Source organism: Pan paniscus, chromosome 11 (assembly GCF_029289425.2).
Source record: "Pan paniscus chromosome 11, NHGRI_mPanPan1-v2.0_pri, whole genome shotgun sequence".
Classification (NCBI taxonomy): Eukaryota; Metazoa; Chordata; class Mammalia; order Primates; family Hominidae; genus Pan; species Pan paniscus.
The window spans coordinates 88717134-88955627 of NC_073260.2; the positions used below are offsets into that span (position 1 = coordinate 88717134).

A 238494-nucleotide genomic window follows, 5' to 3' on the forward strand; every position below is an offset into this window, starting at 1 on the left:
TCTAGAATGGTAAAAGAACAAGCATTGTTTGAAACCGAATAGAAGCATACACCTGCTCTGAGCATGGTATAGGGGTCGCACTGTTGGGAGGGCTGGATTCTAGCTTCACCTCACCAGAGACCTATTGTGTGACCTCAGCATCCCCATCTATACAATGGGAGATCCAACAAGTTGGCCTCTGGTCATGTTCCATGCTAATACCCTAGGAGTTCATGAAGTCAAAGCAGCCCTCGCTCTGGCCCACAGAACATAGGGGTTTGGAGCTGGGCCAAAAGCTCCATCAGATTTTAGCTGGGAAACCCACAGGAAGGCAGATTGTGAAGGTCCAATCCACACAGGGTAGCTAATGAAACAGGCCCTGGGCAGGGGACAGGGGAACATGCCCAGCGATAGGCTTCAAGGTCAGCAGCCCTCCAACACACAGCACGGTGTATGCTTTGTTCATGGATACTAGAGTAGGCCTGAAGAGACAGGTCAGACCACTGCAGGCCGAGGACATTCCAGACAGAAGGAATAGCAAATGCGATGGCTCAGAGGCTTCCTTAAAGCCAGGAGAATCTCCACCTGCTCAGAGACCACCTAGCCCAATAGTTCCTCAAAGTGTGGTACCTACATCAGCAGCAGAAGCATCGCCCAGACCCACCGAGTCAGAAACTGGGTTTGGGGCCCAACAATCTGTTTTAACAAACTTTCCAGGTGATTCTGGTGCATGTTAAAGTTTGAGAACTGTTGATCTAGCCTACTGTTTCCCAGACTATGCTCATAGAACACTTATCTGCAGTAGGTTAATGGGTTTTCTGTAAAAGTGGATCCATGATCAAATAAGTTTGGGGTACAGATGTTCTACATTGCTTTGCAGGAGTCATAGATCACATTAGCATAGTAAACGCTCTGAGAAGTCCTGCAGTAAAGAGTTTTATTTTTTATTAATCCAATGTTGTCTCAAATTGATTTTTCAGATTGCTTACTAATGTTCTCATTAACATTCTCTCAGGGAATGCTGATCTAAATCAATCCTCATTTTTCACATGGATAAATTGAGGCCTAGAGAGGATAAAGGGATTGCCCGACGTCACAGACAGTGAGTGTGGCAGTGCTGGAAAAGATCCTGACAGTCCACCTCGTCCCAGAAAGGGCTCTGTGAGCTTCCCCGCGCCCTGTACCCTCTCTCCTTCCATCCCAGCTGTGGACCATCTCTTCAGAACTCTGCAGCACGGAGCCGCTCAACAGAACAGAGGTGTCCGAGTTCTTTCTGAAAGGATTTTCTGGCTACCCAGCCCTGGAGCATCTGCTCTTCCCTCTGTGCTCAGCCATGTACCTGGTGACCCTCCTGGGGAACACAGCCATCATGGCGGTGAGCGTGCTAGATATCCACCTGCACACGCCCGTGTACTTCTTCCTGGGCAACCTCTCTACCCTGGACATCTGCTACACGCCCACCTTTGTGCCTCTGATGCTGGTCCACCTCCTGTCATCCCGGAAGACCATCTCCTTTGCTGTCTGTGCCATCCAGATGTGTCTGAGCCTGTCCACGGGCTCCACAGAGTGCCTGCTACTGGCCATCACGGCCTATGACCACTACCTGGCCATCTGCCAGCCACTCAGGTACCATGTGCTCATGAGCCACCGGCTCTGCGTGCTGCTGATGGGAGCTGCCTGGGTCCTCTGCCTCCTCAAGTTGGTGACTGAGATGGTCATCTCCATGAGGCTGCCCTTCTGTGGCCACCACGTGGTCAGTCACTTCACCTGCAAGATCCTGGCAGTGCTGAAGCTGGCATGCGGCAACATGTCGGTCAACAAAGCCTTCCTGCTGGCGGGCTCCATCCTGCTGCTGCCTGTACCCCTGGCATTCATCTGCCTGTCCTACTTGCTCATCCTGGCCACCATCCTGAGGGTGCCCTCGGCCGCCAGGTGCTGCAAAGCCTTCTCCACCTGCTTGGCACACCTGGCTGTAGTGCTGCTTTTCTACGGCACCATCATCTTCATGTACTTGAAGCCCAAGAGTAAGGAAGCCCACATCTCTGATGAGATCTTCACAGTCCTCTATGCCATGGTCATGACCATGCTGAACCCCACCATCTACAGCCTGAGGAACAAGGAGGTGAAGGAGGCCGCCAGGAAGGTGTGGGGCAGGAGTCGGGCCTCGAGGTGAGGGAGGGCGGGGCTCTGTACAGACGCAGGTCTCAGGTTAGTAGCTGAGGCCATCGTATGCCAATGCCAGTGAAGACATGGCAGGGCTAGGGCTACAGGTCTGGTATCTTCATCCCAGCAAGGCAGCACCAAGTCCCGCTGATCCTGCCACAGAACAGCCCCCAAATCACCCTCTGCTCTCAGCATCACCCTGGCCTTCACACCATCCTCCTGGCTGGTCCCAAGACTTCAGTCCTGTTCCTCCCTCCAATCTCTCCTTCATGGGGCATCTTTTTGAAATGCACATGTGATTGCATCACTCTTCTCACTGAAATCCCTAGGTGGCTCCCCACTGTTCTCAGAACAAAGTGGAAGCTTTTCAGTGGGGCATTTGAGGCCCTCACAAGCTGGCCCTGCCTGACTGGCTCCCCAGCCTTCCTCCCCTCCCACCCCATCTCCCTCCTCACAGCCACACACACCAGCCAGTTGTGGCCCCCACATGCCCTGCACCACCCAGCTCTGTGCTCTCCTTGTTTCTCCCCACGAGGCAGCACCCCCTCCCCTATCCCCAGCACACTTCTCCATATGTAAAAGGACTGACTGCCTGACCCTTCAGGCCCAGCTCAAATGCCACCTCCACCAGGAAGCCACCCCACCTTGCTCCTCTTGCTGTGCCCCTCTGTGTTTTCAGCATTACTCCAAGAGCAGGGAGTGTCAGATTCTACTCTCTCCCAAGGTCCAGCCTTGCCCAACTCTAGGCACTGCACAAGTTTCTTAAATAGAGATATTAACATGTCAATGTAGGGATGACAATGGCGGAGCCTAGAGTTCTTCCCAAAACTGAGCAGAGCTGAGACGGAGTCCACAGATGACGATAATGGCCCAGCTTCCCTGGTAGGTGACAGTAGAGGCAGCAATGAGGCCTGTACTAGTCAGGGTTCTCTTAGAGGGACAGAACTAATAGGATAGAGGAGTTTATTAAGTATTAACTTACACGATCACAAGGTTCCACAATAGGCCGTCCGCAAGCTGAGGAGCAAGGAGAACCAGTCCGAGTCCCCAGACTGAAGAACTTGGAGTCCATTGTTCAAGGGACAGAAACATCCAGCATGGGAGAAAGATGTAGGCTCGGAGGCTAGGCCCGTCTCTCCTTTTCACGTTTTTCTGCCTGCTTTATATTCACTGGAAACTGATTAGATCATGCCCACCAGATTAGGGTGGATCTGCCTTCCCCAGCCCACTGACTCAAATGTGAATCTCTTTTGGCAACACCCACACAGAACACACCCAGGATTCATACTTTGTATCCCACGATCCAATGAAGTTGACACTCAGTATTAACCATCACAAGGCCCAAAGTCCAAGATTCCCAGACCTGTCAGGCCCTGGGACACCAATCATCCAGCCCAAAGCCTGAAGCCTCCCCATTCCTCCCACCTCACCCCGCCCAGCAGCAACAGCAGCAGCAGCAGCTTCCAGTGCCCCCTTTCCTGGGATCCAGGCCTCACCTGGCTTGAGGAAGCTTGTTTTACCCATCCTCACCTCATGCCCTGGGACCCTGCCATAGTTGCCCCTGCCTGGTGCTCAGCCTCTTCCAGCTTTTCTTTCTGATAACTCAGTGCACAGGCAGTGGACACTGACTTAGATTCACGGAGCATTTCCATTCCCTGCCTTGCCCTGGCCTCCATGGTACCATCTGTACGATGGGAGCACTGGGCTTGCCCTGCAAGCAGCAGTCCACCTTTCCTGCCCCCGGCTATAGGTAAGCACAGCCCCTGCATGAGGCCTGAATTCCCCTCCCAGGGCTTTCTCCCTGCTTCCTCTGCTGGCCAGAACAGAGGCACAGAGAAGCATGGCTGGAGGAGTGAGAGATACCCAAGCCTCTCTGACCACGCCTGAGAGAAAGCTGCCAGTAGCCATGCCAGTGGCCATGCCATTCTGCTGGGCCATGGATACATCACAGGAGTTTGGGTTTTATTCTGTGGGCTCTGGGGGTTTACAATCAGATTGACTTTTAGCAAGGTCACTGATTAGATACCATTCTCTCTCTTGTTTAACACAATGTCCACTGTGAGGTACCATGCGGTGAAGTAGGCAGTGTCATACACTGCTGGTGGAAATGGGGATAATTTAATATGAACTTCCTAGAAAGTAAGTTGGAAATATGAATCAAGGGCCTTCAAAACTTCCAGACCCCTTGACCCAACACCTCTACTTCTAGGAATCCAGTCTAAGTAAATAATAAAGGGCACAAAGATTTGGACATAAGGATATTAATAACAGCATTATTTGTAGTAACAAAAAAACTGTAATAATCTTAATGTTCAACCATAGAAGAATATTTAAACAAATCCCGGTGGAGTCCAATGATAGTATGTGATGCAGCCATTAAGAATCTGTTTTTTTTTTTTTCAAGACAGGGTCTCACTCTGTTACCCAGGCTGGAATGTAGTGGTACAATCTTGGCTCACTGCAGCCTCAACTTCCTGGGCCCAAGCAATTCTCCCACCTCAGTCGTCTGAGGAGCTGGGACTACATGCATGTGCCACCACGTCCAGCTAATTTATTTTTAATAGAGACGAGGTCTCGCTATGTTGCCCAGGCTGGTCTTGAACTCCTGGGCTCAACCGATCCTCCCAACTCGGTCTCCCAAAGTGCTGGGATTACAGGCATGAGCCACCATGCCTGGCCAGGATCTTATTTTTTGAAGGGTATATGATAATGGGCAATACTCGTAATGTAACTAGAAAAAAAAAAAAAAGCAGAACACATAACATTGTATTTTAGTATGATCTCAATTTTAACTTTTTAAGTATTTTTCTTACAGATCTATGAATAAGTCGGTATCTAGGAAATACTGGAAAACGATGACCAAATATTAACTAACAGTTGTTTCCTTTGGGTGACAGGGTTACAGATAAGTACTGTTTTTTAAATTATTATTTTCAATATTATCCAATATTTCTATGATGACCATGACTTTGAACTTAAAAAATAATGGTATGTGGAAGACCACCTTGCCCGCAGTAGACGACAGATGAGAAAGGCTTCCTCCTGAGGGCAGGGAAGGGAGGAAGCTGCTGTAGTCACCCAGGCCCTCAGTGAGGCCTGAGCTGGCTGGGCAGTAAAGGAGAGGGTGGCCCCAAGAAATATTGGGGAGATAGATATAGATGCAAAATAACATTTGGGAGCTAGAGATATAATATTTGGGATTACAGTTAACCCCTGAACAACACAGGGGTGAGGGGTGCCAACTCTCCTCACTGTAAAAAAAAAATCCATGTATAACTGTTGACTGGAAGCCTTATCAATAACATAAAGTCGATTAACACATAATTTGTATGTTATATGTTTTATATACTGTATTCTTACAATAAAGCTAGAGAAAAGAGAATGTTATTAAGAAAATCATAAGGAAGAGACATAGATTTCCTATGTATTAAACGGATCATCATAAAAGTCTTCATCATTGTCAACATCATGTTGAGTAGGAGGAGGAGGAAGAGGAGGGACTAGTCTTGCTGTCTCAGGGGTGGCGGTTCATCTGCAAGTTTTTTCAAATTGTAGCAAATCTCAAAAAAAAATTCCCAATATATTTTTTGAAAAATACAAGTATAAGTGAACTCATGTAGTTCAAATCCATGTTATTCAAGGGTCAACTGTATATATATGTAAAATAATATTTGGAAGAGATTTTGGGATTATAGAGGTGGAGGAGGGAGAGGTGAGGACCGTGGGCAGGTCCTGAGTTTCTGGTTTATTTGGGGTAGACTGAGACACTGCATGGGGAGGATGAGCACAGTAGATGGGGGAAGTGGGGAGATGGTGAGTTTGTCTTCGACCTGCTGAGTTCAGGGTATCCATGGGGCAGCAAGAGGACAATATGCTATGAGCAGATAGAAAATAAACAGTAGCAACTTTTCCATTTTTTACTTCGACCTATGTTCTTGATAAAAAAATTCCAGAAGACAAATTATAGCATCATAGGAAACTTTGCAACTTCTGCTGCTTTATGGATGATTTTTAGTCTCTAAGCTGTGTCAAGTTGTTATTCTTTATTGTGGAAGGACAGGAAGGGGAGGGGAGGCAACAGGAATAAAGAAATCTGTAAAAACAGATGCCTGATTAAATCCCTGACCTAATAAAGTCCCTCGCCTGTACTCGGTGTCTCCCACCTTACAAAGCAATTTACTTTAAGCTTTGATGAATCCAGGTCCTTACGGCAATCCTGGAAGGAGACACCCCATTTCACAACCCAGACACCCAGGCCTAGTGAAGCCGGGCTTATGGGCCTGGAGCCTATGGCATCCAAGGGGCAGAACTGCAACGTGACCCAGTCTTCAGATTCTCTGTCCACTCTCTCTCCTATGCCCACTTCACCTCAGCAGGGCCCTCCTGGGGCAGGCCGAGGAACCTGGAGTCTCTGAAGCCCAGGTCCCACAGCTGCCAAGCCTGCAACTTTGTGCAGTTGCAGAGTTTGAACTTTAAATTGGGCAGGGACCATGAGGTCCCTGAAAGCAGGGGGCAAGCAGACTGTCTATGTGGCAGGGGAGCAAGAGGCAGGTCCTGGGAGGCAGTGGCAGGGCGAGGTGGGGGGAACCTAGCCCATCCCAGCACCGTGCACTTGCTCGTAATGAACTCGGCACTTCCCAAACCACAGCTCCCCTCACCTGGCTCCAGCTCCCTACAGACATTTAGGCCATGGCCAGTAGGTGAGAGGTAAGGAGATTTCATCTGACCCATTGCTTATTCTCAAGAAATCATTTAAAACATTTAAAAGCCAAAATATTTGCTGGGGGACAGGGATAGGGACAGGATGGTAATAATATCATCTACTGCTCACTGACTATTTACCAGTGCCAGGCTCTGTTCTAAGAGCTTCGCATGCTTCCTGTCACTGGATCCTTAAAACAAGCCCACAAGGAAATACTGCCGTCTCCATGGTATAGGTAAGGAAGCTGAGGCTGAGAACACTGTTAACAAGTGGAAGAGCTGGGGCTTGGACCCTAGTCCCGTCTGACTCCAGGGCCATCCTCATCTTCTCTGCCACACAGCCAGGAAGCGGTGAAGCAGGAATCCCAGATCCAGGCATTTTGGGGAAATTGTAACTGAAGCTTTCTTCTTGTTATGCCCCTATCTTTTCTTTTAAAATAATTTGTGAAGCCTAAAATAAGTATTAAGTGGTTAAAATTAGATTTACCAGACAATGAGACTGATATGTCAGTTAGCTTGCAAAGTAACCCTGGGTCTATCAGACCTCAGGTTGGAAGTTGCTAGAAACATATGAGGAAATGTTTCAGAGATTACAGCATACCGGAGATCGCTTAATTGGCTCCACTTCTCAGAAGGAGAAATCTGACCAAAGTCATACAGCAGAAAAGGAACAAAGGCCCCGATTCAAACCTGGGATGTGCCCTCCCAGTCCAGGGCTCATTCTAGGCATCACTCTGCTTCTCAAGAGGCGTAAAACCGGGGAGTGAAACCAGGCAGCTATTTTCAGAGACACTCCAGGTCCTATCCTTCTGTGACTCTGATCTTCCAGGCCATGACCGAGCGTGACACTGCGTGACACTGGTAGATGGCCACTAGAGTAGCTTTCTGAGAGTCATAAGACGCCATTGCACCCACATGCAGAGGAGCTGCTCAGCAGTAATTCTGGTTCTCCTCCTTCTGGGCAGGTGGTAGGATGCCGCAGGGCCAGTGGGCTGTGTGCAGATATGAAAAATGTCTCCTGTGGCTCAGAGCAGCAAGAGCCTCCAGTGTGTCCTTCCCCAGCCATAACAACTGGTGACGTCCCACAGGGTGGAGCCTCCATCTGCCAGGGGCTCTGAGAACCCTGAGCCACCGGGAAAGCCACAGTAGACATGTAGCATGAGAAATAAAACTTCGTCATGCTAGCCACTAAAATGATGAGGTTGTACGTTACTGCAACATAACTTAGCCCATCCCAATCCAGCCACCATGGGAACCAGCTTCTATGTGATGTCCCAGCCTGTGCCCATGTTACAGGCAAAGCTGTAGGCAACCTGGTAACATGGCATTTTCTGGACACAGAGTTATTTCTTTAGGGCCACAAGCCAATGGTTTCGTGTGCTGGTTCTAGTTTCCATGAATGTGTTACGATCAGACTTTTAAGTTGTGAGGAAAACCCACCATGTTACTGATGTAGCTCTTCAGAAAGAGCAGGTGTTACTGCAAACAGGAGACTGGCACCGCCCAAAGCCCTTCTCCTAGCAATCACAATAGCTGTATCATTCTGTTGCGGTGTATGTGTTGGAGGGGGAAGGGGGAATTGATTTTGAGGCAAGACCTTGGGTTCAGCGTTCTTCGTTTGCTTTTTTAGAGAAAGGGCCTCACTCTGTTGCCCAGGCCGGAGTGCAGTGGCACAATCATAGTTCACTGTAACCTCGAACTCCTGGGCTCAAGTACTCCTCCCACCTCAGCCTTCTGAGTAGCTGTGACCACAGGTGCAAACCACCATGCCTAGGATCAGGATTTTTGGCAGAACAACACTGGATGTCAATAAACAGTTCAACTCAAATGGCAATCACTGACACCTCCTGGCTGCGGGTCACTGGAGGGTGACAGTGATGAAGGACACAGCCCTTTCACTGCAATAGCTCATAGTCTAGTCAGAGAGAGATATACAAGAAAAAGGAACTATAATGAAGGCAGAATGAACTGAACCTCCACTAATAGCTGTGTGACCATCTTGTTGTCCGGGTGGTCAGTTTTATGAAGCCATCTGAGAGAAGGCTGCACGAGACAGTGGTGTGTGAACTGAGCCTTGAAGGATGAGTAGAAAAGAAAGGCACTCCAGCCTGAAGAAACTGCCCAAGAAGAGGGATGGGACTGGAGCACACAGGCTTTGTCCAAAAGACAGGGAGTGGTCTGGTGAGGCTGCAGCAGGTATGCATGAGGGATGCGGTGGAGGCAAGGCAGGAGGACGGGCCAGAGCCTGCACACACAAAAGCCCTCAAATGCCTCTGCCAGGCCCACTTGGTCTTACTGTTAGAGGTGTGAGTGATGAAGAAAAATGCAGTCAGGTGGTTTCCCACCCTTGGCCTGCTTGAAACCCCCACGCCTGTGTCCAGTGTCAGAATTTGAGATGGACATAGTTCTGTCTGCAGCAACACCCCCATCAGAAACAAAGCTCTTATAGTTCTGCTTTCCAGATTTCAGGTTTTACTTTGTCTTTACATCCCAGACTCAGAGAGAATCTCAGAGATCTAAAGCCTGGAGAGAGGAGGGGGAGGTGTCCAAAGTCACCAAGTGAGTGAATGAATGACTGCAAACTCCATGACGGCAGGAGCCAGGTCTGTCTCTGCTGTATTCCCAGCACCTGGCCCAGGGCCTAACACATAGTAGGTGCTCAATAACTATTTGTTGAATAAGTGAATGAATGAGGCTTCACACTTGGGGAATTCTTTACTTTTTGCCAAACCTCACCAAGAAAATCCCTAACTGTAGATGTTCACATGGATGATAGTTAAAGGTCAGTTACTGACCAAGATTACCCAAGTGCCCCTATATGTTCCTGAAACTGTCCTTTAAGAATCACCCTGATTCAGGGTAGAGGAAGGAAATCCTGCACAGGCTCTGGAGAAAGCTGGTGTCATGGAGGACACTGGAGCCCTTGTCCAGGAGGTGGCTAGTATAGATGGAGCAGGCACCTGTAGATAGAGCAGGCACCTGTAGCTGATGATGGATGCCATCCTCCATCCAGCCTCAGTAACAGGTCATTGCACCCCCCGGGGCAGCACCTTCAGGTGTATGTTTCCTCTGAGCTACATAGCATCCCAGTCTTCAAGGAGGAAGCTGAGTCTGAGAGAGGTCAAGTGTCTTGGTCAGTGTCACACAGCTAGTCTGAACTACAGCCAGGAGGCAAAGCTGGGTTTTGGAGTCGTGCATTCGCTATCTGCTGGGTGCCTGCCATTGGCAGCACTTGCTGCATGAGGTGCTGGTAGGAAGGAGGCAGAGTCCTGCTCTTAAGGTGTAGCGGAGAAGACAGGTGCACCACAGCGCACAATGACACAGAGGGATGGCCAAGGGCAGTGGGAGCACAAGAAGGCAGCAGGTAACAGCAAGGGGAAGGAGAGGGAGGAAAAGAGATGGAGCAGTGCTGGGCTCTGGAGAATGGGCAGAACACCCCCCGCTGGGGATGGGCGGGAGGACACGCCTCCATCTCAGACAAAGGTGCGGAGCTGGGAAAAGAGATGGTTTCTTCAGGAAAGGGTGAGCCCTGCAACTGGACAAATCGTGGATACAACAAAACAGGAGGAATAAGAGAAAGAAGAAATCTAGCCCGGAAGGACAGACAGGGCTCCATTGCTGTCACAAAGTACTGTCCTCACAACCAACCCAGGAGCAAAGGGCAGGAGGGGAGAGGTGGATTATATCTTCTGAGTGATAAAAGTTCACACTCAGCTCCTATTTTTCCTTCAGACCAGGGGCCACCTGGCCATAAGACATTTTTCCAGTTCTAACAAGACTACTGTTCTCTGGGCACACCTGGGCTTCCTCCTAGGAATACCTGACGCTGGCCTTTCCCGAGGAGAAGTGAGAGCAGCTCTGCATGGTGATGGAGATCACCTGGGAGAGACCACAGCCTCGCCCACTGCTCCCTTTGCAAAGCTGGTCACAACTGACCGCACCTCCACCAGATTCGTGCCTGGCTTCCCTCCTCATGCGACATCATTGTCAGTATCATTTCTCCTACAAAGCAATATGGAGGCCAGAAAGTAAGTTGCTTGGCTTTCATGACCACAGTTCAGTCCTGTGACCAGTAACTCTATTGAGACATGTATGCTCTTATGTGTCCTTTTAAACAAAATAATGAATGGTCCATGATTCCTTAAGGAGAGATGACCAGAAATCAAGCTTACACATCCTATGGGGCTGAAATATTTGATCTTCATGGCCCAAGGAACACTAGGTGAGCATCACCCATTACCCACCTGCCTTCCGGAGCTCATCTCACCTGACTCAGGGAGTGGGGCAGCGCCCGTGACAGGTGTGGAATCCTTTTGTCCACTTACTTTCCTTACTGCTATAGCCCCAGCACCTGATACCTAGCACAGAATAGGTACTTAATAAATACTTAGTGGATGAATAAATCTGAAATACTATGGCCATAATTTGGTCACATGAAGCCGTAATGTAGAAAAGATGCTTCCTGTTAATGACCAAAAACACTTTGGATTCCAAACGATCATTTTAAACATGAATCTTTCTCTGCTGTCTCCTATGACCCCATCCTGGGGAGAGCAGAGAGGAGCCTAGGGGACTAGAATGTGCCCCATCCTCCCCTCAGTGACGTCCACAGAACTGCAGCGCTGAGAAGGCCAGATTGCAGATCTGAAGTCCAACTCCCTCATTATACAGATGGTGAAACTAAATTCCAGAGAGGGAGGCTGACCTGCTGCAGCTCAGACATCAGGTCACTGGGCTCCCAGGCCAGTTGGAGCTTTTTTCAAAAAGCTGGGTAGTCCAGATGGAAAAGGAGAGAGAATGAGATGAAGGGGGCAAACCAGACAGCTGTGACGGAATACGTCCTGATGGGGCTACACGAGCACTGTAACCTGGAGGTGGTCCTGTTTGTGTTCTGCCTGGGCATCTACTCCGTGAATGTGTTGGGGAATGCCCTCCTCATAGGGCTGAACGTGCTGCACCCTCGCCTGCACAACCCCATGTACTTCTCAGCAACCTCTCCCTCATGGACATCTGCGGCACCTCCTCCTTTGTGCCTCTCATGCTAGACAATTTCCTGGAAGCCCAGAGGACCATCTCCTTCCCTGGCTGTGCCCTGCAGATGTACCTGACCCTGGCGCTGGGATCAACGGAGTGCCTGCTGCTGGCTGTGATAGCATATGACCGTTATGTGGCTATCTGCCAGCCGCTTAGGTACCCAGAGCTCATAAGTGGGCAGAACTGCATGCAGATGGCAGCGCTGAGCTGGGGGACAGGCTTTGCCAACTCACTGCTACAGTCCATCCTTGTCTGGCACCTCCCCTTCTGTGGCCACGTCATCAACTACTTCTATGAGATCTTGGCAGTGCTAAAACTGGCCTGTGGGGACATCTCCCTCAATGCGCTGGCATTAATGGTGGCCACAGCCGTCCTGACACTGGCCCCCCTCTTGCTCATCTACCTGTCTTACCTTTTCATCCTGTCTGCCATCCTTAGGGTACCCTCTGCTGCAGGCCAGTGCAAAGCCTTCTCCACCTGCTCAGCCCACCTCACAGTGGTGGTGGTTTTTTATGGGACAATCTCCTTCATGTACTTCAAACCCAAGGCCAAGGACCCCAACGTGGATAAGACTGTCGCATTGTTCTACGGGGTTGTGACGCCCTCGCTGAACCCCATCATTTACAGCCTGAGGAATGCAGAGGTGAAAGCTGCCATCCTAACTCTGCTGAGAGGAGGTTTGCTCTCCAGGAAAGCATCCCACTGCTACTGCTGCCCTCTGCCCCTGTCAGCCGGCATAGGCTAGGTTGTGCTGTGGTCATGACCTCAAACCTTCAGAGGCTTAAAGCCATTAAGGTTTGTTTCTTGCTCCTGATGCAGGTCCACCAGAGGCTGGTGGGGCTTCTGCTCGACATCATGGTCTTCAACCCTCTGGGACTCAGGATGACAAAACAGCTACCATTGGGAACATTGCTGGTCACCATGACAAAAAGAAAAGGGAAAGTAACAAAGCCTACACTGACTCTTAAAGCTTCTACTCAGAAGTGGCTGTGTTGCCTCCACCTACATTTCAGTGGCCAACACAATGGCAACAGGAAGGCACAGGACCACACCTATTGTTAAGGGGGAAAAGCACACTATCGTGTGTCTGGATGGCAAACGAGAGGGACAGAGAGATTTGTGAATGGCCTAATGACTACCACACCAGCTGACAGTGTCAACCCAAGAGCTATTGGAGGTTTGGCTTTCTTTATCCTGACCATCTATCCTTCACGGGCTGCTGCCAAGTTAATCGTCCCAAGAAAGCTCTGGTTAGCTCACGTGTGGTAGCTTTAAACTGAGTCAACCAAACTAGGTTAGAGGGTGTGGGTTAGGGTTGGTCACAGAGAAGTTTGCATGTGATTTGGAAGGCAAAAGTGGGCCAGGTGTGGTGGCTCATACCTGTAATCCCAGCACTTTGGGAGACCGAGGTGGGAGGATCACCTGAGGCCAGCAGTTCGAGACCAGCCCGGGAAATGTGATGAAACCCTGCCTCTACTAAAAACACAAAAAATTAGCCAGGTGTGGTGGTGCACCTGTAATCCCAGCTACTAGGGAGGATCGCTTGAACTTGGGAGGTGGAGGCTGCAGTGAGCTGAGATGGCGCCACTGCACTCCAGCCTGGGCAACAGAGTGAGACTCCGTCTCAAAAAAAAAAAAAAAAAAAAAAAGAAAAAAAATGGAACAGCACCAGACACAGTGAGGGCACTCACATGTTGCTCATCTGCTGGCTCCCCATTAGCACAGCCTGTCCAGTCCCCACCAGGTCACCTCCTTCCACTGTGCTGAGTGCTGGGCCAAGTGCAAGCTCCATGGCAAAGGTGACAGCTTCTCCTGCAGGTCACCAGTCACTGAGATTGAAGGCATAAGAGCCAGGCATAGGCTCCAGTTTGTCCTTCTGGATTCTAGTGTGCCCTTACTGCCCCTCACTTCACACTCAGCCTTCTTTCCTAACTGCTGGCCCAGCTGAGCTGTAACAGCTTCAGGCTCAACACCAAATGCAGAAGTAACAGTTTTGCACAGATTTCTCCAACTGCTCCCATGACTGTAAAGGTCTAATCTTTTTATCACTCATAGTGGTTCTGTTACTTTGGTCAAACCTGGATTGATTCATCACTCTTCTGATCAAGGACTTTTGACAGCTCCCATTACCATTAAGTCCAAATTCTTCAGTTGAGTCCTCAAGGCCCTCCAGAATCTGCCCCCACCTGCTTCTTCAGCCTGATTTTCCACTATGCCCTTCACATGGCTGTCCCCTCGCTACATTATCTGCACTGCCGCACCCCCATGTCTTTGCACCCTTGTATGTATTGTGCTGTTCTCTGATAATAGCTGGGACTAGTTTTCAAAGCTAGGTTAGACACCATCTCTCTCATGCATCCTTTCCCATTGCACTTTGAGATTGCTCTCTTTACATCCTACAGCACTTTGTCAGGATCTTCCACTTCACACTTGTCCCATCTAACTTGCATTCATGACACTTCACCACTGTGTGAGCTCCTTCAGGGCAGGATTCAGTCGGGTCTGGCTCATCTCTGTAGCTCCCACAGCATGTTCCCTATGGAAGGTTTGCGGGACTGAACTGTCACTCAGAAGCCTTCAGAACATCACCCTGTGGGGATGGAGCCCTGTGCTGCTGAACATGCCCCAGGCAGCTGCAAGTGCTCAGGGGTCTCAGTCCAGTCGTATGTACAGATACATGCAAGGGTACAGCAATATCTGCCAGCCACAGCCCTGTATTCAAGGCAAGGAAGGGCTGTTTGAATCTTGGGATCTCCCCCACTAAGACAAGTCAGGAGACAACCAAGGATTCCCATTTTGGGAGCCTGGAGACAGGCCTGGTTCAGCGGCTACGTCCAGCACTGTCATATTGCTGGCCCCCTTCCCTCCGGGAATCCCACATGCACCTCAAACTGTCCAAAGTGGAGCTCATTTCCCCCCACCCAAAGTGGTGTCACCATCTCAGGGAATGGCACCACCATCCCCAAATCAGAATATCACCATCATCCTAGGCTCTCTCATACCTCACCACCCCACACACCCAATCAGTCACCAAGTCCTAAAGAGTTCACTCCTAACAGCTCTTAAATTGGTCCCCTCCTTTCCACCGACATTGCTTTAAGAAGGCTTCACCATTTCTCTTTCAAATGTTCCAATAGCTGTGGTCACTGCACTTTGTCCTCCAAGGTCTCCCAACGTCCATCCTCTGCCCCAGCCATCAAAACCCCAATCTGATGTTCCTCTCCTGCTTAATCTCTCCAATGGCTCCTCATTTCCCATAGAATAAAGACCCAACCTCCACTTATCTATCTAATCATATCATTGGCTGCTTACCTCCACCACCCCACTCCACACACAAAAGCATGCGCACATGCACTGGCCCAGGCACACTGAACTATTCAGTGCCCGGAGTAAATATCAGTCTTTCCTGCCTCTGCATTCCCCCTTGCTGTTCCCTCTCCATGTCCAAACACGTGGTGACCTTAAGCTAACATATATTGGACCACATCACATACCAGACTAGGCACTATACAAGTGTTCTAAGAGCTTTACTGACTGAAGACCACATGGAATGATGAAAATCTCAGGGAAGGGATGCCATGTGGACACTGGTGACCACAAAGAACACTCTCCCATTATCTTAGCATCATGGCAACTCAGCTAATCCTAGTTCAAATGTCCCTCTTCCCAGACGCCCCTTATGACCCCTCCTCACTGGGTGGGATGCACCCCAGCTCCGTCTCCCACTTCAGAGCCTTCTGTACTCTGCTGACTCTGTCCAGAATCCCAGCTATTTGGGTTCAAGCATCCCAGTGACCTGGCTCTATACATCTTAATGTGGTATTTCTGATGTAGGAACAGTATTTTCTAAAATGGGAACAGACACCTAGCTCACACCTCCTCACTGCTTCTCACTACTCACTTGGCCACACCATTCTCTGCTCAGTGCCCCATGGAAGAGACGTGATTGCAGAAAGCAGATAACAAAGGCATGTTTTCCTGGCTTTTGGGTTTCAAAAGCCTAGGTCCTGAAGGGAACAGAAAAGGCTTAAGGCATAGATAAAAGATTCAGGAGAGGCCAGGCGCGGTGGCTCACAACTGTAATCGCAGCACTTTGAGAGGCCGAGGCGGGTGGATCACCTGAGGCCGGGAGTTTGAGAGCAGCCTGACCAACATGGAGAAACCCCATCTCTACTAAAAATACAAAAATTAGCTGGGCTTGGTGGTGCATGCCTCTAATCCCAGCTACTCGGGAGGCTGAGACAGGAGAATCACTTGAACCCGGGAGGCAGAGGTTGCAGTGAGCTGAGATCGCACCATTGCATTCCAGCCTGGGCAACAAGAGCAAAACTCCGTCTCAAAAAAAAAAGACTCAGGAGAAAACATTAAGTAAGGCTTCCTCACCTCCGATATTAACAAAAGGGGGAAAGAAGAGAGAGGAGGAGAGGATGTAGTGAGAATACTGACACAGAGGGTCCCAAAAGGAAGAGTCCCTGAGCCCCACACCCCAGGCCAAGATAGATTTGCAGTTTTAAAAGATGCAGCAACTCATGCCTTGTCTGTCAAAACCCAGAGCAGAAACAGCTTCAAGGTGTGTCTGCATAGCCAAGGCCTTAGACAACTTCACGGGTCTCCACATATGGCCCAGAAGTGGCAGAGAGAACCTTAGGACTGAGAGAGTAATGCAAATGGGAACAAGAAATCTCTCTGCATCCCAGATGAACTGTCTGGACCTCTGACTGGGGACCAGATGGAATGATGGAAATCCCGGGGATGGATGAAGTATGGACACTGGTGATCAGTGAGAATGCTCTCCCAACTTCTTGGCATTATGTAAGACCCTCAGAACTCAGCTATGACCCTCATGGAAAGAGAAGGAATCCCAAATGGACAAATGATCTTTTCTGGCACTCAGGAAAAATGGGGGCTCAAAACAGAAGTTACATTCTTGTGATATTTCTTGCACACCTGAGACGTGTACCTGCTATTCCAATTTCCTGGGACCTCGGCTTCCTTCTGTGTTGGGTGTGGGCATCATAAGGAAAGTCTGTCTCACTGATTTAAATCATCTCAGCGTACGTATACATACATACATACATACATACACACACACACACACACACACACACACACACACACACACACACACACACACACACCCCTCAGCTACTGCAAACCGGGCTCAATAGGAATTGGGGAATAGGCATTAGAAACTGTTTAGAAATGAATGCAGGGCCCAGATGAGCGGGATCAGACTGTGTACAGGGTGTGACAAAAGCCTCCGGCAGTAGCTCCCATCAGCCCTGCTGATTCCCTGAGGGGCCCTCTTTCCCCACTTCCCCACACCCCTGACCCCAGGGGGAAAAAAGGCAGCACAGAACCATTCTGAACCAATCAATCACTGGAGACACACAGACTCCACCTGTATCAAACGAGGATACCAGCCACCCAGACAGCCCCAGTCCCAGCTCCATCCATCCTGCAATCCCTCCTCCGCGCACAGCACAGCCCAGACGCTGCCTCTGGGAAGGAAGCCTGAGGCCAGAGTTGCTGAGCCTCTGGGAAAATCTGGAAATTTGGTTTCCCCAAGATAGACTCCACCTCCTCTGGAAAGATGCTGTGCTCCTGACAGGGCTTTGTCTCCCTGGGAAGGAATCCATGTCTTGGGAAGGCTCTGCATCCCAGGAAAGGCTCCACACCTGCAGGAGGGACTCCTTGGTCCTGAGGGACTCTGTGCCTGCATAGGCTCCAGTCCTTAAGAAGGACTCCATGATGCAGGGGGACTCCAGGCCCTCAGGAAGTTCTCCATGTCCTGGGAAGGGCTCCAGGTCCCTGGAAGAGTTTTGTGTCCTTGAGAAAGACTCCATGTCCTCAAGAAATACAGCCTGTCTCCTTCTAAGAGGGCTCCACACCCCCAGAAAGAACTCTAGGAAGCATTCATATCCCCTCAGGCCCAGGCCCAAAGCCCCTCTCAGCTGACACAGATGCTGCTGACAGTGGCCCCTCCTGGGCCCACGAGGCCCAGCTCCTCCTGCTCGTTGATGCATAGCTGGTAACCACAGCCCCGGGCCCGGGCTCCAGACGGGACCCTGTGGTCAGTCTTGGCACGAGGGGGCAGCAGGAAGCCCACACTGCCCGCAATGAGCATATGCCAAATGCTGTGAATGTAGAAGTAGTTGTCCCGGGTCTCCACAAAAGCATAAAGCAGGACGGCACTGCCTGCAATAAGGCTGCCAGGGCACAAGTAGAAAAGCCAGCGGCGCCACGTGGGTGGGTAGCAGTGCCGGCGGCGGACGCTGCGTACTGTCTGGGGGAGACAGAGAAGTGGGGCTCAGGAATGCCAAGCCCTGGAACCCAAGCCAGAGCTGGTCACTCTCAGGTTTCCTCTGTGTCCTGGTTGTGACCTAAAGACACCTGCCAAGACTGGAGCGGACGCTGCCAGCAGCAGGTGATGACGACAGAGCCAAGCCCACCTTAAACTGGGGACCAGATACCTGGGGCCCAGCACCCAAGTCCTGCTGGGACCCTCCCCCCACATCCCTCCCCACCCTTACCCAGGCTGTGGCCAAGATCCCCAGGGCGAAGAGACTGGGTCCAAGCAGGTTCCAGAGTCCATGTCGGTCAAGCTGCAGAGCCATGGACAGCAGCATAGCTCCCAGCAAATACAGCACCTAGAGAAAGAGACTCAAGGGCTGGGCTAGGGCCAGGTGACAGACAGCACTCCAGGGCCTGGGTCAGAATCATGAGAGGCACTTGGAAATGCCCCCAGGGAGAGGTCAGGAGTGGATTTCAAGGAGACTTGGCCATGGTTGTTCCCCAGGGCCCACTCTGGACTGACCTGCTTGACCACGGGCTGTAAACGAGCCATGGCAATGACAGTGACCCACACGGACATTAAGGAGCCCAGGAAATCACAGAACTGCAGCACATCGTAGTCCATGATGCAGAAAACCACGATGCCTGGCTGGTCACAGGCATGATAGAACTGAAGGAAGAAATGACAGGCATTGAGAGAACTTGAGACAGAGGTCCAGATCTACAAAACCGGAGGGGGTGGGCCCAGGGGTGGTGTGCTGCTGTCAGTGCAGCAGAGGTGAAAGGTCACAGATGAGAAGATCTGGGAAATGCCTGACTCCCCAAATCCTGAGAAGAATGTGGTAAGGAGGTCCAGTCTGCTACATAACTAATATGTATCTGGCAGCCCTGACCCTGGTCCTGAGCTTCCTAATCTTCCTGCTTCTGGAAGGTGCTGTGGAGAGTGCCCTGCCAGGGGGTTCTGATATTCTCAAGCTGAGGCCAATCCTGTCCCTGTCTCCTCACGCTCACCATGGATCCCACCTATAATCCCCATCCCTGGCCCAAGCTCTAAGCTACCCAGAAACCAAATCTCCCCGCTATGTCCCAGTTTCCCCTGCTAGCTCAGACTCTGAACTGGGCTTCACTCTCAGGGCTTCCACCAAGTGACCCTCTTCATCCCTTCCCAACAAATGCGGGGAGTGTGTGGCAGGTAAGAAAAAAGGCAGTCCCTAAGGCCATGGAGAGAGGCATGGCACTTCACACCATGGGGAAGAACATGGAGAGGGGACAGTGTCCACCCATCCTACACTCTGGAGAACATAGTGAAGAGTGGACTACTGAGGAGGTTCAAAGCGGATGCAGGGAACAGAAGTGGAATCGGATCAGACTCAACTGGACATCCTAATTAAGGAACCAAGCAAAGTCTGCCATTAGCTCCCTTGTCTGTAGTTGCAACCCATGTCCAGATTGTCTCTCTGGACAATGCCATGGCTTCCAGCATCCTGTGTTCCCTTATTTGTGAAAAAAGTTTTCTAGGGATAACTCTTTAGTGGCAGAGATGCCACCAAAAAATCTGGAAAACATACTCCAAAGTCAGTCTCTAGAGACAAAAGATGAAAAAGAAATCGCTAATGTTTCCTTTGACCCTACTGAAGATGTCATCCAATCATTTAAATTGCAAAAATTACAACTTCAACAGACAAATTTGGAAAGGAAGAAGCTAGGATCTTAGAAAAAGAAAACAAAATGAAGACGAAAACCTGGGATATAAATTGGCATCAGGAAACTTTGGGTTTGATTCCTTTAAATTTTAAGCTGCAAGACTCAAGCTTGCGTATCTATCTTCTTTCTTTTCCTTCACTTCGGAGGTAAAGAATTTTGCTCCTGCAAAAAGAGACTGCCTAAGGATGAACATGTTTTAAGTGGGTGTTCCAGGCTTTCGAAAGGGCTTGTTATTTTGGGGACATGGTTCCCTCTTAATATACTGTTAAATTGAAAAAGTGAGTTCTTAAATGGGAAATTTTCAGACTTTTCATGTAGGTCCATATCAACATTAGAATGAATTTTTTTAGGTTGGGTGCAGTGGCTCACGCCTGTTAATCCCAGCACTTTGGGAGGATGAGGTGGGCAGATCACTTGAGCCCAGGAGTTAAAGACCAGCCTGGGCGACATGGTGAAACCCCCATCTCTACAAAACACACAAAAATTAGCTGGGCGCGGTAGCGTGTGCCTATAGTCCCAGCTACTTGGTGGGGAACAGGGAATTGGCGGGGGTGGGGGGCAGAAGGGGCTGAGGTGGGAGGATTGCTTGAGCCCAGGTCAAGACTGCACTGAGCTGTGATCACGCCACTGCACTCCGCCCTGGGTGACAGAACGAGACCCTCAAAAAGAAATAAATAAATAAAAATGGTTAAGTAATTAATGTTTGAATACATCTAAGAGACTGGTTTATTTTTCAACTATTTATATGTGCTGATTCATTGGGAGTTAATTTAGTTCCTAAACAAATCAATATATTGGTCTTTTTCTATTTTAGCTATAGGAAATTGATTATTCTCTGCCTCCAAGACCAGACATAAGTACTATAGGCCACTAAATTACCCAATACTGTTTTATGACTTGGATTTTATTTTAAAGAACTAATTTTACATCCAGCCTTAACCAAGCACTGGCTCCATATGCTTCACTTTCAAGTATATAGAAAGAAATACCCAGAAGTTTCTGGGAGAGAGATTTGTACTATATTTCAGACAAAGGAAGATATATATCAGCAGAAAAAAGGCAAAGCTGAATCACTAAACATTGAAGACACATCTAGGGGAATAACTGAGGGCTGACTTTCTCCTAGGAATTTGCACTAAAAGAAGAATAAAGAAAAATGGAGATATTATCTCTAGAGTGGAGAGGATTTGAAGAAATCATTTCACTAATATTTTACAACTAATTATTTTCCAGGTATACTAAAAGGTCAAAGAGATTGTTTAAGGTTGTGAAAAATCCACAGGGGTAGAGTTAAATTAAAATTGTAGTGTGAGGGAATTAGTCCACTAAAAACTGTGGACTAATTTTTAGATTGGCATTCCTTTTGTCAACAGCAATAAAAAGAAGTAGAAGTGACATAGAAAAATCAGGGAATTTAAGAACAAAAAATTAGACTACAAACTGACTTCTAGTAATATAATTCTAATCTAAGTTGATAACTTTCTCAGCTTTGGCCATTGTTTATGAAGCAATGTAGGGAAATTATCCTGCAAGTTTTTTTTTCTGTGGAATTTTACATTTTTGTAACAGTGCATTTAATGCTCCAAAATGGGCTATCCAGGCACTGCAGAATGTGGACTATAAACGCAAACGTAGTTAATCCATGCCCAGATTGGAATATAATGGAACTTGCTGTTACTCCCTTATTTCCTGTTTTCTGCTTTCATTTTCTTTTGGAAACAGTTACGGGATTTTGCCAAGAGACAGTGAGAATGACCTGGGATGGTCTGAGGGATATAAGGCGTAATGAGAAGGTGGGCTTGTAGCCAGGATGCCAGCAATCAGCAAGGACACCTGCACAGCCCCAGAATGCCAGCTCTGTCTGGGTCTTCTGAGATCTAATTACAAGGATTCAAGGAGCACTGTGATGGATACACAGTTTGAACAGTACGGGTTCAAGTTGCACAATTAAAATGTTTGATATCTTTGTCCTGATGGTTTCTTATATTTGGCTTAGTTGTATTTTCAGATCTCTTGATCGGCTCTTATCTTTTAAGAATTTGGTGAGAACTACTAAACTGGGGCCATGCCTTTTTCTACATACTCCAGGACTTAAGAGAAACTGAAGTTGGGTTAAAAGCACATCAATGCATGCTCACTGCCCTGGTGCAAAGGGAGCAATACAGCTCATCTGTTACATGTGAGGGATTTGGAGTCAGGCTCACCCAGATTCTAAGGTAGATACTCACCTTCTACCTCAGGCAAAATATTTAACTTTCCCTTATCTACAAAAAAAGGATGACAAGAATAAAAGCATGTATCAACTATTACAGTACTATTGTGAGGATTAAATTAGCAGTGTCTGAAACAGCACATATTCAGTGTATGTCATTTTGTTGTAATCATTATCTGAATTGTTTGCCTATATACAAAAATCAAATGCTAAGTTTGTGGCCTGTTTTTGTTTTTTCAAAACATATTTTACATCTGTAAACTCCTGAATTATAAACCTACTGTCTGCTCCTATGTTCCAGATAAGAATGGATTACTACTCCCAAGTGTAGACTGTCCTGGATTATTTGAAGACAAGGAAGAGGACTGTCATCTCCTGTCCTAGTACTGACAACTGCAATTTGACCAATGGGTCCTTAAATGGACGCTGCTGCAGAATGAAATAAGTCTAAGAATGGCAAGGAGGGACCACAGAGAACCTGCAGGGAAAACAGAAAACATAGCTTTATGTTCTGGCCCATGTGGAAAAGAACAGGAGTGAGAGCAGGACTTTAGGCAACACCTCAAAGCCAGTAGCTTTTCCTTATTGCCTTATTTAAGAAAATGTGAGATTTTGGCCCGGCGCAGTGGCTCACACCAGTAATCCCAGCACTTTGGGAGGCCAAGGCGGGTGGTTCACGAGGTCAGGAGATCGAGACCAACTTGGCCAACATGGTGAAATCCTGTCTCTACTAAAAATACAAAAATTAGCTAGGTGTGGTGGCATGCGCCTGTAGTCCCAGCTACTCAGGAGGCTGAGGCAGGAGAATCGCTTGAACCTGGGAGGCGGAGGTTGCAGTGAGCTAAGATCGCGCCACTGCACTCCAGCCTGGGCAACACAGCGAGACTCTGTCTCAAAAAAATAAAAAAGAAAAAAAAAAAGAAAGAAAGCAGGAGCTTTTTATGTGGTGCCAGGCACTTGAGGCTCTCCTAGTACTCCTGCTACAGGGAAGGTCTTTTCAGGCTGACAGCCACTGTATCCAGATAAGGAAGAGTCATCTAGCACTGAACATTCTGGAGCCAATCAGGATACTTGTGTCAAGTCCAGAGAGTGAATATGCTCTCCCTACATGCTTCAGGCTCCTGACACACTTAGGTATTCTTACTAATTATGAATCACATTCGATCTGCATGTAGCCGAGAGTGGGCTGGTAGAACAGCTGTTGCTGGAGGATTTGGTGAGCCACAGTAGAAAGGGCATCTGGCAATACGAAAGAGAAACAGTGTCTAACATAAAAATAGAATGAGGCACTGTGGGGGCAGGCCTAAAAAGGGGCCAATCAAGCAAAACTGGGGTATATGCTTCTCACCCAGCTTAAAGGGCCAAGATCTCTCTCTGCAGCATGGTTGCAGTCTCTTCTTCCTCATCTCTGGATGAATCTCCAGGAGGACCCAGGCCCCTCAGTTTCAGCACATTTGCCCCTGCTTTCTCCCAGATGAGAAGTATGATTTTTCTAATTTAGACATATGTCTGACCTAGTAATGCAGGATGCCAGGAAGGCCTGTCTTGCTTTCTGTGATATCCTTGCTGACAAGGCCTGAGCAGTCTGAAACCATCTAAGAGTTTTTGCAGTGCTCACATGCATGTCACATGGTGCCAAGAGCCTAGAGATGAGTTGAAAAGATTCCCAGATGTGACACTTCAGGGGTAAAAAGTCTACTTGGGGGTTAAGTAACATTAGCAGGCTCACTTCTCTACCTTTCCTTATAGTTTCTGGACGCTTGCTTATAATGAACTTTTCTGATTATGGAGGAGTGAGGAAAACACAGGAAAGAGATTGTGGCGATTCTGCAATGGGAATGGAGGGGTTTTAAACTATATTAATCTTCATCAAAATGCACTCCTTTGAGCTGGGATGTGATATGACACTGCCACTTCCGACAATGCCTCAGGACATAGTTGAGTCTGTAAAGCTTCTCAGGACTCTGAGAGTCAGATTGTCCTATAATCCCCCAATAGACAGATCCCCTCTATCTTTCCAAAGTTCCCATGAGAAATCAAGGTGGCATGGTGACTGAATGGGAACGCCATTTCAGACCACAGGAACGAACGTGCTAACGATGTGCAGGTCCCCAGTGCGACGGAGAAGGGGAGCTCAGAGTAGCTAGCTAGCTCTCATATCATGGAAGAATGTGGTGAAGATGAAGACACTGTGTGCAGAGGTGTGGGGGAAAGCATAGATTTCCTGCCCCCATACAGAGAACATGGTGACTGTGCAGACACAAATCCATACTTTAGGCCAGTTTCTTGGCCCATGATTTGAGTAAAGGTCCCCTCAGCCCTCAGGGTGGACAGAGTGTGGAACAGCTGGAGGCCCAAACTTACTTTATTAAGTTGCAAACAGTTTTGTTCATTTACTCCAATGTGCCTTACAAAAATGACCATTATCTATGCATGACAGTTTGGGAAGCACTGCTGTCTCTGTCTGTAGAAGACACAGTGAAGGCACAGACATTCCCAAACCCTCGGAGAACGTGGTGGAAATACAGACTGTGACCCACCACCATGCACAAGCACCCAGTGATAAGATGCAGACACCACCGCATACCGTGGAGAAGAACATGGTGAAGGTGTAGACTGCAGCTTCCAGCACATATCGACTCCGAATGGCCAGGACCACAGGTGGCAGAAACATGAGGTTGCTCAGGCAGAGCAGGAGTGTGGACAGCAGCTGGAATCCATAGGTGAGCGCATCTGCACTGTCGGTGCAGCCCCAGCCTCTCCACCCTGCGGGTGGGGAAGGCACAGAATGGAAGAGAACAGACGGCAGCTATGGGCCTACGCCACAGCTTGTGGAGGGTGGTCTCACCCCGGCTCTGCCAAACCCGTCCCCAATTCAGGCTGCGCACTCCCCTACTCCCGCCGCCTGCCCACAGGCCCAGCAGGTCCACCTCCAGTCCACCGCAGCCCGCTCCCTCGCCAGCCCGCTCACCGGCCTTGCACTCGCAGGCTGCGTACAGATAATTGTGTGTCCGCAGCAGCTTGCACTGGCCGTAGGGCCCGCAGTCGTCCACGCATGGGGACAGGAAGGTGCGCATCCGCACCTCGGCCGTCGCGTTGCGGCACCGCACGAACCTGCGCACAAACTCGCAGTCACCTGGGGCCCCGGGCCACCCCCGCCAAGTCCCGGTCCCAGCCCCGGCCCCGCCCCGCACCGCTCACCGAGGCCCCACCCCGCACAGGGAGCGGAGGGCCAGGAACCAGGTCCCCGTCTGCGGGAATGGGATTCGCAGCCTGGCAACCCTGGTGGTGGCACTGACAGAGAGGAGGAAGCCGGCCAGGGACTCTGAAGGGAGAAGGAAGGAGTCAGTGAGAGGGAGGAGGGGTCAGAACCCAAGAACCCTCACCCACCTGCTCCCACTTCCCGGAACCCTAGCCTATCATTCCTCCATTCCATCCCTCCCCACCTTCACCTCTGCCCGCCACCACCACCCCCACACTGCAGCTTCCTCTCCTCCCCCATTCCTCACCTCACCTTTGGAACAGGTCACTGCTGCATCCCCCAGGCTCAAGGGCACCTCGTGAGTCAAGCATCCAAACACCGTCACGTTTTCCTGGCGCACGGAGCTCTGGGGAGGGCAGGTATGGAAGTGAGGCCGCCACATCCTCCAGCTCCACCCACCGCCACCCTCAGACTCCCACCCCTGTTAACCCACACCTTCCAAGGACAGCCCATTCCTCCCGGCGCTCTCCACGCCAAAGCTGCTCTCTCACCTCCATTCTCAGAACAGAAAAACTGAAAAACAACAGATCCTCCACAGCAGAAATCTTTCAAGGACTGATGAGACGGCAAGGCCCAATTTTGAATCTGTTCTTTGGGCAGAAGTGTTTCAATTCTGTCCAAGCAAGAGAGAACACCCTCTTTTTCAGTCCTATCTAGCTCATTAAGGAGAAGGAGGGCTGTTGCCAGTTATAGAAACTAATTGTGGACAAAGGCAATTGTAAGGTTTCCCATCATCTTCACCTGGACCCCAAGACAGGTGGAGCATGAAGACACTCACTCCAACTCAGGTGAAATGATCCTAGGTACTGAACAGTGGTAACAGAATGCCCAAGAGATTAAATGTAGCAACCTGGCTGGGATTAAAAGAAACCAGATATCTGCAAGAGTAAATGTAAGGGGTTGTCTACAAGAATAAAGGCAACAGGATGCCATAAGCTCACCTCATTCAAGAAGGATTTGAGGCAGCTTACATAAAATAGAATATAATAAATGCCTGAGGGAAACTTAAAAATCAGGACAGGAAAATAAAGTCTGTCCCTAAGGTAGGCCATATATTTGATACTGACTTCCAAGCAACCAAAGCAAAGGAAGTATCATGAGTTACCAGATTTGCAACTACATAATATAAAAGCTAATCAGAGTCTCTGGAGAATCACAGCATCCAAAGGGGAAGTTCTGAGATAAATTCTCATCAAAGCGGCACTGTGTGTTGTCATGCATCCTGTCCTCAGCCACAAGAGTGAGTTTCATACAACTTCCTTATATAACTTCCTTCAATGCAAGCCCGGGGCAATATGCCAAAGTATTACTCAGTGAAAGTCTTTCTAGGAGGGAGCCAAAGAAAAAAGTATATGCAGTTCTCTGATCCAAATGTCCAGTTCTTGATCCAAGGGGAGAAAAAAAAATCAAAATATTTGGCGGAAATACCTTTCAGAATAAACAGAACAGGCTGAGGTGCTTAGCACGCGTCATAGAATGCAGATGGATGGAATGTAAACAGATGCTCATTAAAGTGAATGGATGGGAATGCAGAGAGGGAAAGGGTGAGGGGCTGCAGGAGGGCTAGGCTTCTATTCTCAGGGTACTGAGGAAGAAAGAACAAGTATGCGTAAGGCTGTCCTCTAATTCAGGGTCTACGGTTTCAAGGTCGAATCAAGATCTCACTGTCATTGCCCAGAGGCATGGCAATAAGCAAACACAAAATACATACAGTCTTAGCTAGAACAAAGAGAGAATTTGATTATGTAAATAAGAAATATCTTCAGGTTGAATAAATGGCTCTAACAGGACGACTAGAAAGTTCTAAGCCATGTCCCATAAAAGACCACATGAAGCCACAGACCAGGCCTCAGGTTGGCTGATGGGAAAGCGGTCCCTGCTCTCAGGGCTGGAGGATAGTAGAGTTAAAAGGATCCCTGGCTCAGGGAAGAGCTAAGCTGAAGATATTCTCTAATGGGCCAACATAGGGCTCCGCCCTCATCTCAGTCTTAACGCTGACAGTAATGACTAAGAAGTACAAAAAGTTGGCTTTGCAAGTGTGTGAATTACACAAAGTGGAGAAGGCCCGAGTTCCAAACCAGTATTAGGCAATACCTCAAGGAGGGACATAAATTCTTCCATTCAGGTTCAAAAATTCACTGCAAAAATACAAGATGCGAATTGGCACCAAAATGTATATGCCCCTTGATTACAACTAGATAAACAAAGTAATTAATGTGGAAAAGACACGGGAGGACATAAACCAAAAACAGCTGTGGGCCAGGCACAGTGGCTCACACTTGTAAACCCAACATGTTGGGCGGCCGAGGCAGGCGGATCAGTTGAGTCCAGGAGTTTGAGACCAGCCTGGGCAACATGGTGAAACCCAGTCTCTACTAAAAATACAAAAAATTAGCTGGGTGTGGTGGTGCACTCCTGTAATCCCAGCTACTCTGGAGGCTGAGGCACAAGAATCGATTGAACCTGCGAAGTGGAGGTTGCAGTGAGCCGAGATCACACTCCTACACTCCAGCCTGGGCAACAGAGTGAGACTCCGTCTCAAAAAAAAAAGGGTTAAACAGTTGCATTAGGGAGATATTTTCCCTTATTTTCCAAAGTTTTTATGTGATCCTATTACTCTTATAATAAAAAAGTAAATGTATACAACTGGTTTGAAGAAAATACAAAGGAAGTAAAGGGAAAAGACCCAGGGATCTCAGTTCACCACAAGCCCTGGGTGATCCCACAGTGTAATGCAGCTGCTGAAAAAGGCAACTCAATCTCAGGCAGCACAAATACAAGTCTTGTTACCTGGTACCCCGGTCCGACCACCTCAGATCACTTATTTCAGAGACACAGTGACCACTAGAAGTATGACCAGGTGAGATAGCGAAGGAAGGGGAGAGATCCAAATACCAAGACCCCTAAGACACTGAGGTTCTTCAGCTTTTGGGTAGTTGCAGGTAACATCTGAAGGGCTGTAAAAATAGGACTGGGATGTAATAAATATATCATACTAATGTAAGATATTAATAATAGGGGAAAACGTGAGAGAGTGGGTATATGAGAACTTTGTGCTTTCTGCTCAACCTAAAACTGCTCTAAAAAAAATTAAGTCTGTTGCTTTAAAAAAGAACAGGACAGAGATAGATTTACTGGAAATGGCTTCTGGATATGGCTTTTACCCACTGAATCAAAGATGAGTGGGTAAAAAATTCATGGAGACAGATTTTGATGGGATGTCAGGAATGCCTTTGGCAATCAGCGCTATCCAAACATGAACTGTGTGGCCTCAAGAGGTGGTAAACTCCCCATCAAAGGAGATTTGCAAGAAAAGGTTAACAACTACCATAGTGAAAGGCCAGTAATGAGCAGGAAGTGAGCCTACAAAACTGGGAAACCCCAGACACTGAGTTGACCTGGTTGACCCGCCCATCTGTAGCAGAGTGAATACTCAGGACATGTTTGTTGACCAGAATTGGGCTGAGCCATGGTCCCTAATTGTCAGGATGGGTGGGAGCAACCTGGACAGGCTTCCTGGAGGAGGTAAACACCCCAACACCCCTGACACCTTCCCCTTCAAGCTCCCTGGCAGAGCAACCTCCCCACTCTCCATAAAGAGTACCGCATTGAGCTGGAGCTCCAGGCTGAGGACGCCTCCACTGTCCAGCACTGGCAACAGCCTCATGGCGAACACGGCTGGGCGCTCAGGGGGAAGGGCCACACTTGGGCCAAAGAAGATGTAGAAGTGGACAGAGAAGGTGTCCAGCTCGTTGCGCAGAGTCGGGCGCACTGGCCAGCAGTGCTCGGGTGGGGACGTGGTCCCAGGCCCCTCCGCAGGGGTTCCAAGGGATGGCGGCTCTGGGGGCAGTGGCTGGTTGCCCAGGGACTGGGGCATGTTCATGGCAGCTCCAGGGACCAGGGCTCGGAGCAGGCCGGGCTGTGGGCACTCTGTGGGGCAGAGGAAACCAGAGCTTGGGCCTGCAGCCTTTACAGTCCTGAACTTACTCATAAACAGATCTGAGCTAGACAGGATTTCGCAAAGAGTGGGGAAGGATGAGAACTAGTGCGATGTCCCTTGGGAGTGTGGGGCATCCAGGGTCATAGGGGTTTCCTAATGGTGACAGCTAATGCAATACCACACTGGAGGGAACTGAGGTCATCTATCCCTCCCTAAAGGCATTGAAGACACTATTGAAACAGATACTAAGTATGAGAGGCTGTCTCACTGACTTGCAAGGGCTTTGGCAAGGACAGTGTCCCAGAGGTCCTGGATGTCCCTGCCTACCCCAGGAAACTGAGAGATTAAATCAAAGAAAGTAATGAGGTCCTTTAGTTGTCTCAAGTCAGATGCAAAAAAAAAAAATTATCTAAAGGCCTTCCAATAACTTGGAGCTCCAAGTGTGATGGCTTCAGGGAGCATGAAGGAGCTTGGGATGGGGAGGGGAGGTTGTAGGGATATGGCAGAGGGCCACTGAACACAGCCACCCAAGTCACTTCCCAACCACAGATGTCTACACAGACTGGGGCAAATGCAGGGGTTCTGACCTTGCAACCGCACACACAGCTGGAAGCGGATGGTCCTACCAGGGCCCCGGGATGACGTTTCCACACGCACGTAGACCCAGTGCCCCCAGGGGGGCAGTGCCAGCTCCAGCTGGCATCCTGAGGCACCTCCACAGGCCACAGAGCTTGAGTTGTGCAGGGGTGGGGCTTTGGGACGCAGACGCAGTGACAGGGGGCAGGCAGATACCCCACGGCCCCCCACACACACCAGCTGTGCTGAAACCCTGTAAGTGAAGCTGGGCACAAAGACCCTGGGCAGAGGAGAGGTTGGGGGTAAGAAGGCACAAACAGAGGCGAGAGGAACACAGGGCAAGGGAAGCACTAGGAAGGAGGGGGCACAGGGTGGGAAGGAGGCCTGTTCAGGTCTCCTGCTCTGTGCTGGGAGGGAGGGACGCAGGGATCCCACCCAGGGACCAGGCAGGTAGGTGGAGAAGCCAAGAGAGAACCCTGCAGCCTGTATGAGGCCACAGAAGAGGGAAAGGACTAGGTGTGGGGAGTCTTTGACTTACTTGTACAGGGCTGAGCGATTGTGTGGGGAGAGGGTTTGCTCTGAGGGCCGGCCAGGAACCAGCACAGCGACGTCCAGCAAACGCCGGACAATCAGCTGCGGCTGAAGGAGGTACTGACACTCATCCTGGAGACCCTGGGACAAAAGCAGGGGTGGCAGGAGAGGGAGAGACAGCAGGGGTGTGACTAAACCAAGGCAAACAGAACCTGCTGGGCGGGCTGGGGAGAAACCCCCACCCTGGCTACCACTCCCAGGCCTCTAACCCAGGTCTCTCTGAATTCCAGGTCCTTCCTGCCTGAGCAGTCATTTCTGGTCATCTCTGTCCCACCTCAGTCTGCAAGGTCTGCTGGGATCCTCAGCACTGGCTGAGGTTTTGGGATTCAAACCCAGGCCCTCCTGACAATCAGGCCTGGCTTGCCCCTTCTCCCAATCTAACCCCTCCCCCTGAGCATTCTGGGCCAGCCCAGCAGCACTGTGATCTCCAACCAGCCCATTCCCTGAGCAGGCTCAGGAACTTAGAACACTGGCTCTTTTAGGCAAAGTGGGGTGGGGTGGAAAGCTCTTTCAAGGCCTCCAATCCAGCCCCCTCACTCTCCCCGCCACCAATCTCAACCTTTAATTTCCTTTAGTCCTCACCCTGCCCCGCTCCCACGTGCTTGTCCAGCCTCTGCTTTCACACTTATTACACCCAGGTAATGAGCGGCCCTACACAGGTAATGAGTGCAGGGCCACTCATTACTTCCCAGGCAACCTCCAGACTATAAGCAGCTTGAGAACAGGAACCCTGTCCTATTTGATGTTTGTTCCTCCAGACACAGGGCCTCACATAGAGTGCATACCTCACAGATGAATGTTTGCTGAATTAATCAATCAGTAAATGGATCATCCCACCTGGGGGAAGCGCTGACCTTGCTAAAGCCAAATCCTGTCATCTTTGATGCCCCTGCCCCAACTCTGCCTTCAAGGGACCCACTGATCCGTCTGGTCCCTCAGCCTGACTGTGTTTCTTCTGCTGCTAAAGGAGATCAACCACGTCTCCCCCAGCTTCTCTTCTGGAGAAAATCCCCAGCTCCTTCTCTGTTGACACCCCATGGCTCGCAGAGCCTCATCACTCTCCAGTAAGCTCAGTCCCATTTGTCGCAGTTCCTCTTCTGCAGCACATGCAGCTATATGAGCCCTACAGACCTCACAGTTAAGGGGAGGTGGGGGCTCCTAATTAGGACATACCTTCAAACTCTGTTCTGGGACAAAAGTTCCAGGCCCTGACATCCCACTGAGTTCCATGGCTCAGAACAAGCCAGCCAAGGCACTGACTTCCAGCAAAGCTCCAAAAGGCTGGAAGGTCTGTGCCTTTTGCATCCCCAGTGTCTAGCACACCATCTGGCACACACTAGGTGCTAAAATAGCTGTTAAAGAATGGGTGTCAAAACGGGGGTCCCTTCAGAGAGCTCCTGAACCAACCTAGATGCTCAGGTTTGGTGTCAAACCCTAAGAACCAAAAGACTCTCATAAGTCACTGCACTGACCCCACCTCCTATGGCAAGAATCACCACCACAATAATCTTGTAGTGAATGAGTCCCAAGGGTGGGGGCTCATGCTCCAGTGGTGGCCCATTTCCTTGCTAGACAGTCCAGGGAAGGAACACTTTGCTCCACGTTTTGGAGTTTTACTTGCGTTTGATTCAATGAAAGATCAGTGGACATGACCTGTTTGGTTAAGACGTGCTCCTTCCTTCAACTGTGTAACGTGCACAGCCAGTCCCCCCTCTTCATGCAGAGGGATTGTTTAGTCAGTGGAGACCAGGGAAGATGCAGGGAACCGTCACCCAGTGATGGGACCAGAGAAAGAGCACCGGAAGTCAGGTCCTCAAGAGCTGCCAGGGCAGACGCCAGGTGAGAGTCCCAGCTGAGCCAAGAGGCCAGAAGAACATCAGCAGTCGGGGAGGCCCAGGGCACAGGCAAGGAAGCTCAAGAAACTAGGAGAGGCAAAAGTGAGATGTGGATGGGCTACAGGCTGAAAGATCCTGGAGTCTAAGGCATGGTAGATATATTCCTAGAATGTCCTCGTATGTATGGGCTGGGTTTCTTCAGAAAGGCCTGAGCGGGCTGGCCAGTGCCAGGCTCTGGGTGGGGCTTGCAGACTGAAGATGCCCAAAGACACTTAGCCTTCTCTGCGGGAATAGCAAGTGCACAGCTGAGCCCATGCCCAGAGGCAGAAAGCACCAATCAGTGTAGAAGCAAACGAGTGCTGGACAGATTTCAGGGGGCAAGGGTGAAAGCAGGAAGACCACTTATGAGGCTACTGTGGTAGCCCTGGAGAAAGCAGAGAAGCTGTGCTAGAAGTGGAAATGAAGAGCTGTAGATGCATTCAGGGCATGCCTCAGAAGTAGCGTCAACAAGACTTTTTCTTTACAGATTGGTTGTGAGGAATAAGGAGACAAGAAAAATCAAGGATTTGGGGCATTTAATTTGGGGCTTGAGCAATGGGTGGATGACAGTGCAATTTCCTGAGGAAGATCACAATGACTAGAGAAAGAAGAAGCATGGACTGGGAGCAGTGAAATGGAAATTAAAGAGTTTTATACTTTTAGCTTCACTTTGATTTGATTTTACTAAATACTGTATGAGACATTTCTTAGACATCCAGTTGGAGATGTCAAGTAAGCAGTGGGATATAGTCTGAGATTCAAAGAAATTAGGACTGGCTGAATACTTGTGGAAGCATTAACATATAGATGGTATTTTAAATTATTGTGCTGGAACACCAAGCAAGAGAATAGAAAAGTGAAAAAGGAATTGTTCGAGGACCAAGCATTGGGCCACTACAACCTGGAGATCAAGCAGAGGAGAGGCCAGGAAAGGAGACAGAGGAGTGGGCAGTGGGAAAACCAGGACAGTTCTGTAAAGTCACAGAGGCCAAGAAGGGAAGGTGTTTCAAAAAGAAAAGAGTAATATAGGGAACTAGTTAACAGCTAGTTACTAGTTAACTCTGGGGCGGGGAATTGGAGACTGGAAGAACGGAAGAGGAAAATTTACTTTCCACTGTATATCTTTTGTACCTTTTGAATGTTGTACCAGGTGCACGGATTGCCTATTCAAAAAATAAATAAACTAATTTAGGAGGAGGAAAAGCAGCTGCACTATTAGCAGATTCTAACCACCTCAGCTGAGATATTGAGTCACGTGTGGTCCTAGTCGGTGTATTCAACAGAATCCTTTCTCCTGTACAGTCGACTTCTTCACTTTCCTCGTAGTTGCTTTCATTATTTTACCTACTTTTTCAAATCTTAGACACAGGAAGAGGAAGGATTAGAACCTGCACTCTAGACATTTGGGAGTACTTTCCCCTCATGAGCCATTTGGGTGCCAAATGGTATCCACAACCCAAAGGCCAGCCCCTCAGAGCAGACTGGCAACTGGGCACCTTAGAATGAACACACGATCCAAAACAGGAAAGGCAAGGAGATGGAGGCCGGGGACAAGACAGAGTGGCTGGTAGGAAGAAAGGGACAAGGAAAGGACGTGAAAAGGCATCATGTGCCAGACTCTGCACTGGAGGCTAGGAATACGTAGTAAATAACACAGACACAGGGTCTGGCAGAAGTGTGGGACTAGAGTTCACGAGGGTGGCCCGGACCAGGTAAGTCACTTCTTTTTTACAACCTTTCAGGGCTCCCTATCACGCTCAGGATACAGTTCAAATGTCAAGGCCCTTCGTGATCTGGCCTCTGCTCAACCCTCTACCTTCCTCACCACCCCAACACCAGCCCACACTGAGCCACTTCAGTTCCTTCTAAACTTTGGGCCATGCTACTCCCACCACCTGGAATGCCCTTCCCTGTCTTCTCAACCTCAGACCTCACCGCTTAACAGTTTCCAATACCACCTCCACCACGCTAGCAAGCTGAGTTAGCCATCTCCCCTTTATCCTCCTAAAACATTTCTTATATCGAACATGCATCTTATTTTTCTCTGTGTCCCCAGCACACAACCCAAGGCCTGGCACAAAGCAGGTACTAAAGGACTAAGGCTAAAGGGAGATCTGAGCTCATCCCCAAAGCTGAGAAGGACCCTAGAAACACATTGCCTTCTTATCGCTGGGACTCTTCAGTTCCCACCAAAGGATAACCCTAAACCCACATAAATTCCTGTGTTCAAGCCTTACAGGAAGCATGCCATAGTAGGGGAAGGAAACAAGTTGAGAAGATGGAGGAATGCTCTAGACAATTAACCCACAGGCTGGAATCCTGGAAATTAACCAGGATCTGGAGAGCTGAAGAACCCTTTGAGGACCACATAAGACTATAGAAGTTAATCTAATTCTTAGAAGGACCAGACCCAAGATCCTTGCCCCATCAACCTCTCAAACAGGGCTGATGGAAGCACTACATCTCTCACGGCATCCAGACCCACTGCCACTCGTGGGCACGGTGGGATGGTCCTCTTCTGTCTAGCGTCACCACACACCTGGGGAAGCTCTGACCAGGGTTCCAGTTTGGTACCAAGTTCCCCAGGCCCCGCTTCCCATGTCTAGATGCAAATGCACATGTCAGACCTAGTTATTTCCTCACTGCCCAGCTCCCCCTTGGTCTGGGCACTTGAATCACCCTTTAGGGTCTGAGCAGCTTTTCTCTGAACTACTATCTCTATTCCCCATTGTCCCAATCTGGTAGCCATAAGCAATCCTGACCACTTCTAACTGGGCCTCAGCTCCCACAGTCCCAGCCCAGGCCTAGGCCCTAGGTTCCTGCTCACCTAGAAAGGTTTTTGGATAACTAGAGCCAGGCTTCAGGAGGATTTTCCCTGTCAGTTCTTACAAAGTGGGTCAAGGATCAGAGTTGGGATAAGGAACATCCCTGTTGGGATTTTGCCAAAGACCTACGAAGACATTCCTTCTAACAGAAGAACCCTCAGTTCTGATGAGAGTCAAGGCCTACCTAGAACCTAGGGCCCTTTCCAAGCTAGCTCCCAACATGCTGTCCTTCAGCAGGCTCACAGGCCTTGATGGGGAGTTCTCTTGCACATCCACATCACTCTCAGGAAAAACAGCCCTGTCACTGAGGCCTAGAGACACTACCTCAGCCCTACTTCCCATCTCTGACAATAGCAGTGCCAGCACCCTTGTCCTTATGTGAGTCTCAGCTCACTCAAAGGCACTATTCACCCCATTTCTGAGTGCTAAGAGTCCTCTTCTTTAAATCCTCGCTCTGTTCTTGCTCGTTTCTTCACCCTCACCACAGGCCCCATGCACGTGGCCATCCCACTCTGACAACAGCCAGCTCAGCACACCCCCTGCTTCTCCTCCAGTGAACAGGAGTAGGAGACCTGTCTGGCCTAATCCATGAGAGTGGCAGGAAAACATTGCAGCATTTCCTTCCACTCCAAACCAGAGAGACATCTGACCTTTGAACCTGCCCTTCAGTCTTTAACAACCTCTGTGAAATAAGTGCTTGGGGTGGCTGATATTTGGAGAAAAGTGAGGCAAAGGCCAGGATGGACACTAGCTGCCCAAAGCCTCCTTTTAGCAAGGAAGAGCTTCTCTTGTGGTCTTCTGAAAGGTGTAGGAAGCTGTCTGAAATTATGATGCAAGAGGAATGCATTCTCCCAGATGGACTAAATACTGGGCCGTGGCCTAAGAGAGTCTTCAGGGCTATTGTCAATCAAGATGTAAAATAAAACCAGTCCTGGGTGTGTGCAGCAGATTGGACCAGCCCATAGCTGGCTTCTGTTCACCTTGATTAACATTTGTGCCTTCCACTAGGAGGCGGCACTACTCCCCTGTGCCAGAGCCTCTGACTCCAGATTCTCAACTTTCCCTTCAGCTTACCTGGACCCAGCATGTCCTCCTGGGGCTGCCAAGTTGCCTCCTCCAGATCATGGCCTCTGACCCACTGGGTGACCTGCTGGCCTTTAGCCATGCCCCGCCCCAGCCACCCTTGTGCTGCTGCCCACCCTGACACAAGGCTGGTGTGCCAGAGAGCCTGTGGGGGGAATTCAGCAGAGATGGAAGGGCAGTTCTGGACCCCCGAGCCTGGGCAACATCAACCCACCTTGACAGAGATGTGGCCGTGGGCCTGGGGAAGGTGGGCAGCCAAGAACCAGTCCCCAGGTAAGGGGCTGCTGACGTTAAAGATGCCTGAGGTGCGGTTGGGCAGTGTCCAGCTGAGGGTCAGTGAGAAAACCCCAGGCACAGCTGTGTCCCCTGGGAAGTGTGTATGCAGGGGATTGATGACAGGGGGTGCCCCGGACCGGAAATACCTGGGGGACCAGAATTAGGAGAGGAGGAAAGCAGACAATGGGGTGGGAGGCAGGAAATGAAAGAAAGAAAGAAAAGAACTGTCACTCTTCACCGATAAAACAAATAGATTCCCTATACTGACACATTCAACAAAGTGGTTCCAGGTCAGGGGCCACGGGTGAGAGATCAGCTCAAGCACTTGCACAGTCATACAGTAGTCCGGAAGTGGTCATGTGACAGAGGTCATGGCCCTCACTCAGTCACACTTCAATCTGGACACGGGTTGGGGTCAGGGTCGGGAGGTCAGTTAAAGTCACACTTTAGTCTGGAAAGTGGTCAGGGATTGGAAGTGGGGTTGGGAAATTAACTCAGACACTCACACAGTCACACTTTGGTCTGGGCAGTGGTCCCCAAAAGTTCCCCCTTGCTCCTTGAAGATGATGAGGTTCCAAACAGCCAGGAATGTGTCCTCAGGAACATGGAAGTGGAAGAGCTCGGTGCTGGCAAAGGAGCGGAAAGGACTCAGCTTGCGGGGTGAGCAGGTGGAGTAATCAGTCAGGAAAAGGCCTCCTGGGAAGCAGGAGAGAGAGAAAGGAGCGGGGCAGGACAGAGGGCATTTCCATTAAGCAACAGGCATGCCAGTCTTCCTCACCAATAGCATCCACACCAATAGCACCCTCACCAATAGCACCAAGAGCATCCACAAATGCTCTCCTCTGAGCCAGGAACTGGGTTTCAGGCTACAGATCTGAAACCTAGAATCATCTGGTTTAATCCTTACGTTAATCTTATTTAAAAAAAAACAAAAACAAAAACAAAAAAACCCTCCTTTTACAGATAAGGAAACTGAGGCTCAAACCTAGACCAAACTGAGGATGCAAACCTAGCTCTCTCTAAATCCAAAACTAAGACCCTTTGACTTCACAGCTGCCTCCTCACTTAGGAGCCATTTTCTCCACTTACCAAACCTAAAAAAAACAGATGTGTGGAAGGTGTGTGTGTGTGTGTGTGTGTGTGTGTGTGTGTGTGTATTTTGGCATGGCGTCTTAAGCCACTGAGCAGGCTGAAACTCCACCTGTGGGGCTTGGGAGTCAGCATGGAACTGTGTAACTTCCTTGTTGATTTTCTTCCCCTTTCTGTTCCCCTGTGGTTAGGAGCAGTAAAAACCCTCAGCAGCCTCACAAGCGCTGCCTGTATACTGGCTCAGGGCAGGAGAGGGGAGGGGAAAGTGTGGTACGGCTGCCAGGGGCCTGCTTGGGTGGCAAAAGCAAGGACAGGAGCTGGCAGGCCACCATGAGAGTCCCCAGGAAAGGAGAGTCATCAGGCCTCCCAGGTCAGAATGCACAGCTAGTAGGTGGGGGCCGGGGGAATGTTCCCCCAAAGGGAAGCCCAGTGAGGCAGTGAGTTAGTGACCCAGTGGATTTCAAGCCCCTTGGGAATATTCAGAGCAGGCCGAGTTGGGAGGTGGGGAGGAAGTGGTCATCCCTCATTAAAATGCCAAGATACCTGATCATGATTGTCAGGAGCAGAGCCAAGGTGAGCAGAAGTTGTGTCAGCAGCTAGCCAGGCAAGGGACTAGAATAGCTGTCACAGTGGAGGCAACCAGTAGCGGACAGGGGAAGAGGGTCCCAAATGGCAGGCAAGGTCTCTCCAAGTAAACCTCTAGGGAATCTGACTGCTCTGGAGACTTCGGACCAGCCAGAAAAGAAGCCCAAGATGACACCTCCAGGACAGGTGAGAAGGTGGGGAACTCAGCAGCTTCAGGACAGACCCGGGGCTGGGATAAAGACTACTCTGGAGGGGCATTTTCAGCCAAGCAGGAAATACCCTCAGGGCTAACCTAGTCCAATCATCTCCCTCTCTGGAGATGGGAGAGATTAACTCCAAAAATGAGGTGTTTTTGAAATAACAAAGAAAGGGAAGGGGAGGCTGCTGAAGGACGAACACTGAACCAGAGCAACCCCAGGAGTCACCCCAGAGAGCTGCCCTACATAGGTGGGGGCCATTGGAGGCCACAGTTACACTCAAGGACTAGTCTGTCCAGTTCAGACCACATGATCAGTCTCAACTGTCAGGAAGGAAAACCTGTCACCTTGCAAGCTGAGCACTGCCTAGGAACCCAGAGAGGCTACCAGTGCAGCATTCAGAGAGTGATAGAGATGCAGCCGAGAGGGATAAAGGGAAATGGGACCGACTGATGGGGGAGACAGGTTTCCTAGGAACCCTAGCTGTGCTAAGTAGGAGGCAGAAGGCTAAGAGGTGAACAGCCTGGATACTATTGTTAGAAGAAATCAGAACTCTAGTGCACCTTCTGCTGGGGTTAGGGAAGGGCTGATCCTCCTCAAAGCTGGTACCAGGGATGGGTCATCTGATCAACCATTGCTACCGTTAGGAGAAATGTTGGTCAGTCCCTCGGTGCAGACCCTCAGATGAGGGCTAGTGGTGAAAAGCAGTTTAATGACCTTTGGGAAACACGGACAGACAAGCACAAAGATCCTTGTAATTCAAAGGACCACAGTATGGCCTGGAGAACTGGGGAACTAGCTAAGCCATCCCCACAGTGGCCAGGGGCTACAGAGGTCACAGAATAGGCCAGTGAGATAAAGGAGTGAGCAGCAGCTGGGAATGCTAGGAGGAACTTGGAAGAAGTTCTGAGGGCAGATGCTTGAGAAAGGGTCCACAGCCCCATTCACTCCAAACTTTGGTTTGCGGTTTGAACAGGGCCTACCAGAGCTGTGTCCAGAAGAAGCATGAGTAAGGCCCTTACCGAGTTCAGATGAACTTATTCCAGGTTCCCCAATATTTCTATGATGAAGCTAGGGTAATTCCGACCATCACCCACCCCATACACACATACACATACATACACACACACACACACACACACACACACACACACACACACACCTACACCTACACACATAGGCTGAGGCTGGCCCTGCTAGTAATAGCACTAGGTAGAATAAAAGCCCATTTTTTTTTGAATAGCAAGGCATGTGTGAGTCCTCAACTAAGCCCAAGGAAAAGATCCAAGGATCAGGAGTGGGACCACTAGACCCAAGAGATAACTTCCATTCCTGAAATGAAACCGAAGCAACCAATAAGCACTGTGCAGCCCTGTGCCATGATGGTCCTATGACACTGCCAGCCTCTCCTCAGACAAAACCCATCACCACCATTAGGTCACAGAGCACCCTGTACTTTGGTCCAAAATTGCCAAGGCATTCACTATTAACAGCACTAAAGGCAGCCCTGCCTCCATTTGGGCGTATTGGTACTCTTTTCCAACTTCATTACAATTCTCCCCAAAGCACCTGAACCTGCTTCTGGGCAACAGTGTTTTTATCCACAACTTTCAGCTGTATATGCTCTGTGGCTGTCGGTCACCCTGCTCCCCTCACCAGCCCAATGCTTGCTCAATGGGCACATGAAGAAGCCATGATGGCAGAGGATGGAAGCTAGGAACTTGGTCCAACAGCATAAACTTCCCCTTACCAAAACTGAAAACCTGACTGGCTACTGCCTCTGCCCAGTGTCCAATTTGCCAGCAGCAGTAATCAACACAGAGTGCCTCCACAGCTCCTTCCTTCAAAGGCACTGGCTGGGGATGGATGGATAACTTATATTCGTTATGGGAGGCATGCAACATTGCCCTCACCCTTGGAACTGCTGAGAAAGGGTCTCCAGCCCCATTCACAGCTTCAGTGATCTGTCCATATGAGGAGGAGGCAGAGCTAAAGAGGAATGTACATGGGCCACAACATGTCCCCTCCCCTTCATACCATAACACAGGCGCTCAGAAGATACACTGGCTCACATGCACCCCACACACATGCACGTGTCTACACTTAACAACACACAAGCATGTACACATGCTGCCAGCCTCCCCACAATCCCTCAGTTACACACATAGACACATAAGTGACCAGACATCTCTGCAGGGGCTGTGACCTTTCACGTGCATTCGTCTCCTTAAGTTTGTACACTGAACCAGGCCCCCAGAGCTCACTGATACCCATTCTCCACCCCCCAGCTGCTCTGTTGGCTGTTATTTCCAAAGACTCCATCAGGCACATCTCCATCCTATCTAGAGTGACACCCACCAGAGGTGGCTACAGACTTGGGCCATGAAGACTACAGTCACTTCATGATGGAGCCATCTTCATGGCACATCCCCTAGACCAGGACACCCCCTCCTCCTCCCACATTCCAACCATTAAAAAATTGGACCTCTCTCTCTTCTGTCCAAGTCACTTCCCCACTGGAGGGTGGCCCTTGGCTGACGCCTGGCAAATAAGGAACAGTTTGTGGATAAAGCCCCCTTGTGGGCAGACCGGGGAGAAGGGAGGTTATGCTTTGAGCCTTTCCCTACTTGGGTCTATTTTTCTATTAAGTATACATTGCAGTGGATAAAAAAAAAAAAACACTAGTATGAAATAGGAATTAGGAAACCTTTTTTCTAGCCCCAGCACACTGCCATTCACAAGCTCTCTGACCTTGGACAAATTGCTCCCTCCCTGAGCCTCAGTTTCCCCATCTGTAAAATAGCCTCCGAGTTTCAGCCCTGCTCTAAAAGTATCAGGAATTATTCCTAGGCAAATCAATCTTCTTTGGAACAAGAATCATTACAAGAGGAAAACTCATTATAATGGCAACTAATCCATATTCATCTATTTGCTACATATTATCTTTAAAACTCTTCTTCATGCCGTTTGAATGCATGCCCAATATCTCAAAGGTTTGGGCTATATATTCCCACACTGCACTAGGGGCTTCTGGTGTGGGACTGTCTCTCCCCCATCAAACTTTGTGAGCAGGAGCAAAGCCCACAACATTTCCCTGGAAAGGCAAGAGTCAAAGTGGGGTCAGGACAGACACCAGAAAAAATCTTGGAGTCTCTGTCCTAGAAACTGTAAGCCACCTGCTGAGCCTCAAACCCAATTAATTACCACTCTTTTGACCCTGCCAATCCCTGCTGTGTAAGACCTCTCTACTCTCTATTTCTCCCACTTGCTCCCCAATGATCTAGTTCCCCAGGTCCCACCTCTCCTGAATCTCTCCAGCCCACCCCTCCCTGCCGGAACCCCATTCCTGCCTCAATCTTCCCTGCTTCTGCACTCACCAGCCCCTGGGCCAAGGACAGAGAACAGCAACAGCAGCAATAGGGCTGGCGGCAGCTGAAACCCAGACTTGAGTCTAGGCTGGGAGAGGGGCAGAGTATGAGAGATAGGGGGGACTAGAGGGAGAGACTTGGGTAAACACAGAGATGAGGGCAAAGGCTGAGATAATGGTTTGGGCTGGGCTGGACACTGGGGCTTGAACAAGGGCAGGGAGTGGGATGGAAGGAGGGGCTGTGATGGGGACTGCAGCAAGGGACGGGGTTGAGCCAGGGCCTTAAGCAAACACTGGGAATGGGGCTGGGACAGGGCCTGGGCTGGGATTTGTGACAGGGGGTGGAACGAGGGCCGAGGCCGGGATGGGGGCCAGGCCAGGGGCAGAGACTGGAAGGGGGTCCTGGATGGGGACCCAGGCAGGGGCTGGGGCCGATGTGGGAAGCGGGGCGAGGGCGGGGCTGGGGGCCAAGGCGGGGATTGGGATAGGACGAGGGGCCGGGACAAGGGCTGGGCCATGGCCCGGGGCGGGGGCGGGGCCGGACAGGCCAGCGCGGGGCGCTCGCAGAGCTGACCCGCGGCTCCGCTCCCCACCCCCGGGGGGTGGCCTCCGGTGTCCTCGCGGGCCCGGGGCGGGGGCCGGGGACCTGGGTAGGAGTTCAGGCCTGGGCGACTCCGGGCTGCGCTGAACCGGCGATAACCAGGCCCCGCGGCGGCGGCCTCGACTTGACGTCGGCGTGACGCCCCGCCCCCCGGCCGTCTCGATTGGTCCCTGTCAGTAAAGCCCGCCCCCGCCCTACTCTATTGGTCCCCAACTTAGTCCTGCTGGGCTTCGAGGACACACAGACTCCGCCCCCGCCTCAGCTACCCGAGACCCTGCCTTTCTCACCCCAAGCACAGAGCCCGAGGTCCCCTCAGATCCTCACAGCCCCCAACGACCGCCCCACAGCTGTCTCAAAGGAACCCTATCCTCACAATCCCAGACTCCCCCGGACGTACGCACAGATCTCCGCAGATCCTACCCAAACACTCGCTCACAGAGATCCCGCAACACACACCCCACTTTTCAGAAGTAAACCCTCTGGGCTCGCCCCCTCGAGGCCCAATGCAAGCCCCTCAGGAGACCTTACCCACCGGGGAGGTGACCAGACCGCCGTTGCCACGGAGACTACTAGGCGTTCCGGTTGCCCTGGTGACCGGCGCCTACTCTCCTGGCCCGGGTTCCGGAGGCTTCAGTCAAGACCCTCCCTCATTGGCCCTAGACCCCTTGTCCCTACCCACTTCCCCAGGTCATGCCAGAGCTCCTTTGCGAAGTTCTGCAGATATCCAAGTCCCCTTCCCAGATAGCAGACTTTCAGGCAAGGCATTTCAACACTCAGCACCTGCAGCTGAGGCACATCCACAACCAAGAGCCTTTCCTCCCTGAGGATCAACACCTCCCCCTGCCATCCTAAGTCAAGGTCTTGACCTAAGGACTTGTAACAACCAAGCCAAAGCCCAGAGGTAGGTAGTTTCTCCAACGGCCCTTGCCCTCTTCCCCCAAAGACATCTGTCTTTCTCCCACCCCTCAGTCCCTTCACATTCTGTTGTAGTAGTAGTAGTAGTAGTAGTAGTAGTAGTAGTTGTTGTTGTTGTTGTTGTTGTTGCTGTTTGAGACAGAGTCTCGCTCTGTCCCCCAGGCTGGAGTGCAGTGGTGCGATCTGGGCTCACTGCAATCTCCGCCTCCCGGGTTCAAGTGATTTGCTTGCTTCAGCCTCCCCAGTAGCTGGGACTACAGGCGCCTGCCACCATGCCCAGCTAATTTTTGTATTTTTAGTAGAGACTGGGTTTCACCATGTTGGCCAGGCTGGTCTCGAACTCCTGTCAAGTGATCCACACGCCTTGGCCTCCCAAATTCTGGGATTACTGGCATGAGCCACCATGCCTGGCCCACATTCTGTACTTTTCATCCTTACTCTCCTCCTCCACCCAATTTCCTCCTCCCCTTCTCTTTCCCCTTCCTCACCTCCCATCTTCTGGTTCTCCACCCTTAGGCCCCTTTTCTCTCTAGCTGACTCTGGTCATCTTCCTCCCTGTAATCCTACCTCTGCCCCTAATTCCCTTCCCAAACATCCCCTTCAAAAAGGCTCTGATGCATTTAAGGAGTGATATATCTAGCGTCTCTGGAACATGGGGGTAAAGTAGGGAGCACGGAAAGTTAAGGCAGGAATCCTCAGGCTGTGTTGAAAATGATGACAGGCCTTGAATGCCAGGGCCAAGAAATTTGGACTTAATCCTTTAGACTGAGTCATGGAATGTTTTTAAGCCACAAAGTGCCAGTGTTGGGCTTGCACTTTAGAAAGATCCTGATTGGGTCAGGAAGGAGGACTACATCCTTGCAGGATAAATTAGGTATATCCCCCTCCCCACCGTATCCTAGACTTACCCCAGAACAACATCAATTTCTTTGTATTGCCATTGTTGGTTAATCGGTCTCTCTCCTAGACTCAACTCAATCTAGAGCTTAGCACAGCGGGTCAGTAAAAGCATCAGATTAGGCTCATTGTAAAAGTATAAGTTACATAAATCCATGAAAGAATGGGTGAATGGATTAAAATGCTGTGGATGGAAGTAGAGGGGCAAAGTTATTACACAAAGGCTGAAGATGATGAGAACTTGAATAAAATTGGAAGGGAGAGGAGAGAATGCATTTGGGGAATATTTAGAAGATAGGAAATAGAGTTATTGGTGCCTATTTGAAGATGGAGTCTAAGGGAAAAGGAGAAGACTAGGATAATTCCCAAAGTTCAGTTTTGCTGTCTGTGGAAACACTCAGTTAGAAATGACCAGCAGGGGCCAAGCACGGTGGCTCACTCCTGTAATCTCAGCACTTTGGGAGGCCAAGCGGGGCAGATCACCTGAGGTCAGGAGTTCAAGACCAGCCTGACCAACATGGTGAAACCCCGTCTCTACTAAAAATACAAAACTTAGCCGGGCATGGTGGCACATGCCTGTAATTCCAGCTACTCGGGAGGCTGAGGCAGGAGAATCACTTGAACCCGGGAGGCAGAGGTTGCAGTGAACCGAGATTGCGCCACTGCACTCCAGTCTGGGCAACAGAGCGAGACTCCATCACAAAAAGAGAAGAGAAGAGAAGGCCAGCAGGCAGGTGGGTATGAGTGTGAAGTACAGAGGTTGAAAAAGGTCTGAGCTAGAAATGTGAATTTAGGAGTCATTGGTACACAACTGGAAGTAGTTAAAGCTTTGAACATGAATGACATCATTAAGGGAGGAGGATGTGTGTGGTGCCTAGACAAAACCAGGCTGCGTGCAGTGTCTTGCCTTATGTGACAGCATTCCCCTGCACTCTCAGGAGCCAACCCCAACTTTGGCTTGGTATTGCCAGTCTCTAGAACTCCATGGTCTGACCTCCAGGGTTTTAAGATATGCCAAGGACCCTGCTCTTGGACTGCCCAAGTGGTGTTGTTCAGACTCCCTCCTGGGACATGGTTCTCTGCTACCATCTACTGATGGGATTCGAACTACTTCAGTCTTTCAATCTTTAAGTTCCAGCTCCCTAACAAGCCACAGCAGCATGCCATATGAGGTCTGGACACATGGGTGAACCTTTTGGCATCACACTCTAGGACCCAGAGTTCATGTTGTTTCCCTCTTATATCTCAGCTGCACTGATATCCTTATCCAAATTCCATAATGCACTGCGAACCCTGGGCTCTACCCTGACTTGCCGGCCCTCTATTTCCAACCTAATGAAGCCTGTACCCTGTTCTACCACTAGATGGAAGCAGATGAGATCATAGAAGAGCCTCATACCACCATGGATGCAGAGAAGCACCCCCCTTCAAAAGACCCCTCTGCTGAGGACTTACAGGAGAACCATATCTCTGAAAGCTTCTTGGAGCCTTCCACCTCTGAGACCCCGTTAGAGCCCCATACCTCTGAATCCCCTTTGGTGCCATCCCCTTCCCAGATCCCCTTAGAGGCCCATTCCCCTGAAACCCATCAGGAGCCTTCCATCTCTGAGACTCCTTCAGAGACCCCTACCTATGAGGCTTCATTGGATAGTCCCATCTCAGTGGTGCCAGAGAAACACCTTACTCTTCCTCCCCAATCACGAGACTATGTCTGTCTGTCTTCTTCTGATACTCTGAAGGAAGACCTCTCCTCTGAGTCTTCTTCCAATGAGGTCCCATGGACAAGGAGGTCTACCCATCTCTCTGAATCTGAGAGCCTTCCAGAACACTGTCTTTCAGGCCCTTCAGCCCAGGTCCAAGTGGACACAACCGAAAAGCAGGAGGAAGAAGCAGGAGAGGTTGAAAAGGGAGTAGATGCCAGTGACAGCACTGCTCACACAGCCCAACCTGGACACCAACTAGGCAAGAAGAAGAAGAAGAAAGGAGTTAGCTGTAATTGTACCTGTCCTCTCCCCTGTCCTGTTCTCACTACTATTCACTGTCCTTGACTTGCCCCAGGAGGAGGAGACTGGGTTACTCTTGGACATGGCCCCTTCTCTTAGTTTTAGGGCCTTCTCACTTCCCCCTGGTTACTCATCCTCTCCCATCCTAGGTAACACAGCCCGCCCAGTGTTCCCTGCTAGGCAGACAGAGCTGGTGGAAGTGGCTAAGGCAATGCATAGAGGGGAGTTTGGTGCTCAGGTGAACAATCTTTTCCAGTGGGAGAAGGATGCAGCCCTGAATGCCATCCAGACAGGTGAGCCCATGTGGCCTTTCAGAGGCCTGTGACAGGCCCATGGGCATCCTCTAATCCAAAAGATCTGGGAACCTGAACATTCAGCAGATAGCTTCCCCTTTTGGAAATGGCTATACCACCTGCCTGGAAAAGGAGCAGGCAAGTGGGCCAAGGAATACAAGGGTGGATGCAGACAAAAAGTGGGGAGATTCATATAAAGCCCAGGTAGAGACAGGTAGCTGAACTAAAATTATTAAAAACAGAAGGGTCGGCTGGGTGCGGTGGCTCACGCCTGTAATCCCAGCACTTTGGGAGGCCGAGGTGGGCGGATCACGAGGTCAGGAGATCGAGACTGTCCTGGGTAACACGATGAAACCCCGTCTCTACTGAAAATACAAAAAATTAGCCGGGCGTGGTGGCAGGTGCCTGTAGTCCCAGCTACTCGGGAGGCTGAGGCAGGAGAATGGCGTGAACCCGGGAGGTGGAGCTTGCAGTGAGCCGAGATCGTGCCACTGCACTCCAGCCTGGGCGACAGAGCGAGACTCCGTCTCAAAAAAAAAAAAAAAAAAAAAAAAAAAAAAAAAAAACAGAAGGGTCATGGCCCACCCCAGATATAGGGCCCAGAGAGCCTACAGACCCTAAAGCAGAGATGACCCAGGACCCTGGACAGTCCCCAGGAGACTTGCTGTTCTGACATGACAAAGACCTTAGTCCCTTTGGTGGAACTCCATTAAAAGGCTGTCACCCCTGCATGCCAGGCCCATGCTGGGTACCCAAAAGCTTTGAGTTCTGTTACCAAAGGGGAGACCTGTGTCCTCTGGCCCTGCTGATTCCAAGCCTCAGCCTGTGATTAGTACTCTTGACAGTCCTGTTAGTGGCATGCTGCGTACAGATGAACTTGCAAAAACATGCCATCCTATGCATGAGCATGCCTACCTGTGTTATGGAAATTCATGTCTATAGGGATTGCCTTCAGTAAGAGGGCCACCCTGACCTGCTATAAGGATTCTGGTCTTTCTAGACTGAATTCAATAGATGTTATGACATTTATTTTGGTCCTTCATACTTCCTTTCCCTTTATGATGGTAATAGAGCTACGATGACAGGCCTAAAACATAAAGACAAGCAGGTAATTCTAAATGCTTATCCCTCCTCCATGAAATTTACTTTCCCCTTTCCCATGCAGGGACCCTCCACCTCCCCACCCTTGCCCTCCCGCCCCACCAACTTTGTTTGCTTATGTTAACATATTCGGTTACTCTTATTTTCTTGCAAATTCTGGCTGGCAAGGTGGCTCACATCTGTAATCCCAAAACTTTGGGAGGCTGAGGCAGGAGGATCACTTAATTGCCCAGGAGTTAGACAGTGAGGACAAGACAGTGAGACCCTATCTCTACAAAAATAAAATAAAATAATCCAGACATAGTGGTGCACACCTGTGGCCCCAGCTACTTAGTAGGCTGAGGTGGGCAGATTACTTGAGCCCAGGAGGTCAAGGCTGCAGTGAGCCGTGATTGTGCCAGTGTATTCCAGCCTGGGTGACAGAATGTCTCAAAAAAAAAAAAAATGCAGGATGTGTTCAGTCCTCTTATTCCCCTACTCAGAACCTCCTGTCTACTCCCTACTCCTCAAGGCCACTGTATTTCTTTTTCTTCTTCAAATTGAACTTCTTCATCTTCCTGTTTAAACAGGAAGTTTTATAAAGAAATTCGTGTCATTCAACCCCGAACAATTATATTTGAGGTCCCCTCCTAATAGTGGGGATGTTGAGTCCTGGGTAGTCCATAACAGTATATGTGATGTGTACAGAAATATCAAGTGTAACCTTTGTTTTTATTCATTCGACAAACATTTATTGAACACCAACTATGTGCCAGGCATTGAGCTAGCTATGGAAGTGGTAATGCTGATGGGGATTCAAAGACAAAATACTTGGCACTCTAATGAGAGATACCAATAAGTACAAGGACAATTATAATTCACTCTAATAATTGCTATAATCAAGGTTATCCTAGACTGCTGCATGAGCAGAAAAAAAAGGGGCATCTTATCTGGAGTGCTTGAGGAATAGTAAGCCTTGGAAGGAATGACTTCTCAGCTGATATCTGTAAGATGAGTAAGAAGAGGTGGCCAAGTAAAGAGTGCTGTAAGATGAGACATGACAGGGCAAGGCACAGCAGGAATCTATAGCAATGCACTATGCCTGATGCATAGAGTGGTGGGGAGAAGAGCCCGCTCTGCTCTAGAAGGGCAGAATTGTGCAGGAATTTCTGTGCCAAGTTAAAAGCTAGAATTATATCCTGAGGGCAACTGAGAGTCACTAGAAGGTTTTAAGTAGTACAATAACATGAACGAATTTCTGTTTCTGCAAGATCACTCTGGCAATAGGGTAGACCGAAGAAAGACAAGACTGGAGTTGTGAGGCTAAGAGAGGAGGTATGGAAAGGCAAGTGAATACATTGTGAGGCACTGGTCATAACCAGGAAAGAAGTAGATGGGCTTAGGTGGAGAGAAGTGGACAGGTTCAAGAAATGCTAACAGGCCGAGCGCAGCGGCTACCACCTGTAATCCCAGCACTTTGGGAGGCCAAGGGGTGGATCACCTGAGGCTAGGAGCTCGAGACCAGCCTGGACAACATGGTGAAACCCCGTCTCTATTAAAAATACAAAAAATTAGCCGGGTGTGGTGGCGGACACCTGTAATCCCAGCTACTTGGGAGGCTGAGGCAGGAGAATTGCTTGAACCCAGGAGGCGGAGGTTGCAGTGAGCCGAGGTTGCACCACTGCACTCCAGCCTAGGCAACAGAGCGAGACTCTGTCAAAAAAGAAAGAAAAGAAACAAGAAAAGAAAGGAAAAGAAAAGAAAAGCTAACAAAGTGAAACTGACCATTGGAACAGTGGATGTATAGGATAAGAGAGAGGGAAATGCCTGGAGTGCCACCTAAGTTTTTGGCATAAGTAAGTGGTAGGATAATGGTGCCATTAACTGAATGCCTAGAAAAGGGTAGATGCTTGGTAGGCATGTGTTGGATGAACAGAGGACAAAGGATGAGAGCCAGGTTTGGAGGGAATAATTGGGCATAAGACATTTGAAGTGCTTATGAAACATGCTGGCCCAAGAGTCTAGTAGACAGCTGGCTATATGGGTCTGAAGCTCAGGAGAGAGGGCTAGGCTGGAGACATTGTTCCTGTAAAGACAGCCATGTGTTTTATGGAGACATACTATGCATAAAGAGATGTCATCATGCAAATGTGATTATGTGATTGTGGAACTGGACTGTGTTAGACAGAATCAAAATGGCATCCCAAATAATGTCTCCTCCCCCGCCAGGCCTTGTCCACCCACAACAGGAAGGGAGTTTGGAATCAGGACAGAGAGTAGAGGGTCCCACTGGAATCCACAGCCACCTTCCAATTGTCCCACTTTAAGAGCACTAACACTTGTAACAGAATCTGAAGTATAGTTGCCAGTCTCCCTGTTCAAACTCCAGTCTTCTTCATCTGAATGCTGGGCACTGATTCCTACACTAGTGCTTGGACTTGACTGCCCCCCGGCCCTCCGAGCAGGCCTTGATCTTTGGGCCTCACCTCCTGCTTTTTTAATGTATCCTGCTACTCCAGACAGAATTCAGAACTCCTCTAGTGGAATCCTGGCTCCCGCCCACCTGCATTGTGACTGCCTATACCTTGCTCTCTCAACAAAGCCTCCCTGGTGTAAGGGGGCACTGGCACTACAGGCAATCAGCATCAAGACAGAAGAAGCAAAGCCAAAAGCCACATCTAGACAGGCTTTAGATCCTGACAGACTATGGGTAAGACAAGAAAACTTAATCTGAGGCACGGAATTGTGAATTGTGGCCCTGACCACAGTCAAAGACCAGATGATGCCACTCTCCTTATTCATGTTATGGAACCTCAGGGTTATGCCTGAATACTGGCTCTCTCTTCCTCTTGAAGGAATGAGCTCAATTGTTTAATCAGGCAATCTACGTTCTCTCAGCAACCATTTTGTGCCAGGCCTTGTGCTAGGATGAGAGATACGGGTGAAAAGACAGCTCCCTTGAAGAACTCATGGACTAATAGGAATACAAGGGAATGATCTATTATAATGCAGTGTACTGCGACAGGAGTAGCACAAGGAGCTATGGATGGCAATAGGAGGGGCCCAGACAGACAGGGGAAGTCAGGGACACCTTTTTGGTGGAGGTGACATTTCAGTTGAGCCTTTAATTGGGACTAAGAATCCTACACCTGGCGGTCCCACTGCATGGGGCCTCATACAGGATTCTTGGCTAGAAGTTGGGGTACTCTCAGTTCTCATGGAGAATGAGAAAATCTGAATTGGAGGTGCCATCTGGTTATCCTCCCTCAGTTGCACAGCACCACCCTCACCTCAAGACTAGTCACGAAGCCAGGGATTCAGACCTCACTGCTGAACACCAGCTCTCGAGGGTTGTGACCTCTCGCTGGTGCCTACTCTCAGGGACACTTCTTAGCCTCACTTTCCTTTCCACGCCTCCTTGCTTAGCCTCAAAATGTATAATTTTTGGTCTTCACCACTCATGACTGCTACCTACCCCTTTCTCCTGACCCTTGAAGAACCTTTGGCAGCCCTTCTTAGGTACACAGAGAGCATTGGTACAATAGCACCAGGAACACAGAGGGAGGTATTAAGGTACCAACCTGGAGACGTGAGAGGAAGCCCTCCTCCTGCCTTCCAGCACCAGAGCTATCCAACCTCCTCCTCCTCTTCAGGACCTTCAATAAATATGCTCCTTAGGAGCCAATCCCATTGTCTGTACATCTGGCCAATCATCTTCCCTTTCCCTCACCTGAGACACTTCAAGAAAACAAAGCAAAGTTGGGCTTTAGTGGGATGAGGAGAGGAGATGAGGATCCCCGTGGTCACAGAGAACTCAGTGAGATTCATGTTCATCCTCAAACAAAATTTCATCTATAATCTTCCTGCTCAGAAACCACTCTCTTGAGTCATCTCTGGCAGGCTGACAAAGATGGAGTGGATCCTGGGTAGGAAGAGAACTGAAGACACTTGTGGGGTAATGAGAAAACCCTGAGGAAAAAGAAAATCTAAGGGGTAGAGGTGAGGACTTCCAGGTGGAGATAAAGATACCTGGGGGTGGGGAGAGGTAAGTTCCCCCCACCCCCTCACCTCCATCAAGGGATAGGTAAGAACACTTCGGGGGAGCTTAGAATTTTTTTACTTCTCACTTTTCCTTTTTAATCCTGCATACCTAGGTCTCTACATTGGCTGGCGCTGCCCCCATTACCTATGGGACTGTTTCCGGATTGGGGATGAGTCCAGATGCTTTTGTGGACACTTGTTGAGAGAGCACCGGATCATCTCAGGTAGGGGAGAACTGACCAGCCCCTCTCGAGTGTGGAGGAATAACTGTACTCTGTCATGTCTTGGGAAGTATGAGAGAGAGCATGTGGCTGGGCGCGGTGGCTCACCCCTGTAATCCCAGCACTTTGGGAGGCGGAGGCGGGTGGATCAAAGGTCAGGAGATCGAGACCATCCTGGCTAACACAGTGAAACACCGTCTCTACTAAAAAATAAATAAATAAATAAATACAAAAAATTTAGCCGGGCATGGTGGCATGCACCTGTAGTCCCAGCTACTCAGGAGGCTGAGGCAGGAGAGTCACTTGAAGCCGGGAGGCGGAAGTTGCAGTGAACTGAGATCATGCCACTGCACTCCAGCCTGGGCGACAGAGCAAAACTCCATCTCAAAAAAAAAAACAGCATGTCTGCGTGCATAGGGGGTGGTGGGGATGGAGGATGGGGTTGGCATGAGAAGGCAAGGTCCTATCAGATTAACCCTACCATCCATCCCCAATCCCACAGACATATCAGTGCCCTGCAAGGTAAGCCAGTGCCGCTGCTTCATGTTCTGCTTTATCCCATCACGCCCAGAGGAGGTGGGTGAGTTCTGGCTCAAGAGACGGGCCACCTTTGACCCCAAGGCCTGGAGGGCCCAATGTCGCTGCAAACACAGCCACGAAGAACATGCAGCCACTGGGCCCCATCCCTGCAGGCATCATGGTAACTTCTAGGGCAAGAGGTGTATTGGGAGCAGGGTAGGTGGGGATAGGATGCAGTCTGGGGATAATGATGGAGAGCGGGTATGAGAGCCTTGGGCATGCAGTCACTGAGGAAGAGATGAGAATGTGGTCAGCTCCTGGGGATACCACCATTTCCTAAACTCTTCTTGGCTGCACTTTTGCCCCAGGCTGTTGTTGCGGCTGTTTTGAGTCTAATTTCCTCTGTGCGGCCTGTGACCGGCGCTGGGAGGAACACGAGACTTTCTTTGACACCCAGAAGACCCGGCAACGAGGAGGAAGGCCTCACGGTGAGGCAGAAACCTGGGACAGGGGGCCATTCCAGGGTCTGTAGTCAGAAGGCCAGGCAGGAAGGCACTCCCATCCTCAACCATCCCTTCCAGGACTAGCGCGCTCCCTCAGCCCACCTCCCCACCACCCACCTACCTGCATCCCACATCTGCACTGGTTTTCACCCCCAGGAGCAGACTATGTACCTTTTGCAGAGATGGCTGTGCTCCGAGAAGCCATCCTCAGCAACTCTGACTTCCAGGCCCTGCAGATACAGGGGCCCTCTGGCCTTCCCAGCTCCCACCCTAGTCCCCCGGGGCTCCCTGGCTCACACGGTCTCCAGCCTGGCCTCCCTTCTGACCCCCATACCTGACCCTTTCACCTCTGCTCTTTCTTCCTCCAGGGACAGACACTGTCAGCAACTGGCACAGGCCTTTGTGAGTCTGGCCCAGATCAGCAATAAAAGAGGACTCATTGGAACCTGACTTGGCTCTATATGGGGCAGGTAGATCCCAGCCCAGGGAGAGACTGCCTAATAACTTAGAGTTGACACCTATTAGACACAGGAGAAAGCCTGGATCTGGCCATCTGCCTCCATCACACCCACATTCAAGCTGCCTGTTGAAGGAAAGTGGCTTCAAGGAAGTCAAGAAGGGAGGAAGTTTCAAGAAGGATAGAGTGGGAAGTGATGTTAGATGCAGTTGGGGCACCAATAAGATAAAGACTGAAAAGTGTCCATTGGGTTTTGCAATTAGAAGATCTTTGGGAACATCGGAGAGTGCAGTTTCACACTGGTGCAGTGGAGGCAGGAGTCAAACAGCAGTGAGTTTCAAGCAGTCTCTTAAAGAAGCTTGGATGAAAAGTACAAAAGTAAAGTCAGACAATATCCAGAGGGAGTTGTGGAGTCAAGGAAGTACTTTTGTAGGAAGGAAAAGGGGAAGAGGCCAGTAGACTAAAGGACCTTGAAGGACCCAGAAGAGAGAGAAGAGATGCCTGGTGAGACAAGATCCCAGAGATGGAAAGGGATGAGGTCAAAGCAGAGGTGAAGGGATTTGCTCTGGACAGGAGAAACACCACTTCCTATGACCAAGACGAAGGAAGAGGATGGAGCCTTCCTAGAGTTTCAGGGAACAAGAACCTGTGGAAGTTCCCCTCTGATGGCTTCTATATGCCCTGTGAAGTAGGAGATAAGGCCAATGGCTGGGGTCCAGGGGAAGAGGGATAAGAGTAGGGAGCAGGAGACAAGAAGAGAAAGGGGAAGGTTTGGGAAGGCTAATGTAGGGAACTGGAGAAAAACCTCATCAGTGGGTAGTTCAGGATTCGGGCACAGTTGGAAGTGAGAACCTAGTTAGAGAAGCAGAGAATCCAAATATTTAATGGGTTGATGATGTGAGGGTGTCAGGGAGGAAGATCAGGAAAACTAAGCAAAAGAAGGCATGAGGATGTGAAGGGAGCATACAGCACCAATAGGGAAAGAAAGTGATGCCAGGAGGCAAATGACAGATTGAAAAAGGGAGCAGTCAAAGGAAGAGAAGTCTCTAATGAGGTACAGTAGCAGACGTAGGGGCAGGGGTTGGAGTACAAGAGACAGTGTTCAGAGGCTGCAGAGCATAACATCTTTCAGATGAGGGCAAGTGAAGGTGATAAGTGCTTGAAGTAGAGAAAACTGTGGGCCAAGGATCAAAATCAGTGAATGTGGGAAGTGACAAGGGAGTCCATAGGTTCTTATGGGAGTAGGAGATTCCAGCACTAATGGGCTCTGTGAACCCAGGCAAGTCACTGTCCCTCTTTAGGCTGAGTTTCTGGACCTGTAAAACAGGAATAACCTCTGTGTTGCCTACTTTCTATGAGAACCAAAGAAATAACTAATTTCAAAGTGCTTTGTATCCACCTATCCTCCAGACTGGCTTCCTTCCTCTTCCTAGATCCCAGATCCACTTATCTCTCGCCCTTCTCCAGGGCAACTCTAGGGTCTCCCAGTGTCCCAGAGGCACCACAGAGAACTGCAACCTCTGGGGCCCAGAGAAGAGGCCATTCTACATTTCCTCACAATTAGGGGGGCCATCTGTTCCTCCAAGGGAAGGAATGCAATCTGGACTGCTAGGATCCCTGGGGAAAATCACAGAATCAAATGTCTGCCCTTTAGAGGAGAAAGGATTTTCTAACAATAATATAGCTGTACAAAAGAGATTGTTATATCTCTAGAAGCAAAGTTCCCCAACAGTGGTTATATGCCCCATGATAACCATTCACCTAAAACTAATTCAACTAATAGTCAACAATAGAGTTAGGATTACTATGATAAACTCACTGAAGGAAATAATAAGCAGCCAATACAAACTATATTTACATAGACTGTAAAAATATGAAAAATTGATTACACATGGGTTAGTATCATATGCAATACATATTACATATTATGAAAAAAAGACAGGAAACACCAAATGTTATTCATTCAACAATTACTGACCACCTATATGTATCAGGTCATGTGTTTAAAAAAAAAAAAAGAAAGAAAAAAAGAAAAACCAAAGAAACAGTGGTAACTTGTCCTATGTGATATCAGACTAAAACTTACCTAGTGTCTGAGAATATTAGTATTTTGTGACCCCACGTTTCTTATGTCAAAAATATATATTCCAGCAGTGCAAACCTGACTTATTGAAAATGCCAGGCACCGGCTGAGCGCGGTGCCTCATACCTGTAATCCCAGCACCTTGGGAGGCCGAGGCAGGAGGATCACGAGGTCAGGAGATCGAGACCATCCTGGCTAACACGGTGAAACCCCGTCTCTAATAAAAATACAAAAAATTAGCCGGGCGTGGTGACGGGTGCCTGTAGTCCCAGCTACTCGGGAGGCTGAGGCAGGAGAATGGCGTGAACCCGGGAGGCGGAGCTTGCAGTGAGCCGAGATCGCGCCACTGCACTCCAGCCTGGGCGACAGAGCGAGACTCCGTCTCAAACAAAAAAAAAGAAAAAAAAAGAAAACACCAGGCACCGAGCTAACTGTATCACACACCTTTTCCGATTAGAAAAGAACAATGAATACATACTCCTTTGCTTATTATAATTCTTGTGCGGCAAATATAGGACACTCTTATCTCCGCCTGCTCAAAAAAAAAAAAAAAAAAGCAAAAACCACAGACTTTTTAACCTATGGAGTGAATGCGTTAACAAGAACATAGAATTAAGGAAGAATTTCCCTTAGATAAGTACATTAAAATCTCCAAAATGCTCAAGGGACTGAAACTGCCCTTGTGGAGAAAATGCTGCGCATCAGCCCCGCCAGTTAAAACAAACAAACAAAAACAAAAAAACACACCTCATCCCCGTTCACCTTTAGCCCCACCCCGGGTGGTTCTTGGAGCCAATAAGCGCCGGATGCCCTCAGAGCCCCGCCCTCCTCCTGGCCAAAGCGGTGGGAGGGTCTAAAACAGCCCTTTCTGCAGCAGGTGACGGAGCCCCGCCCCCTTCTCCCCGCGCACCAATAGGAACCAGACCTGAAGAGAACGAACCAAGAACGAAAAGAACCACCCACTCGGGAGCCGCAACCTAGAAGCCAGAGTTGTGTATCAGATTCAACTAGGAGAAAATCCCACCTCCAGGCTCCATTAATCCTTCCAATGGAGTGGAAGTTTCTCTCACAGAGAAACTAGTAAGGGGATCCAATGGGAAAAGAACGTTCACACGGACTAGAAGACGAAGCCAATGGAATGGAAAATTGTCCTCGCGTTGGTAGAAGCAGCCAATGAGATGAAAAGAGCCCGCCTCCAAAGTGGCTGCAGAGGCAATGGGGTGAATCGTGCCCAGAGGCGCGCTCCAATGGGGTAGCAGGGCTCGCCCGGGCGCCACTACCCCGCTTCCCCGCGACCGGAGTCCCCACCCACGGCCGGCCGCGGAGCCGAGTGCTGACCCGGGTGAGAGGTTCCCGCGGCTCAGGGAAGATGGCGGCAGCCGTGGTGCTGGCTGCTGGGTTGCGCGCGGCGCGCAGAGCCGTGGCGGCCACGGGGGTGCGCGGGGGGCAGGTGAGAAGTGGCGCGGGAGCGAGTAGGGGGTCCTGCGGGCTCCGAAGCCATCCGGGGCCAGGGGGTCCCGAAGGCGCGCAGAGCCGCGCAGAGGTCCTGCCTGTGGCCTCTGCCCCTCCGAGGCACAAGCTCCGGGGCTGTGTGGTGAGGTCGAACTGGTGGCTCCGGAGAACGAGCTAGTGCTGATTCCCGCCCTGCGCAGGCCGGGGCGCCGAGGTCGGGACAGGGTCACTGCAGCGGCTGCCGCCTTCTTTCCACTGCCTGCAGCCCAGCTGGCCCGATGCCCCCTGCAGGAAATGAGCTTTCTCTTCTTGGAGCCAGTGCTCTGCCCTCCTCAGGCTTCTGGCCTCCTAATGAGCACTAGTGTTAACCTCTCTTCTGCACTTGCCAGAAGCGGCTCGGAGGTCAGAGAATTCATTCCGTCCCATTCTCCCCCAACGTGATGCAATGACATCAGCCTTCTCTGAATCCCTTACCTGAAGTTCCCTGGGGCTAGGGGAGCAGAGGTCACTTAGCTGAACTCTTACCTCCACTCATTCAAGGGACAAGAGTTAAAATTCACAGAGTCACATGTGACACCCAGATGAGGGGTCAACTAGTGTCAAACAGGGCGATTGCATTAAAACTTAAATAAAACAGGCAACAAGGCTTAAAGATCAGAAAACAAGTAACGGAAATAAGTGGAAATGTACTAATAAGGTGAGAGTGGAAAGAGATTCAAGCCATCGCAAGAGATTATGGAAACCATCCCTTTATTTTATATTAGAAGCTGAGAGAAGGAATTTATCCGAGGTAATTCAGCGGTATGGTAAGGTAGGAACTGAGACCAAAATCCCCAGTCTCTCATTCTAGATCCTTTCCCTAAACAGTGCTGTATTTCATGGACACATGAGCAGGAATCAATTGCACTGCTGAATCCTGATAATAATACTGCCTGTTATCTAACCAGGTCCAGCACCTTCTGGCCCTACCCTTTGCTGCTGGTGCTCTGAAATTCAGGAACTTTCCTCCTGGGTGGGAACGATGACTAGGTTATTAGAAGGACGAAATTAACAACTATCAGAGCCCAGCTTCTGCCAGCTCCCTCCTTTGAATATGGTCGATCCACCTTCAGGTCCGAGGAGCTGCAGGTGTGACTGATGGGAATGAAGTGGCCAAGGCCCAGCAGGCAACTCCTGGGGGAGCAGCCCCAACCATCTTCTCCCGGATCCTGGACAAGAGCCTCCCAGCTGACATTCTCTATGAGGACCAGCAGGTGGGGTGCTCTTAGGACCTATCCCCTTAGGAATGTTGTAGATACCATCCAACCTGTTGAAGTAACGTCGCCTCTGGCCTGTCACTGCCCCCAGTGTCTTGTGTTCCGTGATGTGGCCCCTCAGGCTCCTGTGCACTTCCTGGTCATTCCTAAGAAGCCCATTCCTCGGATTAGCCAGGCTGAAGAAGAAGACCAGCAGGTGGGAAGAACAGGGCCAGGGTTTGGCTGGGAGGAGCCCCTGGACCCAGCTAGAGGTCTTGCTCCCTATGAATGAAGCCACCTATGTCCCTCCGCTCTCTCTATAGCTTCTAGGACACCTACTCCTTGTGGCCAAGCAGACAGCAAAGGCTGAGGGCCTGGGAGATGGATACCGACTTGGTGAGTGACTTTTGGCCCTTGGTCCCTCACCTATGAATTCTCATTCCTACTTCTCAATATGATCTTCATTCTTCGACCTCTGCCATGATCCTGACTCCCTAACCCCAAGCTCAATTTCAGTGATCAATGATGGGAAGCTGGGTGCACAATCTGTGTATCATCTGCACATTCATGTACTTGGGGGCCGGCAGCTCCAGTGGCCTCCAGGTTGAACCTGCCAACTGACTAAAGGACACCAGACTCTGGATACTTGGATGGAAAGGGAAAAATGGACCCTGTGATGCTAATAAAACTGTTCTCCCTTAATTATGCTCTCCTGTCTTTAATATAAAATTTTATACCACAAAGGGGAAAGAAAACTGATTCAGGGCTATGATGCCCCTTGACTGGTCTGAGTGAAAGACACTGAGGAGGCCCAACCTGTGGTTAAATGTTGCCTGCAGATATGTAAGTCTTCTAGACAAGTGGTCCACCCTAGGTCAAGCTTATAGAAAAGTAACAGTAGGAATGAGCCTAAATGAGTAGGAAGAAACTGAAAGCCAATCCTGGCCCTTCTTCAGAGGTCAAACCAGGTTCTAAGGGGGCTTAGGAGGAGGGTGGTCAATATGAGGGTCTTTTATTAGAGGAGGAGTAATCACACCCAAACAAAAGCGGCTGCCTTTTCACTATTCTATGTCTCACCATTTTGCTCAAGCTAGTTTGTTTATTTTCATCCTTAACATTTGTTAAAGACCCCACTCACTTTTGAGAATGAACTAAGCAAACTAAGGGGAAGCTAGTTGCCTCTCAGCAAACACCAAGTAGGCTGTAATCTAATGCCACAACCCTGTGCCTGTTTCCAACATATCCCCATAAAGCATCATCTTAGAAAACCGCACGCAAAGACTGTTTGGACGTGGAGGGCGAGGTCTTAAGCCAGCGGAACCCTAAAACCCCGTCTGAGGCGGAATGCCGCCGGGACCGGAAAGCGGACCTCCCTAACAGCACTAGGCTGAAGACTTCCGCCCCGCAGAGGACTTGCCTCCACTGCCACCTGCAAGTCCGCCCGGCTGTACTTCTGCGCAGGCTCCAGGAGTTGTTTGCTGTCTCTATGGCAACCCAGTAGCTGGAGTCTGAAGATGGAGACCAACGAGTCTACGGAGGGATCGCAGTCGCGGTCGCGGTGAGAGCCGCAGCTCTGGCTGCAGGCATAAGGGGACGAGGAAGGTCAGCTGACTTCCTCTGCTGCGCTTTTGACAGCCATGTCGTGTTTGCTTTCTTTCAGATCTTTAGACATACAGCCCAGCTCCGAAGGACTGGGGCCCACTTCGGAACCGTTTCCTTCTTCAGATGACAGTCCTAGGTCGGCCCTGGCAGCTGCAACCGCAGCAGCTGCAGCGGCTGCATCAGCTGCTGCAGCTACTGCAGCTTTCACCACTGCCAAAGCAGCTGCATTATCTACAAAGACCCCAGGGCCCTGTTCTGAGTTCATGGAGCCGTCCTCTGACCCCAGCCTTCTTGGGGAGCCCTGTGCGGGACCTGGCTTTACCCACAATATAGCCCATGGGAGTCTTGGCTTTGAGCCCGTCTATGTTTCCTGTATTGCTCAGGACCCTTGCACTACAACTGACCATAGTTCTAATTCTGGCCCTGTTCCAGGCTCTAGCTCTGGGCCTGTTCTTGGCTCCAGCTCAGGTGCTGGCCATGGCTCTGGCTCTGGCTCTGGTCCTGGCTGTGGCTCTGTCCCTGGCTCTGGTCCTGGTCCTGGCTCTGGTCCTGGTCATGGCTCTGGCTCTCATCCTGGTCCTGCCTCTGGGCCTGGTCCAGACACTGGCCCTGACTCTGAGCTCAGCCCCTGTGTTCCTCCAGGGTTCAGAAACCTGGTGGCGGATCGGGTCCCTAACTATACCTCCTGGAGTCAGCACTGCCCCTGGGAGCCCCAGAAACAACCACCTTGGGAATTTTTGCAAGTCTTAGAACCGGGTGCCCGAGGACTATGGAAACCCCCAGACATTAAAGGGAAGCTTATGGTTTGCTATGAAACTTTGCCGCGGGGCCAGTGCCTCCTCTACAACTGGGAGGAAGAGGTATTAAGTTTTGGCCTGCTCCCTTTTCTTGAAGGCTGCCCTCAGTTTCTTAGGGGAGGCAGTAGTTTACATGAGGGTGGGTACCAGAAGGGATATTATAGTCATTCAACTTGGGATCCACAGAGAGCCACCAACCACCTGGATCAAGTCCCAAGCATGCAGGATGGCTCTGAGAGTTTTTTCTTCCGACACGGACACCGGGGACTGCTGACTATGCAACTAAAGTCACCCATGCCCTCCAGCACCACCCAGAAAGACTCGTACCAGCCACCAGGAAACGTCTATTGGCCACTTCGAGGTGTGAAATGTGAGAGAGAGTAGGCCAGAACGAGCCCATTAGTCAGAGGGAAGAAGAGGAAGGAATTTCTGGTGGGGCTGTGGATTCTCCAATGGATATAAGGGCGGAACCCCAAGGTTCTTCTTCCTTTTCTCAAGTTAGTTTCTTCTGGGCCTCCTTCTTAACCAGACCCCACCTTGCCCACCCCCCACTCTCTCACAGGGAAGCGTGAAGCCATGCTGGAGATGCTCCTGCAGCATCAGATCTGGTAAGGGATTGGGTAAAGGGGAAGAGGGATGGGGAGGAGAAAAATTGGGTGAGAATGGCCTTGACACCCCTCGGGCTACATAGTAAAGAGGTGCAGGCAGAACAGGAACCCACAAGGAAGCTCTTCGAGGTTGAGTCTGTGACACACCATGACTACCGAATGGAGCTGGCACAAGCAGGGACTCCTGCCCCAACAAAGGTGAGAACCCACCCCCCATCCCCCGCCACTTGCACCAGCTGGGCTCTGACAGGCTGTGGCCAAGTACCAAGCCCAGAGGTTGAGAGAGAGGGCTGAAGGCCAGGAGTTACTCAGTACCCTCCCTCACAGCCTCATGACTACCGCCAGGAGCAACCTGAGACCTTCTGGATACAGAGGGCACCACAGCTGCCGGTGTGTGAGGGTGACTAGGTGTTGGGGGCAGAGCGGGGCGGGAAAGGTAGGGCAGAGTTGTTTTGTTCTGGCTTGGGGAGAGCGGGATCCATCCTCATCCTGGCACTCCTCCAGGGTGTCAGTAACATCAGGACATTGGACACACCATTCCGGAAGAACTGCAGCTTCTCAACACCAGTACCCTTGTCTCTGGGGCAACTTTTGCCCTATGAACCTGAGAATTACCCCTACCAATTGGGAGAAATATCTTCCCTTCCCTGTCCCGGAGGAAGGCTGGGTGGTGGAGGGGGGAGAATGACTCCTTTCTGAGGGGTGAGGAGGGAAGTGGGGTATGGAATATGGAATCTATTTCTGTCTGCACTAGAGAGGTCGGGAGGAAGTTAATTCTCACTGTACTTGAAGAGGCTTTACATAAAGGGTTCTCTCTCATCCCAAGACTGCTAATTTAGTGATTCTGTGAGTCACTGTGTGCATACCCCATAACCTTTCCTTGGGATTGCCCCTATCCCACACTATGACATCAGAACTTTTTTTATTATTGTTTTATATTTGACCAAAATATTCTGGTTTAGATACAGATATTTACAGAAAGTAGGGAGGAAGGGGACCAAGCCAGAGAGGGACAGGTATATGTACAGGGCTGAGCTGCAGAGGGCTACAACTTCCATATAAGGTAGGTTTTTTTGTGGCTGTTTTCCATTGCATATGAAAATGTCCATTTCTGGTGTGTGCAGACATGGTGGCCATTGCCCACCCAGGTACCAGCAGCAGAAGACTGTCTGACTTGGAAAGAATGGGGGTTTACAGGAGTCCAGGAGGTCCTTTCCGCTCTCCTAAGAGCCAGTATGTTCGCATCTTTCCTTTTCCCTGGAAGTGGGAGAGTGGACATGATTCAGATGCTTCGATGTTAGTCCCTTTGTCTCCCTCTCTTTCCCTATGATTCCCATAATCACTTTCACCCTCCCTTTCCATGCCCCCCTCCCCATGGCCTGCCATCACCTTCATTTCCACATCCCCCCGAAGCTCTAGCTGGAAGCATCCTAGCTCATCTAGGGCATCCTTGGTGGTAGAGGAGACATGGATCTTCAGCGCTGGGGTGGGTGGAATGGGGAGGATGGTGGAATGAGGAATCAAAGAAAAGGCAATCAAATAATTGGTGATACTGTATAGCACCGTGCCCGACCAACCATCCCTGGGAAGCTCCCAATGCATATCTATTAGGACCAAAATATGCCCAACCTCCCAATGCATATCTATTAGAACCAAAATATGCCCGAGGATGCGACACTAAGGAACTGTGGTCTCTCAGATTAAGAAATTGGAGGAATTATGAAAAGAAGAAAAGCGCAAGATAAATTGAGGCCAACAGTGGGGTTGAGGGCTAATGTCTTACCTTGACCATTAGACTCCATTCGAGAAGCAGTGTTCACTGTGTCTCCAAAAAGACAATAACGGGGCATCTTCAGACCAACAACCCCAGCGCAGACTGGCCCTATGAGAAGAAACAGGTTGGGAGAGTCTGGGAAAGGTGGAGACTAGGGCTGGAGTGAGAGTCAGCCTTACCAGTATGGACCCCTATGCGTAGCCTCAGCTGGTCATGGGGTCGGTGGCGGATGCGGAAGGAAGAAACTGCATCTAGTAATGCTAGGGCCATACGAGCAATTTCTGGTGCATGGCGTTGACCATTTCGGCCTGGGAGGCCAGATACCACCATGTAAGCATCCCCAATCGTCTCCACCTGATTGAGAGGAGGATTAAAAGGTCACCTCTATTTATATCCATGGGGATGGGAAAAAGTAGAGGGAGACAAGCTGGACACCATCATTAATCATCCTGACATCCTGGAGACCAGAATATTGACTAGAAAATAAGTGCCATGGTCCTGAGTCTAGGGGAGAGGAGATGTCTAGGGAATCTTTAAGTCTTCTTTCTCCACCCAGCACCTGGTGAATACTCAGTAAACATTTGCGGAATGAATGAACACCCTGTCTGCAGCAGGACATGGACAAATAGGCTCTGCCATCAGGAAATGGGAAGCAAGAAAACAGTAACTCAAGAGGACAGAGGCTGGTGAGGAGGTAAAGCAGGCCCAGTGAAATGGACCAGACAGCCCAAACTGTCAGAGAGGAGGAAAGCAGGCATTTGATTTTGGTAATTGTGCCAAAGCTATGTAAGAGAATAAATGCCATTGTTTTAAGGAAATACACAGTGAAGTTTTTAGGAAATACACACTAAGTATTTAGGGATAAAGTAGTTATCCCTAAATAGTAGTCTGCCACATGCCAAACAATGTTAGGTACTTTCCATACAACGAATCTATTATTCCCATCTTACAGATAAAACAACTGAGGCTCAGGGAGATTCTGTGACTTACCTAAGGCCACACAGTTAGCAACAAGCCAATATTCAAATCCAGATGATTTTTACTCCCAAGGACAATAAATCCAACTCAATAACTTCAACAAAAAGTTTTACTTTTTAAAATATATTTTCCCTCACCCCACTAAATCAGTCTGGACCCACATCCTATATGATTCTTCCATGTCTGGAGAGGACTGGAGAGAAATGTTGGATAGGCTGTATTTATACTCCAGGGAGATAGGAGCTAAATCTCATGATGGTTCTGATTAGGGAAGTCAAAGGATTCACAAGAAATTCGACTGGAGTGTACAATTATAGTGCTGGAGCTACATCTGTCTACGAAGTACACTCCAGCACCAGGATGCTGAGTACCCTGGAGGGAAAACTGATCATGGGGTGGGTAAGGTGTGTGGGGTTCAGGGAGACTGAGTTTCAAAGCGGGTCTCTATTAAAGGGTCTTCTATTGAACAGCGGCCCCAGCTCTCACCTTGTAGACATCAAAGTTGTCAATTATGGCATCAAAGCAGGTATACAGGTCATTAAGAAGTGTCACTACCTAAAAGGGATAGAAAAGCAGAGGCCCTGAGACTTGTGCCCAATTTTCTAAGAATTCTTAACCCACAAGCCATCAAAAGATGTGGGAACTCTAGAACAAACTCATCTTTCCTATTATCAATGAGGCTTCCCCAGGTCCCTACCCACCCAACCCCACCCGCCACCTCTCACCTATGGCTCTCACCTGCATGGGGGTGCTCTCTGCTGACAATGCTGTGAAGCCAACAATGTCACTGAAGTAGATGGTAACACTGTCAAAGGCCTCAGCCTGTACAGTCTCTCCCCGTTTTAACTGCTCTGCCACTGAACTAGGAAGCAAGGGTGCCATATGAGCCAAACTCCAAGAGAGCAGGAGTGGAAGAGAGAGGGAAAGTGTATGTGGCTGCAGCAGAGATGAGCTGTAACAAGAAAGCTGGGCTTTTCAGGTGGGAGGGAGGAAAGTGGCTGGGAAGACATTACAGTCTAATGCAAGGTAAGGCACACAAGTGGCGGGGGGTTTTGAGGGGAATCCCTGTGCATGGGAGCTGTCTCAAGTTGGGACTGTTTTACATACACTTGCTGAAGCAAGGGCGTGGTAGAGCAGGGTCTTAAGAAGAAGGGATGGGCAGCCAGTAAGAAGGCAGCATAGCTGATGTGGAGACAGAATGACAGCAAATAATCTATAAGCAGGGGTGCTCCCTGTGGCCAGCAGGGTTCTGAGGGTGGGGAGGCGAGTTCTCAGGTGCCTGATGAGGCAGAGCCCAACAGAGCAGAATCCCAAAAGAAAATACAGGAAGGGGGACAAAGTCTCACTGGGGTAGGATTTGGTAGAGCAGAGCTTCAGCCTTGCGTTTTTCCTCCAGATAGGCCTGTGTGCGTTCCTCCACCAGCTTCTCCAAGTTATTGGCATACTGTTCCATGCGCAGCAGGAGGTTGTCCAATATGCTGGTGCCACCCTCCCTAGGGGGAGGCCAGGATAAGGCACTTGCTCTAAGATTCTGAAGATTCCCAGGACTTCCTATCCAACCCACCCTCTGGTCCCACCTGCCCCACTTCATGCACCAGGACTAATAAGTCTTCTATCCCTGGGAAGCCCCTGCCCCACAATGCCCTCTCACTTGTTAAAGCGCCGAATGAAGCCCTTAATCTGTCCAAAGTCTGGCCGCTCAGCTGGGTCCTGAGCCCAACATCGCTCCATCAGCAAAACTAGCTCTTCATTCAGTTGGGTCCGGTCAATGCTTGGCCGGAAATGTGGCCGCTGACCATTTCGTACCTTCTGGACAATCTCTGAGGGTGATCAAAGGTTTGGATGAAGAACAGAGTTCCCCCAGGAAGAAGAGGCTGTGGGTAGTGGATTGACTCTTACCTTTGGGGCTGAGGTCCAGGCCCTCCAAGTAGAAAGGACCACTGCGAAGTGCTATCTCCTGCAGGATGATCCCAAAGCTATAGACGTCAGCCTTCTGCATGCCTGTGGTTGGCAAGGGGTTCCCACTGAGCAGTTCTGGGGCAGTCCACAGCTTCTCTGAAAAGAGGAAACTGGCTGGCCAGGTCCCCCGAAATGGGGCACCCCCAAGCCCACCTGGGCTCATCCCTATATTACTGTCACTCCACCTCCCTCTCCCACCATCCCTAGGTGGAAAGAGGAACAATATAAAAAGTGGGTTGTGGGGGTGGGCCTCACTGGCATAGAGGGCATGGCTGTCATCAGGTTCAGCAGTTGATCGGAAGCTGGCCAGGCCATAGTCTGTGATTTTGAGCACAAAACGACTATCCACCACACAGTTGGAGGACTTGAGACTCCCATGCGATGAAATAATGCTGTTGTGGAGAAAGGCCATGCCCTGCAGGGTACAGATCAAGTCATGGGATTGGATCATATCTGGCTTAGAATACCCTCTCTCCATGAGATGGGCACTGGCTAGCTGTCTACAGATCTTGGGTCCACAAAAATAATAAGCTGATTTTGGAAGGCATCCTTTGCAGTTTCCACCCAAGGAAGCAGGAAGAACAGAAGAGTCATCTGTTCCTGGTATCATAAGCAGGACACAGGCACCCAGCCACCAGGGACAGGGAAAATGCTTAAAAAGAGGGATAAGTGGAGCTACAAATGACTACCCTGGAGAGGGCAGTCAATCTTCTTGATTAGTGAAGAGAACAGAACTTGGGTGAAGACCAAAATGATATAACACCCATGGTGGCCTCAGATACCTGGCTACTAATTAGGAAGACATGACTTGAGACCCAGGTATCAAGAGTAGCTGGATATACCAAGGAAGACCAGTTGTAAACTTTAATGCATAACCAGGCGTAGGTGGGCAAGTCGGGGTAGAGGAGGAACAAGATCTACTAGAGGGAGGTGGGCAGGTCGGGGTAGAGGAGGAACAAGATCTACTAGAGGGAGGTGGGCAGGTCGGGGTAGAGGAGGAACAAGATCTACTAGAGGGAGGTGGGCAGGTCGGGGTAGAGGAGGAAAAAGATCTACTAGAGGGAGGTGGGCAGGTCGGGGTAGAGGAGGAACAAGATCTACTAGAGGGAATGCTGGATCAGAGAGAAAGTGCAGAACATTGTAAACCTGGAAAATGGACAAAATCTGCTAAGCCAGTGCAGAAGCCTAAAACTGCTGGCTCTGTGGGTCCAGAGAGGGAAAAACCTTTGCCTCCGAGGAGCTGAAAGACAGTCTTAAAGGCCGGGCTCAGTGGCTCATGCCTGTAATCCCAGCACTTTGGGAGGCCAAGGCTGGCAGATTGCTTGTGCCCAGCAGTTCAAGACCAGCCTCAGCAACATGGCGAAACCCCATCTCTACCAAAAATACAAAAATGAGCCAGGCACTGCAGCACACGCTGTGGTCCCAGCTACTCAGGAGGCTAAGATGGGAGAATCACTTGAGCCCAGGAGGTCGAAGCTGCAGTAAGCAGTGATCTAGCCACTACACTCTAGCCTGGGTGACAGAATAAGACCCTGTCTCAGAAAAAAAAAAAAAAGTCTTAATGATGCTCCCCAAAAATGAAACCCTAGGAGCCACCCAAGTCAGTTCAGGTGAGACAGAAAGAGGATACAAGGTTCAATATGCTAACAAAAAACATTTCTGTCTAAATGTTTAGCTCTGGACTTAATTCATAACTCTAATCTCTATGAACTCTTCCTTTTTATTTATTTTGGTATCAACAAAACTTTTGGGAATCTCTGAAGTTGTGAATTTACTTGTGTGGAAACTGTGCAAAGGATGCCTTCAAAAATCACAGGATTAGGCTTCTGGCTTTGTTGTAAATCACTTTTCCACCAAATCACTGTTCTCTCAAGAGTCGTGTCTTATATTTATCATCACACCTCTAGTTGAGCATGACATTGGCTTTACTAATATTTTTATCTCTCATTTGATAGCATATTTTCACACACAAAAAAATACTCTTTAAATAACTTCATGAGAATTCAGCAGAAAACCAAAGCTAGTTTCAAATACAGTGTGGGGTGATCCACTGGGATGCTCATTGGCTATGAGACTTATTTCAGAAAACCTGTCCAACTCATGCAAGATTCTATTTTATGCTCCACAAATCCATGGGCCTCTGAGTCATTTGAACATAGCGAAAACCTAGTATAACAGAGGAGTACCAAAGGTTTTTAGTACAATCTTCCTTGGTTTCTCTTAGTTCTACTAGTAAATGTTCCTTTTTTAAATTTCAGTTTTCTGAACAAAAGGGCAGACATGCCAAATATTGGTCAGAGAGTAAAATAATGAGAGGAAAAACAGGAGATAAATATGTTCGGAGAGTAAAATAATGAGAGGAAAAACAAGAGATAAATATGTTCAGAGACTCCACTCATTTTATGAGTTCTTAGAGGTAAAAGAGATGATGGAAAGAGACCTGAGATATTTAAGACAGAAAGATAGAAACTCTCTACAGGCACAGGACTCCTTGTGGCAGGTAAAACTCACTGTCCCAGTTATAAGCCCCAGACTCCTTGTTTACCCATTATTACCAGACCATGGGAATAAGGGGAGATGAGAGAACAGGACTTTCAGAGGACTAGAAGGAGAAAAACCACAATCAAAGAACAGTGGAAGTGATTTAAAGTGGATGAACTTCTAAGGAGTGGGGAAGACTCACCTTAACAAGGTCATTAATGAGTGAATAACGAAACATCCAGTCCAAGTTGATGCTGTCATTTTCTAGAATATCCTGGTAAGTGACATGGAATAGATTGTCTGTCCTGGTCCCACCAGCTATCACCCGGCATAGAGTCAGTATAACTTTGGGTCTATCCTTCCCACCCCTGCCATAATCTCCTACACCTATCCCTCACCTGTAAACTCCCACGAGGACAATATTCAGTGACAATGCAAATGTTGGGAGGGTCTATGCAGGCGCCAATGAAGCGAGTGAGATGGTTGAACTGAACATCTCTCATCTGGCAGAAAAAAACAATGGGAAGGATGAGAAAATTGAAAGAGTTAAAAATTAGATACAGAAACTTACCACTACATAAGAGGACCTTTCTCTTAGTTGTATCTACGATTTTAAAATCATTTATAAATCAACCCCTTGCCCATCTAGCCAATTTTACTATTTCATAGTTTTCCCCACTCCTCCATTACATACATGTTTGAGTCCATCCTCTGTTACATACATGTTTGAGTTCAAACAGAACCTGCCGGGTCAGCTCAATGCGCTTCTTATTCACATGTTTGATGGCGACAACATTTCCCTGATGGTGGGAGTGAAAGGGGAAAGGAAAGTGAATATCAGAAGTTCTGGGTACAAGGAAATGCTAGAGAGCAGTGGAAGCACCCAGGAGCTCAGCTGGGCACAGAGAGGGGGGTATGAGGGACAGAGGTTCAGGGGCAGAGGTGGCAGATGGGGATGAGACAGGATGAAATGGTGGGGACCAGAACAAGCAAATGACTGTTCACCTTGAAGTGACCGGTGTTGGCAAAGATCTGGTATTTCCCATGGGCTGTCATGAGCGAGCCGTAACTGGATCCCCGCTGGGGCCAAGGGCAACATGGAGGCGGAAGGATGAAAGGAACATTAGATGATGGTGGTAGTGCAGGGGCTATCATTACAAGCCAATGTGCTGGGAGAGATCCAGGGTAAGAAGGGACAGGAACTCAGAGGGAGGCAGAGGAACAGCTGAGACAAGGGCTCACCAGCGACAGTGTGAGGCGACTGCCTGCACCTTTGTGATAACGCTCTGAGTTGCCAAACTGCAGTTCTTCCCAGCGAATACGCCACAACATGCTAGCCAGCTCCTTCTCCAGCATCAGCTTTCTGTAAGGACTGCACACCTCAGTTGACTGGCAAGCCGAATCCTGCCACCCCCAAGCCAACAGCAGGGTTGCAGGGGCTTCCCTGCAGCTCCTGAAGCTGCAACTGTTACACCTGAGAGACAGGGCTGGAAGATAAGGCTGCATTCTCGGCATATCTGGCACATGCCCTATGCTCACTAACAAACACAGAGATTGGGGGTGAAAGTTCTTTCCTAAAAGAAGACCAATGGAAAATTCACCTTTGATCTTAACCCCACTGAAAAACACTAGTTAGTATATCCAGTCTAGGACCAAAAGTGGAACAAACACCTAGGCTAAGCGACAACTAAAGAGAAAGGCTAGAGAGGAAGACGCTGTTGGGTCTAAGAGACAACCAGCAAATTAAGAAACCTACTACCCTATCCCACGTTATAGGGACCACCTGGCTTCAGCCAGAGGTTGTGTGGCAATGGGGGCAGGGAGTAGGTCAGCAAGAAACCCAGAACTCACCGGAAAATTAGGAAGCTGGAAACACCAAACATGATGAAGGTGATTCCTGTGCCCAGAGCCACAATTGCCAGGGTTGAAAGTGGAGCTGAAGGGGAAATAGAGACCCTGAGGAAGACTGTGTGCGGACTTGGCAGAATGGAGAATGGGGTGCATAGGTGCATAGACAGACTCCTTGGGAGTAGGAAGAAATGAGGAGGGAGGGATGCAGACGTAAAGGCAGAAGCACAGTTAAGAGTGGAGGGTCAGTGAGGGTGGAGGCCATGAATGGAAAGCAAAGGGAGGAAAGCTGCTCCCAGTCCCTGCACACACCCACTTTTATCACAGGATGGGTCGTCCAAGTCAAAGGCACAGGGGGGATTGTCCGAGGGAGGAGCCCCCTTCACCCAGGGAATAGGCCGTCCCGTCCACCAAATCTGCTTCTCAGCTCCCGAGTAGTGGGCTGCAGGCTGTAAGGAAGCAAAAAGCTGGGCCCACAGGCCTGCTCCCACCAGCCTCCTCCCCAGACCCGAGCTGTTTCGCTGCTTTTCTCCCCAGCCTACCACCCAGCCAGGATGCAGTGCCAGCAGAGAAAACAAGTCCCTCATCTAGTAGTTTTGGTTCTGCCCCCACTGAACCCTTGAAAGCTGGATTTTGCAGGGCCACACTCTCTTCCCTGCCTCCTCCTCCATCACCTGAAAGTCCCCAGAATCCAGGTCTCCCATGGCCCAGAGGACAAAGTCAGTCTCCCGGTCATTGTTCTTGTCCATGACAACCAGCCCAGTTACACCTAAGACAGAAAAGAGTGTCCTTTCTTTGAGGTCTACCCTGGGCTCCTCTCCCACTCACTCATGCCTACGGCTCCCTCAGAGTCTACCCTTCCCCGATCTTGAGGTGTGGGCACCTCTGCCATATTCACTAACCCCCACTAAAGCTGTGGTGACCCTGACATCTGTTTCTTCTTCAGCCCACTCTATTCCTGACATCAGCCCTCAGATCCCCATTGACCCCTATTCATTACCATGATATCTTCGTCCCTGCATCTTTTCCACAATTCGAAGTCCATCCTCCCGGGTGCCTCCTTCCTGTATTGTCTCATTCAGGACTTCAGCATATAGCAGGATCCCATCATAGAAGCAGCCAGCGATGAGGTTCATCTGGGGGTGGCAACTTCAGCAGTACTCTCCAAATGTCCTGCAAGGCCCCTTCCCCTCTCTCTGGGGTCTCCCTTCTACCTATTCTCTCTTCTGGTTTGCTTTCTTCCCTCTTATTCCTAAAGTGCCATCCCTTCCTAACTACTCCCTAGGGCAGAAGGAAAAATCCTGGACAGAAGCGGAGACCCCCCAAAGTTGGGCTTGCTCCACAGCCAAGACTTGATGCTGAGTTTGGGAGAGAAGCCCTTCCCCAAAGCTTGACCTGACTCTCAGGAAGGGAGAGATCTACTTACCAGGGAAGGGCCCAGCTCCACACCAAAGTCTTCCCGGGCTCTTATCAGCAGACGATTCTGGAATTCCTGATACTCAGGATTTGGGGGTTCTCGGTACGTGATCACCAATACAGTCTGTACCAGCAGCATATGGGGAAGAGTGAACAGGATTCAAGATAGGCATTAGGGGAAGAGAAGATGCAGGACAGGGAAACTTGGTAAAATATACATGATATAAAATATACACAGGTGAGTCTGAAGGCTTTGAAAGGGCTACTAACCGCTCTCTCTCTGCGTGTGTGTGTGTGTGTGTGTGTGTGTGTGTGTGTATTGTGTTGCATACATCTGGGAAGAGGGAGTGGCACTCCTCCTGAAAGGTAGATAGGACTGGTTCTGGGAAGGTGGAAACTGGCAAATAATAGTCAACCCCATCCCCAAAGCCCAGCCCAACATCTTCCAGAGCTCCCTTCCAGCATCCAGGTTCCTGCCAGGCCACCACAGCTCACACGGCTCCTCTGTCCCATGCTTTCTGGGTATCTGCTTATGATCAAGGACAACACCCACTAACAGCTCCTCTCTGAGATGTTAATCACTGTTAATGTCATCAGTAAAATACTAACATTGTCATTTCGGCCACTTGAACACAGTGTCTCCACCCAGTGAATTAGAGAGATTTCAGGCCCTATGACAACTGAGGGAAATACTTTGAGACAGTGATTCCACCTGTGAAAAGCTGTGTGCTCATCCATTTAATGTGTGGAACACCTACCACAAACAGCACTGTCCTGCTTACTGAGTAATAGATGTGTCACAGGGACAAACACACAGTCACATGCCCACACACATTTCACAGGTAAGCAAATGACACATGTGATCTCAGACATGCACACATCTCACTGGCCCATGAGTCAGCATCTCTGTCTCTCACCAAAGTGCCTGCTTGGCTCCCATTAGTCTCACACATTTCCCCTTCCTGAGCTGCTGGACCTCCCAGTCTCAGGCCCTGCCTCAGGCCACATAGTCACTGAGACCAACCTCTGCTCCAACAGGAAACTGGCATCACAACTTCAAGGAAAGACTTCAGTTCAATATATTTTATGAAACATGACTTTGTGAAATGATAATTTAAAATCCGGTCATTTCTCCCAGTTTTGTTTATTCTTGTCATAGAAAGTACATGTGGACCATAGAGATACGCTGCACTAGACACATCACATATGGCCTATTATGTATCAATTCATTACAGATAGGAAATAATAAAGTCGATTTCTAATATGCATTCATTATATTATATTAGACTGCAGCTTGCCTCAAGATATCATTATTCTTACTAGAGCATTTAGCTGCCTGATTACACACTTCTAACATTCTCCCAGTCTCAGGTAAAATTTTTTTAAAAAGAGAAGGGAACTGAGGAAAGGGTTGAAATAGTTCATTCAGTAGCATCTGTTCCAAGAATAAAATAAAGAGGTAGAATATTGTTGACAAGCAATGTAAAAAGTCAGGAAAAGGGCGAGAAAAGATCAGGTTCAACACAATTTATATTTCAATAAAGGCTGATGATAGGTTTTTAACACATTTTAAACACTAATTCTCAACACTAAGTTTGGCTAGTTTGTTAGGCTAGCAGTTATCAAACTTTTGGTCTCACAATCGCTTTACACTCTTAAAAATTATTAAGGACCCCAAATAAAGTTTGTTTATGTGGACTATATCTATCAATATTGACCGTCTTAGAAATTAAAACTGATAAATTTTGAAAATGCAAGAACACACAAGCACACCTTCCATAGCTGTCCAAGTGATGACATCATCATGCCATGTAACCTCTGGAAAACTTCCCTACACAATCACAAAAGAACAAGCGTGACAAAGCAGATAAGATCTTTGTATTATTTTTAAATAGTTTTGACCCCATGGTCCCCCTAAACTGCTATGCTAGAACTGTTTTTGCTGTGGTTACTAGTTGTAGTTGTAGTACCAAAAAACAAAAATGAAAAACCAAACCAAAAAAAAAAACCCAACCTCAAACAGTTTCTGTGCTTGCTCAGGGGTTTGAGAGACAGTGAAGGAGGATAATTGTGTCCCATTTCACAGTGGACCCCAGGTGGAAAAAACAAGCAAAGTCCGCCACAAATGGGTGCAGTGGTGGGTGGGTGCCAGGAGCACACCTAGGAAATGTGCACCCTCAGGAGGCACCTGCCTCTATCTGTGGACCCGCCCACTGAGACTTGCCCTGGCCAACTGGAGAGTGGTCAACAGTGGCCTAATGAGACAAGTGATCTCCAAGCCCTTGGTTTAGTGCTTTCTTCCATTCTTGCCGCTGGTGCTCCCTGTGTGTAACCCAATCTCATGCTGGTCATGTAGGTTGTGATCTCTGCCTGGGTTTCTAACCCTGTAGTCCTCCATTGACCAGCCTGGGCTTCTGGATCCTCAGAGCCTGGTCATTGCTTATTTAGTTCCACTCAATCTTTTCTTCCCTATCCTGGTTGATCACCTAGTTTACATTACTTGCCAGCTCTACTCCTGTCTAGGTGAATTCCTCATCCTATCCCCCTCTCCCCAACACACCCCTAATTCAATTCAGCAAATATGTGTTAAACACCTACTACATGCTAGACATATGGAATATGAAGATGAGCATGATCCCTGCCCTGGAGCAGCTAGTGGCTAAATGGGAGAGAAAAATCATATCAACATACTTGATTTCAGAGCTCTCTCCCTAGTAGCCAGTATCGATACGGCATGAGCTAGGGCCTTTCCTTGAGCATGATACCCTCCTGGAAAAGCTGTGGGCATCTGTGTCAAGGCCTCCTTTCCTCTATTGCCACCTTTTCCAGGCTGGCCTGGTCTGGGACCTCAGAGGGCCAGTGTCTCTGGGAGAAAGGCTCTGTGCTCTTTCATCCTTGCTTGGCTGTAGCTAACTGCCCAACATCCCTCAGACTCTCCCCTGCTTCCCCATTGGAAGGTGGGAGGGGCGGGGCACCTTATCACCCCTCAGCCCCACCTACCCAAAGCCTTGACCTTCCCATCAGCATATTCCTGGCTGCCTAGTTCCCTTCTCTTGTGTTGCAGCAAAGATTCCCTCTTTATTTCTCTGTCTGAATAATGCCCACAGTGAGGGGGAGAACTGAGAGTTAATTGATATAACTGATTATTGGATGACTAGATCCCTCCTCTAGCTACCCTTAATGCTGGGGACCCTTGGCTGGGCAATAATGCTCACAGAAGAAAGTGAGGCTTTTCTTCCACAAATAGAATACAGCCAGCAAGGCGCAGTGGCTCATGCCTGTAATCCCAGCACTTTGAGAGGCCAAGGCAAGAAGATCATTTGAGCCCAGGAGTTCGAGACCAGCCTGGGCAACATGATAAGACCCCATCTCTATAAAAAATAAAAAATTATCTGGGCATGGTGTCATATGCCTGTAGTCCCAGCAACTCGGGAGGCTGAGGTGGGAGGATTGCTTCAGCCTGGGAGGTCAAGACTGCAGTGAGCAGCTGTGATCACACCACTGCACTCCAACTTGGGCAACAGAGCTGTCTCAAAAAGAAAAAGGATATAACCAGGAAGGTTATGGAGTGCTCCCATCTGAGAGGGTCACAGATCTTCTGCAGTCCACACCAGCTGAAGTACAATCCCCTTGTTCTTCTCTTTTCATAACACTCTATTCCTTTCCTCTTTATGTTTTAGTAACACATCACAATATGTTCCTACATTTGTATTTATTTGCTTACTTATTTATTGCCTGCCCATCCTACCAAATGTAAACTCCAAAAAGGCAGGAACAAAGTCTGTTATGCTCTCCCTTGTATACCAGTACCTAGCACAGTGACTGGACATGATAGGTGCTCAGTAAATACTAATGAAATGAGTCAGCCTTCAAATAAATCAAACACAGACTGAATAATATGGTTAGTTCTATGGTAGATGGAGTTAAGCAAAAGAATAGGAAATTCAGTCCCACTTAGGGATTCTGGGATCATTTCCTAGAAAGGAAAATAACTGGTATGAGTCTTAAAGAATATGGAAGCATTACCCAGACAAAGGTGAGAAGATTGTTTTAGGAAAACATTATGGCATAAACAAAACCTGCCCTGCCACTGCCCATATTCAAGTGTGACAGTCACAGACTCATTCTCAGGCATGCAAACAGCTATGTCATTCTCAGTCAGACACACACTCGTCAGTCGCAACCAAATATATAATCACAGCCACATAAAACCTTACTGGAGAAGAATGGCCACCCAGGTCCAGCCCTTATACACAGCTACTTAGAACCAAATAATCCCAGAGTTTAAAGGACTTTAAGGTTATCCCATAAGCCACCTCCAATCCTTCTTGGAAAAAAGGAGGTATATGGATAAATACACGGGAAACACTTATATGCACGGTTAGTAAAAAAGTGGCGGGGGAATCGGGAAGATTCATGGGTATGATTTTGAGAGGCAGATATTTGGGATGAGGGAAGGAAGAGCATTCCAGACAAAAGGAAAAAGAACATAAAGGCACAGGGGCAGGAAGGCCCTGGGGTTGGGGGAACTCAGAGGCCTGGTAGGCTGCAGTTCTCAGCATGAGGGTACCAGGAGGTAAGACTGAAAAAGTGGTTTGAGAACAGACTGCAGAAGGTCTTAAATGTCACAATAAGGAGTCAGGATTTTATTCTCTAGAACACAAGTCACTGAAAGTTTTGAGCAGGAGTGAAATGAACAGAGTCATGCCAACATTCCCCACAAATTTTCTGAAATCTGAAATGCATTTCTTTCCATTCCTGCTATCATCACACTAGTTCAAGCCATATCACCTCACCCCCTTCTAATCTGTTACAGTTGGTCTCACTGCCCCAGGTCTCCCCCTCTTCTAATCCTGAATTCTGTCACTACTGTATAATTATCTCCACACACACACACACACACAAAAAGTCAAGGACCCCAAATTCAAGTCCTGGTGCCTTAAGACTTAGAGCTCTCCTTAATCTGATTCTACCTTTGCAACTTTATTTCCTGTATCTCCTTTAAGTGAACCCCTCATTCTTGTCGGGTCAGCATCTTCTTGGTCTCTCAAACACGCCCATTCCTATCTTTTTCTCTTTGCTCAGGATGCTTGGATCTCCTCTCCCACTCTGACTATGAATATGACATCTATCATTAAAGTCACAATAGGGTCTCACTTCCTGTGTAAAAGCCTTCCCTAAACACAGCCCACACTGACTCTTCCTCCTCTGAGCCACTAAAGTTCTTAGTGTCTGTTCCAGGACACATAATCATATCCTTTCTCAAACTTTGTCTGACTGTACCAGAACGATGCCTCACCTCTCCATAAAGGGTGGAAGCCCACCCAAGGGCTAGGATCAGATCTTTTCCTGAACTTTTCTCCCCCACAATATAGCCTACTACTGACACTTAGGAAAGTCAGTGTTTTAGGATTTTGGAGGCAGCCAAAGTCAGTCTTGGCAGCAAGCACACCAAGAGTCACAAAAGTAGAGAAGTAAGAAAGGGTGACACTAGACTCAGAATGCCTCTGTTCATTTTACTCCTGTGGCTCACAATTCCTGCCTGGTTCCTAGGGTTTCTTTAGGGTCTTGTGAGAGAGAATTTCCAGCGAAGCACCTCTTCCCCCTCCTCCTTCAGATTTGGCTCAAATGATACCTGAAAGGCCTCTCTGAGGGCCTGGGCCTGTTCCCGGGTGCGATTGTCCTGCCAGGGCCGGCCTGTAGCACGTGTGGGGCCTGCACGGAGGCTCTCCCCAAAGACATCCAGGTAAAAGAAGACATAATCCCCATTGGTCAGATTCTCCCTCTGGGCCTGAAGCAGGATCTCATGCAGCATCTCCAGAGGGCCGCAGATATACACAACTGGGAGCAGGTACATGACAGAGGAGCACCTGAGAAGGTATCCAGGTCCCCCACACAGCCCCCTCTCTGAATCACTGGGATGTCCCTCTTCAGCAAGAAAGAGAGTGCCCTAACCTATCAACCCCAAAGCAGATGCTCCCCAGCCCACCCCCCTTGGAGTCCACCATAAGTACCCTGGGGCCATATGGACCATCTGGCAGAAGTCAGAGCCTGTCCAGACCCCAGAGGAAGGGAGCCGTCACTCTCAAGCCCCTCCCTTTCCCAGAGCCTCCCTTGCTACTCCCCACCCAACCGGCCTGCTCCCTGACTCTTCCCTGCCCTTCCCTGGGCTCAAAGGCACAGACAGCACAGATTTCTCAGTATGAACTTTATCTGTCTTTCCCAAATCTGCTGAGCCCTGAGTCCGTTCAAGGAGCCCTCATTATTTTTACACCACCAAGGGGTCTTGGCGCCCAGTATGGGTGGTAGCTCTGATCACAGACAGGGCACATTTCAGAGTGGCTGTCAATCACATTCACTACTCTAGGGCACAAACATTGCTCCCGAAACTTAATATCCCCTCATTTTCACATTCCACCTTGATACAAGGCTTCACCCCTCATGCTCTCTTCTTGTTTGCATCTGCCTAGGGTGTTCACAAGCTCCCATGATGAAGCCTTGGCCCTCTCACAGGTGCTCTGTCCACGTGTGCTTCTTGATCCCAACCACCACATACAGCTGCTCAATGCCTATCTCCATCTACAGTTCCCCAGTGCTGAGCTTTAGGGACACAGCAACCCTCCTCCCCTGACCCTAAAATAGCCCGGGCCACACTCACTGCGCCCGTTGGCCCGGATGAAGTGGGTGGCCTGCTCGGGGCCCCCTGGCTCTCGGGCATACACCTGGTGCTGCACACTGAGGTTGCTGCCCTGCAGGGCCTCAAAGACGCCCTCGATGGTGAAGTAGTGAGGCCGGTCATCTGTGCGAGCATCCAGGTACAGCAAGGCAGCACGGGCAGTCCAATTGAAGTGCCCGTGTAGTGTCACCACAAACTCACCCAGCTTGGGAGCAGAGGGGCCAGTGCGAACCAGGGTACGATAATGGTCATTCTTAGCCGAAAAACCAGAGGCCACAGCACCCGCAGTCAGCAGGGGAAGGCGCCAGTGGGAGGCAAAGCGGGCCACAGAGGCAGCAGGGTACACGCAACCGGGACCTAACAGCAGGTCGGGGTCATGGTACAGCTTGAGGTCCACAGCGCTCAGCGGTGCCAGGTACTCAGAGCAGGCGCCTTCCAGTTCGGAGCTGACAAACCGCAGGTCCACGGGCAGTGCCCGGCCCAGAGCCTCCACAGCTAGTGCCACAGCGGGTCCCACCCGTGGCCAGGCCCAGGCATAGCTCAGGTTGTGTTCTGGCAGCACCACCGCCAGCGTCAGGTTCCGCGCCCCGGGAGGACGCACCCCACCTGCCAGGGCTGCCACCAACAGCAGGAGTGATGGCAGCGCCATGGGGATAAAGCAGCAGCCCCACCGCCCCCAGAACTTGGGGCTGCTCTGGCCTACAGGGGAGAGGCGAGCACCCCCCAGTCTGGAGCTTGGGGAAGAGGGCCAGGAAGAGGAGGAGTAGGCTAGGTAGGCTGGGATGCAGAAGGTGCTGGGGGCCGGGGAGAGGAGGGGGAGATGGGAGGAAGGCGGGGGGCGGGCAAGGAGTGGGCTACCAGCCTAGGGCAAGGACTGAGGACTGAGAGCGGGGTGGGAGGGGGAGGGAGGGACCGAGGGGGCCTGCGGCCAGGATGGGGACAGTGCGAGGTGAAGAAGCCTGATGAATCTAAAGCTGAGAAGGAAAAGGGGATCTGGGACTGGGATGGGGTGGGGGTGGGGGGCGGGTGGTACAAAGAAACGGCCTGGGGGAACCTCACAGCTGAAAGGGCCGGGAGGGCAGGAGGGCGCTGCGCCACATAGGACCAAGGGGGTAAGGTGGGAGGGTGCCCGCGCCGCGGAAGGACTGGGATCATGGGCAGGCGGGGAGCGAAGCGAGGCCTGGGCCGGAGGGCAGGGGAAGGCAGGGGTAAATCTCCCTGTGAAGGATTCTCCCGGAGCTCCTGCTTGGACTAACGGGCCCGGGCGCTGGTCCCATCCGGAGCTACGGCGGCCCCGCCCGTGTCCCCGCTCCTCTCTGCTCCGCTTCTCCTGGGCCCTGGCGGCCGGCGCTGCCCGGCACTTCCTCCCGCCCCCCGCCTGGGCCCCGCGCGCGCCGCTCGTCCGGGTCAGGTCGCCTCGGCCCGGCCCGTCTCCGCTCGCTGCGCCGGCGGCCGAGTGCGACTCCCCCGGGCAGGCCGCCCGCCCCCGCCCCTCCCCCGCTGCCCCTCCTCCTCCCTCCCGGCCCCACCCTCCGGCGCCGGCTGCCTTCCCCCACCCCCCACCCGGGCGCTCGGGACCGCCAGGTCCCAAACCCACCCCGGTGAGCACTTGGGGGCTCCGCACCAAGGCCTCGCCGGCCAGCAGGGTTCCGGGGCGCTCCCTCACTCTCAGGGCCTAGCCTGGTCTCCCCCACGCCCCTGGTCCCCCTGCCGCCCCTCCTTCCATTTCCATCTCACACACGCCAGCGACCCCAGGGTTTGTCTTCTCCCCCTCGCTCAGCCCGCTCTTCTTGGGTCTCCCCTCTGAACTCCCTGAGTCCCTCAGTGGTTCCAGTCTCCAGGAAGCAGTCGAGGATCCCCAGACGTGTGGTATCCTCACCAGCCCCCCCACCTAGCAAACCATAGCGCCCTCCCGACGGCAGTGCGGCTTACTCCACCGGGGACCATGCCCGCTCCCTGGACGGGCCCCTCCAGCAGCCAGGGGCCCCTGCTCTACACTTCCCACCAGTCCTTAGAAAGTCCACGAGGCTCCTTCTTGCTTGGGACTCAACTCTCGGCCCCCCGCTGTCTCCATGCCCCCTGCCCTCCTCGTGTCCTCAGAAGCCCACCGCAGCCCGCCCGGCTTCCTCCGCACCATCTGCTCAGTCAGGGCCTCGATTTTCTTTTGTCTCCTGCACAGCGCAGGCTGGCGCCTGGGGAAAGCCTGTAACGGACCGGCGGGACACTCCCCGCAGTGGAAGCCCATCCACGCTCTCCTGGGGTTCCACCTTGCTCCTAGCTTCCCTTAGGAAGCTTTCCCTAGGGCCCTCATATCTGGAGTGCCAATCTGACCCCAAGAACAGCTTGTGAGGGATGATCTCATGGTGGCTGAGAGGGACTGCTATGGGACCTTGGGGATTTTTCTCCAACTGTCATAAAGGACATGCACATAAGCCCATTCTCTGCCCGCGCTAAGAGCCACGGTTTCTCTCCCCCTTCAAGCTATTTCTCCAGAAATCACAAGCTAAGAGCGCTCCTGGAGCCCTGGAGTGGGGTGGGAGTGTATAGGGCGAGGACGGGCATGGTTTCCCTGAGATGAAGGCGACACCTAGTGGTTTGGTGGGGGAAATTAAGGACAATGCCGCTTTATCCTTAGGCACGATATTTATTGAACACGGGCTGCCTAGCACAAGCTGTACCTGTGAATACAAAGAAAGCCGAATGATACAGCCCTTACCTTTGAGGAACATGCATTTGCAATCCCTGGGGCACAGAGGCCAAGAGCAGGCCGCCCCTAACAATGTTCTTGCCTCAAGCCCAGTAGAGATGGAAGCCTCAGGACAGCTCCTTCTTTAACGCAGAGGGGTTGGTAACTCTAGTTCCAGGCTCCCAATACTGCAGTGAAAAGGAATTTTGTCCTATCTGGCCAAGGCAAAAAAAAAAAAAAAAAGGAACAGTCAAAAGAATGACGAGACAACATGAGAAATACTTTAGACCAAGTCAACCAAATAGAATAGTTGATTTTTAAGCAACTACACATTGTTTATGAGACAAGCAAATCCAAAATGACAAAATTCCTGAAAGAATTACAGAATGGCAGGGCTAAGAGGATCATATAAATATATTGTTTAGCCCTCTCATTTAAAGATAATTGAAAACCAAATCCCAGAGAGGAAGGTCGCAGTGTCCTTACTCGCTCCTCTCCCCCAATCCCACATGGCTTTTTAGTTGCAAAAGAGAGATTAAAATGCAGGTTTCATGGTCTCCAAGGAGAGGCTCTTTATAGATATTTTGCTGACTCGTGGAACTTACTGTAGAAAGCTGTGCTTACAATATAATAGCCACCAAACCCAGGCGAGTCTCTCTGGAACACCTGCAGCCCTCAGTGAGGATCAGCCACCACTGTCACCCAGACTCCTACGCAAGTACAAGTGCATCATATGTCATTATTCTGAACATTAAGGACAATTCTTCATTATGTTAGGGATTAAACATTCAAGCATCTTGCCTTTCCCTTTTCCTCCCAGTTGGCCAGTTAACTAGAAAGTAGGAAGGGGCCAGGCACGGTGGCTCTTGCCTGTAATGCCTATAATCTCTATTAAAAACCAAACAAATCAATCAGATATGGTGGCACGAACCTGTGGTCCCAGCTACTTGGGAGGCTGAGGTGGGGGGATCGCTTGAGCCCAGAGGATAGAGGCAGCCTGGGTGACAGCAAGACCCTGTCTCAAAAAAAAAAAAAAAAAAAAAAGGAAGTGGAAGGAGCCTGGTGCAGTGGCTCATGCCTGTAATCCCAGCACATTAGGAGGCCAAGGTAGGAGGATTGTTTGAGGTCAGGAGTTCGAGACTAGGCTGGCCAACAAGGTGAAATCTCGTCTCTACTAAAAACACAAAAATTAGCTGGGCGTGGTGGTGGGCACCTGTAATCCCAGCTACTTGGGAGGCTGGGGCAGGAAAACCGCTTGAATCTGGGAGGCGGACATTGCAGTGAGCAGAGATCGCACCACTGTGTGACAGAGCAAGACTCCATCTCAAAAGAAAAAAGAAAGAAAGAAAGGAAAAGAAAACATAAGTAAAAACTAAAAATAAAATTTAAAAGACAAAAGGGAAGTGGGAAGGAGTGGGGAGATAAAAGATAAATCCCCTAATGAGGTTTTTTATTAACACACAGTGAAAGGCTTTTGGTGTTTATTTTTTCATGTTTGAGGGGAAGCTGAAAATATTAAATAAATGAGAACTTCGGTTATGTATATATCCCACTATCCAAGCTATCACTGCTGTCATTGATATGGGCAATAATATTTTGGCTGTATTTGGTGACCATGCTGCAATACATAGAAAACCTAGGAAATCTAGATTCTACTGGCCTAAGCAGCAACCAGCTAGGGTCCAACTTTCTCTTTGTAGCACTGTCATGGCCTTCTTCTAATCCACAAACAGACACCAGCTATAATTTCTTCTGGATAGGGTCAATCAACACCCTCTTTTTTTTTTTTTTTTTTTCTTTTTTCTTTTTTTGAGACAGAGTCTCACTCTGTTACTCAGGCTGGAATGTAGTGGCGCAATCTCGGCTCACTGCAACCTCCATCTCCCAGGTTCAAGTGATTCTCCTGCCTCAGCCTTCCAAGTAGCTGGGATTACAGGCGCCCGCCACCATGCCCAGCTAATTTTTGTTTTTAGTAGGGACAGCGTTTCACCATGTTGGCCAGCTGGTCTCGAACTCCTGACCTCAAGTGATCCACTTGCCTCAGATTCCCAAAGTGCTGGGATTACAGGCGTAAGCCACCACGCCTGGCCCCAAACACCTTATTTCTGATCCAGAACTAAACTGCAGAGCATCAAATTGGCCAGCTGCTAGAATCTCCTATGGTTTCCAAGCTGCCCTGTCCCTTCTTCAAAAGAAATCCTAATCCTGGTTACACTCAGGCCAAAGGTGCCTCAAGACCCTAGTTGAGCTCTGCAACCACCATGGGATTCGGGCTCATGCTAATTTTCGTGATAGGCTCTGATGCCCCAAACTGACAGCATTAAACGTTTTATAACAAACCTATTTGTGCAGCTGAATCTGGATCCTCAGGTTTGTTCTACACCAGATCATGCCTCCCAGGCCTACAGAATTCCAGAAAACAAAATATCTTCTCTGCTGACCTGACTAGCAGAAATGGGCTTTGACTCCATGCAATTGTCCCCTGCACACAGACGGACAGGTCCAAGAGAACCTGCCAACAGAGGGCAGAGAACAGCCAAAGAAAGGTAGATCAAATAAGGCAGGAAAGATACACTTCACAACACATCTCAATAGAAAAGGAGAAAGTAATGTAGAAAAAGAAATGTAGCAAAGTATATAGAAAGCAAATAGAGACTTTATTCAAATTCTGCATTCTTTATTTTAGCCCCATAAGGGAGAGACAGAATCCTGAAATTAGGTCAAACCTCCAGTTCCCCTCCAACTCCTACTTCCCTCCCAGCCACGCAGCAGTGCACAGTATGGTTGTAGATCTAAGATCCAGTTCATCTTCTCACAGATATTCAACAGCCTCAAAGGGCTGCTGTGGGCCAGGCGTGGTGACTCATGCCTGTAATCCCAGCACTTTGGGAGGCCAAGGCAGGCAGATCTCCTGAGGTAAGGAGTTCAAGATCAGCCTGGCCAACATGGCAAAACCCCATCTCTACTAAAAATACAAAAATTACCTGGGCGTGGTGGCAGGGACCTGTAATCCCAGCTACTCAGGAGGCTGAGGTAGGAGAATCGCTTGAATCTGGGAGGTGGAGGTTGCAGTGAACCGAGACTGCACCTCTGCACTCCAGCCTGGGGGAAAGAGTGAGTCTCCGTCTCAAAAAAAAAGGGGGCAGGGGTGGGCGCTGCTGTGATTGTTTAAAGGGTCAAGGGTTTTTACTTTGAATTCATACACATCTTTGTAAGTTCAAAATATTTTCTTTTTTTATTTTTTTAATTTATTATTTAAAAAAAAATTTTTTTTTTTTTTGACAGAGTCTTACACTGTCGCCCAGGCTACAGTGCAGTGGCTCATTCGCGGCTCACTGCAAGCTCCGCCTCCTGGGTTAATACCATTCTCTTGCCTCAGCCTCCCGAGTAGCTGGAACTACAGGCGCCCGCCACCACGCCCGGCTAATTTTTTTTTTGTATTTTTAGTAGAGACGGGGTTTCACCATGTTAGCCAGGATGGTCTCGATCTCCTGACCTCGTGATCTGCCCACCTCAGCCTCCCAAAGTGCTGGGATTACAGGCGTGAGCCACCGCGCCCAGCCCAAAATGTTTTCAAATCAGATCTCAGTTTCCAACTTACCTGAATAGATATATGTTTTTTAAACAAACAGGTATCATATTCTAAGGGCCAGAAATATCAGCTTTGTGAAAATACAGTCCAAACAAGTCATTTTCCCATGGAAATTGTTTCATAGATGGCCAAAGATTCCTAAGAGAGGAATTTAAGAATTGTCAGGAGAAGCAACCACATACATTTATTTCCTTGATGATTCAAGCTCCAGGTGAACCATATTTCACCTGTCTGCTCCATCCGGGCCTGGACCAGCACCTCTGTGAGTGCCCAGGAAGGCCCCAGTTCTTCTCTGCCCTCTCACACTTGGCCCAAGAATCTTCCTAGGTACATAGATTGTTTCCCTATTTTCCTATTACCACCCTTCATCATTATTACCAACCCCAGTAGTTATTTACCACCCCTTGGGAGCATCCGACAGCATGAAGTCTCAAATATAATATTCCCTGAAATAATCTTACCCACTCAATTTGAAATTCCACTTCTTCACAAAATCTTTCACTGAGGAAAAAGTGGCAAGAGGCAAGTGGCAAGAGGGAAAGGTGTCCCCTTGCCTTTTAAGTCCTGCTAACTCTACAAATATCTGGCATAAAAAGAGGCAAAGGAAACATGGTTATCACTGCTTCTAGAGACTGGAAATGCACTAGTCACTATTTTAATCTTCTGCTCTGCTTAGAATTTTCTACAGAAGCCAAAGACTGGGAAGAAGAGGAGAAATCTGAAACAAAAATGTACAAAACTGTACTGCAATATGTCATGAAGAACCAAGAGAAGCTAAGCAGTGGCGATGTAAGATTGGTGGGCAGACAGACTGAAAGCAAGAAGAACCGTGAAGAGGTTCCTGGAGAAACCCAAGCCTGAAGTGTCTAATCTAGGATGATGGGATAGTAATGGAGAGAGGAACAAATCTGAGGTAATCTGAGGGAAGAAACAACAGGATTTGGTGGCCGACTGGATATACAAGACGAAAAACAGTCAAAGGCAGGGGTTGCAAAGGCAAAGGTGGTCATGGGCCAGGCAGGAAATATGAATGGGAGAAGCAGCTAGGTGGAGACTGGCAAGCCGTGAACCCCGGCTCCATCTAAAGTGGATGCTGACCCTGGGATGGAGCCCAGAGTAGCCAGTTCTTACTCTGCCTTCTCTCTGGGTCTCTCCAGTCTCACTTCCCTCCAGTCCAGCCTCCACGATGTGTTCAGGTGTCAAAGCGACCTTTTGAAACAAAAACCTAATTATGTCACATCACTGCTTAAAATCTTTAAATGGTCCCCCTTGGAGGCTATGTTTTTCACACTGTTATTTTTAGCAGCAAAACCATTCCTTCAAATGAAAATGTACACGTAAAACAGAAAAAAAAAAAAAAAAAAAAAAGCCCAGCTGCTCCAGATGAAACAGTGGGGGTGGGCCCAGAAACCCCTTGCCTTCACCTCATTCTCAAACAGAACCCCTGAGGCACCTTCAGGGAACCTCTGCGCAGCAGCCTTCAAACAGTAGTAGCACAAAAAGGCTTTCCAAGGACTATGTTTGCCCAGATGGCTTTAAGGGAATCCATCTCCAGACCCTGAACTTCCTTATGTACTCAGTCCCAAAACTGTTCTGCCTGAGAATGACCTGTGCTCACAACAGTTGTGCTGACAACAACCCTCCCAGTTTACAACAGAAAGGCATGTCCCTACCCCAAGCCAAATTTTATTATGATGAATTATTTTAGGGTGTAAAAACCTTTGGAGCACCAAGAAAAAGGATATATAAATCAAGTATTGGTCTGGGGAAACTTGTGAAGGTGAATCAAAGTGTCTTAAAGGAATGGGGCTTCCTGTCTTTCCCCACCATATCCATATTCTGTGAAGAGTAAAGCTTGGCATTAGAAATGGGGTGTTTTCAGCTGAGAGGGGTGGTGTGTGACTGTAGTTTCAGCTACTCGGAAGACTAGGGCAGGAGGATCTGATGAGACTGGGAGTTCAAATTCAGCCTGGGCAACATAGTGAGACCCTGTCTTCTATTTTAAAAATATATAGAGATAGGGCAGGGCATGGTGGCTCACACCTGTAATCCCAGCACTTTGGGAGGCCGAGGCGGGTGGATCACGAGATCAGGAGTTCAAGACCAGCTTGGCCAAGAGACCAGCCTGGCCAATATGGTGAAACCCCATCTCTACTAAAAATACAAAAATTACCCAGGTGTGGTGTCAGGCGCCTGTAATCCCAGCTACTTGAGAGGCTGAGGGAGGAGGAGAATCACTTGAACCCAAGAGGCGGAGGTTGCAGTGAGCCGAAATAGTGCCATTGCACTCCAGCCTGGGCGACAAGAGCAAAACTCTGTCTCTAAATAAATAAATAAACACCCCTATCTCTCATCACTTACGAAAGTCAACTCAAAATGGATTAAAGACTTAAATGTAAGGACTGAAAACCATGAAAGCATTAGAAAAAAATTCAGGAAAAACCCTTCATGACATTGGACTGGGCACAGGCAACCAAAGCAAAAATAGACAAACGGGATTGCATCAAATTAAAAAGCTTCTTCACAGCAAAGAAGACAGTCAACAAAATGAAGAGGCAAGCTACAGAATGGAAGACAATATTTGCAAACTATGCATCTAAGGGGTTAATACCTAGACTATATAAGGAACTCAACAATTCAATAGCAAAAAAAAATCCCAAATAATATGATTTTTAAAATGGGCAAAATAGACATTTCTCAAAAGAAGACATACAAATGGCCAACAGGTATATGAAAAAATGCTCAATATCACTAATCATCAGGGAAATGCAAATCAAAACCTCAATGAGATATCATCTCATCCCAGTTGGAATGGCTATTATCAAAAAGACAAAAAATAACAAACGCTCATGAGGATGTGGAGAAAGGAGAACTTTTATACTAGTGGGAACGTAAATTAGTATCGCCATAATGAAAAACAGTATAGAGGTTTCTCAAAAAATTAAAAATAGAACTATCATATTATCCAGTAATCCCACTAGTGGGTATTTATGCAAAGGAAATGAAATCAGTATGTTGAAGAAATGTCTGCACTTCCATGTTTATTGCAGCTCTATTCACAGTAGCCAAGATATGGAATCAACCCAAGTGTCCATCAACAGATGAATGATAAAGATAATGTGGTATATTTACACAGTGGAATACTATTCAGCCATAAAAAAGAATGAATTCCTGTCATTTGCAGCAGCATAGATGAGCCTGGAGGACATTATACCACAGGATCTCACTCATATGTGGAATCTAAAAAAAAAAAAAAAAACTGATCTCTTAGAAGTACAGAATAGAATAATTGTTACCAGAGGTTGGGAAGCATAGGCAGGAGGGGTAGATGGGGTGAGGTGGGCCAACAAAGTTACAGATAGACAGGAGGAGTAAGTTCCAGTGTTCCCTTGCACAGTAGGGTGACTTTGGTTAACAATATTATTGTATTTTTCAAAATAGCTAGAAGAGAGGATTTTGAATGTTCTTACCACAAAGAAATGATAAATTTTTGAGATACTAATTGTCTTAATTTGATAATTACACACTATACATGTATCAAAACATCACATTGTATTTCATAAGTATGTATAATTATTGTCAATTAAAAATAAAATAAAAAGAGAAAATTAAACTGAAAAGTTTTACAAGCAGAAAAATACTTCAGCTACGTTGAATAAATGAATAAATGAATAAAAAAATTAAGGGCCAGGCGCAGTGGCTCACGCCTGTAATCCCAGCACTTTGGGAGGCCGAGGTGGGTGGATTACCTGAGGTCGGGAGTTAGAGACCAGCCCGACCAACATGGAGAAACCTCGTCTCTACTAATAATACAAAAATTAGCCAGGAATGGTGGCACATGCCTGTAATCCCAGCTACTTGGGAGGCTGAGACACGAGAATCGCTTGAACCCGGGAGGGGGAGGTTGCAGTGAGCCGAGATCACACCATTGCACTCCAGCCTGGGCAACAAGAGCAAAACTCAGTCTCAAAAAAAAAAAAATTAAGTAACTTATTTCATAGTTGGTGTACTTTATTCAATAAAATAGTTAAAAGTCTGCTTTATCTGGCCCGGCGTGGTGGCTCACACCTGTAATTCCAGCACTTTGGGAGGCCAAGGAGGGTGGATCACCTGAGGTCAGGAGTTTGAGACCAGCCTGACCAACATGGAGAAACCCCGTCTCTACTAAAAATGCAAAAATTAGCCAGGCGTGATGGCACGCGCCTGTGATCCCAGCTACTTGGGAGACTGAGCAGGAGAATCATTTGATTCCAGGAGGTGGAGATTGCAGTGAGCCGAGGTCGTGCCACTGCACTCCAGCCTGGGCAACAGAGCGAGACTCCGTCTCAAAAAACAAAAACAAAAACAAAAAACCTTGTAATAATAAAGTTAGATTTCGATTTAAAATTGTGTGAGTGTTTTATTTTAAGGAGCTCATGAACAAAAATGTTTGAGCTCTGCAGCTCAAAATAACACTTTGAAAATCAGTGACTAAACAATGACTCTTGATGCTACCAAACCTAAATCTTCCTTCTAATAATTATTTTCTAACGGCACCTTTACTAACTTAAAATAAAATGCATAGATAATACAACCTATCTCTACACATAATTTCAAAACATCAATAAAATTTCCTACCTGTAATATAGAAGAGAAATAATAGCCGGGCATAGTGGCAGGCGCCTGTAATCTCAGCTACTCTGGAGGCTGAGGCACAAGAATCCCTGGAACCCGGGAGGGGGAGGTTGCAGTGAGCCGAGATCACACCACTGCACTCCAGCCTGGGCAACAGAGTGAGACTCTATCTCAAAAAAAAAATAAAATAAAACGAGAGAAATAAAAGACAATAACTTATTTTAAAAACAGGTATTTCAATATGTAAATGGTTGGATATAACTGTGATAGAACACCAAAGGAGGCACTCAGCTAATTGTAATTAGATGCTTCCATCTAATTACAGGGAATGAATAAATTATGATTTAAGAGATCTGAAGCCACTCCATAAAGAAAGATACTGGATTAAACACCAGTGTTAGGATAAGCAATAACAGAACAGATGTATTTATATATATATTTATATATAACACCCTACACAACTGTTTGGTGGAATATTTGAAGACTGTGCAGAACTCAGGATATCTAAATCATGCCGAATTCAGGACATTTATTTGACACCTAAAAGGTATTGCCAGTGTCAAGGTACAAGGATTAACAACCAAAACAAGGTAAAATTCCTTCTCTCATGGAATACATTCTTAATTATGTGGAACTGTCCTCACATTGCAGAGTCTAACATCTGCGGCCTCCAACTACTACAATGCCAGTAGCACCCACTCTCATCACTATAGCAACCAAGAAAATGCCCCTTCCCCTCCACCCCCTCCTGCCTGCCCCCCACCCCCTCCCCCCTGCCCCTACTATCTCCTGCGCACCCACCACCGGCCAAAATGCCCCTCCAGGAAAAGTACTACTGCTGTTCAGAGCCACTAGCCTGCAGGATGGAGAACAAGAATCTCAGCCCACCAGGTGGTCCTGGCTCCATCTTCCTCTCCAGCCTCCTCTGCAGCCACATATGCCTTCTAAACATATAGAACTATCTATAGTCCTCTAAGTGGGTCATGTTATTCTATGCCCATGGGTTTTCTGTCAGCCTGAAATGTTTTCTCTTCCCTTGAGTTCTAATTAGTCTTTTTTGAGGCTTACTCAGGCCACTTTTCAATTTAATTTAATACATTGGTTTTAAAGTAGGTACTTTCTGCCCCATTAGATTGTGTATTCCATGAGAAGGAATTTTATCGTCCTTAATCTTTGTACCTTACATTGGCAGTACATTTTAGAATTCAAATAAATGTTTTCTCAATGGATATATGAGTATGGATGAAGGGATTCACTTTATTTTTATTTATTTGTTCATATTTTGAGACAGAGTCTCACTCTGTCACCCAGGCTGGAGTGCAGTGGCGCCATCTTGGCTCACTGCAACCTCCATCCCCTGAGACTCAATCAATCCTCCCACTTCAGCCTCCCAAATAGCTGGGACCACAGATGCACACCACCACGCCTGGTTGGTTGTTTTTTGTTTGTTTGTTTGTTTGTTTTGTATTTTTGGTAAAGATGGAGTTTCACCATGTTGCCCAGGCTGATCTCGAACTGCTGAGCTCAAGTGATCCACCCTCCTCATCCTCCCAAAGTGCTGGGATCACAGGTGTGAGCCACCGTGCCCAGCCAGGGATTCACTTTAAAAGAAAAAGAAATTCCTCTGAGACTGCAGGGAAAGGTGGAACAATGGATTCAGGGATAGATTTCGTGATGGATAAATTTAACTTATCTGTTGAGCATTGAGCTTGGTCAGGTATAAACATAACCTGCCACCCATCACAGTCTTCATCTGTGCCATGACAAATGTCTCCTTTGTACCTCTTCACAACATCATGGTCAGAGTCCATAACACTCTGCTCCCTTTTGGTTATTTAAAGACTCAGTCCAATATGGCTTAAAACTCCAGTCTCAGGTCCAATGCAGAACTCATCTTAAGCCATGGCTTAAGGAACCTGCGGTGGAGAGAAGAATATGATCCCTTCTATTGATTCTGCTCCTCCTCTTCTAGTTCTCTGGAAGGTTCTCTAGAAGGGTTTTAGCTCCTTGGTGGTTGAGAACTAGGAGGAGGGCAGGGAGGAAAAGAACAACTCTCTTTTTATTTAACAAGGTAGTTATCACAAACCACTGTTTGCTGACAGACCATGCCAACCTGTTGTTTGGCAGATGTCAAAATGCTATCTTTCTTGCACATGGTGGCTCATGCCTGTAAGCCCAAGGCATTGGAAGGCTGAGGCAGGAGGATCACTTGAGCCCAGGAGTTTGAGACCAGCCTGGGCAACGTAGAGAGACCCTGTCTCTAAGAAATTTTTTTTTTAATTAGCCGAGTGTGGTGGCACATAACCTGCAGTCCCAGATACTCAGAAGGCTGAGGCAGGAGGATCACTTGTGCCCAAGAGATTCAGGCTGCAATAAGCCATGATCACAACACTATACTCCAGCCTGGGCAACAGACCCCATCTTAAAAAAAAAGATGCTGGCTCTCTTATGAGACAGTTACGTGAGTTCTTTAGAAGGTCCTACTGGGCTTCTCCACTGAGTTGTGCCCTAATGCAGAGAATCCTGATCCAAGCCATCTCTTTAACCCTCCTAACTTCTGTTCAGCGGCAGCCTTTTGGATGGGTTACCAGCATGATGGCTCAAGCCCGGCGATCTTCCTCAGTGTCCCTTTGATCACAGAAACTCACATACCCTTGCTAAGCCAAACAGAATGAATGCAGACTATTCCACTACTATCCCCTCACTCTGCCCTTCCTCCTTTCTCTAATTGCCTTTCCTCTTCTCAGACAGGTGCAGAGCTGAACAAATCCACTGTCTAAACAGATAGTTTAACCAAGGAATGAGAAATCAATCTCTCTTTCATGTAGATCTCTTTCATACTCCCTTGCTTACTTTAAGGGGGGAAAGGAGGGAAAAGTACTCCCTGCTAGGCTCATGACAGCCTCCCTTCAGTCATCTTTTATCTTATATAGCCTGGGAATGGAGGTGGGGTGGTAAGGTATGGGTTGGCTGGAAGTTGCAGGGCCACTTCTGCTACCTCTTTGTAAGCCCTGGAGAGGAGCTCTGATCCAATTATTAGCAACTCTCTCTAGAACGTGCAGTATTTAGTCCTCTTTGTCCCAGCTTTGGACCCTAGTCACCAATTCCAGGGCAATAGAAAAAAACCTTACTCAACATCCTCTATAATATATTGAAATGAAGGGAAGGTTATACGAAATAAGGAGCTCAACTGCATTCCTCAATGGGGAAGCAAAGTCATCTTTTGAGTGACAGAAGGAACCAGGAGTTTGGAAGTTCAGGCAGAATAAAGAAGACAGAGATAGACTGGAGATAGAACATCAAATGAAAGCCATGTATACTCTCTTTTCCCCATTAAAATATAAAAAGCACATATACATATTATTCCACAACATTTTACATATCATTTCAGGTGCACGTAGATCTAGGAGCTAAAGGATCCCAGATTAACAAGCCTTGGGCTTAAGAGAAAGCAAACAGGAAGGCGAATGTGCATTATTTGTGCATTCGAGAGGAGGGAGTGGGTATGTAGGCAGGCAAAGCCAATGCACAAAAGGAAGGCTGGACATTTAGGGACTTGCATCCACCCAGAAGCCATCCATGTCAGACACCAGTTTGACATGTCATATTATATTCCAAAGTATTCTGACTGCTTGAACACTTTTGTATATTCAGCTTATTTTTCAGTATAATGTTGTGATACATCCTTCTACAGAGTTAATATGATTAATAATTGAGGGATTTTAGAGAAGGGGCCAGAAATTTAATTATGCTTTAAAACGTAGCTTTTGGACTGAAAACTGTTAACAGCGAATACCTCCCTGAAGGGGAACAAGGTATCTAAAGGGCAAGATGAAAGAGACAGTTTTTTCATTATCTATCATTTTGTATACCTTTTTTTGACACAGAATTTCGCTCTTGTTGCCCAGGCTGTAGAACAATGGCATGATCTTGGCTCACTGCAACCTCTGTCTCCCGGGTTCAGGTGATTCTCCTGCCTCAGCCTCCCAAGTAGCTGGGATTACAGGCATGCGCCACCACGCCCGGCCAATTTTTTTGTATTTTTAGTAGAGACGGGGTTTCTCCATGTTGATCAGGCTGGTCTCAAACTCCCGACCTCAGGTGATCTGCCCACCTCGGCTTCCCAAAGCGCTGGGATTACAGGCATGAGCCACCGCGCCTGGCCCATTTTGTATATCTTTAATTTTGTAACAGGTGTGCAAGTATGACCTATTCAAAATTTTTAATTAAAAATGAATCTTAATCATAAACAAGAAAGCATAAAAATATGTCATTGATATGGGGTGCTTGATATCTTGAATGTTTTAAAGGATGGCAATGGGACCTCAAAGGGAAAGATGGGATTTCTTTTAATAGATAAACACACATGGTGAATCCCTCATAGCTGTAGCAAGGAGATTAAAAACATCAAAGGGCAGAACGGTAACATCAGAGCTAAGAGGGCTTTTCTGAAAACCAGTCATTTGGAACCAAAAGATAAAGTATTACAAAAAGTATAATCCAAGATCAGTAGGTCTGAAGAAGAAGAGTTAGAACTAGAACATCTTACAGGAAACAAGTACCAGGCTGGGCGCGTTGGCTCACACCTGTAATCCTAGCACTTTGGGAGGCCAAGATGGAAGGATCGTTTGAGGCCAAAGTTTGAAACCAGCCTGGTCAACATAGCAAGACCCTATCTCTCTCTCTCTATATATATATATAAATAAATAAATGAAAGAAACAAGTACAAAAAAAAAAAAACCCACAAAACATGATTTAGGCCTGGCACAGTGGCTCACGCCTGTAATCCCAGCACTTTGGGAGGCTGAGGAGGGTGGATCACGAGGTCAGGAGATCGAGACCATCCTGGCTAACATGGTGAAACCCCATCTCTACTAAAAATACAAAAAATTAGCCGGGCATGGTGGCGGGCACCTGTAGTCCCAGCTACTCGGGAGGCTGAGGCACGAGAAAGGTGTGAACCCGGGAGGCGGAGCTTGCAGTGAGCCAAGATCATGCCACCGCACTCCAGCCTGGGTGACAGAGCAAGACTCTGTCTCAAAAAAAAAAAAAAAGAAAAACACCTGATTTAGATAACTTCATGTATAATGTCATAAAAACAAAGCTAAGATTGGTTGGGGTATCTCTGGCCCAAGAATAAATTCAATTATTTTGATTTTCCACAAAGCAAATATATATATATATTTTTTTGAGACAGAGTCTCACTCTGTCACCCAGGCTGGAGTGCAGTAGTGCCAGCTCGGCTCACTGGAAGCTCCACCTCCCGGGTTCAAGCGATTCTCCTGCCTCAGCCTCCTGAGTAGCTGGGACTACAGTCGCCTGCCACCACGTCCGGCTAATTTTTTGTATTTTTAGTGGAGACGGGGTTTCACCGTGTTAGCCAGGATGGTCTCGATCTCCTGACCTCATGATCTGCTCACCTTGGCCTCCCAAAGTGCTGGGATTACAGGCGTGAACCACCGCGCCTGGCCCACAAAGCAAATCTTGATCAAACACTAGACAAGATGAACTGTAGGGCTGACTTAGACTCTTCCTTGAGGGCCAAGGATGACACTTTGAAAATAAAGAAATAAAATATTTATTTAGATGAGAATAGGGGGCCAGATGCGGTTGCTCACGCCTGTAATCCCAACACTTTGGGAGGCCGAGGGAGGTAGATCACCTGAGGTTAGGAGTTCAAGACCAGCCTAGTCAACATAATGAAACCCTGTCTCTACTGAAAATACAAAAATTAGCCAGGCATGGTGGCAGACGCCCGTAATTCCAGCTACTCGGGAGGCTGAGGGCAGGAGAATTGATTGAACCCAGGAGGTGAAGGTTGCAGTGAACCGAGATCATACCACTGCGCCCCAGCCTGGATGACACAGCAAGACTCCATCTAAAAAAAAAAAAGAAGAAGAAGAAGGAGAAGGAGAATAGGCCAAAAACAACAGGCATGATCTATATGACTGCAAAGGTTCCACATGAGTAGTCGTCATTGTCCTAAACACCTGCTAGGTCACCAAGAGAGAAAAACAGAGGAGTAATTTGATGCCAGCCTCTCCCACCAGTGACAGCTAAGAACACCTCCCACTACTGAGGGTAGCTAAACTGTCTAACAAAAAGGTCAAAGAAGTTTGCCTATCATCTGTGATTCAGAGGAAAACAAGAAAAGAGCATTACTGTTTTTTTCTTTCAAATCTAGGCCTTAAGCTAACCTGTTAGAGGTCAAATAAACAGGCTCCAAGATCCCCAGATTAAGACCTATTTGCAGTAACAATAAATGTAAAAGCACCTTGTATATTGTAAAGCATTATATAAATGTCCATTATCATGGTAATTATTTGGGGTCCGTCATATCCAAAATTGAACTACATCCCACCATCAGCAGTTTGGGACCATATTCTGGAAGAGTAAAGCAAAAATTTTTTAAAAAGAGTTTGCTTGTTTTTACACTGTGTAAAGGTTTTCAAATTTTTCATCTCTTCATTGAAAAGTCTAATAAGAAGGGCTGATCAGTAGTATATGACCAAAAAAGAGAAACTGTTCAACTTAGTTCAGTATCCTTAAGAAGTGTACTAACTAGGAAGAGACAAACGCAAGCTTATGTGGAAGCGTGTGTAGTAAATGGTGGCGCTCCTTCCCATTCCCTCCACAGATGGCTTCCTGCTGAGCTCAGTCAGGGAGGCACTGGCAGAAAACTGAACGAGAGAAGCCAGACTATCTCTTCCCCTTCTCTCCCAGCCTTGGCCAGCATCTGGACAGGCACTCTTTGGCCCCAGCTTCCCTAGAACAGGCCCCCAAAGTTCCGGCTTCTAAGTTACCCTGCCCCTTGCACTTCCCCTCCTTCCCACAGCCTAGGGAGAATAGAAGGTTCGGTTGCTAATCTTCCCCTGCATTGCCTCACCTTCCCTTGAAAGGCTTCTCAGCTCTTCCACCATATTCACAGCCAGCTAATTCTCTGGATTAAATGCCCTCTGGTTTAAATGCTTAGAGTGAGTTCTTTTTTCCTGTTTGGACCCTAAATCTGGCAGCTAAACAACAAAAAAAAAAAGAATTTACTGCACTGAGGGCAAAGACCCTGGCTCCAAAACTGCCAAGTTCAAGGTTCACTGCTATCAGTGTGGGTCCATCCAGATGGAGTAATATAGAGGAGTGAAGAGACAGAACTGATTTCCCTTTTTTCCCAAAGGAACACAGGAGAGAAAATGAATTTGGAGAAAAGAGAGAGAAAAGGGTATTATAAATTTCCTGCTTCCCAATCCTCGAGACAATTATGGGGAGAAGGCTACTGAAAAAGACAAGGATGTGACTGAAGCCCCCCCCCACCAAAATTTGGGATGAGTCAAAGAGGGGAATTGACCTGTATAAAAACCAAAAACACTGAAAAGATTATAGTACTCCCCTCCTCCAAAAAAGAAATAAAAATAAAATCAATAAATTCAAATTTCCCCATAGTAACTATTTCCATGTTTTTTTGTTTTGTTTTGTTTTTGAGACAGAGTCTTGCTCTGTCGCCCAGGATGGAATGCAGTGGCACAATCTCGGCTCACTGCAAGCTCCGCCTCCCGGGTTCACGCCACTCTCCTGCCTCAGCCTCCCCAGTAGCTGGGACTACAGGCGCCCGCCAACACGCCCGGCTATTTTGTATTTTTAGTAGAGACGGGGTTTCACCGTGTTAGCCAGGATGGTCTGTATCTCCTGACCTCGTGATCCACCCGCCTCAGCCTCCCAAAGTGCTGGGATTACAGGCGTGAGCCACCGCGCCCGGCCAAGTACTTCCATGTTTTTAAAAACACAGCAACATCCTTTCCTCCAAATCTATTTAGTACCACTGCTTTGCTGGGACCCTAAAGGCACACACTTAGTCTGCCTACCGGGTCATCCAGCAAAAGGCCTGTGCAGCCTGCCCTGACCAGAGCTGAGCACAGTCAGTCTCTCAGGGAGGGAGGCGTTTGCTGCCATGGGGGAGCAAGGTGCTGAGGCTGAGTCGCCTGAGGACCCAGCAGTGGTAGAACTGGGGTATGACCCCTTCAGAGTCCCATGTACATTCAACCAAAACCGGAATAACCCAGATTAACCATTCACTTCATTCAACCAACTTATAATAATTTTTGACTGTTTTAATGAAATTTATCATCAGAGAATAAAGTTTGTGCACCAATACACATTTTTTAAAGTGGCTATAAAACTGAAATAACAATGGATTGTTTTTTCACATATAAAAAGATCTTCAGAAATAATAATACGGGCCAGGTGTGGTGGCTCACACCTGCAACCCCAACACTGGGAGTCCAAGGCAGGAGGATTGCTTGAGCTCAGGAGTTCAAGACCAGCCTGGGCAACATAGCAAGACCCCGTCTCTTTTATTTATTTTAAAAATTAAATAAATAAATAATTTTTAAAAAGAAACCTGGAGCTGGGCTCGGTGGCTCACGCCTGTAATCCCAGCATTTTGGGAGGCCAAGGTGTGTGGATCATCTGAGGTCAGGAGTTCGAGACCAGCCTGGCCAACATGATGAAACCCCATCTCTACTAAAAACACAAAAATTAGCCAGGCCTAGTGGCATGCGCCTGTAGTCACAGCTACTTGGGAGGCTGTGGCAGGAGAATCGCTTGAATCCAGGAGGCAGAGGTTGCAGTGAGCCAAGATAGCACCACTGCATTCCAGCCTGGGTGACAAAGCAGCCTCCGTCTCAAAAAAAAAAAAGAAAAAGGAAACCTGGAACAGTATAAATCAAAATGTTAAGAGTGACTGTCTCTTTAGGAATAGTATGTGTTAGAATTTATACATATATATTTCTTTTCTTTTCTTTTCTTTCTTTTTACTTAAGACAGGGTCTCACTCTGTCACCCAGGCTGACAGAGTAGTGCGATCTCAGCTCACTGCAGGCTCAACCTCCTGGGCTCAAGCAATCCTCCTGCCTCAGCCTCCTGAGTAGCTGGGATTATAGGCATTCACCACCACACCTGGCTATTTGTTTTTTATTTTTCGTAGAGACAAGGTCTCACTATATTGCCCAGGCTGGTCTTGAACTCCTGGGCTCAAGTGATCCTCCCGACTCAGCCTCCCAAAGTGCTGGGATAACAGGTGTGAGCCACCATGCCTGGCTGTACTTTTCAATAATTATGTATTACTTTTGCAATAAGAAGCTATATATGGGTTTTTTTTAAGGTACCACAAGGATAAAAGAATACCAAAGGACTTTTTGTAAATGTCACTGAAATAGGTCTGTAGTCTCCACTTAACAAATATACCAGTAAAGTTTGAGAGTTTTATGTATAAATTACCAGCATATTTGTTTATGAAGACATATTACTTTAAAACACAACTTTATAGCTCGTTTATACAACCCCACCACAGTTAGTATGCAGCTCAAAAAATATTTGTTGAATAGTCTAGTATAAAACTTTTTTTTTTTTTTGAGACAGAGTCTCGCTCTGTTGCCCAGGCTGGAGTGCCGTGGTGCGATCTCGGCTCACTGCAAGCTCCGCCTCCCAGGTTCACGCCATTCTCCTGCCTCAGCCTCCTGAGTAGCTGGAACTACAGGCGCCCGCCACCACGCCCGGCTAATTTTTTGTATTTTTAGGAGATGGGGTTTCACCGTGTTAGCCAGGATGGTCTCGATCCCCTGACCTCATGATCCGCCCGCCTCGGCCTCCCAAAGTGCTGGGATTACAGCCGTGAGCCACCGCGCCCGGCCTCCAGTATAAAATTTTTACAAATGATCTGGATGAAGAATACAGTGGAGTTGTTAGTTTGCATATGACAGTAAGTTCCTCCAGTTACACATCAGTCACATTTGATGTTACTGTCATCTACTTAAAACTCTTACCATGGTTTCTATAATAGCTCATACTCATAGTCATCCTTCCATCTCAATATCCAGCTGATGTCTCCCCGTGATGAAGATCCTCTTCTTCCTCTGAGCTCGAAGCTCCCCATCTCCAGGCTCTAGTCCTCAGATTTCTGCATTCTTCTTTCCACACTCATTTCCTTGGTGAGTTAATCCATAACCATGCCATCACCTGTCACCTTGATGCATATAACTGACAGTAGAAAATGACCTTGTTTCACTGGGTGTGGGCATATGTGTCACTGTTGCTACATATGTAAGGTATCTCAATATTGCACAACAGTAATTAATAGAATTGTGTAGTACAACTCCCCAAGGAAAAGATTGCTTGGAATATTTGAGAAAGAGTTGTCGGCACAAATGGCAACTCCTGCCTCCCCTCCCCCAAAAGCAAACCAAATAAAAATAATACATAAATAGAAAAAAAGTGAGCAAAGCATGTGTCTAAAATTCTCAGGTTTATGGTGTTATACCTTGTTTGGGGAAGGAAGGAAGAAACTATGTAAATGCAATAATTGGCAAACGGAAGATAGAGAAAAAAGGTCTTAGAGTCTACATTTTTAAAACTCACTTACATGAACAAAGTACACATTTTTATCAATCACATCTTTGTTTTTTAATTTTTCTGGCAGTCAGTTCCAGCCAGCTGGATTACAGCCAGATTACTCTTGTGTACTCACCTTTAAGGCAAACCTAACTGCCTCCCTTCTCTTCCAATCAGATTTCTCCCCTTAAGCTTCTCCTACATGGAAATTACAACCCACCACTTAAACCCAGGGTATGTTAAATTTAGGTCCTGAAATAAGCTAAGAGCTAGCCTCAGACCCAATTCACAGAACATAGAGATTATAGATTTTTGGAATTAGAAGACAGCAATTTTGGGCTAATTTTTCATCAATCTTCACTGAAGGGTAGAACTACTAACCTTGACATCTAGCTAATAAATATGTTTCAGAAAAGCAAAACGGGAGAGAAGGAGATGGTTAAGGAGAACAGAACTTCCAAGGCTCAAAACCACTAACACCTCCAGAAGGGGTAAAGGAAGCATCTAATCATATCTAGGCCAATAAAGCTGGCTGTGCTCCGGGCTGACTGCTTTTTAGGACAGTGTGTAAGGACACAGGTTCCGGGACTTGCCAGCCAAGCAGAGGGGTTACTATAAATATTTGTTATGGAAGTTACTCCTCAGAAAAGGAGTGCTAGCCAAACTAAACCAAGATCAAGAGCCAAGGAGAATCAACTGGGCTAGAGAATCAGAGGGGCAAAGATAGAGGCAAAGACAGAGAAAAAAATTAAGTTCAGCTTCTAGAAATGATAAAAGGGCAACAAAATTAATGGAATGCTTCAGATCCAGAGACTGAAATTCACTCTGATCCTACCAAACCTCACCAGGTTAGTTTACCTTGAAGATATAATACGCCTGTGTGAGTACCTGCTCTTTCCTCTGAACCCCTGCTACTTCCTGGAGTTCAGGTTTTCTTCAGATTTGACAGGCAGAAGGCTGCTCTATTTATTAGGGAGATGCTTAGCGGAGGCTGGGAGCTCCAGGTGTGCTCCTCTGATCCTCTGTAGCCTACTCACTCATTCAATTATTATAAGTAACCTAAGCATCTCCAGGAGTGCAGCCAAACACTCTTAACACTCCCCTACAGCTGACTGTAGTGGTACACCCTCCATGACACCACACTGTCCAGGTTTCTTCCAACCAGCTGGCAGCTCTTTCTCAGTCTTTTACTGACCCTTCCTTCTCTACCTGCCCCTGGGTTGATTGATGATTCTCAGGGATCTATTCTAGATTTCGTTTTCCACTCAACTCTCTCTCTCTCTCTCTCCATGGTAATACCTATGCCCATTGCTCCAATAACCAATTTCTATGTGCCAAGAATGAATCACCAGTCCATTTCTATCAGCTTTCAAATCATATATCTAATTGCCCACAGGATATCTTCACTTGATGGTCTTGTAAGAACTTTGAACTCAACATCCAAACAAGACACATGATTTTCCTCCAAAATATCTTCCCACCCAGTGTTCTCCTACTCAGCAAAGGACACTATCATCCACATAGGTGCTCAGCCAAAAACCTCAGTTATTCTTGAATTCTCCATCTCCCTCACTACTCTCCACATCTAAGCCTTGCTGGACATACCTCCAAAATATGCCCCAAATCTATCTTCCCTACTACCTCTACCCTATGCAGTTCAAACCACCATCATCCTTCACCTGGACTAATTAACAATCCTTTAACTTGTCTCCCAGCATCTAGTGTTGATCCACTCCAATCCACACTATAAAACATTCAAAATGCAGTACTGGTAAGAATCTTAGGCGGAGAAACTGAAGCAGTCCCTGCCCCCAGGTTTGGCAGTGAAGGAGCTGAAATGAACCAGACATGCAGATTTGAACTACATTAAAATTTTTAAGTTAATTTTTTTAATGCAGTGCTGGCAAAGTCAATCCTCTGCGTAAAACTCTTGAATAGCTTCCCATTGTGCTTAGGATGAAATACAAACAACTGATCCTGAATTTCAAGGTGCCCCATGGTCAGGTCCCTGCCTCTCTTCAGCCTCATCTCACGTCACATCCCTCTTCCTCATCCTCTACACTCTAGACACACTGAACTTTTGTTCCTTTAATTTCTCTCATCTTTGCACGTTGTTCCTTCTGCCTGAAACTTTCTTCCGACTTTTCATTTGATTACCTCAAAATCATTATTAGATCACAGCACAAACCTTCCTACTTCCTTTACAAACTATGTTCCCCCAAATATGTGTACTCCAATAAGACTCTGTATTTTCTCAGTAATATTTCTGAAGCTTAATATTGCTCAAACTTCATTGTATTCATGTGTGTTTATTCCCTTATCTCTACAAAATACTGTGTCCTCAGTGCCTAGCACAGTACATGGCATAACAGACTCAATAAAAGAATGAGTGAATGAGAAAAAAAATGAATGACAAAATCAGGGTGGGTTGAGCTCCTCAGGGTGAGGAGAGATAACAGGTGGATGCTGATGGAAACAGCATCAAGGACAACAAGACGAGAACCTGTCCTCCCAAGTCTGACAGGGCCAGGTACAGTAGATGTGTTTCAACCACATGGTTCTTTCTTCCTTGGCAATGGGTGCAGCCAGGGCTGTGACACTGGTGGTACTGAGGCAGGTACACATGGGCACGCAGTGCCCCTGCAGCTGAGTGCACCTAGCCCCCTGCTCAGCTAGGCCGCTTGCTACCTAACTTATCTCAAATGGGCCCAATCAGTCCCTCTTGGACACAGTAAACAGGCCTGCCTCATTCCACATTCAGTCCTGCCTCAGTTTATCGAAAGTGGTGGGTGAGCTGAGGGCACCCTCTACTCACATGAAGGTCTTGTGCATCTTCACAGTTGCCTACATTGTCCCTCTTAAGCCCCCAAACCAGTTTAACGTAGTCCTATCTGATCATTTAATGTCTTTTTAGGTACTGCTCAGACTCTCCTGAATAAAAACTGCTCAGTCTCTCAGATAGCAACCCCTCTCCTGCTTATCTACCTGAGATGGATCTGGATATATCAGGGGAAGGGGACTTCATAGCAGCAGGAAAAAGTTGCAACCCTTGAGGAAGTGCTCCTCTAGCTTCTTAAGATCTCCAGGCCAATGTTCCTTTGCCCCTGTTTGCTGCTTACTCTGCTGGCAACCATGGTCCAGCTCTGTGCTAGTATAACTCCAGGGTCTCTCTCAGCCTGGAGATAGCCTGAGTGGTACTCTCTGGCAGAATAAATTGCACCGTCTTCCCCTGGCACTATTTTTTCTGAGTGTGGTTGTGATACCTATTGCACCCCTCAGATGCATGCAACAGAAACCCTTCATAGTCTCTGTGCCAAGGGCTTCCCTGTTGCACATAGGGAATGCCCCACATCTTGACCTCCAGGGTCAGACATCTCCATAAAGTCTCACTGATGTCTCTTTCAAAATAACCTGTCCACGGCCAGGCACAGTGGCTCACATCTGTAATCCCAGCACTCTGGGAGGCCAAGGTGGGCGGATCGCTTGAGCTCAGGAGTTCAAGACCAGCCTGGGCATCATGGTGAAACCTCATCTCTACAAAAAAGACAAAAATTAGCCAAGAGTGGTGGCACATGCTTGTGGTCCCAGCTACTTGGGAGGGTGAGGTGGGAGGATGCAGTGAGCCACTGCATCAGAGCGACAGAGCCAGACCTTGTCTTAAAGAAAAAAAAAAAAAATCTGGCCAGGCACAGTGGCTCATGCCTATAACCCCAGCAATTTGGGAGGCTGAGGCGGGCAGATCACCTGAGATCAGGAGTTGGAGACCAGTCTGGTCAACATAGCGAAACCCTGTCTCTACTAAAAATACAAAAACTTAGCTGGGTGTCATGGTGGGCGCCTGTAATCCCAGCTACTCAGGCTGAGGCACAAGAATCGCTTGAACCTGGGAGGCGGAGGTTGCAGTGAGCCGAGATCGTGCCACTGCACTCCAGCCTGGGTGACAGAGTGCAAAACAACAACAACAACAAATGTCCACTTAATGTCTACATTTCTTTTCCTATTATCTAGTTCTAGTCTTACCAGGCTATGTCCAGGCTCAGCAAGAAAGAATGCCATGATGAATTTAATGATGTCTGCTATGGATAGATGATAAAGGAATCAAGCCATGAATAACGTATTTGCTGATGTAACCTTTTTCCTCAAATCCATCAATATAAATTAATCTGCCCTCTTTATTTGTATCTACTGAAATCCTACTCATCATCCAAGACTAGATCATAGAGCTCATCCTGCTCTGATTTAACCCTATTTATTATTTGGCTATTTAATATTGGTATTAGTTTATAAATGTTAATAGTAAATGGAACTTATTTTTGATACTTGAAGTGGCTTGAAGAATGGTGGTATCATTAACACATAGTATGACTCATTTTAAGGAACACATGAATGGCTAATTATAGAAGGTATCTGGTCCTCTGGCTATCAGAAAAGAGATCTAAGAGTTCTCTAAATGTAGTATTAATGAACTCTTTTGGCAAAAAAAAAAACAAAAACAAAAAAAACCAATTTGCTTAAACCAAAGAAAAGAGCATTAAGCCTGGTCATTACACCTCAACAGTAACAGGAACATGAGATCATTTGATATGATTCTGCATGCAGTACTGCTCGATCACATGACACATTGTATTATAGTTGGCCGTATGCAGCCCCAGATTCCTTTTCTCTGCAGATCAGTGACTCTTTTTGGAAAGAGGTTCATGCTCTATCATACAATAATATTAAGAAGATTACCAACAATCTAAAATGCTTCCTTCAACTGAGGTTTTGAGAAATCACAGAGAGGCAACAACATTTTTCTTGACTTTACCGTATATACAATGGATGCTCATTATAATAAAAACACAATTTCACCCACTCAAATATAAACTCCAAGGGAGCAAGGACATTGTCTAGTGTTTTCATTACTGTATCTCCAGTGCCTGACTCAGAGTAGGTAATCTATATATATTTTACTACTGAACAGTTACTACTTAATCAATATTAGATGAAGATAATATAATACACAGAACAAAAGTTTAATATTTCTATTCTACAACCTGTCTTTTGAAAGAGGCAATCATCTTTATTCCAGATTCTTCCTTTCCTACTGTGTCTTTTGTGCAGTGAGAACAAAATTAAGCATGCGATCAAAATGGATCATAGACATAAAAGACCTAAATGTAAAAGCTGAAATCATAAAACTTTTAGATATAGGAGAAAATGTAGGAAAAATATCTTTGTGACCTGGTGTAAGGGAAGATTTCTTATGCAGGATACAAAAAACACTAGCCATACAAGAAAAAAGCAAAACATTAGACTTCACCAAAATTTAAAACTTCTGCTCCTCAAAAGACACTATAAAGAAAATAAAAAGGCAAGCCACCAATTAGGGGAAAATATTTTTAATTCATATACTCACAAAGGACTTGTATCCAGAATATATAAAGAACTCTTAAAACTCAGTAACAAGAAGCCAAACATTCCAGTTTTTTAAATGGGCAAATAATTTGAATAGATTTCACCAAATATGAGATACTGGTGACAAGAAAGCACATAAAAAGATGCTCAATGTCATTAAACATTAGGAAAATGCAAATTAAAACCACAATGAGGCAGCACTACACACCTACTAGAGTGATTTTTTTTTTTTTAAGAAACTGACAATACTAAGGCTGGCACGGTGGCTCATGCCTATAATCCCAGCACTTTGGGAGGCCGAGGTGGGCAGATCATGAGGTCAGATCGAGATCATCCTGGCTAACATGGTGAAACCCCGTCTCTACTAAAAATAAAAAAATTAGCCAGGTATGGGGACGGGCACCTGTAGTCCCAGCTACTCAGGAGGCTGAGGCAGGAGAATGGCGTGAACCCAGGAGGTGGAGTTTGCAGTGAGCCGAGATCATGCCACTGCACTCCAGCCTGGGCAACAGAGCGAGACTCTGTCTCAAAAAAAAAAAAAAAAAAAAAGAAAGAAGAAACTGACAATACTAAGTGCTGACAAGGATGCAAGGCAACTGGAACTCTCATATAATGCTGGTAAGTGGAAAATTGTACAGACTCTTTGGAAAACAGTATGGCACTTCTCTTTTTTAAAAATTTATCTTATTTTATGAATAAATCAGTAACTTTTTTTTTTTTTTTGAGACAGGGTCATGCTTTGTTACCCAGGATGGAGTGCAGAAGCAAGATCATGGCTCACTGCAACCTCCGCCTCCTAGACTCAGATGATCCTACCACCTCAGCTTCCCGAGTAGCTGGGACTACAGGCCTGGGCCACCACACCCAACTAATTTTTGTATTTTTTGTAGAGATGGGGTTTCACCATGTTGTCCAAGCAGGTCTCAAACTCCTGGACTCAAGCAATCTGCCTGCTTTGGCCTCCCAAAGTGCTGGGATTACAGGCATGAGCCACTGCACCAAACTGGCAGTCTTTTATTTATCAAGTAAAACATTCACTTACAACAGGATCTAAGATTTCACTTCTAGGCATTTATCTTAAAAAAATGCAAACATATGTCCACAAAGACTTCAATGTGAGTGTTCATAGCAGCTTGCAAAAAAGTGGAAAACAGCCCAAATATCCATCATCAGATGAATGAATAAACAAACTGCTGTATGTCCATACAATGAATTATTGCTCAGCAATAAAAATGGACTTCTTTTTTTTTTTTTTTTTTTTGAGACAGAGTCTTGCTTTGTTGTCAGGCTGGAGTGCAGTGGCGCCATCTTGGCTCATTGCAATCTGTCTCCTGAGTTCAAGAGATCCTCCTGCCTCAGCCTCCTGAGTAGCTGGGACTACTGGTGTGCACCACCACGCCTGGCTAGTTTTTGTATTTTTAGTCAAGACAGGATTTCACCATGTTGGCCAGGCTGGCCTCAAACTCCTGACCTCCCATGATCTGCCCACCTCGGCATCCCAAAGTGCTGGGATTATAGGAGTGAGCCATCGTGCCTGGCCAAACTATTAATATACATAAAAACACGAATAAATATCAAAAACAGTGTGCTGAGTTAAAGAAGCCAAATGCAGAATACATACTCTGTGACTCCATTTACATGAAACTCTACAAAACAAATCTACAGTGATAGAAACCAGATCAGTGTGGATTGCAATGAGTGAGGAGTAAATGCAAAGGGTAATAAGGAAATTTGGGGGCAGTGGTGGGGTGGTGACAGAGATGTTCTACATCTTGACTGGGAAGATGATTACACAGGTATATACATCTGCTAAAACTCACTGAATTGTACATTTTAAATGGGTACATCTTCCTGTATATAAATTATATTTCAATAAAGTTGAAAAAAGTATTTTGAAACAGTTATTTAAAAGTATTTTTTGTTATCAATAGTAGCTGGCCAACAAATCATTATAGAGATTAAGCAGCCCATTGGTAATATAAGGTTATCCTTGCTCCATTAGTCTTCTGAAACATACCAGAAGAATGAGTTCTCTGTCCAGTGGAAATGGAGGTTAATTTGTTATCCAATCCACAGGAGTTAAAGAGTGTGAATATGCACACTTCTCATCATTAGCTTAAGTCGAATTTTTAAAAATCAGACCAAGTGCTAAGAATTGAAATTAACCTTTTCCCAAAAGGATAATGCTTCAAAAGATCTCCATTGTGGGAAAACAAAACACTTCACTTCTTCTTTTTTCTTCTTCTTCTTTTTATTTTATTTTATTTTCAAGACAGGGTCTCACTCTGTCTCCCAGGCTGAGTGTGGTGGCATGATCATGGCTCACTACAGCCTCAACCTCCTAGCCTCAAGCCGTCCTCCCACCTCAGCCTCCTGAGTAAAAAAAGGAAGTCCCTCTTCCTCCCCTCCTCTCTCTCCTTTCTCAATCTCTCTTATCAGAGTTAATGTCTGTCATCAGTCTGATGAGTTTTTTCTTTTTTCTTTTCCTTTTTTTTTTTTTTTTTTTTTGAGATGGAGTCTCACTCTGTTGCCCAAACTGGAGTGCAGTGGCAAGATCTTGACTCACTGCAATCTCCATCTCCCAGGTTCAAGCGATTCTCCTGCCTCAGCCTCCCAAGCAGCTAGGATAACAGGCATACACCACCACACTCGGCTGATTTTTGTATTTTTAGTAGAGACAGGGTTTCGCCATGTTGGCCAGGCTGGTCTCGAACTCCTGACCTCAGGTGATCTGCCTGCCTTGGCCTCTCAAAGTGCTGGGATTACAGGCGTGAGCCATCGCGCCCAGTCTGATGTGTTTTCTTCCAGGCAATTTCTATATATCTCATTCTTGTTTTAAAAAATGCATGCATGTGAGATATAAATAGGATTGTATTATTCATATTATTATGTAACTTGCTTTTTATGGGCTGTGATTTTCTGTTTCTTTTGTATCTTCTTGTCATGCCTGATTAAAACTGTACACATGAAAATCCTGCCAAAGGTGAAGTCTAGGAATAGGGAGGGACTCCATTAATCTCACTATTATATAGCCCATTAATTACTCATAATAGGATGGATTTAGGCTCTCATTCAGCTGAACAATGAGTATCCTAAAGAATGCTAACACAAGGTTAGCCTGAAAAGTTCTAAGAGATAGGGAGAAGGTTCTTAAACAGGGAAATCTCAGGATGAAAACAATGTTCCAAGAAGAATAAAATGGCAACAGTATATATAATATAGAACAGAATTAGACAGCAAGGAGACTAGTTAAGTGGCTAATACAGAATAGTAAATTAGAAGAAATGAGATTCTGGATTACAGTGGTGGCCAGTAGAATGGAGAGAAGCTTTCACTGAATTCTAACAAGGCAGACTTGTAGAGTGGAAGAAACAAAAGATTTGAACTAGAAGAGCTAGATTTGAATCCCAGCTCTGAAATTTACTAGCTATGTGACCTCTGGCAAGACACTTCTTCCGTATCTCAGTTTCCCTGTCAATAAAAGGAACACCTTGAAATATCAGAGCCTTTAACTTTTTTTTTTAACAGCAGAACTGTTTTTTTTTTTCCGTTAAAAAGAAAATCTTCAAGGAAGCCAGTACGTTTAATTTGTAAAACAAATAAAAGCAAGATTGTTCTGGTTGAAGCATAGGTAAAAGGGCTCAGAGCCCCAGCTAGCCTTCATTTCACCCTTCTCAGCCACTTCTGAGGCATCCTTCAGAAATCTCCAGAGGGCTGAGGAACAAAGTTTGAGAAATCTCTAAAGACTTTACTATCAACTCTATTATCAATTACTTGAGGGGGTAAAATTGACGGAGGTGCCTAGAAAAATAATAATGAATTTAACAGTGCCACAGAATCACATGACGGAAAAAGGGCGAATTGACTTTTCCTAAATCTGCCTGCTTCTCCTTGCAGGTTGAACCCAATTTAATGTCTAAAACCTCATCCAACCCTTGTGCAAATGGTCATCTAACCTCTATATGAACAATATGGCCAAAATTTACTGCCTAACAATTCAGTTCATTCCACTTTGGGGTCCTCAAATGAGTCAAAAGTTCCTTATCAAGCCAAAATTTGTCCTCCATCACTAAATAAAAGTTCTTAATCTATCTTCTGGAACTAAACCAGTAAATCTAATTGCTCCTTCATCATGACAGTCCTTCAATTGTCTGAGGAGAGCTATCATGTCTGCCTTATTTCCTTGTATTCTCCCTTGCTCTTGCTCTGGCATGACATGAATATACCATGGAGGCAGCCTGCTCCTGTTTTGGATCAATTTGAATTTTTTTTTCAACAGAATCTCACACTGATCTCGGCTCACTGCAACCTCTGCCTCAGGTTCAAGTGATTCTCCTGCCTTAGCTGGGATGACAGGCAGGTGCCAACATGCCTGGTTAATTTTTTGTATTTTTGGTAGAGATGGGGGGTTTTACCATGTTGACCAGGCTGGTCTCGAACTCCTGACCTCAAGTGATCTGCCTGCCTCGGCCTCCCAAAGTGCTGGGATTACAGGTGTGAGCCACCACACCCAGCCAGAGTCAGTATTTTTAAGCATCTAAGTGCAAGTAGGTTTTCATTTATTTGTGGCTTTAAAGAAACTTAATTTAATCAAGCCAGATGATCCTCCTTTAAAAAATGACTAGCTTTGATAACTAAGTGTAAATAGAACCCAAATTCATTATTTGGTTGTTTTTGTTTTTTGGGGGTTTTTTGTTTGTTTGTTTGTTTGAGACAGGGTCTTGCTCTGTCACCCAAGCTGAAGTGCAGTGGCACAATCATGGCTCACTGCAGCATCGACCTCCCAGGCTCAAGTGATTCTCTCACCTGAGCCTCCCAAGTAGCCGAGACTACGGGAGTGCACCACCACACCTGGCTAATTTCTGTATTCTTTTTTGTAGAGACAGGGTTTTGTCATGTTACCCAGGCAGGTCTTGAACTCCTGGACTCAAGCACTCCATCTGCCTCATGTTCCCAAAGTGCTGGGATTACAGGCATGAGCCACTGCACCTGGCCCTAAAAATATTCTTTTCTTACTGAACATTAGCTGCTTCCAGTGTACTAGAAGTAGATTGCCAAACTTTTTGGCCCAAAGCAAATTGTAAAGACATTTAGCTAGGGATGCAAAAACATCTAAGACTCAAGGTCCAGTGAAGCAGGCATAAATAACATAATAAATAAAGAGAAGCATCCTGATTCCAAAGCTTGCATCTAACAACCAACTCCCAGGGAAATGTAGTTCTCATGATTACAAATTCAATTATCACCAAAATGACATGAAATATCAATGCTAGAAAGAAAGCTTCATTCATCATTCCTTATCCTACCCACCCCATAAATCTACTACCAGGTCTGTGAAATCAGGATCTGTGGCTTGGGCCTCAGTATCTGCCAGTCTGGGTAGTTTTGGGGATGGGGAAAAGGAAGTATGGCTGAGTCCCTAAGGAGAAAGCAAGCCAGCATAATCACAGTCCATGATGCCTGTGGGAGTACTGAGCCCATACAGTTTCCTGTGCTCCAGTTGTCTTGGTAACCTGAGGCCTCCTTATTTGTGTTGGCATCATGGGGCCAAAAGCGGAAGCAAAGCTGGAACACCAGGAAGACTTGCAGGGGAAAAAAATGTAGATAATGCAGCAGTTATGCCACAGGAGGGTCAAGCCTAGGGCAGAAGAATTACCTGGTTGGGGGTGGGAAGGTAGTGTCTTGTAAAAATCAGATCTCTGGGTTCTACCTTCAGCGTTTCTGATTCAGTAGGTCTAGGATAAGCTCAGGAACCTGCAATTTTAAGAAGCTACCACCTACCAAGTAAGTCAAAGACCACACTTTTAAAATTCCAGCTACAAATCAGCAGTTGGGAAGAGAAAGTATAACCATTTAATCAATTTCAAAAAGCTGATATTCTAGTACAGTAATTCTATACACTGGGGTAGAGGGTATATTTTGTCTTCCAGGAACATTTGGCAGGATTTGGAGACATTTTGGTTGTCACATCTGAGATAATATCATTGGCATCTACTGAGCAGATGCTAAGCATCCTACAATGCACAGGACAGCCCCCCACAACAAAGGATTATCCTCCAAAATGTTAACAGTGTCACTGAGAACCTCTATTCATGAGGATATTCTGCTCTCCCAACAACGGCCCCCCACCCCGCCCATCAGCTCCAATCCATTGGAAATCAGCGCTACACAGTTTAGGTCACAATGCAGAGACTTATGTGAGATCCCCTGAAAAACTTTTGAGACCCCAGAAATCTTTTTTAAAATGGTGAATTTCATTAAAGAGATAGAAAAGGAGAAGATTAGAACCGACAATAAAGGAAAGTAAGTATGGGCAACAAGGGTGAACCAAAAAAGGGATCAAAGGAGGCTGAGGCGCTGAGTGACAGCAGCGGGAAATCAATGCTGCCCCTCAGTGGACGCAGCCCATTTGTAAAGAGATGATAAACTCATGAAAAATAACAGGCACAAAAAATGAAAAAAAAAAAAGGAAAAATGAATAAAGGAACTGTGTAGAAATAGCTTTAGGATTCGTCAAGTGTAGATCTGGATGAAAAAAGGACATTAGAGATTCTTCTACAAAAGGATGCTTAAATAAAAATTCTCCAGCAAAGACGACAGGACTTCTAGAAGGAGATCAAGAATTATATCAGAAAGGAAAAAAATTTTAAGTATTTACAATCCTCTACTCCTAATCACCCACAAGATAGGTGGGTCCAGAAAAATGCACCTTGGTTTTAGTGAGGAGAGATCATGAGAGGGAAGGGAAAGTGGAGAAGCAATTTCAGTTTCATAGCAAAGAATTCTTTTTTTTTTTTTTTTTTGGAGACAGGGTCTCCCTCTGTCACCCAGGCTGGAGTGCAGTGCAGTGATGCAATCTCGGCTCACTGGAGCCTCAGCCTCCCAGATTCCAGTGATTCTCCCATCCCAGCCTCCAGAGTAGCTGGGATTACAGGAACGCGCCACCACACCCAGCTAATTTTTGTATTTTTAGAGACAGGGTTTCACCATGTTGGCCAGGCTGGTCTCAAACTCCTGGTCTCAAGCAATCTGCCTGCCTCGGCCTCCCCAAATGTTGGGATTACAGGTGTGAGCCACTGTGCCCAGTCCATCATCTATTGTCTGTAATAATTTAGAAATCTGGCACCAGGATTATGAAATTCACTATACAGTGTGTGGCATAACACCAAGCTTAAATGGTCACTCAGTGGACTTCACAATAATGGCCACTTTATGCTTCTGGATGCAAAACGTTGGGAGAGTTTGAAGTGGATATGAATTTGAGAATGCGTTTTCTTGTAGGAAAAGTAATGGAAACATAAGCATCTTTTTCTAATCACAGGAAAGGTTAAGGCTTTGGTGAAAGCAAGCATAACTGCGTTTAAAAACAGTCTAGAATAAGAAAAGGGTAATAGAAGAGGAAGGAAGGCAGAAGTGGACCATGCAGAATAAACAATCAAGCCTAGCTTTTTTAAAAACCTGAGGTCTTACTAAAGAGAAAGGAGGAAAAACGGAAGATTTCAACATAAGAGTGTTAAAGGTGGGAAAGAGCCAGAAAGGACTGTGGGCTTTAAAAAAAAAATCAGTGAAGCAGTAGTGGTGTATGTTGGCAAAGAGAAGTGTAGAGTTGAGAGGAGGGAGAGAATTTATAGTAGAGGAAGTCGGTGTGAAGTTTTCCTCTCAAGATGCCCAGCAGAGCAAAGAAGGAATGAAGGCAAAGGCCACTGGGAATAGAGTAGGGCTGGGGCTAAAACAGCACGGGAGAGTGCAACAGGGCCCAAAGTAAGACATTTTCTTTTCTTTTCTTTTCTTTTTTTTTTTTCATTAATTGACCCAGATTTGCTTGTTTGGGACCAAAGGCAATGCAGAGTTTAGGGATCTTTATAATTTATAAAGTAATCACCTTTGGCCCAACATAACACAGATCATAAGGATCATGGCAGAATTCGTCTCTGAGACAAGTACAAAATACCATTTTAGTGTTGATTTTAGAAGAGAAGTCAGACTAATAAATTGCTGTGTTGTAGAAATACTATGGTGAATTAAACAGCTTTAACTTTTTCTATCAGCCACAGGATAAATACAGAAACTGTATAATTACATACACATCCACAGAAGATAGTAGCCTCATATGCTAAAATTGTGAGTTGTTTGTCTGTATACTGTAGTCCAAGGCTCCCATTCCAAGAAATGTTTTATTTGGTTCAAAATATAAAGGGCAGGTTAGAGGGCTACACAGAAAAAAGGCTAAAAATAAAGACAGTAAAATGAGGGAGAGGAAAAGTGGAAGTGCAGCACTACTGATCCAGAAAAACTGAGGCATCAGCCACAAAGAATTCAATCAAGTCAGTGAGGGGAAAATGGCACAAAAGCCAAACAAGAAAAAGGCTGAATACCATATTACCAATCTGAGAGCCTCACTTTTGGTTTTAAGTCAAATATTGAATTAGATTGTGCAACTTTTCTATTTTTATTTTTTTATTTTAAAAAATCCACCAAAATTACTTAAATCATTTGACAGAGTCATACAATTTTAAATGACTATAAAAATGTGCAGATCAGTGCCAAATTTTTTGGCAAAGGCTGAATGGCAGACAGTAATCCAAGACGCAGACAACCTTGCTTTTAAGCCATCCGTTACACAGAGACCAGCAGGCTCCCTTCTACCTGTGAGACCAAATAATCCCAAAATGTAACCAAATAATCATAACTCCCCCTACTCCTAAAACCTACCCTTCACTGTCTACGTCAGCCTCTGGACAGACCCGATGCCTGGGGTTTGGCCATTTCCGCCTTCCCACCCTATGTTGGTCTCCCTCCTCCCTCCTCAGGTCCCTCAGTTCTCCCAGGCCTAACTTGGCGCGCTTCCTTCCTCTCTCACCCCAATCAATCCGGCTCTCCTTCCCTTTCTGGGTTTCGCCACCTGCCCGACTCCCGGTTTCCCCCTCGGGGGCCCCTCCTTGCCCTGGGGTCTGCTCTCGGCCTGCCAAGTTCTCCCAGGGGATCCCTCCCCACCTGCCTCCATTCAGTCAGACTGTGTTCGGTGTCCGTTTCGCGCCCGTAGCGACACCACGACAGAAGCCCACTAAGTGACCCTCTGCTCCCAGAAACCCTCCTGGCTCCTCCAGACCCTCCAGGGCTCTGGCCCGCAGCTCCCCTCTCCCTCCGGCGGCGGGGGTCGGCTGTGACTCACCGGAGGGCCAGCGGCCGGGGTTGGGGTGGGGGGGCCGGAATACTCTCACTTCCTCTCCGCGCACCTGCCCCGAGGCTGGAGCGCCGCCCGGCTGGGCCTCCGGCGGATGTTTTCCTTGTCCCCAAACGTGTAGTGCGCGCCGCCAGCCGCCCCCTCCGGGACCTGCGCGCCAGCCACCGCGCCCCCAGGACCCAGCGGGCCTGGTCCTCACCACTCACCCCCTCCCCAGCAGGCACGCATGCGGGCTCGACCCACACCTCTGCACCGCCCCCCAACTTCTGGGAGAGGACTCCTGGCTCAGCCCAGCCTCTAGCTTTCCAGAAGCCCCTATATGCCTACCTCATCTTCGTTATAGGCGATGAACCTTCACTTCTGTCCCCGTTTCCGCACACGCACCAATCCCCACTGGCGATCCCTTCCCCTTCGGCATCACCCCCACCTTCATGCGCCCCAGCTCCCCACTCACATCCGCCCCCTATTGGGCTGGCTCTAGCTTGCAAGAGCAGAAGGTGGCCCAGGGCCCAGCCTTCCAGGATGTCCCCTGGACCCCCTCTCTGGGAAAGGCGGCAGAGCTACTAGCCACTGACAAGACCTTTGGGCCCTCATGCTAGACAGGCCTTCGAATCCACCTGCTTCAGCCCAGAGAGCAGGCTCAGGCCGTGCCTCCCACACCGCAGCCAACCTCAGAGCACCCTGCCTCAACTGTGAGTTTTTTCTTGGCAATCCTCTGAAACGGAAAGGGTATCAGTCCTGACTAGGGCGAACGTGAGGTCCATTCTGCATCTCCATCCACCTTAGCTGTCTCCTTGGAAAACGACAGCAAGGGAGTTTGAGGTGCACTGACACAGTCATTTCTGAACAGTGAAGAGATGACAGGCAGGGTGGTCCCCCTTGAAAAGTCAGCCAGAAGTAGCTGTATCTGATGCACTAGGTGGCAGGGAGTGAGTCTTGGAGTAAATGGGACTGAAAACGTAGGAAAACCAAATAAATGCCAAAGAGACTATCCCTATGGAGAATACCTAGAACATGGGTCTTTGAAGTGTGGAAAAATGAAAGAAATCCAATTTGACCAGGGCCTTTAGTGCCAAAGAGATGGCTAGCAGGAGAGTGGTGAGAAAGGAGAACTGGAGAGTTCACATGAGCGGAAATAGGAAGAAATGGATCGGAATCCAAGTGAGAAAAAGCAGGAGACTTAAAGTTAGCCTGGCAGGATGATGAGAAAAGGACATCTTGTCCTAGGGTAGAGGCGAGGGTGCAGATCTGGGGGAAGAAGGCTTATTGGGAACAGTTTCTCAAACTAGACATTCGGAAGTCAATACAAGGGCCAAAACCAAAATGTTCCTGGAGGTACCTGTTTTTGAAAGAGGTGGGAAAGGTGACATGGATTAGGGGTCTCCATCCCCCAGGCCACAGGCCAGTACCAGTCTGTGGCCTGTTAGGAAGCGGGAGCACAAAGCAGGAGGTGGGCGGCAGGCGAGTGAGCATTACCGCCTGAGCTCCTCCTCCTGGCAGATCAGCAGAGGCATTAGATTCTCACAGGAGTGCAAACCCCACTGTGAACTCCGCATGCAAGGGATCTAGATTGCACACTCCTTATGAGAATCTAATGCCTGATGATCTGAGATGGAACAGTTTCATCCCAAAATCATCTCCCCACTGCTATCCCCCTCCATCCACTGGTGGAAAAAATTGTTTTCCACAAAACCGGTCCCTGGTACCAAAAAGGTTGGGGACTGCTGACAAGGAGTATGAGTGTGAAAGGTGCAGAGGTCTATGCCAGGAGACAGCCATCCCCAATAGAAGCCCTCAGCTATGCACAAACTGCTTAATGTCATTCAAAGAAAATAATGTCGCCCATTTTGCCTCAGAGCTTTAGCCCCAATCACAGCAACTGCTATTTCCTGACGCTTACGCACCAGAGATGGTGATAAGAGCACTGCACGCATTATCTGAGTAATCCTCACAACAGCCCAATGAGTTGGCATTACTATCCCCAATTTATAGATGAGGAAACAGGCTCAGAGAGGTGAAGTAATCTGACCAGGTTACATAGCTAAGTGGAGTCAGGATCTGAATCCAAGAAGACTGTCTCTACAGCCCATGCTCTCAATAATCCATCCTGGGCTCCTTCAGAACCTGTGGGAAACTCAGAGGATGCCAAATGATAAATTCCTAAAAACCTCACTCCATTATATATGGGAGGAAAGAGAGGACACCTCTGTGAACCTGTAGTGATTCATCCCATCAGGGCACTTAGAGATGCTCCTCTTTGAAAGGGGAAAGAACCATCCCCAGATGTGGGGTGATCCCACATCTACTGTATGTTTGAAGGTGATAAGCAATGGACAGTTCACCTCTGGAATGCCTGAGGAAAAGAGGCCCTCCCCACCATCTCTGAGGGGCAGCCCTATTTCTTGGATACATTAGGGAAACCCTGCCCTAGGATCTGAGGGAAACACAGTCTCCACTCCAGGTGCCTGCTCACTCTCCTGGAGCCTCTGGCCGTCGCACCCTACTGCAGCTCCTGGGTTTGGCTGGGGCACAGGATTAACCATCCCCAGGAAATGCCTCCCTCCGGTCCAGGCAGGGATCCCAGCATACACACCCCTGGTGGTGGCAGTGGGGGAGAAAGGGGGAAGGTGGAATGCTTCCTTCTCTCCAGGTCAGGGAAGAGATCTGGGGACCACCTGGGGGCCCTCACCCCTCCTGCCTCCTTGCTGGGGAAGTGCCCAGTCCAGTGCCCCCTCCATGGCCACCTCCCTCCCTCTAGCTGTGCCGGGGCATGAATCAGCTCTCACAGCTTGTTAAAGCTAGACCTCTTGTTTTCATGCCCTCACCTCAGGAAACAGAGTTACAACTTTTCCAGCTCTACTCAGCAGGGGGCCAGGGTCCTCACTTTATAAACATCCCCAGCCTGTGAGAGCAGAGGGCAGGGAGATAGTGTGAGACAGGAGCCCAGGGGAGAAAGAGAGAAACTAAGACTCAAGGAGCAACGCAAAGCAAAGTCAAGGAGTCAAGACCAGAGTAGCTGAGCAGAGGCCAAGAAGGGTCTGAGAGGGCTGTGCAGCAGCAATGGCCCTAAGGATGCTCTGGGCTGGACAGGCCAAGGGGATCCTAGGAGGCTGGGGGATCATCTGCTTGGTGATGTCTCTACTCCTCCAGCACCCAGGAGTCTACAGCAAGTGCTACTTCCAAGCTCAAGGTAAAGTGGGGTGAAGCGTTAGGAATGGAGGAGCAGCAGAGAGGGCACAGGGAGGATGGGGCCTTACAGATGATCCCGTGTCAAAATACCCAGGCTCCCTCCAGCTGTGAAACAGGAAAGACAAACTAAATACGGGGATAGTGCGTACTTACTGTCTCCACCCCAGACCAGAAGAGCCTCTGCCTCTCATCAGCACTCCTACACCTACTAACATTTCCCGTTCTTCCCTAGCCCCCTGTCACTATGAGGGGAAATATTTCACCCTGGGCGAGTCTTGGCTCCGCAAGGACTGTTTCCATTGCACCTGTCTGCATCCTGTTGGCGTGGGCTGCTGTGACACGTGAGTGACCAAAGATGGCCAGAGAGAATGACTCTGATATGAGTGACTGAGGGATGACCAGGGAGTGACTAGATTGCTGTGATGTAAGAGTGAACAGAAGAGCAATACAAGATGGGCCAAACCTGAAGGGACCAACACTAGTGTGAAAGATAAGGCTTCAGGCTATAAATCAGGGGAGGTTGGGGTGGACCTGGAGAGAAAATACTCCTGTTATAAAACAAAAAGGCCCACATATGGTAGGTGACAGCTTAGTTAGGAGGACCAAGGGGCCACTGAAAGGGGCTCTGTGGGGGGAAAACTGTGAGAGAGGGAACATGTGGGCAGGGATAAAGGCAGCCTTTCACTGTGCTGACTCCTTCCCCCATCCTTGGTTCCCCAGGTCCCAGCATCCCATCGACTTCCCGGCTGGGTGTGAGGTACGTCAGGAGGCAGGAACCTGCCAGTTCTCCTTGGTGCAAAAATCTGACCCTCGGCTGCCCTGCAAAGGGGGAGGGCCTGACCCAGAATGGGGCTCAGCCAACACCCCTGTTCCTGGGGCTCCTGCTCCCCACTCCAGCTAAACTCAACTGATCATCCATCTGCTGACTGCTCACTGCTGCTGCCACTTCCAGGGAAACCACTAGCAGCTGCCAATGTATTCTGAACAAATAAATTAATGCTATAGCTGAAAGCCCGACTCTCACTGTCCACGACATTGGACCCCAGGTGGAAAAAGTGGGTCCCATTAGAGTCCAGGTGCTGAGTTCTCAGTATCCGGAAGGAACTAGCACCAGGGTGGGCCAGTTTCAGATGGTTATGGTGCTGGTGCTGGGGCCTGGGGCAGCATACGAGGCCAGGGTGGGGCTAGTAGGCAGCACCTTGATGGGGAGGTCCCAGCTGAAGGTGTCTACAGGTACTTGCTCAGGTCCTGTCCAGGTGGTAGGTTCGGGCTGTTCCACAGGGGGTAGGAGTACCAATCCTGGTTCTCGGGACGTTACAAATTCAAAATGCAATCTCCACTTCAAGGACACTATGGAAGAAAAAGATTAAGGTAGAAGCATCAGAAGCTAGCAGGAGTAAAAGCCAACAACAGGATATAGTTAGTGAATGAGAAAAAAAAATCTGTGTTCAGGAAGACAGGGAAAAGTCACAGGACAGGGAGCTGTGATTAAGGGTTTTTCTGAAGCAATGGGTACTACGACAGATGTGAGCTGAAGATAGCAGTATTAAGTACCTAATAACCCAAGAGTGAGGCAGTCAAGTCTAGGTAGCATGAAGTAATCAAAAATCAGTGTATCACAGGGTCCCAGTAGGTAGGCGTGGGGAAGGAGTTCTATCAAGCTGTTAGGAGTTTAGGGGTCAGTGCATCTAAGAAACAGGAAGAGGTTGAAGGTCTGAGAAACTGTTCTGGGTCAGAGGCTAGACGTGGGTATGTCTGGGAGTGTGTATAAGGAATCAGGATCCATTACACCCTCCCTTAGCACAGCATTTTACTGTCCCCCTCTCCCTTCTCCAGTAACAGTGAGGGTCTCACCAATGGCTGTACAGAAGCCTGGGGTGGAGCTGAGAGGGATTGGGAGGGAGAAGCTGGTTCTAGTTGTATGTAGGCAGGATTCCTGGTGTCGGGCGTGAGTCACATGTGACACAGAGGGGACACCCCCTGCCCCACGTCGCCGCTGGTACTCAGGCTGTACACGCTCCTCGGTCTGTAAGCTGACTGAAAACTGGGAGCAAGAGACAGGTGTGTGCTAACAGGAAGTGCTGTCTGTAGGTGAGAGGACAGCCCAACCTCAAGCTGTTTTACAAAGGGACCCTGGATGACCCCACTATCCCCTTCTACATGCCACCCCTCTTTATACAGGCCTTCCACCCTAGCCCTTCAACCCCAGCACCCCAGCAGGTAAGAAGCTCTGCTCCCTTCTTACCTGCAAACAAGCTACGGTTCCTTCCCCTAAGTTTAAGGTCCCCACCACGTCCTCGCCAAGTCTGTACACAGATTTGAAGATGCCAAACGTCCCAACTTTCCCTCGGCCATCACTGATATTGTATAGATCTGGGGAGAATAGGACACTATAAGCCTGGAGTCTACATACTGGATAACGTCTAGGACTGGGCACCACAGGCCAAAAGATGGGGCTTTTCTTTACAATTGGAGGTGTGAGGTATCAGTGGATCCACAGAAGTGTGTGGTGGTTAGGAGACTGTCTCTGAGATGGGAAAACAATGAGGGGAAGGATGGGGTAGGACAATTCTGAAAGAATTCTCACGGAGGCTGCGGCAGGATGTGGCAGCCATTAGGCGTTCCCCAGCCAGCTCAGCTAGCCATGAATCTTTCTTCCCACCTTCATCCTCCTCCAAGAATGGACTGGATGGGGCTACAGCCTCATCCTGGGGAAACCGGACATCCTGAAGGCCTAGAGAAAGAATGAGTGGAGAGGTAACGCTGAGAGGGAACAGAGATGAGAATAGAGGTTAGGGTTTTAGATTCTAACATGAGATGGCTAAAGGTAAGGGGTGCCAGGGCTGAGGTTTACATCTCTATCTCTAGAACCCTCCCTCCCTTCCCAACTCCCTAGCACTGTCACTGAGATCAGGAAGTTTCCCTGCAGTCCCTCTTGCAAGCCCTCTAAGACAATTTCTGCTTTGGCATCGCCCTTCCCCAGCCCTTCCCTCCAGGAGCCCTTGCTTACCAGTCAGCACAAGAACCCTCAGAGGGACTCTGAGTAAAGTGATAGGGGAGTTGACACGCTGGCAGCCAATGGTCAGTTTGTAGACGTACTTGACTGACTGACCCCGAAAGGAGGGTGGTCCCTCTATGGGCAGCACTTCACTGTAGGAGTCTGGTTGGGAAGTAGTTGTCAGGGCAGCCAGAGGCACCAGAGGAGTCCTCCCTCCAGGAGACTTAGAAGGCAATTCAGGGATGGGGACAATCACTCACATGATTTGGACTCTCCAGGATCAAGCCTCAGGTCACAGAATAGAATTTTTGGTGGAGTAGAAAGGATACACTGGCCCCTCTCACCTGAAAAAGGTAAAAATGACTAATTTAATGACCCATTGTCCAGTACTGAACAAGACTAGCATGGCAAGTGGAGATAGTGAAAGGCTGCCAGGCCCTCCTTCCCTGCTGTGAAATGGGAATAGTCTTCTACCCCTAAAGCAATAGTCATGCTCCCCAACATCCCCAGCATGACAGGGACTATAAGAACAAGAACAATTAACAACTTCACCCATGGGTGACAACGCCTCCACACACACCCTCCGCACCCCCCCTCCCCCAGGCAAATGCCCCTCTCTAACCTCGGTGTGGCAGAAAGACAGTCTGGCTGTCGGGCTGGACATCTGGCTGACTAGAGTCAGGAGGAGGCAGTGCTACTCGACTCTCACTGGCATGGAACTGGCAGTGGATTTGGGCACTGGCCCAGGCCAGGGCCTCACTGTGGGAAAAGGAAAAGGAGGCATCAGAGGTAGTTCCTGACCTCACAAATGCTTTCCCAAGCTCCCTATCACACCATCTTAACCAACAAGGTTAGATGGCTGTCCTAGTGATCAGGAAATCCAGAATCCCAAAGAGAAACCATTAAATAAAGAGTAGCAGACTGTGCGTAAAAAGGGGAACGGGGGAGGGGAAGGAAAGCGTACAGCTATGTCATCCACATCTTCTGTTAAAGAGCCCTCTCCTACAATGACAGCACAGTGAGCAAGAGGAGGTGGTGTCGCTACAGGACAACCTGAGCTCTGCCTCAGCCCCAGAGATAATCTGGCTTCTTCCCAGAAGGGCCACCACCTTCAGTGCCAGCATCCCCACCTGGATGCAGAAGTGGCCGTGGGGGGAAGGGGGTTGGTGACGGTCACTACACACTCCAGCGCCTCCCCAGCCAAAAATACAGGACCCCGGCTGAGCTCTGCTACCACTTCAATCATGGCAGCTCCGGAATCAGATCTAGAAGGAAACAAGGCGGGGCGGAGGTCAGCACCTTGACAGGGAGGGGCGTTGCGGTGAGCACCTAGGGCTGAGGGCTGAGGACAGGGGTGGTCAGCACCGTGGTGCCCGAGGGAGTTCCTGGATATAGGAGGGGTAGGCGGGTGGGAGGGAGGCGACTGAAGACTCAGTACTGCCCAGGGGGAGGACGTCGCTCTGGGCCCTAGACCCCAGCCCCTGTGCGACGGGTTCTTCTCCCTGGGCACCCCCGCGGAGTTCCCAAACTGGCCTCCGCTCCCCCTTTCCTCAAAGTTCCACGTCCCAGCCCAAGATCACGGCCGCTAGTCACCTCGCATAGTCGACACTAGGGATCGGCACCCCTAGGCCTCATCTGCCCGCCCCTCAGGGACCTGGCTAGGTGCGCGGCGGCGGCGGCGGCGGCGGCGTCCGCTGGGCGGTAGAGGCGGGACTTCCCTTCGGTCCCCCACCCTCCGCGGAGTCCCTTCCGGCCGGAAGCGCCCGGCAGGCCAGACCGGAAAGGGCTCGGGTCATCCCGGCGCCCAGGGTCACCTTCCCACGGGCTGGCACCTGGGCGCGGGCGCTGCCCCGGAGCCGGCCGGCGGGACCTGGCGCCCAATCCTGGGGGACCCGGTGCCGTGGCCCAGGGGCCGGGCCGAGGTCCCGGGGGCGGTGCCTGGTGGGCTGGCCCCGCGGCTCCTCCCCTCTCTGCGGGCCCAGTCGCCCTTTGGCCGGGCGAGCTAATCGTCGGCTCAATGACGACGAGGCCCGACCCTTCCCGTCCAGGACCTACAGAGACAACCGAAGGAGAGCCCAAGGCGGCTTCTTTGCTGTCGCCGCCCCCACTGAAGCAAGAGCTCCCCGGCTCCACTGAAACACCAGCTCATTTAAGCTTTCCCCAACGCCCGGCCCTCCGGGACGATACCTAACAACCACCGGCGCCCGCATCTGGAATAGGCTGGCGAGATACTTAGTATCCGAGGGCTCGGGACTTGGCGCCATCGAGGTCATGGGGACCCAGGATCCAGGGAACATGGGAACCGGCGTCCCAGCCTCGGAGCAGATAAGCTGTGCCAAAGAGGATCCACAAGTTTATTGCCCTGAAGAGACTGGCGGCACCAAGGATGTGCAGGTTACAGACTGTAAGAGTCCCGAAGACAGCCGACCCCAAAAAGAGACGGACTGCTGCAATCCGGAGGACTCTGGGCAGCTGATGGTTTCCTATGAGGGTAAAGCTATGGGCTACCAGGTGCCTCCCTTTGGCTGGCGCATCTGTCTGGCTCATGAGTTTACAGAGAAGAGGAAACCCTTTCAAGCTAACAACGTCTCCCTAAGCAACATGATAAAGCATATAGGCATGGGCTTGAGGTGAGTAGACCCCATTGCCTAGAATGCCTTTGGCTTCACTTTGTTCCAGCTCAAAACTTCTAGCAGAGGTGGGAAAGGGCAAGAAAGCAGTTGGGCTTCTTCTCTGAGTGAAGCGGTCCCTATCCCTGGCATATTTTAGGCCTGTGGTTTTGGACCGTGAGACCAGGTCACATCTCTTTGCAACACCCTTCCCTCCCAGTGTTTTGTCTTTTCAGAAGGAAAGGGTAGGAACATTTGGTCATGCAGCCAGCCTTTCCCATTCAGGCTCTTCTCACATACTGGTTTCCAATGACTTCCCTTTGGGATTAGCTATACTTTGTGGCAAGGTAGGAAAGGATAATCTGGCTGCTGTGATACTAACACAATGTTGTTTTATTTGGGGGTGGGGGGGTCTCAACCCCTTATTTCCCACAAGCAGCTGGGGCATTCTCTGTACCTCATTAGACACACTGTTAGAGTCCCAACACTACTGCTTCTTTCTTCAAGCTTTAGCTCCAGGGAGTAGGTAAGAAGAGCCTCCCTGCCCTCACCTCTGAAGTGATGAGAAGGTGCTGTCATTCTGTTCTGGGATAGAGAGCTCTTGATATTAAGTCATTTATCAGAGAGGCACTGCCATAGATGTAGAACCCATCTAGATCCCCACTGAGTTCAAAGACTAGTGATGAGGAGCCAGACCCATTAACAGGAACAGGTGGATGTGAGGACAGAAAGCATCACCCTGAGGTCATCCTGACTCAGTCTACACAATACACACAGAACTGTGGAGGGAGGCATAAAGCTTGGGAAACCCTGCCCTTACAGTTTCTAGAGTAGGAGACCCTTCATTTCCCCAGTCAGTGCTGTGGGGCTGTGATGGGGAGATCAGTTATCTAACCCTAGCCCTGGGGAGTGGGAAGGGCCTGATGCTGCCTGCACATCTGGCTTTGTTGGTGCCTGTGGGTAGCCTGTAGCAGAGAAGAATCATCCCTCCAGGCTGCTTCTGGAATCAATTCAGTCCAAGTTTGACCCCAAAAGTTTTTGCATCAAAATAGGATCTAGTGCACATAGAGAAGTACACTGAGTTGCATGTGGTAGGAACAATGAGATCAAGAAAAGATGGGCATCCTAGCCTCTTAGCCCTTAAATATGAACTGAGTCATAGAGGCCTGAAGCTGTGCTCAACCCCCTGGACCCTGGCTCCCCATTCCAGGATAGAGTGGGGGGTACTGATACAAGGCTTTTGGAATAGGATGAGTTCCTATGAGGAGAAAGCACAGGTGAGACAAGAATTCTAAGTGATAACTCTTGAGTTGAGGTTGAAATTGTGGAGAAGGCCAAATAGGTCAGGAATGGCCAGCTACCATATTAAGGGAGTAAGAGAGCTCCTAAGATGGAGCTGAACTGTGGGCACTCTGACCAGGAGCTCTAGCAAGACAGAATTCTCTGGGTCTTACCTTCGTAAGAACTCAATTTCAATTGTTCTCCCTTCCAGCCAGAGTCCACTCATTCAATAAATATTTATTGAGTGCTTGTTCCATGCCAGATAGTCCTTTGTTCTGTCTGTCCTCATAGATTGCAGTTACTCTCCCTGGTTTCCCTAATCCTCGGCCGCACCCTCCCTCTACCAGTCCTTTCTGGCCTCTAGTTTCAAAGTCCGGTTTTCTCTAAGCTGGCAGAGAGGATTCTCTGCCTTCCTGTCATCCCATCCTTTGTCTTCCCTCTTCCTTCCACCCCTAGAATGTGCTGTCCCTTTTTATTTTATTATTATTATTATTTTTTGAGACAGTCTTGCTCTTGTCACCCAGGCTGGAGTACAATGGTGCGATCTCAGCTCAGTGCAACCTCCGTCTCCTGGGTTCAAGCGATTCTCCTGCCTCAGCCTCCTGAGTAGCTGGGATTGCAGGTGCCCGCCACCACAGCTGGCTAATGTTTTTGTATTTTTAGTAGAGACGGGGTTCACCACATTGGCCAGGCTGGTCTTGAACTCCTGACCTCAGGTGATCCGCTCACCTCGGCCTCTCAAAGTGCTGGGATTACAGGTGTGAGCCACCGCGCCTGGCCGCTGTCCCTATTCTTTAATCACATTTCTTCTCCTCTGCTCCAGTCTGTTATCTCTCTTGTGCCCCATCATTTGTATGTTCATTCATCTGTAAAATTGGCAAATATGCATTGACTGCAGACCATATGTCCTACCCTGTGCTTGGACCTGAGGGTAATATTCAGCTAGTCTTTGTCATTGTCCCTTTTCCCAAGGAACTTAAAAATATGTCAGCCTCACATGAGGAACATTGAAATAACAAGGCAATGTCTGATTAGGAATTGAGATAACAGTTTGTATATATGAGTAATAATCATACCTGTACTTTATGGCTTTCTTATCTATGATGTCATTTGATCTTTCAACCATTTCATTAGATAGCTAGAGCAGGTGGTATCCCCATTTTGTAGATGAGGAAACTGGGACTTAGGGGTTACTTACCCAATTGTTTGGTTAGAAGTGGTGTGACTAAACAGTAGGCATAATGTGGCAGTAGGCAGGAGAGTGGAAATGGGAAAGAGTCTGGCAGGGCGGGGGCTACTTAGTGAGGACCCATCTGGAAGGAGAATTTGTAGGAAATAAGATTAGAAGATAGGCTGGGACAGATGTCAGAGCCTTGAAAACAGAATCGTTTGCCTATTGAAAACAGCCTCAATCATTTGCCTCTTGGATATAGGGCTGTACCAAGCCCAGGAAAATGTTGGGATTTTTTGAAGGCTTTACCAAGAGCAAAATCAGAAAGCTTCACCGTTTAAATGTTGAATTTAAAAAAAAAAAAAAAAAAAGGCTTGAGAGGAAATGTCCAGAAATAAATATAAACACTGATTGTCTATGGGTGAGGTGATTTTTTCCCCCTTTCACCTTTCATAATTAGAAAGAAAAATGATCATTTTAAAAAGAAGAAAGGCCAGAAGCGGTAGCTCACGCCTCTAATCCCAGCACTTTGGGAGGCCGAGGCGGGCGGATCACCTGAGGTCAGGAGTTCAAGACCAGCCTGGCTAACATGGTGAAACCCCATCTCTACTAAAAATACCAAAAAAATGTGCCAGGCATGGTGGCGGGCACCTGTAATCCCAGCTACTTGGGAGGCTGAGGCAGAAGAATTTCTTGAACTTGGGAGGCGGAGTTTGCAGTGAGCCAAGACCGAGCCACTGCACTCCAGCCTGGACAACAAGGAACGAAACTCTGTCTCAAAAAAAAAAATAATAAATAATAAAAATAAAGATAAGAAAGTTATTCCCAGCAGCCTATGCCTGTTTTGGAGGTAGGGGATTGGGGGCGGAGGCTGTAGGCCAGGAAACCATAAATGGTCCTTTCAGCACGTCAGACAGAAGCTCCTGATGTTGGAAGTAAAGCAGTGGTGGTGGTGCTAGAGAGGTAAGGAGAGATCAGAAAGCCCCTTCTGAGGAGAACAAAGGAGAGAAACAAAGCCACTCCTTCACTTCAGCTGGGGTGACTGGGAAGATGAAGGGACCTTGAACTGTATAGAAATCAAGAGGAAGAAAGGTTTGAAAGCAGATGTCCTTGGGACATTTAATGGGAGGTCACAGAGAGAGGCAGGTGACTCAGCCTGTGAACAGCTGCCCACCTGCCCCCTTCCACTCACATTGCCTCTTGCTCCTCAGGTACCTGCAGTGGTGGTACCGGAAAACCCAGGTGGAAAAGAAGACACCTTTCATCGACATGATCAATTCTGTACCCCTAAGACAGATTTATGGTGAGCCCCACCCCATCTCTGCTCTGCTCAGAGAAGGCCTAGCCTCCAGGTCTACCACAGTTAGGAAGAGACTTCCAGCTTATGCAAATTGCACTGTTCCATCCCCTAGGTTTTCAGAGGAACCAGGCTTTATAGTCTAGAAAGTTAGAAATGGGCTTATTTTCCTCTCCCAATACCCCACTAACCACCCTGATTTCTCTAGGTTGTCCCTTGGGTGGCATCGGGGGAGGCACTATTACCCGTGGCTGGAGAGGCCAGTTCTGTCGTTGGCAGCTTAACCCTGGAATGTATCAGCACCGGACAGTCATCGCTGACCAAGTAAGAGCCAGGAGGTGGAGAGGCCAGGACAATACCTCCCCAGGCCAAGAAGGAAGGACCTCTTGGCTAGTGTAGAAGATAGCAGTTAGATGTGAATAAGATTCAATCTAATAAGTACTCTCGGGATGCTTCCTGTGTGCCCAGCCCTGAGCTAGGATATACTGTAGGAATAAGACACACACAAGCACACATTCCTTGAAAGAGTAAACAGATCTGGCATTTCTCTAGTAAATGCCTCCTGTCTACCTCACCGCCCCAACCCAACTAGCTGAGGCAGCCCCCAACCACAGAGAATGCAGAGAATTCCCAAATCACTTAACCTGCCTGAAAGAACATTTTGTAGGACTGGAAGGGAAAAGAAAACCCAAAGTCTATAAACTCATGGGAAAAAAAGACACGTAGTACAAGGTTCCTCACCCTGATTGAGGAACCTTCACCAAAGTTCAGCTCCTCTGCTGATCACTCCCCTGGAGGTCTCTTGGCTTAGGGTCTAAAAAGCTCCTTCTCTCCCGGCTTAGATCTCTAGCCTTCTTCCCTCTTCTGAAGCTTCACTTTTTTCCTTTTGCTCCTGCATCACATCTGGGCCTTAAATTGCCAGAAGTATGTGTCCTGCCTTTCATCATCTCTCTCTAGTTGACTGCCCCTTTAGAGTTGTCTAGGAAGTTCCTCTTTCTTAGCTCCAGCATTCAGCCTCATCTTCAAAGGAGAAATGACTAGCAAATCTTTAGTCCAATTAATGACAATGCCCTTCCTGGTTCACGTTTACCAGCCCTGCCCATGTCCCAAGATCCCTCTCTGCCTCATCCCTTAGGTATCCTGAGGGGAATGGCTTCCAGAATTGTGACTCTACAATTAAAGTAATTATTGCATGCTTAACATGTGCTAGACACTGTGCTAGGCTCTTTGTATACTGTTTAATATTAAAAACAATCCTACAAGGGAAGTACCACTATTATGCTCATTTTGCAGATGAGGACACTAAGATCCAGAGAGGTTTAGTAACATGCGCAAGGTCACAAGGTTGGTAAATGGAAAGGTTGGGATTCAGAACCATTTCTTTCTGGGGTGAAGAGCTTGTGGTCTTAACCATTATGTACCATTCCAACAAAATGAAAAATTATTTTATACAGTTGTCCCTCAGTATCCATGGGGGGTTGGGCCCAGGACCTGCTATCCGAGGATGCTCAAGTCTTTGATTTGAAATGGCTTATAGTATTTGCAAATAACCATTGCACATCCTCCTATATACTTTAAATCATCTGTAGATTACTTATAATACCTCATACATTGTTACATAAACCCTTGTTGTGCCGTACAGTAAATAAAGTGTGTACATATTTGGTACAGACGCAACTTTTTTTCCACATATTTTAGATTTGGTTGGTTGAATCCACTGATGTGGAACTCACAGATATGGAGAGCCGACTGTATACAATAAAAATATTTGACATAGTTTGAACCAGGGAAAGGGATATTAATCCCTCATAGCTCCTACCCTCCAAGAGCTAAAACTTTTTTTGAGAAAATAAGACTTAGGGGAAATGGAGACTGTGAGACCACATCAGTGCTAAAAGGAGAGGGGTGGATAGTATACTGTGGAAAAAGGGACGGTGCTGCAGATTTCGCTCATTCCCTCCACATACATGCCAACTCTGAAGAAGGGTGCATCAGTGAATTGAAAAATGTCCCTACCCTCAGAAGAATCCATACAGCAGTCAGGGACACAGAATGGTCAGTCAATACATTATAACATAATACACCAAATGCTAGAATAGAAGGGGAGGGGGGCACACATAATGACTCACTGCTGGAAGAAGTAGAGGAGGAAGAGATGGCTTTTGACCTAGGCTTTGAAGGATGAGAGGTTTCACCAGATAGCGAACAAGCATGAGCACAGGCATGGAGGAGAGAATGTAGTGTGCTCAAGGAACAGTGAGTGTTTTTATATGAACAGACTATAGGTGCTTGAACAGGTGACGAGTCTGATGGGCAGGGAGAGGCCAGCTCAAGAAGGGCCTTGAAAGCCAGGCAAGAGTTGAGACTTTAGCCTGAGGGCCATGAGGAGTCACTGAAACATCCTAACCAAGGACTGACATATCTTGATTTGCCTGTGAGAAAGATCACTCTGCTACCCAGATGAAAAGGGCCACAGAAAAAGCAGGAGATTGGGCTTAAGTGAGGTGCTAACACCACCGTAGTGGAGAAGGGAGAGAAAGCTTGGGAGATAGATGGATGGGGAGGTAGCAGGACTTGGTGATTCACTGAGCCTGGGGGATGACTTGAAGCTGATGGTGCAGTGGTAACAGTTGCAGGCTCTGAAAGGGGAGGAGCTGATTTGAGGAGAGGGAAGACTTAGTCTGTGGTGCCTGTGGTTTACCCCGTTCCAGCCTATCTGCTCTCTTAAGTTCACAGTGTGCCTGCGTCGGGAAGGGCAGACTGTGTACCAGCAAGTCCTGTCCCTGGAGCGCCCAAGTGTCCTCCGCAGCTGGAACTGGGGCCTGTGTGGGTACTTTGCTTTCTACCATGCCCTCTATCCCCGAGCCTGGACTGTCTATCAGCTTCCTGGCCAGAATGTCACCCTCACCTGCCGTCAGATCACACCCATCTTGCCCCATGACTACCAGGTGAGGCCCCCACATCTGTATCTTCCATTGCCCTCCCTTCCCCAGGACCTGCCTCTGCTAGAAACTGCATGGCCTGCCAGGCGCGGTAGCTCACGCCTGTAATCCCAACACTTTGGGAGGCCGAGGCAGGCGGATCACGAGATCAGGAGATCGAGACCATCCTGGCTAACACGTGAAACCCCAGATCTACTAAAAATACAAAAAAAAAAATTAGCTGGGCGTTGTGGCAGGCACCTGTAGTCCCAGCTACTCGGGAGGCTGAGGCAGGATAATGGTATGAACCCGGGAGGCGGAGCTTGCAGTGAGCCGAGATCGCGCCACCGCACCCCCCCAAAAAAAAAAAAAAGAAACTGCATGGCCTGTGAAAGGGAGGTTGGAGCCATGAACATCACACTGGCTTCCCAGAACCACCGCCCAACTGGTTCTGGTCTTCTATATTCCCTGGTAGGCAGCTTGCCTGGGAATATGGGGAGATGCAAGTGGACAAAAGAAGAGTACACTGGGGAGTATTTGAGTCAGGTCCTCTGTGTGCCCAGGACTGATCCTAGCAGAGTGGGGTCAGGAGGGGCTCTACTGGGACCGTCTGAGTCTAATCTTCTGCCCCCAGGACAGCAGCCTGCCTGTAGGAGTCTTTGTGTGGGATGTGGAAAATGAAGGGGACGAAGCTCTAGATGTGTCCATCATGTTCTCCATGCGGAATGGACTGGGTGGTGGAGACGATGCCCCAGGGGGTTTGTGGAATGAGCCCTTCTGTCTGGAGCGTAGCGGGGAAACTGTCCGGGGGCTGCTCCTGCATCATCCAACCCTTCCAAACCCCTACACGATGGCTGTGGCTGCACGAGTCACGGTAAGGAAAGAGCCTGCCCTATACCTTAGCCCCTGAACCCCACCTCCACCCCAGCATGGTCTCTTCATCCACCCTCATCATACTCCTGTAAGCCCCTGGGCCTGGGAGGTTAAGAGTAAGTAAGAGGAGCTGGGGAGCTAGCCGGGACTCAGTGTACTTGTGGAGCCTGCCCTCACAGTCCCTGACCCCTTCACAGGCAGCTACCACGGTAACCCACATCACAGCCTTTGACCCTGACAGCACGGGGCAGCAGGTGTGGCAGGATCTACTTCAGGATGGACAGCTGGACTCTCCCACTGGTGATGGGGGGTCTGACTGGGAGATGGTGGGAAGAGAGGTTGTCCCTGTCTTGGGACCAGGGGTGGGAGGCCTGGTAATAAGTAGGCCTTGTTTCCATGTTAGGGATCCCTATCCCTGGGGCTGAAGGGGCTCCTGTCCTGAATTCTCTTGTGTTTCTCTCAGGCCAAAGCACCCCTACGCAGAAAGGAGTAGGCATTGCTGGAGCTGTGTGTGTTTCCAGCAAGTTGCGACCTCGAGGCCAGTGCCGCCTGGAGTTTTCACTGGCTTGGGACATGCCCAGGATCATGTTTGGAGCTAAAGGCCAAGTCCACTACAGGTGAGGGGACCAAGAAAGTGTAAGGATCCAGAGTGCTGGGGCTCTGACCTGGGGCTTGTGTTCATCCTTCCCCTTCCCACCCCAGGCGGTATACAAGGTTCTTTGGCCAGGATGGAGATGCAGCACCTGCCCTCAGCCACTATGCACTGTGCCGATACACAGAGTGGGAAGAGAGGATCTCAGCTTGGCAGAGCCCGGTATTGGATGACAGGTGCCAGTGGGGCCCATTTCTTGCCTTTCTCCTGGGCACTCACTCCAAATGGGACTCCTCGATTTACTCTCCACCCACCAAAGTCAGTAAACTTGCTGAACCCCCAAATCCTTTCCATCTTGGGAGGTACATGTTCCTTAAACCATTTCCTCCTCCTCGCTTCCCAGATCACTGCCTGCCTGGTACAAATCTGCGCTGTTCAATGAACTATACTTCCTGGCTGATGGAGGCACAGTGTGGCTGGAAGTTCTTGAGGACTCCCTACCAGAGGAGCTGGGCAGAAACATGTGTCACCTCCACCCCACCCTACGGGACTACGGTCGATTTGGCTACCTTGAGGGTACAGGATGCTGGTGGGCTGGGATATGGCAGGCCATCCCCAAGTCAGGATGATGGATTTGCCTACCGCAGGGTATTGGTTAGGATGAGGGGGTGTTGGGTGTGGACTAGTAACAATGCCCCACCTCTAAATCTAGAGGACAAGCTACAGAGGGGTTTGAAGGGGAAGCAGGAATTCTGGCAACAGTGTGTCTCATTCATTCCTCCAGGCCAGGAGTACCGCATGTACAACACATATGATGTCCACTTTTATGCTTCCTTTGCCCTCATCATGCTCTGGCCCAAACTTGAGCTCAGCCTACAGTATGACATGGGTGAGGATCCCTTTTGTGCCGCTTCTGCCCTCTTGGCTCCCCATACCCCCGAACTTCTGTGGTCCCTCAGATTGTCTCTTCTTTCCCTTCCCTTCATACGTATCTGCATGCTGCTTACTGGTTCCCCACTGCAGTCACACACATAGCTGTGTGCCCCTCCTCAGGTATGCCCATTCCCTGCCTCCCTTCTGTGTCTGCTCCCCCAGCTCTGGCCACTCTCAGGGAGGACCTGACACGGCGACGGTACCTGATGAGTGGGGTGATGGCACCTGTGAAAAGGAGGAATGTCATCCCCCATGATATTGGGGACCCAGGTAAAAGTCCACCCCAAGGTCAGCTTCCCTCCCTCAACTTTTGCACCCTCTACCCTATCCACCAATGCAAGTGACCCAAGTCCCCTCCTCTCCCACAGATGATGAACCATGGCTCCGCGTCAATGCATATTTAATCCACGATACTGCTGATTGGAAGGACCTGAACCTGAAGTTTGTGCTGCAGGTTTATCGGGACTATTACCTCACGGGTGATCAAAACTTCCTGAAGGACATGTGGCCTGTGTGTCTAGTAAGGGATACACATGCAGTGGCCAGTGTGCCAGGGGTATGGTTGGTGTCTGGGAAGAGCCTAGCTGGTTGTTGCCTTTCCTCGGTACCTAGGTCTTCAACATCTTGGTCCCTCTCTAGGCTGTGATGGAATCTGAAATGAAGTTTGACAAGGACCATGATGGACTCATTGAAAATGGAGGCTATGCAGACCAGACCTATGATGGATGGGTGACCACAGGCCCCAGGTTAGCGGGTAGGGGTTTCCAGGAGGCCTGAGGTAGGAAACTGGGCAACAAGGGATTGTAGGGCTCAAGAAAGAATGACTCATTGTCTATTACACTGCATGGGAGCAGCTGGAGCTGCCAGTCTGACCCCCAAACCCATGTCCCTGATCAGTGCTTACTGTGGAGGGCTGTGGCTGGCAGCTGTGGCTGTGATGGTCCAGATGGCTGCTCTGTGTGGGGCACAGGACATCCAGGATAAGTTTTCTTCCATCCTCAGCCGGGGCCAAGAAGCCTATGAGAGACTGCTGTGGAATGGTGAGTTCGGGGAGCCTAAGTAGTCTTAAGGCAGCTGAGAGGACACCAGGAGCCTTATTTTTCTCTTCCTCAACTCCAGGCCGCTATTACAACTATGACAGCAGCTCTCGGCCTCAGTCTCGTAGTGTTATGTCTGACCAGTGTGCTGGACAGTGGTTCCTGAAGGCCTGTGGCCTAGGAGAAGGAGACACTGAGGTGAGAGAGGAGGAGGAGCAGCCAGAGAGAAAAATGGGTTTTCCCTGGAGGTGGGAAGTAAGCATATGAGACCATGTTCCTGCCCTTGCCCCTCCAGGTGTTTCCTACCCAACATGTGGTCCGTGCTCTCCAAACTGTCTTTGAGCTGAACGTCCAGGCCTTTGCAGGAGGGGCCATGGGGGCTGTGAATGGGATGCAGCCCCATGGTGTCCCTGATAAATCCAGTGTGCAGTCTGATGAAGTCTGGGTGGGTGTGGTCTACGGGCTGGCAGCTACCATGATCCAAGAGGTAATGCACTCCTTTTCCCATCTCTCCACCATCTGTATCCTGGCCCAGAAAACTTCCTCAACCACCAAATTTCTTCAAGGCATAACCCAATGCCATCTTGTCCGTCTATAAAGCCTCCCGTTTTTCCCTGGTATGCATTCCAGCTCCTGCCTTCAGGCTTCTGTCTGTGGGTCATAGTTATCTCCTCCACTTGCTGGGAGCTCCTTGAAGGCAAAGACTCTACTGCCTCCATCTATCCAGTGGAAGTGGCTCTTCAGAGGGTGCCAAGTTAGTATGTATGACTGTCATCTCTCCCAACAGGGCCTGACTTGGGAGGGCTTCCAGACAGCTGAAGGCTGCTACCGTACCGTGTGGGAGCGCCTGGGTCTGGCCTTCCAGACCCCAGAGGCATACTGCCAGCAGCGAGTGTTCCGCTCACTGGCCTACATGCGGCCACTGAGCATATGGGCCATGCAGCTAGCCCTGCAACAGCAGCAGCACAAAAAGGCCTCCTGGCCAAAAGTCGAACAGGGCACAGGACTAAGGACAGGGCCTATGTTTGGACCAAAGGAAGCCATGGCAAACCTGAGCCCAGAGTGAGCCGTCTGAACTGTGGGAGGGAAGTGCTAACAGCCCAGCCTCCAGCCTGGCCTTTCCTCCTTCCCCTCTGAACCTCCTGCAACCCTGAGCCATCAGGACAATCATACCCCTTCCCTTCTCTCCACCCAATTGTGCCAGTAAATGGGGGTTGAGGGTGACCTAGGCAGCATTAGAATCACTTATTTATTTCTTTCCTCACCTGTTCCCTGACTGCGTGAAATGTTCAGGGAGGTCAGTTGATTTCCCCAGGTACATTCATGGTATGACAGACACATGGGTACAAATAAAAGACCCAGAAAGCCATTAAGTGTGGTATGTTTGAGCCCTCAGTCGTCCTGACAGGGCACAGGAGCTGCGGCCAGCCCTTGCCCACCGCTTTTTATTTGGACACAGATGGGGAGCCCCCCAAGCTCCTGCTGAGACCCCCCACATATCCTCATATCTAGCCTGAGTATCTGTCCTGCAAAATGACACAGGGGCTACCAGTAGGAAGCCATCCTCCCTTCCTTGTGAGATTTGCCTGCAGGGGGAGGATGGGACCTCGGCAGAGAGGCTCTGAGAAGAGGTCAGGGAATGGCCACTCCAGGGGAGGCTCTGCACTGGGAGCCTGAGGCATGTAATGCAGCAGGCAGGAAGTGTTGCCAGGGGCCTGGAGTACACAGTCTGAGCCGTCCAACCACTGGTGTGTGCTGTCTTTCGGCACTTCTGACTGCAGGGCAGGCAGCTCCAGCTGGTAAGGGTCCTCACTGGGGAGGGCACGAAGCTGGCGGGACAACACTGAGGAGACAAAGAATCTTCAGAGGCCAACCCAGACCTCTCCCCTTGCCCTGTCTGAGAGCTATCCTTAAGCCTCTTACCTCCATGCTCAGCTGGCAGGCTCCCCCTTGTGTCAGAGGAGTACATAGCAGGTACAAGGAGGAGGCAGAAGGAGACTAGTAGGACCTAGAGCACAGGAAAAAGGAGATGAAGAAGGGCTCTGGATTGCCCTGTCCCCACCAACTGAGAAAAGGATTTCTCCCCTCATCACCATCCTCACCAAGATGCAGGTGCTGCTGCTGCTGGTTTTGTTTGATATCTCAATCACCATGGCCTGGAGTTTCCTCAGTTGATCTAGAAGGGACCTAGAGGAAGAGAGGGGCCAATAGTGAGCATCCCCTGGCCTAGCATCCTGAGACACAGTGAAACTCCTGTTCAGGCCACCTCCTCCATCTCTGCACTGGATCCTCTCTCTTACTTTTCATTCTATTTTTGCAAACGACTTCTTCCTCTCTAGACAAAATGCCTGAAGTTCCTCATTAAAACAACAACAACAACAAAAAGCAAAAACAAAACAAAACAAAAAAACTCTGCCAGGACTTAACCTCCTTTGCGAATATCATCAGTAGTTCCCCACTGTCTGATCAGCTATGCACATAATCCTCACCAGGCATTTTCTATGTTCTCTACCTTCTGTCCCAGCTCACGTGTGTTAAGAGTTCCAGCCCAAGATGACTATGCTGGGCTAGTCCTCTTGCCTAGGATGCTTTCTCTCTGCCTAGAATGCTTTCCCAACCCAACCCCAGAATCCTAACTACTGTGAAAGCCCATGAAGTCTTTCTTACCCCCTTTCTTTTTCTTGGTACTTAACTTATTCTTAGTTACTTGTAAATGTATTCCTCACTACTGGGAGCTTCTTGGAATCAGAGACCTAGTGAAGGCAGCTGCCCAGTTAGAAATCAAGTGTAGGGCAGGGGAAAGAGTGAGAAAGCATTAAATGAGGGGCATAGGAAGGGAATGGTTTGGAGGAATACTTACAAATTCTGTTCCTCCAGAAGCTGTACTTTGTTCTGAAGCTCCATATTCTGGGCTGTGTATTTCAAGACCCTGGGGGAAATAACAAAGATACGGGGATATGGCCTATATCCTCCCTTCAAAAACCTAATACTTACAACAGAGTCCCTCTCCCTTTCATACCTGCTCTCTAAACCCCCAACATACACCTTCTTTTTCCTGCGGCTCTCTTGAGCAGATCTTTTATTTCGAATCTTCCTCCGCACACGTTTCAGAATTTGTTCCTCTGTCTGAAAGGAAACAGGGAAAGGGATATCATTAGAGGAACTCTAGAAAAAGGAGTTGAAAGGCAACTGAGATCAATCTCTTTCCAATACAGAAATCCCTTCTACAGCTTCCCTGACCAACAGGCATTCAGATTCTTTCTGAATGCCTCCACGGACCAGGTGTTAACCCTAACAAGCCAGACCATTTTAAACTATTAAAAAAAAAAAACTGGTCAGGCAGTATTCAGGCGACGTGGCTCATGCCTGTAATCCCAACACTTTGGGGAGCTAAGACAGGAGGACCGCTTGAGCCCAGGAGTTTGAGACCAGCCTGAGCAACATAGTGAGACCTTGTCTCTACTAAAAATAAAAAATTAGCCGGGTGTGGTGGCACATGCCTGTGGTCCCTGCTACTCAGGAGACTGAGGAAGGAGGATCACTTGAGCCTGAGAGGTTGAAGCTGTAGTGAGCCATGATCTCGCCACTATTCTCCAACCTGGGCAATAAAGCAAGAACCTGTCTTCAAACAAGCAAACAAAAACTTCCTTATCCTGAACCAAGCTGCCTCCTTATAATTTCTATCTGTTGGACTTACCTAGTATCTCTGGGGCCAAATAGAATAAACCCTGTTTAGCTATTTTAAGGCACTTAACATTTCCTCAGAGCTTAAAGAAAAAAAAAAAAGACAAAATTTTTAACTCATCTTCTCAGGATAGACTGCATCCTCTTAATATCTGTCAAAGATGTGTTCTAGCCAGTATCAAGGAAAGCAAGAGAGTGACTTGTAGAGACAATAACTCTATTGCTACAGTTTCCAAATCCCATGAACTTTCTTAGTAGCCACATCACACTGCTGACTCATCTTGTACTTTGAAGAAATTAAAATTCTTCACTTTGGGAGGCCAAGGTGGGTAGATCACTTGAGCCCAGGAGTTCGAGACCAGCCTGGCAACAAGGCAAAACCCCATTTCTACTAAAAATACCAAAAAAAAAATGCCGGGCAGGGTAGTGTGCACCTGTAGTCTCAGCTACTTGGGAGGCTGAGGTGGGAGAATCACCTAAGCCCAGAAAGTCAAGGCTGCAGTGAGCCATGATCACATCAGTGCACTCCAGCCTGGGCAACAGAGCAAGACCTTGTCAAAAAAATATATATATTCCTATAACCTTTCTATTAATGAGCACTGATTTCATCATAGTACCCCAGTACTCTGCTTGTGAAGTTGCCACTCATTGCTTAAAACTGAAAACTAAGGATTTTACATTTATTCATGTACAGCTTAGTCCAACCCTGTTGAACTCTCTAAACAGTTCTACCATTCAGCAAGAGGTGGATTACTATGAAGCCAACGAAGTGTCAAGGCCCTTCACTTACACAGTCCTTTCCAAGGCCCAATACTAATGTTGCACTGATAATCTTGAGTTATTTTTTTAACAGAACACCAAAATTTGTATAAGCCCAACAAAAACGAGGATTTGCCCTTGCATCTGGCATATTGTGTACCTGCCTCAACTTCCTATTAGCAATAAATCTACTAAGTTTCTCACCTCAATCCTTTTTTAAAGTTATTGATATAAAGTTAACAGAATTTGCCTACTTGGGACTTTTAATCCCTTTTCAGCCTTTGTTCAACCAATGAGAGTCTTACCTTAGTGAGAGGAAGTGTCTCAGGCAGAATAAGCCCCTCCTTCTCCAATAGACTCTTCTCCTCATCTGTCAGTACTAGCCTAGCAATCTCCTAGGGTAACAAGAAAGTGGACGGCAATTGCATGGGGATGTCAGAGAGGAATGGGGAATCCTGCCCCCACCTGGGGAATGTGAGAGTAATCTCCTGAAAATCAAGTCAAGTACCTGCTCTGCCAGCTCCTCCATATGCTGTGGAGTCATCTGGGTCCCCTCTTTTCTACAGCTCTCACTCTCTGCAAAAGGGAAAGTATGAATAGCCAGGCCCATGAACCCTGTCCTCCCCGCAAACTTATTTCAGACTCACCTAGATCCATAGAGACAGTTTCCCGTGGGAGGGAGTAGGTGTGGTCATGGTGGACAAGGCAGGGGTTGGAGGAGCTGAGAATGTTCAACGACGCTGGGGGACTCAGCAGGGAGCACAGCAAATCATCTACTTCCCAGTCGCTCGGTACCTGCGCAGGGTTCCGATGAACAGGCCTTGACCTTATCACCATCCCCTGACTTCATGGACATCCCACGCTTTCCCCAGTCAGAACCCCAACCTACCTCAGAAAGCGGCAGCTCCCAGTCCAGTGGGGCCCTCACGGCCTCATCGGGTGCCGTCCCCAAATCTCCACTTTCCTCTAGCAGGAAGGCCAGCAGGTCTTGGTCACCAGCATCCAATTCCAGCTCCATTTGGGACAACTAGGGAAAGGGTGGGCCACCGGGCCCCAACGTCCGAAGCCCAGACACGAGCCCCAGGCCAGCTGTAGGCCTCGGGCACCTATCCACTGTCCCTCTACGGCCGGGATTCCCCGCCGGCGGCTTTCCATAGCCCTCTCCGGACCCGCCTCCCAGGCTCAATTCTCCTCAGCCTCCAACGCAGCGAAAGTGACGCACCCCACCCCGTGGCACTGTGGGACTTGGAGTTCCCTCCAACTGAGAAGAGGCTTGGGTGCAGCGCCACGTCCCAGGGGCTATGCAAATGTAGGGGACGGCCCTGCTGCCGCCTCGCACCCCGAGGGCGGGGGTTCCGGGGCTCCGGCTCCGCCTTCTACCCCAAGCTAGAAAAAGGAAGAGTTCTAGCCTGAAAGGGAACTCGGGCGTCGTCCTGGCGTCCTCTCCGGATTGCGCCGCACCCTCGCTTCCTGCCAGGGAGGGGCTGCCGGGCTTTGGCGGCTCCCGAGCATCGAGAACGGAGCCAGAGCAGCTTCCTGCCTGCCCCCCGCGACCATAGAGCGCGGGCCCAGGGCGCCGCCCGCGGGTGGGGGACGTTCCCAGGACGGAAGTGGCCGAGAGAGTGTCGAAGGGAGGGCGAGGCCGGAGCCCGAGGGCGACCCGAGAAGCGGCGGGGCGGCGGGCCGGCGGGCGGGGCGCAGAGCCAGGCAGCGCAGGTAGGCCAGACCGGGCCGGGCGGGGGCCTTAGGGTGGGGCCGCGGGGCCTGGCCCCGGGGCGGGCGGGCCCTGCCTCTCTTGCGTGTCCGGTTCGGGTCCTATTAGTTGGAGAGGTCAGCGTCCAGCGCATCTCGGCTTGAGCTCGGCGTGAAGTAGGCCGTCTTGGGGAAGACAGGCCTTTCCTGGGAGCAGTCCTATGTCTGGGATAGGCTTGGGGGAGCGTGAGGAGTCGGGTGGCAGCGGGGCGCAGGGCGGGGACGGGCTTTGGTGTTAGCTGATAGCGGGCATGTGGGTAGGAAAGCTTTGGGTGAGTTGGGGATTAGGTGGAGTGCGTTTAGGAATCAAGGGTCGCTATAGGAGTTAAAAGCTGGGGTTAAAACTTAAGAGTTAGTGTGAGTCAGGTCCGTTTTAGATAGGTAAGGTTTAGATTACGGTCATTATCTTGTTTGCTGGGATGGCCATCATACGTCATAATTTGAGTTCAGGGTCAGGTTAAGGGTCAACAACAGGAATCAGGTTAGAGCTTGTTTGAGGGATTAAAGAATGTTGGCATGGTCGGTGTTAAGGATAAACAGTGAAAGCGTGAGTTAGGAATCAAGTTATAAATGAACTAAAGTGGCTTAGGGGTCAACATTTAGGGTTAACATCAGGGGATTTGGTGCTAAAGGCAAAACTTAGATCAGTTTCAGGGATCAGGGATTGGATATGAGTCTGTGCTAGGAAAGGGATGAATGTCCAAGCCGGTACTGGGAATCAGGAAACAAATTAGAGATGGGGTTAATGTTAGGAATTTGGGGCAGCTTTAGGGGTTGTGGTTTGAGGCTAGCATAGTTGACCTTGAGCAGATAAAATTTAAGAGGTTGGCAGTAGGTAAATGCCCTTCTTTTGTAGGGAAGTCCTTTATTCCTATGTAGTTACAGGGGCTTCTTTTTACCCAGAGAGATAAACTAATTTGAGGCTAGCGTTCTGGCTTTAGCTAGAATTGCAGGCATCTGGGATTCCAGCTTCTTTATTCCATTCTCTAAGCCCAAGGCCCTTGCTGTGGCCACCACAGATAGGGGACAGAGATTCTGGACTGTGTTGTTTACAGACAACATAGGTGGGAAATAGGGACCCAGGATGTACAAGGCCTAGTCACAAGTTGGGGACTGCCTAGGGAAGAAGGAGCTAATGACTATGGGGGAAGCTAACCAAGGAATCACTGTTGCCATGGGAGAAGGGAATAACTGAATCCCCTGAAAGTTTAGCCCTGCTGTCTCCCACTTCACTTGTTCTCTTGGTATTAAGCCCTCCTCTCCAACTCTCATCCCTGACTCTGCATTTCACACCCATCCTGCCTATCCCCTTACAAAATACTTCCCTTGCCTTTAACTCTCCCATGCTCATCTTATCATCCGTTCCCATCCTTAGTTCTACCTCCCTCACCAACCTTTAATCCGCACATCCTACCTGAATTTACCCTCATCATAACCTGAGCTTTCCCATCATTTTAAATTACTCTCCTACCATTTTCACCCAGTCATGTACCTACATTCCACCTGGTCATCTGCTGAATACCCTACTCCCATCCCCTGCTGTGTGTCACCCCCTGGATCTAAGCCTCTTTTAATTTCTTGGACCATTTGTAGATCCCCTTCCCCCACTCCCCAACAGAAAAGAGGAAACGAGACCCAAAGAGGAAACTGGGTCTTGCTGATCCCACGCCCAGCCAGGCCACTGACCACACCCCCACTTCACTCCCAGCCTGACCCTGCCACTGACCACAGCACTATCCTCTACTCAGCCTGACCCAGCCACTGGCTATACCCCATCCCCCATCCCAGCTCCAGCTTTACTTAGACATTGCCAATGTCCCTTAACTTTCCCACCCCCACCCCAGTCTGATTTAGTGACTGACCACAGGCCCAGCTCTTCTCAACCTCCTATAGCCTGACCTGGCCTCTGACCTCACCCCATCATTCCCTGACTTAGCCACCATCCATGTAATCATTCCCCTTCCCCCAACCTGATGCAATGACTGGTCATATATGTATCTTATGTATATGTATTTTTCCAAACACCATCATCACCAGCATTCTTTTTCTACACCCTGTCTTCTCATCCTTTTTCTACACTCTGTCTTCCCCATTCCCAGCCTGATGCAGTCACTAACCCAACCCCATCTGCCCCTAGTGGCTACTAATCATATACTCATACCCTTTTTCCCCACAGCCTAACCACATCCCGTAACCACAGCCTCATCCCCACATTCTCTGCCCAACCTGATCCTTTCCCCTCTTCCCAATTCCTCACCTAAACTCAAGCTGCCCCAGCCGCCAAAGTGGCTGCTGATGATAGGAAGCTGTGGGACTCTAACCTGTCTACCTTAGTAGTTATTAGGTCCTGTCAATTCTACCTCCCCAAACTTTTCTGAGTGACATCTTCCTCAATGCCATTCTAACTCCGGCTTCATTACCTTTAATTTGTACTAATACAGTGTCCTTCTAACTAATCTCCAAGGTAACTGCCAGAGTTATTTTTCTAAAATCCAGTTCCGGTTATGTCTCTTCTCTGCTCAAAGACTCCCTTGGCCTCCTTTTGTCCTCCAATAAGTAAAATTCCTCATACCCCTCTCTAGTCTTCCTCTGCCTTTCCATCCTAACCCTGACTTCCCCACCACTGCTCCCTTGCAGGTACCCTGTGCTTCAACAGCCTGCCTGCTCACTTCCCTGAATGCTCCTCCACGATTTACTGCTTCTCCATCTTTGCTTATGCTATTTCTCTGCCTGGAGTGAAAACTACCCCTGACACATCTCCAGCTGGCTGGCGTAGTGGAGAAAGCTTGGGCTTTGCAGTCAGAAACCTGGGTTCGGATCCTGGCTTCACAACTTATTATTTGGAGAAGTATTTGAACAAGTATTTAACATCTTTGAGTCTGTTTTCTGATCTGTAAAAATGGAAATAATGACACCTACTGTAAGGATTAAATGAAATTATGTATACAATGCAAGTGACATAGAGTCAATAAATGGCAGATCACTATTGTTTTTTATTATCTCTATTTTTTAAAATTCTAGCTTCAAATGATACCTATCATGGAGACTTTTTGGTTCCCCTTCCCTGACCTAAAGGGATCTCTCTGAGCACACACCTTTTGGCTCTTACCACATCCTGCCCTCCGTTGTGATTCTGTACTTGGCTTATTCACTCATCTCGTGGACTGGGAGCCCTTTGAACTCAAAGGCTAGGTCTTACTGATCTTGGTCCCCAGCCACTGAAAGTTTGGCCCAGGGTCTTCCCCACAGCTGGCCCTCAAGGAATGCTTGCTGGGTGAATGGAGAATGTCTACATAATGGGAGGAGAGACACTGGGTGCCGGGTGTGCTTGTTATGGAGGTTATCTGTGCAAAAGCTGTGTGCATAGGATGGGCTCCCTAGGAGAAGATAATGCAGTCGTGATGGGATCTGTGTGGGGGCTGTGTGATTGAGATAATGTGTGTATAGAGAGAGTAAGGTAGCTTTGTGGGAAAGAGCTCTGCCTAGGCTGGGGTGCATCTGGGGAGAATGAGTGTGCATGTGAGTATGGAGGGGTTGTACTGGGGGAAGTTCTGTGCAGCCCTTCAGCTAGCTGCCCAGTCCAGCTCTAAATGAGTCTCCAGCAGCCTGAGGCCGGATATGTCAGTCTCACCCACAGCCCTCCCCCACTGCCAGTGGTTGCGGACTCAGAGGCCAAATTTGGTAACAGACTGAGTGTTACTCCCCCATCCCTCTTATATTCTGACTGTCTTAAGCTCTTTCCTTTTGTTCCTGTCTGTAACTCCCTATCTTTCTGCAATTCCCCTTGTGGGTATCTGCTCTGACTATATTCTCCAAGTACCCCAACTTTCTTAGCTCCAATACTCTTACATTCCATTCCTTGCTGGGATTTGACCTCCTGTCCTCCATTCCCCCCCTCCAATTGCCCAACTTCTTTGGAATGCATCGCAGGAATGTATTGAGGGAGGAGGAGTTCCCTGGGAGGGGGACACGGCGGTGGGGAGTTGCTGTTCCATCAAACACAATGGAAAAGGGAGCAGAGTTCTCAGGCCAAAGGAGGAATGAGCTAGCTTCTACTCATACTTGTAGCAGCCTTGTTCTTTGCCACCACCACCCCCAATTCACTGATCAGTTCTTCGCGTCCACTCACCCTCTTGTAGCTGTGTGAATATCCACTCTGGACCAGCTGGGGAGTAAGGGTAGGCATGACTCAGCTCCCTTATCGGGGTCTCACCAGAGGCTTCCGTGCTTGAGGAGGAAGGGGGTGTCTAAGTGTCCGGAGGAAATGGGGGGAGACATGCAGTTTCAGCTTAGTGTGAAGGGTCCTTTCAGTCCTGCTTCTTGGCTCCACAGACTCCTCCAGCTTCTCGGATCCTCCAGCCCAGCCCTCATTCTTTCATGGTCAGCAACCCCATAGCCAGGTCTGTCCAGCTGGGACACAAGCGGATAGTAATAAGGTTGGGCAAAGTGCCCCAGGAGTGGGGAGGGGGCAGAGAGCTGGAACTGGGGAGACTGGGAGGGTCCTCTCTTATTGGGGAGTAAAGACAGAGAGCTGTGGTTCTTCTCTTTTGAGACTCTGGACTGCTTGTAAGGTCAGAAATGGTCTATCTGCCACTTGGTACCAGACCGCTGATCTAGACCATTTTCATACCTGCCTCCTGTCTCTTGTTTCTACTTATATTTTCAATTCTCCTCATCCCATCTCTCCTAACTTCTTTACCCTCTACCCCTTCTTAACTTCCCTGGCTTTCAAATGCCTTCTGTATCCTAACACCCCCATCTCTGCTTTCCAGCCTTCCCCTCTCACCCTGCTTTTCCCCATTTGAGGCTTGTAGTTTGCCAGGAGGGGAATGGGCAGCTTGTATTTGCCCATTCTCTTAGTTAAGAGGCACCCAATCCCTGTACCAAGCAGGGGCACATCAGCAGCAGCCGGGCAGACTTGTCCTCTTGCAGCCTGTGCGCCACCTGCTGCCTCCAGTGGCTCCTCTAGCCTGCTGAGAGGGGGTGCCAGGAGGGTGGAAGAAGGTGGGGTAGGACTAGTATTCTGAGCTGCACTGAAAATACAGTCAGGGGAAGTGGGTGAGACAGAGCAGAATTCGAGACAGACTTGCTGAAGAGGAGAAAGCATGGGAGGAGTTGCAGGACTGAGTATTAACTTGATGACTTGGAACAAGCAAGGACTGAGTTACAGGGACTGGGTCCTTTCTCTGGCCTGTCTTGAAAATGTTTCCTGGCCTCCCAGAGTCTATTTCCCCTTCTCCAAAACACAAGAGTTGACCAGATAACTTCTGAGATAGATCCCTTTGAGTTAGAGAATCACATTTCTAGCTTGACTGCCTGGGAAGCCCAGTACAGGGCTAGGCTCCTTCAGAAGGCCCCCGCATCTCAGGTTAGAAAAAAGCTGGGGCAAGAGCGGACCCCTGAATGGCTTGAGCAACCAGTATTTGGTCTCCCTGCCAGGCTAGCTAGAGTTTGTTTGCAGGCTTCAAGAGCCTTAGGGAATTATAACATCTTCATTTTGCAGAGAAGGCAGCTAAAGCCATGAGAAGGAAGGTCACGTGGTGAGAAGAGAGCTCTGAAAATCCCAGACAGGGAAGAGCCAGCAGGACACAGCAGGAGACAAAGAGAGAAAAATACTGAACCAGGCAAAAATGAAAACAAGGCAGGAGTAGGGCTGAGAAAGGTGATCAGGGACAAGGGGCAAGAGAGATACTTGGATGAAAGTAGGGAGGTACAAATTCCAGTGGTGGGGCAGGGCAGTGTCCTCAGGTAGCACTGCATTTCAGACCTGCTATTGTACCTTGCAGACCAGCTTCTCCTTTCCCTCAGATGTCTTAAATTGTCAGGACTTGGCCGGGCGTGGTGGCTCACACCTGTAATCCCAGCACTTTGGGAGGCCAAGGCGGGTGGATCACGAGGTCAGGAGATCGAGACCATCCTGGCTAACACGGTGAAACCCCGTCTCTACTAAAAATACAAAAAATTAGCCAGGCATGGCAGCGGGCGCCTGTAGTCCCAGCTACTGGGGAGGCTGAGACAGGAGAATGGCGTGAATCCGGGAGGCGGAGCTTGCAGCGAGCTGAGATCGCACCACTGTACTCTAGCCTGGGCAACAGAACGAAACTCTGTCTCAAAAAAAAAAAAATTGTCAGGACTCATTCTTTTGATGTAAATAATTTTTCACTCTTTAAAATTATTAAATACAATGAACCTTATTACCATCTACTTTGGTGAGTCCCTTTCAAAAACACTCTTCCCTTGGACTCCACCATCTGGGGGGCCTCTTCTCCCACCAAAAGAGTGTATTCTAATGCCCTGATGCCATGGGTCAGGTATAGCCAGGCTGGAGAAAAGAAACTGCCACCATGGTTGCACTTTCACTGAAGATCAGCATTGGGAATGTGGTGAAGACGATGCAGTTTGAGCCGTCTACCATGGTGTACGACGCCTGCCGCATCATTCGTGAGCGGATCCCAGAGGCCCCAGCTGGTCCTCGTGAGTCTGACTCCCCCGGTGGCTGGAGTGGGAGTCTTCAGTCCCTTCTTGTTCCCAGGCTCTCGGCCTTGAGAGTTGACCCCTTTGTCCCCTAAGACTACTCACCCCTCAGGTCTGTGTTCCATGGTTCCCTCGTTCTTTAGGCCCAAGGTCATGGGAGAAATAGTCAGGGGCAACATGGTACAAGCTGTTCAGCCACATTGGGGTCTTCATAAGCCTAAAGTGATCCATCCTCTCTTTTAGCCAGCGACTTTGGGCTCTTTCTGTCAGATGATGACCCCAAAAAGGGTATATGGCTGGAGGCTGGGAAAGCTTTGGACTACTACATGCTCCGAAATGGGGTAAGTATCCTTTCATCAAGGACCACCACATCCCCTTCCATCAGCTTCTCCCTGTTCCACCTCCTGTTTTCAGCACCCACATCTGTTGTCTCTTAGCCCTCCCCATGCTTTCTTCCTATTAACAGACAGTCATAATTCCCTGCTTTTGAATGAACCACCATAGTCTTCCTTTCAGTGCTCCACTCTCTCCCCTCGGGCTGTGTAAAGAGGAAATAATACCCCTAGCTCAGAGTAGGCCCCTGTCTCTTCTTCCTGCCCTAACAGGACACTATGGAGTACAGGAAGAAACAGAGACCCCTGAAGATCCGTATGCTGGATGGAACTGTGAAGACGATCATGGTGGATGACTCTAAGACTGTCACTGACATGCTCATGACCATCTGTGCCCGCATTGGTAAGGGGCCCCAGTACAGTTGAAAGCCTGGGCCAGAAAGCCTCAACTCTCTCAAAAGGCATGGATGCAGTACCTGGGAAGCTAACAAGCCATCTCCTTCCTCAGGCATCACCAATCATGATGAATATTCTTTGGTTCGGGAGCTGATGGAAGAGAAAAAGGAGGAAATAACAGGGACCTTAAGAAAGGACAAGACATTGCTGCGAGATGAAAAGAAGATGGAGAAACTAAAGCAGAAATTGCACACAGATGATGAGTGTAAGCAGAACTAGAAAAAAGAGGGCTTTTGAAATGGGAAGGGTGGGAAGGGGCTTCAGCATCTGCTTCTGCCAGGCACTGTTTTACACCCTGGGGATACATCAGTGAGAAAACAAAGTCCTACACTCATGGGACTTACATTTAAGTGAGGGGAGGTAGGAAATGCAGAAATAAACAGAGACCAGACAGCACAGGGGCCATGGGGGTTTGGCACTGAGGGGACTGTCTGTATCCCAGTGAACTGGCTGGACCATGGTCGGACACTGAGGGAGCAGGGTGTAGAGGAACACGAGACGCTGCTGCTGCGGAGGAAGTTCTTTTACTCAGACCAGAATGTGGATTCCCGGGACCCTGTACAGCTGAACCTCCTGTATGTGCAGGTATGCAGAGGACTTGACTGGGGTGGGGCAGGAATAGGGAGGGGTCGGAAGCACAGTGTGCGTGTCCCTGCACCCACACACAACATTCGCCTCCTTGCCCTGTGCTCTCCAGGCACGAGATGACATCCTGAATGGCTCCCACCCTGTCTCCTTTGACAAGGCCTGTGAGTTTGCTGGCTTCCAATGCCAGATCCAGTTTGGGCCCCACAATGAGCAGAAGCACAAGGCTGGCTTCCTCGAGTGAGTGACCCACATCCTATACCCTGTCAGGGCCCAGGACTCCCTGCCATTGTGACCCCAGTGAGCCTGTCTCCATTCCAAGCCTGCCCCCCACTGTTTTTCTTCCGAGGTACCAGGGTTTGACCAACATAGCTACCCTTTTAGTTGCCATCATCCATTGTCTCTTCTCTGCCTCTGGAATATGAATGTAGTTCAGTATCTCTGCCCCTACCCCCATCTCTGAAGCAAGCATGTCACTCTTTTTTGAGATTATCTGAAGAATTTTGCTGCAGTAGCCAGAGGGAAACCGGGTAAAATTTTCCCTATAGGGAACATGGGTTAAAAGTCTCACAAGCCTCATCTGCTGGTGTTTCTTGGAATGCAGAGTTTGGCGTGGCTTTCTCAGCTTCCTAAGTGCATGGTCATCCTTCTAGAAAGCTCTTTCTCCTCTTGGTTCCCTGAAATGGTGCTCTAGACCCACTTTCCCTCAGGGACTGAGCCTCTAACTTAATTTTCCTCAGTCCCTTTCCCTACAGGGAGAGACACAGCTCACATTAAGAATTCATACTGGCCAGGCTCGGTGGCTCACACCTGTAATCCCAGCACTTTGGGAGGCCAGGGCGGGCAGATCACCTGAGGTCGGGAGTTCGAGACCAGCCTGACCAACGTGGAGAAACCATGTATCTCTACTAAAAATACAAAATTAGCCAGGCGTGGTGGCACATGCCTGTAATCCCAGCTACTCGGGAGGCTGAGGCAGGAGAATCACTTGAACCTGGGAGGTGGAGGTTTTGGTGAGCTGAGATCGTGCCATTGCACTCCAGCCTGGGCAACAAGAGTGAAACTCCATCTCAAAAAAAAAAAGAAGAGTTTACACTAAGTCACCTCTATTTCAGAAGATAATCTAGACTCTATTCCCTCAGAGTCTTTTTTCTCCCCAAAGATAACACTGTCCTAGGTATTTCCTCATACCCCCAGGCCCACAGTTCATGGCCCACATGTCCCCTGATGCTGTCTACCACATGCTGACCCTCCCTTTTCTGGTGTAGCCTGAAGGACTTCCTGCCCAAGGAGTATGTGAAGCAGAAGGGAGAGCGTAAGATCTTCCAGGTGAATGTGGGTAGGGGAAAGTATTTGGGATGACCGCGGAGCTTTGCTGCTTAATCTTACTGACTAAATGGCCCCCTGCCTCCTCCCCGTCTCCCCTAACTTGGCTTTCACCCACCGGGCTGTTATCCCACCTCACCTGTGCCAAGAAAGCAGACAGCTTGGGCTTTTAGTCTCAGCTCCATCCCTGCTTTTGCTGTGCAATTCAGTTCAATATTCTTGTAATCTTTTATTTACCTCTGATTTGGGATAACAGTACTTGCCCCGTGTAGGACTGATAGGATCAAATGAGGTAGCATAATCTGAAATTACTGTGAAAGAGTATAGTCTTTGTCCACTATAAGGTGTTACCCCCACTCTGAATACTCAGCCCAGAAGGCCTTCTCTTTGCCCTTCTACTTCCAAACTCTCTGTTCATATCTCCAGAATGTCTGCAAGTTCCTTGACTGTATCCCTTGACTCATCGCTTCTGCATAGCCCTTATCAGCCTCCATCCCGTTACCCTCTCGTTCTCATATCTTGCACTCCTCAACCTTTCCAGTGTCCCCATAATTCTCTCTTGTTAGAGTTAGCATCCAACCTTAATTCCTTAGCTGTGATATGAAACTCTTTGCTAAATTCTTCCCCATTTTATGCACAGGCACACAAGAATTGTGGGCAGATGAGTGAGATTGAGGCCAAGGTCCGCTACGTGAAGCTAGCCCGTTCTCTCAAGACTTACGGTGTCTCCTTCTTCCTGGTGAAGGTAGGTTATGGACCCTTTTCACTGCCCTCCTTGTTTCCCACTCTTGCCCTTTTCTGTCTCTGAAAGTCTCTGGCCTTGCCCTCAGTCACATCTCCCACCATTCCCTAAGATTCCCATTCTCTTCCTTGCTCTGACCTCATGAAAACCTGCCTGTCATCAGCCCTACACCACCACTTCCCTCCCTACCCTGCATTTTCCCTTGTCCATTAGCCCTCCGGGCCACCTCAACATCCCCTATGGCTGCAAGCTGATCTGATCATTCACCTCTCATTTGACCTCTGACCTATAACACCAACACCAACCTCTGCCTCATAGGAAAAAATGAAAGGGAAGAACAAGCTAGTGCCCAGGCTTCTGGGCATCACCAAGGAGTGTGTGATGCGAGTGGATGAGAAGACCAAGGAAGTGATCCAGGAGTGGAACCTCACCAACATCAAACGCTGGGCTGCGTCTCCCAAAAGCTTCACCCTGGTAAGTCTGGGGACTCCAACAAGAAAGTGCTTTGGGAGTTTCATTAAAGGGGCAGCTGCAGAGGTCTCTTCCCTCTCTTGGGGTAAGTATACTGAGTATTACTCCAGAAAAAAAAGGAGGTTAGAGTAGATGGAGAATCTTCCTCTGGAAGAGTGTGAGGCTTAAATGAAATGGGTGATGGACTTATTCTTTAAAATCAGCAGAACAAAAATCTCATCAGCAAGCTGAGATCACAGGAATTCTTGTGGGTGTGGTGAAAGGAAAAATGTGATAACCTCCCTGTTTCAGCAGCAGCTATATACAGTGAATTTTTGACTTTATATTATAGGGTTATGAATTGAAAACTGATATCAACTTGATAAAGTACCCTAATGACACAAATACAAATTATAGGAAATGCTGTTTTTTCCCTTTTGGATACTACAGCCAACCTTAAAGTGTGGCCATTTTATGCCAAATATTATATTCTCTCAATTTTATCATCAGAGTAAAAATAAGAGACTTCCTAAATGATATGTATTTGAAACTGTGTAGTGTAGAGGCCACTCCTCAGAAGTAAAAAATTTCCCTCCAAGGAGAAAATAAAGAGGAGGTTCAAGAAAGGTGGGCATCTTCCAAGAGGGCCTTTGCCACGGGAAGGCATCTCATCAGCTCAACCTCGGGCCTCCCATCCTAGCCATTTCCATCCTGGATAGATTTGAGCTTTCCCTCTGAGTCCCCCACTTGTCACCCTAGGATTTTGGAGATTACCAAGATGGCTATTACTCAGTACAGACAACTGAAGGGGAGCAGATTGCACAGCTCATTGCCGGCTACATCGATATCATCCTGAAGAAGGTGAGCACTGCCTGCCCTAGCCTTCTCCTTATCGCCTCTTGCCCTCTCCACAAGCCAGTCCTTTAGAAATGGGCACTCAGATTGCTTGAACCTGGGAGGCGGAGGTTGCAATGAGCCGAGATCTTGCCTCTGCACTCCAGCCTGGGTGACAGAGCCCTTTCTTGTCAAAAAAACAAAAAACAAAAAAAGAAATGGACACTCAGCTTCTGGAAAATGGCTGGTTATGGAAAGAAGAGGCTGCCTTTTCTCCACTTCCCTCTTCTTTAACTATCCCAACTCTTGTTCCTTTTTCCTTCCTACAGAAAAAAAGCAAGGATCACTTTGGGCTGGAAGGAGATGAGGAGTCTACTATGCTGGAGGACTCAGTGTCCCCCAAAAAGTACGAAGGGAGTTGGGCTGATCCCATTTCCCAGGGGTAGAGAAGGCAAGGCCTAACTCTAAGGACTCTTGGGAGGTGGGGAGTCCTTAGAATGGTTCTTTAACTAGTTGCAGGCTGTAGTGAGACCTCACACACCTGCAAAGGTAGTGTAACTGGGTGGGAGGGGTAGAGATGAGGAGTCCTCTGTGAGCTCAATAGTTCACCCCTCTACAGGTCAACAGTCCTGCAGCAGCAATACAACCGGGTGGGGAAAGTGGAGCATGGCTCTGTGGCCCTGCCTGCCATCATGCGCTCTGGAGCCTCTGGTCCCGAGAATTTCCAGGTGGGCAGCATGCCCCCTGCCCAGCAGCAGATTACCAGCGGCCAGATGCACCGAGGACACATGCCTCCTCTGGTAAGTGTCCCACTTCCACCACGGTGCCAGGGCCCTTCTCTCACCCTCAGCTGGGCCGAGCCAGGAGTTAGGCAGTCTTTTCCCAGGTCCCTATTTGTATTCTCTCCCTAGCCCCTGGTTCTCTTTTACCTTCTCTTTTCTCCAAACATCCATTCCAGTCCCTGTTTCTCCCCACTTGTCTTTAGACTTCAGCCCAGCAGGCACTCACTGGAACCATTAACTCCAGCATGCAGGCCGTGCAGGCTGCCCAGGCCACCCTGGATGACTTTGACACTCTGCCGCCTCTTGGCCAGGATGCTGTAAGTATGGGATGGAGGAGAGGCCGGTGGTACTGAAGCTGAGACTCCAAGGGATAGGGATGAGGTGAACCAAACCAGGGCAGATCCTGAAGTCTTTTCCTCTCTCTTTCAGGCCTCTAAGGCCTGGCGTAAAAACAAGATGGATGAATCAAAGCATGAGATCCACTCTCAGGTAGATGCCATCACAGCTGGTACTGCATCTGTGGTGAACCTGACAGCAGGTAGGCCGGATGCTAGTTTCCGGGTGTGTGATGGGGAGGGGGGGTGCAAGTGTGCACAGGCATGCATGTGACTGGCTCCATGTGTGACTGTGCCTTGACTCACTGTGGAAGGGACTGTGTGTGTGCGTCTTTCCGTGGACATGTGTGTGACTAACTGGGTGTGACTTTGCTCCCTCCCCAGCCCTTCGTCTGGCCTGCCCTGTCTCTCATGTTCCTCTTTCTCCTTTTCCCCTTAGGGGACCCTGCTGAGACAGACTATACCGCAGTGGGCTGTGCAGTCACCACAATCTCCTCCAACCTGACGGAGATGTCCCGTGGGGTGAAGCTGCTGGCTGCCTTGCTGGAGGACGAAGGCGGCAGTGGCCGGCCCCTGTTGCAGGCAGCAAAGGGCCTTGCGGGAGCAGTGTCAGAACTGCTGCGCAGTGCCCAACCAGCCAGTGCTGAGGTCAGGGGCCACAGGTTTGGGTTAGGGTGGAGACAGGGTTCAAGCCCAAGGAGAAGGGGCAGTCCAAGCCACAGGATGGAAGCCTGGGTCCTGTGGGCCTGTGAGATGCACAGGCATGTGGGCAGGGATTGGGCAGCTTCTGACTGGTGTTCACTCTCCACAGCCCCGTCAGAACCTGCTGCAAGCAGCTGGGAACGTGGGCCAGGCCAGTGGGGAGCTGTTGCAACAAATTGGGGAAAGTGATACTGACCCCCACTTCCAGGTTGGTGACTTACCCAACCCCCCAGAACCCCAGAATCTAGGAAGTAACTTCTGCTCGTGAATCCAGTTCCTAGTCCTGGCTTCTATGAATTGACCCCTAAAAACCAATCTGAACCTCTATTTCCAGGGGATGATACTAGTAACTTCTGATCTCTCTTTTAGGGGTTAGAATTCAGAACCCCTGAATCCAAACTTAACCTGCTAGTTTACTCTTGGCCCTCATTTATTCTTTAGCCCCTTGTCATCTTTTCTCTCTCTTCCCCGTACATAGCCCTTGCCCCAATTTGAGGACCCCCCACAATGCTATAGACCATGCCACCCTGAGAATAGTGTTCCTCTAGCTCTCCCCCTTCCCACTCCATGCCAATTTCCTCAGCTGACTTTTCACCCTGGATTTCCCATGCAGATATGTGCATCCAGAGGGGCTGGGGTTCGATCTCCCCCCGATTCCCCTACGGTAACAGCCTCTGGCCTGGGCCTTCCCAGCTTTGTCCTCTCTGAGCCGCATACACTCGTTTCTGTACTTCTCCCTCAGCCTCCTGGGGGACCAGAACTTGGTGGGAGATGAGGAGGCCTGGCGAAGCCAGGCTTTGGGAAATGGGATCAGGTAGGGTAGTACAGGGACTTGCTCCCAAGACTCCAGGATGACCACTTCCAATCCCAGATCAAGAAGTGGAGTAAAGAAGCTGGGGGTGGAGGGATCCCAGGAGATACCTCCTACCTCCTCTCCCCACCCCATTGTAACAGCGCCACCACATTGTCTCCCCGTCATCATCGAGTGTATCCGCCTCATGTGTGTCTCCATTTGGTGTAGGCTGTATTTTCTCTTGGTGTGGGTTTGTTCCTCGGTGGGGGTTCTGTCCTGCTGGGTGCTCAGGGCAGTAGCTCGGGGTAGGTTCTGGTTGCTTCTGCGTACACTCTCCTTTGATTGGATCAGTGGGAATAATGAAGCAGCTTACGCCTCTGAGAAGTGTCTGTGAATCCCAAGCCCAATCTCAGGTCATGCTAACTGCTGTTTTCTCACAGGATGTGCTAATGCAGCTCGCCAAAGCTGTGGCAAGTGCTGCAGCTGCCCTCGTCCTCAAGGCCAAGAGTGTGGCCCAGCGGACAGAGGACTCGGGACTTCAGACCCAAGTTATTGCTGCAGCAACACAGTGTGCCCTATCCACTTCCCAACTAGTGGCCTGTACTAAGGTGAGCCCCAAAGTTGCTCTAGTCCGTGCTGAGGGGTAATACTACCACACACACGTGAGCCTTTCATTTTATTTCTTTGGCTCTGGAGGCCTCCTCACCCATCCCAGTTACTGCTATGAGCAGCATACTCTACCTCCTTTCCCTTGCCTACGTCTCTGACATTCACTTTACCTACAGGTGGTGGCACCTACAATCAGCTCACCTGTCTGCCAAGAGCAACTGGTGGAGGCTGGACGACTGGTAGCCAAAGCCGTGGAGGGCTGTGTGTCTGCCTCCCAGGCAGCTACAGAGGATGGGCAACTGTTGCGAGGGGTAGGAGCAGCAGCCACAGCTGTCACCCAGGCCCTAAATGAGCTGCTGCAGCATGTGAAAGCCCATGCCACAGGGGCTGGGCCTGCTGGCCGTTATGACCAGGCTACTGACACCATCCTAACCGTCACGGAGAACATCTTTAGCTCCATGGGTGATGCTGGTAAGACACGCACCCCCAGGAAAACAAAAAACCCTACCAGGGTTCCCTAAGCCCACTGGACATCATCCCCTTGCGGACCTAACCACTTCACCCCAAGGAACTCAGCACAGTGTGGGCTTGCCAGCCACACTACCATAGGCTCATCATTAAAGCTCTCTGAACCCTCTGCTTCCCCTTCTGTAAAAGGAATATTAAGTCCTCTACCTTCCCTGGAGCATTAAAGAATATACCAAAGTATGCACAAAAATATATAGAAAGTGACATGAAAGTGATATAGCCTTCCCTACTATACCCCTGACCCCAAAAGTTTTCAGAGAGTGTCTCATCTTCTCAAGGCTACTGGCTGAAAATACCCATTGGAGACTGTCCTTCTCCCATAAGAACCCACTGGAGAATCTTTTTCTCCAAGATCCTAAACCCAGAAAAAAAATAGCCCCAAAGAAATGATGCAAGAGCTTTTGCCAGTCTCTTTTTCTGTCCCTAAAGCCCCCATCTACCTTGTCTACACCACTTTTCCCCACCTTTGTCCCCACCCCTGACACCTCAGTGTCTCTGGCTTCCTCGCCTGACTGTGCCCTATGCTTTCAGGGGAGATGGTGCGACAGGCCCGCATCCTGGCCCAAGCCACATCTGACCTGGTCAATGCCATCAAGGCTGATGCTGAGGGGGAAAGTGATCTCGAGAACTCCCGCAAGCTCTTAAGTGCTGCCAAGATCCTAGCTGATGCCACAGCCAAGATGGTAGAGGCTGCCAAGGTACAAAGCCTTCTGTGCACACTCCCAGACTGGACCCTAGAGGGAAGTAGAGCGGTCCAGATGGTCACCCTCATCTGATGGGGGAGACCCAGGAAAAGCAGAAAACACAAGAGGACAAATATAGGAGCACTCAGGAAATGAATGAGCCCCAAGGCTGTGGGTGAGCCATGACCCAGGCTTTTTTTTTTTTTTTTTTTTTTTTAAAGATGTGGTCTCACTGTGTTGCCCAGGCTGGTCTCAAACTCTTGGACTCAAGTGATCCTCCCACCTTGGCCTCCCGAAGTGTTAGGATTACAGGCATGAGCCCCCGCACCTGGCCTAAAATTATTTTTTAATTGACATAATTTTACATATTCATGAGGTACATAGTGACGTTTCAATACATGTATAGTAATCAGATCAGAGTAATTAACATATCCATCATTTATCCAAATATTTATCATTTATTTGTGTTGGGAACATTCAGTATCCTCCCCCTAGCTATTTGGAACTATATAAAAGTCTTTAGTCATCCTACAGTGGTGTAGAACGCTGAACTTACTCCTATCTAGCTATAATTTTGTGTCCTTTAATAAATCTCTCCCATTCCTCTGTAGTAGGCAACCAGATCCTTTTTTTTTAAGTCCAAGGTCTTAAGTCCAAGGCCTATTTTTACCTTCTTTGCTGCTACCCTGCCTGGGATTCCTTTCCTTCCTGGTCTCCCCTGTGAATACACATAGGCATTCAGTCTCTGGGGCCTCTGCTGCCAGCAGGACACTGAGACACCAGCATGCAGAGAACCATCAGAAAGAAGCCCAGATGATTCCTAGGCCCCCTGGACTCTGGGGCTTTTCAGTTGGCAGGAGTAAGCAGGTCCCCTGCTTTGGTATTCCTGAGATGCCTGCTCTAAACTGAGTCCTCCTTTGTCCAGGAAGCCCTACTCACCTCACTCATGTGTGGTATTCCCCAAGGAGGGGAAGACAAAACAATTCCACCTTAAGAAAGGATTTCAGCATCCAGTGGGAATCCTAGCCCCCTGAGGTTTCCCATTGACCTTCATGAGTCAGCTCCTCTCAAAGGTGATTGCCTTTTGGTGGGGCTAGTTAGAGATGACTTCAGGAAAATACATGAATTTTAAACTGAGTCTAGAGGAGTGAGAGAGGAGCTTCTTTAGGATCCACAGGAGAGCTGGGTGATGACTGTCTTTCCACCTCTCCCTCAGGGAGCAGCCGCCCACCCTGACAGTGAGGAGCAGCAGCAGCGGCTGCGGGAGGCAGCTGAGGGGCTGCGCATGGCCACCAATGCAGCCGCACAGAATGCCATCAAGAAAAAGCTGGTGCAGCGCCTGGAGGTGAGGCTGGGAGTTTCACCAGGAGCAAGAGAGAGTGTGGGTGCTGTGGGAGGAATGAACTGAAAGGGAGGTGCGGAGAGTAAGTTAATACGTCCTTGAGGCATAACCTGGGCAAGGTAGGCCAGGGACTGGGCTGGGCATGGGAATCCATGGGCTTGGTCTGACTACTCTTGTCTTCACAGCATGCAGCCAAGCAGGCTGCAGCCTCAGCCACACAGACCATCGCTGCAGCTCAACATGCAGCCTCTACCCCCAAGGCCTCTGCCGGCCCCCAGCCCCTGCTGGTGCAGAGCTGCAAGGTAAGACTCTAGGAAGGATATGGGAGTGGAAGAGGGAGACTTGTGGGTCTCTTATGACATTTTCACCTACAGGCAGTGGCAGAGCAGATTCCACTGCTGGTGCAAGGCGTCCGAGGAAGCCAAGCCCAGCCTGACAGCCCCAGCGCTCAGCTTGCCCTCATTGCTGCCAGCCAGAGCTTCCTGCAGGCAAGGCACCCCCTCTGCACTTCTCTGACCTGACCTTCCCACCTTTCTAAGCTTCCATCTCCCACAGTTTGAATCTCTGCCAAGAGCCTCTTTCCCAATACCAAGCCCCAGTGTTCCCTACATCCTGACCATCATCAGTCCTTGTACCCAAGCCCAGAGGGAGGATGGCACACTTCATCCACCTGCCTATTCCCCAACAGCCAGGTGGGAAGATGGTGGCAGCTGCAAAGGCCTCAGTGCCAACGATTCAGGACCAGGCTTCAGCCATGCAGCTGAGTCAGTGTGCCAAGAACCTGGGCACCGCGTTGGCTGAACTCCGGACGGCTGCCCAGAAGGTATGGAAGCTGGTTCTGGCTTTGGAAGATGAGGCTGGAGTCCTGTGATGAGAGGAAATCTGTGCAGAATAACCCAATACGCAGATAATTGTGTAATCAGAGGCATTGGTGAGACACAGCAGGACCTTCTACACCCAAAGCCCCTTTCTTATCATAGGCTCAGGAAGCATGTGGACCTTTGGAGATGGATTCTGCACTGAGTGTGGTACAGAATCTAGAGAAAGATCTACAGGAAGTGAAGGCAGCAGCTCGAGATGGCAAGCTTAAACCCTTACCTGGGGAGACAGTAAGTATGTTTAAGACCTCATTCTTACTCAAATCCTAAAGTCTTCCTTCACCTCCGTGCCCCAGAGCTGCTCAAAACCTTTCCTTCCTTCCTTTTTCTTTTTTCTCTTTCTCTCTTTTATTTTTCTTTTCTTTCTTCTTCCTTCCTTTTTTCTTTCTCTTTCTCCTTCCTTCCTTCTTTCTTCCTTCCTTTCTTTTCTTCCTTTCCTCTCCTCTTTCTTTTCTTTTCCGTTCATTTATTTCTTTTTCTTTCTTGATGGAGTCTCGTTCTGTCACCTAAACTGTAGTGCAGTCGTGCAATCTCAGCTCACTGCAACCTCTGCCTCCTGGGTTCAAGCCATTCTCCTGCCTCAGCCTCCTGAGTAGCTGGGATTACAGGCATGCACCACCACGCCTGGCTAATTTTTGTATTTTTAGTAGAGATGGGGTTTCGCCATGTTGCCCAGGCTGGTCTTGAACTCCTGACCTCAGGTGATCCACCTGCCTCAGCCTCCCAACGTGCTAGGATTATAGGTGGGAGCCATCGCACCCAGCCCAAAACATTTATTTAAATTGCCACCTGTCCCCAAGTACATTCTCAGGTTCCTTCTCCTCACCTTCTCCTTTCTCAAGCCCAATTCTTCCCCCTTCATCCTTAGATGGAGAAGTGTACCCAGGACCTGGGCAACAGCACCAAAGCCGTGAGCTCAGCCATCGCCCAGCTACTGGGAGAGGTTGCCCAGGGCAATGAGAATTATGCAGGTATGTGGGCAGAGAGCCAGGCATGGGGCATATTGTAAGGGAGGTAGGAAAATGGGAGCTGGATGAGGGATGGGACTGACAGACGAAACCACTGGAATCAGGGCCTGGCAATGAAAGCACCTTCCCTTCCCTCTTTCTCCTCATCTCCCAAGGTATTGCAGCTCGGGATGTGGCAGGTGGGCTGCGGTCACTGGCCCAGGCCGCTAGGGGAGTCGCTGCACTGACGTCAGATCCTGCAGTGCAGGCCATTGTACTTGATACGGCCAGTGATGTGCTGGACAAGGCCAGCAGCCTCATTGAGGAGGCGAAAAAGGCAGCTGGCCATCCAGGGGACCCTGAGAGCCAGCAGCGGCTTGCCCAGGTCAGATATTGGGAAAGGGCCACTCCCTCTCCCCCAGGTTCCTTCATAAGGCCCACCCTGATTGAGGCCAAAGCTTCTGAGCCTCGTCCACACTCACAGAGTGATGTCTTCTTGGGTCTGCTCTTGAGAGCGCCCCTCTGTGGATTCCACCCTTATGTTCTCTTAGTCTTTTTTTTTTTTTTTTTTTTTTTTTTGAGACAGAGTTTTGCTCTTATTGCCCAGGCTGGAGTGCAGTGGCGCAATTTCGGCTCAGTGCAGTCTCCGCCTCCTGGGTTCAAGTGATTCTCCTGCCTCAGACTCCCTAGTAGCTGGGACTACAGGCACGCGCCACCACACCCAGCTAATTTTTGAATTTTGTTTTAGTAGAGACAGGGCTTCACCATGTTGGCCAGGATGGTCTCGATCTCTTGACCTCGTGATCTGCCCCCCTCGGCCTCCCATAGTGCTGGGATTACAGGCGTGAGCCACTGTGCCCGGCCCTCTTGGTCTTGTAGAAGTGTCTCAGTTGGATTCAGTCATGGGCTGAGCTAAACACCAAGTTTGGGGAAGTTTAATTACTGTCACTTGAAACCCTAACCTCAGCCTGTTCACCTACAACGCCCCCTTTCTTTTTTCACTTTCAGAGGCAGTAGAGCTAGTCATCTCCCATGTCGCGTGAATGGAGGCGATCTCTCAAATTCTTTTCACTTGGGCAACCCTGTCTCCTTTCTCACCCCAGGTGGCTAAAGCAGTGACCCAGGCTCTGAACCGCTGTGTCAGCTGCCTACCTGGCCAGCGCGATGTGGATAATGCCCTGAGGGCAGTTGGAGATGCCAGCAAGCGACTCCTGAGTGACTCGGTAGGAGGATGGTAGGGGGTGGGGGGACGTAGGAGTCAAAGAATGCCAGGCCTCTCCTTCCTCCCTCTCGGTTGTCCTTTGACCCTGACTTCCCAGATCTGTCCCCTTTCATTACTCCCAGGCTATGTGCCCACCTTTTCAGCCCTCCTTTACCAGACTTCTCCCTGCATCATTCCCCACTCTTCTGTCTGACTTCCCCTCTCACCTTGCAGCTTCCTCCTAGCACTGGGACATTTCAAGAAGCTCAGAGCCGGTTGAATGAAGCTGCTGCTGGGCTGAATCAGGCAGCCACAGAACTGGTGCAGGCCTCTCGGGGAACCCCTCAGGACCTGGCTCGAGCCTCAGGCCGATTTGGACAGGACTTCAGCACCTTCCTGGAAGCTGGTGTGGAGATGGCAGGCCAGGCTCCGGTATGAAGAGGCAGAGGGTCTGGTTGAATGGTTCCCACTAAGGGTTAGATAGGAGGCAGTTGAGTGACCAGTCCTGACTTGCTCCTGGCTCCCTTCCCTCCCCAGTCTCTAGCACTAATTGAGTGTCTGGGAAAGAAGATCCCTTTTAGAGACAGATAAGAAAGGACAGGACAATGCATTGACCTTGTCACCTTCAACAGAGCCAGGAGGACCGAGCCCAAGTTGTGTCCAACTTGAAGGGCATCTCCATGTCTTCAAGCAAACTTCTTCTGGCTGCCAAGGCCCTGTCCACGGACCCTGCTGCCCCTAACCTCAAGAGTCAGCTGGCTGCAGCTGCCAGGTAAGTAGTTGCTGAGAAGCCCAGCCCTGGACTGTGTGAGAGAGACTGGGGAGCAGGCAGTTCATGAGAGCTTCTTGGCTTAGGAATGGCTATAGGCAAAAGATAAATACTTACATAGGACCCAGGAATGATGACCTATTCACCTATTCACTCAACTTTCTGTCACTCCCAGGGCAGTAACTGACAGCATCAATCAGCTCATCACTATGTGCACCCAGCAGGCACCCGGCCAGAAGGAGTGTGATAACGCCCTGCGGGAATTGGAGGTAGACACATGGCAGGCTGATGGCATTGAGGTTGAGGGAAGTGTTCTGGTTTTGGGCCTGAGGGAGGTGTCTTGGATCTCACTTTGCCCTCCCCCTACACAGACGGTCCGGGAACTCCTGGAGAACCCAGTCCAGCCCATCAATGACATGTCCTACTTTGGTTGTCTGGACAGTGTAATGGAGAACTCAAAGGTCAGCACAGCCAGGAACTCGGAGGAGAGAGGGCAGTAGGATGGAGCTAACCAGATGCTGCCCTGGGGTTCTGAGGACATGCTCTGACTCCCCTGATGTCCTCTGTTCCTCAGGTGCTGGGCGAGGCCATGACTGGCATCTCCCAAAATGCCAAGAACGGAAACCTGCCAGAGTTTGGAGATGCCATTTCCACAGCCTCAAAGGCACTTTGTGGCTTCACCGAGGCAGCTGCACAGGTTATTTTCCTCAGATGGGTTCTTTGAATGGCCCCTACTTTCTTTACCCCATCTCCTCTCAGCCTGACATACCTGTAGATAAATCAAGAAGTTTATGTTTGCAAAGCCAACTCTATGGAATCTGGGTTGTCCTCCTCCTGAAGTGGAGACACTTGTCAGCAATTACTGAACACCAGCAGTTCTGATTTCTGTAATTCCTGAACCCTGGTACTTTGGTTAGGATTACACTGCCCAACCGTGAGGCCTTTTCCAGCTGGCTTTCTCAAAATATACTAATTAGCTTATACAAACCATTTTTTCATGTTATTACTACTTTCTTTTTTTTTTTTTTTTTTTTTGAGACAGCGTTTCACTCTGTCGCCCAGGCTGAAGTGCAATGGCGTGATCTAGGCTCACTGCAAGCTCCGCCTCCCGGGTTCACGCTAGTCTCCTGCCTCAGCCTTCCAAGTAGCTGGGACTACAGGCGCTCACCACACCTGGCTAATTTTTTGTATTTTTTTTTTTTTTTTTTTTTAGTAAAGACAGGGTTTCACCATGTTAGCCAGGATGGTCTCGATATCCTGACTCGTGATCCACCTGCCTCGGCCTCCCAAAGTGCTGGAATTACAGGCGTGAGCCACCGCGCCTGGCCTGTAATCACTACTTTCTTAAAATAGTACTAGTGACAAAATTTCCAGTTACTTGAGTTATCAGTTAACTTTGCCTTTTCCCACATTATCAAGTATAAAACTACCTATTAGCTGTAAAGTATTTTGCTTTAGTATATGAATCCTTAAAACAAACTGGCATGAGAGTTCACTTCAGACTATTTTCCCTGAAAGCCTACCATCCTAGCCCTCCATCTCCACCACCTGCCTGTGCCCTGTCAGAATAGGCGCCTTGCTCTAGGTGGCTTGTTTGATTTTGTTTTTTTGTTTTTTTGGTTTTTTGTTTGTTTTTTGAGACGGAGTCTTGCTGTGTCGCCAGGCTGGAGTGCAGAGGCATAATCTCGGCTCACTGCAACCTCCGCCTCCCGGGTTCAAGTGATTCTCCTACCTCAGCCTCCCGAGTAGCTGGGACTACAGGCGCCTGCCACCACACCCGCCTGATTTTTGTATTTTTAGTAGAGACAGGGTTTCACTAAACCTCTTTGTTATTTGTTCGGTTTTTTTCCCCCCAACTTCTGAAAATGCATAGAGGAAAAAGCAAAGCTACTATGTATTGATTGGAGTATGAATCAAACATTAGGATGTTCTTTCCATCATAAAAATGGCTTTTTAACCCCTCCCTTCCTTTCCAAATATCTGACGCATGGAGGTGCTGTAAATGTGAATTAGCCTAATAACCTTCATCAGTTTTGAACTGTCTTTAAAAGAGGCTTTGCTTGTGTGCACAAAGGTGTGTATTTATATATGGCTCTCAAACTTTTTACTGCTACTTACAGTAAGCCATACTTTTCACTCTAAGACCCAACATACACAAACATATCTAAATAGAGATTTGATAAAAACCCTTGCTATGTAGTTTTCCTTTTTATTAACTTTTTTAATCTTCTGAAATGCTTGAATATACTTAATGAAAACAGGAGAGTATTTTTTTTCTTCTTTATAGTGTAACCATAGTTTGCTAATGTATCTCCACTCATGGAGAACTCTGGAAAATAAGCCCTGTTCTCTAAACTTACCTCTGCTCTCTTTTGTCCCTACTATCACTATTCATTTCCCACCTGCAATCTTTATTCCTCACCCCCACCCCCTTTTCTCTTCCCAGGCTGCATATCTGGTTGGTGTCTCTGACCCCAATAGCCAAGCTGGACAGCAAGGGCTAGTGGAGCCCACACAGTTTGCCCGTGCAAACCAGGCAATTCAGATGGCCTGCCAGAGTTTGGGAGAGCCTGGCTGTACCCAGGCCCAGGTAACTCAAGGGAACAGGGACCACAGGCGAGTCTGGGAAAGGGCAGACCGACCCCGTGGAGTAGAGGGAGGTGAGGCATGTGGGAAAGAGGGCAGGGACCCATCTCTGACCTTGCACACACAGCTTCTTTTTGGGTAACTGTCTTTTTCTGCCATGGATCTCATCATTTTTCAGTTACTGCTAAATTCACAACTTCTCTGTAGATGTTCGAGCTTACTCTCCCACATGCCCTCTTATGGTTTCTCCATTAGTATGTCTTTCCTCTCCCATGCCCAGTTCATCTTTGGGTATCTCTGTCTCCTAGATCTTGACTTTTCAGGTGACTCTGTTATTCCTGTTTTGACTCCTCAGGGTATTGCTCTCCATCCCCTGACCCTAAAATGGCTCCTCCTTGGGTATGTACACCTCCTTCCTGCCCTCATCGTGGCTCTTCCATGTGTCTCCTCAGGTGCTCTCCGCAGCCACCATTGTGGCTAAACACACCTCTGCGCTGTGTAACAGCTGTCGCCTGGCTTCTGCCCGTACCACCAATCCTACTGCCAAGCGCCAGTTTGTACAGTCAGCCAAGGAGGTGGCCAACAGCACAGCTAATCTTGTCAAGACCATCAAGGTTCCCATTGCTTGAATTCCCAGCCTCTCCCTGACCTGTCCTATCTTCTCTCCCGAGTCCCCCAGTTATTCTCTGAAGCCTTCTACCAAATCCCCTCTGCCTGAGCCCAAGCTCTTTCTATTCAGACTGACCACCTAGCCTCTCCCCAAATCCTGTAAGTCCCAGGAAGGAGACCTGGACTTCACTTCCTATACCCCCTATGACTGCATCCCAAGTCCTGAGAGCCTCTCTGTCACTTCTAGGCGCTAGATGGGGCCTTCACAGAGGAGAACCGTGCCCAGTGCCGAGCAGCAACAGCCCCTCTGCTGGAGGCTGTGGACAATCTGAGTGCCTTTGCGTCCAACCCTGAGTTCTCCAGCATTCCTGCCCAGATCAGCCCTGAGGTGAGGCGATGTGAAGGGGGAACTGATGGGCCAGCTTATCACCTCATCTTCCAGGGACTCCTGAGACTTACCTTCCTGCCTCCCCTCTCCCCAGGGTCGGGCTGCCATGGAGCCCATTGTGATCTCTGCCAAGACAATGTTAGAGAGTGCCGGGGGACTCATCCAGACAGCCCGGGCCCTCGCAGTCAATCCCCGGGACCCCCCGAGCTGGTCGGTGCTGGCCGGCCACTCCCGTACTGTCTCAGACTCCATCAAGAAGCTAATTACAAGCATGAGGTATTGAGGGATGGAGAACCAGTGTGGCTGGGGGGCATACATTGTGGCAGAATGGAGGATGGGCACTTGAGTGCAATGAGATGGGATGGTGTTGGGAGGATACAGGGGAAGGATAGGCTGGCCTTGCAGTAGGGGATGTTCTTGGTGTTGGAGCCCATGATGTGTCTGCAGGGACAAGGCTCCAGGGCAGCTGGAGTGTGAAACGGCCATTGCAGCTCTGAACAGTTGTCTACGGGACCTAGACCAGGCTTCCCTCGCTGCAGTCAGTCAGCAGCTTGCTCCCCGTGAGGGAATCTCTCAAGAGGTGAGAGGGAGAGGGTTATATGGAAAGATGTGTCTAGGAAGAGAAATATCAGACTCAAAGAAGCTGGGGGATCAAGGAGTGGCTTCTTAGGGACATCAAAGGGCTGGGATGTGCGAAGGAGGGTTAGGGTATTTGGTATGGACAGAAGAGCAGTTCTTTGTAGCCAGAGGGTCCTATTGCAGGTCACCATCAGGGCTAATGTCCACTTCCTCCCCAGGCCTTGCACACTCAGATGCTCACTGCAGTACAAGAGATCTCCCATCTCATTGAGCCGCTGGCCAATGCTGCCCGGGCTGAAGCCTCCCAGCTGGGACACAAGGTACCTATGGAGACTCATGGGAAGTCCCAGGGAGTAGGGTGAGAGAGAGGGGACCTGACCCCTAGTCCAACCCCTTGCCTCAGGTGTCCCAGATGGCCCAGTACTTTGAGCCGCTCACCCTGGCTGCAGTGGGTGCTGCCTCCAAGACCCTGAGCCACCCGCAGCAGATGGCACTCCTGGACCAGACTAAAACATTGGCAGAGTCTGCCCTGCAGTTGCTATACACTGCCAAGGAGGCTGGTGGTAACCCAAAGGTATTGAGGGTTGGGAGGGAGGAGCTGTTACTAGCAAGAGGCTGGAGAAACAGGAACAACAGAGCTCCTCTCCTCTCCCCACAGCAAGCAGCTCACACCCAGGAAGCCCTGGAGGAGGCTGTGCAGATGATGACCGAGGCCGTAGAGGACCTGACAACAACCCTCAACGAGGCAGCCAGTGCTGCTGGGGTCGTGGGTGGCATGGTGGACTCCATCACCCAGGCCATCAACCAGGTTAGAGTCTTGGGGTGCCTTTGGACACTGAGGCTACCCTGGGCCAGAGCCTCCAAGCACAGTGGCAGAGACCCTAACAGTCTTTCCCTTTCCCTATCCTCCCCCCTCAGCTAGATGAAGGACCAATGGGTGAACCAGAAGGTTCCTTCGTGGATTACCAAACAACTATGGTGCGGACAGCCAAGGCCATTGCAGTGACCGTTCAGGAGATGGTGAGTTTGGGCGAGTCCCAGAGGACTGCCCTCGGAGAGCTGACTTTGGATATAACTTCACTCGTTCCATTATCACCAGGTTACCAAGTCAAACACCAGCCCAGAGGAGCTGGGCCCTCTTGCTAACCAGCTGACCAGTGACTATGGCCGTCTGGCCTCGGAGGCCAAGCCTGCAGCGGTGGCTGCTGAAAATGAAGAGGTAAACGTGGAGGCAACTCTGCCCTGCCCCCTGCCCCTTGTTCCTGATGTGTCAGCGTCTAGGGCTGTCCCACCCCCACCCTCTCTGGTCTTTCATAGAAAGGGGAACAGCCTCAGGGCCACTCTGCTGAAGACTAGTGAGGCTCTGGGTAGGGACAGAGGATCAAAGCCCTCAGTCACAGTTACAAAGGAAACAGCTCAGAATCTGGAGCCTTCCCGGGCCTGCCTTTCTGGCTTCTGCCGACCCTCATCTGGGCCTACAGCTGCTTCTCTGTTGTGCTGCCAGTCCATGTTCTTCTTCTTTCTTGTTGCAAACTCATGAAGCTCTTCCTTACCTAAGCCTCTAGCTTTCCAAGAAAGCAAGTAATTGGATCTTAGCAGGACACATGTAATCCCCATCCTTAAAACCCTCCATAACCCCATACAGGCCACATGGTAATCCACGGCCCTCTGATTCCCACACTCAAGCATAAAGTGCTCCTCCCCTCCTCCCCACTGTGCTTAACACAATCCTCACCACTTAGTGCCTGCGTGCTACTATTTTCTGTGTGTAGGAGGTGACCTTCTGCCTAAAGGATATGCAACCGGAAACGTCCTTGTGCTGGGAACCTTCTCTCTCTGCTTCTTTAGTCTACAATGCATGTTTTTTTATGTCCTTAGTGACTTTTCCAAGCACAGTGGAGGTACCCTGAGTGCCCCTTGTAAAATCCATCTGTCTTTCCCTTGGCTCACAGATAGGTTCCCATATCAAACACCGGGTACAGGAGCTGGGCCATGGCTGTGCCGCTCTGGTCACCAAGGCAGGCGCCCTGCAGTGCAGCCCCAGTGATGCCTACACCAAGAAGGAGCTCATAGAGTGTGCCCGGAGAGTCTCTGAGAAGGTGACGGTGCTCATCCCTGCAGATGGTGGGACTGCCTCCAAACTCTGTAGCCTTTGCCATCCTCCTCCAGCCCTCTCAGCCCTCTCCTGTTGTCACTTCTCCCAGGCATGGGCAAACTTTCCATTTCACATGGCACCTTCCACAGTCACCATGTGACATTCCCTACCCAGGTCTCCCACGTCCTGGCTGCGCTCCAGGCTGGGAATCGTGGCACCCAGGCCTGCATCACAGCAGCCAGCGCTGTGTCTGGTATCATTGCTGACCTCGACACCACCATCATGTTCGCCACTGCTGGCACGCTCAATCGTGAGGGTACTGAAACTTTCGCTGACCACCGGTAAGACAGGAACTGGGCCTAAGGGAGGCAGACAGGTCGGGGCACGGGGCTGGAAGAGGCAGGATAGCATTCGCTGGAATGGGGAAGACCTGGACCAGGCACCTTGGACGGGCTGGAGTGGGTAGGGGAGATCTGACTAAGCTGGGCCCTCCCTCAGGGAGGGCATCCTGAAAACTGCGAAGGTGCTGGTGGAGGACACCAAGGTCCTGGTGCAAAACGCAGCTGGGAGCCAGGAGAAGTTGGCGCAGGCTGCCCAGTCCTCCGTGGCGACCATCACCCGCCTCGCTGATGTGGTCAAGCTGGGTGCAGCCAGCCTGGGAGCTGAGGACCCTGAGACCCAGGTAGTGACCTGATGCCCCTAATTCCGGCTGGAATCACTTCCTGTCCCGCTTCTTCCTCCCATAGACCAGAGCCAACACTTCCCCACACAGGTGGTACTAATCAACGCAGTGAAAGATGTAGCCAAAGCCCTGGGAGACCTCATCAGTGCAACGAAGGCTGCAGCTGGCAAAGTTGGAGATGACCCTGCTGTGTGGCAGCTAAAGAACTCTGCCAAGGTTGGAGAGAATGAGAGCAACATCAGGAGGGGCACTGGATTAACATACTTCCTCCTGTTCCTTAAAATCATTCCTCTTCACTCCTCTGATACCTCCAGGTGATGGTGACCAATGTGACATCATTGCTTAAGACAGTAAAAGCCGTGGAAGATGAGGCCACCAAAGGCACTCGGGCCCTGGAGGCAACCACAGAACACATACGGCAGGAGCTGGCGGTGAGTGAGAGTCTGGGGCATCAGGGACTAGGGTCAGAGAGAGGGATCCTGAAAGCCTGTGAACCTGTGCCACACATATACTCACAGCTGGAGTCACACACAGTCTTCTCTCTCATCTATCGCCAGACTTTTTTTTTGAGAAGGGTCTTGCTCTGTAGCCATCCTCCTCCAGCCTTCTCAGCCCTCTCCTCTTGTCATTTCTCCCAGGTGTAGGTGACCTTTCCATTTCACATGGCATCTTCCTCAGTCACCATGTGACTTCCCCTACCCCAGCTCTCCCACACCCTCCTTCTGGAGTGCAGTGGCGTGATCTCAGCTCACTACAACCTCCACCTCCCAGGTTCAAGTGGTTCTCATGCCTCAGCCTCCTGAGTCACTGGGAATACAGGTGCATACCATGCTGGCTAGTTTTTGTATTTTTAGTAGAGATGGGGTTTCACCATGTTGACCAGGCTGGTCTCGAACTCCTGGCCTCAAGTGATCCACCCGCCTTGGCCACCCAAAGTGCTGGGATTACACTCATGAGCCACTGTGCCAGTGAGCTACATTCATGTCTGTCCCCTACCCACTTGTTTATTCCTTAGCATGTGACAACTGTATTTTTTCACCACCCTCCCACTTTCTCCAGTCACTAGTGGCCTCTTCTTAGTTGCTACATTCAGTGGCCACTTCTTGGCCTTCATCCTCTTTGAATATTTCGAAAGCATCTGACTGTTAACAAGCCTCTCTTTGAAATTCTTTCTTCTGCTGGGCATGGTGGCTCACGCCAGCACTTTGGGAGGCCAGCAGCTGTTGCCACGTCCTTTCATTCCTCCTCCCTGGTCCCCTGTCCGCACTCTGGTTCACACTTCCATACTCTCCCACACTTTGGCTGTGGCACCAGTTTTCTCCCTGGTCTCCCTGCTTCTGGTCCCTGCCACTCTCCTCTCTCCCTACTCATCTTTCTAATTTCTAAATGCATCTTTCTAAGGTTCTGTTTTCACCTTTACTTGAAGATGTCCAAGTTGGAACTCTTGACTTTCTACCTCCCATACCTGGTCCTTTCCTGGTCTTCCCCCATCTCAGTAAATGGCACCTCTTAGTAACTCAGTTCCTAAAGCCAGAAACCTAGCTTCAATATATTAGACTTCTCTCTTTCTCATTCCCCACATCTAAGTTTTGTTAGTGCCCCTTCCAAATACAGCTCATTTTTTCTTTTTATCTCCTACCACTACCACACTGTCCAAACCATCATCAGTCCTTAACTGGATTTATGCAGTAGTCTCTATCCAGTCACCATGCTTCAACACTTGCCCCCTCCAATCCTCCTTTGTACACAGTAGCTAAAATTATGTTTTTAAAATATAAATTAGAGTCTGGACATGGTGGCTGATGCCTGTAAAATCCCAGCGCTTTGGAAGACTGAGATGGGAGGATCACTTGAGTGAGTTCAAGACTAGTCTGGACAACATAGCAAGATCCTGTCTCTACAAAAAATTTAAAGATTAGCTAGGCAAGGTGGCCCATGCCTGTCCCAGTTACTCATGAGTCTGAAGGCAGGAGGATCCCTTGAGCCCAGGGGTTCAAGCCTGCAGTGAACTATGATCACTCCAGTGCACTCCAGCCTGGGTGACAGAGCAAGAAATATATATATATATTAGATTATGTCACTTCACTACTTAAAACCCATTAGTGATGGCTCTGCTTGCTTCTCCAGTCTCATCCTACTCTCTTCCTTTCTGTGCCCCATCCCCCTGCACCATCAGTTCTGAGAACATGCCAAGCTCTTATCTGCTGCAGGCTCTTCCACTCAGTTCTCTCCAGCTTTTTGAACACTGTGCTCCTTCCAGTTCATCAGGCTTCAGCCTCAGTGTCACCTCCTCAGAGAGCCCTTCCCTGACCACCTATCTGAAGTAGTTCTCATCACAGCACTGTCTCTATTCTCTCATAATCCAAATCACAGTTCTCAGTTTTACTGCTTGTTTATTTATTTATTACCTGTGTCCAAAACCAGAATGTAAGCTCCATGAGAACAGGGAGCATCCCTAGCCCCTTGCATAGAATCTGCCACCTAGCTGATCTTTAATAAATGTTTGCAGATTGAACCCATACATCAAAATATTTTATGACTTTCACATATTATGTAAAATTCCAAGTTCCTCGGTGTGATATTCAAGTCCCCAATAACCTTTTCTTCACCATTCCTATATTCCAGAACATTCCTTGATTCCTTGACGTGACATCTTGGTTGTTCATGTCCTACCATTTACCTAAAATGCCCTCCTATCATCTGTATATCTTTTATGGCCTAGCTCTGCCTCTCACCCCTTCAAGGCTTCTCTCTATTTTGGGAATGAAAACCCAGCCAAAAGCCACTTTTGTAATTACTTTTGTGATTTCAAACAAACAAACAAACTCCCCAGTTGCTTCAGTCAGAAACAATAACCAACTGCCTTGTTACATTCACTGTGATGTGTGAATGTCTGCACCAAATCACATGCACACAGAGTTCTACGCTGTCTCATAGTCTCAGCCACTGTAAAATCTTTCTTCTTCTTCTGCCCCCACAGGTTTTCTGTTCCCCAGAGCCACCTGCCAAGACCTCTACCCCAGAAGACTTCATCCGAATGACCAAGGGTATCACCATGGCAACAGCCAAGGCCGTTGCTGCTGGCAATTCCTGTCGCCAGGAAGATGTCATTGCCACAGCCAATCTGAGCCGCCGTGCTATTGCAGATATGCTTCGGGCTTGCAAGGTAGAAATCCTTGAGGCATTTCCGTGAGGCAGCTTTGGGCCAGAACATAGTGGGAGAGAAACTGTAGGGATCTGCGGGGCCTAAAGCTAACATATTACTCTCGGGACAGGAAGCAGCTTACCACCCAGAAGTGGCCCCTGATGTGCGGCTTCGAGCCCTGCACTATGGCCGGGAATGTGCCAATGGCTACCTGGAACTGCTGGACCATGTACTGCTGGTAAGGGAGGGCGTTGCTTGTTCCTCATACCGGCCTCCCTGAATACACAGCCCTCTTCCTGCAGGCCTTGCACCCTGCTGTCTGTTTTGCTCAGATCTCCTCCCTACCCCACCCTCTACTTCCCAAATCTGTTCTCCTTTCCAAGTCTCCCTTTCTCCCAGGCCCCATCCTTACCATCTTTGGTTCTCCCAGTCACCTCTTCCTCTTCCTCTTTTTCTTTTCTCCTCCCTTCCCACCTGACCACCCCCTTCTCTACTTTCGTCGTCTCCTCTTTCATCTCATCATTCTCCTTGCTCCTTGTCAGCCGGTGAGTGACACAGCCCCACTGTCTCTATCACGTGTGAGGTATGATGCATGATGTGTGCTTGGATAGGCAGTGTGGAGTTTGAGGGCTGTGGTGTGGAGTGCTCTAGGGATAGGGGTGAGGGGGCCATGGTCTGCCCTATTTCATAGATCAGGGTAGACCCTAAGATGTGATGCTCTTTGTCCCCTGCCCGCTTCTTGCCCAGACCCTGCAGAAGCCAAGCCCAGAACTGAAGCAGCAGTTGACAGGACATTCAAAGCGTGTGGCTGGTTCCGTCACTGAGCTCATCCAGGCTGCTGAAGCCATGAAGGGTGAGGGGTGACCAGGGACAGGGACGGATGGAAAACCCTTATCATGGTGTGATCTCTGCTTCCTGGCTGGACAGCTGTGTGCTAGCCTCCGACCATAGTCCCCACAGATGCCAGGGCCTGATGATACTAACCATGCTCCCTGGTGCTTTTGACCTCCCCACTCTGCCTTAGCCTCTTTCCTCTTCCTTCATCCCACCAGGAACAGAATGGGTAGACCCAGAGGACCCCACAGTCATTGCTGAGAATGAGCTCCTGGGAGCTGCAGCCGCCATTGAGGCTGCAGCCAAAAAGCTAGAGCAGCTGAAGCCCCGGGCCAAACCTAAGGTCAGTCCTGCTCCCTTCCTCTTCCACCCTCACCATGGCAGTGTCCCCACCTTCATCTCTGACTTTACATCTCTTTCTGCAACCTTCGCTTATTGCAGGAGGCAGATGAGTCCTTGAACTTTGAGGAGCAGATACTAGAAGCTGCCAAGTCCATTGCAGCAGCCACCAGTGCACTGGTAAAGGCTGCGTCGGCTGCCCAGAGAGAACTAGTGGCCCAAGGGAAGGTGAGTGCTTAAATACCCAGAAGAATGGGGACAGGTTGGCACTTTGATGTCTACATCCACATCCATAGCCAGCGAGTCTTTGAAGTGAGGAAAATGCAGGTCTAAGTAGGCTCTTCTTCCTACAGGTGGGTGCCATTCCAGCCAATGCACTGGACGATGGGCAGTGGTCCCAGGGCCTCATTTCTGCTGTAAGTGTGCAATACCACTAGGTCTCTCTCAGTTTGAGAGACTTGAGAAGGCTGGAGTGGGGATGGACCAGGGCAAGGGGCATATTTTTAAGCAAACTCTCCCTGCTTTAGGCCCGGATGGTGGCTGCGGCCACCAACAATCTGTGTGAGGCAGCCAATGCAGCTGTACAAGGCCATGCCAGCCAGGAGAAGCTCATCTCATCAGCCAAGCAGGTAGCTGCCTCCACAGCCCAGCTCCTTGTGGCCTGCAAGGTCAAGGCTGACCAGGACTCAGAGGCAATGAAACGACTTCAGGTGAGAACCCTGACCCATCCCATTGTCCCTTGGGCTATACTGCTTCAAACTGTCACTCCCGAGATGTATGTTTCTATGAGAGAATTGAGGTACTGTCTCGACTGGGACCGTACCTGAGTTCTCAACCTAGGCCACTTTCTCTCTGCCCAGGCTGCTGGCAACGCAGTGAAGCGAGCCTCAGATAATCTGGTGAAAGCAGCACAGAAGGCTGCAGCCTTCGAAGAGCAGGAGAATGAGACAGTGGTGGTGAAAGAGAAGATGGTTGGCGGCATTGCCCAGGTGAGCTTCACCCCAGACGCTGAGGGACGCTGTCAGGAGGGCAGTCATGTTGCCTGCGCTGGTCCCAACTACCCTATGCCCCTGCTGTGCATCCTCACTGAACTAAGCCCCCGATCTCCACCCTCAGATCATCGCAGCACAGGAAGAAATGCTTCGGAAGGAACGAGAGCTGGAAGAGGCGCGGAAGAAACTGGCCCAGATCCGGCAGCAGCAGTACAAGTTTCTGCCTTCAGAGCTTCGAGATGAGCACTAAAGAAGCCGCTTCTATTTAATGCAGACCCGGCCCAGAGACTGTGCGTGCCACTACCAAAGCCTTCTGGGCTGTCAGGGCCCAACCTGCCCAACCCCAGCACTCCCCAAAGTGCCTGCCAAACCCCAGGGCCTGGCCCCGCCCAGTCCCGCAGTACATCCCCTGTCCCCTCCCCAACCCCAAGTGCCTTCATGCCCTAGGGCCCCCCAAGTGCCTGCCCCTCCCCAGAGTATTAACGCTCCAAGAGTATTATTAACGCTGCTGCACCTCGATCTGAATCTGCCGGGGCCCCAGCCCACTCCACCCTGCCAGCAGCCTCCAGCCAGTCCCCACAGCCTCATCAGCTCTCTTCATCGTTTTTTGATACTATCTTCCCCCACCCCCAGCTACCCATGGGGGCTGCAGAGTTATAAGCCCCAAACAGGTCATGCTCCAATAAAAATGATTCTACCTACAACCTCTGCCTGGCTTCAAGGGAGACACAAGTTTTCTCCCAGGGCAGTAGGGGAGAGAGTGGGGTTGAATTCTGTCACCCAGCTTGATCCAGCTTGAAATGGGAGAGGGGAAGACTGGCAGTCTGCACCTGAGGTCCCTTCCTCCTTGCACCCGGACCCCTAAAGTTATCCATTGGGGAAGCTGTGCCTGAGAAGTCATACTCCTGTTATCCTCACCTCCCTGGCCAGCACCTAAGCCTCACAAAGTGTCGTTCTTCTGCTGCTGGGACAGCAGCTACCACAGTTCCTTGTGGCTACGAGGACATTCTGTTCTTCATAGCTACTCAGGGTATGTCAACAAATCCAGTCCTTGACCAAATTCAAATTTTCAAAAGAAGCTTTGCTAAAAATAATATGCCTGTAAGTGTCTGAGCCTAAGAGAACTATGGCCACAAAATTGATTGAAGCCATTAGCAAGCAAAAAAATCCCAACTTGAGGCTGCCTCGGGTAGGCACCGCTCTTGATTGAGTTGGGACACTCCTGCCTAGGGTAGCACTAAAAGTGAAGAGCTTGACCCAGGTGTGAGAATTTATCGTTAGAGGGGGCAGAGCTCCTCTAGTGGCCAGGAAGGTGCTAGCAGCCCTGTTCCAGCCACCCTGCTTATCTGGTGGGTCAGTGGAAAGAGGCAGTCAGGGAGGTGGATGCTGTGTGCTTCCACATCCCCATCCAGCCACTCTGTCCATAATGCATGGACTCTCTGACAGTTGTCTTAGGTTGGCAACTATTTTCATGCATGATTCTTTAGTCAACCCTACCGCCCAGTACATCATTTCCTCAAGTAGAACACAAACGCCACCTATCTGCTACTAACACCTTCTACTCCCACCACATTAGGGAAAGCTTGAAGTAGATGGAATGTAGCTGGTAACGGTGGTTCGAGCCTCTAATCCCAGCTACTTAAAAGGCTGAGGCAGGAGGACTGCTTGAGACCAGGAGTTCAAGGCTGCAGTGAGCTATGATGGTGCCACTGTGCGCCAGCCTGGGTGACGGAGTGAGAGCCCTTCTCTAAGAAATAAAATAGATGGAACTCTAGGACAGCCCATTAGGGATGGTGCCAACCTCTACCATCACTCCTATCACCTGTGATTCATTCATTCAATATTTACTAAGCCATGCTTGTGCTAAGCACTGGAAAATTGAGATGTATTATCACTTCTCTGACGCAGAGGACTGGCAACTCCAGTACATACTGTGGGGGCTCCCTAATCCCAGATTCAATGTCATAGTATCAGTTGAGGACCTTGGAGATCAAATCCCTTCTATAACCTCCCCGACAAGTGGCAGTCCAGACTTTGAACTCCAGCTATGTGCCAGGACAGCTGCTTACTCCTGTTACCATTTCCTTGTCATGTCCTCAGGAACTGGGACCAATCACGTACTTCTCACTAGTGATACCTTGGGAGCCGTCTGGGGAGAGGCTTTAAAACCTGTTAGACCAACAGCTCTTCAAATGTGGTCCTCAGACCCCTAGGGTTCCCTAAGACCTTTTCAGGGGTCCATAGGTCAAAATTATTTTCATAAAAATACCAAGACATTATTTTCCTTAGCTGGGGATGGTGGTGCACACCTGTAATTCCCAGCTACTTGGGAGGCTGAGGCACCAGAATTGCTTGAACCTGTGATGCGGAGGTTGCAGTGAGCCGAGATCACGCCACTGCACTCCAGCCTGGGCAACAGAGCAAGACTCAAAAAAAATGTCCTTGATGAAGTAAAAAAAAAATTTTTTTTTTTTTTGAGACGGAGTCTCGGTCTGTAGCCCAGGCTGGAGTGTAGTGGCGTGATCTTGGCTCACTGCAACCTCCACCTCCTGTGTCCCGGTTCAAGCAATTCTCTTGCCTCAGCCTCCCGAGAAGCTGGGATTACAGGCACATGCCATCATGCCCAGCTAATTTTTGTATTTTTAGTAGAGACAGGGTTTCACCATGTTGGCCAGACTGGTCTTGAACTCCTGACCTCGTGATCTGCCTGCCTCAGGCTCCCAAAGTGCTGGGATTACAGGCGTGAGCCACCACCCCCAGCCTAAATGTATTAATTTAATTAAACCTTAATCCTTAAGGAAAAGGCTTTTCAACATTCTGTCTGATAAAGTGGGAAGTATGCATAAGACATTTTGCATACCAAAGTATGATGGTTTTCTGGAGGAAATAACTTAGGCCATTCTTTGAGTTGTGAGCTGAACTAGCTGCTCTTTTATGGAATGCCACGTTTACTCAAAAGAATGACCGACAAACTGTGGTTATCAGATTTAGGTAGTTGGCAGAACTTTTCTAAAAAGGAACAAAGTGAGTCTGTCACTTCAGGGAAAAATCTGACAGTGTTTGTTGCCAATGATATAATTCAAGCTTTCAAGTGAAAAATCGAATTTTGGAACACTTGTATTTGCTACATGAGCTTCACAGCTTCCCAAAATTTAAAACTTAAAGACTTTACTGTTCTCCAATATAATACTATGAAGAAAAACAAAGACTTTACTGTTGAAACGTATTGTGATTTTTTTTAATTTTATTTATTTATTTATTTATTTATTTATTTTTGAGACAGAGTCTCGCTCTGTTGCCCAGGCTGGAATGCAGTGGTGCAATCTCAGCTCACTGCAACTTCCACCTCCCAGGTTCAAGCAATTCTCCTGCCTCAGCATCCTGAGTAGCTGGGACTACAGGCGCCCGCCACCACACCCAGCTAACTTTTTGCATTTTTAGTAGAGACAGGGTTTTGCCATGTTGCCCAGGCTGGTCTCGAACTCCTGAGCTCAGGCAATCCACCCACCTCGGCCTCCCAAAGTGCTGGGATTACAGGTATGAGCCACCACGCCTGGCCTGAAACCTATTGTGATTTTTAAAATAATGTATAATGAAACATTAATATTTGGAAGATGTGCATAGCTCAGTGAATCAATTATTTTCCATATGACCAATGCACGGTGTTACAAAATTATGCATGGGTAAAAGATCCAATCAGGTGCAGTTCAGAAAAACGGATTTTTTTTTTTTTTTTTTTTTTTTTGAGATAGAGTCTTGCTCTGTCACCCAAGCTGGAGTGCAGTGGTGCAATCTCGGCTAACTGCAACCTTCGCCTCGCAGGTTCAAGTGATTCCCCTGCCTCAGCCTCCCGAGTGGCTGGGATTACAGGCGTGTGCCACCACCACACCTGACTAATTTTTGTAGTTTTAGTAGAGACGGGGGTGGTTTCACCATGTTGGCCAGGCTGGTCTCGAACTCCTGACCTCAGGTGATCCACCCACCTTGACCTCCCAAAGTGCTGGGATTACAGGCGTGAGCCACCACACTTGGCCAAAACAATGGATTTTAGTTTAACAGTACAAAAAGGTCACTGATATGGTTTCACATTCTACATTGCAACTGCCCCTTAAGAAACTGCCAATTATCGGCCAGGCACAGTGGCTCAGGCCTGTAATTCCAGCACTTTGGGAGGCTGAGGCGGGAGGGTAGCTTGAGCCTAGGAGTTTGAGACCAACCTAGGCAACATAGTGGCACACCATCTCCATTTAAAAAAAAAAAAAAAGGCCGGGTATGACGGTGCACATGTGTAGTCCCAGCTACTGGAGGAGACTGAGGCGGAGAGAGCACTTGAGCCCAGAAGGTCAAGGCTGCAGTGAGCCAAGCCGTGATTGTGTCTCTGCACTACAGCCTGGGTGACAGAGCCACACCTTGTCTCAAAAAAATCATAAATATGCCAGGCCCGGCATGGTGGCTCACGCCTGTAATCCCAGCACTTTGGGAGGCCAAGGCAGGCAGATTATCTGAGTTCAGGAGTTCAAGACCAGCCTAGCTAACACAGTGAAACCCCGTCTCTACTAAAAATATAAAAAGTTATCTGGGCGTGGTGGTGGGCGCCTATAGTTCCAGCTACTTGGGAGGCTGAGGCAGGAGAATGGCGTGAACCTGGGAGGCGGAGGTTGCAGTGAGCCGAGATTGTGCCACTGCACTCCAGCCTGGGCAACAGAGCGAGACTCCGTCTCAAAAAAACAAAACAAACAAACAAAAAATACAACAGTTAGCTGGGTGTGATGGCTTATGCCTGTAGTCCCAGCTACTCGGGAGGCTGAGGCAGGAGAATCACTTGAACCTGGGAGGCGGAGGTTGCAGTTAGCTGAGATCGCCCCACTGCACTCCAGCCTGGGTGACAGCGCGAGACTCTGTCTCAAAAAAATAAACAAATAATAATAAATAGGCCAGGCGTGGTGGTTCACGCCTGTAAGCTCAGCACTTTGGGAGGCCAAGGCAGGCGGATCACTTGAGGTCAGGAGTTCGAGACCAGCCTGGCCAACATGGTGAAACCCTGTCTCTAGTAAAAATACAAAAATTAGTCAGGCATGGTGGTGCATGCCTGTAGTCCCAGCTACTCAGGAGGCTGAGACAGGAGAATTGCTTGAACCTGGGAAGCGGAGGTTGCAGTGAGCCAAGATCGCACCACCGCACTCCAGCCTGGGCAACAGAGCGAGACTGTTTCAAAATAAATAAATAAAATAATAAATAAATCTTTCCAACTGCATATCTGTTGTGAGACAGGATTTTCTTCATATGTCTCAGTAACCAACATATAGCAACAGATCAAATATGGAAGGAGATATTGAGAATACAGCTGTCCCCTTGGAAGCCAGAGAGTAAAGAGATTTGTAAAAATGTAAAATAATTTCCATACTCTCATTAATTCGGGGAATGGGAATATAGTTATCTTTCATTTAGAACATTATGTTAACATGATTAATATGTAATGAGTTTATTTTTGTTATTTTTAAAGAATTGATACATATTTAAAATTTTTCTCAAGTTTCATTTTAATATGGCAACTATTGGTAGATATAACCCACTTCAACAAAAAAGCTGTTTGGGGGTCTTCAATACTTTTTAAGAGTGTAATGGGTTCTAAGACCAAAAGACCCACACCGTATTAGTATATTTGAAAAGTACCCGGAACCTGGTACATAAAAAACTCATCTGGCAAATGTTCATGAAGTGCCAACTCTATGCCTGGTGCTGTGATAGGCCTTGGGGATTCAGAATTGAGAACAATCGTTTCTGTTGAGGACTCACAGACCGGCGGAGGCGCCAAACCGGTAATAAGAACAGTTATACCATGGGACTAGGATGAGGGTGAGAGCCCGCACCAAGAACACGCACCTATTAGGTGAGGCGGTGGGAAGAGAAGTGGCCAGGGAAGGCTTCCCAGAAAAGCTGACACTTGATCTGAGTCTTAAAGGCCACCAGGAATCAGCCAAGGGGATGGGCATTTTAGGGAGAGAGAACAGAATGCATAAACTGTGGAAGCTTTAAGAAAAGTATGGCTATTTCCAGCTCCTGCACGTAGCTCATTACGAATGCAGCATGAGGTACAAGTATGAATACTGGGGGTGAGGTTGGGCATGGAAGGAGATGAGGCCAGAGAGGCAGGCAAGAGCCAAAACAACGGGCCTTCTATACCATATTAAGAAATGTGGATTTTTTTTTTCTCCTCAAAACAGGCAGGGTGCCCGCACGCCTGTAATCCCAGCTACTCAGGAGGCTGAGTCGGGAGGATCACTTAAGCCCATAAATTCAAGACCAGCCTGGGCAATCTAGCAAGCTCCCGTCTCAAAAAAGGTGGGGGGACAGGGATTAGGGAGGGGTTTTGGAGAATTTTAGATAATATTCGCATTAACTTTTAAAAAGATATTTGACAACAACGTCATGGGACAGTCAAATGAATGAATGAGTTGAGGAACCAGAAGTAAGACTACAAAACAGACTGAAGAAAACATAAGGCGCGGCCAGAGGCCAGCCCAGACCGACCCGAGGAGGAACCTCCTTGGTAGGAGGCAGCCTCTCCAGGATTAGGTGGATGTGAGACGCGAAGGGCAGGGGAAACCCAGTGGTCTAGCATAGGCTACTGGTGGATGAGGCGTCTTCCACGGAGTTAGAGGAACACTGCGAGGTCAGGCCAGGGTTGCTCTCCGTGTGGCTAGCAGGCAGCTAAACAGATCTGAATGCATTTCCACGCCACCTCCCCACCGCCCCGGCCAGCGGCCTCAGGTTCCCACGGTCCCCAGCCCACTGCAAAATCCAAGCCTCCCGCCCCTCTATGACTGGAGGGTGGGGGCGAGGCTAGCAGCTCCCTCCCGGCTTCCTCCGCTTGTTCTCTCCTTCCCTTCCCCCTCCTCCCGGCGGCTCTCCACTTCCTTTCCCCCCACCCCACCCCAGGGAAAAACGAAAACAAACACCCTCGCGCCCCGCGCCTCCGACTCCCAGACCCCACGACCCGGCTCCGGCGCTGGTTTGGCGGCCTGGGTCGGAGAAGGCACCTCGCCCCGGACCCCCTATGCCCCGCAGCTCAGTGACTCTTCCCCTCGCCCTCCGCCTTCCCCGCCGCAGCCCGGCTCCGCCTCCCAATGGGGAAACATCCCAAAAAAGGGCAGAAAAGAAATTTCAGCATAAAGTTGGCCCACTGGGAAAGAGAGGAGCGTCCGCGGGGAGCGGGGGAGAAGAGGGAAGGCGCGCGGAGGGGAGTGGGGCCAGGCGTAGCCGGGGGCGGGGAGCGGAGGGGCTCGGGACGCGTCCGGGTGGGAGCGGGGGCGGGGAACGCGCGGTGACCAGCCCGGCCGCAGCCGCGTGGAAAATATGCCGGGCACGTGGGGGGCGGGGCGGGGAGCTGGGTCCTGAGCCGCCGGGTGCTCGCAGGAAGGGCCTGGCTCCAGGGGCAGGGGCTGGGAGGGGAGGCGAGGGGATGAGAGGTCAGGCCGGTCCTGGGGGCAGCAAGCCCGGCCACATTCCCCACCGCGACCGGGGCTCTGGGCTCGCTTCCTGCTTCAGTTTCCCCAAGCTCCCGATGAGACTCCGCTACTACCACCACGTCGATAACGCAAACCTAGAGGGACTCAGGGTAAACTGAGGCACTCAAACTGCCGAGGAGCTCCGCCTCCCGAGAGACATTTAATCCGGGGGAATTTGCAGGAAACTTCTAAATTAAGGGTAGCGGCTGCTGCAGCTGAGGTGGGGCACGCCGATCCCTGCGCCCGGGCAGCTGCCGTGAGCTCACGCCCCGAAATAGCCCCAGGGGCCCCAGCCGCAGCTGCCGCTGGGTCCGGCTGTCACTCAGAGGAAGCACGGAGCCCCCAGCCCAAGGGTCCCCTCCCCTGCGCAGCGCCGGGGTTTTTCCAGCCGACCGTCGGCCACTTTTTCCTCCGACGGCTGGCAGGGAAGAGGGGAATGGGGGCGGGACCCCAAGGGAGGCGGTCCCCAGTGGGTGGGCGAAGGGGGCGGCCGCACCCCCCGGCCGGGCCGTGCTTCTGCCCCTACAAGGTTTGGGCCGAGGTGGGGGAGGGTCCTGGTTGCCGGCCCCGCCCGGTCCCTCCCCGCCTTTTAGGCGCCCGCGTGGCCGGGACGTCCCAGTCCCGCTCCGTCCTCCTCGCCTGCCACCGGTGCACCCAGTCCGCTCACCCAGCCCAGTCCGTCCGGTCCTCACTGCCTGCCGGCCGGCCCACCCCCCACCGCAGCCATGGACGCCATCAAGAAGAAGATGCAGATGCTGAAGCTGGACAAGGAGAACGCCATCGACCGCGCCGAGCAGGCCGAAGCCGACAAGAAGCAAGCTGAGGACCGCTGCAAGCAGGTTAGGGCCGGGCCCAGTGCAGCCTGCTCTCCCCGCGCCGAGGGCAAGGGTGGGCCGCTGCCATGGGTCCCCCAGCTCCGGGCCTGCCCGCCAAGGCTCTCTCCCACCCAGGGTGGGGGCTGGGCCTTCGCAGTACCCTCAGGGCCTTCGCCAGAGCCGCTTATCTCCCCTACAATAGCCTGGGGAAGCCCCAGGCCCCTGGTTTCCACTCTGCCCTTGCAGAGCGCGGTTGGTCCTGCTCCTTGGGGCCTGAAGTTTTCTCTGTACCCCCAACGGGTCGCACCAGCACCCTTGACTGTACTGTCCCTCTTATGTTATTCCGCTTCCATCCCAGTAGCCTCCAAATCTTAGTAGCGCCCCTACACACACCGCGTCTCCATTCTGGGCCTGGGCCCCCTCCCAGCCTGGCTGACCAAGTCCCCTCTGTCCCAGCTGGAGGAGGAGCAGCAGGCCCTCCAGAAGAAGCTGAAGGGGACAGAGGATGAGGTGGAAAAGTATTCTGAATCCGTGAAGGAGGCCCAGGAGAAACTGGAGCAGGCCGAGAAGAAGGCCACTGATGTGAGTGTGGACTTGGGGGACAATGGGAGGAGTTAGGGCTCTGGGAAGTGGCCCCCCGGGTATGGGAATAAGGGGATTGGGGCACCTTATCCCCTTATGTCGCCAGCACTAGGAGAGAAATGGTTTCATCTCAGTAACCAGGGCTAGGGTAAACTTACACAAGTAATCCAAGACAGTGGATAAATCAAAACCACCTACCACTTCCCCCAGAGGACTTAGCCCTGTAATTCTGTTTGGTTCCAGCTTTTAGAATGTACAGTGATGAAGCAGTGAGTCATTGTGGGGGTGGAAGGTATAAGAATTTACCATCTACCTCAATTAATCCTCCCGCTGAAACTGGAGAGGAGACTGCAGCCGTTTGGGGATGGGGGGATGTGGATGTGAGGTACTAGCCTGCAGGAGGAGGGAGAGGGATCCAGAGATGAGGCCCCACTTGAGTTACAACCCTAAGGGGCCATTAGAAATTCCCTGGCCTTGACCTCTGGCTTCAGCAGCCCTGCTGTGCCCTGGGGCCCCAGCTCAGGTTCTAATGGCTCCTCATTTAGCCTCATTAAGCTGTCAGCCTGGAGACCATGCCAGGCCACAGGGCAGAGGGACAGGGCCACAAATGCCAAAGCAGCTACCTTGGCAGGTCATTTACCCTGAGATTTCTCTGCCCACCCCACAACCCCAACCAGACTTCACTTCCTGCCATTCCCAACCCCCAGCTTAAGGTAGGAGAATGGCCATATGGCTTTGGTGTGGTGGTAGTTTCCCCATTCTCTGCCTCAGTTTCCCCATCTTCCTTCCACCCAGGATTGTTTTAAGATGAACCTATGGTTAGATTAGCATAAAGCATGGTCTGAACATCAGAGATGACATAGCTGTTTGTGTCGACTGCTCATGTTCCCAGCCCCCCAGGGGTTGGGCTTCTGTGACCTCCAGCCTCCAGTTTTGGTTCTCCACCAGTCCTGGCACTTGGGAGGGAGCTGACCTGCAGCTGCTAGCACAGACGACCCTGGGCATCTGACACTCTATAAATAACCAAGGCCCAGTGCAGCTGGAGGCAAGATTGGAAACCCAAGTTGCTGGTGGGGGCTGGAGGGGCAGGGGGGACAGGGACAGAGCTGGGGAGGCAGAGCCGCAGCACCAGGAGCAGATAGGAAAGACTGCCCAAGCTTCCTGGTGACCTTGAACATAGCACTCAACTTACATGGTGCCTCAGTTTCTCCCTCTCTCTTGCTTCCCATTTTTCTAATGGGGACAGCAGTGCCTGTCCTGTGGTTAGAGAGCCGCCCCCGTAACTGGGAAGACCTTGAGAGCCAGGAAATGGCACATATCAGTCCCATGATGAGGACCCCAGGACTTCCCAAACTTTCCAGAGTCTTTTGTCACCCCACCATCATGCGGAGTTTTTCTTTTACAGTCTCACCTCTCTCTAGGGTAGTCCTCCAATGTCCCCCACAGTGATTCTTCCCAACCCCCAGTGCTGTCCCCAGAATGCTTCCACACTGAGTCATCCGGCCCTGTGCCCATGATGGGCTCTTGTCACTCTAGGTGGCCAAGCTCCAGGTGCCTTCAGCACCTGGAAGACAAGCTACCATCTACTCTCTATATATGGTGCTGTTTCTCCTGCCCTACAGTCCGACCAAGGACCTGCTTCCTATGCTCTGTCCAAGTGCTGCCCCCAGCCCCTCCCCCCACCTCCTTTCCCTACACAGGTCCTCTCTCCTTTCCACTCTGAAATCTCAGGGTCTCTGTGTCCTTGTTTTTGACAGAGAAAGGGGATAACCTAATATTTATGGAATGTGGACCCTGTGCAGGCAATGTACTCAGTGCTTTCTGCATGTTATTTTACAATTTCCCAAACTTGGCTTATCATCAGAATCACTCGGGGGCTTTAAAAAAAAAAAAGAAGATTCCCAAGCCAACGCCCTACACATCCCAATTCAGTGGATCTAGCATGGAGTAAGAGAACCTGTTTAGTTTTATGAGTCTCACCGAAGGTCCTGTTGATTAACTGAGTATTAAAAGCAGTGGATTATCTCAGAACAGCCTTAAGAAGGAGGAACTGTTATTGTTAACTCCAACTTGTGAAGGAGGAAACTGAGGCTTAGAGAGGCTAAATAAGTTGCCCACAGTTACACAAGTGTTGAGTGGCTGAGCCGTGGCTCAAAGACAATCTGACTCAGAGCCGATGCTCTTAACACCAGGCTGCCCTGCTCCTCTCATTTTCCTTTACTGGCGCTCGCCTTGCTCTGCCCTTTTTCTCAGTGTTTGACCAGTTTTTATGGATTTTTTCCAAAACCTCCATGGTTTTGCCTCCTACTGCAAGCCCAGGGGCTGAGTAGACATCCCTCACACTGCCCCTGCATTGCCCCCAGCTCTCTGCTGGCCTTGGCAGTGAGCCCCTTGCTACAGCCATGGGTATTCCTTATAGGCCTGCCTCTTGGGCTTCTTGCTGGGAGTCTGCCTTACAGCTGATGACAGATGACATCACTGAACTTGATACTTTTTTTTTTTTTTTTTTTTTTGAGATGGGATCTTGCTATGTTTCCCAGGCAGGGCTCCTAGGGTCAAGCTGAACTCCCGCCTTAGCCTTCAGAGTAGCTGGGATGACAGGCATGCACCACCATGCCCAGTATCACTGAGCTTGATTCTGTGATGGGCTATTCTTAGCAGCAGTGACGTCTGGTTGGCCTGATTCTTCCCCCATCCCCTTACCTGGGCCAGGCTTTGCTGTATAGGAATCAGAGCTGCATCAGACCTGGCCCCAGCACTTGAAGTGCTCTCACAGGGAACAGGAGGACTTGTGTGCAGGTGACCTTTGGGAGACTAACTGTGCACAGTGCAGGAGAGGCCCTGCAGCAGGGGAGCGGAGCTTGTCAAGCAAGGAATGCATGTATTTTTTTGTTTTTTTGAGATGGAGTTTCGTTCTTTTTACCCAGGCTGGAGTGCAGTGGCACGACCTCAGCTCACTGCAACCTCCGCCTCCTGGGTTCAAGTGATTCTTGTGCCTCAGCCTCCCAAGTAGCTGGGATTACAGGCATGCGCCACCATGCCTGGCTAATTTTTTATTTTTAATAGAGACAGAGTTTCACCATGTTGGCCAGGCTGCTCTCAAACTCCTGACCTCAGGTGATCCACCCGCCTCGGCCTCCCAGAGTGTGGGGATTACAGGCGTGAGCCACCATGCCCGGCCTGAATGCACATTTTTTACTGGAGCACAGTCTGGGCAGAAGATGATTGGTTGGGGAAAAATCGCATAGAATGTCTAGAAACCAGGAAGCCTCAGTTCTTTCTGAGAAGAATCTTGCCATCCTCTGGAGCCTCTCTGATCCTTATCCAAGGCTAACAAGGCCTTTTTGACCCCTGACCTCTGACCCACAGGCTGAGGCAGATGTGGCCTCCCTGAACCGCCGCATTCAGCTGGTTGAGGAGGAGCTGGACCGGGCCCAGGAGCGCCTGGCTACAGCCCTGCAGAAGCTGGAGGAGGCCGAGAAGGCGGCTGATGAGAGCGAGAGGTGGTCAGGGGCCTCGGGGAGGATGGTCCAGGAGGGAGAAGGGAGCCTATCTCTGCTGGTCCTGACCCTACGCTCACCCTCTCCCTGCCTTTCAGAGGAATGAAGGTCATCGAAAACCGGGCCATGAAGGATGAGGAGAAGATGGAACTGCAGGAGATGCAGCTGAAGGAGGCCAAGCACATCGCTGAGGATTCAGACCGCAAATATGAAGAGGTGACAGCCTTGCCCCTCTGCCTGCTCGCTGCCCAGCCTGCAACATGCCCAGTCCTTCTCCACTGATCTACCCTCTCTTTCTCACGTCCCCCAGGTGGCCAGGAAGCTGGTGATCCTGGAAGGAGAGCTGGAGCGCTCGGAGGAGAGGGCTGAGGTGGCCGAGAGGTAAAGATACCCGGGGGTGACAAGTGAGCCCATTGGCCCTGGGGCCTTCCACACAGTGGGAAGGTAGCATCCTAGGCTTGGGGCTGTAGGGACAGGCCCTGTTCTCTGACCCCTGCCCGCTGCCCCCAGTCGAGCCAGACAGCTGGAGGAGGAACTTCGAACCATGGACCAGGCCCTCAAGTCCCTGATGGCCTCAGAGGAGGAGGTAGTGACCCCTCTGAACCTTTCTGGGCAATGGCGCCTTCTCTCAGCTCACCTTCCCTCCGTCTCAGCACCGCAGGCTGCTCTTTCTCAGCTGCTGGGGATCAGGAAGGGCCTGGGGCTTCTGAGCCCTGCCTGCTGTCACTCTCACAACTTTGCTCTTCTCTTCTCTCCTCCACCCGTCCCCCGCTGTGCCATCTCCACTGTCTGGCTTCGCTGTGCCCTCACACCCTGCCCCCCCCGCCACACACCCCCTGCAGTAAATGTGGGGACCTAGAGGAGGAGCTGAAAATTGTTACCAACAACTTGAAATCCCTGGAGGCCCAGGCGGACAAGGTAGAGGGGAGCAGAGGGGCAGTGAGGATGGGGTCCCACAGGGGAGGGAGGTGAGGGGCCCAAGGCAGGGAGGGGCTGGGTGTTCAACGGAGGCAAGATGACCAGGAGCCTACGGGGTACAATGGAGAAATGAAGGATCTGTGGTAGCGCTGTACTGATGGCGTGTGTGTGTCCCCAAAAGTATTCCACCAAAGAAGATAAATATGAAGAGGAGATCAAACTGTTGGAGGAGAAGCTGAAGGAGGTGAGAGTCCTCTTCCAGTTCCCAGTCCCCCCTCAAGCCACCCTAATCCTTGCCAGAGATGGCCTGTGGCAGGACACTTGAGGGTTGGGATGGACAAGAAGCTTGACTTAGGCAGTGGTCTGTGGGAGGGCCTAATTCTTTGCCATTTCTCCCATCTTGCCTTTACCCCCAGGCTGAGACCCGAGCAGAGTTTGCCGAGAGGTCTGTGGCAAAGTTGGAGAAAACCATCGATGACCTAGAAGGTAAAAGAAGCCTTTATAAGTAGGTCCACACCTGCCGTGATTATCAGTCTGTCCTGTACCTTCTCATCCCATTTTATTTGCCACCAATAAACTAGGGTTGGGCCACCTAGGACCCTACCAACTCCCCAACTCTGTGGGCCATGTCTACAATTCAAGTAATTGTAGCTGCCCACGGCGTAACAACTCCAGTGCTTCTCAAACTTCAGCATGCATGAGAATCACTGGGAGAGTTTTAAAAACAGATTCCTTGACTCTGCCCCAAAGAGATTGCTGACTTTGGGCTGGAGGATTTACATTTCTAGCTAGTTCTCTGGTACTGCCAATGCTGCTGGTCCTCATGCCACACTCTGAGTGGCACCCATATAGACAATTCCGTCCCCGAGTGTAACGCAGTAGAGTTCTAGTGCAGAGACTGGCTTATTAACTAGAGAGCTGTTGGACTGAACATCTAGGTCTGCATGACAGCACTAATAGAAAACACTATTTTAAGCTAGATTTGACAAAAGCAAACATCCAGATATTTGTGAGTCTGTGGCTATTTCTATTGTTAATGATGATGTGGCTAAAGTTGCCTTTCCTTCTTATTCTGTGATAACCCTTTCACTTTCCCACTTCTCTCGCTTCCAGCCTTCTCAGGCAAGCTCCAATTTTACCTCCAGCTTTAGGAGGTTTGCCCTTTCTGGCTCCAGCACCCTCCCTCTCCCCCCTAAGCAAGCACTCCTGCTTGTCGAGAGCATTGTACACACAGCTCCCTTGAGAGGCAGGAGCTCCTGTGGGTAGAGCCAATCTGGGGTACAGAGAAGGACAGAACAGAGATGGGGTAGAGATGGGGAGGAGTTCCTGACAGCTGTCCAGCCTGTTCCCTGGCCTCCCTCTCTCACTCTGTCTTTGTGTACCTCTGATTCTGTTTTTCTTTCCATTGCTCTCTCTCCTTCCTTTCCTCTTTCCCTCCACTCCCTTTCCCACACTCCCACCTGGTCCCCTCCCTGGACCCCCCCAGATGAAGTCTATGCCCAGAAGATGAAGTACAAGGCCATTAGCGAGGAACTGGACAACGCACTCAATGACATCACCTCCCTCTGAGCCCCACGCCAGCGCGGCCACCTCAGCTCTCTTCTCTCCTCTCCTTTCCATTCTCTCTATGGGGAGGGGAGCGGGCAGGAGGAGCAGAAATTGCCAACATTGCACAGCCAGGCTGGGAGCAGCCTAGTGAGAGCCCCCATCATGCCCACCACCCACTCTGGCACTGGCTTCATCCTTTACCTATCCCCTTCCACCCTCCTTTGCTGCTTAATAAACTCTGAACTTGGTCTCCATGCTGTTTTCCTGCCCTCCAGAGAGCACCTCTATCGCCACCACGGAGCACTGGTTCACTCCTGACACCCTGGCTCTTACTGACACCCCCAGCCCCTGCACTGAGCCCACCCACAAAACACCATGGCCCACGCTGAAACCCCTCTGCACAGGCACTCCCTGGCTGTCGCTCTCTGACTCACCGCTGCATGTGGGCACGTGTGGCCCCATCAAACCATGACCGCCTCTGGTGCCAATCCCTGACCTCAGAGCACTTAGCTGGGGTTCCAGGATCAAACAGAGTGACTGGAAAGGAAGTAGGGTGGTGAGGTGCAGGACAGGGGCAAGAAGGTTGCAAAAGGTCTGGAATGGAGCTTGGAAAAATGTTGGATATCAGCAACATGGGGCTTTCACTGCAGCAGCAGGTCTGTTTTCTACCTCAAGTCTGTCTGTCTGGCCCTTCCTTTCCTGGCGCAGTCTTTGTCTTACCTTCTGTCTCCAACTTTCTTAAACCTTCTAAAGAAGAGGATAAAGTAGTTTATGACTCAGGCCTCCCCACCCCACCTCTATGACCCCAAGGCCTTGAGTGAGGCATCCACGTCCGTCCTGTTCCCCTCATCCTAGTCAGTCCTGTTCCCCTCATCCTAGTCAGTCCATCTGTTTGTCCCTGCCATGGGGCCCTGAGGTCCCTGAATGCATGTGTCTTCCTTGACCCACTCCATGTCTATATGTCACCTTCCCCTGGCCCTGCCTCCCCACGTCTCCCCCTTGTGTCTCCCTTCTCCCTCACCTGCTGCTTCCCCTCACAGAGACCTTGGCCAGTGCCAAGGAGGAGAACGTCGAGATTCACCAGACCTTGGACCAGACCCTGCTGGAACTCAACAACCTGTGAGGGCCAGCCCCACCCCCAGCCAGGCTATGGTTGCCACCCCAACCCAATAAAACTGATGTTATTAGCCTCTCAAGGCCCTTTAATCCTTTCTTTGGTGTTGGCAATGGAGTTTGAGGGACCCCTGAATGAGCAGGGCCTGGGTCCTTGCTCTGCATTGGGACTTCCTTTTCAGGGGAAACTGGGATGGAGGGCCTGGGCTCATTGAGGAGGGGCTGTGAACAGGCTCTGTGAAGCAGGGAGTCTGACAGGACTGGGGGACATCGTGGGCCTTGTGCCCTACAGGCAGAGGAGCTGCCATCCACAGCACCGCCCTGTTCCAGTAGCCAGCTGGGCCAGACAGCACATCCTGAAGCAAAAACTGCAAGAAGTGACACATTTTCCTTGAGCAGGGTGAAAACCCAAAAGCCTGAGTGTGATGTTAAGCCTAGGGCTGCTGTCTGCCCTACCCCTCAACACATACACAAACACACACACACACAGCCATCCCAACAGTATCAGTCATTTCTGTCCTCTTCCTGATAGCATCTGTGGTAGGCAGAATAATTCCCCTTCTCCAAAGATGTCCATGTTCTAATCCTGTGCATTGTTCTTACCTTACATGGGAAGAAACTTGGTGATTAAGATTTTGAGATGGGATGATTATCCTTGGTTATCTAGTTAGGCCCAGTGTAATCCCAAGGGTTCTTGAGGAGACAAGGAGGTCAAATGTGGAGGTAGGAGTTGTGACAATGGGAGCAAGAGATTGGGAGTGATGTGTGGAAGGAGGAACAAGCCCTACTGACATCTGACTGCTGACCTCCGAACTGTAATAGAATAAATGCATTACCACTAAATTCGTGCTAATAACAGTAATAGGAAATTCAAATACCATCCTTCTGATTTGGGGAACAAAGGTGACTAACACATTTTATTATAAATATTTATTTTAAAAAATTTCTTGGCAGTTAAAAGGAAGTGGCATAATGAGCAGGACAGGACAGTTACCGGCTCCCCCTCAGATGCCTCTGGCTGGCTTCTCACATTCTCCAAGATCCAGCCTCTAGGCTCCAGTCTCGGCTACCTCTGCTGGGCGGTAGCTCACACCCCCTTTGGTTCCCCTTCTGTGTGTACACAACAGGAAAGGCTAATCAGAAAACTGGCCCAGGAGCAGCTCATTTGCATGCGCTTTGCATGAAGTGACTCCACAAGGGGTGGGGGAAGCTTGTGCCTGAAGAAAGGGTCAGTGTAATACCTGTGCTGCCTTCTCATCTGCACAAGGAACGCGACGCTGGTGACAGCAAAAAGGAGGCCAAAAACCAGGGCTAGGATGTCACCTGCGATGGAGAGCAGAGAGGGCTGCTTTGGGAAGGAAGAGGGGTCTGCAGAGTTCCTCAACACCTGCCTCAGTGCACTCCACCACCCCTGCCCCGAGTTCTCAGGCAGCCCCTAGTGCCTCAGTCTCCAGAAGAGGCCAGCCAAGGGATGAGGGTGGATACACGAGAAGGGGTAAGATAAGCACCGTTTTTGCTTCCTAAAAGCCAAGTAAAAGGGCTGTTTGGGGCCAGGCACAGTGGCTCATGCCTACAGTCCCAGTGCTTTGAGAAGCTAAGATGAAAGGATTGCCTGAGCCTAGGAGTTCAAGGCTGCAGTGAGCTATGATCGTGCCACAACACCCCAGCCTGGGCAACAGAGTGAGACCCTATCTTTAAAAAAAAGGGGGGGGGATTGTTTTGCGAGAGGGATGCTGGGAGATTTCTCAAGCTTCATTCTAATCAATTAGCCTCTGGGGACAATGGGGGAATCCCCACCATGATCTGCCTCTCTAATATTGGGGTTGGGGTCTGTTCTGCAGAAAAGGAGAGGGAGCAGAGGCGGTCCTGAGCAGCCCTGGGGCTGAATGGTGCTGAGGAGTCTCCTGGCATCAGGACCAAGAGGACGGGCAGACTCACCAGCAGCCAGGCAGGAATTCAGCTGGACTGGAGAGAAAAAGGAGATGTGAGAGGCGGGCTGTGACCACCAATGACAGACACTGGCACACACATGGGAGGATAAGGGACTACTGGCTGGGGGGAAACCAGACAAAGCTGTACCTGGCTCAGCAGCCCGAGGACTGCTGTCCACTCCAGCAGGGAAGGAGGCCTCAATCACTCGCCCATTCAAAGGCTGCGTCGCTCGGAAGTTCAGCTGTAGCCGAGAGTCACCAGGTCCCCACAGGGTGTCAGAGAGGGTGTGGAGCTAGGGAGGTCAGTGGACAGTGTGGGTGGGTTCATGGCATGACAGGAAACAAGGGTCCCAGGCCAGCTCACAACCAGCACCTCAGGGCTCCACCCTCCAGCTCCTGTATTCCCCATCCAGCCTCTTGATTTCTTTTATAAATAAATTAATGTATCCTAAAGATGGTAGGCAGTGGTGGGATCATAGCTCACTGCAGCCTCAAACTCCTGGAATCAAGCAATCTTCCCACCTCAGCCTCCTTGAGTAGCTGGGACTAGGCACACACCACCATGCCCGGCTATTTTTGGTTTTGTTGGGGTTTTTTTGGTAGAGATGGGGTCACACTATGTCGCCCCGCCTTGTCTTGAACTCCTGGGCTCAAACCATTCTCCCACCTCAGCCTCCCAACGTGGTGGGATTATAGGCGTAAGCCACAGAGCCCAGCCTTGATTTCTTTCTTCTCCTCTTTCTCATCTCATCTTACATCCTCTTTCCCCCGCACCCACTGTGTCCACACACACCCCAGGCCCACCTGCTTAGCACTCAGCATCACTGTCTGGTTAAACACAGTCCAGATGACACCCTGGGCACAGGGCGGTGTAGTCAGAGACCCCTCATATTGGAAGTAGCGGCTGAAGTCAGAGGGCAGGAGTGCAGATATGTCCAGTCCTGGGACCTGAGTCTCTGAGCCTGTGAAGAGGATCTATGTTGGGGTCTCATCTACATTGCACCCCCTTAAAGCTTCAGGGTATAGGGATACAGTTTCACCTCCCAGAAGCCAAGGTAACTCAACTCTGAGACCACTTCTTCACTAAGTGCAGGCCCTTCCCATAAGACGTAACTCAAAAAAAAGTACAGGGCTTTGGAGCAACTGGAAGAGGCCTGAGGAAGCAAGAGAGGGAGAAAGAAAGGAAGGAGAGAAGGGAAGGTGGGAGGGAAGGGAGGAAGGAAGAGAAGGAAAGAAGAAAGACCGTCTGAGTCTACACTCTTAACTCTGTGTACCATCATAAAGTGCTGGGCCACAAGTTTAAGCCCAGAGCAAATTAAAAAGAAAAAATGAATCCCAGCACTTTGGGAGGCCGAGGCTGGTGGATCACAAGGTCAGGAGTTTGAGAGCAGCCTGGCCAATATGGTGAAACCCTGTCTCTACTAAAGATGTAAAAAAAAAAAAAAAAAAGAAAAAAGAAAAAATGATCTGAATAACTTGTAAATAAATATGAATATTGATAACTATACAAAACAGACACAAGAAATGCAAAGGCAGAGTTCTACCTAGTCTAGCAGAAACCTAAACGGTCTAGTAGAGTAAGTGAGATTTAAAATGACCCAAGAGTGACTAAGAAGAGAACGATTTCCAACAAAAGTATTTACAAAGTTAAAATATTTGATGCTTATTAAAGATAAACAGTTCTCAGAAAAAGTTTAGCTCTCCAGACTTGACCTTGACAATTCCAAACACCATTTTTTGGTCTTGTTTTTTTTGTCTCATTTTGGTTTTTGCTTGGTTTTCTTTTTTTTTTTTTTTGAGACAGAGTCTCGCTCTGTTGCCCAGGCTGGAGTGCAGTGGCACGATCTCGGCTCACTGCAACTTCTGCCTCCCGGGTTCATGCCATTCTCCTGCCTCAGCCTCCCGAGTAGCTGGGATTACAGGCACCCGCCACCACGCCTGGCTATTTTTTCGTATTTTTAGTAGAGATGGGGTTTCACCATGTTGGCCAGGATGGTCTTGATCTCTTGACCTCGTGATCCACCTGCCTCGGCCTCCCAAAGTGCTGGGATTACAGGCGTGAGCCACCGTGCCCGGTGGTTTTTGCTTGGTTTTCAATCTGTAGGCAGCCGTTTGCGGGTAACTGTGTCTGTCAGCTTCATGGTTATTATCAAGATGAGCGCTGGCTCATGCTTCAATCCCTCCTGCACTGGAGGGAGCCCATCTCCAGCCTCAGACCTGAAGCTCCAAAGGGTGATTCTTTATGAACTAGGCCACAGAGATTAGTGGTCAGACCAACAAACTGACCTTCCTCAGCGATTTCTTCCAAGCGAGACAGCAACTGCTCATAGGCACTGTTTTCTTCCGGGCCCTCCTGGGGGATGACATTGTAAGACAGATGAGTGCATGTATCCAGGGCCATGGCTGAAGGCCGGAACATGAAGGGGGTTCCCATAGTCCTCTCCCATTCCTCAGCTCTGAGAATGCTGAGGGAACATAAAATTGTAATGGTTGTTGCTTTTTGTTGTTGTTGTTGTTGTTGTTTTTTAGAGACAGTGTCTCCCTCTTAAAATCCTATGTATTATTTCAAACTCTATGTACTCTTGCTGTGCGAACCAACAAGCTTGGTGGACTGGTTTTCAATGACAAGCTGGAGAGAGACGGAGAGAGCCCACTTTACTAGGATACTAGGCTCTCAGTGACCCGTGCCCTTCTGACGTTTGCAGTCTCACTCACTGCTGCCTCCGTACATACTCCCCACAGGAAACCATATATACACCTTTGTGTTGGTGTCACCTCTGCATTCACCTTCATGATTCTGTGTTTGGCATGTCAGGTATTATTCTTTTTTCTTATTTTGCTTATGAACCTAATGTTAAGAACATTATGAACCTAAGAGTATGAACATATTGACATGCTATGTTGGAGGCATTTCTCTGAACTTTGTGCTGTGTGGCTGGCATTAAAGAATCAGTGAGTGTGGCTGGGCACGGTGGCTCACACTTGTAATCAGCACTTTGGTAGGCTGAGTCAGGCGGATCACTTGAGGCCAGGAGTTTGAGACCAGCCTGACCAACATGGTGAAACCCTGTCTACTAAAAATACAAAAAAAAATTAGCTGGGCATGGTGGCACACACCTGTAACCCCAGCTACTCAGGAAGCTGAGGCAGGAGAATCCCTTGAACCCGGGAGGCGGAAGTTGCAGTGACCCAAGACCACACCACTGCACTCCAGCCTGGGCGACAGAGAGACTGTCAAAAAATAAATAAATAAATAAAAGTGAGTGAGTGAACCTAGCAGGCATCTCACCATCCCTTCCCTTTTCTGGCCTCCTCTAATCATGGTGTATGTAGCCATTCCCTAAATAGGCCATATTCTGAGTCTTTGCACATTCTGTTTCCTCTGCAATGAACACCTCCTTTTCTTTTCTACCAGTGAAGGCTTTAAGTGTCACCTCCTCTGTGACCACCATTTTTACTATGTCCTTCCTATGTGTCTGTCATGTCAGCCTCCCCCACTGGCTGTGGGCTCCTTAGAGGCAAGGACCTACAGCTTCAGAATCCTTGTTGGGGGCTGGTGCCTGGTTCACAGTGGTTGTTAAATGAACAAACAGTGCGTGAATGAGTTTGTCAGCCAGGGGCCTGAGTCAGCTTGCTGGGATGGGGTCTCTGGCTCCACGATAGAGTCCGGGAGGAGCATGGGATGGGAAAGCGGGGAGTAGGGGGTGTCCAGGATCTGGTACCTCCAGAAAGGCGGCCAACACGGCCAGGCCTCCCGGGCGCCCCAAGGCCTCGTCAACTCTGGCAAAGGCGGTGCTGAGGTGAACCACGTGGATCTGAAAAGGACACGAGGGTAGGAGAGGGCCACGTCTCTGGCCCCGCCCCGCCCCGCTCCTTTGCCCCTTCTCGGCCAGCTCCGCGCTCACCTCGGCAGGGAAACGGTGGCCTTCCACAGTGTGCTCCGAGCCCGGACGACCTGCAGCCCCCCAGTGCAGATGCAGCTGCAGAGCCCGGTACTCCCGCCCGGGACCCAGAGCCATCTCTAGCCCAGGAGGCAGGGTCAGTTGCACTGCGTAGGGAGAGGCAAGTGAGCCGGCCCCGCCCGGTAGGGCCAGCCCAACCCCCGGGCAGGCACTGCCGCGACGGTTCCCTTCCCTGCGCCCCGCCCCATCCCCAAGTCTCGGCGGGGAGACCCCCTCACCACTGTGGCCATTGTTGCGCAGGCGCAGTTCTGGGAGCGGCGGGAGCTGGAAGCCCAGGAGTTCCAGGGGGCGCAGGGCCGGGCAGAAGGCGGCGAGCTGGGGGCGGATATCTACCGGGGACTGGAAGCGGCCCGCGCAGGCTGGGGACACCTGGGGCCAGGGCGGGTCGCCTGGGGTGGGAGAGTATAGTGAGGAAGTCTGACGCCTAGGTCAGGAACTTAGGGAACCCGGGTAGAAAAGGTGAGGGGGTGGGACGGTGGGCGGCGGGTGGGACGCCCGGGACCAGTGTTCAGGGACGGCTGTAGGGGAGATCCACAGAGCTGGGTTCCCAGATTGGGTCTGTGCAGCGGGTGGGTGTCTCACCTCCATAGCGCCAATGACTCTGGTCATCCCCTGTATAAATGAAAAGGATGAACCGCTCAAGCTTAGAGCCCCAATCCCTTCCTGGCGGCCAAAACGATGCCACAAACGCAGATGCCTTACAGGAGCATTACGGGTAACAAATGCCTTAAGCGGGCCAGGTGCAAAGCACAGGAGACCGCACCCAAACTCAACACCGCAGCTGGGTGGGCCAAACAGCAATCCTACCAGCTTGCAATCATTGTCTTAGGGTCTGTAAAAGTGAGTGGCTGCTTCAGGCCAGGCGCTGTGGCTCACGCCTATAATCCCAGCACTTTGGGAGGCCAGGGTGGTTGGATCACCTGAGATCAGGAGTTCGAGACCAGCCTGACCAACATGGCGAAACCCCGTCTCTACTAAAAATACAAAAATTAGCCGGGCGTGGTGGCGCATGCCTGTAATCGCAGCTACTTGGCTAGAGGCTGAGGCAGGAGAATCACTTGAACCCGGGAGGTGGAGGTTGCAGTGAGCCGAGATCGCGCCATTGCACTCCAGCCTGGGCAACAAAAGTGAAAATTTGTCTCAAAAAAAAAAAAAAAAAAGTGAGTGGGCACTTCAGTCCTGAGTCCCAAATGAGTGAGTACACCATCTTTCCTTTCTCCCTTCTTTCTTCTCCCCACTCATCCCTCTGCCTTGTATGGTCTCCAACCCCTTTCCCCAAATTCCTGGCTTGGGAGTCAAGAAGCCATGTTTCTCTACCTGCTGTGTCCCTTCTTCCTAGGTCTCAATTTCCTCATTGTAGCCTAAGATGAGATGACTTCTACCAGCTCTTCTTGCTTGTCTCTGGTACCCACTTCACCTCCCAAGCTTTCGTTTTCTCTTCCCCTCAAACTCTCTCACTCTCCTTCTCCACCTATTTTTTTCCTCTGTCTGCACATTTTTTCTCTCATCTGCACTTCTCATCCCTTTCTCTTCTCCAGCCTCCCCCTTCTCTCCCATCTCATCCAGCTCACCTCTCTCCTTTTGCACCCTTTTTATTTTCTCTCCACATCTGTCCCTTTCTACCTCTGAGAGTGGGGATGGGGATATTGGTATGGGACCTCTGGAAGGGCTTCTGTGGGGAGTACAGTCTCCCCTCCTTCCCTGAGTGAACAGAGCCTAGGCTGGGGTATGGGAGGGGAGGCATGAACCTCCTGGAACCTGGATTTGGAGATTGATGACCACTTACCTTCTTTGTCCCTGTGGGCATTATTCTGGGGTTCTTGAGGATCTCCAGGAGCCTCAACAGTAGGTAGATCCTCTAACTTCAGGGAGCCCTCTTCTTCTGATTTAGGCTTAACTTCAGGTAGATCCTCCTCTCCAGGTAGATCCTCCTCTCCAGGTAGATCCTCCTCTCCGGGTGGATCCTCCTCTCTGGGTGGATCCTCCTCTCTGGGTGAATCCTCTTCACTGGGCAGAACCTCCTCGCCCAGTGGGTCATCTTCCCCAGAAGAGCCTCCTCCCAGGGGGGAATCCTCCTGCATCCGGGGCAACCTCTGGGGATGGACAGGCACCAGAAGCAGCAGTGACAGCAGCAGTTGCACAGTGAGGCCTGGAGCAGGGGCTGGGATCAACAGAGGGAGCCAGGGGCTGGGGCACAGGGGAGCCATGCGGCTGACTGTGGGGTGTCCCAGCACACGGTGTGTACGGGCTGTACGTGCATTGGAAACAAGAGCTGGGTGGGGGAGGAGCAAGCCTGGAGGGGAGCAGGCTGACTCACAGAGCGCCCTTTTGCAGAGATGGAGCCAAAGTCTCACAGGTTTGTCTGGCCCTGTGCCCTCTCCCCCATACCAAAGCCAGGATGGGGGTGGAGTGAGGGGCAGGTGTGTGCACAGGCAGAAGGTTATCGGGGCCATGGACTCAGCTTGGAACCCAAGGCACCACCTGGCACTATGCAGGCTCTCCCTGGCACCACCCAGCTGCTTGCCAGCCAGCCTCAGCTAACCCTGGCCTGCTTCCCAGCTCCAGGCACAGAAGGGGAAAGGCAGGGGAGCTGGGGCCCCCATGTCCTCTGGCTGAGAGGGAAAGCAGCTCATGTATACATCCCTGACTCCACCAGGAAGCAGGTAAAGAGGTAGGGCAGGCTGCTAGGGGAGCCCGAGGGTGAGTTAAGTAATGGGTATGTGGGAGACAAACGAGCTTGAATGAAAAGCAAGTGTATGTGTCAGAGGGGCTCTGATAGGTTTAACCTATATTTATTTTTCAACACATTACTCTCCTGCTCAAAAGCCTTCATTGGCTCCCCACTGCCTGCCACGATATGCACATTGTGTACTTCTGACTTCCAACTTCCTTCAAAACCTTGCCCAAGAGACCTTTCCATCTTGTGTCCTACTACTCTCCCTCATACTCTAGCCAAATTAAACTATTATTTTTTTCTCCAAACCTTTTACCACCTTTGTTAATCTAGTTCTTGCTCCCTGAAATGCTATTTACTATTGCATTCAACAAATATTTATTTAGTACTACCATAGGTCCAGCACTGGGCTATGGACTAGGGACATGGAAATGAATAAGACACGGTCCCTCATTTTGGGAGGCTGAGGTGGGGGGATTGCTTGAGTCCAGGAGTTCGAGACCAGCCCGGGCAACATGGCCAAACCCTGTCTCTACTAGAAATACAAAAAATTAGCCAGGTGTAATGGCATGTGCCTGTAGTCCCAGCTACTCAGGAGGCTGAAATGGGATGATGGCTTGAGATGAGGCGGTTGAGGCTGCAGTGAGCTGAGATTGTACCATTGCACTCTGGCCTGGGTGACACAGCAAGACCCTGTCTCAAAAAAAAAAAAAAAAAAAAAAACAAACAAAAAAACGCTACCTGCCCTGAGCAGCTCACAATCTAGTGAGTGAGGGCAAACCCTGTCAATATCATCATATTGAGGGAAGAGAGATGAATTCTGCTTTAGAAGATAATATAGAAGTAGGCAAATTTGATCATGTCCTTGAAGAAATACCAGTTCCATTGGTAAAAACAATAGGGAGAATGATATTCTGGGCAAAGGGAAGGCATAAAATATTATGAGCAGGAGAGTGACAGAATCCAGTTCTCATACTAGGTCACACTGAGGGCTTGAGGGCTAGTATGGAGCACAGATTGCAGGGGAAGACTGGGTGCAAGGAGATGGGGCAGAAGAGTGTGAGGACACCAAGAATGGGCTTAGGCCTCCCAGTTTTTTTCTTTTCTTTTCTTTTTTTTCTTTTTTGTTTTTGAGACAGAGTCTCACTCTGCTACCCAGGCTGGAGTGAAGTGGCGCGATCTCGGCCCACTGCAATCTCCACCTCCCAGGTTCAAGCGATTCTCTTGCCTCAGCCTCCTGAGTAGCTGGGACTACAGGCACCTGCCACCACGCCCAGCTAATTTTTGTATTTTTGGTAGAGATTGGGGTTTTGCCATGTTGGCCAGGCTTGTCTTGAACTCCTGACCTCAGGTGATCTGCCCGCCTTGGCCTCCCAAAGTGCTGGGATTACAGGCTGGTTTTTTTTTCTAATTAATTATTTTTAAAATTTATTTTAGAGATGGGATCTCACTGTGTTGCCCAGGCTGGAGGGCAGTGGCTATTTACAGGTGCGACCCTGTTACTGATCAGCATTGAGTTTTGACCTGCTCCAATTTCCACCTGGGTCAGTTCAACCATCCTTAGGCAACCAGGTTGATGCAGAACTTAGTGCAGACACCTGACTGGTATACTACACTACAGCCCAGAAATCCTGGGATCAAGTGATCCTCCTGCCTCAGCCTCCCAAGTAGCTGGGACTACAGGCACGCGCCATCACACCTGGCTAGTCTGCCCTTTTAACAATTTATTAAGCCTCCTCCAGTCCTTCAGGTGCTGTTCTAGGCCCTACAGATGCAGCATTGAATAGAGAATAGCTCTACTGTTTTGTAGCTCACATTCTAGTAAGGCTCCATTGGCTTAAACAAACTATAAGAGAATAAGGCCATTTCAGGTCCATATCTAGGGCTAATATTCAGTAGGCACCCACCAATATGGTTGTGTAGGTTAATTAAATATATTAAGATATTTCTAATCCTGTTGGCATATAGCCATGGCCCCTAGCTCCAGGGTACCCCTGCTACCCTAGCTCTTCCTTAGGGACCCTCCAGACCTCCTGATCCCTTATCTAAAGAGGTATTCCCTGGCATAACAGAGTCCCCAGGAGCCCACTTGAGTGCCTCAGCCACCTTCAACTCTAATAGGTCAGTGCTTGTGCACTTGCTGCTGTGTCACAAATAGTTTTACTGGCCAGGTGCAGTGGCTCATGCCTCTAATACCAGCACTTTGGGAGGCCGAGGCGTGCAGATCACCTGAGGTCAGGAGTTCGAGACCAGCCTGGCCAACATGGCGAAACCCCATCTCTACTAAAAATACAAAAATTAGCTGGGCATGGTGGCAGGCACCTGTAATCTCAGCTACTCAGGAGGTTGAGGCAGGAGAATCACTTGAACCTGGGAGGCAGAGGTTGCAGTGAGCCGAGATCGCGCCACTGCACTCCAGCCTGATCGACAGAGTGAGACTCTGTCTCAAAAACAAACAAACAGACAAAAATCGTCGCTAACATAGTGAAACCCCGACTCTACTGAAAAAAAAAAAAAAATTAGCCGGGCGTGGTGGCGGGCGCCTGTAGTCCCAGCTACTCGGGAGGCTGAGGCAGGAGAATGGCGTGAACCCGGGAGGCAAAGCTTGTAGTAAGCCAAGATCGCGCCACTGCACTCCAGCCTGGGCGACAAAGCGAGACTCTGTTTCAAAAAAAAAAAAAATTTTTACTGTCCTCCCTGTCTAATCCCTTCTGTTCTTTGAAACTCAGATGAAAGGCCACCTCCTTCAGGAAACTCCTTAACCAACCCTCTACCACTAGTCTGGAAAAGATCCCTGGCATCTTTGAGCCAACCCAGTTCTTTGCCTGCCCTCAATAATAACCTTGTCCACCATCTAACTCATATAAGGGTGATTTATGACATTTTATCTGCTCTAACGGCCTTCAGCTCCATAAGGGCAGGGTCCGTACTTGATTGAGTCAGTCTTTTATTCAACAGCCATTATTGAGCATTTTGTTTTTGCAGATTACCTTGCCAGGTGCTTGAGAAATACCAAATTGACTAAGATATATTCTCTGCCCTCAAGGAGCTCATTGTCAATGACCTGTGCATGTCCACAACTATCCCATAAACATGACATAACTTTTTACATTATTATTATTTTTGAGACAAGGTCTTACTCTGTCACCCAGACTGGAGTACAGTGGCGTCATAGCTCACTGCAGGCTCGATCTCCTAGGTTCAAGTGATCCCCCTGCCTCAGCCTCCTGAGTAGCTAGGACCACAGGCACAAGCCACCACCCCTGGCTAATTTTTTTATTTGTTTTGTAGAGACGGGGTTTCACTATATTGCCCAGGTTGGTCTTGAACTCTTGACCTCAAGTGATCCTCTGACCTCAAGTGATCCTCCAACCTCAGCCTCCAAAAGAGTTGGGATTATAGGCGTGAGCCACCATGCCTGGCCCAACACCACATTTTTGTGGCACTCCAAATCATCTGTGTTGTCGGATGACTGTATATTGTACAACAAAATATATATGACTGAATAACAGCTGTCCTCCAAATGGTCAACCTCAGATGTAGTCAGCCTAAGATTCTAGGGTGCCATTTCTGGAGCCAAATTCAGAGCTCTCCATGGCAGTGTGGTCCAGGGTACACTCTGGATGGCCAGCTGATTGTCTTGGTCAGCTCTGTCATTAGCTTGGACCTTGCTTGGCCCCTGACACATGGAAGTACAGGGTAATATCTGAATTGGATGGGCCTATACAAGACAGAATGTGGTAACGACTAATCCAGCTCTCTGTTACAGCTCACTCATTTTTCAAATGCGATTCCCTATGGCTCTGTTTCTCTGTCTCTCTCGTCTCTGGTCTGAGTGGAGAATGTGGACTCTGACCCTGGATCATGCTGGGAGTCTGCCAAACCCTCAAACAGGTTTGAGTTATTGTTTCCTGAGTCTCCCCGGGTTGGGACAGAGTATACTCAGGACTGACTGACCAGGGCACCCCACACCTGGATCAGGACCTCTCTGTGGTTATTATAGGCCAAGTGTTTGCTCATGAGGGTTTGTGTTTTCAAACACTGAGGGGTCATGTTACTAAAACATGTCTCTGCCTATCCCAGCATGGCAGAGGAGGAAACTATTCACTGGTGGGGTAGAAGGGAAAATGCTCCCTCTCCCAAGCCACAGCTTGGGGGCAAAGACTGATCAAATTCCTTGTAGAACCTTGAGGCTGACTTGTAGTTCTGGCTACCTCCCCATCTATATTCATTTCCAAGGGCTGCTGTAACAAATTACCACCAAGTGGGTGGCTTAAAACAACAGAAATGGATTTTCTCACAGTTCTGGAGGCCAGAGTCTGAAATCAAGGTTTTGACAGGACTGGACTCTCTCTGAAGGCTCTGGGGAAGAATCCTTCCTTGCCTCTTCTAGCTTCTGGCGGCTCCAGGCATTCCTTGACTTGTAGCTGCATTACTCCATGTCTGCCTCCAACTTCGCATGGCCTTCTCTTGCCCCTGTGTCTCCACTGGGTGTCTCTCACTGAGACACTTGTCATTGGATTTAGGGCCTACCAACATAATCCAGAATGATCTCATCTCAAGATCCTTAACTAATTATGTCTGCAAAGACCCTTTTTCCCAACAAGGTCACATATACAGGTCTTGGGGATTAGGACATGGACATGTCTTTATGGGGCCACCATTTAGTCCACCATCAGTGCAGGGGAACTGACGTGGACGCACAGGATGAGAAGGGATGAGTTCGTATTGAAGACTCTCATGCTTTTGCCCTTATCCTGCTACTTATCTTTGCAAGGCAGTGTCATCCACTCCCATGGCTCCTATAAATTGATGACACCCAAGTATTCCCAGGCTGGACTCTCTCCCCATGTCAGATCCATAACCATCTGCCTAATAGACAAGACCCAAGACATCTCCACTTGGATGTCCCACAAGTATTTCAAGTTTAACAGGCCCCAGGTTGAATTTGTCTTCCCCGCAAATCTCCTTTTCATCCTCCTTCAGTGAATAGCACCACCCTCCACCTAGAAGCCAGAAACCTGGTACCATCTCTACTTTCATCTTTTCCTTCACCCTAGCATTCAATAACCATGCCCTATGGATTCTACCTTCTAAATTTTTCATCTGCATTTTTCATCTTGGCTCATACTTTCGTCACCTCTTACCTGGATGAGTGCAACTGCCTCCTGATGGGTCTTGCTGAGTCCAGCCAACCAGAGTGATGTTTCTAAAATGGCACATCTGATGATCTCACTCCCTGTTTAAGGCCTTTCAATGGTTTCCCATTGCCCTTAGGATAAGGTTCACAGTACCTGACGTGGCCTTCAGCGGGCCGCCATTGCCCTGGTTTCCATGGTGGGCTTGTGACCTAGGGAGGTCCAATCAGTGAAGCTCTCTGTCTGAAGTATTTGATGGCTAAGGGAACCAACTCTGCGGACAACACATAAAGAAGCACACAGCCATTGTAACTGTGGGCAGCCATCTTGTACCCACAATGGAAGCCAGCCTTAAGATGAAGGTAAAACCATGGAAGGCACAGTGGAGTGGTGGAAAGAGGTCCTTGGTAACATGATTGAGCTGCTGGATTAGGCCAACACTAGGGCCCACCTGCTTCTGGACTTTTCAGTTGCATGAGCCAATAAATTATCTTAATGTTTAGCCACTTTGAATTTATTATTACTTATATCACAATTTTACTGATATAAATTCCTTCTAAGTTTGGCCTCTGTCTACCTCTCCAGTCTCCTTTGTCATCACTCTCTCCCTTGCAGTCTATGCTCTCATCTTACAGAACTTCTAGCAGTTCCTTAAATTCATCGTATGCTTGCATATGTGTGTGTCCAAGCCTTTGTCCATGCTGTTTGACTCTTTTTTCCACTTCCTTTGCTGCCAGCGCCCAGCTCTGCCTAGCCAGGTTTTATTCATCCTTCAGGTCATCAGTTCACATATCACTTCCTTTGAGAAGAAGCCTTCCCTGACTCCTACACTAGGATCAGTCCCTTCACTGCATGCTTGTGTAGAAGACTACATGTCTCTTGTAATGTTTCCTCATTTTATGGTGACTCCTTACTGTATCTGCCATGCTGGAGTGTAAGCTCCCTGTGGGCAGGGGTCATATGTCTCTTGTCCACCATTTCATCTTCATGCCTAGCACAGGACCTGGCACATGATTGGCATTTAATTTTTTTTTTTTTGAGACAGAGTTCCGCTCTTATTGCCCAGGCTGGAGTGCGATGGCATGATCTTGGCTCACTGCAACCTCTGCCTCCTGGGTTCAAGCGATTCTCCTGCCTCAGCCTCCCAAGTAGCTGGGATTACAGGCATGTGCCACCATGCCCGGCTAATTTTGTATTTTTAGTAGAGACGGGGTTTCACCACGTTGGTCAGGCTGGTCTCTGACAACACATAAAGAAGCACACAGCCATTGTAACTGTAACTCCCGACCTCAGGTGATCCGCCTGCCTCAGCCTCCCAAAGTGCTGGGATTACAGGCGTGAGCCACCGTGCCCAGCCTAATTTTGTTGAATGACTGATGATTGTTGTTCAAAGCATCCCTAGTGCTTCTCCAGCATCCATCGGATTGAAAGCAAAATTTGAGGATAATTAAAGAATAAAGGGGTTATTGACTATCCTCTGAACCTCCTCCTGTTGGCCCCTCCTATCTTTGGCTGTGGGAGCAGAGTTTAGCAGCTGTTCCAGGTAGAGTATGGTGTGCCTGACTTGCTCTGTGGGAGACTCGGTCCCCAGGGAATTAGTTGTCACCAACTGTTTTCAGTGTGTCTTCTCGGCTTTGCCCTCTTCCTCTTCTAGAGTTGAATGATTCCCCAACCGATGCTCACAGGAGGCTCTATTCCCCACCCCTCTTCCACCCACCCAAAGCACTAACACACACTGGCAGCATTCACAAACATACCCATCACCAACTGCACCCCAGGTGTTGTGGTCTACTCTCATCACCTGGGCTCACAGTGACACCAATTACCATGGGATTATCTGTCCTCTTCCATGTTTGAGCTCTTAGTGTGTGGACTGTCCCACATTCACTTGAGACAGTGTAACCAGTCCTTTACCTATCTGGTATCACCACCAGTTTCCTTGGGACGTAAGCCCAAGGTACAGTCTGATCCAAACTCTCCCCTTCCTTCATCCAAGCCCTTCAAGTTATTCCTCCCTGGTCTAAGCCCAGCATTATTCCTTTCTTAGAATTCTTAGAATGTCAGAGCTGGTGGGGAGGTGGTAGAGACCTCAGAACCCTGACAATCCCCTGGTTCTTGGCTTGCGGCCCAGATTCCTAGGAGTCCAAAACGGTAGGGAGGGAGCCTAAAGTTTCTGACATTTTGTTTTTTTTATAACTTTTTTTTTCTAACTACAAAGTAATGCATGCTTAATGTAGAAAACTTGGGAAAGGCAGAAGTATAAGAGAATTTTAAAAATCACCCTGTTTGTCCCATTCATCCCTTTAGCTTCAGTGATCCAGTGCCTGGCACAGATACAGATTAGATACTTAATACACATTTGTTAAACACATTATCTTCAATTCCATTACCCGGAGATAAAAACCACAGTTAACTTTTTATTTTTATTTATTTATTTATTTATTTTGGAGAGATGGAGTCTCGAACTCCTGGGCTCAGGCGATCCTCCTGCCTCTGCCTGCCAAAGTGCTGGAATTACAGGTGTGAGCTCCCGTGCCTGGCCACAGAGTTAACTTTTGATTGTTTTGCCTTCCAACATTTTATATATGTTTTATACAAAGGGGATTATATTATACACCTTTGTAGCCTGCTTTTTTTCCTCTCAGCAATATACTTACTATGTGCGTTTTCCCATATCGATAGCTTCTTTACAACACCATTTTTAATACTTTCATATCATTCCTTCAAATGGCTATACCTTTTCCTAGCCAATTCTGGGAACAACTGACCCCCTGGCATTTGGCATGGGCCCAGGACAGAATGTGTACTGTAATGACCGCCCCCCGTCCCAATTCTCCAGATAGGACATTAAGTTCCTGCCAGCATCTGCAGCCCGTCTCCTGACTCAAAGTTCAGGCTGCTGCTCCAACATAGTGCCACTCAGAGGAGGGCTCCACACCTGCCCCCCACCTTGCCCTGCCCTGCCTTGGCCGGCGCCGCGCACCTAAAGCGCCGCCCTGGCGGTGGGGCTGGACGGAAGAGACCCTGCGCAGTCCGGCCGCTCGCCGCGCATGCTCCTTCCTGCGCGCTGCCCTCCCCGGCCCCGCCTCCGCGGCTCCCGCCCGCGAGCGGTTGGGATTTGAATCTGCCGCGGACTGCAGCCGGAAGTGTCGATCCCTCAGCCAGGCATGGAGCTCTCTTGCCCCGGTGCGCGGTGCCCGGTGCAAGAGCAGCGTGCCCGCTGGGAGCGGAAACGCGCCTGCACCGCCCGGGAGCTGCTAGAGACCGAGCGGCGCTACCAAGAACAGCTGGGGCTGGTGGCCACGGTGGGGGACCTGGCACACGCTCCCATTATAGGACAGGGACCCCAGGGTGTGGGAGGGTCTCTGCGAGGTCGGTAACCCGGAGTAGGGTGGTCTTGGACTATCCCTCTGCATGTAGGGAGCCTGGGCAGACTTCTGCGTTTTCTGGGGGCGCTTGGCGTTAGCCTTCTCTTCCTCTAGGCTAAGAACGAATGTTCTCTCCTTCCGCAGTACTTTTTGGGGATCCTGAAAGCCAAGGGGACCCTGCGACCACCTGAGCGCCAGGCCCTGTTTGGCTCCTGGGAGCTCATCTACGGCGCCAGCCAGTGAGTGGAAGGGGCACAGGGAGAGGAAAGGAGGGAGAGTCCTGGCCTGTGGCCGTGCACAGAGCTTGGAGTCAGACTTAGGTTCTATTTGGAGTCCGCCAGTTATCTCACCTGTGGCCTTGGCCCAGTGCCTTAGCATGCCCTTGTTCTCCATCTGTACAATGGGGTAATAGCACTACTATTAGTGCTATTCTCATGAAAACTAAATGAGGTGGTGCTTGAGTGGTTCTAGAGCTGCCCTTTTGCTGTCCTTGCCCACACAGGGAGCTGCTTCCCTACCTGGAAGGAGGATGCTGGGGCCAAGGGCTGGAGGGCTTCTGCCGCCACTTGGAGCTCTATAACCAATTTGCTGCCAACTCAGAGAGGTCCCAGACCACCCTGCAGGTAACCTGGAGATGACCTCAAATCTTGCCCCTTACCTTTCCCCTTCATCTGGAGACCCAAACTTCATACATTTCCTGCATTTATAGAGCCCTCTGGGTGCTCAGCTCTGTGGTAAGTTCCTTGTAGAGAAACAAGAGTTTCTCTCAGGAGCACAGCTTACTGAAGGCTGGGAATGTGGATACAGATGAATGCAATATAAGGAGTGGCTTCTCTCCCTGCTTCCAATCCTTTCTCCCTCACTCCAGGAGCAGCTAAAGAAAAATAAAGGTTTCCGGAGGTTTGTACGGCTTCAGGAAGGCCGCCCTGAGTTTGGGGGCCTTCAGCTCCAGGACCTGCTCCCTCTGCCTCTGCAACGGCTCCAGCAGTGAGTGAACTCTTGATTCCAGCCGCCTCTCTCTTTTAGTTTGTATGACTGCTGCCCTCAGCTTTGTGGGATGCCTTGGGGTCGATCCCAAACTCCTGCCTCGACCCTGAGCCAAATTGCTTCTAAAAACCTTTTGCAAGAGTAAATGTGAACCCATTGGAGTACCCAGGGTCTGCAGCCTGAGGCCCTCAGCTGGAACTGTGGAACTTTAAATTGAAGTGAGGGGGCCTGTACTAGGGCCTGAGGCACGGTTTCTGGAAAAGTTTCAGATGCGGGGCTGGCCTGGGTTAGAATTTCTGTCTCTGGGTTAAGCCTGAGTTAAGGGCTATAGTCAGGCTGTCTGTAGCATCCTCCTTGGGTTGATAAACTTTCATCTTCCAATCTGGCCTCCTGAAGTATGGCTAGTCTGCCAGTGACTCTTCAGTGTGGGATGGAAGAGGGCTGTGTGGTGTGAGCCTGGTTCTGAGTCCTACATGAAAGAAGGGGATACAGTAGCCAGAAGCAGATCTTTCCTGGCCTTCAATTGAAGTATGGGTAGAGGGTGATCTGCACATCAGGCAGGGGGAATTCTGCCTGGCTCTGCTTCCCCTCAGACTTCCCACTGTTGAATTCCAGGTATGAGAATCTCGTCGTAGCTTTGGCTGAAAACACAGGTCCCAACAGCCCTGACCATCAACAGCTCACACGTAGGTTCTTGCTCCTCGGCAACGCAGGCTGGAGGCTTCCTCTCCTGTATTCCTTTCTGATTCTGACCTCCAACAATGTCTGGTATGACCCTATCTTCCACTGACATGTATACAGTGTCCCTACTGCTCTGCCTTTTCTTCAAGAAGTCAGACCCTGACCCTGGTCCCTTCCAGAATAACCTCTTTCACAACCATGGCACCCAAAGTCAAAGTTATATGGGGAGTAAGGTGGGAGATGTTATTCCAGGGGCTGCCCGACTGATAAGTGAGACTGCCCAGAGAGTCCATACTATTGGTCAGAAACAGAAGAATGACCAGCACCTTCGGCGTGTCCAGGCTCTGCTCAGTGGACGCCAGGCAAAGGGGCTGACCTCAGGTAGCTTGCCTGCTTCCCCTTCAATCCTCAACTGCCCCATCTTTTATTTTTATCTAACTCCAAATGCCGACCAGCTGCTCTTTTCTTACTCACCCTTCTTCCTGTACTGACCCAGCACATAACCCCTATTTTCTCAGCCTCCCTTTCCTCTTATTCCCATGTATCTTGAAGCTGCACCAGAACAACAGCGCTCCCATCCCCCAGGGCGCTGGTTCCTACGCCAGGGCTGGCTGTTGGTGGTGCCTCCCCATGGGGAGCCTCGGCCCCGCATGTTCTTCCTCTTCACTGATGTGCTCCTCATGGCCAAGCCTCGGCCTCCACTGCACCTGCTGCGGAGTGGCACCTTTGCCTGCAAGGCCCTCTACCCCATGGCCCAGTGTCATCTCAGCAGGGTCTTTGGCCACTCAGGAGGCCCTTGTGGTGGGTTACTCAGTGTAAGTAATAGGTGGGAACCCTAGACCCAAAATATGTCTCAGATGCTTATGGGCTGGTTTATCTCCCTGGTCTGGGTCCCTTTTCATAGGAACAGAGCCGTCTACATTGAGAGAGGATAGCTGGGGCTCGGGCTTCATACCTAGTCATTGTCTCATCCCTGAATTAGCTCCATGGAAACAGCAAGGGCTTCAGCTTTAGCCTGGACCTTTCTGAGCCATGCGCTAAGAGGTGGTCTCTCTCTAGCTGTCCTTCCCTCATGAGAAGCTACTGCTTATGTCCACAGACCAGGAGGAGCTGTCACGCTGGTACCACAGTCTGACTTGGGCTATTAGGTAAGTTGTGTCTTCCCCCAGGAAGGGTGCTGTGATGAGGCCCACAAGCAGGAAATATGCAGTTCCTGTCTCACGCCCTACATTGGTCTGGCACACCCCAGCCACCAATCCCCAGATTATTTTGTCTGAATAAAGCACTCATACCAGTGCCTGAACTGACTATCTTCTCTCCACAGCAGCCAGAAAAACTAGAGGAATCTTATAGATTCCAGAACTCAGGATACCTCAGGGATAGGACACAGCCAAGAGTACAAAGGAATCTTCAGTACTGAACAAAACAGAACCCTTCATGATTTGACAAAGGTCACTTTCTGTTTGCCTGGACCAAGCTACTCCAGATCATCTGACCAACTCTTAAAAATCACGGCCAGGCACAGTGGCTCATGCCTGTAATCCCAGCACTTTCGGAAGCAGAGGTGGCAGGATCATTCCAGCCCAGGAGTTCAAGACCAGCCTGGGCAACACAGTGAGTGAGACCCTGTCTCTATTTAAGAAAAAATAATTAAGAAATTTTTTTATTAAAAAAGAAGAATCAGGAAACCAAGTCCAACCCAACTAAACCTCAAATGAACCAGCCCCTAACACAGATGAGGGGATTTGGGACTGATAAGCTCTGTGCTGTGTCCATGGCCCGTCATTTATCAAGGTTGCAGCTTTGTAAATGTGGCTATTTTTATGTTGTGTATAGTTTCTATCATTTATTTTTCCACTGGATTTGAGTAAAGTTTTTTTTTCTTTTTTTTGGGAAAGACCCTTCTGTCTCAGTTTTGCTATGAGAAAAGGGATTTTTCGGCCCTGAACGCGGGCATGCTGGTGGCCTCAGGAATATGAGGAAAAGAGCTGGAGCTCCCTCTATCTTCTCTGCTGTCACACTGGAAGGCAGCCTCTTTTTGTCCTAATAAGGACAGCTCTTCAAGAAGGCCCAGTTGTCCTTAGGCACCTAGTATGGGTGTGTACAACCAACTAGGATCAAAAAAACACACAGGAGCACTCCATCATGAAAACAGACTTTGTTTTAGTCGACCTTCAGCTGTCGTCCCTCCTTCCCAGCCAAGGCTGTGACTGGGGCCCTTTGCCACAGCCTGGCTGCACCTTCTCCGTAGTCCCCGCCCCACCTCCCAGGAAGTAGCTAGGTTCCATGTCTCTGTGCTCCAGTTTGTGGGCTCCTCCCAGGCCTGACTGTCACCAACCTCCTCCTCGTCCTCCTTTAAACAAAAGCCCTCAGGAAGAGGTCTGCTGGCCTCTGTGTGGGGAGAGATCAGGAATGTTCCAGTTTCAGAGACTTTGTCTCCACCTCCAGCAGACTTGCCTCCAGAGCCTTCACCTGGTTCTGAAGCCTCCATATCCTTGTCTGGCTTGCTATCTTGCAGCAGCTCGTGGATGGTCTGTAGCTTCATGTTCAGAAGCTCCTGCTGGGCTCCAGCCAGAGTAGTCACACTGAAGAAATGTCCACTCAGTGGCTCCCAACCTATATCCCCATTCCTCCCTCCTGCCACAAATTCCCCCAAAATTCACAGAATCATTGCTCTCCTCACCGCTCAAAAAGGGGGTCCAGCTGGGCCATCAGGTTGTTCAGGTGCTGCTCTGTCTGGGCCAGCTGTTGTGTCAACTGGGCCAGCTGTTGCTCTGGGGATAAGGGAAAAAAGGGGGCAGAAGTGGTTATGTATCTTCTGCTGTCCCCTAAACTCCCCCGACCCAGCACAGACTTCTGCTAAACCCACCTGACTGCAGTGGCTGCTGCTTGCTTGCCTCCTCGTGGAGAACCGCAGTTTCATCTTTCCCCTGTTGTGGAAGAAGGAAAGGGCAGTACTGAAGCAACAAGGTTCTGCGCCATCACCTCAGTCTCCAGAGCCAGCCAAGAGAGAGTGCAATTTGAGATGGAGACAGTGATTGGGTTTTTACCTCAGAGAATCACAATCCTAGTCTATCTAGCTCCTCACCCAGCATATGAAGCGACATGTCCTATGTCCCACACACAGTCAGTTTGCTGAAACACCTCCAGGAATGAGCAACTCTCTCCGGTTTGAAAAAAGCTCTGGTGGCTGAGTGCTGTGGCTCACACCTGTAATCCCAGCACTTCGGGAGGCCAAGGTAGGTGGATCACCTGAGGTCAGGAGTTTGAGACCAGCCTGGCCAACACGGTGAAACCCTGTCTCTATTAAAAATAGAAAAATTAGCCGGGCGTGGTGGCAGGTGCCTGTAATCCCAGTTACTTGAGAGGCTGAGGCAGGAGAATCGCTTGAACCTGGGAGCCAGAGGTTGCAGTGAGCCGAGATCGCGCCGCTGCACTCCAGCCTGGGTGACAGAGCGAGACTCCATCTCGAAAAAAACAAAAACTTTGGTTGTTAGACAGTTCATGCACAAAGCCAAAATTTGTCCTTTATGTATCTTCTTTCCATAGTGCTTACTGGAGCCTTCCAAAATAATGTCTCCTCAACGTGACAGCCCCTCAGGAATTTGAAGGCAATGGTCACACCCTCACCCCCTTTCCTGAGTTTTTTCTGGTTTATTAATGTCAGTCTTTACAGTCAGTGCTCATTGACGGTGGTTTTCTCTGGTTGTTACCTGAACACATAGTGCTCTTAAAGCAGTGCCCTGAGGAGAATACAATTCTCCAGGGGCATTCTGATTGGCAGGTGAAGCACAGTGCCATGTTCCCAGCACTGATTTGGGAAGTGGCTTGTCACATCCCACAGTGAACTCAGTCAACTGGAATGCCTAACTCTCTTTCATAAGACCTCCTGCTACATTATGTTTCTCCCAGACTGTACTCAGGTCCAAGAACAGAATTTACTAGTCTATCCTTCTCAAAGTTCATCATTAAATTCAGTCATTCATCCTAGCCTGTCACATCTACCTGGGGTCATTATTAGCTATCTCTTCTAGTTTCATATATCTAAACTGGTTCCATCGGTTCTATTTTATAATGCAAGTACGTAATAGGGTCACGGCTAAAGACACAGCCCTGGAAGGTACTGTTTTTCAAAATGTACTGTCAACTTACATTTCAGGGCCTCCTCCCAAGGAGAACATGAGACCACTTCATATCTGGAACTCTAGAAACACTGGCTGCAGCAATCAACCTCCTGTGCCAAGGTTGGCCCCACTCTTGTAGCATGGACACTGCTAGCTAGGTTCAAATCCCAGCTCCAGCAGTTGCCAGCGCTGGGTGACCTCGAGCAAGTGACTACTCCTCACTGGATTGTAGGAGAACTAAATGTGATAGTCATTATTTACAGTTCACCACACGCTCTTCACATCCGTTACCTCCCTGGATCCTCAAAATAACCTCATAATATTGGAAGGCCAACGGACTACTGTCTTTATTTTACAGACAGGGAAGCTGTGTCTTGTTCTTGGTACCCTGGCACCCCCATGGGAGATTCGGGCTCAGGGCATCCCCACGCCCGGTGGTCCCGCACCTGCAGGGGCACCCCTACCCCCGGCCGCCCCGTACCTGCAAACACTTGTACAGCACAAAAGCCACGACGGCCGCGGTGTACAGCGCCCCCAGAGGCAGCGACCCGACCCGGGTCCGCTCGCGTTGATCCTTGAGCGGTGGTCGCCGCCGGGGTTCCGTGGCTCCAGAGCCGGGGTGGGCTGCGTTCCCTGCGGAGGGAGGACACAGGCGAGTCAGCCGAGCTGGGGCCTGGGACCCATGCGCAGTCCCAGCCCTCCTCCAGCAGCCCTAGCTGGTACCTGGGTGTGCCCAGAGGTCGGGATTGGCGCGGTCTCCTAGGACCCCGGACAGCGCAGACACAAGCAGCAGCCCCACCACACCCAAGAGCGAAACTGCGCCCGCCATTGCCGGCCCACGGGTGGAGGGATCGGGCGGGCGGTGCCGAAGCGGTCCGGCATTGGCCGGCCGCCCCAACGCGCACGCGCACGCGAGCAGGCCGGCCGGCTCCGGGGAGGCCACGCCCACTCCCCGTAGGGCGGGGCCAGACCATATTTGCATAAGATAGTGTCATTCTAGCTTTCCTGTATTTGTTCATTTCGTGTCTATTAGCTATTCTGCTAGCCACAATGCCTCTGAAAGCCTATAGTCTTAGTAAGTTATGCCCGAAAAGTTTTTTTTTAATCTCACGCCACCAACTTTCTCACCCTAATGGTAAAAGAAAACTTCTTTAGGGCTATAAAATGATAATCTGTGAAGCTGAGGACGTGGTTCGTGCTGAAGGCCTGTATCCTAGGCTACACACTGGGGACTCTGTTCCTCCCCTTTCCGCCTAGGGGAAAGTCCCCGGACCTCGGGCAGAGAGTGCCGCGTGCATACGCACGTAGACATTCCCCGCTTCCCACTCCAAAGTCCGCTAAGAAGCGTTTCCCGCTGAGCGGCGTGGTGCGGGGGCGTCGTCCGTCAGCTCCTCTAGTTACGCAGGCAGTGCGTGTCCGCGCACCAACCACACGGGGCTCATTCTCAGCGCGGCTGTTTTTGTTCCCGAGACCACGGCTCACTGCAGCCTCGACCTCCCCAGGCTCACGCGATGCCTCACCTCAGGCTCCCAAGTAGTTGGGACCGCAGGCGCACGCCATCATGCCTGGCTAATTTTTGTATTTTTTGTAGAGACGGATTTTCACCTGGTGCCCAGGCTGGTCTCGAACGCCTGGTGTCAAGCGATCAGTCCACCTCGCCCTCCCAAAGTGCTGGGATGACAGGCGTGACACCGCGCCCGGTCAACGTGGCTGCTTTTCATGCGCGGGCAGCTTTACGCTGTTCTTGGCCTTGCTATGAAGTCCTTGTGCTCATTACTCCAAATATGGAGCATTCCTGAAACAGCCTCCTCTTCTACCTCCCTCTCCCTTTGGCAAACACCATAGTAGCCACCATTCACTGTGTAGCTGGTACACAACATATGGACTCTGCTTGGGCTAGAATCCTGCCTCCTGTACTCAAGAGCGGTGACCTTGTGAAACTTAGTTCTCTCTCGGTGCCTTCCTTTCCACTCTGAGGAATGAAGATAAGCACTTACTTCAAGAGCTATGATGATTAAATGGGATCACTCAAGTTAGAACCGTACCTACTTATTAGTGATTTTTTTTTTGGAACGGCGGGTCGCTCTCTTGCCCAGGCTGGTCTTAAACTCCTGGGATCCTCCCGCTTCAGCCTCCCGGGTAGTTGACATTACAGGCACGTGCCACCCCGACGGACTCTAGTGATTTTTTAACTTGAGCAGCTACTACTGTAAGCCAGACAGTTGAAATTACACTGACTCTCCCTGACATGCCGCTGCATTCCCTTTCTGCATACTGGGTTCTACACGACCTTCAGTTCTCAGCTCAAGTGTGTTCCCATCATTCAGAACCCTTAATTCAACTTCTAATTTATTCTTTAGTGCCGCTATTTCACTTTCTTCAATACCACTAGAAAAGCAGTCCCCAACCTTTTTGGCATCAGGGACCGGTTTCGTGGAAGACAATTTTTCCATGGACGAAGCGGGGTGGAGGGATGGTTTCCGGATGAAACTGTTCCACTTCAGATCGTCAAGCATTAGATTCTCATGAGGAGCGTGCAACCTAGATCCCTCCCATGCGCAGTTCACAGTATGGTTCGCGCTCCTATGAGAATCTAATGCCGTGCTCATCTGACAGGAGGCGGAGCTCAGGCGGTAATGATTGCTGGCCCCACTGCCCACATCCTGCTATGTGGCCCGGAGCCTAACAGGCCACAGGCTGGTGCTGGCCTGTGGCCGGGTGTTGGAGACCCTTGAGCTAGGCTGGTCCTAAATTCCACAAGGGCAGGAGCCACCTCTCTTTTTTCTTTACCATTTTACTCCCAGAGCCTAGCACAGCACGTGGCGCCTGGCGATAGCAGGCACTCAATGAATCGTTGTTGAATGAAATTAATGAATGGTTAAAATGACCCAAAAGGGTAATATAGTTAAGCTCTTTCAAAGAATGAGGCAACTGCAATTCAGCAAGGTTAAGTACGCTACTAATCAGGTAAGAGGCAGGGTGGTGATTTCACCAGTTTTTTGCCTGTCTCTATACCTTCTGTCGAACAGCCTTTCCCCATCCTTGTCTTCCATGATTTCACCAGGCAGGCAGGTGTTCCTTCTGTTCCACAGAGCCTTCCATGGTCTCTTAATTGGGATACACTGGGTCGTCTGTCTAGTTAGATCAAGAGCTCCCTGACATGAAACCATTTCCATTCATCACATTTTTATCTCCAGAGCCTGGCATACAAACAGGCAATCAGTACATCATGTGTGTTAAATAAATGAATGAAGCCAAGATCAGTGGCTTATGCCTGTAATCCCAGCACTTTGGGAGGCCGAGGCAGGAGGATCACCTGAGGTCAAGAGTTTGAGACCAGCCTGGCCAACATGGCTAAACCTCGTTTCTATTAAAAATAGAAAACTTAGCCGGGTGTGGTGGCGGGTGCCTGCAGTCCCAGCTATTTGGGAGGCTGAGACAGGAGAATCACGGGAACCTGGGAGGTGGAGGTTTCAGTGAGCCGAAATCGTGCCACTGCACTCCAGCCTGGGCAAACGAGTGAGACACCGCCTCAGAAAAACAAAACAAAAACAAAAATTAACCAGGTGTGGTGGCCAGCACCTGTAATCCCAGCTATTCAGGAGGCTGAGGCATAAGAATAGCTTCAACCTGGGAGGCGGAGGTTGCAGTGAACAGAGATCACGCCACTGCACTCCAGCCTCAGTGACAGAGCAAGACTCCATCTCTAAATAAATAAATAAATAAATGAAATATGGGTGTGTCTTCTTGTTTTTCCTGAAAGGAGGGGGAAGGGCAGGACAGGGAGAAACCCTCACCAAGGGGAGTTATCATAGTGTAGTTCAAGGGTCCCCAACACTATTGGTCCATGGCCTGTTAGGAACTGGGCCACACGGCAGGAGGTGAGCAGCGGAGGAGCAAGGGTGAGCGGCGGAGTAGCGAGGGAAGCTTCATCTGTATATACAGCCACTCTCCATCCTGGCATTACCGCCTGAGCTCTGTCTCCTGTCAGATCAGTGCAGCGTTAGATTCTCATAGGGCCACGAACCCTATTGTGAATTGTGCATGCACATGATATAGGTTGTGGGCTCCTTATGAAAATCTAGGCCAGGTGCAGTGGCTGATGCCTGTAATCCCAGCACTTTGGGAAGCCAAGGTGGGTGGATCTCTTGAGGCCAGGAGTTCAAGACCAGCCTGGACAACATGGTTAAAAAAAAAAAAAGTCTCTAATAAAAATACAAAAATTAGCTGCGCATGGTGGCGCATGCCTGTGATCCTAGCTACTTGGGAGGCTGAGGCATAAGAATTGCTTGAACCCAGGAGGCGAGGTTGCAGTGAGCCAAGATTGCACCACTGCACTCCAGCCTGGGTGACAGAGCGAGACCCTGTCAAAAAAACAAAACAGAACAAAAAAACCACAATACCTGATGATCTGAGGTGGAACAGTTTTATCCCAAAACCATCCCCTCCTCCCACACTCCTGTGCATGGAAAAATTGTCTCCCACAAAACCTGTCCCTGGTGCCAAAACGGCTGGGGACCAGTGGTCTAACTGATGACCCAGTGACAGCCTGGGTACGCAGAGCAGGGTAATAGAAATCTTGAATCTAAGCCAGTTGGCACAGTCGGTGTAAATAAGGGGTTCAGGCCAGATATAATAATGATAAGTGGTCCCCAACTGATTATTGCCTTTAGAGAACTCAGGGCACTATTGCCAGATCTTTTTTCGAAGGAATCAACAAATTAGAATTTTAAAAATTTGAAATCTCCCAATTTTTAACTGTTGACAAGGAATCAGTGGCATACTTAGCATATTTGACACCAAGTGGTCTTTGTGTGTGTGTGTGTGTGTGTGTGTCTGTGTGAGAGACAGGGTCTCCCTCTGCTGCCCAGTCAGGAGTGCAGTGGTGAGACCATGGCTCACTGCAGCCCCAAACTTCTTGGATCAGCCTCCTGAGTACCTGGGACTGCAGGTGCACACCACCATGCCCGGCTAATTTGTGTGTTTTTTTGTTGTTGTTTTTTGTTTGTTTGTTTGTTTTTTGTAGAGACCAGGGTATTGCCCAGGCTGGTCTTGAACTTCTGGCCTCAAGGAATCTGCCTGCCTCAGCCTCCCAAAGTACTGGGATTACAAGTGTGAGCCACCTTGCCTGTCCCGGATCATTTAAAAAACATTTTTCTTTCTTTTCTGTCTTTTTTTTTTTTTTTTTGAGACAAGCTCTCACTCTGTTGCCCAGGCTGGAGTGGTGCAGTGGCACAATCATGGCTTACTGCTGCCTCTATCTCCCAGGCTCAAGCAATCTTCCCACTTCAGCCTCTTAAGTAGCTGTGACTACAGGCACACATGCCCCCATGCCTCGCTAATTTTTTAATTTTTTGCAGAGATGGGAATCTCACTATGTTGGTTAGGCTGGTCTCAAACTCTTGGGCCCAAGCTATCCTCCCACCTCAGCCTCTCAAATTGCTGTGATTACAGGTGTGAGCCATCACACCTGGCCCAAATTTTTCTTTCTTTCTTTCTTTCTTTCTTTTTGAGATGGAGTCTTGCTCTGTCGCCCAGGCTGCAGTGCAGTGGAGTGATCTTGGCTCACTGCAGCCTCCACCTCCTGGGTTTAAGCAATTCTTGTGCCTCAGCCTCCAGAGTAGCTGGGATTACAGGCACCTGCCACCATGCCCGGCTAATTTTTGTATTTTTAGTAGAGACAAGGTTTCATCATGTTGACCAGGCTGCTCTCAAACTCCTGACCTCAGGTGATCCACCCACCTCAGCATCCCAAAGTGCTGGGATTACAGGCATGAGCCACCATGCCCAGACCCAAATTTTTCTTGTTTTCTTCCTTTTTTGGGGGGTGGGGGGCAGGGTCTCACTCTGTTGCCCAGGCTGGAGTGCAGAGGCTTGATCTTGGCTCACTGAAACCTCTACCTCCTAGGCTCAAGCAATCCTCCCACCTCAGCCTCTTGAGTAGCTGGGACCACAGGTGTGCACCATCACACCTGGCTAATTTTTTGTATTTTTGGTAAAGACGGGGTTTTGCCATGTTGCCCAAGCTGGTCTTGAACTCCTGGGCTCAAGCGATCCTCTTGCCTCACCCTCCCAACGTGCTGGGATTGCAGGCATGAGCCACCACGCCTGGAACAAAATTTTATTTTTCAAGTGGATCATTTAAAAAAATGCTTTATGGCCAGGCACGCCACTTCTCTCCAGCCTAGGCAAGTGAGCCGAGATTGTGCCACTGCAGTCTGGTCTGAGTGACAGAGGGAGACTCCATCTCAAATAAATAAATAAATAAAATTAAAACAAATTTAAAAACTCTTTATATGACAAAATTATTCTCAATGGCAATTATACAATGAATAATAAGGGCCAAGAAATAAACTCAGTGAATATTTTCTTTCCTTGAACTTTGTAAATATAATCATGTCAGCATAAAAACAGCCATGCATTGCTTAACAACAGGGATATGTTCTGAGAAATGAGTTACTAGGCAATTTTGTCATTGTGCAAACATCATAGAGTGTATTTTCACAAACCTAGGTGGTGTAGCCTATTACCCACCTAGGCTACATGGTATAGCCTGGTGCTCCTAGGCCCCAATGCTTACAGCATGTTACCGTACTGAATACTGTAGGCAGTTGTAAGACAATGGTATTTGTGCATCTAATGTAGAGACAGGGTCTCTCCGTCTGTCGCCCAGGCTGGAGTGCAGTGGCATAATCATAGCTCCCTGCAGCCTCCAACTCCTGGGCTCAAGTGATCCTCCCACCTCAGTCTCCCAAGTAGCTAGGACTACACGCTTGTGTCATCAGGCCTGTCTACTGTTTTTGTTTGTTTTTTGGTAGAGATGGAGGGTCTCACTATATTGCTCAGACTGGTTTTGAACTCCTGGCCTCAAGCAATCCTCCTGCTGCCTTGGCCTCCAAAGTGCTGGTATTACAGGAATGAGTCACTGCACCTGGTCAACTACAGCAATTTAAAAGTTAGATCTGGGCTCAGCGCAGTGGCTCATGCCTGTAATTCCAGCACTTTGGGAGACCGAGGTGGGCAGGTTGCTTGAGGTCAGGAGTTGAGACCAGCCTGGCAACACAGGGAGACCTATCTCTACAAAAAATGAACTAGATTAGCTGGGTGTGGTGGCACATGCCTGTAGTCCTAGCTGCTCAGGAGGCTGAGATGGGAGGATCACTTGAGCCCGGGAGATTGTCAAGACTGCAGTGAGCTGAGATTGTGTTACTGCACTCCAACCTGGGAGACAAAGTAAGACTCTGTCTCAAAAAATAATATAAAACTTAGATCTACAAAATATTTTTCAGGGAGGATAATTTTATCACTGATTTTTTTTTCAGAATTTCTGGAACATGGTGATAATAAGAGGACTGATTTTTATTTTTTAAATTCTCTACAGACAATGCACCCCCTTATTGCCTGCAACTCAAGGGGCAGGACTTCTGCCATCCCTATTGTTGGCATGCCACTGCACTGATTTTAAACTTTTAAAAAATGTTGTATGGGCTAGACAAAACACATCTCTGACTTCTGGTCTCAGGTTTACATCTGCAACTTAAAATCCCTCTTCCTACATCAATAGCCTTGCATGTGATGGAGTTAGCTCTAGGTATGGCAGGTACTACACCCGCTGAAGTGAACATGTGCAAGATAGGGCTCAGTTTCCCAGGACAGTCCTACAGCAAAGAGTTTTAAAATGCAATTAATTATTGAGAGTGACAGTTCTTACAGACAGTTTGGATGAAGTGGGTTGAAAGGGGAGGTTTGGGGGTGTCCCCCAAATTATAATGCCCCCAATGAAACAATAACAAGCATCATCTAAACACATATCCTCTCAGATCAGCCTTAGGGTATGATGGGATCAGAGGTACCAGGAGGCTCCCCTGACCCTTCCACTTTATACCATACTCATTGAGGAATACATCTTTCTTCCGGGACCAGAGTCGGGGAGGAAGGTGGGCATCCTGGAGCAGAAGGGGTGTTCCTGTCCTTGTTAGTCCTGCTTCACACCACTTCTGCCCCCACTCCCCCGCCCTCAGAGTCCTCAGGGACTCAACTGCCCGTGGCACATTACCCACAGGCCTGCTTCTCTTCTCAAGGGGGGCAAAGGGCCTGGGCAGCGAGGGTGGGGGAAGCTCAGGAGCTGCAGGAGTGGCGCAGGTGCAGGCACAGGGCGGGGTCTTTGTTCTTTTTTTCATCCCTCCCCTCCCCCTTCCTCCCCGGAAACCAGAGACTTTGCCACCACCAGTATTGGGGATGCTGAGCTGTGGGGTACAGGCCTGAGGAGGGGTGGGAGTAAGAAGGGCTGTGGAAACTGTCAGGCCATGAACCAGGCTGACCCTCGGCTCAGAGCAGTGTGCTTGTGGACTCTCACATCAGCAGCCATGAGCAGAGGTGACAACTGCACGGATCTACTCGCACTGGGTGAGCTGGGCGGGGCAGGGGCTGGTGGGGGAGGGGTCATGTGGCCCCAGGTCCCACCTGCTGGGCCCTGGGGGTTGGGCGGGGCAGTTACACCCCCCTTCCTTTCACATCCACAGGAATCCCCTCCATAACCCAGGCCTGGGGACTGTGGGTCCTCTTAGGGGCTGTGACGCTGCTATTTCTCATCTCGCTGGCTGCACATTTGTCCCAGTGGACCAGGGGCCGGAGCAGGAGCCATCCGGGGCAGGGACGGTGGGTGAGGGACAACAGGGATGGGTTGACTGAGAGTTCTCTCTTACCGAGAAGTCCCCACTCATCCCCTCAACTCTGCATTGCAGCTCTGGAGAGTCTGTGGAAGAGGTCCCGCTGTATGGGAACCTGCATTATCTACAGACAGGTAGGGAGCTGGCAGAGAGGAGGGGCACAGAGGCCAGGTCCTGGGTGGCTGGGATGGGGGCGTGCAGGAGGAGGGACAAGTTGCTGACCAGGTTCCTGTTCCCTGTCCCAGGACGGCTGTCTCAAGACCCAGAGCCAGACCAGCAGGATCCAACTCTTGGAGGCCCTGCCAGGGTGAGTCAGCTGTGGCTGGAGAAAAGGGGGAGGGAAGGAAGTGGGGGGCTTTTCGGGCTTTTCCGAGGGTCCAGTGAACTTCTAACAGCCTTGCATCTCCAGGCTGCAGAGGAGGTGATGTGCTATACCAGCCTGCAGCTGCGGCCTCCTCAGGGTCGGATCCCCGGCCCTGGAACCCCCGTCAAGTACTCGGAGGTGGTGCTGGACTCTGAGCCAAAGTCCCAGGCCTCGGGCCCCGAGCCGGAGCTCTATGCCTCAGTATGTGCCCAGACCCGCAGGGCCCGGGCCTCCTTCCCGGATCAGGCCTATGCCAACAGCCAGCCTGCAGCCAGCTGAGATGGAGGGCCTGGCACAGCGGGGCATGCACTGCCCCAGCCCCCCGTAGCAGGGGCATGACTGTTTCCCAACCAGCACCCAAAGACGGGCGCCATTGCCAAGTCACAGGATGTGATCTACCCCGGACTTCCTATCTGAGCTTCAAGGGAGACATCTCAGGGCAAAGCTTTCGTGATGGAGGAGGCAAAGACAGTAGCCCCCTCCTTATTTCTTTTTTCTATCTGTTCCTCTTAGCCCCCAAACTCCCAGGTTCTCACTTCCTTCTTCTGGAGTTTAACCAGATCCTCCCCACCCCCGCTCCCTCATAGCCTACCCCCACGCCTCAGTGTCTCCTCAGGCACAGGAAGTGGGCGGTGGGGGAGGGGTAAGGGCCTGACAGTGGGTGGGTGGGTATATTCCTCAGGAGTCCACAGACTGGAGTGGAGGTGGAACTTAGAGACGGGAGGGACCCGAGCCTGGCTTTTGACCTAAGAACCCTAGCAGGAGAATACAGTCTCCATCCTGCTGTCTCTGTCCTGTCCCCAAGTTTTCAAATAAAACTTTCCAAAAAGTGTTTACATTTTTACCTAGAAGGCTGAAGACTTGCAAAGGGCCCTGCAGATGGGGGTGTGAGCTTTGCTGTCTGCACGGAGCTCTTTCTGGGGGTGCCTAGCTGGGGATGAGGGGCCAAGAGGGGCTGCGGCATCAACAGTGCAGAGGTGGGCACCGGGGTGGAGGGCCAGAGCCCAGCTCCTCAGCTGCTCTTGCTGCTGCTAGAACACCCCCAGGATCTGCACTCAGAGCCACTGCATTCCCCCTGGGGCTGCAAGCTCACAGTCCTGAGCTACTCTCCCCTTGACCTCTATAACTGCCATCACCTCCACAACCTGCCAGCCTGGTTCCTTCATCAAGTCCCCCAATCTGACCTCCCTCTGTCCGCTATGAGTCCCACCTATACCCCTGTTTTGACATCAGTAGCCTTATCTGCACTTAGTCATCGTATACCCCTAGAGGCCTTCTCCTTACCCCAACACTATGGCAGCGGTCCATCTCCACTCACTCTCTCCCACCCTGGCCTCCCAAAGTGCTGGGATTACAGGCGTGAGCCACCGTGCCTGGCCTTCACTCTCTCAGTTGTCACCTGCAGTCTTGGCAACAGTTTTGCTTGTCACCACTTTCATTTTAATTCCCATCTAATTTGTCCTGCCTGTCCACCCATCACCTGCTGATTCTTAACCCCAGCCTCCTACCCCATATAGCATGCTACATCAGCCAGTTGGCACAGAGATTAGGACTCTGGGCTCAGGAGCCGGACTGCCTGCATTCAAATTCCATGTCTACCACTTACCAGCTGTGTGTTCTTGGGCAACTGTGCCTCGGTTTCTGAATCTGTAAGATTGAGAGGATATTAATGGTGTTTACTTCAAAAAAAGGTGGTTGTGAGGCTGAATGAGTTACCATTTGTAAAGCACTTAGACAATAAATGCTCAATAATGCTAGGCATTATTAAAATAAGAGAAATACAGGATCCTCTATGGGAGCTCATAGGTGAAGTGACTTCTAGGTAGAGACATGACACATAGTAGGAATCTCCCAGGAGAAGCGAAGGACGGAAAATGCTCCAAGGCAAAGGGAACCACAGGCAAAGGAGAGGCTTATTCAGAGGACCTGGCAGAAGTGCATTAGGCACAGCGGAGGGTAGAGTGAGATGGGGGCAACGGTAAGATGAGGCTGGAGGGGCAGACAGAGCCAGATCACACTGCGCCCATAAGTCATGCCAAGGAGCTTGGGCTTTATCCTGCAGGGGAGGTGAAAGGGAGTCACTGAAGGTTTTAAGCGAGGGATGAACACAGTGAGCTAAAGGCTCTAACTCCACTGGCTGCTGTGCTGATCTAGTGGTCAGCAGTCTGGAGTCAGGCGGCGCCTTTCAAAGGCTGTTGCAAGATTTGAGTGAGAGGGGATGGCGGCAGTAGCGGTGGGGATGCAGAGGAGGGATGGATTACAAAGAGATGTTTAGGGTTTTTTTTTTTTTTTAAAGGCCCCACCTATCACATCTTCCAGATTTCTGGTTAGAGCCTGTAACATCCCCCAACCCAAATCCTCATCATCATAATACAGCATAGCTCCAAGTTGGTTTCAGCTCATCACCTTCCTCACCTGGCAATCTCTCTCTCTCTCTCTCTCTCTCTCTCACACACACACACACACACGCACACACCCTCCACCCCTTAAGCCCATCTGTGATCCATCTCTCTAGCAAAAGCTCCAACCTGTCAAACCTCTTCTAGGATATTTCAAGGTCTAGACCATCTCCCCAGGGCCTCTGTAGAGGCGGGCCGTGCTTGACAGATCTTTCTGAGGCTTGAGGGGCTGCAGAAAGGAGAAGCTGAGGCTTTCACTTCCAAGCTTCTCTTTTTCCCACTTGGAGTGCCACAGGAAGCCACAGAGGAGGAACCCGTGCGCCTGATTCCTGCCTGGTGGTCCCAATTTGAAAGGGACCACCCTTCCCTTAAGCCCACCCCCCTAAACACCCCACAAATGCCCCTGGGTCCCTGGACCTCTGAGGACCCCACCCTGGGCCTCCCCGGGAGAGGCCCAGGTCGCGGTTAAGGGCAGGTAGCTGGGGATGCGGAGGAGGGAGGGAGGGAGGCTTCGGGGGCGGACACCGGATGCGGGGAACCACCGGCAGCGGGATGTGGGGTTCTGAGGGCTGCGGTGCTTCTGAAGATGGCTCAGCGTCGCGCCAGGTGGACGTGAGAGCTTTACCCTGGAAGAGGCGGGGGTTGGAGTCCCGCCTACCCACTGGGACAAGCCAAGGGTTCAAACGCCCCTAACCCAGCCCGCAGATCTCCTCGAAGCACCCGGTTCTCCCGGCCCGCCCAGACCCACGGCGCTCGCCGCCTTCGCCCGCTTAGGACTGAATCCGCAGCGCCGCCGCCGGGCGAGGGGCGGAGTTGCCACTACGTCTGCGCAGGCGGGATGCAGCCTGGCCCGCGGCATCCCGGGAGTTGTAGTCTGGACGCTTCGGGGCCGCCCCAGGGTCTGGTCCCTGACGACGCGCAGTGAGGGCCCCGCCGCTCCCCCAGCAGTCGCCTCCCAAGTTCGCGGAACGCAAATGACCGGCTCCCTCTGGACTGGGTGACACGACTGATCCCAAGCAGTCGTTTGTAAACTGAGTTTCTGTAAAACAATTTTATTTTTCATGTGTGACTGTAGCGGGGTATGATTTGAACTTTGTTTTCCGTCCCCCAGCCCGGATTCTCTGTCTTCTCCTGTACAGCCGTTCCGTTTTCTTACCTTCTTACCTCGTCTCCGTCACCGAGGCCCTCAGCCCTGAACACTAGGACTGGGCAGTTTCCCTATTGATTCCTGAACCTGGAACTTAAGACATCTTCCGAGGGCCCCCCTCGCCACACCCTCTAGCTGATCGACTCACAAATACCTGTGATTTCTCTCCCCGTCTCCACCTCCAGGTACTTCCCTAGTGGACTCCTTTTTCCCTCACCGGCGTAGCATTCCAGCCAGAAGGAGTGCCCGTCCCAGCGCCCCGTTCCCAGGGACAGACCCTCAGGGGGAGCTCCTAGGGCCCCAGCTGTCCCTCCTCTTTCTTAAAGCCTAGCTAGGAGGATAGGGACACACTGAAAACGGAAGAGGGAGGGTCTCCGGGACAGTCAAAGGTTCAACAGCAGGAAGTTCTTTTTTTTTTCTTTTTTTTTAAGGCGAAGTCTTGCTCCTGTCGCCCAGGCTGGAGTGCAATGGCACGATCTCGGCTGACTGCAACCTCCGCCTCCCAGGTTCAAGAGATTCTCCTGCCTCAGCCTCCTGAGTAGCTGGGAATACAGGCGCCCGCCAACACTCCCGGCTAATTATTTTTGTATTTTTAGTAGAGAGGGGGTTTCGCCATGTTGGGCAGGCTGGTGAACTCCTGACTTCAGGTGATCCGCCCACCTAGGCTTCCCAAAGTGCTGGGATTACAGGCGTGAGCCACCGAGCCTGGCCAGGTTCTTAAGAAATTACTTATAGGTGGGGAGGGTCTTTGGAAGCCATCCGGCCAGGGCACCTCCATCTTTGGCCCTGCTCTGTAGTCTCTCAAAGATGGGTTTAAACTTCCAGCTTGGTTTTCTTACAAGGAGGGAAACAGAGCTGGGTTGTGGAGAGAAACCAAGTGTTTTTTAATTCTTAATTTTTATGGGTACATAGTAGGTGTATGTATTTATAGAGTACGAGATATTTTGATATACGCATACAATGCATAATACAGACCAATTTTTTTTTTTTTTTTTTTTTTTGAGACGGAGTCTTCTGTTGCCCAAGCTGGAGTGCAGTGGTGCAACCTTGGCTCACTGCAACCTCCACCTCTTGGGTTCAAGCGATTCTCCTGCCTCAGCCTCCCTAGTAGCTGGGATTACAGGTGTGCACCACCATGCCCTGCTAATTTTTGTATTTTTAATAGAGACGGGGTTTCACCGTGTTGGCCAGGCTGGTCTCCAACTCCTGACCTCAAGTGATCCACCCGCTGGGATTACAGGTGTGAGCCACAGCGCCTGGCCCAGACCGAGTCTTAATGACTTCATTTGAAACCTTGAATCTAGACATGCCCAGAGCTATATTTGCCTTCTGAACTTTTTGGCTATGTAAGCTAATGAATTCCTTTTTTTTTTTTTTTTGAGACGGAGTTTCGCTCTTGTTGCCCAGGCTGAAGTGCAGTGGCGAGATCTCGGCTCACTGCAACCTCCGCCTCCCGGGTTCAAGCGATTCTTCTGCCTCAACCTCCCGAGTAGCTGGGAATACAGGCATGCTCCACCTCCCCCGGCTTATTTTGTGTTTTTAGTAAACGAGGTTTCTCCACGTTGGTCAGACTGGTCTGGAACTCCCGACCTCAGGTGATCTGTCCACCTTGGCCTCCCAAAGTGCTGGAATTACAGGCGTGAGCCACCGCGCCCGGCCTTTTTTTTTTTTTTTTTTTTTGGCTTCAGTCAAAGTTATGTTTTCTATCTCTTGCAGTCACGAGTTCTGACTAATTCTGTGGGGGAAAGACCAACAGACAGGAGCCAGCTGAAGATGCTGAACCTCTGATGTCTTCACTTATTGCCCAATTCCTCCTTGAGCCACCCTCCTCTGACTTAAATGTACTGTCATGCCATTTGGCCCTAAGATATTTCTACTTAACGTGTGAGTTAATCAGATCCCTTGTCTAGCTTATAAATTTCTAGAATCATATAGCCAAAAGGAGGCTGACAGATCTGGCCCAAAGTTATACCCACTGCAGGAACTGCCCTATGATTTCTTCTTGAACACTTCCAGAAGCTGAACCTCTCCTTGGTAAGGACCTCACTACCTTTCCAAGGACTCTCTTCCAATCTTTCTGACTGATAGAACTTTTAAAATTTGGAACCAAAGTCGGCTTCCTTGTTACTTGTCTCACTGGTTCTGTCGATACTGGTCTGACAGCCCTGGAGGAATTGGGAGCCAGTCCTTACAAATAACCTAGGTCTTTTTTTTTTTTTTTTTTTTTTTTGAGACAGAGTTTCACTCTTGTTGCCCAGGCTGGATGGAGTACAGCGGTGTGATCTTGGCTCACTTCAACCTCCACCCCAACCCTGGTTTCAAGCGATTCTCCTGCCTCAGCCTCCAGAGTAGTTGGGACTACAGGCACTCGCCACCATGCCTGGCTAATTTTTTGTATTTTTAGTAGAGATGGGGTTTCACCATGTTGGCCAGGATAGTCTCAAACTCCTGACCTCATGATCCACCCACCTTGGCCTCCCAAAGTGTTGGGATTACAGGCATGAGCCACCATGCCTGGCCTTTCTTTCTTTTTTTTTTTCCTTTTCAGGAGAAGCTTTCTAAAGTGCCTTCTACAGTTTGTTTGTTTGTTTGTTTGGTCAGTCTGAGACGGAGTTTTTCTCTGTCACCCAGGCTGGAGTACAATGGTGCGATCTTGGCCCCACTGCAACCTCCACCTCCAGATTTAAGCAATTCTCCTGCCCCAGCCTCCCAACCTCTGGAGTAGCTGGGATTATTGGGGCGTGCCAATACGCCTGGCTAATTTTTGTATTTTTAGTAGAGACGAGGTTTCACTATGTTGGCCAGGCTGGTCTTGAATGCCTGACCTCAGGTGATCTGCTTGCCTCCGCCTCCAAAAGTGTTGGGATTACAGGCGTGAGTTACCCAGCCCGGCCCCTTCTATAGTTCTTTTACAGACTTTATTTGCAGCTTACTCATCACTCCCTTTCGGCTTGATCCTTAACGTGTGGCACTAAGAAGTGAATCTAGTACTGGGAACACATAGTTGGGGGCCATCTCTTTGACTCGGCGCGCTTAGTCTACCAGGCCTTTGTAAGGAATCAAGTCTTTAAGTGAAGTGGTGTTTATTGTAAGGACACATGGGGCAATCAGGAGGCCTAAATGGAATGGGAATCCCAGAGCCGTGGCTATGGTGTGAGTAGACGTCTGCAGACTGTTATTGGATCTCAGATCTCTGCAGTGCTGGGGACTGTCACGCGCGTCTGTGATGGTCCAGGGGGCTTCCAAGGCGATTGGGCAGTGTCGGTCTTCAGCTGCTAAGCCGAGCAGATGTGGGAAGGAGTCAGCCAAGGAACGTTGGGTTTGAGCTCCAGGAGCTTTAGGAATGGTGGCGATGTGAGTCGGACAGTCCAACCTCCAGTGGGGGCCCACACAGACAGGGCATGGCCTAGGAGGAATCCCGAGCTGTGGGCATTCTCAGGCCCAGTGGCCAGGCTTTTGGCATTTGAAGCAAGGTCCACGAGGAGGTTTTGAAGGAGCCCCTGGGAGCTGTGGCTTGGATGTTCTGAAGTTTTCGTATGCTGGAGACGTGGTTGTGGGCTGTCTTACAGCGGAGGCAAGTAGCTGTAACTCAGAGATGCGTTGTCACTTGGCTGCCTCTTCTCTATTATTGTACACCTTGAAGGCGAGGTTAATTAAGTCCTGTTGTGGGGTTTGAGGGCCGGAATCCAATTTTTGGAGTTTTTTCCTAATGTCAGGAGCAGATTGGGTGATAAAATGCATATTAAGAATAAGGCGGCAACCCAAAAGCAACTAAGAGGGTTCCTTGGCATAACAGGCTTCTGCCGAATATGGATTCCCAGGTACAGCGAAATAGCCAGGCCATTATATACACTAATTAAGGAAACTCAGAAAGCCAGTACCCATTTAGTAAGATGGACACCTGAAGCAGAAGTGGCTTTCCAGGCCCTAAAGAAGGCCCTAACCCAAGCCCCAGTGTTAAGCTTGCCAATGGGGCAAGACTTTTCTTTATATGTCACAGAAGAAACAGGAATAGCTCTAGGAGTCCTTACACAGGTCCGAGGGATGAGCTTGCAACACGTGGCATACCTGAGTAAGGAAATTGATGGAGTGGTAAAGGGTTGGCCCCATTGTTTACAGATAGTGGCAGCAGTAGCAGTCTTAGTATCTGAAGCAGTTAAAATAATACAGGTGATCTTACTGTGTGGCCATCTCGTGATGTAAACAGCATACTCACTGCTAAAGGAGACTTGTGGCTGTCAGACAACCGTTTACTTAAATATCAGGCTCTATTACTTGAAGGGCCAGTGCTGCGACTGTGCACTTGTGCAACTCTTAACCCAGCCACATTTCTTCCAGACAATGAAGAAAAGATAGAACATAACTGTCAACAAGTAATTGCTCAAACCAATGCCGCTAGAGGGGACCTTTTAGAGGTTCCCGTGACTGATCCCGACCTCAACTTGTATACTGATGGAAGTTCCTTTGTAGAAAAAGGGCTTTGAAAAGCAGGGTATGCAGTGGTCAGTGATAATGGAATACTTGAAAGTAATCCCCTCACTCCAGGAACTAGTGCTCAGCTGGCAGAACTAATAGCCCTCACTCGGGAACTAGAATTAGGAGAAGGGAAAAGGGTAAATATATATACAGACTCTTAAGTATGCTCACCTAGTCCTCCATGCCCATGCAGCAGTATGGAGAGAAAGGGAATTCCTAACTTCCAAGGAAACACCTATCAAACATCTGGAAGCCATTAGGAGATTACTATTGGCTGTACAGAAACCTAAAGAGGTGACAGTCTTACACTGCTGGGGTCACCACAAAGAAAGGAAAGGGAAATAGAAGGGAACCGCCAAGCAGATATTGAAGCCAAAAGAGCTGCAAGGCAGGACCCTCCATTAGAAATGCTTATAGAAGGACCCCTAGTATGAGGTCATCCCCTCCAGGAAACCAAGCCCCAGTACTCAGAAGAAGAAATAGAATGAGGAACCTCAAGAAGACATAGTTTCCTCCCCTCAAGATGGCTAGCCACTGAAGAAGGAAAAATACTTATGCCTGCAGCTAACCAATGGAAATTACTTTAAACCCTTCACCAAATCTTTCACTTAGGCATTGATAGCACCCATCAGATGGCCAAATTATTATTTACTGGACCAGGTCTTTCAAAACTATCAAGCAGATAGTCAGGGCCTGTAAAGTGTGCCAAAGAAGTAATCCCCTGCACTGCAGGCCATACATTTCAATCCCTGTATCTTTAACCTCCTTGTTAAGTTTGTCTCTTCCAGAATTGAAACTGTAAAACTACAAATGGTTCTTCAAATGGAGCTCCAGATGCAGTCCATGACAAAGATCCACCACGGACCCCTGGACTGGCCTGCTAGCCCATGCTCCGATGTTAATGACATCGAAGGCACCCCTCCTGAGGAAATCTCAACTGCGCAACCCCTACTATGCCCCAGTTCAGCAGGAAGCAGTTAGAGCGGTCATCAGCCAACCTCCCCAACAGCACTTGGGTTTTCCTGTTGAGAGGGGGCACTGAGAGACAGGACTAGCTGGATTTCCTAGGCCGACTAAGAATCCCTAAGCCTAGTTGGGAAGGTGACTGCATCCACCTTTAAACATGGGGCTTGCAACTTAGCTCACACCCAACCAATCAGAGAGCTCACTAAAATGCTAATTAGGCAAAAACAGGAGGTAAAGAAATAGCCAATCATCTTTTGCCTGAGAGCACAGCAGGAGGGACAAGGATCGGGATATAAACCCAGGCATTCAAGCCGGCAATGGCAACCCCCTTTGGGTCCCCTCCCTTTGTATGGGAGCTCTGTTTTCACTCTATTAAATCTTGCAACTGCACTCTTCTGGTCCACGTTTGTTACGGCTCGAGCTGAGTTTCGCTCGCCGTCCACCACTGCTGTTTGCCACTGTCGCAGACCTGCCACTGACTCCCATCCTGCTGCTGACTCCCATCCCTCCAGATCCGGCAGGGTGTCTGCTGTGCTCCTGATCCAGTGAGACTCCCATTGCCACTCCCGATCGTGCTAAAGGCTTCCCATTGTTCTTGCACGGCTAAGTGCCTGGGTTGGTCCTAATCAGGCTGAACACTAGTCACTGGGTTCCACAGTTCTCTTCCATGACCCATGGCTTCTAATAGAGCTATAACACTCATCGCATGACCCAAGATTCCATTCCTTGGAATCCGTGAGGCCAAGAACCCCAAGTCAGAGAACACGAGGCTTGCCACCATCTTGGAAGTGACCCGCCACCATCTTGGGAGCTCTGTGAGCAAGGACCCACAGTAACACTAAGAGGGTCATGGGAATCACCAAATTCCCATGGTTGTTCAGAAGTGTGGGTGACCTGGGGACCCCCAAAGTACAGCTGGAATCTGAAGAGAAGATTTGTGAAGGATTAAGCCCTTAACTTATGGAGTCTGCACTAACTGTAGATGGTCAGTGCCAGAAATGACTTTTAGTACACCAATTTTGGTTGAAACAGAAAAATGTCACAGAATGAAAACCATTTTAGTAAACAGCAATAATTCAGTCATTTTTGGTGGAAATTCTTTGATGTGATCTAAACCAAAATGAGATCAGCTTTGCTTCAAAAAGATTTTGCCAAATAAGAGAAACTGCTGAATATTTAACGTTTAAAATATCAATTTCTATGTATTTTTTCCTTTTTCATGGTGTTCAGGAATTAATTTTGTTAGCAGTCAAGATTGCTTAATCCTCAGAGTTACATTTCCATTTTGCAAAGTAACAACTGGTTGGTTTTTACTCTTAGTTTCCCCTTCCCCAGCCAGCATGTAAACAACCTGCCATATTGTTGCAAAAAGGCAAATAGGGTTAAAATTGGAGACAAGACTTCCATCATTTTTGCCAAGCAGAGAGGGAAGAACTCAGTAATCACATAATTCTGCTCAAACTAAGTGTATCTGAGAACTATTCAAATGTTCACAAGAGGACAGATGACCTCTTTCTTCTCCATTTCTCTTTGGATGTTACACTTTGTCATTTGTCATCAAAATTGGCCTTTTCCTTTATCTCTTTGTGGTAAAGCTTGATGGCATCTGAATTTACACTGTCTCCTTGACAGTTGTGCTGCTTCTGCTTCTTTCTGGCAGTTTCTACTTTTCCTTTCATTTTATTATCCTTCTTTTTATTTCAATTTTGTTTTTATAGTCTCTGCGTACTGTCTTGACCTTTAGATGATCTTACCTTCAACACGGCAAGGATGTCACACTACCACGTACAAATAACAATGTGCTTTCTTAGCTCATTTCCCTAGCATGACTTTTTTTGAGATGTCAAAAGCAAGTTTTTGAGAAACCAATTGCATTTTTATTTTGCCCTAAGGGTGCTTAACCCAATGTCTCTTCTTTTATTCTTATTTTATTACCCAAGGGGAAAAAAATTTACTTAGTTTATTTTTTTAAAGCCAGTACTTTGCTCATCAATTAATGTTTGTTGAATTTATTCCCACTGGATGAGTAGTTGTATTCTTTTGAAATAATGTGTCAAATCTTTGTGCCCAAAGATTAAAAAAAAAAGTAAAATACATCTAAAAAAAAAAAAAAAAGAATAAGGCGGCCTTCTGGTCCCTCTGGGTCTAGGGTGGTAAAGCGTCTAAGGGTTGCTGCTAAATGGGTCATGAACTGGGCTGGGTTTTCTTCTTTACCTTGGGTAGTTTCCTTTAGCTTGTCATAATTAACAGCTTTGTGTGCTGCCTTTTTAAGCCCTTCAACTAGGCAGGAAATCATGTAATCTCGCCTAGCTATACCTGGGGAATCTGCCTGATAGTTCCTTTGGGGGTCCTCTCGGGGAACTGCTCTGATGCCTTCCTGGAGGCCTGGCTCATGAAGCCGGCGGTTGTCAGCGTGAGACTGGGCTAGAGAAAAAACTCTTTCCCGTTCATCTGGGGAGAGGGTGGAAGTTAGGATGACATTTAAGTCACTGCAGGTTAACTTGCAGGATGGAGTTAGATATCGGAATTCCTGTATATATTTAGTGGGGTCTGATGAGAAAGAGCCCAAACACTGGCTGATTTGGGAAAAGTCTGACAGAGAAAAAGGCACATGTACCCAGACTGTGCCTTCAGCTCCAGCCACTTCTCTAAGAGGAAATTGTTGGGCAGGTGGGGGAGAGCTAGTCGCAGAACAAAACTGTAAGCCAGACTGGGTGTGAGGAGGGGAGGTGATAGAAGGGTTATAGGGTGGGGGAGCGGAGGCTGAAGAGGAGCTGGAGCCTGATTCAGCCTGACGGGGAGAGACCTGAGGAGGAGCAGTCTGGGGAGGAGGGGAGAGGTCAGATGGGTCAGTAGAAAAGGAAGATTCAAAAGACCCAGGGACGCTTGGGGTTGGGACTGAAGGGACAGGTGGGAGGGAAAGAAGGAGGATTTGGGACAAGTCTCATTGGGAACAGAGACTAGGGAGAGAACGAAGTGTGAAAGATGCCCGGATGTACGGCACCTCCGACCATTTGCCCATTTTTCGACAAAAATTATCTAGGTCTTGTAGGATAGACAAATTGACAGTGCCGTTTTCTGGCCACTTGGAACTATTTTCGGGTTTGTACTGGGGCCAAGTGGTATTGCAGAAGAAAATAAGGCATTTAGGTTTTAGGTCAGGTGTGAGTTGAAGGGGTTTTAGGTTTTCAAGAACACAGGCTAAGGGAAAAGACGGGGGAATGGAGGGTGGAAGGTTGCCCATAGTGAAGGAGGTAAGTTTAAAGAGAAAGGTAGAGACACGGAGCAGGGGGTGATGGGCAGCCCTGGGCTGCAATGTGGGTGAGCAGCCAAAGCAGGCGTCCCCACAATTGACTTGCCACCAAGGGAATGTGGGTGAATGAGCAAGGCAGGCATCCCCCTGGTGATCAGACACCAATGAAATGTGGGTGAATAATCAGGCAGGCATCTCCACAGTGATTAGACACCAAGGGAAGGCTGTCTTCCTGAGTCCATGACCAGCGCCGGAGTTTTGGGTCAACAGATAAAATGTGTCTCCTTTGTCTCTACTAGAGAGGAAAAAGAACTGGAATTGGAAGGACAGGGAGATTGAAGGGTAGCAAGAGAGGGAGATTGAAGGGTAGCGAGAGAGGCTGGAGAAGAGAGTGAAAAGACCGCTTACCCGATTTGAAATTGGTGAGATGTTCCTTGGGCTGGTTGGTCTGAGGACCCGAGGTTGTAGGTGGATCTCCTCACAGAGTTAGGGCGAGGAGAGGGGACCCGCCTCCCGAAGGAGTCCTCCTGTCCCGGGTCTTCAGCACCAAATGCCATGCACGTCTGTTTGAAGAGACCACCAAACAGGCTTTGTGTGAGCAATAAGGCTGTTTATTTCACCTGGGTGCAGGCGGGCTGAGTCCGAATAGAGAGTCAGCAAAGGGTGATGGGATTATCATTAGTTTTTATAGGTTTGGGATAGGCGATAGAGTTAGGAGCAATTTTTTGCGGGCAGGGGGTAGATCTTCTTACAAAGTACGTTCTCAAGCCTGGGGAGAATATTACAAAGTACCTTCTTAAGGGTGGGGAGGGTGTATCGTACAAAGTACATTCACAAGGGTGGGGGAATATCACAAAGTACTTATCGCAAGGGTGGGGAGGGTGTATTGTCACAAAGTCAATTGATCATTTAGGGTGGGGCAGGAACAAATCACAATGGTGGAATGTTATCAGTTAAGGCAGGAACTGGCTATTTTAACTTCTTTTGTGGATCTTCAGTTGCTTCAGGCCATCTGGATGTATCCGTGCAGGTCACAGGGGATATAATGGCTTTTCTTGGGCTCAGAGGCCTGACAGGGACCTCAGTGACAGGAGTATGTGGGACTTCAGGATCCTGCTCCTCTAGTTCCAAGACTCAGATACTCTTTTCATTTCTGACCTCGTGATCCACCCACCTAGGCCTCCCAAAGTACTGGGATTACAGCCGTGAGGCACCGCGCCCGGCCAGAAAGTTCTTAAGAAATTACTTATAGGTGAAGAGGGTCTTTGGAAGCCATGTGGCCAGGGTCTCTCCATCTTTGGCCCTGCTCTGCAGTCTCTCAAAGATGAGTTTAAACTTCCAGCTTGGTTTTGTTACAAGGAGGGAACAGATTTAAGTGATTCTCATTTCTTCATTTCTACTTCTTTTATTTATATTCCATTTCTTCCCACTTTGCTAACTTGCTTCCCTATCCTTTACTGTATATTCTCTACTTAGTTGTTCTGGTTCCTTATAACAGCTTCATGTTTCCTCTTCTGTCTTGTGACCTCAGTTAAATGTTTAATTATAGAAATAACGTGCACGTGGTTAAAAAAAAAATGAAATAGAACCAAAGGCTACACAACAGTGGTTCTCAACCAGGGGTGACTTTGCCCCCACCCCCTGCAGGAAACATTTAGGGCATGTCTGGAAACATTTTTGGTTTTCACAACTGGGGAGGGGGTGGTAGTGGAAAGAGGTCAAGGATCCTGTTAACCTACAAAACTCAGGTCAGCTACTCACAATAAGGAATTTCTCACCCAAAATTTATAGTGCTGAGGGTGAGAAATCCTAGCGTAGGGGAAAAAATAAAAGTAAAAACCTCTCTCCCCCAATTCCAATTCCTACTCCCAGTCATAGTTCCCAGAGGTAACTACTTTCAACACTTCCTGGCTTTAAGTGTTTTGGTGACTTGGTATTTGTTAATAGTGATACTTAGACCTCTTAGAGCAAGGGAATTCTAGGAAACTCTAGTGAGGTTCTCCATTCCACACCCCCTCTGACAACTCCAGCTATTGGTGACAAACTTTAAGTGGGCTCCCTCGGGCTCCAAGCAGAGAGAATTCCTTATAGACAAGTTCTGGAAAACAGCCTCGGAGCCAAAAGCAAGGACTTTCAGGAAGAAAGCAAGTCTCAGAGACAGCCTGCTTCCCAAGGACAATCATGACTCTTCTGGGTCTTAACTCCCAGCAAAACTAATGGTGGATTTAATTTCTCAGCCCTTGAGGCTGGGAGAATGCAGAAAAACCAGAGGGCAGAGGAACCTGCTGGCAGAGACAGCTGAATCCCTGACAGAAAAAAATGAGAGCCTGGAAGAGATATGTGTGAAGCTCAAACACAAAAGATTTCCTTGAACTAGAAAATGTGATCTCAGAACTAAAAATTTCCGTTGATAAATCAAAGGAGAGGACAGTCATTGCTGAAACCCCAAAATAGGTCTAGAAAATTAAATAGAAAAAAGTCTCAAAATCTAGCACAAAAATATAGAATTGCAAATATGTGGTAGAAGGTAGAAGCCTGGAACAGATACAGTAGACTTAACCTGCAAATGCTGTGGGTTCCAGGAGAGAAAGGAACAAGAGAGGAGAGATCATAATTAAATAATAGATGAAATTTCTCTAAGCTGAAGAAAGAATGATTCCAGCTCCAATTGAAATGAAAAGACACACACTCAGCTACATATAGGCAAAAATTCCAAAACTCTAAGAATATAGGAAATCTTACATACTTTAAGGCAGAAAGCAAGTTATTTTTTCTCATCTGCAACCCTGAAAGTTAAAAGACCCCCAAATGGAATGTGGGCTAATGAAAGAAAAGGCCTGCAACCTATACCCAGCCAAGGAAGAAAAAAAGATTTGCAAAAATCACTGAGTACCTCATCTGAGAAATACTTTTGAGTAGAGACTCTAATAAACAACAAATGAATCCTAACAGAGACTTCAAGACAGGGGAAGAGAAGAAGCAAGAAACCAGTGGGGAGCAACGAACCATGTCTGTTTATGAGGTGTAACATATATGCTAAATAAGGACTCTTGAAACAGATGGAACACACTATAAGGGAAATTCTAATAAGGACTAAATTATCTCATTAAAACTGTGGAGTCAGGCGGTGGGGATAAGGGGAAGGTAAAAGTGTTCCAGAAGTCTAAGGCAGGGAGAGGTGGGGAGGAAAAAGGGGAGAAAGGAAGGGAAGTGAAAGTAATCTAAAGGTCACATTTTGGCCAGCCGCGGTGGCTCACGCCTGTAATCCCAGCACTTTCGGAGGCCGAGGTGGGCGGATCACCTGAGGTCAGGAGTTCAAAACCAGCCTGGCCAACATGGCGAAACCCTGTCTCTACTAAAAATACAAAAACTAGCTGGGCCTGGTGGCGGGCTCCTGTAATCCCAGCTACTTGGGAGGCTGAGGCAGGAGAATCGCTTGAACCCAGGAGGTGGAAGTTGCAGTGAGCCAAGATCGTGCCACTGTACTCCAGCCTGGGGAACAAGAGTGAGACTCTGTCTCAAAAATAAAAAAGATTACATTTTACTGGGATGGGGAGGAAATAGAAGATAATTAAAGTATTCTGGAAATAGTAGCTGTTGTTTTCATACACTAGAAAAGTCATGTGTATCTATCTGAGAGCAGGGACAGGGATGGTAACTATTAATAGAATGACAAACTCCAAATTAATGAGGAGAAAAATTGAATGAGTAGTAATTTATTTAATCTAGCAAAGATTAAAAAAAAGAGTTAACAACAATATAAAAAAACTTTAAAACAAGTAAGATGGAAATAAGAAAATCAAATACATCACTCATTACAGTAAATACAAGCGGACTGAAATCTACCATTAAAAGACTGTCAGATTTTGTTATAAATCAAATTTAGGTACACATTACTTAAGAGAAACACACTTAAAGTGATAAAGTTTTAAAATAAAGACATGGAAAGAGATACCAGGCAAATATTAAATATTATTTTAAAAACCAGAGGCTATATACAGACAATCCCCGACTTACAATGGTTTAACTTAGGATTCTTTGACTTTACGATGGGTTTATCACGGTATTAAATGCATTTTCGATTAACATTACTTTCTACTTATGATGGGTTTTTCGGAACGTAGTCCCATCCTAAGTCAAGGAATATCTGTACTGATATCAAACAAGAGAAATTTAAGTTACGGGCTGGGGGAGGTGGGAGAAGACTGCCTGCAAAGGGATAGGAGGATTTTGGGAGAGATAGGAAGGTTTTGTATCTTAATTGTGGTGGTAATTACACAACTGAATACACTTGTCAAAACTCATAGGATTGTACACTTAAAATGGATCAATTTGTTGTATATAAATTACAATGCAATAAAACTGGTTTTTAAGAAAAGAATGAAAATACTATGTTCACAAAATAAAAATGTGAAATGAGAAAACAGCGTAACATGAGAAACTCTCTCAATTACCCTGTATCATATATTATACTGTCAAAAAGATAGCAAGCTTTAAACAACACACGCACAGGAAAAATAAAGGAAGCACTTATTTCAAGAAATTATGAAAAGAATAAGAAAAGAAATCAAATCAGAAAATAATAACTAAAGCTAACACTAATGAAATGAAAAAAAAACAAAAAACAAAAATACTAAAAAGGCCCAGGCACAGTGGCTCATGCCTGTAATCGCAGCGCTTTGGGAAGCCAAGGCAGGAGAATCGCTTGAGCTTAGGAGTTCGAAACCAGCCTGGGCAACATGGTGAAACCCCCATCTCTGAAAAAAAAAAAAAAGTACAAAAATTAGCCAGGCATGGTGGTGTACGCCTGTAGTCCCAGCTGCTTGGGAGGCTGAGATGGGAGGGTAGATTGAGCCCAGGAGGTGGAGGTTGCAATGAGCTGAGATTGCACCACTGCACTCCAGCCCGGGCAACAGAGCCACACCCTGTCTCAAAAAGAAAAAAAAAAAAAACTAAAAAGGATAAATAAATCCAAAAAAATTGTCTTTTAAAAGAGCTAATAAGGCTGGGCACAGTGGCCTGAAATCCCAGCACTTTGGTAGGCTGAGGCAGGCAGATCACCTGAGGTCAGGAGTTTGAGACCAGCCTGGCCAACACGGTGAAAACCTGTTTCTCCTAAAAAATACAAAAATTAGCAGGATGCAGTGGCAGACACCTGTAACCCCAGCTACTTGGGAGGCTGAGGAAGGAGAATCGTTTGAACCCAGGAGGTAGAGGTTGCAGTGAGCCGAGATGGTGCCACAGCACTCCAGCCTGGGCGACAGAGTAAGGCTCCGTCTCGGAAAAAAAAAAAAAAAGCTAATAAAATAAACCTCTTGCAAGCCAAATTAAAGGGGGAAAAAGAGAGAAAGATTAAATAGACAAGATTAGTTATGAGAAAGAAAACATTCTTACAAATAGAGGAGAAGGCCGGGCACAGTGGCTGACGCCTGTAATCCCAGCACTTTGGGAGGCCGAGGCGGGCGCATCACGAGGTCAGGAGATCAAGACCATCCTGGCTAACAAGGTGAAACCCCGTCTCTACTAAAAATACAAAAAATTAGGCGTGGTGGTGCGCGCCTGTAATCCCAGCTACTCGGGAGGCTGAGGCAGGAGAATGGCATGAACCCGGAAGACGGAGCTTGCAGTGAGCCAAGATCGCGCCACTGCACTCCAGCCTGGGTGACAGAGCAAGACTCCATCTCAAAAAAAAAAAAAAAAAAAAAACAGAGGAGAAAATTGAAGAATTATATAACAGTACAACTGAAAATCAACCAATTTGAAAATTTAGAGGAAATGGATATCTTTCAAGAAATACATAAATTACCAAAATTGACCCAGGAGAAAGAGGAAAGCTTGAAGAGCCCAACTTATTTTAGAAAAGACTGCAATAGGAAGGTGATGAGAGACTCCTTTTGGGAAATACTGCATTCACATGGCACCAGATATGAGTTTTTTCTAACCTTAAATAATAATTTCTATGCCATTTATTTGTTTTTATTTATTTTTTTTTTTTTGAGTGGAGTCTGGCTCTGTAGCCCAGGCTGGAGTGCAGTGGCTCGGCGATCTCGGCTCACTGCAAGCTCCGTCTCCCGGGTTCACGCCATCCTCCTGCCTCAGCCTCCCGAGTAGCTGGGACTACAGGCGCCCGCCACCACGCCCGGATAATTTTTTTTTTGTATTTTTAGTAGAGACAGGGTTTCACCGTGTTAGCCAGGATGGATCTCGATCTACT

The 238494-nt window shown here is 49.3% G+C and overlaps 16 protein-coding genes and 1 pseudogene across 56 annotated transcripts; 11 read left to right on the top strand and 6 right to left on the bottom strand.

Moving 5' to 3' along the window:
- Nucleotides 1–443: 443 nt before the first annotated feature.
- LOC100981170 (olfactory receptor 13J1) lies at nt 444–2472 on the top strand. Its single transcript, XM_055117111.2, has 2 exons — nt 444–696; nt 1146–2472. The coding sequence occupies exons 1-2, from the start codon at nt 444–446 to the stop codon at nt 2150–2152; spliced, it is 1260 nt and encodes a 419-aa protein (XP_054973086.1). The 3' UTR covers nt 2153–2472.
- Nucleotides 2473–2750: 278 nt separating this feature from the next.
- Nucleotides 2751–12622, top strand: LOC100980843 (olfactory receptor 13C7-like; annotated as a pseudogene).
- A 4617-nt stretch (nt 12623–17239) lies between these two features.
- TMEM8B (transmembrane protein 8B) lies at nt 17240–45919 on the bottom strand. 7 transcript variants are annotated; one of them, XM_008955244.4, is made up of 14 exons: nt 42327–42379; nt 41763–41841; nt 37021–37210; nt 36453–36660; nt 30404–30537; nt 29877–30145; nt 28954–29279; nt 25602–25695; nt 25289–25412; nt 25059–25201; nt 24675–24853; nt 18695–18841; nt 18411–18527; nt 17240–18159 (listed from the first exon to the last, which is right to left on the bottom strand). In XM_008955244.4, exons 7-14 carry the CDS (start codon nt 29230–29232, stop codon nt 17794–17796), a joined length of 1449 nt encoding a protein of 482 aa, XP_008953492.1. In that variant the 5' UTR covers nt 29233–29279; nt 29877–30145; nt 30404–30537; nt 36453–36660; nt 37021–37210; nt 41763–41841; nt 42327–42379; the 3' UTR covers nt 17240–17793. The 7 variants fall into 7 exon arrangements, with proteins under 7 accessions (XP_008953492.1, XP_054948027.1, XP_034823297.1 ...); XM_055092052.2 differs by lacking the exons at nt 41763–41841; nt 42327–42379 and adding an exon at nt 45796–45919; XM_034967406.3 differs by having other exon boundaries at nt 41763–42444.
- Nucleotides 42698–55481, top strand: FAM221B (family with sequence similarity 221 member B). The gene is made up of 7 exons (XM_003829849.6): nt 42698–43254; nt 45530–46127; nt 46318–46461; nt 51696–51806; nt 52306–52503; nt 52691–52810; nt 53194–55481. Exons 2-7 carry the CDS (start codon nt 45530–45532, stop codon nt 53229–53231), a joined length of 1209 nt encoding a protein of 402 aa, XP_003829897.1. The 5' UTR covers nt 42698–43254; the 3' UTR covers nt 53232–55481.
- Nucleotides 55482–56550: 1069 nt separating this feature from the next.
- Nucleotides 56551–58754, top strand: HINT2 (histidine triad nucleotide binding protein 2). 2 transcript variants are annotated; one of them, XM_063594401.1, is made up of 5 exons: nt 56551–56815; nt 57930–58070; nt 58165–58269; nt 58376–58448; nt 58558–58754. In XM_063594401.1, the coding sequence occupies exons 1-5, from the start codon at nt 56735–56737 to the stop codon at nt 58569–58571; spliced, it is 414 nt and encodes a 137-aa protein (XP_063450471.1). In that variant the 5' UTR covers nt 56551–56734; the 3' UTR covers nt 58572–58754. The 2 variants fall into 2 exon arrangements, with proteins under 2 accessions (XP_063450471.1, XP_003829896.1); XM_003829848.5 differs by having other exon boundaries at nt 58569–58754.
- A 537-nt stretch (nt 58755–59291) lies between these two features.
- SPAG8 (sperm associated antigen 8) lies at nt 59292–63908 on the top strand. Of its 4 annotated transcripts, none has more exons than XM_003829847.6 (8): nt 59292–59610; nt 59713–60514; nt 60638–60812; nt 61014–61059; nt 61143–61257; nt 61387–61449; nt 62184–62292; nt 63390–63908. In XM_003829847.6, the coding sequence occupies exons 1-8, from the start codon at nt 59567–59569 to the stop codon at nt 63521–63523; spliced, it is 1488 nt and encodes a 495-aa protein (XP_003829895.3). In that variant the 5' UTR covers nt 59292–59566; the 3' UTR covers nt 63524–63908. The 4 variants fall into 4 exon arrangements, with proteins under 4 accessions (XP_003829895.3, XP_008953484.3, XP_003829893.3 ...); XM_034967404.3 differs by lacking the exons at nt 62184–62292; nt 63390–63908 and adding an exon at nt 61564–61878 and having other exon boundaries at nt 59308–59610; nt 59713–59800; nt 59843–60514; XM_008955236.5 differs by lacking the exons at nt 62184–62292; nt 63390–63908 and adding an exon at nt 61564–61878 and having other exon boundaries at nt 59297–59610; nt 61405–61449.
- On the bottom strand, nt 61965–79659 carry NPR2 (natriuretic peptide receptor 2). Of its 5 annotated transcripts, none has more exons than XM_003829844.6 (22): nt 78174–79659; nt 77151–77356; nt 71526–71639; nt 71100–71235; nt 70774–70868; nt 70416–70548; nt 70103–70187; nt 69494–69614; nt 69257–69331; nt 68974–69051; nt 68650–68754; nt 68454–68525; nt 66026–66185; nt 65711–65866; nt 65463–65631; nt 65158–65304; nt 64550–64673; nt 64298–64366; nt 63013–63187; nt 62843–62941; nt 62449–62540; nt 61965–62316 (listed from the first exon to the last, which is right to left on the bottom strand). In XM_003829844.6, the coding sequence occupies exons 1-22, from the start codon at nt 78838–78840 to the stop codon at nt 62251–62253; spliced, it is 3144 nt and encodes a 1047-aa protein (XP_003829892.1). In that variant the 5' UTR covers nt 78841–79659; the 3' UTR covers nt 61965–62250. The 5 variants fall into 5 exon arrangements, with proteins under 5 accessions (XP_003829892.1, XP_063450472.1, XP_063450474.1 ...); XM_063594402.1 differs by having other exon boundaries at nt 69494–69623; XM_063594404.1 differs by having other exon boundaries at nt 69494–69623; nt 78393–79008.
- A 7825-nt stretch (nt 79660–87484) lies between these two features.
- Nucleotides 87485–122141, bottom strand: RGP1 (RGP1 homolog, RAB6A GEF complex partner 1). Of its 4 annotated transcripts, XR_008619734.2 has the most exons (13): nt 121825–122141; nt 121362–121496; nt 120854–120990; nt 120492–120575; nt 120244–120393; nt 119821–119967; nt 119479–119606; nt 119088–119277; nt 114033–118583; nt 98899–99112; nt 89972–90999; nt 89087–89249; nt 87485–87709 (listed from the first exon to the last, which is right to left on the bottom strand). XR_008619734.2 is itself a non-coding variant. In XM_008955241.5 (9 exons), exons 2-9 carry the CDS (start codon nt 121475–121477, stop codon nt 118360–118362), a joined length of 1176 nt encoding a protein of 391 aa, XP_008953489.2. In that variant the 5' UTR covers nt 121478–121496; nt 121825–122141; the 3' UTR covers nt 107315–118359. The 4 variants fall into 4 exon arrangements, 2 of the variants coding, with proteins under 2 accessions (XP_008953489.2, XP_034823296.1); XR_004673285.3 differs by lacking the exons at nt 87485–87709; nt 89087–89249; nt 89972–90999; nt 98899–99112 and adding an exon at nt 107315–113506; XM_008955241.5 differs by lacking the exons at nt 87485–87709; nt 89087–89249; nt 89972–90999; nt 98899–99112 and having other exon boundaries at nt 107315–118583.
- Nucleotides 117105–118244, top strand: MSMP (microseminoprotein, prostate associated). Its single transcript, XM_003829843.5, has 3 exons — nt 117105–117234; nt 117466–117574; nt 117954–118244. The coding sequence occupies exons 1-3, from the start codon at nt 117105–117107 to the stop codon at nt 118132–118134; spliced, it is 420 nt and encodes a 139-aa protein (XP_003829891.1). The 3' UTR covers nt 118135–118244.
- A 352-nt stretch (nt 122142–122493) lies between the features above and the next one.
- GBA2 (glucosylceramidase beta 2) lies at nt 122494–134314 on the top strand. Of its 5 annotated transcripts, none has more exons than XM_024930211.4 (17): nt 122494–122861; nt 126504–126595; nt 126798–126913; nt 129319–129537; nt 130145–130384; nt 130581–130683; nt 130847–131000; nt 131086–131211; nt 131379–131551; nt 131760–131864; nt 132071–132178; nt 132277–132428; nt 132548–132654; nt 132806–132948; nt 133028–133143; nt 133241–133432; nt 133576–133704. In XM_024930211.4, exons 1-17 carry the CDS (start codon nt 122503–122505, stop codon nt 133702–133704), a joined length of 2634 nt encoding a protein of 877 aa, XP_024785979.1. In that variant the 5' UTR covers nt 122494–122502. The 5 variants fall into 5 exon arrangements, with proteins under 5 accessions (XP_024785979.1, XP_063450476.1, XP_063450477.1 ...); XM_063594406.1 differs by lacking the exon at nt 133576–133704 and adding an exon at nt 133733–134314 and having other exon boundaries at nt 122499–122861; nt 132029–132178; XM_063594407.1 differs by lacking the exon at nt 133576–133704 and adding an exon at nt 133733–134314 and having other exon boundaries at nt 122499–122861; nt 132029–132178; nt 132277–132362.
- A 5-nt stretch (nt 134315–134319) lies between these two features.
- CREB3 (cAMP responsive element binding protein 3) lies at nt 134320–138811 on the bottom strand. Its single transcript, XM_003829841.6, has 9 exons — nt 138278–138811; nt 138036–138183; nt 137897–137964; nt 137694–137783; nt 135965–136071; nt 135806–135874; nt 135048–135132; nt 134869–134953; nt 134320–134788 (listed from the first exon to the last, which is right to left on the bottom strand). The coding sequence occupies exons 1-9, from the start codon at nt 138404–138406 to the stop codon at nt 134454–134456; spliced, it is 1116 nt and encodes a 371-aa protein (XP_003829889.1). The 5' UTR covers nt 138407–138811; the 3' UTR covers nt 134320–134453.
- Nucleotides 138812–138970: 159 nt separating this feature from the next.
- On the top strand, nt 138971–172861 carry TLN1 (talin 1). Of its 2 annotated transcripts, XM_034967401.2 has the most exons (57): nt 138971–139104; nt 145452–145614; nt 145858–145955; nt 146220–146349; nt 146455–146607; nt 146845–146987; nt 147100–147227; nt 148256–148316; nt 148954–149058; nt 149374–149529; nt 150265–150366; nt 150669–150745; nt 150959–151139; nt 151325–151438; nt 151551–151659; nt 151896–152104; nt 152268–152366; nt 153392–153559; nt 153737–154031; nt 154620–154786; nt 155988–156116; nt 156299–156415; nt 156488–156601; nt 156802–156936; nt 157094–157222; nt 157860–157962; nt 158115–158323; nt 159042–159161; nt 159374–159571; nt 159772–159911; nt 160084–160177; nt 160280–160369; nt 160483–160605; nt 162355–162498; nt 162947–163108; nt 163351–163491; nt 163586–163767; nt 163939–164071; nt 164289–164390; nt 164474–164644; nt 164729–164878; nt 164989–165090; nt 165170–165289; nt 166023–166169; nt 166340–166506; nt 166664–166847; nt 166938–167063; nt 167162–167278; nt 169828–170013; nt 170123–170230; nt 170740–170845; nt 171045–171169; nt 171268–171393; nt 171519–171581; nt 171693–171875; nt 172026–172154; nt 172282–172861. In XM_034967401.2, exons 2-57 carry the CDS (start codon nt 145485–145487, stop codon nt 172405–172407), a joined length of 7626 nt encoding a protein of 2541 aa, XP_034823292.1. In that variant the 5' UTR covers nt 138971–139104; nt 145452–145484; the 3' UTR covers nt 172408–172861. The 2 variants fall into 2 exon arrangements, with proteins under 2 accessions (XP_034823292.1, XP_034823293.1); XM_034967402.2 differs by lacking the exons at nt 138971–139104; nt 145452–145614; nt 145858–145955; ... (2 more) ...; nt 146845–146987; nt 148256–148316.
- A 6697-nt stretch (nt 172862–179558) lies between these two features.
- Nucleotides 179559–188224, top strand: TPM2 (tropomyosin 2). 5 transcript variants are annotated; one of them, XM_008955233.6, is made up of 9 exons: nt 179559–180504; nt 180937–181062; nt 184432–184565; nt 184661–184778; nt 184873–184943; nt 185073–185148; nt 185662–185724; nt 185897–185966; nt 188069–188224. In XM_008955233.6, exons 1-9 carry the CDS (start codon nt 180391–180393, stop codon nt 188149–188151), a joined length of 855 nt encoding a protein of 284 aa, XP_008953481.1. In that variant the 5' UTR covers nt 179559–180390; the 3' UTR covers nt 188152–188224. The 5 variants fall into 5 exon arrangements, 4 of the variants coding, with proteins under 4 accessions (XP_008953481.1, XP_034823290.1, XP_008953480.1 ...); XM_034967399.3 differs by having other exon boundaries at nt 179588–180504; nt 186967–188224; XM_008955232.5 differs by lacking the exon at nt 185073–185148 and adding an exon at nt 185405–185480 and having other exon boundaries at nt 180142–180504.
- An 832-nt stretch (nt 188225–189056) lies between these two features.
- CA9 (carbonic anhydrase 9) lies at nt 189057–196324 on the bottom strand. Its single transcript, XM_003829832.4, has 11 exons — nt 195821–196324; nt 194617–194646; nt 194253–194423; nt 193978–194120; nt 193795–193887; nt 192359–192425; nt 190877–191034; nt 190221–190365; nt 190080–190106; nt 189383–189464; nt 189057–189251 (listed from the first exon to the last, which is right to left on the bottom strand). Exons 1-11 carry the CDS (start codon nt 196239–196241, stop codon nt 189191–189193), a joined length of 1398 nt encoding a protein of 465 aa, XP_003829880.1. The 5' UTR covers nt 196242–196324; the 3' UTR covers nt 189057–189190.
- A 7280-nt stretch (nt 196325–203604) lies between these two features.
- On the top strand, nt 203605–211340 carry ARHGEF39 (Rho guanine nucleotide exchange factor 39). 12 transcript variants are annotated; one of them, XR_008619735.2, is made up of 11 exons: nt 203630–205151; nt 205359–205453; nt 205717–205837; nt 206083–206201; nt 206817–206887; nt 207135–207263; nt 207435–207697; nt 207942–208030; nt 208207–208496; nt 209730–210121; nt 211042–211340. XR_008619735.2 is itself a non-coding variant. In XM_034967395.3 (9 exons), the coding sequence occupies exons 1-8, from the start codon at nt 205014–205016 to the stop codon at nt 208015–208017; spliced, it is 1089 nt and encodes a 362-aa protein (XP_034823286.1). In that variant the 5' UTR covers nt 203605–205013; the 3' UTR covers nt 208018–208030; nt 208210–208781. The 12 variants fall into 12 exon arrangements, 8 of the variants coding, with proteins under 8 accessions (XP_034823286.1, XP_034823288.1, XP_034823285.1 ...); XR_004673282.3 differs by lacking the exon at nt 209730–210121 and having other exon boundaries at nt 203617–205151; nt 207865–208030; nt 211042–211232; XR_008619736.2 differs by lacking the exon at nt 209730–210121.
- CCDC107 (coiled-coil domain containing 107) lies at nt 208502–211947 on the bottom strand. Of its 4 annotated transcripts, none has more exons than XM_008955229.4 (5): nt 211730–211947; nt 211488–211639; nt 209752–209812; nt 209566–209656; nt 208502–209467 (listed from the first exon to the last, which is right to left on the bottom strand). In XM_008955229.4, the coding sequence occupies exons 1-5, from the start codon at nt 211833–211835 to the stop codon at nt 209026–209028; spliced, it is 852 nt and encodes a 283-aa protein (XP_008953477.1). In that variant the 5' UTR covers nt 211836–211947; the 3' UTR covers nt 208502–209025. The 4 variants fall into 4 exon arrangements, with proteins under 4 accessions (XP_008953477.1, XP_008953478.1, XP_034823289.1 ...); XM_008955230.4 differs by having other exon boundaries at nt 209026–209442; XM_034967398.4 differs by having other exon boundaries at nt 209026–209439; nt 211730–211930.
- A 7287-nt stretch (nt 211948–219234) lies between these two features.
- On the top strand, nt 219235–223500 carry SIT1 (signaling threshold regulating transmembrane adaptor 1). The gene is made up of 5 exons (XM_003829831.6): nt 219235–219412; nt 219529–219664; nt 219751–219809; nt 219921–219982; nt 220085–223500. Exons 1-5 carry the CDS (start codon nt 219313–219315, stop codon nt 220316–220318), a joined length of 591 nt encoding a protein of 196 aa, XP_003829879.2. The 5' UTR covers nt 219235–219312; the 3' UTR covers nt 220319–223500.
- The last annotated feature ends 14994 nt before the right edge of the window (nt 223501–238494 follow it).

Bases quoted from the DNA above. Each gene is read 5' to 3' on its own strand.
- LOC100981170 (XM_055117111.2), top strand. From the start codon at position 444: ATGGATACTAGAGTAGGCCTGAAGAGACAGGTCAGACCACTGCAGGCC. The intron at 697-1,145 runs GTGATTCTGGTG...GGGCTCTGTGAG, and splicing joins TGTTTTAACAAACTTTCCAG to CTTCCCCGCGCCCTGTACCC.
- TMEM8B (XM_034967406.3), bottom strand. From the start codon at position 42,270: ATGGCCCAGCCCTTGTCCCGGCCCCTCGTCCTATCCCAATCCCCGCCT. The intron at 37,211-41,762 runs GTGAGTGCAGAA...CCTGCTTCCCAG, and splicing joins TGTCCTTGGCCCAGGGGCTG to GAGGCCTTTTCCTGACTGAT. The intron at 29,280-29,876 runs GTCAGAACCCCT...TCTGCCCCACAG, and splicing joins GCTGTGTGTGCGGTTGCAAG to AGTGCCCACAGCCCGGCCTG.
- FAM221B (XM_003829849.6), top strand. From the start codon at position 45,530: ATGGAAGCAGATGAGATCATAGAAGAGCCTCATACCACCATGGATGCA. The intron at 52,504-52,690 runs GTAACTTCTAGG...CTTTTGCCCCAG, and splicing joins CCATCCCTGCAGGCATCATG to GCTGTTGTTGCGGCTGTTTT. The intron at 52,811-53,193 runs GTGAGGCAGAAA...TTCTTCCTCCAG, and splicing joins ACGAGGAGGAAGGCCTCACG to GGACAGACACTGTCAGCAAC.
- HINT2 (XM_003829848.5), top strand. From the start codon at position 56,735: ATGGCGGCAGCCGTGGTGCTGGCTGCTGGGTTGCGCGCGGCGCGCAGA. The intron at 58,071-58,164 runs GTGGGGTGCTCT...CACTGCCCCCAG, and splicing joins TTCTCTATGAGGACCAGCAG to TGTCTTGTGTTCCGTGATGT. The intron at 58,270-58,375 runs GTGGGAAGAACA...CTCTCTCTATAG, and splicing joins CTGAAGAAGAAGACCAGCAG to CTTCTAGGACACCTACTCCT.
- SPAG8 (XM_003829847.6), top strand. From the start codon at position 59,567: ATGGAGACCAACGAGTCTACGGAGGGATCGCAGTCGCGGTCGCG. The intron at 60,813-61,013 runs GTGTGAAATGTG...ACTCTCTCACAG, and splicing joins CGTCTATTGGCCACTTCGAG to GGAAGCGTGAAGCCATGCTG. The intron at 61,450-62,183 runs GTGTGTGAGGGT...TGGTGTGTGCAG, and splicing joins AGAGGGCACCACAGCTGCCG to ACATGGTGGCCATTGCCCAC.
- NPR2 (XM_063594402.1), bottom strand. From the start codon at position 78,840: ATGGCGCTGCCATCACTCCTGCTGTTGGTGGCAGCCCTGGCAGGTGGG. The intron at 69,052-69,256 runs GTGAACAGTCAT...TCCCACCATCAG, and splicing joins CCAACACCGGTCACTTCAAG to GGAAATGTTGTCGCCATCAA. The intron at 68,526-68,649 runs GTGAGGGATAGG...GTCACTTACCAG, and splicing joins GTCCTCGTGGGAGTTTACAG to GATATTCTAGAAAATGACAG.
- MSMP (XM_003829843.5), top strand. From the start codon at position 117,105: ATGGCCCTAAGGATGCTCTGGGCTGGACAGGCCAAGGGGATCCTAGGA. The intron at 117,235-117,465 runs GTAAAGTGGGGT...GTTCTTCCCTAG, and splicing joins GTGCTACTTCCAAGCTCAAG to CCCCCTGTCACTATGAGGGG. The intron at 117,575-117,953 runs GTGAGTGACCAA...TTGGTTCCCCAG, and splicing joins GGCGTGGGCTGCTGTGACAC to GTCCCAGCATCCCATCGACT.
- RGP1 (XM_008955241.5), bottom strand. From the start codon at position 121,477: ATGATTGAAGTGGTAGCAGAGCTCAGCCGGGGTCCTGTATTTTTGGCT. The intron at 120,991-121,361 runs GTGGGGATGCTG...CTTTTCCCACAG, and splicing joins ACGGCCACTTCTGCATCCAG to TGAGGCCCTGGCCTGGGCCA. The intron at 120,576-120,853 runs GTTAGAGAGGGG...TACCTTTTTCAG, and splicing joins TGTCTTTCTGCCACACCGAG to GTGAGAGGGGCCAGTGTATC.
- GBA2 (XM_063594406.1), top strand. From the start codon at position 122,503: ATGGGGACCCAGGATCCAGGGAACATGGGAACCGGCGTCCCAGCCTCG. The intron at 126,596-126,797 runs GTGAGCCCCACC...TGATTTCTCTAG, and splicing joins ACCCCTAAGACAGATTTATG to GTTGTCCCTTGGGTGGCATC. The intron at 129,538-130,144 runs GTGAGGCCCCCA...TTCTGCCCCCAG, and splicing joins TCTTGCCCCATGACTACCAG to GACAGCAGCCTGCCTGTAGG.
- CREB3 (XM_003829841.6), bottom strand. From the start codon at position 138,406: ATGGAGCTGGAATTGGATGCTGGTGACCAAGACCTGCTGGCCTTCCTG. The intron at 138,184-138,277 runs GTAGGTTGGGGT...AACCCTGCGCAG, and splicing joins GGGAGCTGCCGCTTTCTGAG to GTACCGAGCGACTGGGAAGT. The intron at 135,875-135,964 runs GTATGAAAGGGA...TATTTCCCCCAG, and splicing joins GTTGGGGGTTTAGAGAGCAG to GGTCTTGAAATACACAGCCC.
- TLN1 (XM_034967401.2), top strand. From the start codon at position 145,485: ATGGTTGCACTTTCACTGAAGATCAGCATTGGGAATGTGGTGAAGACG. The intron at 163,768-163,938 runs GTATTGAGGGAT...ATGTGTCTGCAG, and splicing joins AAGCTAATTACAAGCATGAG to GGACAAGGCTCCAGGGCAGC. The intron at 164,072-164,288 runs GTGAGAGGGAGA...CTTCCTCCCCAG, and splicing joins GTGAGGGAATCTCTCAAGAG to GCCTTGCACACTCAGATGCT.
- TPM2 (XM_008955233.6), top strand. From the start codon at position 180,391: ATGGACGCCATCAAGAAGAAGATGCAGATGCTGAAGCTGGACAAGGAG. The intron at 184,944-185,072 runs GTAAAGATACCC...CGCTGCCCCCAG, and splicing joins AGGGCTGAGGTGGCCGAGAG to TCGAGCCAGACAGCTGGAGG. The intron at 185,967-188,068 runs GTAAAAGAAGCC...TTCCCCTCACAG, and splicing joins AACCATCGATGACCTAGAAG to AGACCTTGGCCAGTGCCAAG.
- CA9 (XM_003829832.4), bottom strand. From the start codon at position 196,241: ATGGCTCCCCTGTGCCCCAGCCCCTGGCTCCCTCTGTTGATCCCAGCC. The intron at 194,424-194,616 runs GTGAGACACCCA...CTCCCACCCCAG, and splicing joins GAGTCATTGGCGCTATGGAG to GCGACCCGCCCTGGCCCCAG. The intron at 193,888-193,977 runs GTGAGCGCGGAG...TGTCCTTTTCAG, and splicing joins GCCACCGTTTCCCTGCCGAG to ATCCACGTGGTTCACCTCAG.
- ARHGEF39 (XM_034967395.3), top strand. From the start codon at position 205,014: ATGGAGCTCTCTTGCCCCGGTGCGCGGTGCCCGGTGCAAGAGCAGCGT. The intron at 206,202-206,816 runs GTGAGTGAACTC...GTTGAATTCCAG, and splicing joins CCTCTGCAACGGCTCCAGCA to GTATGAGAATCTCGTCGTAG. The intron at 207,698-207,864 runs GTAAGTAATAGG...TCCCTGAATTAG, and splicing joins CTTGTGGTGGGTTACTCAGT to CTCCATGGAAACAGCAAGGG.
- CCDC107 (XM_008955229.4), bottom strand. From the start codon at position 211,835: ATGGCGGGCGCAGTTTCGCTCTTGGGTGTGGTGGGGCTGCTGCTTGTG. The intron at 209,657-209,751 runs GTGGGTTTAGCA...CCTTATCCCCAG, and splicing joins GCAGCAGCCACTGCAGTCAG to AGCAACAGCTGGCCCAGTTG. The intron at 209,468-209,565 runs GTGAGGAGAGCA...ACATTTCTTCAG, and splicing joins CTGGACCCCCTTTTTGAGCG to TGTGACTACTCTGGCTGGAG.
- SIT1 (XM_003829831.6), top strand. From the start codon at position 219,313: ATGAACCAGGCTGACCCTCGGCTCAGAGCAGTGTGCTTGTGGACTCTC. The intron at 219,665-219,750 runs GTGGGTGAGGGA...TCTGCATTGCAG, and splicing joins AGCCATCCGGGGCAGGGACG to CTCTGGAGAGTCTGTGGAAG. The intron at 219,983-220,084 runs GTGAGTCAGCTG...TTGCATCTCCAG, and splicing joins CTCTTGGAGGCCCTGCCAGG to GCTGCAGAGGAGGTGATGTG.